General features: G+C 43.1%; 3 protein-coding genes, 2 long non-coding RNA genes, 1 other non-coding gene and 1 pseudogene across 8 annotated transcripts; 1 reads left to right on the forward strand and 6 right to left on the reverse strand.

Moving 5' to 3' along the window:
- Positions 1-12,045: 12,045 nt before the first annotated feature.
- LOC142456338 (uncharacterized) lies at positions 12,046-28,148 on the reverse strand. The gene is made up of 4 exons (XR_012786066.1): positions 28,034-28,148; positions 21,241-21,291; positions 16,521-16,749; positions 12,046-12,362 (listed from the first exon to the last, which is right to left on the reverse strand). It is a non-coding gene; the product is annotated as an uncharacterized LOC142456338 (long non-coding RNA).
- Positions 28,149-34,971: 6,823 nt separating this feature from the next.
- IQGAP1 (IQ motif containing GTPase activating protein 1) lies at positions 34,972-145,622 on the reverse strand. The gene is made up of 38 exons (XM_075558022.1): positions 145,465-145,622; positions 143,451-143,550; positions 104,306-104,462; positions 101,800-101,877; positions 97,387-97,463; positions 89,697-89,764; positions 87,182-87,295; positions 86,524-86,702; positions 84,802-84,886; positions 81,915-82,078; positions 81,113-81,197; positions 80,284-80,447; positions 79,882-80,042; positions 78,922-79,046; positions 77,713-77,876; positions 66,686-66,776; positions 66,315-66,482; positions 65,670-65,812; positions 63,613-63,783; positions 62,860-62,943; positions 62,686-62,757; positions 62,528-62,597; positions 61,931-62,139; positions 61,162-61,317; positions 60,808-60,971; positions 59,296-59,520; positions 52,841-52,981; positions 52,665-52,749; positions 51,358-51,590; positions 50,615-50,747; positions 49,464-49,566; positions 48,916-49,051; positions 48,464-48,551; positions 46,749-46,961; positions 45,846-46,012; positions 44,393-44,515; positions 39,674-39,782; positions 34,972-37,294 (listed from the first exon to the last, which is right to left on the reverse strand). The coding sequence occupies exons 1-38, from the start codon at positions 145,517-145,519 to the stop codon at positions 37,181-37,183; spliced, it is 4,974 nt and encodes a 1,657-aa protein (XP_075414137.1). The 5' UTR covers positions 145,520-145,622; the 3' UTR covers positions 34,972-37,180.
- On the reverse strand, positions 41,481-41,604 carry LOC142457635 (small nucleolar RNA SNORA54). Its single transcript, XR_012786335.1, has one exon. It is a non-coding gene; the product is annotated as a small nucleolar RNA SNORA54 (small nucleolar RNA).
- Positions 145,623-176,324: 30,702 nt separating the features above from the next.
- LOC142456775 (uncharacterized) lies at positions 176,325-188,765 on the reverse strand. Of its 2 annotated transcripts, none has more exons than XR_012786096.1 (6): positions 188,543-188,765; positions 186,412-186,528; positions 184,959-185,017; positions 183,810-183,870; positions 181,828-181,931; positions 176,325-180,418 (listed from the first exon to the last, which is right to left on the reverse strand). It is a non-coding gene; the product is annotated as an uncharacterized LOC142456775 (long non-coding RNA). The 2 variants fall into 2 exon arrangements; XR_012786095.1 differs by lacking the exon at positions 188,543-188,765 and adding an exon at positions 188,209-188,443.
- Positions 188,766-225,457: 36,692 nt separating this feature from the next.
- LOC142456774 (transcription initiation factor IIA subunit 2 pseudogene) lies at positions 225,458-225,778 on the reverse strand (annotated as a pseudogene).
- A 5,413-nt stretch (positions 225,779-231,191) lies between these two features.
- ZSCAN2 (zinc finger and SCAN domain containing 2) lies at positions 231,192-265,214 on the forward strand. Its single transcript, XM_075558023.1, has 3 exons — positions 231,192-231,323; positions 232,907-233,388; positions 254,419-265,214. The coding sequence occupies exons 2-3, from the start codon at positions 233,007-233,009 to the stop codon at positions 255,858-255,860; spliced, it is 1,824 nt and encodes a 607-aa protein (XP_075414138.1). The 5' UTR covers positions 231,192-231,323; positions 232,907-233,006; the 3' UTR covers positions 255,861-265,214.
- Positions 258,119-276,565, reverse strand: LOC142456773 (integrator complex assembly factor WDR73-like). Of its 2 annotated transcripts, XM_075558024.1 has the most exons (9): positions 276,268-276,565; positions 275,496-275,661; positions 271,810-271,877; positions 271,426-271,514; positions 268,939-269,027; positions 268,291-268,355; positions 262,111-262,275; positions 261,445-261,810; positions 258,119-258,727 (listed from the first exon to the last, which is right to left on the reverse strand). In XM_075558024.1, exons 1-9 carry the CDS (start codon positions 276,422-276,424, stop codon positions 258,492-258,494), a joined length of 1,401 nt encoding a protein of 466 aa, XP_075414139.1. In that variant the 5' UTR covers positions 276,425-276,565; the 3' UTR covers positions 258,119-258,491. The 2 variants fall into 2 exon arrangements, with proteins under 2 accessions (XP_075414139.1, XP_075414140.1); XM_075558025.1 differs by lacking the exons at positions 275,496-275,661; positions 276,268-276,565 and adding an exon at positions 272,391-272,475.
- Positions 276,566-288,358: the final 11,793 nt, after the last annotated feature.

Here is a 288,358-nt window from a genome sequence, read left to right on the forward strand (position 1 = left end):
GCCTACCCCTATTTCCCCTTTCTCCACTAGTTGGTGTATATCATTCCTATTCATAATTTGATACTTTTATTACATGTGATAGGTGTCCAGAATCTGCATAAGAATACCAAATTTTCATGTTTTAAATTTTACATGAGGGATACCATGCCAGTGAATCCTTTTCTGCAACATTTCCAATTCACTAATAGATTTTTGTTTGGAGCCTTGATGGCGATGCCAGGTAAGTGTTGCACTGTTAACCACAAGATCAGTGGTTCAAACCCACCAGCTGCTAATGTAAAGGTTTATGAGTGAGTTAACTTGATTTTATTCATTATGATGTGCAGTTTTAGAATGTTGTTTGCTTCGTTTCTATGCTTTTTCTTTACGGTTTGTTTTATTTTCCTGTTATGATTGTCCTGGTTCAATTTCGAGGAATACAGCCTATTCTAGATAGTTGAAGACAAAGGAGCTTATTACAGGATATGACATAGCTTAAAAACTTGTTTAGAAAGTCAAGAAGTAGACTCCAGGATGCATGTTGGGGAATGATTTTGAGAGCCATGCTGCAGCACTAAGCCACCAAAGGAGCCCCACCCTTTCTAAAATCAGAGAGCCACCTACTGCATTGGAAAGTTGCCACCATCCTTGCCAGCACCTGAACCACCCAGTTCTTGTTATGATAAGGAACCACAACAGAAATATCAAGACTTCAACACACCAGTACTTACTTAGAGTCTCTGTTTCATTTCCCCTTTCCAAATATAGGAGTGATAATTTGATTGGCAGAACTGAAATCTAGATCCTAGTTACAAGAAAATCTGGAAAATGTATGTAGTAGTAGCCTTCCATTTTCTGCACATTTGATGTTAGATGCTTGACTTCCATTCTGACTCATGGTCACCCCACATGGGTTGGAGTAGGCCTTTGCTCCATATGGTATTTTATTGTTTTTCTGGAAGTACATCCCCAGACATGTTTTCCAAGGGGTCTCTGAGTGGGTTTGAACTACGAACTTTTTAGCTCATAGTAGAGGGCTTACTTAATTATTTGTGCCACTCAAAGGCCCCTCTGCAGCACAGGAAGGCATCATGAAAGTACATTCTGGTGTGTACTGAGCTAAATCCACCATCCCTACCCACCAATTCGGTATTTGTCACACCTACATTTTATAGGATTGAGGGAGTTTTTAAAATTGTCTTTATTTCTCTTAACTGTTTAGAAGATGTTCGTTTTATTTCTTTTCTATTCATGGTGAATGTGATCATATAAAATTTATATTTTTGAATCTAATGTTGCATGTGAATCATTTAAAAAGTGAAACAGTTTTACAAGCCTTATCATTAAAAAATAATAATCATTCCTGATTCCCTTGTGCCATTTTTTTCCCCTCTCCTTTCTGTCACCTAAGATGTTAAGTATTGATTTCTTGTTATGGAATAGGAAGAATAAGCTATTTTCTACTTGGATTAAAACAATTTTTACTTGTCTCTATTCTTTAAGTGTAGGATCCCTGGTGACATAGTGGTTAAGCATGTAGCTACTAAACTCAGTGTTAGCAATTGAAAACCACCATTAACTCCCAGGGAGAAAGATGAGTCTTTCTACTCCACTCAAGATGTACAGCCTCATAAACCCCAGGGGCAATTCTGCCTGGTCCTATAGGGTTGCTATGTAAAGGAATCAGAATTGACTCAATGGCAGTGAGTTTGGTTTTGGATTCTTTCAATGAAGTAGTGATTTAGAGGTATGCTAAATCATACCACTATGATATACTTTCTATGGTATGCTATTTTACAATATTTTTTATTATTTCTTGGAATTAAAGTATACCTCATTTTTTCCTTCATTTGTCTGCTTAGATTTCTTTTGACAAGCCTCCCCTCCCCCTAAACTCTCTGACAGAGCCACGAGAGTTCTCTCTCTATATGTGATCAAGCACATTACAGAATCTGTTCATGCTCAGTTTGGGGGGAAACTGCTCACCTTGGAGCCTTCTGGGATCTTGTTCCAACCCACACTGCTTGCTTTCCAGACCTGTGGTGCTGTGGTCATACGGAGTCTCCCCCTCACCACCGTCCTAAGGAGACCTTTCATTCTGTAGATTCTGACCCCTGCATATCAGGTTGTGTTTTCCTTCCCGTATGCTTTATTTTGGTACAGTTTCCTCAGGAGAAGCGTACATAAAAGGTAAAAAGCTTTGAGAGGTTGTAGGTGAAAATGGTTTATTTTATCCTCAAACTTGTTGATCGTGTGGCTGAGACTAGTCAGCTTCATGGAAGTCTTTCCATTTAGAATTTTGAAGTCGTTGCTGCCTTGCTTTCTCATAGCCAGTGCTGCTCTGGGGAGACAATCTCATGTTTTCACATCGTTCCCCCTTGGCAGGTGGTCTGCTTATTGAGAGGGTTTCTTTATTTTCCTTTAAATGTCCTCTTAAATGAAGGCTTAGTGTTCTGGCGTTTTGTGATGATGTGCCTGGAGGAGGGCCTTTCTTTTCTTGGGTGTGCTGGGCAATGGATGTGTGTGTGGGAAACCAGAAAGCTGTGCTCCTTATTTCTAGGCAATTGCCTTTTGTCTGTTTAACAATTTTCTTCTCTTTGTTTTCTTTGCTCTGTTTCTGAAGCATCTGTCAGTTATGAGTCTCGTGATTGCTCTTCTGATTTCCATCTCCGCTCTCATTTTCTAATCTTTTTGTCTTTTTAAATATTGTTCTTTTTATGATTGATTATTTCCACTTTATCTTCCAACTCTTTTGTGAGCTTTTATTTCTGCTCTGATCTTTAGTTCTAAGAGTTAGTTCCTGTTCTCTGAGTGGTGCTTTTTTTCAATAGCAGCCTGTGCTCATTTCATGGATCTGACATTTTCTCTTACCTTGCTGAAGATAATTACAGGTTACTCCTGGTTTTATGTTTTCTCCTACTCTTTACATTGTCTCTGCCTTATTGAACTTAGTTTTGTTCCATTTATTTAGGCCCCCATCCACTAGAGGCTTTCAAACCTTTAATAATACTTAGTTACATTCATAATTAAGAGAAAGACAATAAATATGTATAGATTGCTTGTTTCGGGAGGATGGGGAAGGTTGATAAAAATATATCTGAATACATTTTGTAATAGAGAGTGCTGGCTGTCTTCTAATATCCATCCTCTCATTCTCCCTTTATTTAAGAAAAACACCTAGCAGTGTAGGGGGTCATGAATTAAGCTGTTACCCAAAAAGTCAGTGGTTCGCATCCACCAGCTGCTCCTCAGGAGGAAGATAAGGCATTCGGTGTCTGTAAAGATCGACAACCTCAAAAACCCACAGGGCAGTTCTACTCTGTCTTATAGGATCACTGTGAGTCAGAATTTATGTGATGCCAGTGAATGAATTTTTTTTAATTAACAGTTTTACTGACATATTAACATTTAATTCATATATCATGCAGTACTTTAAAAATTGAAAAGAGTTGTATAATCATCACTACAATTACAATTCATTTTAGTACAATTAGTACTACAGTCAGTACAAGTTTGTTCTTGTACTCATTATTAGTTCCCACAACCCTTCAATGCTAATATTAATCCCCTTTCTGTCTCCATAGATGTTTCATATCATGAAACATATAACAACCAAGAGCCAAAAAGCAAGCTAACCAACTACCCAATAACAATAGCAAAATAAAATCTAGAAACCCCACTTCTATTCAGCATCATCCTGGAGGTCCTAGCTAATAATATAAGGCAACAGAAGGATATCAAAGGTATACGTCTGGGGAAAGAAGAAGTGAAATTATTATTTGCAAATTATATGATTTTATATGTTGAGAACCCCAAAGGCTCCACAATAGGAGTATTAGAAGAGATAGAGGAATATGGTAGAGTGATAGGATACAAGATCAGCAAGCAGAAGTCAATTGGATTGTTATATACAATGGATGGGACAACAGAAAAATAGACCAAGAAGGTAGTACCCATCACAATAGCCAGCCATAAATAGAGATATCTAGGGATAAACCTAACTCCCACCCACCGCACACAGCCATCCCCCCAAAAAGATCTGTATGAGGAGAACTACAGAACATTATTGCAAGAAACTAAAAGTGACCTTTACAAATGGAAAAACATCTCATATTCGTAGATCGGAACACTCAATATTGTAAAGATGTCAATCCAACCTAACTCACTTTATAGGTTTAATGCAATCCCAATACAAAAACTGCATCATTTTTTTTAATGGAAAAACTGACTATCAGCTTCCTATGGAAAGGGAAGCAACCCAGAATTGGCAAAGAACTCACACAGATAAAGTGGGCAGGCTTGCATTACCTGACTTAAAACGTACACAGCCACAGTGGTCGGAACAGCATGCTACTAGCATATGACAGATGCGCGCACCAATGGGTAAGAGCAGAATATCCAGAAATAAAAACAGCAGCATACAGACAACTTATCTTTGAGAAGGGCTCAAAAACATCAAACGGGAAGCAGCAGCCCTTTTTAATAAATGGTACTGGAAAAACTGAAGATCAACCTGCAGAAAAATGAAGCAAGACTCTTAGCTCACTCCATACACAAGAACAAATTCAACATAAATCACAGACCTCGAGGTAAAACTCAAAATTATCAGAATCATCAATGAGAAAAGTGGGACAATGCTAAGACTCTTAGTGCGGGGAATACATGTGCTATCAGAAATAACGAAGGATACACAGCCAGACAAAGATAAAATAGATGAGTGGCACATACTAAAGATAAAATATTTGTGAAAAAATACTTGTGTACTTCAAAAGACTTCATCAAGAGACTGGGAAAAGATATTTTGTAATGACATATCAGACCAAGGACTTATTACTAAAATCTATAGAATCCTGAGCCACACCAAAGGGATGATAAATCCAGGCTGTGGTAAAGCACTGATGCAACACATGACTATCCTCTAGTTCTTTAATGTTTCCTCCTCTTAATAGTAGATTCTTACTTGTTTTACCTCATTAATCATATTAGACTTATGTATGTTCATTTGTATAATTAAGATCATTCGATACATGAAAGCCGAGAAAGATAACACTTCAGAAACAGTAACAGGAGTAATGAATCCCTGGGGGTATAGAAGATGGGTGTGTGGAAGGGGGAGCTGATTGCATCGATGATTGAATAACCCCACTCGGGAGTGAACAACAGAATTGTATGTGAATGGATATAGTGGATGCTGTAAGATATGGCAAAAGAAAAAATAAGGGTTCTTGTGGGGGAGGGAGGAGATAAAGGGGAATTGATATCAAGGCGTTCAAGAAGAATGGAAATGCTTTGAAACTGATTGTGGTAGCAATTGTACAATAGTGCTTGATGTGTTTGAACTATAGAATGTTATATCTATAAGGACTCCCAAAAATTATTTTTTAATAAAATAAAAAATAAACCGTGGAAAACTCTCATCTGAAAATTATATATCTAACTTTCTGAGGAGTTGCCAACTGTTTCCAAGAAACAGTTTTAAAAGAAAGAATTTTTTAAAAAGAAACCCTGAGCCAGGGTTAATCTCCCAACGAATGCTGACTAAAGACTGCAGGTCCTATTTTCTCTTGCGACTAAGTATGGTCATATGACTGTGCTCTTCCCAACAGCATATGAGCAGGAGTGATGGAGGCAACTTTGGGACCATGCTCTGAAATGACAAGAACGGCCTTCTCCTCCCTCTTGTCATCTCACTGGCTGGAATAAGAATGTGGCAACAGACCAGAAGCAAGCATCTTAGATCCTAGATGAAAACCATGTGGTGAGGATGGTAGGACAATAAATAACACAGGGGTCTGGGTCCCAAACTCTGTGGAACCACAAAATTAGTGCTGCACTGCCATGTGGGAGATGAATATGGATTTTGTTATTATGGCCTTTATTACACTAATGCAGTCAGGAGCTATTAACTTACCTAGCAAACATTTAAACAAATTCACTAAGTTAATTAACAATAGTTGTCTTTGGGGATATGGGAATTACTGGGAAACAGTTATCTCCTGCTTTACACAGTATATTTCCAAATTCCAACAGTTTGTTTTATTGTGTTGACTTGCCTATTACTGTGGTGCTCGAAGCTCTACCACCAGTGTTTTCAATTACAGCAGGGCCGTCCATGGTGGACGGGCTCAGCAGAGCTTCTAGACTAAGAAAGACTAAGAAGGAAGAGGCAGACCACTTCTTTTTTTTTCTTTTTGAATCGTTTTATTAGGGGCTCATACAACTCTTATCACGATCCATACATACATCAATTGTGTAAAGCACATCTTACATTCATTGCCCTCATCATTCTCAAAACATTTGCTCCCCACTTAAGCCCCTGACATCAAAAGTCCTCATTTTTTCCCTTCCCTCCCTGCTCCCCGCTCCCTCATGAACCCTTGATAATTTATGAATTATTTTTTTGTCACATCATTCCCTGTCCGACGTCTCCCTTCACCCACTTCTCTGTTGTCCATCCCCCAGGGAGGAGGTCACATGTAGATCCTAGTAATCGGCTCCCTCTTTCCAACCCACCCTCCTTCTACCCTCCCATTATCGCCACACACACCACTGGTCCTGAAGGGGTCATCCGCCCTTGGATTCCCTGTATTTCCAGTACCTATCTGTACCCGTGTACATCCTCTGGTCTAGCCAGACTTGCAAGGTAGAATTGGCATCACGATAGTGGGGAGGGGAGAAGAAAGTTGTATTTTTCATCTTTGCTACATGGCACCCTATCTGGCTCATCTCCCCTAGACCAATCTGCAAAGGGATCTCCAGTGGCAGACAAATGGGCTTTGGGTCTCCACTCTGCACTTCCCCCTTCATTCACTATGGTAAGATTTTTTTGTTCTGATGATGCCTGATCCCTGATTGCTTCAACACCTCATGATCGCACAGGCTGGTGTGCTTCTTCCATGTGGGCTTTGTTGCTTCTGAGCTAGATGGCCTCTTGTTTGCCTTCAAGCCTTTGAGACCCAGTTGTTATACCTTTTGATATCCAGGCACCATCAGCTTTCTTCACCACATTTGCTTATTCACCCATTTGTCTTCAGCGATCGTATCATGAAGGTGTGCACCCAATGATATGATTTTTTGTTCTTTGATTCCTGATAACTGATCCCTTCGGCACCTCGTGATCACACAGGCTGGTGTACTTCCTCCATGTGGACTTCGTTGCTTCTGAGCTAGATGGCCGCTTGTTTACCCTCAAGCTTTTAAGACCCGAAACGCTATATCTTTTTATAGCCAGGCACCATCAGCTTTCTTCACCCCATTTTCTTACTCACCTGCTTTGTCTTCATCGGTTGTGTTGGGAAAGTGAGCATCATAGAACGCCAATTTAATAGAAGAAAGCATTCTTGCATTGAGGGAGTACTTGAGTGGAGATCCAATGTCCTTCTGCTACCTTAATACTAAACCTATAAATATAGGCACATAGATCTATTTCCCCGTCCTCATATAGAAATATATTTGCATATGTACATGTCTTTATCTAGACCTCTATAAATGCCCTTTGCCTCCCTGCTCTTTCCTCTATTTCCCTTGACTTTCCTCCTGCCCCACTATCATGCTCAGTCCCACCAGGGTTTCAGTAATATCTCTTTGTTACATTTCCCTTGATCATGCCCTACCAGGCCTCCCACACCTTCCTCACCACCAATTTGGATCACTTGTTTCCTTGTCCCTGGGTTTGTTAACACCACTTCCTTTCCCCCTACCTTCCCCTCTCCCATGTCCCCCCGGAACTGTCAGTCCCGTTGTTTTCTCCTCCAGATTGTTCATCCAGCCTATCTTGTTTAGACAGACCTGCGGAGATAATAACATGCACACAAACAAGACAGAGGAAAACCAAGCAACAATATACAACAAAACAACAACAACAAACCACTGACAAAGAACAAAACAAAACACAACAAGAAAGAAAAGTTTGTAGTTAGTTCAAGGATTGTTTGTTGGCCTTTAGGAGTGTTTTCCAGTCCCGTCTGTTGGAGCACCACTCCCTGGCCCCAAATTCCACCTTCTGCATTCCCTGGGGACCTTGCCGCTCCATTCTCTTGCTGTTCTGCTGCACTTCCCCAGTGCTTTGCCTTGGTGTGGCGGGGTCAGATCGGATGCAATTCCCACACTGTGTCTCCTGTGCTGTCCCATGCAGGGCCATAGATCAGTGAGGGGTGTCATGTCTCATAGTGGGGCCGGCCATGTGGTTCTTCCTGTGGACTGGCTGCTCTAATTGGGGTCATCATCCTCAAGGCCTGGTGGGCCAAGATGTGCTCCACTCTCTCCTCCTCCCCCGTGTGTACTCCAATCAGATATGTCCCTTTCCCAGAGCTGCAGATTCAATGCTGTCCTTTGAAATAAATTCTTCTTGGGGGAGGGGTAGGCGTCCACTTAGTGTTTGGGACTTGGGCCATCCCCCAGACCTCTGCACTGATTCCCTACTTCATGCCCATGCCAGAATGTTGCATTCACACCTTGGGGCACTGGGTTGAAGTCTGGTCCCTCTTTCCCTATGGAGATATAAACAGTACCCTCCCCTTGGGTGGGTTAGTGCTCCATGCCCCCACTCCCCATTTCTTCCTTATTTTCATAATTTTTTTTCCTTTCCCCACCTCCTCCCCAGTTGTCTACCATATGCATCCCGGCACACCACTTCTGAATAGCCACTGAAACCCTTGGGACTAGCACTAGAGCCTTGCCTGATAGACTGTTGGAAGTTGTGCTCCTCAGGTTGGGAGGCACTCAAAATAAGACTAGGGAAGAGCTGTCTCCTCCACGTAGATTCCACCAGAATGACATAGATGGAGCTTTCAAGACGTCCACCTACGGATAGGACAGGGCTCAATGAGAAGAAACAGTGGAAACATCCACTAATAGGAATGTGGAGGGTACAGGGTATGGACCTAGGAAAATTGGAAGTTGTTAAAGTGAACTGGAATGCCTACCGATAGCTATTTTAGGCATTCATGAGCTGAAATCGAGTAGTGTTGACTATTTTGAATCAAACCATCACAGAGATTTACTATGTCAGGAATGTCAAAATGATGAGGGATGTGGCGTATCCATCACCAAAAGGACCTTTCAAGATCTATCTTGGAGACAATACTCTTAAGTAGAGGATTGTGTCTGTGTGCCTAAAAAGAAGATCAATTAATACAACTCTTATTTAAATTTACACACCAACCACGAAAGCCCATACCCATTGCCATTGAATATGTTTCCACTCGTAGCAACTCTATAGAATTTTCTAGACTGTAAATCTGTAAAAACAAAACAGTGTGGAGTAGTTGGTGAATTTAAACCTCCCATCTGTGGGTAGCAGTCCAATGCCTAACCCCCAGGACTACCATGGCTCCTTTTCACTAAAGCCAAATATGAAGACGTGGAAAGACTCTACCAACTTTTACAGCCTAAAGTTGGTCAAACATGCAATCAAGATACATTGATCATTACTGATGATTAGAATGTGAAAATTAGGAACAAAGTGGAAGAATCTGTAGTTGAAAATTTTGGTTTTGGTGATAAAGATGCTGCCAATTGCATGGTAGAATTTAGCAAGACTAATGATTTCTTCAAGGAGCCCAGGTAGCGTAGTGTACTAGACATTGGATTGCTAACCACTAGGTCAGCAGTTTGAAACCACCACTAGCTCCTCGGAATAAAGAGGAGACTTTCTCCTCCTGTAAAGATTTACAGTCTGAGAAACCCACAAGGGTAGTTGTTACTCTGCCCTACAGGGCCACTGTGAGTCAGAATCGACTTGACGGCAGTGAGAATGGGCGAAATATTGAACAACAAAGGAGGCATCAAAAGAAAATGGAAAGGTTGTGGTGATGATTGTACAACTCTTCTTGATATGATTGAGCTATTGAGTTGTATGACATGTGAATTATGTCTCAAGGAAAGTTTTTTTAAAAAGAAAATGGAAGGAATACACAGTAACAGGATTAAAAAGGATTGACATGCAACCATTTCAAGGTAGCACTTGATCAGAAATCAATAGTATTGAAAGAAAATTTAAGATACCTAGAAGTATTGGCAAAAACAAGGCTCTAGGAATTGATGGGCTACAAACAAACTGATGTGGCACTTGAGATGTTCGCTTGTCTATGCCAAGAAGCTTGGGAGATGAGTACCTGGCCAGTGGGCTGGGAGAGATTCCTATCTGTACGCATTCCAAAGAATGGGGATTCATGAGTCACCAGAATGTGGAAATTATCATTAATATCAGATGTAAGTAAAATTTTGCTGAAGATAATGCAGAAATGGTTGCAGCAGTATATCAACAGGGAAACCTCCAGAAAGTCCTAGATTCATTAGTGGACATGGCATGAGGGATGTCATGGCTGACAGAAAACACTAGAAAGATGTTTCCTTACATTTCATTGGCTATGCAAAAGCATTTGACTGTGTGAATTCTTTTTTTTTTAACGTTCTATTAGGGGTTCATACAACTCTTATCACAATCCATACATATATCAATTGTGTAAAGCACATCTGTACATTCATTGCCCTCATCATTCTCAAAACATTTGCTCTCCACTTAAGCCCTTGGCATCATGTCCTCTTTTTTTCCCTCCCTCCCCGCACCCCCCTCTCTCATGAACCCTTGATAATTTATAAATTATTATTTTGTCATATCTTGTCCTGTATGACATCTCCCTTTGCCTACTTTTCTGTTGTCTGTCCCCCAGGGATGAGGTCACATGTAGATCCTTGTAACCGGTTCCCTCTTTCCAACCCACTCTCACTCTACCCTCCTAGTATCGCCACTCGCACCACTGTTCCTGAAGGTATCATCTGCCCTGGATTCCCTGTGCCTCCAGCTCCTATCTGCACCAGTGTACATCCTCTGGTCTAGCCAGACTTGCAAAGTAGAAATCGGATCATGATAGTTGGCGGGGGGTGGGGGGTAAGCATTTAGGAACTAGAGGAAGGTTGTATTCTTCATCGATGCTACATCACACCCTGACTAACTCATCTCCTCCCCTAGACCCCTCTGCAAGGGGATCTCCAGTGGCCGACAAATGGGCTTTGGGTCTCCACTCTGCACTTCCCCCTTCATTCACTATAGTAAGATTTTTTTGTTCTGATGATGCCTTTTACCTGTTCCCTTCATGACACCTTGTGATCACACAGGCTGGTGTGCCTCTTCCATGTAGGCTTTGCTGCATCTGAGCTAGATGGCCTCTTGTTTACCTTCAAGCCTTTAAGACCCCAGACACTATACCTTTTGATATCCAGGCACTATCAGCTTCCTTCGCCACATTTGCTTATGCACCCGTTTGTCCTCAGCGATCGTATCATGGAGGTGTGCACCCAATGATATGATTTTTTTATTCTTTGATGCCTGATAACTGATTCCTTCAGAACCTCGTGATCACACAGGCTGGTGTGTTCTTCCATGTGGGCTTTGTTGCTTCTGAGCTAGATGGCCACTTGTTTACCTTCAAGCCTTTAAGACCCCAGACGCTATATCTTTTGATAGCCAGGCACCATCAGCTTTCTTCACCAAATTTGCTTATTCACCTGCTTTGTCTTCAGCGGTTGTGTTGGGAGGGTGAGCATCATAGAATGTCAATTTAATAGAAGAAAGTATTCTTCCTTGAGGGAGTACTTGAGTGGCGGTCCAACGTCCTTCCGCCACCTTAATACTAAACCTATAAATATAGGCACATAGATCTATTTCCCCATCCTCATATATATTTACATATGTACATGTCTTTGTCTAGGCCTCTATAAATGCCCTTTGCCTCCTAGCTCTTTCCTCTATTTCTCTTGACTTTCCCGCTGTCCCACTACCATGCTCCGTTCTCACCTGGGTTACAGCTATACCTCTTCTTTACGTACCCTTACCCTTAATCATTCCCTACCAGGCCTGCCACTCCCCACTCACCACCAATTTGGATCACTTGTTGTTTCCTTGTCCCTGGGTTTGTTAACACCACTTCCTTTCCCCCCAGCTTCCCCTCTCCCATGTCCCCCCGGAACTGTCAGTCCCGTTGTTTTCTCCTCCAGATTGTTCATCCAGGCTATCTTGTTTAGACAGATCTGTGGAGATAATAACATGTACACAAAATAAGACAGAGCAAAACCAAGCAACAATATACAACAAAACAAACCACTGACAGAGAACAAAACAAAACACAACAAGAAAGAAAAGTTTGTAGTTATTTCAAGGATTGTTTGTTGGTCTTTAGGGGTGTTTTCCAGTCCAGTCTGTTGGGGCGCCACTCCCTGGCCCCAAAGACCACTTTCATCATTCCCTGGGGACCTTGCCACTCCATTCCCTTGCTGTTCCGCTGCACTCCCCCAGTGCTTTGCCTCGGTGTGGAGGGATCAGGTCAGGCGCAGTTCCCACACTGTGTCTCCTTGACTGTGTGAATTCTAACATCATGAATATCCTGAAAAGAATGTAAATTCCAGAACAGTTGATTATGCTCATGTGGAACCTGCACATAGACCACGAGGCATTTGTTCGAACAGAATAAGTCATGTACTGTATGATTTAAAATCAGGACATTTTGCATTGGGTTTGTATCCTTTCATCATACTTACTCAGTCTATGAGCTGAACAAGAATCTAAGAAGCTGAACTATGTGAAGAAAAATTTGGCATCAAGATTGGGAGACGTCTCATTAGCAACCTGTAATATGCAAATACTACAACTTTGCTTACTGGAAGGAAAGAGGATTTGAAGCACTTACTGATGAAGATCATAAATTATATAGCCTTCAATATAGAAGAGACCTCAACATAAAGACCACAAAATCCTCATAAATAGACTTAATTACATAACTACATCAACCACAGCATGAGGAAATAAAGATAGAAAAATAAAGAATATCATGATAAACAGAAAAAATTGACATTGTCAACGTTGCTTGCTTTTTCTTGCAAAACCTTTGTATTGGCTGCTAATATAGATATCCAATTGTTCCATAGTTCAATCAAGTGGTTTTGTACAATTCCTACCACACTCAGTTTCAAAACTTTCTCTTCCTTCTTGAACTCCTTGACCTCTGGGCCCCACCCTCTCCGTCCCTCCCAGGAGCCCTTCCTCTACTTGCTGTCTCTATAGTTTCATTAATCCTGGGGTTCATAAAACCAGAAAAAAATATTGAAAATGTCAACAGGGTTTACCCCCAAAATTTTGTTTTACTTGAATCCACAGTCGGCACTCTTGGAGGCAGCAGTAGGGAAACCAAAGGACAAACTGTTTGGGGAGATCTCTTCAGGGCGCCAAGATGTCCCTGTGGGGACGAGAGTGAGTCTAAGCCGCGCCACGGTGTTTTCAGCAGCCTGATATGCATATGAAACCCGAACAGCTAACCAGGAAGACTGCAGGAGAGTGGATAACTCTGAGTTATGTTGGTGGAGAATGTTGAAAGCGTCATCAACTGCCAGAATAAACAAATCTTTCTTTGGAAGAAGTACAGCCAAAGTGCTCCTTTGAAGCCACGATGACAAGACTTTGTCTCCTGTCCTTGGGACATGTTGCCAAGCGGTCCAGTCCCTGGAGGGAGATAGCTTGCTGGCCAAGGAGCAGGTCAACCAAAAAAAAGGCAGCCACGCAAGGAGATGGGTTGGCACAGTGAATGCAGCAACAAGAATCAAATATAGGGAAGACTGTGGAAATGACGAAAGATCAGGCAGTATTTCAACCAGTTGAATAGGGGGACCCTATGGGGTGGAATCTCTTCGACAGCACCCAACAACAACAACATATTTCTCAACTATTTGCCTTTTTAAAGAAAAATTATGCGTCAATTATGTATGACTTAAAATTAGTATAAAATCATGTTTTTTAAAAAGAGAAGAATATAGGCTGTCACAGAGATATTGCAGGTTCTGTTCCAGACTACTGCTTAAAAGCAAGTCACACAAGTGTTTGGGTTTACCCGTGGACACAAGCATCATGTAAGAAATAAAACCCCACTGCCATCAAGTCAATTCTGACCCATAGCAAGCCCCTGTGGGGTTTCTGAGGCTTTGCCAATATTTGCAGGAGCAGCCTGTCTATTATGAAGCATTCTGGGAATTACCATAATGTGCCCCCGAGATGGAAGCAGCGCGTGCTGTTGTGGGAACGGCACTCGTCTTCTGGCTCAGTACAGGGTTGCCGTGAACCTTCACTTTGTGGAGAAAAGCACTGTTGGCCGGGCACGAAACAGAAACACAACCAACTGAGGTAGGTGCGTCCGGTTTAGTTTTAAACAGCTGACTGGAAGCTCTGTGCTCTGGACGCTTGCTGACTGGTGGGCCTCAGTGGAGGGTGAGTGAAGGGAGACGGATTCAGGGGAAGAAGATCCCGAATTCATATATAATCTACAGAGATCCATTTATCAAGTCGTAAACAGGACAAAGACAAGATTAGCTAAAAAAAATCATCATCTGAGTGGTCGGCAGGAGCACACCAGCGAGAGAGGGGCTGCAGCTGGGGTGCGTGCACGATTGCGATTAGGAACGCTTACAAGATTGGTTCGAGGCCCTCTGACCAGCCTGACTGAGGTTTGACTCCTGACCACATGCCGCCAGTACCCCACATTCATCCAGAGCACGCCCAGGGTGTGCCTTTGAGGACTGGACTGTCCCTGCGCCGCTGGGGGAGTGTTAGTAATCCACTGGTAACACACTCTGCCTGAGGCGGACGATTTTCACCGTGCCCGTCAATGGTCAGGAAGAACATGGAGGTTCAATCTGTGTGGGGACTCTGAATGGATTTAGGGCCCCCATTGGAAACAGTTGTTTTCATTGCACACGCCCCCTCTAGGGGTTTGCTCCTTGGTTTGTTTTACTGGGGCAGGTCAGACTTTCTCCCTGAAGAGTCCTCCAGTCTGTTGTCCAGGAGTACCAGGGTAAGTCAAACGGATTACTAGGAAGGGTCTAGTGTTTGCAGGCCGCGGTTATTCCACCAGCACGTGGCGAGGAATATCTTTGTGATCAGTGGAGGCTACAGGCATATCCTCGCAGCAATGCACTATCTTAGTCTCCTTAGGGTGCCTTCGAAAACTCAGGGTACTTTGGTGCCATAGGGAGAAAAAAAATGTGATTTTGAAGTATGGGCTAGTATAAAATAAAACTTTAAAAACCTCAGCGGACATCTTCCCAAGTCACTGAAACCTTGCTACATGTTTATGGTCATGCTGCCTTACTGTAGCTTTTAGACGGCCACGTGTTTTAGAGAAGTCTAGAAATCGCAAAGACGAATTCAAGGTAGAAAGGATGCCTCAGAAGGCTATAAAGAGCAAAAACAAGAAACAGCTCTCTGTCATTGAGTCAGTTCTGACTCATAGCACCCCTACCGGGCAGAGTACAACTAGCCCTGTGGGTTTCCAAAACTAGAAATCTTTACTGGGGTAGAAAGCCTCATCTTTTTCCCTTCGAGCAAATGGTGGTTTTGAACTGCTGGCCTTGAGATTAGCAGCTCAATGCATAACCACTATGTCATCAGGGTTGCTACATGGAAAGGATGGGGGCAAGTAAGGATGGTTTTGTTCCAAGTAGAAAATAGCCAATTCTTCCTCTTCCATAACATGAAATCAATACTTAATATCTTAAGTAACAGAAAGGAGAAAGGAGGGGGAAAAAGGCACAAGGAAATTGGGAATGACTTTTTTTTTTTCCTAATCATTTTTTTCTCTTTTCTTCTTTTACATTTTATTAGGGACTCCAACAGCTCTTACCACAATCCATACATATACATACATCAATTGTATAAAGCACATCCATACATTCCCTGCCCCAATCATTCTCAAGGCATTTGCTCTCCACTTAAGCCCCTTGCATCAGGTCCTCTTTTTTTCCCCCCTTCCCTCCCCATTCCCCCCTCTCTCCCCATTCCCCCCTCCCTCATATGCCCTTGGTAATTTATACATCGTTATTTTGTCATATCTTGCCCTATCCGGAGTCTCCCTTCCCCCCTTCTCTGCTGACTTTTTTTTTTTTAATGATAAGCCTTATACAACTTTCACTCTTAAAATAATCCACATGCATACATTTGATTATAAAATATAAATCAATTGGATATGATTGTTAGCCACGAAGACAAAAGGAGTAGGATGAACATCTCCTAAATCAATTAACAGAAATCAGGGATTTTTAAAAGCTCATTCATCCAATAGAAAAAGTATCAAGAATTAACCCTTTGAAGTGCTGAAAAAAAGCAATCACCATAGCATCTGCCGTTGAGCGGATCACCCTCCTAGGGGAACCTCGAGGAGCCCCAGTGGTGTCCTAGGTCTGTGAGGGTCTGGGAACCACAAGGTCAGCAATTTAAACCAACCAGCTGCTCCACCGGAGGAGATGTTGAAAAACGACAACTTCCCTTTTTCAGGTTTTTATTTTTAAAAAACATTGGCTTCTGTGATTTGGAGGAATACTTTTTGGCTTGCCCTCATATAAATCTGGCTGCTGGCATTCTGGGAGCTATGTGTAAACTTTCCCTTAATCCCCGTATTCAGATAACGCCTCACCCTAAGCCCAGAGCCTCTCTCGCTCAGTTTCCCTGGTTTCACCTGCTGTCTGTTGTCAGGAAGGAAAGGGTCGCCACCCAGCTTTACCTGTTCCTGATCCAGACTTTCGACCAATCTTCGTGTTTGCAGGCTACCCTCCTCTCTGCTGCCGCCTCTGGTCCTCCGCAGTTTGGGGGTCCAAGTCATCTTGCTTATTATGAGCGTCTTCCCTTCCCTTCCAGCTCCTCAGGCACTTGGCTATCAGCTGTCTGTTGTCCTGTGCCCATTACCATGGGTCCATGCGTACTGGGCCATGGCTAGGCCTGACACTGAAACACTTAACCATAAACATGGAACGTTAAGATGCAGGCAAAGAAAGGTTTCCTAACTTAGGCACTCAAGAATTTGGGGGCCTAAAAGCAAGACCCAGGCAAGCTGGCATGCAGTGACAAACATGATTTCTTTGGTGTTACCACAGTATTGTTGTTTTCATATGTCGATGCGACTCATCTGGCCAAGGGTGGAATAACGACCTGGGAGCACTGTTTTGAGTCTCCTCAGGTGTGTGGACTGTAATAGGCCCCAGCATCCTGGGCAGGTGAGGAATGGAAGGGGAGCACTGAGAATTAACACTCACTTAAGAGGTATCCTTTGTCAACGGGAGGGCTTGGAAAACCGTTTTTCTGGAAAAGGCTAGGCCATAGGTGTCTTAGATGCTGCAGCTCATTGGAGTTCTGCCCCTTGTATCGGGGGCTCATCTCTGCCATTGCAGAGAGAAGGCAGGCATACACCGCATGGAGCCAAATGCCTGGACTGCGCTCCAATAAGACTGAATTTACTAAATGAGACAGTAAGCCGGCTTTCAGCCATGGACGGAAGTTAGCTGACACCTGGCCTAAGTGTTTCCCGTGCCCCTGTCATGAATGATAGTGCTTGGGAGAGAGCCGCTTAGTGTCTATTATTTTCAAGTTGCACTCCTAACTGAAGACAGGTGTTTCTTCTGGCCTCTTTTGCGGCTCTTCGTTGCACTGTATCTTTGGCTTTGTGGGAGCCCTGGTGGCACAGAGGGTAAGTAAGTGCTGGGCAGCTGGAGCCCTGGTGGCACAGTGGGTGAGTGCTGGGCAGCTCGTGGTTGAAGGAGAGAAAGATGAGGCATTCGCTTCCATCTGTTTCAGCCTCAGAAACCCGACGACGGGGTTTCTCCTCTGTCCCACACAGCCACTGCAAGTCAAGTCGATGCCACAGCAGAGTGTGTGTGTGTGTGTGTGTGTGTGTGTGTGTGTGTGTGTGTTTTCAGATAATCTGCCCTTTCACTGTAGTTACATTACCTTGAAGTGTCCTTAGGATGTGTCAAGGTGTGGGTTTTGTTTTACTTGTCTAAGAGGATGAGAGGGTTTTTCAAAAACTACGTGAAAAATACCATTATCCTCTGATTCCATTTTCCCTGAACTTTTGGAAGCTTTCCTCTTATGCTAATCTGAAGAGTTGTATTGGCTAAGATTAGATTGAGCTGCAAAACACCAAGAAAGTGTGTTTCTCTCCTCTGTAAAAGTAAGATAAGATACTATCTGGTTGCTCTGCTATGCAAGACCTCAACTCTATGGAGCAAAACAATAGTGGCATCTCTGTTCCAGGCGGAGCCCTGGTGTCTGCTGTCCAGGTTGGGCTGCTTTGCCCAAAGCCAGCATTTAGAAACCACCAGTCGCTCCAGCCCCAAGAAAGTTGGGGCTTTCTACTCCCATAAGGCGTTGCAGTCTCCGAAACCCACAGGGCAGTTCTCCTGTCCTAATCAGCAGCTCAGTGGTAGTGAATGAGGCATTCCAGACAGCAGCAGAGAAGGTATGAAGAAACCGGAAAGGACGCAAATAGCCTGGCTCTTCAGGAAAGTTCCCAGACACTGTCACAACCCCACAGCCCCAGCCCAATGCCACTGAGTCAGCTCTGACTCATAGCGACCCAAATAGGGTTTGTGAGGCTGTAAATCCATGTGGAGGCAGACAGCCTCATCTTTCCCCCGAGAAGCAGCTGGTGGGTTTGACGCAACAATAGATTTCCCTTGTGTCCCAATCACTGAGCTGGTCACGTGGCTGGCTCCATCTGTGACGGAGGCCTCGCCCTCCTGGCTTCCTCAGTGGGCGGCGGGAAGAAGTGTTTGCCATACCAAAAAGTTGGTTAGTTTTGATTGGGGAACTAAAGACCATATTCCTTCCTTGTCAAGTTCGGTCATTCCATTTCCAGGGGCAGTGTTCTTAAAGAAACGTTTGGTGGGACAAGCCCCATTGCACTCGCCACTTTCTCCTGTATTCTCCCCATGCAGATGCAATGCCTGGAGCTACCCGAGCCACCTTGCAGCACGGAAAGAGAAAGCATGAAAGCCATTCAGTGTTCAGGAAGGTAGGAAGCAACGGCCCATGTGTTAGCATGACTGAGTAGTTAAACCAACACTTACAAAGGGTTTCCTCTAGGCCAGCGGTTCTCAACTGTGGGTCGTGACCCCTTTGGGTCTCGAATGACCCTTTCACAGGGGTCACCCGATTCATAACAGTAGCAAAATAACAGCTATGAAGTAGCAACAAAAATAATTTTATGGTTGGGCGGGGGGGGTCACCACAACATGAGGAACTGTATGAAAGGGTCACAGCATTGGAAGGTTGAGAACCACTGCTCTAGACTTATGTGAACTGAAGACAACCCAATTTGTTTAAACTACTAGCAGTCAGTTTCTTCTTTCTTGAAGGCAAACTCATTCCTGATCCATGTAAGCAAAGGTCCTCTTGTCTTGTTACTTTTAATTTCTGCATAATTTCAGACTTAAAGAAAAGTTGCAGTAGCACAAAGAATTTCCCAAATGCTAGCATTTTACAGCGTTCACTCTGTCACTTCTCTCCATCTCCATGTTCATGTCTTCTAAGCCATTTGAGATCAAGTTGATATGATGTCCCTTCTAATAAACTTCAGATTCATGCCAGAAAAAAAACCAAAACAAGTTTGAAAACATAGGCACAGTGTAATGATTAAATCAGAAAATTAGCCTGGCTACAATACTATGCCCCTCCTCGCTCTTGACATGGTTGGGTTCGTTATATGAAAAACTGCCATGTGCCAATATGGAGGATGGCCACATCAGGTCACAACTGTAGAGTGAGTACATCGTTGTCACCACAGAACCATGGCCCGGCCAAGTGTGTACCAGACCACAAGAGCCCGCATCGCTCTCGCTCACCCCGCAGTGCATTGTCAATGTGCAAAAGAGTCGGTGGGAGACTATTTACCGTGGTCAGAAATGTGCGCTGTTGGATAGCGAGACACCTGATAGTGAGGGATCGGTGCATGTTAACTAATCTGCTGTTGCTCATTGCCGTCAAGCTGATTCTGACTCACAGCCACCTCGTGAGTCAGCGTCGCGCAGAGCCCTAAGCCTTCTCTTCGGTGCTACTGTTGCGTTGGCTTGGACCACTGACCTTTAGGTCAGCAGGCTGGGACAAGATGTCGGTAGCACATAGGTGCCTATCTGAAGGGATTATTACAGTGCTTACCAGCTCTCTCGGCCCCTTCTGCGCAGCCAAGGAAAGCGGCAAGGCCAGTGAGTGTATGCCGTTGTCAGGGCTTTGTTGTTGCTTGTTAGTTGCCCAGAGTCTGTTGTGATCAAGGCGACCCACCCGTGCAGAGTCGAACTGGGCTCCAGAGGGGTTTCAGGCTGTGACCCCTGAGAAGCAGGGTGCCCTGTTTGTGTGAGCAGTGGCTCGGCCTCTGTCTTCTGGGACTTTGAGAATTTCGGGACTGACAGCTCAGTTACTTTGCCAATGTCTCTTATTTGGGGGTTGGTCTGCTGTTTCCCCCATGATGGATTTCAGATTATGCATTTCAGGTAGGATGGCATAGAAGTGACGTTGTGGTCTCTGTTCTTCCTATCAGGAAGCACATCGTGTCAATTTTTGCCATTATTGATGTTAAACTTGGATCATTTGGGTAAAGGGGGATGTTTTCCAAGTTTCTCCAATATTAACTTTTAAAAAATGTCCCCTTTGTAATCATTAAGGATCTCAAGGGGTGATGCTTTGAGACTGTGTGAATATGCCATTCCTCAACAAACTTGCAACCACTAGTATTAGCACCCACTGAGGATTCTTGCCTGCCACACATTCATTTATGTATTTATCTCAGACGCGTATTGTATCCAGTAAGCTATAATCTATCACGCTCATTATTTGAGTACTTAAATTATTCTACATTTGACCTTTTATTGTTATAACTGCTATTTTATTTTACTTAGTGAATACATTTTTATTTCATTTTAAGAAGAGGCTGGAGGCTAAGAATGGCTATCTCATCCTAGGTCAAAGCCAGTAGGATCTGGTTGCAGGGGCGCTGCTGCATAGCGATCCAGTGCACTCCTTTTCAAAGCTACCACTCAGGGCAGCGCTGGATTAAAAATCGCCCAGGAGCTGAGTTGTTCAGGGTAGGTAAAGCCAGAGGAGTTTTTCATTCTGGAGCCTAGCTTTGACCTTCAAGGGGCTCCTGGGCCTGTTTGACGTGTCCTGATCCTTTTATTTTTTGGTGTTTCTTCCCTTCTGCGCATGTGACATGTCAGGCCTCTCTTATACTTTAGCTGCCCGGGAGCCCTAGTCCTTTTGAGTGAAGAAAGAAAGAGAGAGACAGAGAGAGAAGGAAGGAAGGAAGGAAGGGAGGGAGGGAGGGAGGGAGGAAGGGGTGTTTGGGGCACTTGTTCTCTTTCATTCCTTATCTTGTGGTTGGCTTTTTGTGGGAGAAGTTATTCTTTCATTCTTGTCCTCTCATTCATTCTATCAGGTGCCTTCTCAACCTTTACCTCCAGGTTTTGCTTCCACCATTCAGATCACTGTGCTGCTTGCCATTATACCTATACAAACAAAAGCCAGTGATTATGAGCAAGTTCAATAAGTTTATCAAAATTCTAAAATATATATAATTACCTAGCCAAGGAGCAAGAACATTCAGACAGAACAACTATCTGAAATTTAAAACAAAAAAATTTTAACCAGTCATTTTGGGGCACATGTAAGCCACAAAAGTACTTTTTTTTTTTCACTTTTGCTTAAAGGGGGCCCAGGTGGCACTGTCATAAAATCGTTGCACTGCTAACCGTCAGGCCGGTGAGTCAGGCCCACCAGCCAGAGAGATCAATCAGGCTGTCTGCTCCCATAAAAATTTACAACCTACAAAACCCTATACAAGGTCGCTATGAGTCAGAATTGACTGGTTGGCAGTGGGTGGGAAGAAGGATCCCTGGTGGTATTAGTGGTTTCATGCTTTGATGCTAAACAAAAGGTTGGTAGTTCAAGCCCACCAGCCACTCCTTGGAAAAAGACATGGCAATCTGCTTCCATAAAGATTTGTAGCCTATACAGGGCTGGCCCCAATCGGAGTCAAACCGACCCCTCCCTAGAAGTCTGTGCTACAGAGGACAGCACTAACCTACAGGTGGGGGAGGGAGACCAGCATGCCACAACCACACAGATGTAAACCAAGAAGGAAAAAGAGAGAGTGAGAGTCTAGACCCTATATTGACACACCAGGCCTGGAGGACGCTGTCCCTGCACAGAGAGGACCGTAGGGCCAACAACAGCTCAAGACATGATGTCCCCTCACTGGGGCATACAGTGACAGAGGACGATACTGGGGACACACGGTGGGGAGTGAGTCTGATCCGAACCCTCCACATTGGCGCGAACCAAGAAAGGAACATAACAGAGCAGAAATGGATGCAAAGCCAAGCCACAAAGCCCCTGAGGAGCCCCCCAAATAGATTTCAGGTTAGGAAGGGCAGTTCCCAGAACACCTCCAGGACCAGTGGGGAGATAGTCATAAAGGTCAGCTGACAGACCTGGAATCATCTATGCTATGCTTTTTCATTTTTTTCTTTATATATATCTTTTCTATTTCTTCCCCCCTTCTTATTCAATTTTTTAATTTTCTTTTTGTATTGTCTATGTTATTGTTGATTTGCCTACCTATATAAGATATGCATGGGAAGCAAGCCTGAGGAGAAAGCAATGGGACCGACAGTTCTGAAGGGACATGGGGAGAGGATGAGGCAGGGAAAGGGAATGGTGAGCAAACAACGCCATAGATGGGGGAACAACTAGGGAATTAAAATCAATGAGGAGGAGGACGTAGAGATCCTGGAGGTATTGGAGCAACAGCAACGTAGCCGAGAGGAATTACTAAGAGGCAGAAGAAGGGCAGGCGTGATGGTGGGAAAGGAGGAAGGTAAAAAGAAACAGAGGAAAGCTCTAGGAAGTAAAATTCTGGATAAAGAGAGGTTTAAACATAGATGTGCACGTATGTAAATATATTAATTTCTAAAAATGGAGGTATTGGTATAGGTACATATATTTATATGGCAATACATTGTGGAAGTGGATGGGCTTTGGGCCTCTGCTCAAGCCCTTCTCCAACGCAAGAAGACTTTGTTCAAACAACCTGGCATTCCATGACAAACAACCTTCCTGGCACAATCACTGAAGACAAAATGGCTGCATAAGCAAATGGGGTGAAACAAGCTGATGGTGTCCGGCTATCAAAAGATACAACATCTGGGGTCTTAAAGGCTTGAAGGTAAACAGCGGCCATCTAGCTCAGAAGCAACAAAGCCTACATGGAAGAAGCACACCAGCCTGTGTGATCATGAAGTGTCGATGGGATCAGGTGATAGGCATCAGAAGACCCAAAACAAACAAACAAAAAATCATGCTGTTGAGAACGAGGGGGGGTCACAGCAGAGACCCCAAACCCATCTGTAGACAATGGGGCATCACCTTACAGAAGGGTCACAAGGAAGGGATGAGTCAACCAGGGTGTAGTAAAGCACTGATGAAACACACAGTATTCCTCTGGTTTTTTGAGGCTTCCTCACATGACCCCAGGCCTGCCTTTCACTGAGGGCTAGACCAGAGCATGTGCACAGGTACAGATAAGAGCTCAGGACACATGAAATCCTGGTTAGATAAACCCCTCAGGAACAGAGATGGGAGTAGCAATATCAGGAGGGGAAGGGGAAGGTAGGGAGGGGGGGGGGCAAGGGAAGAAATTGTGGGGGAAGGGAGACAGCAGTTAGTGTAAGATATTAAAAAAAGCAATTTATAAATGATCAAGGGTTCATGAGGGAAGTGGGGTAGGGAGAGGGAGAGAAAAAAATGAGCTGATACTAAGGGCTCAATAGAAAGAAAATGTTTTGAAAATGATGATGGGAACAAATGTACAGACATGCTTGACACAATGGATGGATGTATGGATTGTGATAAGAGCTGTATGAGCCCCCAATAAAATGATTTAAAAGAAAATAATAAATTTTTATTTATCAAGGTGTCACTAGGGTGGGAGGAAAGGTAAAAAGAGGAGCTGATACCAAGGGCTCTAAACATTTAGAATGTAAATGTTTAGAAAATAATGATGGCAACATATGTACAAATAATGCTTTATAAATTGATGTATGGATTGTTATGAGCTGTAAGAGCCCCCCATAAAATGATCTTTTTTTAATTAAAAAAATTTTGTTATTATAGTTTGCATCAGCCAGCCAGGTTCACTTCAGCTCCTTCACTGCCAGACCTGGGGCAGAGACTGCTCCAGCTTCTCGGCCTTCTCCTTGTCGGTGATGACCAGGGTGTAGAGTTACCTGCTATGCGTACCTTGCACTTCACGCTGTCCTTGCTCTTCTTGATCTTGACGGGCTCGGTGTCCCTTTTGCCACACTGTGAGCAGGAAATCCTTGCTCTCTTCAGTTTTGCGAGGCATGGCGACAAGGCGCGTACTGGCACTGGCTGGGACACTCACAGCAAGCCCATAAAATGATCTTTAGAAATTTTTTTTTAAAGATTTGTAGCCTCGGAAACCCTAGAGGAAGTTCTGCTCTAATGGCTTTGGATTTCCGTGTTTGTTTGTTTGTTTGTTTGCTTCCTTGTTTAAGAAATAAAAAGCCAAACCAAACTCACTGACTCATAGTGACTCTACAGGACAGTTTAGGACTGCTCCTGTGGGTTTCCGAGACTGTAACTCTTTCCAGGAGTCGAAAGCCTTGTCTTTCTCCCAGGAAGCAGCTGGTGGTCTCGAACTACTGACCTCCTGGTTAGCATCCAAACACATAAACAGGAAGCCACCAGGGCACCTGTTGAAGAAATAGTTACCATTTATGGAAAGCTTAAAATCAGGCTCTATTCTAGCTGCCTCCTTGTCCAACGTCTCACAGATTGTGGTGTGTCCCATGGGATAGGACCTTCCCAGATGGCTAACAGCAGCTTCCTGAGATGTGAAAGGGCTAGCGCTGCCTGGTCAAATATTTTATTTAAGAAACGTTAGGTCACATGAAAGCCCTGGGTCGGCAGTTTGAAACCACCAGGTGTTTCTCAGGAGAAAGACAAGGCTTTGTATTCCCAGAACAATCCCACAGAATCCCACAGGCGCAGTTCTACTTTGCCCTGTAGGATCGTTATGAGTAGGAATCGACTCAATGGCAGTGAGATCACAAGATGTTAAACAGGTTTCTTGACTGTGGGACTGCGAAGAGTTTGTTCGTATGTTGTTAGGTGTTGGGATGTCTACGGGATGGGGACCATAACACCTCTCAAACTTTCTTGACACGTACTTGCTGGCCCAGTGTTCCACGAGATCTGTTGTTCTCCCTGCCCTCCCCCCACAACCTCCCACCCACCCACTGCCACCAAGTTCATTCTGGCTCATGGCCACCGTATATGACAGGGTAGACCTGCCCGTTAGGGTTTTAGAGGTAGTAAATTTTAAAAATCATTTTATTGGGGGCTAATACAACTCTTATCACAATCCATTGTGTCAAGCACATTTAAACATTTGTTGCCCTTATCATTCTCAAAACATTTGCTTTCTACTTGAGCCCGTGGTATCAGCTCTTCATTTTTTCCTCTTCCTCCCTACCCCCCCATGAACCCTTGATAATTTATAAATTATTATTTTGTCATATCTTATACTGTCCGACGTCTCCCTTCACCCACTTTTCAATTTTCCATCCCCCAGGGACGAGGTTATATGTAGATCCTTGTAATCGGTTGCCCCTTTCTACCCTACCTTCCCTCCACCCTCCAGGTATCACCACTCTCACCACTGGAAACACAGGTAATCCAGGTCCCTTCAGGACCATTCATCCTGGATTCCCTGTGTTGCCAGTTCCTGTCTGCACCAGTATACATCCTCTGGTCTAGCCAGATTTGTAAGGTAGAATTGGGATCATGATAGTGGGGGTGAGGGTGAAAGCATTTAAGAATTAGAGGAAGGTTGTATGTTCCATCATTGCTACCCTGCACCCTGACTGGCTTGTCTCCTCCCCACGACCCTCCTGTAAGGGGATGTCCAGTTGTCTATAGATGGGCTTGGTCTATAGAGGGGCACTTCACACTGCCCCTCATTCTCAATGATAGGATTTTTTGTTCTTTGATGCCTGATACCTGATCCCTTCAATACCTCATGATCACAGAGGCTGGTGTGCTTCTTCCATGTGGGCTTTGTTGCTTCTGAGCTAGATGGCCGCTTGTTTACCTTCAAGCCTTTAAGACCCCAGAAGCTATATCTTTCGATAGCCGGGCACCATCAGCTTTCTTCATCACATTTGCTTATTCACCTGCTTTGTCTTCAGCAATCATGTCAGAAAGGTGAGCATCATGGAATGCCAATTTAATAGAACCAAATATTCCTGCATTGAGGGAGTACTTGAGTGGAGGCTCAAAGTCCATCTGCTACCTTAATACTAAACCTATAAATATATGCACATAAATCTATTTCATCATCCTCACATACAAATACATTTACATATGTGCATGCCTGTATTTAGACCTCTATAAATGCCCTTTGCCTCCTAGCTCTTGCCTCTATTTCCTTTGACTTTCCTCTTGTCTCACTATCATGCTCAGCCTTCATTTGAGTTTCAGTAATTCATCTTGGTTACATTAGCCTTGATCACGCCCTATCAGGCCTCTTACCCCCTCCTTGCCACTGATTTTGGATCACCTGTCCCGAGGTGGGTTAATGGTGCTTCGGAAGTGGTAAATCTGTTTGGAAGCAGTCTCATCTCTGACCTGCAGGTGAGTATGAACCACAGATCTTTCAGGTTTGTGGCCCAATGTTTAGCCCACTGTGCCACCAGGGTTCCTGATTCTTCCCCCCACATTCTGTAAATCCGTTCCACCTGAGTGCCCCTGGGGTTCATCCTCCGCTTCTCTTCCTGACAACCACAGCCTCCTCAGACCAGCAAACCTCTCACCACCAGGGACCTTAATTGGTCTACAGGGTATCACCCGGGGTCCCAGCAGAACACAGATGGCACATTCAAACCCAGTCATTTGAAGAGACGTTAATAAAGAGAGAGGACAGGGTTTAGGGATAACCCGTGGGACTAGTTACCGCTGGAATCATTTGCAGATTAGGCCGAAAGGGCTGTACAAAAGGATTACTTATCCAAACCAGGAGAGCAAGCGGGAAGGGCAGTATGGTTCTGTGGTCAGAGCTGTCTGACCGGTGCTCAGGCTTTGATAAGGAGAAGCAACCGATTCTCAGTGCCCAGGCAGCATCCACCCGACCTCACTTCCAGACCTCCAGTCTCCTGGTAGTGCTCTTTTTGGTGAAACCCAACCAGAAGCGGGAGGGAGACGGCGATACAGTCCATGTGACTGGCTTGGCAGAGCACAGCGCGAGTTGACGATGAGGAGAAACAAATGGAAGGCCTCCAGTACATGTCTTGAGTCTCGGCCGCCTCCTCATCAGTCCTCTACATTGGAGCAAGTATGCTTTCTAAAGCCCAAATCCGACCATTTCTCATGATTCTTCTCAATCCACAATTGCTCCCCCTTGTTCTTAGAACCAAATCAGTCCTTTAGTATTACTTCATGGCAACCAATTGTTATTCTCTCTTCTAAACTATACCTTCAGTCACGCATAATGTCAAGTCTGTAACTTGAAATCAGTTATGTGGGAGTGACAGACTTGCAAATGCTACCAATTAGGGTACCTTGTTTTCCCTTTCAGAGAGGCATATCGAAACATAGAAGGAAACCTGGTGGTGCAGTGGTTAAAGCACATTACGATGAACCAAAAGGCTGGTGGTTAGAGCCCCCCCCCCCCCCATGCCTGTGTAGGAGAAAGGTGTGGCGGTCTGTCTCATAAAGATTGACAGCATTGAAAACCCCACGAGGCAGTCCTGGTCTGCCAATAGGGGATGCATGAGTCAGAATCAATTCAGCAGCAATGAAAGTTTTGATATATTAAGATTAAATTAGTTTACTTTAAAAGTTTCATTGTGAGCTCAGTATTTTCTCTTAATATATCCTAGCTCTTTTCATTGGAAAATCCTGAAAACAACAATCAACCCAGACTATAATTCCTCAATCATATTTCCCACTATAATCAAACACATTACACATCTACGAGGCTCATAATGACTTAAAAACCAGCAACCAAACTCCTTTCCCATCTTTGGAAGCTGCTCAGGAGGCAGCAAGTGAAGGGAGAGAATCAGCATCCATCACCTTTTCCTGAATGTTCCTCACGATTGAAAAAAAATCTATCAAGGTACAGATTTCTTTTTAGAGTTCTACATGATAGATGGAAGAGAATATTACCATTTTGCAGCTTCTAGGAGGGCAATTTGTGCAGTCGTTTCTGAATCCATATGATCTGTGATGAGAAACGGATGGGAGTATAACCAACGGGTCAAACTGGCAACATCTGAACCCAATGACGTCTTTACGTCACAGAAAGAGAAGGCCCCAGAGTGATGCAACAGGAAGTAATCCATCAGGTCTGAAATGTTCTTGCCAAAAGACTGAAATGAATCTCATCCCCAAGGATACACGAAGAAACTTCCGAGTGTAGAAACGCTACTGGACCAACATCAAATGAAGTGTAAGGAAAACAAAACAAAACCCAGACGAAAGAGGGAGGAGGGCTGTATAGATTAAAGAAACCTATCAACTAAAATGTAACATGTGCACCGGGTTTGGCACCAAGCTCAAAACTAGTTAAAAATTTAGAAGGTGACTGGAGAAATGTTTGGTATTTTGAGATTATTTTTGAGATGTTATAATGACATAGGAATTCTTTTCCCCCAGCCTTATTGTCACGAGTCCGAGTTCCCCTTCTGGGCACTGTTTCTAGCTTTGGAGCTGGCAGTGCCGCAGTGGGCGGCCCCTTGTCAGCACTGTAAGGCAGTTAGTTAGCCGCATCCCTGGTCTCTACCCACTAGAGGCAGCGCCCCCTGTAGTGATAATTAAAAAATTTTTTTCCAGGGGCAGGGAAACAATTCCCTGCTGAGAGTCACTATGTTCAGGTTAAATACTGAAGATACTGTGGTTAAAATCTGAGCTCTGTGTCAAAAGAACCCAGGGGTGGGGGTGGGGGGAGGTAGACACAAAATGTTTTGGCTTTTAAAAAAAATCATTTTATTGGGGGCTCATACAATTCTTTTTTTTTTTTTGCTCATACAATTCTTATCACAATTCATACATCAAACCATTGTGTCAAGAACATATGTACATTTGTTGCCATCATCATTCTCAAAACATCTGCCTTCTAGTTGAGCCCTTAATATTTGCTGCTCATTTCCCCCCTCCCTCCCCACTCTCTCCACCTCGTGAACCCTTCATCATTCATATATTATTATTGTTTTGTCATATATCACACTGTCTGACGTCTCCCACTGCCCTCTTCTCTGCTGTCCCTCCCCTAAGGATGAGGCTATGTGTAGATTCCTGTAATCAATTCCCCCTTTCTACCCCACCATTCTCTCTACCCTCCAGGCATCGCCGCTCTCATCACTGGTTCTGGAGGAGTCGTCTGTCCTGGATTCCCTGTGTTTCCAGTTGCTATCTGTAGCAATGTACATCCTCTGGTCTAGCCAGATTTGCAAGGTAGTATTGGGATCATGATAGTCCGGGGGAGGAAGTATTTAAGAACTAGAGGAAAGTTAATTTGTTTCATCGTTGCTACTCTGCACCCTGCCTGATTCATCTCCTCCCCATTAGCTTTTTTTCTCAAACAGTTTTATTGGCCTTTCATCCACATGTCATACAATTCAGTGATTCAATTATATCAAGCAGAGTCGTACAATCATGACCACTGTCAATTTTAGAACATTTCTTCCTCCTGTACTCATTGTTACTCATATAGTTATTTTTTTGAACTGTGGCAAAGATACACACAAGAAAACATTCTCCAATTCAGCAACTTCTACATGTAGAACTCAGTGCCATTGATTGTACTCTTGGTGTTGTACAACCATGATTGCTATCCTTTTCCAAATTTTTCCACCACCATGAACATGAACTCAATGCCTCCTAATCAAAAACTCCTCCTCCTTCACCTATGGTAACCATAAGTCAAGTTTGGTTTCTTCTTTTTTTCTTTTTTTAGTTTTTTTAAATATAATATTCCCATATCATACACTTCCACAGTTAAATCACTTTTAATATATACAACATCACAATTGGTTCTAATGCTCCTTACCCGCTGCCGCATTGTTTGCTCCCTAATTCCCTTCACCCTCCTCACCCAATAAATCATCACCTCAATTAGCAGTGTGCATCCACTCCGTCCCTTGCCTGTGGCTAGAGGGGATCTGCCCGTCCTCCATTGCCTTCCTCAAATTGGGTGTCCACCATTTACGCCCTGATACTTTCTCCTTCACCCTATTTGGCTTTTGTCATGATCGTCTTTGAAGCATAGGCTGGTGTGCTCCCTAGATGTGGACCTAGTTGATGCCTCACTTAGATGGCTGTGTGTTTGAATACAAGCCTTTACGATCCCTGGGCACCATCTGCTTTCTTCACCACTCTTCGCTGGAGCATCCTTATCTTCCGCGGTCTCTTCATGAAGGCAAGTATAGAGCAGGGCCATGTTATAAGAACTATAACATGTTATAGAATTCCATGGGAGCCCAGAATCCATTGGCTTGTCCACAGATTATGAACTACTCTGATTTAGTTTGGTGGTCATATTATGACAAAAACAAAAACCAGCAAGAACAAAAACAAACAAACAAAAAACCACAGTATAACTTTATGGAAACATTTCGTTATGTTTTTGTTCAATTTTTTTTCATGAACTTTAACAGCCACCTTGTTTGTACCTCAACATTTTAATAGTTTTTACAGTGAATGGTTCATAATTGGGGATGTAAGCAAATCCTCCGTTCATAGCCAAGCTGTTAGATTTAAACCAAATGAAGTTCACTGCTATCCAGTCAGTTCGGACTCATGGCGATGCTGTAAGACAGGGAAAAGCCGCCACTGGATTTCTGAGACAGGAGCTCTTCATGGGAGTTGGAAGCCATGTCTTTCTCCCACAGAAAGGTTGATGGTTTTGAATTGCAGACGTGGTTAGTGGCCCACGGTGTAGCCACTATGCCACATCCAAAGGATATTAAACATTAATAGCATTTTCAAATGAGGTGTGGTGGTTGTATGTTGGGTTGCAGTTCGCATGGTTGGCAGTTCAAGGCCACCAGAAGCTCCTTGGGAGAGGGACTGGGCTTTCTACTTCCATGGATGTTTATAGTCTCTGATCCACAGTGGGGGCGCTGAGTCAGAATTGACTCAATATTAATGCGTTTGGTTAAAATTTACATAATATAAACTTTTTTTTAACTTAATGAGACTATGCTAACTATTGAACTATATTGTTTCATAAAAATCAATATATATGCCTAAAGCTATGGTGTGTTCATAATTTATATGTCATAAGTATGGCATTTTAGAATACTAAACAAATGTATTGACTCCATAATAATTAAACATTAGTGTTGAAAATATTATGGTATGAATGATATAGTGGCATGTTTTGATTTTTGTTATAAATAATATACTGTACTATTTTATTAAATTGAATGGGAAATTATTTGAGGGTTCTTCAAAAAAATGAGAAATTTCCTCTTTAAACTCTGCTTTCCCAATTTCTTTTTCATGGCCCTCTATATTCAAATTTTACTGAATATTTTTAATAGCATTTTTATATGTTACAAGCTTACCTTAGAGATATTATGGGATACCCTCTACAATACCAGAATAAAGCCACTTGCAATAAAAAAATAAACAAAGCTCAAGAAACAAAAGAAACAAAAACATCAATCACCCCACTGGGTTATAAGGCAATTGCATTGAGAACATCAGTAATTTATCCAATGGCATCTAACTTAAGGTACTTTTGATATGAGTTTATGTGCGTATGGTCCAACTGCAAGTTGCAATTCATGAGTTGTTGCTTTGTGCAGATTGACTTCCTAAGTGATTGAGCTCTGTTTACATTGAGCGTGGGGGTTGATGCTCGGGGACATTTTCCTGTATCATTTCTTACAAGGGCAGATCGTTCCCTCTCAGACTATAAAACCTGCCATATTGGTGCAGAGGGAGCATTGAGGTATTAAACATATGGCGGCTCTGGGTCCACTTTAACTGGACACCCACTAATCTAGGGCCTACCCAATGTCCAATGACCACCACTTCCACAGTCTGGGGGGCCATCCTTTGCCTCCTCTCCCATCAGAGCATTTTAGTCCTAATTCCCAGGTGCAGGAAGTTTTGAGATAGCGCCCAGTTTATTGTGAAACAAGTTTCACAAGTTTCACAATTGTTTCACAAGTTTTACATTGTGTTGATAACTGTTGAGGCTAGTAAAATAGGATTATTTTCATACTATGATTTTAAGATTATAATGCCAAAGGAATATTAAAAGTATTATTTCTATTTTTCCCAAAGTATTCTTAGAATAGTCCATGGACGAAACACGTTATCTGTACATCAAAGGGCTATGAGCACAATTACAGTCATTTGGTAAATCTTGGTAAAGTCTCATTGGGCTACTACTTAGGTCCTGGGAAAAAAGATGATTTAACAACTGGATAATAAATTGCTTGATAGATTTCCATGTTTCTGCTTTATGAAAATGGGAGGAGGCCCCATTAAGAAAGTTTTAAGGAACCCTAGGAAATGAATGACATTGCTGTAACAAACACCTTCTGTTTCATATACTTTCACTAGTTCCTAAATGCTTCCTCCCCTCCCCCCCCCCCCCACTGTCATGATCCCAATCCTACCTTGCAAGTCTGGCTAGACCAGAGGATGGACACTGGTACAGATAGGAACTGGAAACACAGGGAATCCTGGGTGGATGATCCCTTCAGGACCAGTGGTGTGAGTGGTGATACCAGGAGGGTGGGATGGAAAGGGGGAGCCAATTACAAGGATCTGCATGTGACTTCCTCCCTGGGGGACAGACAACAGAAAAGTGGGTGAAGGGGGACGTCAGACAGGGAAAGATATGACAATCATAATTTATAAATTATCAAGGGTTCATGAGGGAGGGGGGGCAGTGGGGGAAATGAGGACCTGATTCCAGGGGCTTAAGTAGAGAGCAAATGTTTTGAGAATGATGAGGGCAATGAATGTACAAATGTGCTTGACACAATTGATGTATGTATGGATTGTGATAGGAGTTGTATGAGCAAAAAAAAAGTTATGAGCCCCTAATAAAACAATTTTAAAAAGTGAAAAATATGAAGAAAATTGGTTACGAACTCTAAAATTCCATCAAAAAGTAATATTGGCCACATATTCTTTAAACTTTCATTTAAAATAATTTAAAAATTTTATCAAGAAATGCACTTTAAATTTTACTTTTAGAATTAATTTTTAATTACTTTGATATACAGTAGTTATAATGATGAAATTTACCCCTCCCCCCACCATGAACAGCCTTACCATCAAAGGAGGGAGAAAAAAAGTTTTGTTTGCTTTTAACTCATTTTATTGGGGCTCATAAAACTCTTACCACAATCCATCCATCCATTGTGTCAAGCACATGTGTACATTTGTTGCCATCATCATTCTCAAAACATTTTCTTTCTACTTGAAACCCTGATATCAGCTCATTTTCCCCTCCCTCAGGAACCCTTGATAATTTAGAAATTATTGTCATGTCTTGGAAAAAATTTAAAAGTAAAGCAAGCTGTTCTTATTTGACTAACCTCCATCTAGGTCTATAACCTTAGGGGGGTGAGTTTTCTAGCTCTCAAATTTTCTCCAAAGAATTCTGTACTTTAAAATTATACAATATCAAAATGGCAGTTTTGGCCTCCTGGATTGACTAAAATCAGGGTTGTTTTAAGTATCCTTTGAGCTTTAGGAACAAAAATTCAAGGAGGACAAGACCAGGGCTGAGGCTGGTTTCCCAGCACGTTTCTCCCAGGACAGCCGTGGTGTCGTTCAGACTGAGCAGGCGCACGGCGCCTCGAAGCTTAGGAGCGGCACTTTTCTACTCACTCTCCTGGATATGTAACGAAAATACTTTTCATTACAGATAATCAGCACACGGTGACCAAAAATATTTAGGGTAAAATTCCAGGAGGGAAATGGAAATGAGTTTAGAGAGACAAAATAAGGTAAAATTTCCAGCTGACAAACTTTTGTTCATCTATCTTTTTAATTGGATAGTAGAGGGCTTCATTTGATACTTTTCAAGGCAAGTTTTACCTTAAAGATCACAATATATTGGTAGCTGTAATTTACAATTTTAATATCAAAACCTTGGGTGTCAGATTCAAAATGTGTTGAGGCATAATTTTCCTCCAATTCCTTTTCCGAGTACATGGGTGGACATGTGTGAAGAGCCTGTGACAGAGGGCACCGCAGTAGGCCTCCTGGACTCCCAGCATTCTGTTTGTCTCCAAGTGCCGACTTGCCTGCCCGCCCGCAGCTACTTCCTACTCCCTTAGTCAATAGTCAACCGTGACTAGTATGGAACTCCTTTGGTGTCTTTGCAGGACAACGTAGAGCATAAATTAGTCAACTCTTATTTCCCATTTCAAGAACCTGTGTACCAGACAGCAATCTCTATTTCAGAATGAGACAACCGAGGCACTTCACAAGGTCCCACCTCCAAAGCCAAGTCTGACATCGCCCCTCCCCCTCCCTGCAAAGCTTGTGTCTACCACGCCACTCTTCAGAGGTCTGGGGGACATCCTCAGCCACCCAAACCATCACCTTGGATTTTTATGGTGTACATTTACAATGGCTTCATTATATCTTCCTCCTTATATTACAAACTTACATAAGCAAGCCACTTTTTCTTTTTTGCTGTTATTGACCTTTCCTCTAAATTCTCGGTTTTGTTTTGCTGGCAACACGTCTGTAAGGTAAAACAGACTCACTGAGGGGCACATTGTAATTGTATGTATACTCGGCTCTCCACCTAGTGTGCTGCTGCTCTGGATAGAACATTGTGAATTGCTGGCACACGTTTAAACCTTCAGCCATTGGCCAATCAGAATGAAGTGAAGAGGCAACCCCATGCCTCTTCATAAGTGGAGATTATTTAAAAAGACAAAGCTCATGTCTAAAAATTGCTTCGATACATGCAGCAGTTTGATGGTTGGCGTGGGTTTGCTCCATCAAAAAACTAGAGAGAAAGGGACTGTCTTCTATTGTGGTTTTTCATGATTAAGTTGCACTCCAGACAACATGGTTAGCAGGAACTGCTGACAATGGAACTGAGAAAATACACACAAACATGAACAAATGACCTTTTATTTCAGAGAGGGACAAAGGCGATTGTGAGCAGCAACAATCTGCTAGCAGTCCAGAGTCTTGACGGTCACGGTAAATGTCATGATGCCTGAAGAGAAGGTCAGAGGAGAGATGAGACAGAAGAATGCTTCAGCTAATAAATAAAAGTAATAAAAGCTACTGGTTTCAATGCCAGGATGTGAGTTTATCAAGGTATTATCTACACTCTCAGACTCTAATTCTCTGTAGTTATCATAAAACTTCTTGACTTGCATTCCATGCTGTTTGTATTAGAAGTTGTGTTAAGGAAACTTTCATTTTTACAGATAATTGACATTATTTCAGGAGTTGTAAACTTTGTTCATTATTCTGTTTTGATGTGGCCTTGAAGCTAAAAAGCATTTGGGAAGGGCATCTTCTTTAAAGAAACAGGAGCTCAACACTTTGGTTGTTTTCATTTGCAGTGATGCTAACTATAGTAATGTTTTTTTACCCCCAATCTGAAAAAAATATTTACTTACATTTCCCCACCCCACCCCCCCACACACAGCATAAAAACCAGGATGAAGAAGATAGGAGAGAATCCTGACTTGGTGCTCCACACTGACCACTGCCCCATCTTCTCGGGCTCTCCTAAGTGCCCGGTGTGGCCCTGTGGCCAGCCCCAGTGGGAAAACACCCACAAAATTCCCATCTGTACCATGGGCCTGACGGGTTAAGTTAAGCCAGGGATTTACATTTGCAATAAAAGCACACTACTCAATTTGCTAGTCATTAAAACAAGTAATCAGCTGTAATTAAACCTCAGTACATTTTTAAAAACTTTCATTTATTATGTTCAGCTTTACATTTTACTATAAAAAGAATACTGAGCCAACGTCAGAGAAGATGGTGGTTTGGTCGCATGATTGCAGTATATTTTCCTGGATAAGCACATTCTTCAAAAAGGACATGACTTCGTAAGTACAAACATTCCCTCAATTCAATGTTTAGATGTGACTTTCTTTAAAAAAGAAAGAAACCCAGACGATGGGGGTTCACAATATGTCACGGTACCAGGTGGACAGCAGGGGAGACGGGAAAGACGCGAGGGCAAAGACTTCCATCGCCAACGTCACAGGAGCTGGCTGCCGTCGTTCTAGACTGTTTAAGGTAGGATTATTTCTCTGCAATTCTGCAAACAAATCCTAGCGTTTCAGCTATAACAAAGTTTCGAGAGTTCAGATATACAAATAAGCCGATTTATATAAAATCATTTTCTTACAGCATTCTAAAGGCTTTTGAAGCATTATAAAAGTCTTTACAATTCCTATCATCCACATTTTAAGAAGTAACTCTATAACAAGGCACTCTTAAGCTATAAAGGGATTTTAAAGGCAATTACATTTGTAGCTAAATCTAATCCATTTCTGTTGTGGGAGGGATGGAATAGACTGTCTTCCTGAACCCATTCAACCTCTGGGTACCAACACAAACACACTAGTCACCTAGAGGGGAACCTCATCCAGTTCTGAATGTACCCAAACTAGCTGAGTTGGATCAATAGCCTCTCCTATTCACTGGCTGGGGATTTATGTTAGCAGAATTGCCAGAATTTGATGCTAACATTTAAAAACAACCCTCTTCCCTGCTCCAATGATCCCTGTCATCTTTTAATTATGCGGATGGGGCAGAGAATTCACAGCCTAGGAACTGTAGCCAATCTGACATTTAAATTTTATCTCAGATGAGGAGGCTTCAAAGAGTTTGTGGAAAATGGAATGAAAAGGTAATGGGTTTTCCCACAAACACTTTGAAGCTCCCTCGTATAGGATGTATGTTGCTGGTGCTAAAAGATTCCATTTCTAAATAACAAGAATTCAAATCCCACCATCCTTATTGGTAATTAAACACCAAAAGCTCACCATATAGGAATGTAACCTTTAAGGCCTGAACAATATAAAGAGAAATTTTTATGGGATTTCCCCTCTGTCCTTAAATGACTGAAGGAAACAGGAACCAGAAGGGTCAGAGGAAGCCTGAGATAAAAAGTCCACTATGAAAAACGGGCAAAAATGCATCATCAGAGGAGTTTACAATGTGGCATTGGGCACGGACTGGGCTGAGGCACGGTCCTGGGCTGGAGCTTGTTGCTTGCAGGGGGTAGAGAAGGACCCTGAAGGGCCTAGAGGAACTTCTTCCCTTCATTCTTCTGGGCTGTCAGCAAGCAATCAATTACTTCCCATAGAACTTTTTGTTGAGAAGGAAGATCAGGAGGTTGACATTTACTTTGGCTCTATCAAATAATTTCATAACTGCAACACCTTCATACTGTAGCTGTAGCAGGTCCTGTTGTTAAAAAACAAACAAAAAAAACAACCATTTTTGACAATCAAATCTGTGGACTGAGAAGAGAAATGACACAGTGTAGGGAGGGGTCCAGAGCAATAAGGTTAGCCATGTGTTAGGTACCTCCAAAAGTATGGCTACAAAGTTACAGAAACCTTTCTTAAAGAAAAATATCAAAACAGGAAACTTCTTTCTTGACACAATCTCCCCCTAGGCCTCCCTCTCTCTAGCCTTCCCTGACAAGTTCTGTGCTCTTTGATCCACCTCACACTACAATGGCAGTCTGGGCATTGTCCCACAATACAAACTGGGTTGATTTGAAGTGTTCTTTGGTTTGCGGAACTAAAGGAAACTTGAAGAGGCAAGATCCTGGCTGCAGGGTGGGTGGGGGTAGGTTTCCCAAGGAAATTCTCCTGGGACAGCCCTTGCTGCCCTTAAGAATGAGCTGGGCACATTGCAGTGATGGGGGAAAAAGGCCTTGGCCTTCTTCTCCACCAGTAGAATTTTCAATTTTCTTAAAGGTTCTTCATAATAAGCATCTGTGGTCATCATCGGTTTCTTTCAAGAAAATCTGTCAAGGTGACCCCTTGGGAATCCCAGAAGTCAAATCTATAACCTTCTGAGCTGACCTCTCTGCCTTGAATTTAACTAGCCCAGCAGATCCCCCTGAAGCCACTGTTTTGATTGGAAAGCACCATAATGCGACGACTGAGTGTATAGTGGAAAGCACTTGTCTGCAGCCTCCACTGACCCCAGAGACAGGGAGAAACAATCTGTTTAGGTCAAAGCCGTGACCCAGTAGCAATACTTTTGGACTTAACCTTGCATGCCAGAAGACCCACGGGTGGCACAAGCTGTCTACCTGCTGTGCTTGGCTATTAACCAAAAAGGCTGGTGGCTCAACCCTAACCCAACAGCATCGGGAAGGAAAGGCGGGGTGGGCTCTTTGAGGAGGTGTCAAAGACAACAAGGGGGGGGGGAGAAATAAAGATAGTTTGAGGAATAGGGTGCACTAGTCAATAAGCTTTTCTGATTCGTAGAGTTAGGAAGTCGTGGTTGAAATAAAAACGTAACAGACATGGAACAAAAGAGAATCATGTTCTTATCAGACGCATCTAAAACCTTTAATTTCAGAAATTATAACACGTTCCCATTTTACTTACATAATCGGTCTCCAATTTTAAGTAGTCTTTTGAACAGTAAAGGCCTTTCAATCTCTGATGAACTATACCAACTCAAAAGCCTGCTTTCTTCCCACCACCCTCTGAGGCCAGAGCAAGTTCATAAAATGTAAGTGGCCTCGCCTTAAATTTTGGAAGAATAGCATGACAGTAGAGAGAACAGGGATCAGAAGGCTTGTAAAGGACCCCGAAAGGCCATCTTTTGGAAGAATCAGAGCAGCTCTGTGAGGGTGGGGACGCTCGTCTTTCACCCTTGCCTAACACAATCCCTCGGTATTTCAAGGGTTAGCACATGAATGAACTACCTCAGCCAGGCTGCTTAGCTCTGTGGATCACAAAATAATTTATACTTGCTCAGCTAACACTTGCTACTGAGAGAAAATAAAGAGCTCCCTGTGCTTAAGAGGTCCGCAGTTTTGGCAGATGGGGAAGGGAGTAAGTCAGTCTATCGTTTCACTGCGATGTGACGCCTCCTGTAAGCAGGTGGCTCTACAGGTTCCAGAAGCACAGTGGAAACCACCAATTGTGGCCTGGCTGGTAGGGGCAGCTTTAGAGGCCTGGGTGGCACAAGCAGTCTGTAGTCCATCGTTAATTCTGAAGCTGGCAGTTTGAACCCACGGAAGAAAGGCCTGCCAAAATGCTTCTTTAAATAGCTGCTGCCATTGAGTTGATTCTGACCCGTAGTAACCCTACTACAGGACAGAGTAGGGCTGCCCTTTGAGTTTCCAAGATTGTAACCTTGTAGAAAGCCTCATCTTTCTTCTGAGGAGCTGCCAGTGATTTTGATGTGTTTACATGGATTCACTATGGCATCAGGGCTCCTTTAAGTCCCAGTGTAACAACTCAAAATGAGGGCTAAGTAGACTGTCAGCTCTTCTCCGTAGGCTTAGAATTACGTGCTGACAAGGCTGTACTTACGCATCTTGTTCAGCTCCAAGGTACCAGAACTCAATTTGGTGGCAGCACTAAGTGGAAGCTTCAGAAACCAGACACACCAACACGCTCAGCTTCTTCCTCCCAAGTGGGTCCTGAATGGGAACGGCTTTCCCCAGAGGCCTCCTTCAAACCTATTTCTCCCACTTAGATAATATAACTACCGTCTACACATGCACATACATGCGTGTACACACACACACGTTAGCACTAGAGCAAGCATAGGCACATGAGAGCTTTTGGGTTCCACCTGGTGCATACCTACCTGATAATGCAACATAAAAGTCTCCATTTGAACTCCCATGAATTTGGCTTTTACTTCAAAGTCTCCAACTTCTTCTGTTGGGGTGATTTCAAAGATAACATTTTTAAACCTGTTGAAACATAACACAATCTTAAGATCATAATCTTAATTTTCTGAAATAAAAATACTCTGATATCCCCACACAATGTCTTTAAGGAAGAAAAGAGATAGAAACTATACGTCCAAATTAACAGCTGCTGGTGAGACTACCTAATGGGAAAAACACAAGATTTGGGGAAACTGAGCTAAACAGAGAAGTAGGTGCAGTGGTGGGGACGCTTTGGGAGTCAGGAGAAATGAACAACTAGATACAGGCAATGCACAAAGAGCCAGAAGGGTTACTGACAAGAAGGGCAGATCTAGAGGAGGGGGATTCAAAACATTTGAAAAAATTCTATCACTTTAAAATTCCATTTTTCCAAGAACATTTTAAACACCCTGGTATATCTCGTACACACAAATAGGCACACGGGTTCACACACACACATGCACACTCACAATGGATGCTCTAAGAGACCTTGAAACTTACTCTAGAACATAGAATGCTACCGCAAAAGGAAGACACAAAGTATAAGGTGAACAAAAGATTCCAAAGGGGAGCTCGAGAAGACAAGATAGAGCATTTCGTTCAAAGACCTGGGGTTAGAAAATCATAAAGGAAGAACCTATTTGGCGTATCTCAAGATGGAAAATGTGAAGACAAAAGCAAATCCTTGCGTTGTAGCAGTAAAAGATTCCACAGGCAAACTCCAAATGGCCTGGGAAGCAGCAAAGGAAGACGGAAGAAACACGCCGTCACTGTACCCACAAGCATTCACTGACACGCAACCGTTTCAGGGCTGCCATTTGATCAAGACACGGTGGTATTAAAGGCAGCACTCCAAGCTACACTGAAGACATTGGTAAAAGCATGGCTCTAGAAGTAGGGGAAGACAGATCGAACTGTTCCAGACGCTGGGGCAGCAGTGCAACCGCTCTTACTTAGGCAAGGTGAGAAATATGGATGACAATGGTCAACCAACTGGAAGATGTCTAGATTTATGCCCATTTCAAAGGACAATGACCTGAGAGAATGAGGAAATTATTGAAAAACACTGCTAATAAGTGAAATTTTGCTGAGATAATTTAAAAATGGTGTAGCAACACATTCCGACAGAGCTGTCAGAAATCCAAGCTAGATTCAGAAGAGAACATGAAATGAGGGATACCACTGCAGTTACCAGAAATTAGATGTCTAGATACCACTGTGAAGAATGGGACTTCCAGATCATTTTATTGTACCCATCGGGCCCCTGTCCGTGGATCAAGAGGCAGTCATGCAAACAGAACTAGGGAATGCGGCAGGGTTTAAACCCAGGGAAAGGGTACACCAGGGTTGTAACCTTTAACCTGCATGCTGAACAAATAATCCAAGATGCCAGACTAGATGAAGGAGAAGGCATCAGGATTGGAGGAAGGCTTCTTGACAACCTTTGATATCCAGATGACATACCTTGCTTGTTAAAAGCAAAGAGCAAGGCTTGGAGAACTTACTAAAGAATATTCGAGAATATAACCTTCAGTATGGATTACAATTCAATGTAGAGAAAACCCAAATCCTCACAACTGGACCAACAGACAACACCGTGGTAAACAGGGAAAAGACTGGAATTGTCGAGGGTTTCATTTTACGTGGAGCCACAATCTATGCCTAATGAAGTAGCAGTGAAGAAATCAAACCACATATTGTATTGGGCAAATCTGCTGCAAAACCCTCTTTTGTTTTCCTACTTGTCTCCCAAATATAAAATCAGACAGACATGTTTTGTCCTTTTGTTATTCTGGGAATTTCTGTGGCACTGGAATGGAACCCGTCAGCAGTGGAGTCTGGTAACAGGTTACGAACAGTGCAGCAAGAGACTCCTTCAAAGTGTTAAAAAGTAAAGATGTCACTTTGAAAAGAAAGGTGAACCAAACCATGGTGTGTAAGGAAGACCAAAGAAAAAATTTCCATAACTGCTCTATGATTGATATACTGGGGCATCAATATTTATATGCATACATACACATATATATGATGAGTACCTCCAAAAAGGAATGGCTGTTATGAAAATATTTAAGATGCTATATTGCCAAGAAGCTACCTACATACCCAGAGCGTCTCTTCCATTACACGATGGGCATCCCGGGTACTCTCTAAGAACTCCAGAACTCAACTGTTGAGCAACCTTAACTATCTGGAACAAAGCTGAGAATCATAAAGAAAGCAAACTAGGGCACACGGAGAAGCTCAGAGAAGTCACAAACCCATGCATTTTATTCAACAGGAGACCCTCAACGTTATTCCTTTTATGTAATATATAGTTTTTCTTTACCAAATGTGTTGGTTACCCAGTTTTTAAGCTTAACTAGAAAAAACCCTAAACCAAACTCACGGCCATTGAGTTGATTTTGACTTAGAGTGACCCTATAGGACCGAGGACCCTAGAGGACAGAGTAGAACTGTCAGTCTTCTGGGGAGCAGACAGCTTCATCTTTTTCCTACACAGCAGCTGGTGGGTTTAAGCTACCAGCAGCACCACAAGGGCGCCTCCTTTAAGCTCTGAGTGCCCACTACAAAGAAGTAAGAGGGCTACTAGAAGCAGTCTCTGAAACAGCTGTGAAAAAGAATGGCAAAAAAGATAAGAAATGCTGTGAAAATAAATTTGAAAAATACATAAAGTACTCAACAAGTGAATGAAAGAAAAAGACAGAAACAATCAGGTCTCTAGTTAAAAAAGGAACTAAAGACAAAATGGACAAGTGAAAAGAGAGATAATAGATTGTTAAACACTCACTCACTCACTCACTCACTCACTCACTCATATTTTCAACCAGACTTCAAAGAAACACAAGTTTTGAAAGGGAGATAATATATTAACAATGAAAAATAATTTTAACAATGAAAACCCCCCCAAAACACCACAAATTAGCTTAATACTCAATGGTAGCAAGGAAGTTGTAAAGTTATAATAGTGTCACCTAAGAGCACACAATACTGGCAAATCTTAGAGTAATACAATACTCCATCCTAGGCATATCCTAAAAATTGAAAATTAATAAGTAGTGATCCAAAAGGATGCTTTTAATGGAAACATGCTTACAATATATTTTTATGAAAACCGTTGGATCCGCATCTATACCTGTATGAGCCCAGGTTATGTGTAAAAACAGTAAACAGGTAGCTGAGTGGGCAGGTGAGTAGGGAAGCAGTCTTTTTTCAAAAAATCATTTTATTGGGGGCTCTTACAGCTCTTACAACATTCCATACATCAATTGTGTCAAGCGTATGTTACAGAAGTTGCTATCATTTCCAAAATATTTTCTACTTGAGCCCTTGGTATAAGTTCCTTTTATTCCCCTCCCTGGCATATCCTTGATCAATTATTTATTGTTATTTCGTATCTTACACTGTCCATTGTCTCCCTTCACCCACATTTCTGTTATTCATCCCCTTTGGGGATGGGAGGGCTAGATATCCAGTCTTGTGATGGGTTTTCCTTTTCTCACCCTTCTCGCTTCCAGACCAACCCCCTACCCCCTCATGATCTCACTACTCCCATTACTTTTCCTGAGGGGTTTATCTGTCCTGGATTCTATGTGTGGAGAACTCTTATCTGTACCAATGTGTGTTCTCCAGTCTAGCCGGATCTGTAAGTTAGAACTGGGCCATGGTAGTGGGGGGATGGAAGCATTCAGGAACTAGAGGAATGATGTGATTCGTCAGTGCTATACTGCACCTTGGTTGAATCATCCCTTCCTAAAACAGCTTCAGTGGGGTGGATGTCCACTTATCTACAGATGGGCCTTGTGTCTCCACTCCAATCCCCCGCTTTCACATCGATATAGTTGCTTGTTTGGGATCTTTTGATACCTGATCCCATCCATACCGCATGATCACACAGGCTAGGGAAACAGACCTGAGGGAGTAGCTAGGGAGAGGAAATTTATAAAACCTAGTCCATTGCTTATCTCTGGCTTGTGAGACTTTGGGTACTTATTTTGTTTTTACTTAATGCTTACCCATAATTACACAGTTCATTCCTGAACACATTACTATTTTAGAGTCAGGAAAATGTAAGTGTTTCTTCCTACACCAAAGATTTTCTTTTAACAGCCATAAGCATAGGCGCCTGGCTGACTGAAGTCACAGGATTAACTGAGCAGGAGTCCAGGTGCTCGCCTGGTGATGGTTGGGCCCAGGATCCATGGGAGGGCAGTGGGGCCAGACCCAGGAACCATTGTGCCAAGCAAGCTGGTGCCTCCCAGAACAGAAAAATGAGGCACGGTCCCTGGTTCCCAGTCTAAGTGGAACAGAGTAAACATCCTGTTATTGTTATTCTTATTTATTCTGGGTTTACACACAGAAGAAATGGAAGGAATAGCTTCCTGCTTTAAAGAGGAAACATTTAGATGGGACCCACAGGAGCAGGTTTGGACTTATTCTGAGCCAGATGCCACACAAACAAGAAAATGCAAAAAAAATACATTCCCTTTTATGAGGCTTAATTCTGTGCGTGAAATCATACGTATATATAAAAAAAGAAATCATACGTATAAAAAGGATCTAAAAAAGATGAATATAGGCAATATGCTGAAGGTGTAACAAATGTAGACTTTTTTTAAAAATCAAATTTTATTTTAAAAAAGGTAAACACTCACTGATTCGCTTGCAGGTCTTCAATTTCCAGAAGAACGCCTTTCTCGTGTAGTCTTGCTGCTGTATATTTCAGAGAAATCTTTTTGCTTTTCTTTCCCTTCATCTCTCTCGGCTTTTTGGAGACCCTGTAAAAATCCCATCAGTTCACTTTCTATACTAAGTGCCCACTCTGAATCTGTGCTGGTTAAGGATAGGCGGTCAGAAAAGGAGCTTCGCAGACACAAGCATAGGTGATATGCCAATTCTAAAACAAATACCAGATTTTCCGAAGCAGTAGCCCGACAAACCTGAGGAAACGACCACATTGTCGTTGTCTTTAAGAGATATTTGAGAAGATGCCATGCATTTGACAGTGTCTTCTTCCTCTGTCCATCTGAGAACCCAGGCACATGGCTAGGGACTGTGGGGACTGCTAATGTCAGCCAGAGGGAACGGCCCTGAAGCCCAGGGGCACAGAGAAACTCTTAACGCCCTTCAGGTGTGAAGGGGAAAAAAACAATAAAGATTTAAAAAATAACCTAGTGTAGAAATCACAGAAGGATGGGAACAAGAAAAAAGAAACAGACATAATGGATTGAATTGTGTCTCCACCAGTTATGTGCTGTGAATCCTTACTTCTATGCCTTTGGTTGTAATCCTATTTGAGAACGGGCTAGCTGTGTTATTCTAGTAAGACAGTATTAGTATTTTAAGTCATTTTCTTATGAGATAAAAAAGTAAACAAGCCGGGAAAAGCAGCAGAGAGAATGCCAAAAGAACACGGAGCCGCTCTGGGCACAGCTTTCGGAGGAGCTGCTTCTAATATTTCCACCTTAACCTTGGCTCAGAGAGGGCAGCCTGCCAGGGAGAGGGCAAGCAGATGTGACAATGTACACACATGGAAGAAATGACATGGAGGGTAGCTGCATTGTTTATTCATCCAATCTTTCTGAGGTTTGAAAAATCCTTAAAATGAACAGTTAGGAGTAAAAAATAAGCTAACTCTATGACAAAACCCGCATTTAGCACCTCACTTCTTGTGGATTTTCCGTTTCTATCTCTGTTAAGCAGGCAAGCTGGGTGGTCTAGGGCCTGAGGGAAGGAGGCTGTATCAGGAAAAGTCCATCTAGGCTCCGCCCCAGCAGGCATAGAAAGCCGCCTGGAAATCAAAATGTGAATACTAGTATTCCTTCAGTGATTGCGAAGTCCATTCAGCATTAGGATCCCTACAAACTCTTCTTCCTAATGCTATTCGTTCCAGTGCCAAGACAGGTATTTTGGAACAGGATGCTTAGAAATCTTCCATTTACTACTTGAGCCACACATAAACAAATAGACTCAGCGATGACATAAATGATTAGGAGCAAAATAAACGGCAAATGCAATCAATAGAGCCAGCTTTTTAAAGTCCCCACTTCAGTGAACTCAAGTTCCACTCCCCACCCCATTTTATCCACTTGATACCAAGGTACTCACATGCCCTTGCTGGCTAAGTTATCCAAGCAGGTTTTGATGTAGCTTTTATAGTAATCCACCTGCTCCCCATAGAAGGTGGCCTTAGAGTTCAGGGCAGCGTACGTCTGTTGCAATTTCACCAGTTCAGCCTTTCTCCTCTGTCGGTATCGCCGCTGATTCCGAATATCCTGAGACATAATTATTAAAATTACAAAAGGATAGCTACCACACACTACTTGACATATCAGCCCTGAACTCTAAACCCAGCAATGCTTAGCTGTGCTTGAACTTAACCACTCATTCATAGTAGGCAGCATGATATGCTCAGAAATTAATAAAGCCAAATCGCAAATTTATTTATATGTATCCACTTGTATCTTCTAGAGAAGAAAATGTGTTAGACTTCCATATTCTTGGAATTTACTTGCAAGGTTTAAGCTTCCTAAGTATTTTATCACAAGAAATAGAAAGTGAATTTTCCTACACCAGCGGCCAAGCTCCTAGATGTGCAAGGCGTTATCGTAGTGCACCAGCAGACAATGCCTCACCAGCCAACCCTACCATGCCATGTCAGCGCTCCTCGCTTCAGCACAAATCAAGATGCTGAGGATCAAGTGGGGGTAGAGTGAACTTCAGAGTAATCTAAATAGCTCTGGGAAACTCTTTTAAGGCTAAAGACAAATTGAAGACAGGAAGATTCTATCAGGATATTCTTCCTACTGATCTAGGACAGAAGCAGCAGCCACTTCAGGATGGGCAAGGTGTCGATGCTAGAAGAGCCAGGAACCACAGCCCAGAGGAGAGGAGACCAATCCTCCCAGGAACTGCAGGAATGTCATTAGCTGAACAGGTCATGTCTCCTTTACAAGCCTCTAAAACCACTTTCAACCAAGTCAGGCTTGCTCTGTGCCCCATCTGCAATACCCTGGCAATGTCGTTGATCAGCTCCTGGTATCTGTTCTTTGGGTCCACAGTCCCAAGCTCTGTTAACTTCTTTAAGCCTGACTGGATCTTCTCCTTCTTCTCCTGAAGGGTGAGGTTGCTGTCCTCTTTCACAGATTTTGACTTTTTCATCTTGTCAGGAGTTTTGGCGTCACGAATAGCGCGTCTCTGCATGGCCCTCTGATGTTCTGCTTCCTGCAAGTGAGGAAACAAAGCTCCTGGTGAGTCCACCATACCAGGCCTTCCCCTACACAGCGTATCCGCACCTGGATTTACAGAGCTCTCAAACACGGAGCTTGGAGCTCAAATTTGAACTTTCTCCCTGACTAGAGCAGGCCCCGTTCTTTTCACGTCAAACCTGCCCTGCTACCATATGTGCAGAGCCTCAGGGTCAGAGTCTGAACAAACGGGGTCTGGGACTAGGTGCTGATCAGCCCAGACAAATTACCCTCTAAACAGGAAGAAAATGTTCACCCAATAAGGATGCAGCATGGATTATATGAAAGAACCTAAGTGAAAACACCAAATATAGATATAGCACCTGCTCAGCAAATCAATTCAATCAGAACATCTACAGAGCTGAGAAGTCAGATGAAAACACTGGTTTCAAGCAGTCCTCTGTGCAGCCGGAAGGGTTTTCCCACAGAATCCTAGCGGGCTGGGTCCCAAGTGCCTGGTGCTATCAAAACAGTTTTCCAATTTTATCTCCTTTCATTTGTGGGGCTTTCAACTAAGTTCCCAAGTTCAAAAATTTAAAACCAAATGATTTCATTTTCTTCATTTTACCAATGAGAAACAGGATCTTATACATCAATTGACTCCTCCCTTCCTTCCTCACTGCTTGCCACTCTACCCCCACCTAACTGGATCTGGGACCTCACCACACACCTAGATGACTCCACCATCTGCCCTGACAGCACTGCTCAGTTCATCACCAAAGGCTCTTCACTCGCCATCTCGCCAGCGTCAGATTCCTGGCTGGCTTTATTAGCTTTTAGATGTGGTATAGTTTGATTTAATCATTTACTTCCCATTAGTCATTCCCCCCCACCCCCCACACACACATTCATTCACTCTAGGCAGGCAAGCGTGTTCCAGTTGTGCTCCTCCTTTCCTTTGTTCCCAGGCACCTTCCTGGGAAGAATGCCTGCAGGGCCTTAAAGACCACCAAGTCCTGGCCATCCTTAGCTCAAGTCCCACTTCCTTGATGAAGCATTTGTAAAGACACTGTTCCGCATCGGCCTCTCTACTGAGATTTAATTATTCTTAACATCAGTGCTATCATTTTTCATGGTTTTTCTAACTGTTTTAGGCATATTTGTCTTATTTCCAAATAGATCATGAATTCGTTAACACAACATTCTGAGCTCTCTAACCACCAAGGCACGTAACAAGATTTTATATGTTAAATTTTGGATATATGTGCATGCATGCACGTGCACACACACGCAGTATGTAAGTGCCACTGAGCTCTATGCCTCTCTATAGAAAACGCCTCTTTCAATTTAGGAACCAACAGCTTGCTCAGATAAGCCCGAACCACCACCATATTCAAGTTACAGTCACGCCCGCACTTACGTGACCTCTTATTAACTGCAACACCCCCCACTCCCGCCTCTACCTTTCAAGGCTGGCACTGGCCTCTCATGGAAGTGCCTATCCACCTTACTAGATGCCTGTTAAACACCAAATCCTACCTGTTCACTGGTGGCTGGTGTTTCTAGGATTTCCGTCAAGGTCTCTCCTGGCTGGAAGCGGATGACGTCCACAATTAAACGTTTTGTGCTGAAAACAAGAGGGAGAAAGCATTTAACCAGTTCCAGGATTTCTACTTCTCAAGTTGATCTCAACAGTGGCAATGCAACTGCTAGCTCAGAGATCCCCCGGGCTGGTGTTGAGGTAGTCATGCCAAGGTCCTCAAGCCAAGGTCCTCTGTCAGCTTGGACAGAATACGTTTCCAAGGTTTCCATTTCATTTTAGCATCTTATGCCCAAAACAAGGCAGCTAAGTATATATTCGAGGGGGCCCTAATTATGACAGGCTCGGAAGGCTAAGTTGATCATTTCACTTATCAAATGGGTTTATTCGCCACAGCCAGGAAACATTTGGATTATTAGTCATGTCACCCCTTCCTACTTTGGACACTCACTTCAGCAAGATGGTACGAGCATCCATTTCTGCATTTTCATCTCCAGGCACATCAAACTTGTTGGTCAGTGTCAGAGAGACTTCTGTCTTAGCCAGTGCCTCTTTATTTGGGTCATTTACATTGCCAGAACTTTCCCCTGGAATTTGAGGAAAGCAGAAAAAGTCAGTACAACAATGAGAGGTGATACCACAGGGGGGAAAACTACAAATAAAAGATGATGCAAGTCTATATACTTGAAAAAGCCAACACACACAGGGTAGCAGGAACGGCACTTACTAAGAAATAAAATGTCACACCAAATGAAAAAGGCCAAAGATCTATAATAAGCTTCATATAGGTTTGACAAATCTTTTCAATGCTGTATTATAATAATTCTGAAAATAATTGTGATCATTATCACACCAAAATTTCACACATGACTATTTGTAAATACTCATCTAAAATGCATCTTCCACTAACTTAAGCTCCTCAGGGACAGAGGTCACATTTGTTTTGTTCCCCAGTATGTGCCCACCCTCCTTTAGGGTCCCACTGAGCGAGAACTTTACCTATCAAAGACTCGATGGTGGGCACCTCCCCAAGGTCATCCAGCAGCTCGTGGATGGGGTCGTTGTGCTCTGGAGCAATGGCATCCTGATGATCTAGCAAGAGCTGTACCAAACAGTCGATGTCAATTTCCATTACACATGTAGCCCTTTAGCCCCCGGCCTGGCCCACAGTGCCTAACAGTGATCTGCAAAAGCGAGACTATGTAACAAAGCTCCTATACTGACCAGCCAGCCCTTAGCAAACTACCCCAAGAATTACAAGTGTATAAAGCACCACAATGACCTCTGTAGGATGACAAATGTTATGAGAATCGACAGGAAATCCTGGTGCTCACCTTTAACCTCACAGTCCTCAGGAGATCCATCCATACAAATGGACGCAATTTAAGAAAGAACAATGAAGCCCACACGCTTCAATACTGAAGGTCCTTTATGGACATTACTATTAGTTCACAGAACGCACATTCATAGTTTTCAATATTTTAAAGGTCTATCTTTTAATTCACATAGTATTATTATTTTAGGGGCATCCAACTGAGCCTTCAAGGGTGATTTGTTCAGATGATGCCTACGAAAGGACATGAGTAAAGTTTCATTTACAGCTTGTTTATGTCCTCATTTCCTGGTCTTTATGCCCGCGGGGGAAGAAAGGAATCTGAAGGCAGGGGAACACCCAGGGGAACAATCACTTGCGGCTACACTGAGGAAGAAGCTGGATTACAGAACACAGTGTTACCAAAAAAAGAGAAAAAGACGTGCAGTGGGTAAAAAGGAGGAACAGTAAACAGCATTTTATCAAGCCACTAGATCAGTGCTTGCAAGGTCAATTCTAGATTTTGATTCAGCAGGCCTATGATGTTTGTATCCGGGAAACTTCATTTGAATAACCAGCGCAGATGCTTCTGATTGAGGTGGCTCAGGGATCACGTTGAAAAACTCAGCAGTAAAAAAAAAGAAAAGAAAAGAAAGAAAAACTCAGCAGTAGATAGTCTTAAAAATAATAAAGCAAAGGGAGAGCACAAACATGGCAGCGGCGGTGGAAGATCAAAGGAATGTGAGCAATCTGACTCCCAGAAATGGTGAGCAGCAGCAGCCAAACAAGGCAATTACTGCTAAGCAATGCAATCAAGTAATTAAAGAGCAATACTTACAGTGTGGGTGTTGATGATTTCGCCAATGGAAATGTAGATAACTGGTTTGGTGAGGGTCACTAAGTCAGAGTACTCGTCCACATTAAATTTATCCTGAAGCTCTGGGACATCACAAGCAGTTTGGAAAAATCGTCTGAAAATAAGCAGAGTTCTTTTCACCACCATCAATGAGACAGGAAAGGAAGCTGATGAGAAGACATGCCACCACTCTCTCCAGAAATGAGTCTGCACTTTCAGTTGGTGAATTCAAGTGCTTCCTGTTCACTGTGCTGTGGGCAGCTTTGGGAGATGGACTCGAAGAACTCCTGCTCTTACCTCCTATTTTTAGTTCTGTACACAAGAGACATTCAACCAGGGTTTAGAACAGTGCTCGGACACCTATAATGTGGGAGAGCCACCTTTTTCTAAGACACTCAACTCAAACCGAATGTTTACTTACAAACATTAGAAGCTTTCCAGTTCTGAGGACAAGGTAATAATGTGCTTAATGTATAACCATGAGCTTCATGCCCAGAACTCAGAGTTTAATATGAATACATTTTAATAGCTCAAAAATCCTCTTCAACATGAATGCATTGCCTCCTGGAGCTCTGAGTACAAAAACCTATCTTAGAACATGGAGATGGAAGGGGAGCCGGATGTGCTTTTTAACTTTTCATCTCACCAACACCATCTGTCTTTCCTCTCAGAGATAGGAACCCATCCCACAGAATCTTTGCAGAACGGTAATCCCTTCCCCATACCTGAATTTCTGGTAGGACTGGGAAAGATATTCATTAATTATGCTTAAGTGAGCATTATCGCCCAGAAACATCTTATTGGAAGCTGCGTGCTGGAGCATCTTTGCAATGGAGCCGAGATTTCGGCGCTGGTCTGTTGTGAGCTGGCCTCCAGCCGACAGGTCAATGATGTCAAAGGCATCGGGGGCAACGATGGCTGGATTCATGTACCGGTAGTAAAGCAAGTTACCAATAATCTGAGAACAGATGAAGCAGAAAAATGGTGTCAAAGCCACACCACCAATGAAGCCGAACATGACTTTGTTAGGAAAGAACCAACCCTCCCCACATCAGTCCTGCAAAGGGGGCCGAGGAGTGTACACACACACACACACACACACACACACACACACACCACAATTTCTCATAAGGACTAAAATAAAATCATCCCAAATCTTTGTTAGATGCAGAAGAAAGAAAAGAATTGCAGAAACGAAAGTCACTACCAGTAGCTTAAGGAAAAAGCTGATCCAGGAGGCATTTGAGGGCACTTCGGGCATTCCACGCAGCAAACTCGGCGAAAGGGGTTGCTGTTCACCACATGCAGTTTGCATTCCCCTGGAGGAGGGCTGTCCTTATCAGCCCATCAACCTGACCTAGTGAGCGGAGTGTCCTGTCCCACCCCCACCATCCTCGTGCTGCTGACTTCAAAGGCCAAAGTTATGCCTCTGAAGTCACTTGACATCCAGCTGTTTTACTGGAGAATTCAAAGACAGGCACAGCATTTCCCCTACATTTCCATTCAGAGAGGGAAAAAAAATTTAATTCACCTGAACAGAAAGTCTAGAATCGAGGCCTCACTGTAGGAAAGCACAGAACTAGGAGAAAGAAGAAAAAAAGCGTTCAGATTAAAAAAAAAAAAATGGAAGGAGCATAGCTGAGTAAGAAAGAGTCACCAGCAACAGCCTTAGCGGAAACCATTGTGCTTGCTGCTAGTCGCCCGGCCACCAGCAGAGGGAGCAGCTCTACAGTGAAAAGAAGACCCAAAGACATTTATTTCAAGAGGAAATAGCCATCTTCCTTTATTGTTCCATCCCTGGGTGCCATTCAAACTACCTGCTCAGACTAAGAGACAATATTTATTTACAGTTGCTTTTCAAAGTTCACAATCAATGGCCAGCTGCTGCCAGAATCTATGCTTAGGTTGAATAATGTCCTACAAACCTAGGTTGGATTCCTCACACTGCCCCTTCCCCCCAGTCCTAATTTTGGAGCGTTTTCCTCAAAGGGTTGGCTATTCAAAGCACAAGAGCTTGCTTTCAGAGTCTTACCTTCAGCAGCTCATCCTCACCAGCATCAGGGAACTTCTCATGCAAAGAGTCCTTCAGCACTTTGGCAATGAAGCGCATCCCGTAACTGTGGGATGGACAACACTTGGTGAGAAGGTGCAGGAGCTGCAGGGCACTAGTGGGCTCTACTTGGGGTCAGGACAAGTAACGGCACTCACGGGATTTTGTCCACAGAGCTGATGATGGCGGAGAGGAACTTGTCAGTCACAGCACGCATGTTCCTAATGGAGTTGTCCAGCCGTGTCCTGACCTCGTCGTGAGCCAAAGCCTGCTCAGGAGTCACATCATAGGGCAGTTTGCTAGACAGGAGAAATTATACCCGGCTGTGTTAGACCAATGGGCAGGAACGACTTGAGGCAGAGAATCTTTCTTTCAAAACCAGGAAGACCCAGAGAGACTGGTAAACTTGTAAATGGAGGGGTCGGAATCTGAATTCAGACTTGATTTTCGCTCAGCTGGGTGCTGGCTGCCTAGAACTAACTATAAGCCAGGTATTCTGACTGACACAGGGGGTGTAACACACAGCGTTTTCTCTTGAGGATCTAACAGATGAACTGTAGACATTTGGGGCTATACATATGAAGTTGAAGATTTCCAGAAAGAAGGGCTACCTGAGCTCAGGAAAAATCTTTTAGGTTGAGGACGAACAAATACAAAGATGGTCAAACGAAATAGAAGTGAGAGGAGAGGTGAGGCTGGACAGGGCCAGATCATGGAGGGCTCTGTAAACAGTGCTAAAACTGGATTTCCCTAGAAGCTAAGATAAAGAGATCTGCATTTTGAGGAGGACTGCTCTGGCCTACCATGGGGAATGAATTAAACATGGACAGACAGTCACAGATGAAAGAGGTTGGAGGTTAGTGCCACTGCCTGATCACAAAGTGACGAGACATCAGTGACGAGATGCAGCAGTGGGGACCAAGAAAGAGAGACGGATCTGATAGATACTAATGGGATACAATCAATGGGAGTTGGTGATCCTTTAGATATTGATGAGGGATTATCATTACAAATAGAAATGCAAGGTACAGGGCTGACGATCACTCATGGAAAAGGCACTGAGCTAGCCTAGTATCTAAGGCTAAAACTCTGCAGAACACGGAAAAATGTTGACATGATACGCAGAGAAGAGGTCCTAGATTCAGTGGTTCTCATCCTTCCTAATGCTGTGACCCTTTCATACAGTTCATGTTGTGGTGACGCCCCAATCATATGATTATTTTAATTGCTACTTCATAACTGTAATTTTGTTACTGGTTATGAATCGGGCGACCCCTGTGAAAGGATCGTTCGATCCCCAAAGGGGTCACAACCCACAGGCTGAGAACCGCTGTCCCAGATGAAGCCTGAAGAAGGTCCTTGGGGTGGGGGAAGTGACCAGAGTTGGGTTAGTTTAGGGGTTGTGCTTGGCGGGCAAGGGAGATGAAGAAACTAGCGGAAGAAGAGTGCGTGTGCTAGAGTTTGGGGAACGAGGGTTAATGGGGAAGGAAATCGGGGTAGATGGGAGTTGAAAGGCAAAACGAAAAGCAGAGGTCAAGGTTTTGATAGTCTCTCTGTCATGAAGTAACAGAGGGAAGCAGATGAACATGCTAAAAACAATGGCTGTAGTCAAGAACCAGAAAATGAAATTTCTAAGATTTTTTCAAGGTAAACATCCCCACGAGGCTACCAAGTCCAAGTTTGCTATGTGTTTGGTGGCTGGAGTAAAAGAAAGGAAAACTAAGGGGGAAGTGCAGAGTGGAGACCCAAGGCCCAAGTGTCGGCCAAAGGAGATCCCCTCATAGAGGGGTTTAGGAGAGGAGATGGGTTAATTAGGGTGCGAGGTAGTACCGATGAAGAACACAGCTTTCCCCCAGATCCTGGATGCTTCCTCCCCCCAACTACCATGATCCGAATTCTACCTTGCAGGCCTGGATAGGGCAGAGGCTGTACACTGGTACATATGAGGGCTGGAGGCACAGGGAATCCAGGGTGGATGATACCTTCAGGACCAAGGGTGTGAGGGGCGATGCTGGGAGAGTGGTGGGTGAGTGGGTTGGAAAGGGGGAACTGATTACAAGGATCCACATGTGACCTCTTCCCTGGGAGAGGGACAGCAGAGAAGGGGGGGAAGGGAGACTCCGGATAGGGCAAGATATGACAAAATAACGATGTATAAATTACCAAGGGCACATGAGGGAGGGGGGAAAGGGGAGGGAGGGGAAAAAAAAAAAGAGGACCTGATGCAAGGGGCTTAAGTGGAGAGCAAATGCCTTGAGAATGATTGGGGCAAGGAATGTATGGATGTGCTTTATACAACTGATGTATGTATATGTATGGATTGTGATAAGAGTTATATGAGTCCCTAATAAAATGTAAAGAAAGAGGAGAAAAAAATGATTAGGGCAAAGACTGTACAGATGTGCTTTATACAATTGATGTATGTATATGTATGAACTGTGATAAGAATTGTATGAGCCCCAATAAATTGTTTAAAAAAAAAAAAGAAAGGAAAACTAACGGGAATTCACAAGTCAAAGATGCACAAATTTTTACACATTGGATGAATTCCCACCACACCACACCATTAATGACACCTCATGGTTATCAGAAACAACAAAAAGTGTTACAATGAATTTCCATTTTATGAAAACCAAAATAAGATACCAGTTTCTTATAGATTCCCTTAAGAAAAAAAAAATCACAAATTTTCATCTAAAAATTACCAACTCATAGACCATCAAAGGAAATAACTGAGTACTGCTGAGCCCGTGTCCATGGGGCTGTCACTCTGGGGTAGGTAGCTTGGCTTGTCAGCAAAATCTAGAAAAGAGTTATAGTTGGCCAACCAACTATAAGTGTTATAGTTTGGCCTCAGGTGTATGGCCAAAAAATGGACTTATCATCCCCCCCCCCCCCCCATAATGTTCTGACTGCTGGTGAATGACAGGAGCTACAACTTCAATCAGATGCCAGATAAGTCCTGGCAGAAGGCAGTAGATGCTGTTCTCTGTCCCCTCTGCCTGGCGCCCACGACCATGGGAAGTAGAGTGATGCGGCTCTAAGAGTGGACCTGGGCCAGTTTGCCAGTCAGTCTATGATGAAATAAGAAGCTTAAGCCCAAAACATAAATTCCTCACTGGAAAAGTCTTCCCATGGTTAAAACGAAATGTGTATAACGACATGGGTGATTCTCAGGAGTCTGAGAAGCCAGGGTGTAAACAGCGACACCTCTTTAGCTCGGAGGACTGCCTTGCCAATCTACTCTGTACCCCAATAACTAGAAAGCCTCCACCATCAACTGAACTGCTCCCAACTCCATTCTTCACACCTTTCAATCCTCACTGCAGTTGGAAAACCTGCTCTCTATTTTTCCCAGAATAATTACCTATATATTACCGACACTCTTTTGCTTTAGATGTGTTAATATTTGTGATTCAATAATGCCCTAGCCTAGTCAGCTCCTGTCATTAGTGAACTTAGTCCAACTCTCAGTATTCCACAGGACAAATGACCATTCATAAAGGAAACAAGTGTTCTCATTCACATCGGGGTGAGCTGGCCCCAGCTTCTCTCCCACTGCATCTCTAGCTAGGCCGGTAGCCCTTCAGGGCTGAAACTGATCCAAGCTCCTTTCCACCTGAGAGCATTCAGACACATTGGTCCTTCTGCCCAGCATGTTCTGCTGGCCCAGTTAGCCATGTGCGGCTCTTTCGGTATGTATCTGGCTCTGAAGTAAAACTGATGATTTTAAAGGATGTTATTCAGACAATGGTGATTTCATTTGTTTGTAAAAATATATTTATGGCTTTCAAATAATTTTAAAATTGCTGTGAGGGACAGGATTGTCTCCTCTGTCTCTAAAGTCTGATACCTGCTTACGACCTCAGCTAAATGAAACTGACATTCCCCAACAGGCTCTCCCGGGAGTACCTTCCCACGCCCCCAGCTACTACTCACACATAGATAACCACCTCATGAGATTTGTTTTCTGGGTGTGCCTCAGTCTTACATTCTTAACAGTGCCCTTTGCAAACTTTGCAGCTATGAAGGGTAACAATGAGTGCTGGAAACATTCTTCCTATATTTTGTGGTTGAATTTGGGGACATTCTTAAAGAGGTATATCCATCACAAAAGAGCAAATATTTGGTGATCGCAGTTTTGTAAAAATCTAAGAATAGGTATACATGCAGAGACATTCATTGGTGGTTACCATGGAGAGGGGCTGGCGGATGGGAAGAAGGATATCACTCTCAAGATAGTAGATCTTTTAGTGATCGAAAACAGCACCCAATATGGGTGGTGTGCACAGACTGACCAAGGCAGAAGATGTTCATATCCCCAAGAAAGGACTTTTTAGTAATTGCTATGACATGTTTAGTTTTGTAACAAAAATCAATAAAATATCTGAGTGTATCATGGGAAAATCTGGTTAATTACCACAACATACTTCATAAGTTATGTTCTCCTAATCTGGTGAGTGTCAGTTACCTTAAAAGTGTCTTAAGTGGCCATGTGAGATACAACTATTGGTTCTATGCTCATCCAGAAAAAACGAAAGGAGAAACTAGTCAAAGGAGAGTCTACAAAAACCTTAACTACCCAGAGACCAGAGAACTCCGTACCACTCACTGCACGCCACTTGCCATCATTGAACAAAGGGCCACAGCAGATGGAGCCTGGAAAGTGTGATCAAGAACCCCTTCTTCCCTCCAAAGTCTGGAAGATAGAGAACCCAGCAAGGCAAGAGGAACACTGGAGACAACGCTTTCCAAGGGTCCTCAAACTGCGCCCCACGGGCCACATAAGGCCCGCTGAGGAAATTTATCCTGCCCACTGGGTGTTTTTGCCCCGTTTGTTATTTTACTTCAAAATAAGACATGTGCAGTGTGCATAGGAATCTGTTCATAGGTGTTTTTATTTAAACTATAGTTTGGCCCTCCAATGGGTCTGAGACAGTGAACCAGCGCCCTGTTTAAAAAGTTTAAGGCCCCCTGTTTAAGACCTTCAACCCACACTATCCTGAGGTTACGTTTTAGCTAGTTAACAGATTGGCTCACAAAATAGTTATCACTGGTGAGTACTGTACACCTTTTTAAAAAATCTACATTAAATAAAAATTGCTTAGGAAAAGGAAGAGTAAGAATATAAAGAAACTTAGATGACATTTATTTTCCCCTGCAAATAACTCACCCACACATATAACATTTGAAACGTTGTAAGTAAAACAGTCTGGCCTAGGATGCCTATGCAAGTATTGTACATGTCTCATGACATACCCAGAAGTAATTCCGGCCTCTTTCACCTGCCCTCCAACAACACATGTAAATCATATTTGCTCCTTTTCTTAAACCTCATGTGCTAAATGTTACTTTTGTTCATAATTGTAAAGGTGTAAGCCATCGTCAAGAAATCATAGATCAAGTTGGAAGTACCTCAGAAATTAGAAAATAAACAATTTCAAATGTGCATTTCTATTAATCTAACTTAATAATTACAGCACATTAGCTCAATAGTTAAAAATGAAAACTCTAACAGAGTGTCTTAAATGAAACCATCAGGTTATTCTGTTGTTGTTCGGTGACACCAAATTGGTCCCAACTCGTAGCGACACAATGGACAACAGAACAAAACACTGCCACCAGGTCCTGTGCCATCCTCACAATTGTTACGTTGAGCCCATCACAGCTGTCACTGTGTCAATCCATCTTGTTCAGGGTCTTCCTCTTTCACTGACTTTTGGTAAAAAAACAACAACTCACTGCCACCAAGCTGATTCCGACTCATAGCAACCTTACAGGATAGAGTAGAACTGCCCTGTTAGTTGTTGAGACTTTTGCTAGACCGACTTATTAGACAGGCAACTACGTTTTCCCAATGTCAATTGAGAGCAGCCCTGGTGGCGCACTGGGTAAGTGCTCACCTGGTAACCAAAAGCCTGGTGGTGCAAACCCATCAGCTGTTCTCTGAGAGAAAGATGTGGAATCTGATTCCAGAAAGATCGCAACCTAAGAAACCACTGGGGCAGTTCTACTCTGTCCTACAGGGTGGCTGTGACTCAAAGTCAACATAATGTCCGTGAGGCACTGGGTTAGAGTTGGCTGAGCTCAGCCACAGACAATAATGATAATGTGAGCCTGGCAAAAACCACATAAGGTGTGTGTTTCTGTAAAAATATTCAGTATGAGAAGACCAGAACAGAAATAATGAGAATATTTACCCATAGTAAAGCATATAACTGATGTCACTGAACGTGTAGAAACTGTTGAACGTGTAGAAACCTACTTGGCTGTGCAAAAATTTGCATTAAAAGCGAAACATTATCTTAAAAAAACAACAATTTTTCTCAATTTGCAATTATACTATTATTTTTATATATTAATTGTTTCTCTAAGCCAATGAATTATGAAGACAAGAAGGATAATTTTTTATTGTATTCTAATGCCTAGCACATAGCAAGTACTCAATAAATATTTGCTGGATTAAATACATTATTAAGTTAACATTTAAAGAAATGTTTTCTGAGGAAAAATTATTTGAACCATTTGTAGTTTGTAAATTAAAGAACAGCAAGAAAAAAGAGAGGAGGAGGAAGAAAAGCTAATAAAAGGAAAAAGTATTATGTTTTCATACCTTGCTTCTCCTGTCTGAGATTCCATCTGGTTAACCCAAGATTTGTAGATATCCACAGGGTCAGTTTTGATGTTGAGAGATTTGTCATCCATAATCTCTTTCACAACAGGAGCCAAGATCTGTCGCAGGGCATTTTGGCCTCGGGCACCACGGTTGAAACTTACAACCATCTTAATAACCGTTGGATTCCCAGTCACAATTTCTTGAATCTGATCAACTTTTGACCTATGAAAGATCAGATACAAATTCTATTTAAACCATTCATAGACTCGCTTAAAGATCATCGCTAGACCCTTCCTACTTAAAGGTCTTATCTCCTAAAAGCAGACAGAGCTGCAAAGAAATGGGTGCATGCTGTTTCTCTAAAAACACTCATCTGCACCCAGGACCTTCCCGCTGTTGCAAACTTAATCGCAGGATTCACCAAGTCCAAGTCCTTTATAAGATAAAAATATGGGTTTAGATCAGCTTTGTAAAACTTATCATAATAGAGTCAAGTATGTCCCTATAATTATGTAACTTAGCAAAAATAATTTAAAATAATTTTATTGGGGGCTTATAAAACTCTCATCACAATCCATATATACATCCATTGTGTCAAGCACATTTATACATTTTTTTTATAAACATTTATACATTTGTTGCCATCATCCTCAAATCATTTCTTTCTACTTGAGCTCTTTGTACCAGCTCATTTTTTCCTCTCCCTTCCCCACCCTTACTCCTTCATGAACCCTTGATAATTTATAAATTATTATTATTTTTCCATGTCTTACACTGTCAGACATCTCCCATCACCCACTTTTCTGTTGTCTGTTCCCCTGGGAGGGGGTTATATGTAGATCCTTGTGATCGGTTCCCCCTTTTTTCCCCCCTTCCCCTCCTGATAGCTCTACTTTCATTATTGGTCCTGAGGGGTTTATCTGTCCTGGATTCCCTGTTTCCAGCTCTTATTTGTACCAGTGTACATCCTCTGGTCTAGCTGGATTTGTAAGGTAGAATTGGGATCATAATAGTGGGGTAGGAAGCATTAAAGAACTAGAGACAAGTTCTATGTTCATCGTTGCTATACTGCACCCTGAATGGCTCGTCTCCTCCACGGAACCCTTCTGGAAGGGGATATCCAGTTGCCCACAGATAGGCTTTGGGTCTCCACTCTGCACTCCCCCTCATTCACAATGATATGATTTTTTGTTCTTTGATGCATGATACCTGATCCTATTGACACCTTGTGATCACACAGGCTGGTGTGATTCTTCCATTTGGGCTTTGTTGCTTCTGAGCTAGATGACTGCTTGTTTATCTTAGCGAATTTCTTATTCTACTCCCCTCCCCAAAGCAGCAACACTTTATATTAGCAAAAATTAAATGGATTTTTCTTAAAACTAAGTACTAATTGGGAGTAAGAAAATGTCTAGGGAGGCCTATGTCACAAACTATGAGTATCTATAACAGTGTTCAAGGACCAACAATAACTAAGAGGGCCCCGGTGCCCTAGAGAAATGTTCATACTTAATTTCCTCCTGAAGTGCTGTCTTAAAGAGCCGCAAGAGCAGGTACTCCTCTCGCTGGTTAGACGCGTAGTTGTACAGAGTGAAGATTACAGAGTCCATGAATTTAGTGGATTTGTTCTGGGGCATCTGAAAAATCAGCTTGGCCAGATAGGTGGGATTGGTCTGAAATAAAACCATGAGATGGAAATTCTAGTCATGCGAGTCAAACCTTTCCGGAGATGTCGGTAAGGCTTTCCTGTGAGAACGTTATTTTTAACCCCCACCCCCATTTAATCAACCAATCAATTAATTAATTTTCCTGTGAGAGCATTTGCAGTTAATCTTTACTATATTAATTCCCGGAGTCACTCACCTGCAATAAGTAAAACAGGTGCTGATAAGCTTCCAATTTCTCTCTCTTCTCCTTGCTCAAAGCCTTCAGGCCGCCCTTCTGCTTATTTATCATCATCATATCGGACAACTGTTCTTTATTTTTCTTGGTAAGTTTTTTACTGTGGGAAACCACATCCTACAAACAAATACCGATATGTAAAATTAAAAATCTCTCAAGACGAAGCTCTGAGCTTTGTGGAAATGTCCTTCAACACTTGTCAAGTCTACTGCACTCTAACAGATCCCTAATAAATCATTTCAAACCCTCCATTGTATCCTGTCTTCAGTACCCCGATCCTACCTGTTCCTACTTGCCCCTTCCTATGAAGAATCAGAGCCATATCCAGGCCCCTGACCAGAACATCAGCTTCTAGGAATCTAACTGAAGGGAAAGTCTGAAATGCGGTAAAATAAAAGCTAAGTATACATCACGACATTAACTGCAATGCTAAACTAAGAAAAACCTAACTGACAAACAGTAGGGGGATTGTAATACATTATAGCTTCTAATGGATTGTTGTGCTGTGGTTAAAACTAGTATTTATGAGTATTTGATTATATGAAGAACATCTTGTCACCTAACAGGAATGAAAACGATGGAATACAAAATGATCGTGGGATGGTCGAATTAGGGCCTATTATATATTGCTTTGTTTTTCTGTAACTCTGAAAAGAGTCAGCAAGGGTGAGGCTGACTAAGAAAGCAGGCAGGCCTAGATGCCCCAAAGTCTCACGGAACTGGCCCATACCTGCAGTGTGATCTTATTTTTCACTAGCAGCCCGATTTTGATATCCATGAGGTTGAGGTCATTCTCCAGCTGCTGGTTAGAACGAATGAGGGTGATAACCTCTTCCCGCATCTTCATAAGGTCAAGTTCCTCTTGGAAATCCTGATCGCTTTGATCCAGCAGGTGGACAAATTTTCGGACCACAATCATAGGAGGGTCCTCAGCATTTACTAGCAGGAAAAAAGTAGGCATTAGCTAATGAACCAAGTTATCAGGAGACGTTCTCTACCTCTCCGGAAATATCAGAATTATCTTGAAAATGTAGCTCTAGTCTCATAGGGGGTGTTAGCTTCTTTTTAGATGAACCAGGACAACCACCAAGTATAGTCTTGATCATGTTACTGCTATGTTACATACAACAAAGGTTAATAAGGCAAGTGACAAGACATCTAGACATCACAGTTCTAAAGGGCTTAAATCGCAAGCAGCACCCTACCCTCCTCCCAAGCCTGGCCTGCAGGACCACAGGAGAGATCTGTCGCGAGTACCCGACACCGATGGCTTTCCATCCCTGCCCTAACGCTTCCCTACGCTTCCGGCCGAGCCTTCCTTACTCACTGAGAGTCTTGTAGTCGTCACGAGCTTTGTTTGCCCGAATAAAAGCTTGGATTTTGACAATGTCATTTATCTAAGGAACAAAAAAGAAGGAATTCCTTTGTCTATCAAAAAACACAGTAATGCTTATCCCACCAGCCCCAATACCCTAAGGTGCTTACATGGTCTCGGAAATATTGTAGACGATCTCTATAGCGCTTTCTAGCTTGATGCATCCTGGCCAGTGACTGAATCTGTAGAAAGGGGATATGGAAATTTAGACAAGGCTGTCAACTCAACACATGTCACATCATACTTGGGGCCCACACTGAGAAACCCTGCTCAGGCTGCCATACCTTTACGACTTCATCTTTATGGGAGCGCAGGTAAGCTAAGCGATCTTGATAGGCCTTCTTCTGCTTGTATCCCCTCCACTGCGACTGAAATCATCAAAGATGACAGGCGACGGATTATTTCCCGAGGACCAGAGGATGTTTTTTTAAAATCTCATCTTGAAGTATTAGGCAGGTGCCCTTCATAATGAAGCTTTAAAGAGGATCCCTTGCAGCAGTGACGGGGGAAGCGTGCGTGGGCCAGGCTGCCACCAGTGCACCAGCTCACTGCTTGTCCCTGCTGCAGGCATAGCACTCTGCCTTGAAGAGGGCATCATCTACCAGATTCTCTTACTTGCTCTTGATAACCAGTCAAATGCAGAAGATGAATACATATTACTATCTTTCCAGATGAGAAACGGGTCCTAGAAATTCACCACTGTGAGGCAGTGTGGGGCTGTCATTCTGAACTCAGAACCTTGTTTAAGACATCATGTTACTCTTTCACTGAAGCTATTTTCCCTTCAGGTTCAAATAGTACAGAAGGAAACAATCATTGAGGCCAACAACTGTCACAAAGCCAGACAGTTTTCTATTAAATACCACTAAATTCATTATCCTTACAGTGCCAGGGAAGAAAAGGCATTTGCCCAAAGCAGGAGGAGACAAAGAGGTTATTAGAAGTCAAACACACTCAGACACTGATTGTAAGGGCTGACTGTTTATTACTGTGCTCTAGAAGCCTGTTTGCTGTCTCAACAACTGGTTCTGAAATACCTGAATGCAGGTGATAGCAGGGATTTGCTTCTTCAGGAAATTCATCCTGGATCGGAATTCTTGGCGAACTAAGTATCCACGGCAGCATGCCTGCAGCTTGGTGATCAAACCTTCGTTGGCCAGCCAGAGCTGTTCTCGGTTATATGCCGCAGTCACTCCAGAGATGGAGCTCTGAACAAAGCACATGTGGGCACATTAGAAGAGACACAGAGGTGAGAATGGACACACAGTTTAACCCTAGCTGCTGCTTTCTATACAAGATCCTTAGCTAAGCTGTGAGAATAAAATTTTCAGGTTTGCTTTTTTCAAGGCCAGCCTGTTCTTTTCACATCCAAATACACACACACACACACACACACACACACACACACACACACACACACACACCAAAAAACAAAACCCCCCCCAAAAAACCTTGATCTTCTTTTAATCTCATAAATTATTTCACCTACCTACCTACCAACACTGACCATGTCCTGAATGGTGGCATGTGATACATGGTTACCGTGGACAAGAAAGGAGTCCTGGTGGCATAATGGGTTGTGTACTGGGCGGCTAACCCCACAGCCAGTAGTTCAAATCCACTAGCTGCTCCAAGGAAGAGGAGGCTTTCTACTCCGAAACCCACACAAAATTCTGTCCTATAGGGTCACTATGAGTAAGAATCAACTTGATGGCAATGAGCATGGAGTGGACAAGGGGTGTGTAGCAAGTACTGGGGAGCCCTTAGAACGCAATGTAGGAAATACAGCTAGACATGTGTAGATCAGAGCTAGAAACACAGGGACTCCAGGACAGATAAACTCCTCAGGACCAGTAAGTAATGAGAGTAGCGATACCAGGAGAAGGGTAAGGTGGAGGAGAAAGGGGAAACCAATCACAAGGATCTACATATAATCCCCTCCCTAGGGGACAGACAACATAAAAGTGTAAGACATGACAAAATAATAATTTATAAATAATAATAATAATTTAGAGCATCACTTATGTTACTTTGGATCTTCTTGCCACAGCATCATGAACCAGCCCCAGATAGAGACTATTGGATACATCTCTTTACCCCTCAATGCCCAACAGTGTTCAATGAGTGTAGTTATATTTCATCACTTATGAAATCACCAGCAATGAGGACGATACACTGAAAAGGTAAGAACACTTAACGAACTCTCCCTAGAAGGTAACTTTAACCACAGTTAAGTACTCATCTCTCTGATGACTGACAGATAACAACAGAAACACAAACTCTCTGCTACTGAGTCCATTCTAACTAAAGAGCTACTTCACGTCTTATGTTTGTATCCATTCCACTTGTTCTACGACGAGATATGAGGAACTCTGCCCAATGGAAGTAGATGATCTTTTTAAAGTCCTTTATTGAGACCAGCTGTCTGGCCAGCATTTGTTAATGCCTACTATGTGCCTAATCCATAACTTGAAACAGTGTAACTTGAAACATTTTCCATTTATTTTCCTCTTCTTTAACATCCACAGGAAACTGGTGGTGTAATGGGTTATGTTTTAGGCTGTAACCCACAGTTCAAAGCCACCAGCTACTTTCCCCATGGAGAAAGTAGTGGTTTTTTGCTCCTATAAAGAGTCAGTCTCAGAAACCTACACAGCAGTTCTACCCTGTCCTATCGGGTCACTATGGGTTGGCATCAACTCAATGGCAGTGAGATGAGTGAGCTTTATCTGAAAATGCAGGTTATAATCTAAGCTAGTACACAGTTGGCTGGAATTTGTAAAACAATCATAAAAAAGGAAACCGTAAATTGGTAGGGAGAATAGCATCTCCTGGGGAGGCAGAGCCACTTCTCATTTTTTCTTTTGGATTTTCCACATTTCACATTTTCTTCAATGTACACACAACTGATCTGACTGAACGCTACCAACATTGTGTCACTCCTCCGACCCCCGCTCCTCCACCCAAATAGTCCAACATAGTTCATTTTAGCTCAGTTCATTACAGCACTTAGGATGTCTGACCACATGCCCCGTTCCCCCTAATATTAATTCTAAAGCTTTCTTCCTCTCTCATGCGAGGAAAGGTGACCTACCTGGATCTCTTCTCGAGAAAGATGTACAGAATTTTGCACAAAGTTTGGGGGTTCATCCCATCCTCCTTCCTGGGTCTCCACATTGTGGTAATAGTGATAGCCACCTTTCACCCAGTGCTTCACCCACTTGCTGTGATTGTCTCCTGGTAGAAAATACAGGAAAACTAAAAGGTAGGCAGGGGTGCAGTTCCTCTGATGTTTAGGTCAACAGGATTACACGAGCCAGGCTTAACAATGGAAGTGAAGACCTTCCAAAGGAAAGTAAAAGGCATCCTACATTATTTTAGTGATGGCTTTGTAAGGTCTAATTTGGTTCATTTACATCTAATTATAAAAACAAAATAAAATGAGAAATCTTTTAAAAATCCCCCGTCTTGTAGGTAAACTATTTTCAACTGTTTACATAGGCTTATTCAACCAGGGAGGCTCCCTTTACAGACAGCTATTTGATCCATGAACATTCTCTGGAAATCGGCCTCATTAAGCTGGCTGTTCACAACGGAGCACAGAACCTGAAACGTCTTTCAAACGTGCCTAACCACGACTTCTCTACGCTAACATGTATTCCCCTAAAGCTGGTCTTTTTCCTCTGCATCTCTCTCCTCAAGCTTTTAACTTCAGGGTATCAATTTTATTCTAACTCACCTGCTGCCAGTTTTTTCTTCCTGGCTTCAGCGAGGTCACTTTGATAAGTTTCACCACATTCAGGGATGACACCATACAATCCAACATCAGGGGAACGAAGGGCACTCAGGGTTTTGCCAACATCCCCACTGTCTACTGCCTCATTAATCGCCAAGACTCCCAAGGCAACTACCCAATCAGAAAAGAACAGTGGAGAACAGGTTAGAAAGCATCGGAATTCATACACCATTTCACCTCATTATACCTATCGGCAAGTCACCCACTGCTCCCACCCTGAATCCCGCTATCTCAGAAAGCTGAACATTGAGATCTGGAGCACCTCACCTTCCTCCCCACCCTGCTAGCATAGAAATCTAACCATTGATACGTACATTTCTGTGCTTCTTGTGTGTCTTTGTTGGACTGCCAGATTCCACCCTGAATTTCATCCAACCACAGCACAGCAGACTCATCCTGGGTTTCCTGCACAGCATAAAAAGTAGACCCAAATCAGATACATGAAATCCAGATGAATATGAGGATACAAATGGGATTTAGAGGTGTTCTGAGGCTCAATTAAATATGGAAGAAGTTTCCAATGTGTGAGACAAGAGAAAAGGCAAATGGGAGGCCCCTTGGTTAAGATATCGCAAACACCTTCGTAGACAGCATCATGCTCTTCAGATTAATATGGCAATCTTCCCCAGATAGGACAAGGTACCTCAGAGGCTTAAAAGGATGAGAGAAGTCATGTTTGAGGTATTTGGCTGATCCCGTAGCATGAATGGAGGTTTGAGCTAACAGCAATAGGCATAAACAGCAGTTTAAATATCTACTTGGACTGCTTGAGATGAAACAGCTTGACAAACCATCGATGAGGCAGAATAAAGAACTGGAGCCAGCAACCTACCTGAAGAGTCCTGGCAGCACAGTGGTTAAGAGATGGTGCTAAGAGAAAGCTTGGCTGTTTGAGTCCACCAGTCACTCTTAGGGAGAAAGATGCAGCAGCAATTTGCTGCTCTACATATTATACCTTTGTAAATCTCTGTTCGATGAAATCGACTTAATGGCCATGAGTTTTCACCCTAACTATGAGGTCCAATGAGCCCTGGTGGCATGATGGCTACGCATTGGAATGCAATCTGAAAGGTCAGCAGTTTGAAGCCAGCAGCCACTCCAAGGGAGTATGATGGGGATTTCTACTTCTGTAAACAGTTCCAGTCTCAGAAACTCACAGGGGCAGTTCCACCCTATCCTACCGGGTCCCTATGAGTTGGCATCAATGTGATGGCAGTGAGTTTGCTTTTGGTTTGGATGTGGGCTGGGCCTTTGGGACAAAGCGAAAAGTTGTAGTGCTTTCAGTAGGCCCGATGGTAGAGGGAGACACATACTTGGTGATGCCATGCAGCCCCAAATTCCCGATGACAAGAGCAAAGAAAAAATTGGAAATTGAATGCATTAATTCCTCTCATAGTTTTAGAAAGAAAGATCACTTTAACCAAATGATGCTCAGTGCTGAGTTTATGTAAGAAGTACTGTTTCTACTCTGAAACCTCACAGGCTTGAGAAAGGGAAATAATAATAAAAGTAAAATACAAATCACCTCACAGTACCTACTACCAGTCATTTCCTATTGCTGAAAATAGAAAATGGCTACACACAATTCCCTAGAGCCATAAGAATAAACACTGGAAATACTAAGCAAGGGCTTCAGTGTGAGACAATGCAGTGAGTCAGCTATACACTTGTGCCAACTTCAACCAAGCAGCCACAAGTAGGAAGCCTAAGCTCCAAGGGAGGGGCTTACATCATAAAAAGAGAAGCATTTTCCACAGATCCAGGCTATTTTTTGGTTCACTTTTAGGTCAAGCACATGTCATATACATCTGAGCAAAATCTACTGAGCAAATCTGAGATGTTTAGGACAACTTCCTGGTACTGAAAAGAAAGGCCTAGCTTAACAGTCATTCCGACTGTTCATTCAGGGCTTTGGCTTTCTTGCCCTAAAAAGAATACAACAAAAGGATTAAAGTAAAACTTTTCAGATACTTTCCTATAAAATATAAGTATTGGAACTTTCATATGAAAAGCAAGGAAAAGAGAGGGAACCAGTGTCTCAGATGTCTAGGACTGCCCTCACACCCAACTGGAGGAGGAGAGAGATGGCATACATTACCTCATGCTAAGGGAAGGAAAGAACAGGCTCTTTCTGGTCAGGAAGGTCAAGCAAGATGCCCCAAACCCAAACCATCGTATTAAAGTGTGCTCTAAAGAGATTACCTAATACTAATGTGGGAATGACTTTACCTGAGTCTTGCTGCCTACCGGTTAAAATCAGAAACTTCAGTTCTACTAAATCAGAGTTTTAAAAAAAAGTAAAATGCAAAAACAAAACTAATACAGTTATCATTGTTGCTACTTCCAAGCAAAAGCTACTACAATGGAAACCAGATTGCTACATGACAAAAAAATTGTGTAGTACCAAAAAAAAGGGTGAAACATGTACCAGCATCATTCAGCACTACAGCCTTCACCGTATCTCCTTGAACTACTCTATAACTTTCAAGAAAAGCAGTTTGTGGCTAACAGAGACCAGGGTTACTGGTTGGATAGAGACTTGCCCCAAGATACCTGTCAGGCCTGGAACTGAACTCACCCCCATGTCAGAATAATTAACCATTTAAAATCAAAAGGGCAGCATTTCCCCAAGGATAGCATTCAGAGGACTAGGAGAGGAGGAAGGTAACCATGAAACACAGGGAGAGGAAGAAAGCAAAGTGATGGTATGTTGAGGGAATTGCAGTGGATGAGATGAAACAAAATGTATTACAATTGTTTAATATAAAACTGATGATCTGCTCTGTAAACCTTTACCTAATTCACCAAAAAAAGTTTGGAAAGAAAAGCAGTTTTCAGCAAGGGCTTGTGGTATGCAGCTAATATTAAACGGCTTTTTCTTAAAATTGAGCATGAGGATACATTGTGAAGAGGACTGCTTGCGGTATCTCAGAATGAAGAGACCGTGGCTAAAAATCCCCCAGTGTGAATCTTGAATATTAAATGACCCAAACCCTCCAACTTTGAAAGTGAAGATAGTAAACCTCTCCATTACTGCACTTCAAGTTGTGGAATCTCTGGACTGTAAAGACTGTCCAGTTTATCTTTATCAGAATATGTCTACTGATGGACTGATTTAAGTAAGGGAAGAAAACGTCCTCCTTTTTAATCACCTGCTTTAAATGTCTGAGAACCAAACTTCCTTTTTTTTCCTGGGTTGCAATCAAACAATTTCTAACAGGGTTTTTGGAATTTTCTTTTCTTTATAAAACATGCTCACCAAACTGCACAACAGTTAACTCACTCAATGTCACTGAGTTGATGCTGACTCATAGCAACCCGACAGGACAGAACTGCCCCCTGTGTGTTTTCAAGACTGTAACTCTTTATGGGAGTAGCAAGCCCCTGTCTTTCGCCTGTGAAGTGGCTGATGGTTTCAAATTGCTGACCATTTGAATCACAGCCCAATGCTTAAACACTAAGCCACTAGTGCTGCTCACCAGTTCTACTAGTTTGGCAAAGTGTAATGTTAACAATATGACAGCTACAATATTTTATAAAGCAATAGACTAATAAAGTTAGTTTTATTTATAATTATTAAAAAACAAATAAATAGAGATCACTAAGATTAAACTCAAATCACTGAGCAGAGAGTTAAAAATTCTACACTAGATATTGTGGGAAATATAAAGATCAAAAAGATTTATTAACATGAAAAAGCTACAGGGAATACATTAAAGTACAATCCCCCAAAACTGACTGAGAATCATATAGACTACATTTTAGAAGAAGCAAGGAATTAGGGACCAGAAGTTACAAATTAAAAATTGGTAGCTGTAGAGATAAATCAGCCATAAAACAAAGAGGCGTGCGTCTCTGGAGGGGAAGCAGTACAGAAGGTGAAGTGACTAAACCATGAGCAACCACTCACAAGCCTTTTCTCCTCCAATCCTCCATCTATCTGTGCAGAGGAATAATTAGAGACTGGTTTCAGCACAGTGATGAGCTCATCAGTGCATCTCAGCTTTTATTGTTTCTATAATCATTTTTCTCCATTTTCATAAAACACCCATTTTAACATATTGACCTTTCATTTAAAACTTAACTAAGCCTATAAGTGAGAAATGAGTAATTACATATATATACACACATAAATATATCAATCTATTTATCTATATACATATAGGCATAAAACACATATGTATTTGTTATCTAAAGGTAATGGTCTAAGAGATACACATATGTTAACACAGGCACATGTAAACTCATACATGTACACAAATGATACAGATTCTATTTTTCAATTATATGATATGAGCACTAACAGATCAGAATGGGCCAAAGTTCTGATGACCCCACTGGCCCAAAGATGAGTCTCTTAGTAACTGGGAATTTTGGGTAAAGTCTGGATTTGAGAGGGCTGAGACGGCAGGCAGCATATACCAAACAAGAGTGTGTCACTGTTCTCTTTTTTTAAAAAAATGCTGTTACTTTTCTATGAACTTGTTCTGCTATGCTGGTGCATGCTAGTTGATTAACTACATACTTTATACATACATGCATGTATATAAACACACAAATATACATGCATTTTGCCATTCACACTTAACCATAAAACAAGTTCCTTAAAGAGTCCTGCTATTCAAGTCTTGGCATTCAGGCTCAACTATCCAAGGATTAATAAACTACTTAGAGCAAATATGCAAAAAACACTAAATTTAAACTGAGAGAAATAACATCAGTAAAATGGCAGAGTAAGATCTTCTTGAAAATGCTCTCTTCCATAAAAGCACAAAAAAGCTGTCAAAAATAGTCTCAAAAACTTTTTTTAAACTCTAGAAACTAACCAAAGACTTGTAGCAATCTGGAGAGTGTTTATTCAAGAAAGACAGAAGAATCTCAGTAAGATTACTAAGCTTGGTGACACTCTAAGTTGTCCTGTCCCAGAGGAAGTAAGAGGAAATGGAAAGCACTAGGAGGCAAAGGGCATTTATAGAGGTCTAAAAAAAGGCATGTACAAATGTAAGTATATTTATATATGGGGATGGGGAAATAGATTTATGTGCATATATTTATGTTTAGTATTAAGGTAGTCGATGAACATTGGGTGTCCATTCAAGTACTCCCTCAATACAAGAATACTTTCTATTAAATTGGCATTCCATGATGCTCCCCTTCCCGACACAATCGCTGAAGACAAAGCGGATGCATAAGCAAATGTGGTGAAGAAAGCTATAGCGTCTAGGGTCCTAAAGACTTGAAGGTAAAAACCGGCCATCTAGTTCAGAAGCAACAAAGTCCACATAGAAAAAGCACACTAGCCTGTGTGATCATGAAGTTGTTGAAGGGATGAGGTATCAGGCATGAAATAACAAAAATACCAATTTGTGAATGATGGGGAGTGCAGGGTGGGGACCCAAAGCCCATCTGTAGGCAACTGGACATCCCCTTACAGAAGGGTCACAGGGAGGAGATGAGTCAGTCAGGGTGCAGTGTAGCAACGATGAAACATACAACTTTCCTCTAGTTCCTAAATGCCACCCACTTCTCATGCCCCATCATTCCAATTCTACCTTATAAATCTGGCTAGACCAGAAGATGTACACTGGTACAGATAGGAACTGGAAACACACGGAATCCGGGGCAGATGATTCTTTCAGGACCAGTGGTGAGAGTGGCCATACTGGGAGGGTGGGGTGGAAAGGGGGAAACCAATTGCAAGGATCTACATATAACCTCCTCCATGAGGGACAGACAACAGAAAAGTGGGTGAAGGGAGACGTCAGACAGTGTAAAATATAACAAAATAATAATTTGTAAATTATCAAGGGTTCATGAGGAAGGGAGGGGGGGAAATGAGGAGCTGATGCGAGGGGCTTACGTGGAGAGCAAATGTTCTGAGAATGAGGAGGGTAACGAATATACATATGTGCTTTATACAATTGATGTATGTATGGATTGTGTTAAGAGTTGTATGAGCCCCCAATAAAATTATTTTTAAAAAAGTAAATGTCTAGAAAATGATGGCAACCTATGTACAAATATGCTTGATACAATTGATGTATAGATTGTTATAAGAGCTTTAAAAGCCCCCAATAAAATGATCTTTTAATAACAAAAAATGTGCTCCTTGAATAAAAGTATTGCTGTTATTACAAAAAAAATTTTTTTCCTGTCCCTATCCTATCCTCCCCAGCTCCTTTAAAGCCCACAAAAGCTGTCATTAGTTGACCTGGTGGGCCATTCCCTGAGAAACATTATTTACAAATCTGTTTGACTCTATGTGACCCAACTTGGAGCTTGTTAAATGCAAACAGATTTTCCCCAGGGGCATTTAGCAAAAGCAGTACAAAGCAATTATCCAACACTAGAATTGCCTAAATAATAGGTCAGTCAAGAAAAAACTGTTGATCAATAAAGCTCAAAAACAGTACTAGAACTCTAGAAGACTATGCAGCTAATGTAAACCCATGCATATACTCAGAAGAAAGGCCCTAAACTCTGTCCTGGAAGGCTTTCCACACGTGGGAAGTGAAGGTTAAGACAAAAATGTAAACCATCTTGCTGAGTGCTAAAGCCCTTTCTCAAATGCAGTCCGCTGGTAACATCTGGGAGTCTTCCGGGTTCTAGGCATTTAAGGAAATCTATGCCCAGGCAATAGCTAACTACTGACTTTACAGCAAAAATTTCAGTGGCCACACACAAGAAAAAAATTAGACTTCCCAAAATTAATTCTGAAAGATCACTAAACAGCAATAACAACAAATCTTGAGGAAGGGGGAGGGGAATCCAATGTCCAGAGTTACCGCATTAAATGATTAAAATGCAAAATTTTATCGCACATGCAAAGAGATAAGACAATATAGTTCATTCACTGGGGGAGGGAGGTTAACATGGGACATTAAGAATGTTCCTCAGATGAACCCCTAAAACAATCACCCTGAAATAATCTTTAAACCTTAAACCAAAAGTAATCCCTAAATTCTTTTTTAAATCAAACAACTACTTAACTTCATAAAGAATGTCTGCCTTAGATGAACATTGGGCCTCTACTCAAGTACTCTTACCGCAAGAACACTTTGCTTTAATAACCTGGCATTCCGTGATGTTCACCTCCCACACACGATCGCTGAAGATAAAGCAGGTGCATAAGCAAATGTGGAGAAGAAAGCTGATGGTGCCTGGCTATTAAAAGATATAACCTCTGAGGTCTTAAAGGCTTGAAGATAATAAACAAATGGCTATCTAGCTTAAGAGCAACAAAGTCGACATGGAAGAAGCACACCAGCCTGTGTGATCATGAGGTGTAGATAGGATCAGGTATCAGGCACCAAAGACCCAGAACAAAAAATCATATTGTGAATGAGGGGGAATGAGGAATGGAGACCCAAAATCCACCTGTAGACAACTGGACATCCCCTTACAGAAGGGTCGCAAGGAAGAGAGGAGCCAGTCAGGGTGCAGTATAGCACTGATGAAACATACAATTTTCCTCTAGTTCTTTAATGCTTCTTTCACCCCACTATCATGATCCCAATTCTACCTTACAAATCCGGCTAGACCAGAGCATGTACATGGATAAAGATAGAGTTCTCCGGACCAATATTGAGAGTAGCCATACCAGGAGGGTTAAGGGGAAGGTGGGGGGAGAAAGAGGGGACCTGATCACAATGATCTATATATAACCTCCAGGGGGATGGACAACAGAAAAGTGAATAAAGGGAGACATTGGTCAGTGTAAGACATGAAAAAATAATAATAATTTCTAAATTATCAAGGATTCATGAGGGAGAGGAAAGGGAAAAATGAACTGATACCAAGGGCTCAAATAGAAAAGGTTTTGAAAATGATGATGGCAACAAACGTACTGATGTGCTTGACACGATGGATGGATGTATGGGTTGTGGTAAGAGTTTTATGAGCCCCCAATAAAATGATATTTTTTAAAAAGGATGTCTGCCTTGAACTCTATGCTCTTTTGTAGAACTATGCCTACGGGATCAAGCTGACAACAGTTAACTCAAAACGTTAGACAGGACACTTCAAGGGCACTGAGTTTATTATGTTAGATGAGGAGGAACAATTTGGAAAAGAAGAGTGAGTGACTGCACATCTGGAAAAATGTTGTCAATGGCACAGAATTGTACATGTAGAAACGGCTGAATTGATGTTATATTTCTCCAGTTTACCTTAAACCAAAATATTAAAAAATTTAAATGATCTCGCAGGAAACCCAACCAATGCACTCAATAGAAGCCACATCAGAACCTAAGGGAATATATTAGAATGCTATCTCACCAAACACATGATATTAATAATAATTTTTAAAATATTATAGCCAAAGAACCAAATAAAAATTCTCAAGTTGAAAGTACACTAAAATCTAGTGAAAAAATCAGAGCAGAGAGAAGAGAGGAAAAAATCAATGAACTTGAAAAAAGGTCCAGTTAGAGGCATAGTAAGAAAAAAGAATGAAAAATTAACAAAGCCTCGGGGGCCTACAGGACACTATCATAGGTACCAGTATGGAATCAATGAAGTCCTAAAAGGCAAGGGGAGAAGACACGAAAAATATGCAGAGGAAATCCAAACTGACCTATAACAAGCATACATTGTTATTATTATTGTGTTAGTGATGTTTTACTGTATCCGGATGTGTTTAAAAACTTTTTATGCAATAAGAAGGTAGGGGTGCGTGTGAGTATATAGACATATGTGTATAGTAAGCATATATATGCATACATGTACACACATGATAGATACACATTTGACTGGCTGACATTAAATGACTACCCTGTACTCACCTTCAACTTAAAGGCAGGCTGAGGACAGTACTTGTTTACAGTAGGCTAATTTAAAACTTCCCCAAAGAGAAACTCAGGACCAGACTGCTTTATTGGCTAATTCTACCGAACATTTAGAGAAGAAGTAACATCAGTGCTTCACAAGCACTCCTCCAAAAAATTGAACATTTCCCATCTTCTTCTATAAGACCAATTTTACCCTGATACAAAAACCAGAAACAGATATCACCCAAAAAAGGTAAACTACGGGCCAAATGTAAGCTCTTTTGCCTGCTAAATTTGGTATTCACATAATTATTTTTAAAAACCATTCCCAAGACAGTTCAGAGGAACTTAAGAGCTAAGCTGGTGCCTAAAAGTACAATTCCATCCAAAGTGCAGCCCACTCAGCAAGGCCTGCCAGTGGTCAGCAAGCTTTCCTCTACTCTCCCCACCCTCTTCCTCTGTTTTGGTCAACCCTGAGAAGTTATTCCACTGCAAAGGAAATGCTTCAAACTCTAGTCACATCCTCTATACACTAACTCCCAATAGCCTTACGCTTGAGTGAATGCAGGTACAAGTTTATCCCCACGCCCCTTTGCTTTTTAAACAGACTCCAACCCTAGCTTATTCTCATAAGCCTCACTCCTCTGACAGAAAGAGACTCCTTTCGTACTTTGTCAGCAACAAAGCAAACACTTATCAGCACAGGCCCACACCCGCCACTACAGCCAGGCCGTCTCGGAGATTCTGAGCCAGCAGAACTGGAGTTGAAGCTTATGAACCTGTGTTTTTAAAATGGCTCTTTAGGTGATCTACTGATCAGACAAGTTTGGGGCTCTGAACCAATAAAATGAATCAGAGACAAAAACTCTACCTTCAGCTTCTCTGCCACCCAACTGCTTCTCACCTGTGTATGTGAAATCAGTGGATCGACTGTCTCGGTTTACTGTTGTGATTCAATCCGCTCCACAGGATCAAGTGACATTCTGCATGGTAATGTGCCTCTTAAATGAAACTTGGTGCCCCAGGCCCCCCATTAACATGATTAGGACATGGTAATGTCAACTACAAAGGAGATCTATCAACACTGTAATATGATTACCCCCAACTCCTCCACCTTTACCCAAACGTAGCGAGTCCATAGCGAGTCCAGTGCACAGAAAGGTCCAAAATACAAGGCCTTGGTTTGTTTTTCTAGCCCTCGATTCCCAGAAAGCATCTCAACTGCTGGGTTAAGAATTTATTTCTTACACCTACTACAAGAACCTTTAAATTATAGTTAGGCAACTAATATTTGGGAGCCTACTATATACATGCAACTTCTTAGTCAGCAACAAGATTCAAGTACAAATTTGGTCAATTTCCTCAACACTGTAGCTCAGGAGGCAAGGCAAATAAACTTTGGAAAGGTGTGTCACTCACTTTGGAAAACTTTATGTTCCTAGGTCCATTCCCAGTATTCCTAATAACCAAAAAATATAAGCCAACCTAAATGTCCACTAACGGATGAAAGGAAAACAAAATGTGGTATACTTATACAAAGGAATTTTATACCTTGCAGGTATTAGACCAAGTGAAAGTTGCCAATCACAAAAACAGCAGGTATCAGATGCTACATTTATGTGAAATGTCCAGAAGCCAGCCTCAGAGCAGAGGCCATCTGTGGATGCCTAGGGTTGAAGGTGGCAGGGGTAAATGAGCAACTGCTCACTTATTTGGGGGTAAGAAAAATGTTCTGAAATTGACTGTAGTTATCATTGCACAACTCTGTGAATATACTAAAAGCCATTACTTTGTATATTTTAAAATGGTGACTTACATGGTATATGAATTTTATCTTAATAAAGCTGCTATTGGGAAAAAATGGCAGTATCTACTGAAGTCAAACATCTATGAATTCCCTCTGACCCACTAATGCCACTCCTAGGTATACATCTACTAGAAATGCTGATTTCACTAAAAGGCAGACACAAGAATATTCATATACCAAAACAGCAACCACCACCACAGATGGTTCTCAGGGGTGGGAGAAGGAGGGAAGGAAGAGGAAGTAATAAGCTGAGAGTAAGGAGGTGTTAACGTGAATGAAGGAAAGACAAGGGAAAAGCAAGGGGGAGAAGGGTTAAGGATACAGGGCAAGTCATGGGGAGGTTTGATAAAGTCACTGAATGCAAAAAGGATGATCGGATATGTGAATCCCCACCTAACCCACAATTAAAAAATAAAATATTCATAAGAGCACTTCTCAAAAGTGGGAAGCACTAACTTAAACATAATTCAAAAACAGATGAACTCCCAGCTGTGATGTTGGTAATCAGGACAGTGGTGAAAGAGAGGGGCTGGACAGCTTCGGTGCTGTTGATAATGCATTTTAAAAATCGGAGTGCCAATTACAAAAGTAGGCTCATGCTTGGTAGATTAGCACAACTGTAAGCTTAACTACATCGAGAACAGTATGAGTACTTGGAAGGTGGCACCTATGCCTTTTCTCTTTGCGACACTCCAGTGCTCTGAATCTAAGGGTGTCCAGAAAATGGGCTTTGTTCTCTGAAAGCAACACTTGCGATGATGCTCACCTGGGCCTTCTCTCTCTTGGCTCTGATCAGCGTGTCTTGGTAGTGCTGGGCCACTTCTGCCTGCACTCCCTCAAGCTTGGCGGCAGGAATCTGCAAAGCTTGCAGGGTCTTTGGGGCATCCCCTTCATCCAGGGCTTCATTAATTAAACCAATGGCTAAAATCCCTAAGCAGAAAAGGAATTTTTGATCAAGAAATTGTAAACTAAACAATCTTTAAACACGCTAATCATAAATCCTCCTGAGAGGCCCATGATTCCAACTATAACTTGTCATCTGTAACATCAGGCAGCACTGAAGATTAGTTGTTTGTTTTCATTTCATGTAAAGCTAGCCTCTTGTGCACATAAAAAAAGGTTTCTATTCGAAGCTCGTGTCCTTTTGTTTGATTGCTCTTTATTACTCTGAACTGAAAGAGATGAGAATTGTGATGCTCCTCTCCTTACAGTACACATCCCAATGTGCCACCTGGGCTATTCTTGCTCACAGAAGACAAGGGCTTGGGAATCTTAAAAAGTCACCCTTTACACATTTCAAACAAAATCCAACAGTTTCATAGAAGAAACGAGTACACAGTAAACAAAAGGCAGGCCTAGAAGCGAAGCCCAGTTAAGCTCCACTCCAAACCAATGCTCTTTCTACTGAACTAGTTCAAGACTTTTCTCAGGAACTACAACTACAACTTGATGCTGTACTGCTTTAGGAAGAACTCCTGAACTTAACTGCAGGACTGCAGGAACCTGGCCTGGGACCCAAGCAGGCAGCCTCGCTTATTTTCTTAACACACACTACCAGTTTTATCCTGCCCTATAGGGTCCCTCTAAGTTAGCATGGACTTGATGGCAGTGAGTGAGGGTCGACCAGTTATAATAATAAAGGCAGTGTTTAGAAATAACAGATGATGCACCATTCACACCTCTAGAACATTTTTGTTCTTAGTGGGTACAGCATAGTAACTGGCTGGTGTTCTGAAAGCAATAATCAACTTTAGTTTTCTGAATTATTTATCAACACACACACACACACACACACTCTCTCTCTCTCTCTCTCTCTCTCTCTCTCTCTCTCTCTCCCCAAAACCTTTCCAGAACTAGTATTTAGAACCAGTTCATAGAATCACCATCTATCTTTCTTTAACTATGACCTTGAGTCGGGGGTGGGGGTGGGTGAGGGGAGAGTGGAGGGAAGGGTCACAGGAAACAAACTACTCACTCTCATGCTCTTCTTGTACCACGAGATTCACGTGGTCCACGCAAGCTTGGATGTCATTCCAGGTGACAAATTCATTATTCTCTGCACGTGCCTGAGCTTTCAGCCTCATCAAATCATCGAGATACCTGTCCCACCCCGGCAACAAAAAAAGACAATGAAGACTAAGGAGCAGAGATTATTAAGGTACATTCTGGCATCCAGCTTTGGACTGGGGAGTTACCTTAAACAATGTGTGAAAATGCCCGGGGAAAATACAGTATCAACAGCCTCATTACACATCTAAATCCCAGGCGAAATTACCTCTGCTATCAGAGATAACAGCTTAAGCAAATTCCATTAAAAACAAGAAAAGAAGGCCAGAATCCCAGCCAATGAATAGAAATAGAATAGAAGATCAACAAATTATCCCTCCACTCAGACTGAGAGTACTGGTGTATGCCTGAATTAGCAACCAGAGTTAAAACTATCAGGGGGCTGGTGAAGGGCAAACTGAACATTCTGGCAATGCAAAAAGAAACTGTTTTGGCAATAAAGGGAAAACGTGTATTGGAAGAACAGGCTCTTTCTCTAATCCAGGGATTAGTCCTGTATCTCTGATGGTGTGACAAGTAGATTCCATATGCTTCTTGAAAAAATACTGAACTGACTACTGACACCCATTTAGATCTATTTTCCAGTTAACAGGAATAAACCAAATGCAGAGAAGATGCTGGAACTATACAGAAGATGGATCTCTGGGATATCAACATCTCCAACTCCTGGGACTTGTTTGGTATGAATTCTTACAAAGGAAGAAATTAGCACTTTTTCTTTAAACGTGTCAGTATAATAAGCAAGAATGAGTCAAAGTAGGGAAAAAATTTGGAAAATCAACTAAAGTTACAATACACAAGAGTGTTGATAAATCAAAAAGGAAAGGGCTTTCGGACGGATTCCCTGCACCCGACTCTGGGCTCCCACCTCTGGCAATTTTCTTCCTCAATGTTGGTCAGGCCTGTGACAGAACTGCTCAGCTGTTTCCACACTGTATTCATGTCTCCTGATTCCAAGGCCCTGTTGATGAGGGCCACCGAGGACAACATCTCCACGGCGACAGCCAGCTCAGGATGGGTGAGGCTGTGCTGTACAGAAAGGGCAAGGGGGCAAACAGTAAGGAGAGACCACCGAAAACGCCCAGGGAGATTAGCCACTGCAGTGCACCAGATGGAGTCGAAGGTTCTGGAAAGAAAGGCCTACCTGGCCACTTTAAGAAGTGGGGATGACACCACCAAAATAAAATAAAAGTGAAGGGGAAAAAGCATCAGGTATTACATTTACGACCACCTCATATTTCTCACAAGCAGGACAGGCTCCGTCACTCACTTCAGGACTCTGTTGCTGCAGGGTAGCCAGTTCTTTCTGATACAGATCAGCAGCGAATGGATACACCTGGGGCAGCTGGGCTTCGGGATTCATTAGCTCCAACACAGTCTTCTCCGCAACACCCTTCTGGATCGCAGCGTTAATTGCAGCCACTGCAGCCAATCCTGGGTAAAAACAGGTCAGAGGGGAAGGAGAGGCCAAGTTTTGAAGAACATTATATTCTGTGGATAAACTATTAGCCATAAAGCTCGAGGAGGAGCAGCCTCCTAACCATTTTCACTCATATTTTCTGTCCACTCCAATTCACCCGTGTGCCAATACTACTCTTGAACAAAAACAACTCTCCCTCCCACCGAACCTCAGCATCCCAGGCTGCCATTCTGGGCATCACACCATGTTTCCAACCTCCGCCCAAAGCACCTGAAAATTTTTTATCCTAGCCATCGTTCCTTAAATTTATCTTTTAATTTCTGTCCTTCTTTCCTCTTTCCCTAATTGCCCCTCATTAGGCACATCCTTCTCTCCCCTGTCAAATCCCACCAGCCCCTATCTTTGCTCCTCCAGATGTGGATACCACTTCAGTTCTAGTCTGAAACCACAGGTAGTTTCAAGGACCCTGCAGCCACCCAGAACACTGGTGGTTGATTGTGGTTTGGAGAGGGGGTGAGAGGGAAAGAAGCTAGTGTCAGACCCTTTGCTGACATTTAGGTACAAGTCCCCCCCTCTTCTGAATCCACAGCGGGGCTTTAAAAATATCCATGGAAAAGTTACATTTCCTCCGGAATGCAGCCCCTCCTAGAAGTAAACACCCAGCCACCAGGCTTCTTACTTCGCTGATACTGCTGCGCAGCACTGTTGGCAGCATCCACTCCAGACTGCAGCTCCTCCTTCTGCAGGGGCCCAATCTGACCGCTCTGAGGAAAGCAGAGAACATTCCTGTCACTCGATTCCTGCTTATGCCCCTAGGCTTTTGAGGGTCCTATCACAAAGGAATATGAGCGGCCTGCCAAGTGGCAGTCTGAGCCACAGCTTGTCAAATCCCGGGCCAAATCCGGAGTAGAGTGACATTCCAGACATTGGTACTATTTCTTTACAAAGTGCCCCAATGTTCACTACAGGATGTTTAGACAACCTTTAGTGAACTAATGCTGCTTGACTCTGGCCAACATATGCCGAGAATTTATAAAACAATGTATATAGATATATACTTGTCCTTATTTAGACAAAAAATAAAAACCTTTCAAGTTTGTTCTATAAAAATCACACTACAGAATCCCACAGAGTAGTCTTACTGCACATAAAGTACTTCCCCAATGTTGGCTGGAGGAAAGTAGGGAGGTAAGGTTTTTTAATTAAAGTTTTTGCCAATGCCTTTTAGTTGCGGGCCAGGAGGTGGGTGGGTGGGTGGGTGGGGTGAAGGGATGGCTAAGCTGGGGAGTGAGATGGGAGTGTTTTCCATGATAATGCACAACTCTATAACTAAAGCAAGCTTAAGACAATGTATATGTCATCTTTACCTGACTTATATGCAAAAGAAAGGTACGCTGGGTAAGAAGGGCCCATTAATCTCTTGAAATAACAGCCCGGGTTTCAGATGGATACATACAGGTCCAACTTGAGAATATTTTTACCTGTCTCTTGTGCTGTTTATCACTCAGGAGCTGCTTTAAGTACCATTCGCTGTTCTGTTGCTGCAGTCCTCGCAGAGCCAGAGCAGGTGACTGCAGGGCCTTGAACAACGCCAGTGCAGCTTCCTGCTCTAAAGCCAGGTCGATGTTTGCTAAGGCGGAATATGCTGAGGAAAAAGGCAAGCGCTTTAAAAAAATAGAGCTATGCTAACAATGATTAAACCAGATTAAACCTGTTACAAGCTGAAAATATGAGGGGCTTCAAATATTTCATGGAAAAATTCCAATATCTTTTTAGTCCATTTTCCCAGATTTTGTGAAGCCCCTTCAAAAAGTTGGCAGGAAAAAAAGCAGATAAATAAATATAGTGCTTGTTTAGTAAGGAGGGACATAGAATAAACAAGATAGGCCAGCTAACAACCAGGCTTTCTCAAGGTATGTGCAGCAGAATCTGAGTGTCTACAAAAATGTCATTTATGTTTTTTCCAGAAGCATAAACTTACTACCTTAACCCAAACTAAAACAAAGCAAATCCCCTGTGTCAGGTTGTTTCTGACTAATTTACGGCCATAGACTCAATGCCGACTGCTGGCAACCTCACAGGACAGAATAGAACTGGTCCTGTGGGCTCCTGCGACTGTAACTCTTTACTGGAGTAGAAAGCGTCAAGTCCCCTTATCTTCCTAGTATACAACTGTAATCAGCCTCAGACTTCCTGCACAATTGGGAAAAAATTGTCCCTCGTGGGGACTTCTGCTTTATCCTTGTCCATTCAGAGAATCCCAGTGAAAGGTCATAGACCCTGAAAATCTATCTAAAACCTCTAAGAACTCACTGTCACTTCTTTTATTTCATGACTGTACCTTGTACACCTTTGATACCTTGTCCTAACTAAGGTGAAGCTAGGGTATAATGGATTTTCTTATAATTAGTAAGGTAAAGCTATACAGATTATAAAATCCTAAATAACACAGCAGGAAAAATCCCTTAGTACACAAAAGGGGTATTTTATGAACTCTGTGCAGCAGAGCATGTGCTGGGCTTTCCTCTCATGCAAAGAACTGAAGAGAGGGACACTTCAGGTTTGTATTTGCTGCCTTGTGTATTCTCCCAGACACAGCACAAGTTCTCCATATGTGAATGGAATTACTGCCATTATATGTCAAATAATAGGTAGCAAAATACAAAGGCTCCTGGTCAGGGTATAAAAACTCAGTAGCTTATTCGGTGGTAAAATCTTGTAACAGGAGTCCTAGTGATGCAAGCATTACGAATTCTGCTATTACCCTAAAGGTCAGTGGTTAAGGACCACCTGTAGCTCCACAGGTGAAAAAGCCCGGTGAGCTACTCCAATAATACCAGCCTAGAAAATGTAGCCTAGGACACCTATGGGTTCATGAAGGGTTTATACCAGTCAAAACTGATTCAAAAGCATCTACAACCATAGCAAAATCTTGTAAATTCCCCACCTATCACCACCTTTCTCTTTTACCTTTTCATTGTGAATTGAGTGGTTTATAAAACAAATCCTTTTTACATTCATTAATTCATGCCATTGAATACCTCTTATTTCTCAAAGTAAGATAAGAAATTAATATCTCTCAATGAATAACGATGATACTAATTATTATCAGTATTAATGAGCAAAACAAGGTCAAGTCTGGCCCAACTGTTTTAAATCATATAAGTTCTTTTTGGTGAGCCTGACCCTGTGCTAGGAATTATGAGAATTCCAAAAGAAGCATAATAAATGCAATCTCTACTTTAATAATCTATAAAGATATCAGAAACAAACAGTAAGCAATGCAAGATAATGTACAAATTAAGCGTAAAATGTGGTCTACCTAAAAGCGCTGAAGGAGACTTGAAAGAGAAGTATGTTGTGGGCTGGGACAAGGCAATGGGGTGAGGACTGAACTGGATCCTCAATAATAGGTATAATTTGAATTAAGAAATTAGGGTATGAGGGCATTATAAAGGGAAGATTACCTGATAACCCAGAGATAATAATACCAGTTAGTGTTTATTGAGCACTTACTAAACACTAGACAATTTGCATACACAATTTCATATTCTCCTAATTCTATAGCTGAGGTATCCAATATCACAGAGCTATGAATTGCAGAACAAGAGACCAAAACCCAGGTGTACACCAATCCACAGCTAGATTTTTATGAGCTATGAACTGAATAATACAATTAGGTTAATGAGTTTCTTATTTTTTTAGCTTCATGAGTTTCTAATGGAGGTTTGTATGCATAAAATACTGCACAAGAACTCTCCTACACTATTACTGTTGCTGCTGTGTGCCTTAAAGATGATGTGGTCTCACAGCGGCCCTATAGAACAGAGACCTGCCCTATGGGATATAAACCTTTCCAGAACATAGAGTCTCCTCTTTCTCCCATGGAGAGGCTGTTGGGTTTCAACTGCTGGCCTTTCAGTTAGCAGCAGAATGTTTAAACATTGTACCATTCAGGGTTCCTTCCCACTAGGCTAGGTATCTATCTATATTTTGTCTGCAAGTGATACAGCGTCAATGCAGGTTCTTTAGCAGAAGTCACAAAATAAAAATGATGTGTTTAAGAAATTAATTTCTCAAAAGTATGTAACACAGGGTGAAAGAGTGAATTTATAGCCAAGATGAGCAGTTTGGAATCTACTGCAAAATGCACGAGTTAAGGGTCTTCAGAGGACAAAGGAAGCTGAAATACGAGAAGGCAAACACACACAAAAAGAAGGTGAGAAGCAGTAACTCCTAAACAAATGCACTAAACAAAAGTAAAGATAAAAACTTAAACCATGCCGTAAGTCTACGACTAGATCAGCATTCACACTGTCTTGGGGTGCAATGCAATGTCTCCTGGGGTGACCAACTCAGAACACTCACCGTTGACTTTGTTTATATTGCCTTGGATTTCGGCCTGCGTGAGCAGTTCCTCATAAACATCCCTCTCTCTCTCTGAGTTCTCCGTCTGTATAGAAAGAGAAAATAAATTGGCTCAGGTGTCCAAGAAGACCAAAGACATCATGGAAGCTCATCCCTCCTCCTAACCGAACCAAGAGACTTCAAGGACTTTAGAAAGAGCACAAGGGAACCCTGTAGGACCATCACCAAACAAACCGAGCTGCAGATCCACCTGTTTAAGGACAGGCCCAGGGGCTCTCATGGAACTGGGCAGGGGAAGCAGTGCTGAAAGGGTACTGGCTGCTTACCTGTGGGGGAGCTGGGGCTAAGGTCCTGCATTTGGCCTCACAATGAGCAGGAAGAACAATCACGTCACCTCTTTCACAGCCTCTCATTGGTGCTAGCTGGCAGGGGCATGGCAGCAGCTAATTGCCGGCATGACAGTTTGGCCCCTATCTTGGGTTTGTAATTCCGACTCTACTGAGAGCTAGGAAGATGATGCTGACAGTCAGGTTGCCTTTGTTTTCTCCCTCTCTGGACACGTTTTAATCACTAATTTCAACAAAGGATGTGAATAAATAAGTTCCTGTAAAAACTTAAATGGGATTCTTAGCTCCTTATGGGTATGTGGGGGGAAAATAACCCCAAAACTGCTGTGCAGTAAATTCTGACTATAGCAGGGTAGAACTGTACCTGTGAGTTTCCGATTCTGTAACTCTTTTATGGAAGTAAAAAGCCCTATCTTTGTCCCTTGGAGAAACTTCAGATCTTTTGGATTGCGGCCCAACATGTAAACACTACACCACCAAGGGTATGTGAACGTTGGTTGAATGATTTTAATTTGAAAAATTGGAGCTAAGAATCTCACCATCTCCTTTCCTATCCAAGAATATTTCACCTCAAAGTAGATGGGAAAGCAGACAGGCTATAGTATCTTTTAAAATGGAGCTCTTAATTAAAAAAAAAAAAATTATTATTGCTGTTGAAAATTCACAAAACACTCGCAATTCAACAATTTCCACATGCACAATCCAGTGACATTGACCACAGTTTTTGGGTTATGCGACCGTTTTTCCAAACTGTCCCTCTCCTGGTGATCCACTGCTCCCTAAGCTTCCTAGCAAACTTTTCAGCATCTGTTTCCAGTTTGATTCCATACAGTCCTTTAAGAGAGCACAATGCTCAAGGTAGGCATTCCAGACTAATTAAGATAACCTAGTATGCGATTTGAGGATGATTTCAGGAGATACTTTTGGCTTAAGGTTTAAAGATAATCTTGGCAATAGTTTCAGGGGTTCCTCCAGCCTCAGCGGCTCCAGAAAGTCATTGCTCTTTTTAATGTCACACTCTAGAGCTTTATTTGTATAAAGTTCATAAAGAAAGTAAAGTCAAAATGATGCCTAATACCCAAAGACTCCATACTATGTAATTCCATTTACCATATATGAAATTCCAGGAAAAAGAAATGCTAATGAGAGCAATCAGAATGGTAGCTACTTGGGGCTGGGGCCACGGTCAGGGGATTGGAAGGAGGTAGAGATAGAATGAAAAAGGGCAACAGGGAACTTTGGGGGTGATGGGACCGATTGTGTATATTACTGTACTTAAAGTGAATTTTGTGGTATGTAGACATACCTCAATAAAGCAAGCTTTAAAAATGTAGTGATATCAAGCAATCAAAAAAACCAGACACTGAATCTTTACCCTGTTTTTAGCATTTGTCATCTTGTCCTGCTTGGCTTGGTAGAGCACATCCTGATAAGTGGAAGATAAGGCTTCTTCAAGATTTATAAGCATGGCGTTGGGGTTTTTCAGAGCTGTAAAGGTGTCGGCTGGAACTCTATGGTCAATAGCTTCATTAATAGCAATGACAGCAGCATGTACTAAAAAAAAAAAACAAAGTATATACAAATACTGGGGTTAGAGAAAGACTATACATTGTACATATAAGGCAAGACAGTAACTTTGCTACAGAGAGATATTCCTTTACATAAAGAAAGAATGTGGTTAGAGAAAAGTTTCGCTGGTTCCTACTAAAACTGGTCTATTCTTTATAATGTCTCCATCCATGTTTGGGACCGCAAATTTGGAATCTCACAGGCATTCATAAGAGACTTTGGCAAGGAATATCTGTTGTGGAAATGTCCATACTTAATTATCAGTCAACATAAAAATTAAGAGATTCAAAATGGCACTGAAATAATAGAGAATTCACTTCTTTTTTAAATGAAAATCAATTACTTCTAAATCATAATAGCATAGGTTATAGCAGCACTTAAAATCTTATCTACTGACTTAAACTTGCTGGCAAAATTCTTCATGTCCAAGATCATCACTATAATATAAATTGTCCTTTGCTTACATGCAGCTTCATCCACGGAGAGTTCATTAGCTAGGATGCCCCCGATCTTGCTGAAGGCAGGCATCTGGATCCCATACTTCTCCAGCTCAATCTTCATGTTGTTAATTTCTTCTTCTATAGGAAAGAATTACAACCCATTCAAGCAAGGGCACCAAAAGTAACCATAACAAGAGAACAGTCTCTTAGGAAACAGTTTTCCAAAATGGCTGCTTATGGCATTTCCTACAAAGAATGTCTGAATGGAGCTCAACCACAATGTATCATAGACCAGTCAGCTATTTTGGGCTTTTCAATCAAATCACTGGCTTCTGTTAAACAATTTCATTTCTAGGGCAGAAAGCCAAAAGAGAAGAGAAAATAATGTGTAATGTTTGCCCCCTGCCCTAGGTCTGATGAAGAACATCAAAAATAAAGTTCTGCATGGATGGGAAGTTTAGGGGGCAGTGAGTATTCCAAGGTGGTAAAATAATAAGGGCAGCAATGGTGGGAATTGTGACACAGAGTGAAAAATGTAACCGATTTGATTGCAATGTACCTGTATAAACTGATGAATGTGTATATGTATTGTTGTGTATATTGTCACCAATTCGAAAATTTTAAAATTAAAGTGTTATTATAAATTTTTGTTGTTTTGTTTTTTCCCATTCTTTTTTGTAATCGTTTTATTAGGGGCTCATACAACTCTTATCACAATCCATACATACATCATTTGTGTAAAATTGTGTAAAGCACATTTGTACATTCATTGCCCTCATCATTCTCAAAACATTTGCTCTCCACTTAAGCCCCTGTCATCAGGTTCTCATTTTTCCCCTCCTTCTCTGCTTCCCCCCGCCCTCATGAACCCTTGATAATTTATAAATTATCATTTTGTCATATCTTGCCCTGTCCAACGTCTCCCTTCACCCACTTTTCTTTTGTCTGTTCCCCAGGGAGGAGGTCACATATAGATCCTTGTAATTGGTTCCCTCTTTCCAACCCACCCTCGCTGTACCCTCCCAGTATCACCAATCACACCACTGATCCTGGAGGGATCATCCACCTTGGATTCCCTGTGTTCCCATTTCCTATCTGTACCAGTGTACATCCTCTGCTCTAGCCAGACTTTGAAGGTAGAATTCGGATGATAGTGGGGGGTGGGGTGGAGGAAGCATTTAGGAACTAGAGGAAAGTTGTATTTTTCATTGTTGCTACATCATACCTTGACTGGCTCGTCTCCTCCCCTAGACCCCTCTGCAAGGGGATCTCCAGTGGCAAAAAAATGGGCTTTGGGTCTCTACTCTGCACTCCCCAATTCATTCACTATGGTAAGATTTTTTTTTGTTCTGATGATGCCTTATACCTGCTCCCTTCGACACCTCGTGATCGCACAAGTTGGTGTGCTTCTTCCATGTGGACTTTGTTGCTTCTGAGCTAGATGGCCGCTTGTTTATCTTGAAGCCTTTAAGACCCCAGACACTATACATTTTGATAGCCGGGCACCATCATCTTTCTTTGCCACATTTGCTTATGCACCCAATTGTCTTCAGCAATCGTATCATGGAAGTGTGCACCCAATGATATGATTTTTTGTTCTTTGATGCCTGATAACTGATCCCTTCAGCACCTCGTGATCACACAGGCTGGTGGTGTGTTCTTCCAAGGGGGGTTTGTTGGTTCTGAGCTAGATGGCCGCTTGTTTACCTTCAAGCTTTTAAGACCACAGACGCTATATCTTTTGATAGCTGGGCACCATCAGCTTTCTTCACCACATTTGCTTATTCACCCACTTTGTCTTCAGCGGTTGTGTCAGGAGGTGAGCATCATAGAATGCCAATTTAATAGAAGAAAGCATTCTTGCATTGAGGGAGTACTTGAGTGGAGGCCCAATGTCCTTCTGCTACCTTAATACTAAACCTATACATAAGAGCTGGGAGGCAAAGGGCATCTATATAGGTCTAGATAAAGACATGTACATATGCAAATATTTATATATGAGGATGGGGAAACAGATCCATGTGCCTATATTATAAATTTCTTAAAACTCTCAAACTTACAATAATAACTAGTTCACAAGATTTGCATCTATATTTCCCCTGACCAAAAATGCCACTGTCTTTTGTCTCCCTAAGTTCCCTTCTTCCTTTACTATTATATGGTTAGAGAAACAGAAGCATCTGGTGGGAGTAATTTCTAAACTGTCATCTTGCAAGACCTCAGTCTCTCACACACAGCCCTGGCTTTGCATACCAATTGATGCTGGAAGGGGAGAAGGACTGATGCCAAAGCTTTTCATGATATATGAACATTTAATGTTGATGTTAAGATTATGTCCAATTGACATATGAGAAACAAAGCCTGAAATTCCAAGTTCAATGTTGTTTCCATTACATAGTGAGAAGCAAGTTATTTTATTCTTCTTTCATCTCTATTGCCAGTGTTTTTAAAGCCTTAGTTCTTTAAAATAAGTACTATTGCTTCTCTAGGCCTTTTCTACAGAAATCAAACATTTTCTGCCAAGTTCTTAACACCTTACCTGTGAAGTCAACCTTTCCATACAGGTCTTGAATCTGAGGAGCCAGGCCAAGTTTGAACAAGTACAAACTAGAAGACATAATATGCACATTAATTAAGCCTCCCAACTGTATCTACCTACTGCTCTTATGTTAAAAGAGGAAGTTAACAAAAATAATATAATAGAAACATTCTGAATACTGTGCTCCCAATATCCTTTAATATTCCCTTTTGCAGGTACAATACTTCGGAGCTTATTTTAGTTTTTTACACAAGAACACTGTCCTAAAAAGTTATATAATAGCTTCAAAGTTACTTAAAAAAATTTTTAAAGTTATATAATAGCATGAGAAAGCACTGGACTCAGAATAAATTGATACAAATCCATGTCCTAGACCCTCTACAATTAGATGTTAATAATTAATTTTAATATAATTAACATTGGTGAAGTGTCTTCAATTCTGTTTACCTTGCAGTAATCAGTAATTTTTAAGTAACAAGGCATTTTGGAAGTATCGCAAAAATGACTCTCAGATAGAAAATCTTATTTAAACTGAATCCTTATTCATCTGGAAAACTGAATCCAGGTAGCTAAGGAATTTTAAATAAAGCTTACATTATATATTTTTACTTTTTTGATTAAAAAGAAAACAATCTACTAGACTCTAAAGCTTCATTAAAGCAGAGGCAATATGCTCTTGTTGTCAGTGTCTACCCAGAGTCTATATTAATAAAAATTAAGCAATTATTTCAAGGAGTGTTGGTGATGCAATGGTTAAGCATTCTGCTGTTAATCAAAAGGTTGGAAGGTTGAAACCACCACACCTGGTGATCTGCCCCTACAAAGATTAAAACCAAACCAAACCCACAGCCATAGGCCAAGTCCAATTCATAGCAACATTATACGGCAGAGCGGAACTGTCTCATCGGATTTCAAAGTCTTTATAGAAGGCTGACACATTCTTTATCCATAAAGGCTGGCAGGCCCAAACTGCTGACTTTCAGGTTTGTCAAATGCTTTAGCCACTCACTGCAGTACCAGGGCCCCTCTACTACACCATCACTCCCAAAAAGGAGTCTCAAAACCTCACCACCATCACATTTATTCCTACCCGCAGGCGAACAGGCTAAAACTGCTTCTCTGTGTTTCTGAAATTATAAAATTTTACAGGAGTTACAGTCTCATCTTCCTCCCCCAGAAAGGCTGGTGGTTTTGAACTGCTGACCTGTGGTTAGCAGCCCAACATGTAACCCATACCACCAGGGTTCCAAAAAGACTAGGAAAACTGGGGCCATTTTACTCTGTCATACAAGCCCTGAGTCAGAATCAACTTAATGGCTCACACAACAACCATGGACAAGCGAACATCTGTAAATCTGAGTTAAGGTCTCTGATTTAAGGTCCTTAGCCAATCCGAATGAATCAGAAGGGATCACTTTACAGACATTAACATTAGCAAGACACTGAAAGTCTAACAAGAGAAGAAATATAAACATACATTATTAGAAAAAATACCAGAAAATCACAGTGTCTATAGTCTCTATAAATCACCTATAAATCTTGCTATCATCGAGGGAGGGGGGGGGGAAAAAGAGGACCTGATGCAAGGGGCTTAAGTGGAGAGCAAATGCCTTGAGAATGATTGGAGCAGGGAATGTATGGATGTGCTTTATACAATTGATGTATGTATATGTATGGATTGTGGTAAGAGTTGTTTGAGTCCCTAATAAAATGTAAAAGAAGAAAAAAAAATCTTGCTATCATCTAAATATATTCATAACATGTTATATTCACAGAACAAACTAATGCTTAAATTTTATTAGCAAGCTCAAAAGAATGATCTAAACAGTTGACCAAATTTAGTAGGATTTATACATCCATGAACGCTACTTGATAATTTTCCAAGAAAAAAAATCAATATGAAACTATATAAACTTCACCTCTCAGAAGGTTTTAAACCTACTCGAGAAATATTCCAAAGGAAAATAGCTACTAATCTTCTGTAAATATAATACATTCCCTTTTAATTTTTTATCATATACTTTTACTGGGGGCTCTTACATCTCTTATCATAATCCTTTTGTCCATTCATTGTGTCAAGCACATTTGTACATATGTTGCCATCATCATTTTCAAAGCATTTTCTTTCTACCTGAGCCCTTGATATCAGCTCTTCATCTTTTCTCCCTCCCTCCTCCACCCTCCCTCCCTCCTTCATGAACCCTTGATTACTTATAGATTATTATTTTCATATCTTACATTGCTCTGTCATCTTTCACTCACTTTTCTGTTGTTCAACCCCCTGGGAGAGAGTTATATGTTGATCCTTGTGATTGACTCCCCTTTTCTCCCTACACCTACCCCTTATCCTACTGGTATCTATATTCTCATTTTTGGCCCTGAGGGGTTTATCTATCCTGGATTCCCTGTGTTTCAGGCTCTTATCTGTAGCCGTGTGTTCTGACCTAATCCAATTTGTAAGGTCTAATTGAGGTCATGATAGTGGGGTGTGTGTGGGGGGTAAGCATTAAAGAACTAGAGGAAGGATGGATGTTTGTTTCATCGGTGCTATACTGCACCTGACTGGCTATCTCTTCCTTGTGACCCTTCTGTGAGGGGATGTCCAATTGTCAACAGATGGACTTTGGGTCTCCACTCCTCATCCCCCCCCCTCCCATCGCCCCATTCACATTGGTATGATTTTGTTTTGGGTTCTAGATGCCTGATAACTTATAGCACTGATACCTCCTGATCGCTACAGGCTGGTGTTTCTTCCATGTGGGCTTTGTTGCATCTCAGCTAGATGGTTGCTTGTCTATCTTCAAGCCTTTAAGACCCCAGACACTATATCTTTTGATAGCCAGGCACCATCAGCTTTCTTTACCACATTTCCTTAAACACCCATTTTGTCCTCAGGAATCATGTCAGGAAGGTGAGCATCACAGAATGCCGGATTATTAGAACAAATTGTTCTTGCGTTGAGGCCAAATGTCCATCTGCTACCTTAATTCTTAACATATAGATATAAGTTCATAGATCTATTTCCCTTTCGTTATATATATATGTACATACCTGTATTTAGACCTCAATAAATGTCCTTTTCCTCCTGGTTCTTTCCTCTTGTCCTACCATCATGTTCAACCTTCATTCAGGTTTAGTAATTCCTCACTGTTACATTACCCTCAATTAAGCCCTACTAGGTATCCTGTGCCCTTCTCTCCATTGATTTTAGTTCACTTGTAGTTTCCTTTTCCCTGAGTGGGTTGACACCCCCCTTCCTTTCTCCCACCTCCTCTTCTCCTGTATCCCCCAGAACCATCGGTGCCATTGTTTTCATCTCCGAATTGCGTATCCTGCCTATCTTATCTAGATAGACATGTAGCGACATTAATAAGTGCAAAAACCAGGCAAAACCAAACTAAACAGAGGAAGACAAAAAACCCCAAAAAACAATAACAACAAAAAGAAAGTCAATGACAAAAAAGGAAAAGCCTGTAAATAGTTCCAGGTCTGTTTGTTGACCTTTAGGAATGTTTCTAGTTGAGTCTGATGGGGTATCACACTCTCTCCAAATTCAACTTTGGTATTCCCCAGGCATTTCATCGCATTGATCCCCTTGCTGTTCTGTTGCATGCCCTTGGTGTTTGCCCCAGTGTTTTGGGGTCAGATTGGGCACAATTCCCTGCACTGTGTCTCCAGTGTTGTCCCCTGTGGCACTATGGTTCAGTGGGGCCCTATGGTCCTCTCTGTGCATTGTCCCTTTTATTTTTTGACTAATAGGCTTCACCTGCACTAAATCAGTAAAAAGAATCATAACCTCAAAACGCTATAGGGTCATTCTGAGTCAGAAAAGACTTGATGGCAGTGTTTTTTGTTTTGTTTTTCAAGGGGGTACCACCTGGCTGCTAAAACCAATAAGGGAAGGTAATATATGGGCACCTGTTTGTTTGCTCTCTTTTTTGAGAGTTATTTGGAGTATTTTAAGGAAATAATATAGCTATGTGTGGAATTATAATAGCCACTACTTAGATAAGCACTTGACCTCAAACCTGAGAAGTGAAAATCCTAAGGGTAAATAAGCATTACTTTGCAGTCTTTGTTCTTGCTCGCCCAAACCCACTTTTGCAATTAAGTTGTTATGTGCGTATAAGGGGCCAGGCCATCAATGAGATCAGACTGTATTTTCTGTGTTCCCTTTTCAGCTGTACTTTACATCTGTGCAGAGAAAGAAGCTGTGCTAGCTTATCTGGAATTCAATGACCTTTGCTGATGGCTGAGGAAGTCACTAACTAATCTCCAAGATTATTAGTAAAAGCTTACAACCAGCACTTGATTCTAACACAGGTCCACCATTCTTTAAATTCTACATGCCAGAAATGCTTATAATTAGAATTCTCAGATATTAGAAAAATTGTATAGTGTATCCAGTGTTCTAAAACATACCCAGCACCACTAATCAATTATATTACTTTTCTTCAGAGAAACAAATCATCATATAGATAAATACAGATTATAATAACCACATTAATTCAAATCAGATTTTTGCCAGCAAATGAGTTTGCACCAAACTCATTCAATTGTCAGAGCTTTGAGGCTTTCTGAATTAAGCATAGGAGATTAAGGGCATATTCAGCCCAAAATCTATTCTTAAAAAGATAAAATAGCAGGGGAAAGAAAGTATGTAAATGGACACAGAATAATCTGTGGAATGCAAATCCACAAGTATAATTTAGTATGATTGAAGTGCCTTAACAACCTCTGGAATAATGCTATTCAAGATTTTAAAATGGGGAGGTGCAAGGGGGGAGAAAATGGGGGCTACAATGCTTTTCTATCACTGCTGATCCAAAAGGGAGATGGTTCTTCATTCAATAGAAACCCTTCCTTGAATACTGTTGTTTCCGAGTAAAAGAGGCAGTTCTGAACACAGTGATCAACGCTTTTTACATCTAAGTATTATCAGGTGTTGCTAACCCACCCTTTAGGAAAGAAATACACTATAAGAGAGTAAGGAACCCCTAAATTACCTAACAAGACACGCTGTTCTTTATAATACTTTCAAGGCATAGACAGGCTACTAAAAAAAAAAAAAGGAAAATAGTAGCAGACTGACTTTCTCTCATTCTCTCCTGACTCCATTCTTGCAAAGGCACAGTTAATTCTCCATCTCTGAGCAAATTTGAGAGCCTAGGGCCCACTAGCAGAGAGAGATTCTGCCAGCTTAGTCACTGTGCCTGCCAAGTTCAGGTATCCATTGTAGGTACAGCCTCCACAAGGTTATCACCATAGAAGACCTCTTGTAACACTAAGCCAATCAAAATACTCAAGAATTCATCTGACTTTGGCTAAGGCACACTTATTTGAAATTGCTACATTCTAACACCGTATATACTCGCGTATAAGCCGAGCTTTTCAGCACAAGAAATGTGCTGAAAAACTGGGGTTTGGCTTATACACGGGTCAGTGGTACCCCAGGGAGGTGTAACATCTCGCGGGTGACTGCCGTTCCTCTGCTGTTCATTCAAAGTCGAGCTGACACTGCAGGGCTTTGAGTGTTTGTTTACTCACATCTAACCAATCAGAGCCAGCCTATGACGTGGAGGGCTCCAATTCACTGAAGCAGCTGTGGTGTTTCACTTATGCCGGCAGCTGAACTGGTAAGGATGTGTCTGTGGCTGCGCTCCTTCTCTCCCCTCTGGTCTCTGTGTTAATTCACATCCTGCATTTCCCACCCTAGGCTTAAACTCGAGTCAATCAGTTTTTCTGGTTTCCCAGCTAATAATTAGGTACCTCGGCTTATACTCGGGTCGGCTTATATTCGAGTATATACAGCATTTCCATAAATATCAGCCATTCTCAATACTTCAAAAAAATTTTCCCCTGAGGTTATCACTATGGTTGGTCCAACATCATGCTATATGCCTGAAGAAAGGCATGAGTTAAACGAGTTAAAAAGGGCATTTCAGTTAAAGGTAACAACACAACTGAAGGTCAATAGTACAAGACTATTGGGCATGTTTGGTGAAAACAGCAGAGCTCAAGTACTTGGGGGGCTGAATGGCTGGAGATGACACAGGGAAGGAAACGGTAAGAAGCTGGAAAGGAGCCATCAGAATATTGTATGGAGGGCCTGATACAATCAGAGCTGCTTGGGAGAGCTGCTCTGGCAGCAGCACAGCAGGAAACTTCTTAGAGGTTAACACAATAGTCCGGGCAAGGAGCCCACTGGTCCTCATTCTTCTGTGTGTTTCATGCTGATTCCAGTTTTGCCAAGGATCTGGCACATTTGACAAAGAAACCAGACACCGCAGAATGTCTTATGGCGTGATGTATATAATGGCATGGTTAATATACACACATATAGGATTTACGTAAAAATGGAGCCCAAGGAAAGAAATCTCATTTTCGCGTTCCCATCTTCTATCATTACTACTCACTTTTAACATCTCCTTTAGTCTTATAGCCATCAATTAAATGTGTACCACTCATTATACTATTAATACTATTCTACAAGCTTCCCAGCTTCCTTCTAGCTTCCCTCCAACATCACTTCGTCCTTCTAATTTACTACCTTGTTTCTAAAAGCAAAAGATCTGGAGCTGGGTCAGCTTTCAAATTGACTATGTTGTGCCTATTTATCATATTTGTGTTAGTATAATGAATAAATGACTTAATAACAGGAAGTACCACGATGATTTAAAAAACAGTAACTCAGTCTACTGGTATTTGCTGGCATTATTTGAAGATAGTGACAAAATATAATCATACTTTTAAAGAATATCAATAAATGATTAAAGTTCATTTTATAAGTCAGCTTCTAAGTTTGAAACAAAATGGTAAAGGTTTTCAAATACATATATAGTTATCATTCTTTTTTTAATAAATCATTTTACTGGGGTTCATACAACTCTTATCGCAATCCATACATACATCAATTGAGTAAAGCACCCTTGTACATTTGTTGCCCTCATCATTCTCAAAATTCGCCTTCCACTTGGGTTCCTGGAATCAGCTCATTTTCCTTTTATCTCTCCCCTTCCCTCCCTGCTCCCCTCCCACAAACCCTTAATAACTTATAAATTAAACAGATTTCAATAATATTTTTAATCATTTGATTGGGGACTCATACAACTCTTATCACAATCCATACATACATTAATTGTGTCAAGCACATTTGTACATTTGTTACCCTCATCATTCTCAAAACATGCTCTACACATAAGCCCCAGGCATCAGCATCTCATTTGTCCCCTGCCTCGATGTCAATAATTTTTAAGGCACTTCTCTTTCACTTACAATTCTCAGCAAAATGGATAGCTCCAAGAAACATTAGCTCACTAAGGGTTATAGAATTCTTACATAAACAGATACTATCTATTATAAACCAAAAAACCAAACTCACTGCCATGTAGTCAATGCTGTTAATATCGGAGAGTGTAGCTGGTTACAGGAGTAGAAAGCACAGTGTTTCTCCTGAGGAGGTGGTTTTGAACTACCAACCATGCAGATCACAGCCCAATATGTAACCACTCTACCATCAGAGCTCAATAACTTCTCCACAAACTCCCGAGAAAAACAGCGATTGCTCACCATTTTACTACAGTAATGGGATCCTACCCTATTTGAAAATCCTTCTACTCATAAGTAAAAAGTTCCACACTTAATTTAAATGCTATTTCCAAGCCGTAGTTCACTAAGAAAATCTGATTACCTGAGTGCATGGATACAGTAGATACATCTTGGCATATTCTTTCGATCATAAATATCTGTAGTTTCTGGATAAAAAATCTAGAGAGAGAAATAAAAAAAAAGTTCAGTAAGTTGTCTACCTACTGGAGTTCATTTTGATCATTCACCAATCATCAGTATACAAATACAGCTGTGGATAATTAGAAAAATTACTGGCATTCATTCATTAAATAACTTCATCAGTCGAAAAGACATTTTGTGGTTAATAGTACAAGAACACAATGCTACAATATAAACTGAAAAACACTATTTGGTTAACCCACAGGCTTTCACTAATTATAGTCTGATTTAAACTGCTAGCAAGTATACAAGACCTCAAAGAACTACAAATTTTCTAGCTGCTATTTACCATACAAGAACCTGGCTGGGTAGTTGGTTATGTGTTGAGCTATAACTGCAAGGTCAGCAGTTTAAACCCATCAGTCGCACTTCAGAAAAAAGATGAGGTTGTCTGCTTATATAAAGATTTACAGCTTTGGAAATCCACAGTGGTGTTTATAAGGTCACTATGAATCAGATACAGCTTGGTTTGGGGTCTACCATGCCTAGTATGGAAATCACTTTATTTATATAGTTAAAAAAAGTATTGGAATGTGTTCTAATACTTAGGGAAGTAGGAGAATACACAGATGAAATTGCTTAACAGAGGGTGTGTAAGTAAAATTGGGTTAGGTACTTTTTCTTAATTGCACTTACCATAACCAGTTACGTGCATGATGACGTTTAACTACTCCATTAGCCTATAAGCCACACTAAGGCAGGGACCATCCCTAGCTAATGTACTGCCGTTCCCTCAATGCCAGGACCAGAACAGAGAAGGAGCTCTATTTTGATGAAGAAGAATGTGGTGGTGTAAGAACAGAGCAGATTTTGATTGTGAATAGTCTTGAATTTCAAAGTCTCGCCTCACAGCAACATGGTATCCTACAACTTAATCTGTAATTTAGGGAATACGGGCTTAGGGGCAGCAGCGTACTGGTAATAGGAAAACTGAATTGTGAGATGACAAGAAGAATTTGAATAAGCAATAAAGGCTGTAGGAAGAGTCTGGAGCCCTTTCTAATTCTACATTACATTGAGTTTAGTTAATTGTTTATATAATTGTTTTTCCCACATTACCGATGGCTATTAAAAAGAATTGCTCCCTCCCCACCCTCACCCCAGAGGAATGTAAGGTATCAGAATCATCTTTCTCTGATAATTTTTCAGACTCTACATGTTTATCACCTGAGTTGAAAGGATACAAATGTGACAGTGGGAAGACCAGTATTACAAAGGTATTGAATGTTTTAGGAAGCAATAGAAAAATGAGCTAAGAAAAGGAGAATCTGATGATGGAAATCTGGAGAGTCAAGAGAGTTTGAATTTTATATGCAGGCCATAGAGAAGGGTACTAGATCTAGAACCTAAGATAAAAATAGCATTAGGAAAATCTTATGGAACCAGGACACTGAAACTAGACATGAGGCAGTAGGTACACTGGAAGGCTGTTTCTACAATGGAGGGATCAAAGGGACATTTCAGACAAATGTAGAAGGCTTAGACAATACTGGATTTAGGAGTCCAGAGAATCTCTAAGTTTTTAAAGCAAAGGACCAGGAAAACAACAACATTCTTTTTTAAGAAGCTACCATTTATTATAAAGAAGGGACATTCATTTGGGTGGAAGGGTAGGGTTAGTTTTATACATGTAAAATTCTAGATGATAACAAGTTAACCAAGAAGAAATGTCTAGCAGCCAACTGATGGTACTGTGCTTATCCTACAGAAGAATGTCCTAGGAATAACTGAATGAAGCTGGGGGGAAGTAGTTACAAGGATTATACTTTAGGAAATATCTACCATTAGGGTATGAAAGACAAGGCTTTCTAGTGTCGTAAAGAGTTACAGTCTCAGAAGCCCACAGGGGCAGTTCTACACTGTCCTGTAGGGTCAATATGAGTCAGAATTGACTCAAAAGGTAGAACAGTTGAAAAGCAAAAACAAAGAACTAGTTAGATAGATTAAAATCAATTAAATAAATGAAAATTAAAAGTAGCAAAAAAAGTCAAACCAATTAAGTTTTTAAAATATCAAAATACATCCCCCCAAAATTACAAGCACTAAAATAATTACTGTATAATGTTTCTACAATTAGCCCAATAATAGACTAAATAAAGTGATCAAAGAAACATCCCAATAAATGGTATACAAATCCTATCAATTATATTATGGGATAATAATTTCTTACTACATTACCATTAGTTTTCTAAACCTGCATCATGTAGGGTAAATATTTCAAAGCTGATATTCACAATGGTTCTGAAAGCCTTTGGCGGAATATTGTATTTGCTGCGACTGTAGTTCAGGTCAATGAATGACTGATAAGTCAACTTTTAAAGGGTAAAAAAATTATTTTTAAAATCATTTGGAGTAACAACATTATCAGCAATAGCCAATATTAGCAAAGCTTTTAGTATCAATCAGAGTTAAATTATCACTGCCTATTGGACATGATATGTAAAAACAGATACAGGAAACCATACAGGTGTACTGAAATGCCAAGGAGCTATAAGAAGTTGATGTATTTTATCTCTTGACATTTGTGGGCCCTAATTCTCAAACATACCAAGACAAAGAAGAAACCTTCAGCACATTACTCTGAAAGAAAAAGAGGACATGAGCTATTTAAGTTCAACATACACAAGTATGCAACAGCACTAAGCTGAACACCAAATAAATTCATTTCCAAGTAATTTTAGTCAATTTCTAATATTCCTCAACCTTTTCTTTTTTTCCTTTGGTTACCAAAAATATTTACTATAAAATATACAAGAAAGTATAAAGAAACTAAAAACCATCCTTCAATCCCCTCACATAGAAATAAAAACTGTATTTCTTATAGATTTCCCCACAACACACTTACTGTATTTTAGTGATCTTATCTTAGCCAGATCACAAACTTTCATAACCTTACTCTGCTTTTTTCACAACTTCCTTTAACAATAACAATTATCATCAACCTTCTCAATGGAGGTTCAGTGTTTATAACACAGTTAATAACCCTACTGAAGGACACAGACACCCTGGTGGCAGAGTACTTGTATGTTGAGGTGCTAACCACAAGGCCAGAAGTTCAAAACCACCAGCTAGCACTGTGGGAGAAAGAAGAGCTTTCTACTCCCATAATGGATGATAGTTTCAGATAGTCGAAGAAAAAAAAAAGTTATAGTTTCAGAAACTGGTTCTAAAGGGTCACTATGAGTCAGAAGCAACTTGATGGCAATGAGTTTGTGGGGCTTTTTTTGGCAATGAGTTTTGAAGTGAAGGATGTATACTTGGCTATCAATGTTTTTTCAATCATAGGCAATATGCTGAAGAAATCTTACTTATATATCTTTGCACATTTACTTGATTATTGCTTTGGGAGAAATTCTTAAAAATAGAATTCCTAGGTCAAAGAATATGTCTTAATTTTTAAAGAAAGGATGCCCATGGCTCTAAGAGTGACAGAACAGCCTGGTTGTTAGAGAATCCAGGTTGAGATGGCAATTTCACTAAAAGCAGCTACATTCCTAAGCAAAATCTCAAGAGTTGCACTATCCAATACCAGAATTACAGGAAGTATCACATTGCCCTTACAATTTGAAATCTGAAATGAATAATCCTTTGTACTATGCCTTACAGCAGCGGTTCTCAACCTGTGGGTTGCAACCTCTTTTGGGGGTCAAATGACCCTTTAACAGGGGTCACTCAATTCATAACAATAGCAGAATTATAGTTATGAAGTAGCAACGACAATGATTTTATGCCTGGGGGCCACCACAACCTTAGGAACTGTGTTAAAGGGTCGTGGCATTAGGAAAGTTGAGAACCACCACCCTACAGGTTTAATATTCTGAAACTGGAAGATGATATTTTAAAAATATTTCCTAATGCAAAACTTTGTTTAACTTTGAGGGTGCGTAAAAAGCAAATTATATACATTTAAAGAGTAGGTTTTATGGCATGTGAATTATGAAGGGAAAAATCATACTATCTTTTCATTCAAATTGTTCAAACTTTTTGATAAATGCTGTAATTCACATGGCATAAAATGTATTCTTATCTTTGAAAACAAAACACTGGTTTAATGTAGTAAATTATATCATAGGGAAATTATCTAGGGGGAAGTGAAGCAGAGATAAGGAGTAGAACAAAAATAGGGGATAAAAATAGAGCACAAAAAAGGGAACAAAATGATTTCTTAAGCAGAAGAGATCATAATGTGTACTTTTTTAATGTATACTTTTTAATGACTTATGATTCCAATAGAAAATAATTTTACAGGTAGAAAGAGATTGTTTTACTAAAACAGCAAGAAGTAAGCCAGAACTATGAATATCATATAAATTACCTTAGGCAATCCAATCTCGCCCATGGCATTCAGCCACTGAATCACATTATCAGTGTGTCTAAAATGGAGGCCAGTTGCCTAGAACAAATAAAGGGGCATTAGGCATTGTTGGTTACATTGCAGCAAATAGGAAATAAAAACTAATTCCCAAAGTTCCCTTGACCTTACATTTAACATCTATAGCATTATGTTTACATTCCAATCCCAAGAATTCAAACCCTCATCTCAGCTCCGTAGAGAATTTTCCTGTGTGTATGTATACTCAAGGGAATGTGGTGTGGTTTTTAGACTTAAATGGACTTGGACTCAATTCTGGGAAAGTCTCTTCACTCTTCTGAGCTTCTTCAGTTGAAAACATGTTCTGTTGCTGTTAGGTACTGTCAAACAAGTTCCAACTAATAGAAACCCCAGGTACAAAAAAAGCCAAGTGATGCCTGGTCCTACACCATCCTCACAATCACTGCTATGTGTGAGCCCATTATTTCAGCCACTATGTCTGTCCATTTAATTGAAGAACTTTCTTTTTCACTGACCCTCTACTTTTCCAAGCATGAAGTTCTTCTCCAGGGGCTGGTCCTTCCTGATGACACGTCCAAAGTAAATGAGAAGAATTCCCATCTTCGATTCTAAAGAACATTCTTAAGAAAGGTTGTACTTCTTCAAATGCAGATTCTTGCATTCTTCTGGAGTCAATATCAGTAAATATTCTTCACTAAAACCATAATTTTAATGCAACATTCCCCTTCAATTTTCCTTATATATTTCCTTTTATATGCATATGAGGCAACTGAAAACACCATACTGTAATCAGGCACAATGTAGTTTCAAAGTGATATCTTTGCTTTCTTAACACTTTAGAACAGTCTTTTGCAGCCGATTTGCCCAAAGCAACATGTTTGCATTGTTGACTGCTACCTTCATTGGCATTGATTGTTGATCCAAGTACAATGAAACTCTTGGCAACTTTTATCATTTCTTCGTTTATCATGATGTTGTCTAATGGTACAGATGTGAGGATTTTTGTTTTCTTTCTGTTGAGGTGTAATCTATACGGAATTTTGTCGTCTTTGATCTTCAACAGTAAGTACTCCCTCCAAGTCTTCCTAACTTTCAGCAAACAAGTTGTGTCATCTGCATATCACGGGCTGTTAATAAGTCTTCCTCCAAGCCTGATGCTGTATTCTTTTTCATATAGTCTAGCTTCTCAGGTTACTTGCCCAGCATACAGATTGGATGAGTATAGTAAAAGAAATAGAACCCTGACACACACCTTTCCTAATTTTAAACCACATACTACCCCCTTGTTCTGTTTCAATGGCTGTCTCTTGGGTTCTGTACAGGTTCTTTATGACCACAATTAAGTGAACTGTAACATCTAGTTCACACGTTTGCTGTGTGGATTTAATGAGATAATGTACATAAAGTACTAAGTGTGGTACCTGCAGGCAGAAGATGCTCACAAATAGTATTACCAAAATACACCACCCAGACCTCTCATACTTCACATACATTCCCTTCTAAAGTTTTGTCTACTTTTTTTTTTTTTTTACAAAATTCACTTTCAGTTTTAAAGGATTTCTTTTTCCCTCTATCCTTTGGTCACTGTGAAGTCTCTATTTTAACTTTAACATCATGCTATTTTGTCACACATCCTGTAAACTTTCAGCAAAACAACATCAAAGTTGTCTTCAGAATAACCTCTCTATTTAAAATGTAACATATAAGTACTTATTTCTTGGTTAAAATTTTTTTCTATTTAGAATGTTAACTTTGGCTTAGGACTACAGTTTCCAAGTTTTCCTCCGAATTTAAACAGAATGCCTAAAATTTTCTTTTGACTCTATCTTCATGTCTAACTCCTTCTAAATTTTGACCCAGTTTTTACATTTGCTCTTGGTGAGTCTTCTACCATCTTTTATACTCATCTTTTCTCAAATCAGAGCACACTGGTAAGCCTTCCTAGGGTGCTCTATAGACAATAGGATTAGTCATTGTCAACATCCCAATTTAGTTAAGTGGTCTTCTTTTCCTGGACCTTGGATCATAAGACTCAAACTCAATCTAACACTAATCTCAATTTTCTAAAACTGAAGAGCTTTTCCCATTCTACCTGACCTCAAATCTCACAGGGTGCTCTTTACTCCAAAAGTTGCCACTGCTTCCAACTTGGTCAACAAATCTCAATTCTTAGTGAAAACTATATTTATAGTAGTAATTTCTTTGATTAGTTCCTCTGACATTTAAAAAATAAATGCATCAAGGTCTATGAAAATGTTTAGACATGCTGCCATAATTCAACCAGAAATATAAACAGCTAAAATTATTTCACTGTTACATCTAGATTTTACACTATTCTCTCCACTCAGGTAGAAGTTTATATTATTATCATTTTTATTTTTGTTAAACTCTACACACCTTACATGCATTTCTCAATAGCTGCCACTCTTGAAGCATGTCACTCTCTCAAGTTTACTGACATTATAACATTTAGAAAGAAAAGACTCACCTTGTATCTGGTCTGCTCTCGATCGTAGATTTTTTTCAGAGAAACCACTTTGGGAGAGAAGAAGTTTCCTAGTTTGGCAAGGTAAACCCCATTCCTAAGTCCCTCTTCCAGTTCAGTTGTGGGCGGCAGGTCTTCCCCTAGGCATGCTTCCATCCACCTGCACATAAGAAGAGTGGGTATGAGAAAAGACAAAGCCTAAACTCTTCCTTAGAGAGGTTAAACTTCACTGTCAAACCCCTCCTGGAACCTTCATCTGAACATAAGTGACCCTCTTCTAAGAGCCAATTCTATACATGTGTCCTTGTCCTGGTCCAGACAGATCAGAGAGAGGGATGATTACATTCTCCACTACTCGGCTGGCTCCTCAAATCCTGGCTGCTCCCGGAATCTCAGACTCCTCCTCTTAAGCCCTCCAAGAGTTCAGTTGCTCAAAAGTATCAATCTATTGCTGTCATTCTCTTTCAGTTTCAGAAGAACACAGAAGATCTACTTTCAGGTTTTCAGACTGGCGGAAAAGAAGTTGTTTTAAGTTAACAAAACAGTCAATTATCTCGGGTAAAATAGTGAAGGAAATGCTTTGAAAGCAGTAAACAATGAATTTATAAGTGTTTTAGGAGGCGGGGCAGGTGTGCATGCACGAGTTTGGAGGGAGAAAGAGGTTGTGAAGGGATATGGGGGGAAATGTCATGTTCTTTTCCCTCCTGAAGTACTGCTCCCGAGATTTCAGGCATGTCCAAGATTAAGCAAAGAAATGTTTAGTTGTGTGTATTTTCCACCAACAGAAATGTACATAAAAAGACAACTAATCATATAAGTTCATGGTTTTGTACCATTTTTTGAGTCATAAAACCCTTTGAAAATCTGAGGAACGCATTAAGTCCTTCCTTAGAAAACTGTACAGATATTTAAATTTTACATAATTCTAAATATTTCATTAGCTTCCTGATTTAAACTCAGACTATGAGTCCCTGGAATAAAATTATCTTTCAAATTTTACAAGGATGACATTATTCCTACTCGTACACCTTTCTTTCTATTTTCACGGTCATAGAGTCAATGCTGAACTCACAGTGATTGTATAGGACAGGGTAGAACTGCCCCCTGTGAATTTCCAAGAATGTAACTGTTTATGGGGATAGAATGCCCCGTCTTTCTCTCTTGGAGCAGGGCTAGTGGTTTCAAACGGTTGACCCTATAGCAGCCCAATGTGTAACCAGTACCAGGGTATTTACCTAAGTGGGCTAAGAAATGTCCCAAATACTATTATTTGCATAAGCACTACAGCAGCCAAGCACTTAACCACAGGACTATAAAGATTCCATTGAGGGGGAGGGGGAAGGAAAGAAATGCTAAAATCCTTAAGAAAACAGCAATAAAAAAACAGGCCAAATATTATGCAAACATATTTACAATCCCATTTATGTATATTTTATATAACACAATTGATAGGAACAGAAAATTTGGTTTGAATTTACCATGCACATTACTTTTATAAATCAGAATAAAATCTGTTTAATTCTTTTTTCAAACTTGAGATTGTTGCTCAGAAACATAAAAAAAAGTAAATGCAACAATCTCCCTTTTTTTCCCTCCAAGTTATATAGTCGCTCAGTCTCATTTTCAAACATATTTTACATTTAAAGCAGTTAGCACATTCTTTGACACATACTTATTAGGCATTTAAACAAAAGCTGGATAAATATATGGATGGACCAGGTAACTTTCTAGTTGATTCCTATACCCAATGATAATAAACTTTTCCTGTGTTTTTTTATTTTCTATTTACCCCAAGGGCAGTCGAGCTGATATGTCAGATGGGGAAAAGTGAGAGAAAGAGAAAACAAATAGTTTTTCCTGAAGAGTTGCTATAGTAACTAAATTAGATACCAATTTGTAACAAACACAAAATCCAAACAATCATCTCTGCAAGATGAGAAGGGCATCAGGGAAAAGAAAGCCAAGTGGCTCTTATGGAATATAAAGCTGTAGTGCAAGGGCTCAACTCATATGATCAGCCCTCCGTCGTTTCACTGTTTGAAAGGGATATGGATAAAATCGTTCAGGCAAACGTCTCCTGGCAACCCCAGCTCTCAGGAGACAGTCTGAACTGGGTTCACATCAACAGAGACAAACTCAAGGAAACAAAAACCAAATGAAAAAAAAAAACAACAAAGCCTTATAGCAAGTATTAGGCTCAAACCCAAACTTATGCCTGAGTCTGTGCTGACTCACAGCAACCTAACAGGACAAGAGAGAACTGCCCTTGTGAGTTTCCATGACTTTAACTCTTTATGGAAGTAGAAAGCCTAGACGCTCTCCACTAGAGCAATTTGGTAGTTTCAAATTGCTGATCTTGGGATAAGCAGCAAATCATGCTTAAGGAAGGACCACATAGATAAAGAGCAGTGTGGATGTTTTTGCCTTGAATCAGAAGCCAGCAACGTCAGGTCCTCTAGTCTGAGATTGCTATATCAAAATCAAATGAGAGACCAGAGTGGTACTTCCCACAATCCCTTATCTTTGCCTTTCCTTGTTCAATTATTAGAAAACATTCTTGAGTAATGATTAGACTTATGAGTTTCTATACACACTGCTGTTGAGGCAATTCGAACTCATAGCAATCCTATAGCACAGGGTCGAACTGTCCCTTTGGGTTTCCGAGACTACCTCTTTATGGAAGAGAAAGCCTCATCTTTCTCTCCTGGAGCAGCTGTTGATTTAGAACTGCTGATCTTGTAGTTAGTAGCTCAATGAGTAAACACTACCACCAGGGCACAAGTTTCAGCCCCGATGAAGATATGCCAACTGTGAAATGGTGAAGAAGCAGAACTCAGAACCATGCTGAAGAAGCAGAACTCAGAACCATGCTGTTAAACAACTGCTCCAAACCCAAAGCTGCCTTCCCTTGAATCACATCACCTGGTTTGTTAAGAATAAAATAAATAAGGGAAATACAGCTGAAATATTAGAAGAACTGAGTAGGGAGTTGTTTCTATAATTTTTAATGTTAGGAGTTTAGAGTCTATTCTAATTCCAAGAAGACATAACAAAGCCCTTTTGTCCCAAATCACAGAATCACTAATATAAGAGCCAGGAACCCAATGACCTAGGCAGGGGGAAATCCCTTTGTGTTTTTATTATTTAATATAACATACATACACGTTAAAAATGTTTTAAAGATAAAGCAAAATTCTTTACTACCTCACCAACAATTATCACTGGACAGAGAAGGACAGCCCCATGGGGTTTCTAAGGCTGTAATCGTAACGGAAGCAGACTGCCACATCTTCCTCCATGCATGGCTGGCTCCTATGAAAGAACTAGACTCCTGGTAGCAAAATATTTTGACATACCCTTGTGCGTGTGCACATTCATACTTGGGTATACACAAACAATTAGGAATCAAGCTTAAAAGGTGAGGTGACCCATTTCATTTTAGATTCTACTGGTCAGAAAGTTTTTATTGGAGCAGCATCAGTTCTCCATTAACAGATAGTATCATTTGAGATCCTGTTGTTACCTAAAAAAGATATTAATATTTCTTCCAGCTTTACATCATCCACAAATATTAATGAGTTTTAAATAATGAAAACACTAAATGGCTATGGCAGAGATCTACAAGAAGAAATATCATGTAAAAATTCAGTGAGGTCTGAGAAAACAGGTATGTTAAGAAGTAGCTCAGGGGAGCCATTACTGGAGGGTAAAGACAAGGGGAGTTACGGGGGATTGGGTGTGTGTGTGTGGGGGGTGCTTAAACATGGAAAAGCCAGCAGGCAGGATCAAACAAGGCTAAGCAGCTTTGAGTAATATTAAGAAGTTGGTGAAATCCGGAAACCCATTAACCCAGCTTAATTCAATGTCCTCAAGCCTCTTACTAATGTTAAAGGACAGAGCAGAACTGTTCCAAACCCTATTCTATTCTATTCTATTCTATTCTATAGGGTCACAATGAGTTGGAATCAACTCCAGAACAATAGGCAATCTTTACAAAATCTCTCACAGAACTGCTGATGGGTTCAAATCATAACCCTTTCAATTCACGCCTAAGAGTTTAACCTCTACACCACATGGGCTCCTTGGTTGTCGTCTATCCAGCAATATGTAGCAGCTCGCTATCGAAAGGTTGGCAATTCAAGCCCATCCAGCTGTTCTGTGAGAGGAGGACATGGGAATTTGTTCCTGCAAAGATTATAGGCTGGGAGACCCTACTGGACAGTCCTAGTCTATCATCCAGGGTAACTACAAGTTGAAAATCAACTAGAAGACACTAACCTTGGGAACCCTGACAGATCTTAAGAAGGGATGACCTCATCAGGCCTGTGTTTAGAACCACTTTGGCAACAATTAAGTGTTTTCTGGTTTTTTTTTTATTTTTCCTTCATTAGCAAACAAGTAGCAATGTGTTAAGTTGGGAGTTTTTTCTCCCTCAAGTTCTGAGAATATCATATCAAGCGATGACATCAGCACACCTTACTCATCATCAGGGCTCTCGCCACAGCCACAACCGCAGAGCAGCAAAGCTGTCTTATACTTCTCACAGAAGTTAAAGAAAGTAGAGTAGACTTCTCAGTCCTCTCACCAAAAGGAATGTAAACTTTCAAGTTTCTCCTATCCAAATGTAACCCCAGAACTGTTCAAGCAGACCTAACTCAAATAACAATTTTTAAAATAACAATTATTAAAGAGTAATATCATATGAAATTTACTACTCAACAGGAAAATAATAACATTTGAGTGGTTCATTCTTAATATAAATATCATAACTCTGTGCATGTGTGTGTGTGTGTGTGTGTGTGTGTGTGTGTTCGGGTAGGAAATGTCATAGGCTCTACAAAGCAAAGGGGCCTACTAAGGATTATACAGCTAATAAGTGGATGAGCTAATTAAGCCTTCAATCCAAGTTGGTATGATTTTTCTTAATCACTTTTATGAAAAAAGGTAGGAAAGTATAACAAAATTTCAACATTTATTTTGTGGCAAACCATTACAGATGCAATTCGTACCCCGAGCTCCTTCCCTGGGAACTACACTGAACATCAATCTATTATAGCTTTTAACTCTGTCCATGAAAGCTAAACCCTTACTCCTCACTTATTAATTATCTGGTTAGCTGTCATTTCATACTTATAAAAATAATAATAAGTCTACTAATTTGTTTATTAAAGATGTACATCTGGCAGTAAGGGACCAAGATGCAATTTAAGAGTAATGTTTCTTGTGATGGGTTAGACTTATGTTAATTTGGCTGCACCATGATTCTCAATGACAATATATGTAAATTTGATAGCATAGAAATAAAATGAAAATATATAATGATTTTATTGACATATATTTTATTTATAGATATTATTAATAGATTTATTTATAAGGGGACTTTAAAAACCTGGAATTTTTTCCCCAAAAGTTATATATTTAAATTTGTTTTACAAAACAATCTTATCACCTTCAATGTACTCTCCATACTTTTTTTTTCTCCATTACACTTAATACAGTTGTCAAATCTACGATTCCATTATTGGAAACATTTTTCAAACTCATCTGTTTGGATAGCTGACAGCACCTCCCTTATTTTTTTCTGCACCTCTTTTATATCATCAAATTTCTGTTTTTACATGTTTCTCTTCATTCTCGGAAACAAAAAGAAGTCACACAGAGTGAGCTCGGGAAAGGTGTGTGGGGCAGGAGAGGCACACTATTTTTACCAAAAGCTGGTGCACTGAAATGGCTGCATGAGCAAGTGTATTGTCATGGTGGCAAAGTCAGTCCCCCAGCTGCCATAATTCAGGTCTTTTTTATTGCATACCATTGCACTATGTTTTCATAGTGTAACAGAAACAGAAAACTTGATTAACATCTTGACCTGGTGAAACAAACTCCAAATGCACTATGAGTAATGCACTACTGGTCGACATTTTGGTGCATTTGAAAAGTTGACAAATTTCCTGAACGAGGTTTTGTCATCAATCAATATTTTACCTTTTTTGAAATGAGAAAACTGCTTGCACACTTGAGTTTTTCCCATAGTGCTATACTTGTAAGCTGTATTCAACATCACAACAGTTTCTGTGGCATTTTCCGAAACAGGGAACAAAATTCCACATCAACACACTGTTCTCTTAAATCAGCCATCACAAAATACAAGGTTTGAGTGAAACTGCTTTTATGAAAAAATTCACTGTAGCCAGAGAGAACCTTACCAGGCAACATCACTGGATGCACTAACTCAGAGCAAGTTGTTTGATGCTTGCCTAGTGGGAAAAATATATACTACGAAAATTCCACCCAGTAGAACTTTTTTCCATTTGGGGGCTGGGGGATATACCCTCGTATGTTATGTTACATAAAACATAATATTTTATTTATACGTCTTTTAATATATTTGTTTTTGTTTTGTATATTTTATTCACATATTATTATATTGTACAATATAAAATACTTATACAATTTTATTATACAATCATACTTTATAATGATTTTATTTATATAATATGCAATGACAAATTGGCAGTTATGCAATGATGTAGTCACTGTCCATTGTTGCATAATGCTGATTTTCACAGAACAACTTAATCTTTGAACCCCACAATGTTGATAATGAAGAGTGATTGTATGTTAGTGCTATTTTAGATTTTGTCTTTTATGACAATGGTAGGTTATTATTATTATTATTTGCATGTATTGAACAAGTTTATATTTAGCATTAACCAGCTGGGTTCAGTTTAGATGATTCTGATTTTTTGGCAATATCTAAAGTGTCATAGTCAGGAGTCAGTTAAACACATGCCTTCTCAGCATCAGGCCTGATCAAGGTGTTGACCTTGGTTATGTCACTGTCATAGAGCTTCTTCACAGCCTGTCTGATCTGGTGCTCGTTGGCTCTGACATCCACAATGAACACAAGTGTGCTGTTATCTTCCATCTTCTTCATGGCAGACTGTGGTCAAGGAGAACTTGTGGATGGCACAGTGGTCCAGCTTATTTCTCTTGGGGGTGGCTCTTCTGAAGGTATTTGGACTGCCTTCTTAGTCTAAGGGTCTTGGGCCGCTGGAAGGTAGGTGATGTGTGGATCTTCTTTTTTGTGTGGCTGTGGACAGCTTTCAGCATGGCCTTCTTGACTTTTAAAGCCTTTGCTTTGACTTCCGTTTTGGGAAGGGCAGGAGATTCCTTCTTTGCACCATCTTCATAAAAAGGTGGTGGGTTATTTTTTAAGTCTGCAAATGCTCAAAGAGTTTTCCCATATAAGCAAATGAAAATTGCTTCTTCCCTTTATGCCATTTCAGCTCGTGAAACGTTCCATAGGAATGCATTAGCACAACTGGGGATACCAGATATAGAAGCAGGTGTAAGGATGATAAATACATCTTTGAACCATGTTCAGTTTGAAGTGTCAGTCACTGAAATCCTGCAGGCAGTTGGAAATATAAGTTTCGTGTGAAAGATTCAGGGAGGTATCAAAGGAAAAATCACACTCGTTGCCATTAAGTTGGTACTGACTCATTGCAACCCTATGTAGATTCAGAGATGCAGAATTTAAAAATGGCACCTTAGAAGTAAATAAACTCACCAGAGAAGTAGGGTATTGAGAAAAGATTAAAAGAAATCAAGGATTGGTCTCAGAGGAGACCAGTATTTAAGAGATGATTAATGCAAAAGAAGAGAACCAAGAGAGAATCATATGCTAGACAATCAAGGAGAAAAGCAATTATAGGAAACTGGTCACCAACTTTAATGCTTCAAAAGATGGATAGAAACAGAAAATAATGTAGCAGGTATGGATGGTGGTTTCAGTGGAGTGGTGAGGCTGAAGTCAGGCTACAATAACCTAAAAAAAATAACTGCTATTGCTGCTATTATTGTTAGGTGTCATCAAGTCTGTTCCAGCGCGTAGAGGCCCCATGTACAACAGAAAGAGACAATACCAAGTCCTGTTTCATCCTGTCAGCCCATCTCATTGAATGTTTTCTTATTCACTGATGTTCTTTTTTACCAAGGAGGATGTCCTTCTCCAGGGGCAGGTCCTTCCTGATAACACATTCAAAGCACATATGGCAAAGTCTTACCATTCTCTATCTTCTAAGACGTATTCTGGCTAGATTTCTTCTGAGACAGATTTGCTTATTTTTCTGGCAGTCCATGGCATGTACTTTTAATATTCTTAGTCAACCATAATTCAAAGGCATCAATTCCTTGGTCACTCTTTCATATTCAATGCATAGCTTTTGCAGATATATGCAGAATGAAAATACTGTCTTGAGTCAAGAGTACCTTACTCTTCAAGGTAATTTTTATTTTCTCATCACTTTAAAGAGGTCCTTGGCAGCAGGTTTGACCAATGCCCATGTGGTGTTTTATTTCTTGCCTGATATTTCCATGGGCATTTGGTTGAGGATCCAAGTAAAATGAAATCCTTGACAACTTTAGTCTTGTCTCCATTTATCATAATGTTGCTAACTGACCCAGTTGTGAGGGTTTGTGTTCTCATGTTGAGATGTAAACCATACTCACTGAAGGTGGTAGTCCTTTATCTTCATCAGTAAGTGCTTTTAAAAAATAACTAGATGTGAGGAAGCAGAGATGGGAAATGGGGGTTTCTTTTTTTTAACAAGTTTAAGAAGGGAAGAGGAGAAACAGATAGTCAGTCAGAGGATGAGTTAGTCTGAGATGGTACCAAAGACGGTACTCCCCCCCCTCCCCACAAAGATTGAAGAAGCATGTTTGTAGCCTGCAAGAAAAAAATAAAGGTAGAAACTACAGATGAAAGAAAGAACAACCAAAAAAAGCAAGGCTCTGAAAAGTACAAGTGCCAGTGAGCCATAGAAAAGAATATGCTTCTTCCCTGAGAAAAGAATATGCTTCTTCCCTAAGAAAGGAGAAGGAAGTAAGAATGAGCAATAAGGGCATGTTATCTAACTTCTATAAACTTCCGTTTGTGAAGCTAAGAACAGTATCTATACTCATAGGCTTGTTATAAAAATTAATGAGATCGTGTATATCACACACTAACCAGTAACCAGTTGCCATGTAGTCAATTTCAACTCATGGTGACCCCCACTGTATGTCAGAGACCTGTGCTTCTTAGGTTTTCATTGGTGTGTTTCTCAGAAATAGACCTCCACACCTTTCTTCCAAGGACTACCCCAAACCCACTGCGGTCAAATCTATTTTGATTTAGTCACCCTAAATAGAGTTACTGAGGCTGTAAAATTGTATGGAAACAGACAACCTCACTTTTCTCCTGCAGGGCAGTTGGTAAGTTTTCTTTCTCTTTCTTTTTTAAATTTAAGTTGGTAAATTTTAAACTACAATCTTTCAATTAACAGCCCATTGCTAACCCAACTGAGGACTCTCAGGAAACCAAACTCACTGCCATCAAGTCAATGATGACTCATAACAACTCTGTAGGGCAGAGTAGTTTTCTGAAACTAAGCCCAGAGTTTCTCCCAAGGAACAGTTGTTAGTTTTGAACTACTGACCTTGTGGTTAGCAGCGCAAGTATGCCAATGACTAGGAGATTCTAAATATGGCAGTGATCTAGATATCACTCTATGTATGTACAAGAGAGCTTCTAAAAGTCTGTGGGAAAATTCTATTATCTTTTCATTCCATGTTTCCACAAAAAGTTTGAGCCTGCAGCTCAGTACTAACTCAGTAACTTACATAATACCTGTCTACTCGGTCCTATTGATAACATTTTCCAAAGAGAATAAACACTTGATCCTACCCACTTCACCACTCAGCAAGACAAAGAAATGACTATACTAGAACTCTACTGTGGTAAGCCTTAAAACAAGCCCAGACCAAGAGCATATGTTGAAAAAAGCAGGGTGGGGATTTGAATGAGGGTCTGTGAGGAGGAAACCTGCTGAACAAGTTCTGCAGAGCACATGACTTCAGTGGTTTCCCAGCTCAGTGCAATACTGAAGAGGAACATAACAATGCCGGAACTGACTACTCCAGAACACTGAGATTCGGTTCCTCCAGGAAGACTCTGGTACCACACCCTTGCACAGCAAAGGCCTCCAAAGACCAGGGTCAATCTCTGCTAAAAACCTCCCAGGTTTGGTGGTCCTTCCCCATTAGGAGTCTACTAAACCACTGAGCACCTTCTGTTGTTGTTGTTGTTGGATGCCCTCCAGTCAGTTTTCAATGAATTCACAGTGACCCCATGTGACAGACTAGAACTAACCCAGAAGGTTTTCTTCCTTCCAGAATCAGATTGTCAGCTCTTTCTCCAATTGGACCTACTTAGTGTACTTGAACAACAAACCTTTTGGTTACCAGCAGGCAAGAGCTTAACTCCTTGGTAAGCTTACTACCAGATTGCGTCTTCAGATTCAGAGCTAAGTGAAATATTACCATGTTCTAGCCCATCTATGTAACCCTCGAGCTTTAGTTTGACATATATCATGAAGTACAATAAATCTTTTAGCCCTAAATGAAAAAACTCCTGAAACGGATTTAAACCTAGATGACTGGTAAGTTTCAACAGCTACAGCTTAATCAAGAGCTCTTAAGGTGAAAAACTGGTCCGAGCACTCTCCAGATGAAAGATAGGTATGTCTTTGCACAGGGAGTTACTTGGGTCCCTGAGGCCAGCTGCTGGCTAGATCCCTGGAGAACTAAGTGCTTATATAGCAGGTATACACCAAAATTTTAATTTTCAAATCTAATACTTAGTACATAGGAGAAAGATGAAGCTGGCTGTTCCTATAAAAGATTTACAATCGCCAAAACCCTAAGAAATTATTCTACTCCATCCAATAGTTACTGTAATTGGAGTTGATGCCATGATAGTAAGTTTGTATTTTTTGTTCCTAATACGTGTTGTTAGGTGCCATCAAGTCAGTTCCAACTCATAGCAACCCAATGTACTGAAGAACACACTGCCCAGTGATATGCCACCCTTACAATTGTTATGTTTGAGCCCACTGTTGGCAACCACCATGCCAATCCATCCTGAGCCACTGTTGGCAACCACTGTCAGTCCATCTTGTCAAGGGTCTTCTTTCTCACTGCCCCTTTACTTTACCAAGCACAGTGTGCCTTTCTAGGGACTGGTCTCTCCTGGTAACATGTCTAAAGTACAGAAGAGGAAATCTCGCCATCCTTGCTTCTAAGGAACGTTCTAAGGAACGTTCTAGGAGGAGGGACTACCTGATATTCATCACAGAGTATCCTCACAGTCGAGCAGGAAAGAGGAAAATATAAGATAATTTACATGCATTGAGAAAAGCTATACTAAAGATACATAGAAAGAACAAGAGGAACCTCTAACACAAATCTAAATAAGGGTTGGTATCTACGGGAGGTGCAAACTGAATTTATTACCCCCACCCCCACCCTCACCCCATCTCACCTCTTGTATAAACAATATATTTATACAGGTCAAAAAGTAAAAGAAAATAGTTATAATTTAAAAAGATACTAACAAGATACAGAGTTAAGAGGGGAAAAAACCTCACAAAGTAAAAAGACTAAACAGTCATGTTGCCAAGCTTAAGAAAGTACTGAAAATTCTCCACAGGACATAGCGATTATGACAGTAGTGATCTGAGTGAGAAACTTCAATGGGAAGGAGAAAACAAAGTTGCAAGCACATGAGTTAAGATAAACAAGTGACTACAGGGAGTGGAGACAAGTTTTCCTTGAAGGAATAAGAGAGACAATAATCAGGGCAGGGTGTGTTAGTCTGGGTACTTTAGAGAAACAAATCCACAGAAACTCATGTATAAGAGAGAGTTTTATATAAAGGGTAAGTGCACATCAAGAAAACATCCCAACCCAGTGCTGCCCAAGCCCACTAGTCCAACATTAACCCATTTGTCTACCACCAATCCACAAAGTCTGCCTCCATCTCACAAAACAGACACTATCATGCCGACTGCAAGAGGAAAGCCAAATCAGTGAATGTGTAAGCATCTCAGCACTGGAAGGGGTCCCCATATGGCTGCACCAGCACGCAGAGCTGCATCGGGGTAGGTCCATGCAGCTTCTCCTCAGGGATGTCTTGCAAGAAGTGAGTCTTGCTAGCTGAAGCAGGGCACTGGCTAAGGCAGCCGCACCCTGGCCCGACCATCAGAAAGCAAGAGACCCGAAAACTAGAAAGGCAAGGCTCATGGAGCTATGTATCTCTCCGCCCTTCAATTAACCCGACATGTGTTTATCGGCCAGGTTGGCACAATAAATTTCATATCACAGGGAAAGGACAGACTGTTGAAGAGGTTTAGATGCAAATGAGGGGGGAAAGCTCATAGAAAAAGTACAAGTTGAAGAACATTTGAATAAGGACCCTAGACAATAAGAAAAGATAGTAGCTAGACGAAGACAGGTACAGTGGGTACAGGTGATCTTTGAGAGAAAAATGTCCCTTGCATTGTTACATTCAAGATGGGCTGAATTTGCTAGAGCTCAAAACTTAAGAATTGTAAAGAAAACAGAGATCATCAAGCTGTTAGTAGGAAGGTAGAGAGGCAAATGCCTAATAAGGCAAAAAGACGTTGGCCAGAAACTTTTAATCAGCTTCATCCATTTCTGCCAATTCAATATTATTTTCCAAAGTCACCTCCTCCATGAACTCTTTCATAACTTACCATGGGGAATAATCTCTTCTCTTCTTTGTTCAAACTTTCCTGATACTTCTCTGTGGCATTCTTCATTTTCTCTTTACCTCAGAATAGCTAGCTATGTACCTGAGGGAGGGATCTTTCTGATTCATCTTTATATCCCTATAGCACAATAGTACTAAAAAAATAACTGACACAAATAGTGCTGAATTACACAAATTATTCTGTCTTATTTAAGGTCCACAGTCCAGGTCAAAACCAAATTGAATTGGGGGGTCGGGGGAAAGAGAGAGAAAGAAAGATGTTTGTATCACTCCCAGTTTTCATTTCCACAATACTGGAATTCTCTGAACTAAAAGTTGTATAACTTTACATAAATTCAGAACCAATATTGAAATCTACTACATGAAAGGCACTGTGGCCACAGATGCTGCTGTGGGTACCAACAGTAAAAAAAAAAAAGGTCCAACTCTAAAGAAGCACAAAGAACTGCTGTCGTTGGGTGCCATCACGTCGTTTGACTAAAGGAATGAAATGAAACACTGCCCAGTCCAGTGCCATCCTCGCTACTCATTCTGCTTGCGCTCATGATCAAAATCACTATGCCGGTCCACCTCACTGAGGGTCTTCCTCTTTTTCACTGAACTCGTACTATACCAAGCCTGATGTCCTTTTCCAGGGACTTGTCCCTCCTCATAACATGTAATGTGCATGAATTACGTAATATGGCCCTTCTAGCCATCGTCCTCAATTTTGTGATGAGTTTACAGATCCAACCCTAAGCCTACAGTCCCAATCTCCTTTTCAAGCCCGTTGTCCAGAAGGTGCGGCTCACGTCACTAGTCTTCCTTGGAGGTGTGGGCTGCTTCTGATTATATAAAACCATCCTGACCATGTGAAACCGTAGACAAAAATAGGTCGCTTTCACAAAACCAGCGGGTGCCAAGTGAAAGTGGAACTGTGGCCCTAGAAACTGATTGATTCTTTATCCACCTGCTTTGGGTACTGATTGGTATAGGAAGTCCCTTAAGAATGAAAATCTTGGGAGGGAATAAAAGAGAACTGATATCAAAGAGTTCAAGAAAGAAAGAAAATGTTTTGAAACTGATTGTGGTAGCAATTGTACAATTAAGCTTGATCTAATTGAATTATGGAATGTTAAGGCATCTGTAAGAGTTCACAATAAAATGACTAATTTTTTTTTAAAAGAATGAAAACCCTCATGTAGCAAACAAGTCTCCCTGAGACCTGTCCTCCACAACTTAATAAATAAATAAATCACTTCTGGAATACTAAAAACCAAAACAACACCCTGGAAAAATTCATTCTCTTTTCCTGAATTCTGTATCTTCCTTGGGATTTGAGCCAGTAGCCTAATGTCTGACTTTATTCACTGGCTCTTATAGCCTTGTGAGCTAGTGGCCTATCACCTGACCTGCCAGTTTGGGTTTGACAGTACCTGTAATCTCATGGGTCAGTCTCCACACTGATGTTTGAATCATGGATTTGGGACCTGCCAGTCTCCCAAGAGCCATTTTACTGGTACTCCTGAAATCAGTAACCTATCATCTGACCTGAATGCCAGTTTCTGCTGCCCATAAGCCATCAGCCTGATCTCTAACCTGCTGATTTTGAGTTCCACAGTTTGTAAAACAGTTCCCAGACCAATTCGCCAGCTTCCCCAGCCCCATGAGCCAATAGCCTGTCATCTGACCTGCTGACTTGGGTTCTTTATCTCTTTCCAACCATGTGAGTGAAGAGAATGCTCCAAATTGATCCAGTCCACATATTTAGGACTTGTCTCCAAAACCACAGGAGCCATTTCCTTGATGGTTAGTGAGTTCTCTAAGATGTTGCAGTGAGCTGTGGCACCCTAAGATGGGAAGGGAGCCCTGGTGGCCTAGTGGGTTACATGCTGGGCTGCTAACCTCAAAATCACCAGCCACTTCATGGGAGAAATACTGAGCTTTCTACTCCCACAAAGACTTACAGTCGCAGAAACCCATGGGGACTGTTCTCTGTTCTATAGGGCCGCTCACTATGAGCTGGAAACAACTCAGTCACGCTTTGGTTTGGAGTTTTGGTAGAAGGAGGCAGGGATAAGACTGAGGTGAGGAGGAGGAGTTGATGTCACAAATGATGAAGTGGCACAGCAGTTTGGGAAAGTTAACTATTTGGGTTTAACCTCTCCCTCAAAAGAAATTATTTATGCCCGTGTCTAAATACCACCCTTACTACTAAGGAGAATTCTAGTTGTACTGCTTCCAAGTAGATCTGTTCATTCTCCTCATTATGATCCGGCCATCAATACTTTGCACCAACACCGTAATTCAAAGACATGAATTCTGTCTTTCTTATTCAGTGTCCAGCTTTCACGTGCATATGAGGCAATTGAAAATACCAATATCAACAAAATAAAAAAGAAAGTACCTTGGGGCAAGTGCAACTCAGTCTTTAGAGTGGCATCTTTTAAAAAAACCCAAAACTTTATAAAGGTCTTTTACAGCAGAGCTGCCCAAATGCCATTTTATTTTTAGACTACTGCTTCCATGGACATTGACTGTGGATCCAAGTAAAATGAAATCTTTGAAAACTTCAATATTTCCTCCATTTACCATGATGTTGCTCATTGGTCCACTTGTAAGGATTTTTGTTTTATACTGAGGTACAAACCATATTGAAGGCTACAGTGTCTGATCTTCATCAGCAAATACTTCAGAGCCTCATCATTTTCAATAAACAAGCCTGTCATCTGCATCTCGCGGGCAGAGGTGGGGGTGGGGGTGGTTGTGTATAATTAGATTTTTCTTTTTATTTTTAACTTTATGCGTGAATTATGTAAAGTTTTACAGAGTAGTTTCCCATTCAAAAAATCATTCTTTGTTTAGCCTCATTGATTACATTCCTGACATCATTTATCCTCACTTTCTCCCTGTCTGTCCTGTTTTCATCCTTTCTTCTTACCTAGCCCTTCTGAAGTTTGTTCTGAGGTATTGCCCTTTTGATCACAAATGGTTGATTATTCTAAAATGTGTGCTCCGTACCAGTGCTGCCGTTCCCCTTCTAGGCTTATCGTGTGGCTGAAAATTGAACCAGAGAGGTGAGTTCTTTTTCAGACCTACAGGGTGACTAAGGGCCATGGTCTCAGGGCATCCCAACAGTCTCTAACAGACCTAGCCCTTTAAAAAAAATGTTTTTTTTATGATTTTGAATTTTGTTTCACATTTTTCTCTGACTCTATTCAGGACCTTCTAATGTGATCGTTCAGAGCAGTTGGTATTGGCAGTCAGGTAACACCTGGTTCTGGTTCGGGGTCATGGAGACTGATGTTGGAGTAGCCCATTCTCCAGTGAACTAATTATTAGCATGCACCTTCAATTATCTTCACTCGTCTTCTCACAAACAAGGAGAGACCAATAGCTGTATCTTAAAAGGCACTCTTGGGTTAAGACCCCTGACACTATTCACCAAAGTAGGATGTACAACACCGTCTTCATAGGCTGTGTTATGCTAATTGACCTAGGTGTTCTTCCCGTGATCATAGTCCTGACCCTCAGGCCCAAGAACTCATTTGCTAAAAAAGTTTGGTTATATATGAGAACTCTTCATAATTTTTCCATGTGACATTAGGTCTGATATTCTCTAAAGGCACATAACACTTCATGTTTATGGTCTTTCTGTCCAATCAACCTGTAAGTCCCTTGATTGTGTTACAGTTTCATATATTTTCCAGTTCAGGCCTAGTGTCCTGAACAATGGAGAAACTCAAGTATCATTTTTATTTGCTTTCAAATAATGATTTTACTGAAGTTTCATATTCCCACCCCACCCCCTAACTTCTTTACACATGCCAGCAAATAATGAACAATGGAACATAATCAAGTCATTCAAAACAAAGATAATATTTAATAGCGTAAGAAATGAAAATGGTTTTTAAATGATACTTAAGCTAGACCAAAATCTTCTACTAAAGCTTGCATATCTTTTGCAACATGGTGTTGCCTAAGGAGGGGCATATTTTTAGAAATTTCTTACTGTTATAAAATTATTACTTATATTGAACAGATAACCACTGCCTCATTCTGCTCTTGTTATGACATAGGACAAAATGAACCCTTCTTCCATTTTCCAGGAATCTTTTAATAATATACACAAAATGTTAATAGGACAGCTGAATGAAATTATATACTGGATGAGAGGTTGAGCCTCTGAGAGCCCACATCTTTCTAAATCTTGTTTCCTCATTAAATAATATGAGTCCTTTCAATTACTCCTCCCATTGTCATTTATACATTCTTTATCCTCCTGCTTATGCTCATTCAATATTCTCTAGTCCTGGAGCAATAACCAATCTCAACTAACAAGCCAACACCCAATGACCAGGACTGTTTCCGAGTCCTGTGTTAAGAAAGATTCTGAGGCTGGCAGGAAAGAGCGCACTTGATCTATCAGCAGTGCCTCGTAAGGGTGTGAAAGATCCCACTACATATGTATCATCCCCGTCCAAGATGATCAAACCAAAAAACCTCACTGCCATTAGGTCGATGCTGGCTCATAGCAACTCTTATCAGGGTTTCTCTGAAAGCACTGCATCCGGAACTGAACATCAGCTGCAGCTCAGTTCTGATCAGCACAGAGGGTGGTGGAACCACGTCTTCCTTTGTACCACATTTTCTTACAGAGAATAAAAGGCTTGGTTCTGGTCAGCAGAGGATAGTGGAACCACCTCTTTCTTTGTACTACATTTCTTTAATGAAAGAATAAAAATCCTAGGTTTGTTTCCCCCATAATGTTATTATTTAATTATTATTCTCCCTGTTCTATATGTGGGCACTCCATTTCTTGAACCCCAATGCAGGTCACCACATTTATGACTATTAAATTTCATCACTAGACAAGGGGCCTTTTGAAAGTAGAATTTGCTCGATAGTGTACTAACTGTCCCTGTATGGCCACAACTCAAACTCACATTTGATCAGCATATCATTGATACCTTCGTAAGTCCCAATAAAAATGATGTACATATAATGTTTTGAGTTAAAAATCTAGATTTGTTTGTGTGTGCGTCTAAGATAATTCATGCCACATAAAATTCACCACTTTAAAGTGTGGACTTTAGCATATTCACTTTAAAGTCAATGGACTTTAGCATATTCAAAATATGGTACAAACATTACCACTAACCTAAGTTCTAGAACATTTTCATCACTTCATGAAAACCCTGCTCCCATTCAACAGCCACTCCTATCTAGCAGCTACTTTTTGTGCATGCTTTATTCAACCAGGTACAAATCTTCTACATTACACTATCACCTAGACCACATCTATGCAGCCTGCCTGCAAAAGTCTCAGAGGCACATTTTCTAGTGTTTAGTGAACATTGAGCCATACTGTGTTTTTCTCTGCCTACCAATCTGGTGACCCTGTGCAAAAGGAAATGATGTTAATGTGACAGGGTTTCTCTCAGGGAGGTATGTTGCCTCCCAAGTCTCACTTTTTACCTTTGTAAATGTTGAATGCTATCAGTCCTTTCCATGTAGCGTCCCCTGTGACAAAGCGGAACTGCCTCCCGCCCCAAGTTTTCTGACTGTAATCTTTAAAGAAGTAGATTGTCGGGCCTTTCTCCCTCAGAACAGCAAGATGGGTTTGACCACCAACCTTCTAGTTAACAGCTGAGCGCTTAACTATTTGCACCACTCTGGCTCCTTTCTTTTCTTCTTCTCCAAAAAACTAACTCACTTCCTGGAGTTAATTCTGACCCGGACACCCCTGTGTGGGTTTCCAAGACGAAAGCTTAGAATTTAGAAAGCCTAATCTTTCTCCCAATAAACAGCTGGTGGTTTCAAACTGCTAACTTTGTGGTTAGCAGTTTACCTCTATTTGAGAATCAGCTGTGGAATTTTTCCAGTCTCATGTTTTGCCAGGGAGTCATTCACTAAACCAGAATCTGTGCTATCTACCTTCTATTTCTTTTTAATAATTGCCACATTTACACTTTTTCCATTTTAAAAGCTAGTCTTTGTTTCCAAAATACCCTAATGATTACTAAAGTTCAATATTAGAACAATTATGGCTTTACTTTTAGTTCTATAAGCCAAGAGCATAAGAATTCAACAGATAAGTCATAAAATCATTGAGAACTGACCATAAGCACATCCCAAATTCTTATGTGAAATAGTCCCCCAAAGCCATTACTCTGATAAACAAACAAAGCAAAACCTGCCATCCAGATGATTCTGACTCATAGTTACCCTACAGGACAGAGTAGAACTGCTTCTTTGGATTTCTCGAGCTATGTATCGTTTCAAAACCAGAATGCCTCATTTCTCTCCCTCTGTGTGGCTGATGGGTTCAAACTGCTCAGCTTGTGATCAGCATAACTCACTGCACCACCAGCTCTCCACTATTACTCTGACAGAAAATAGCACTTCCCAAACTAGTAGACCCTACACCAGTGCTTCCCAAAGTGGGCAATATGGCTTGGGGGGTAGAGGCTGTGGTGTGGACAGGTAAATATTTTTTTTCCTGAAAAGAGGACAGTAGTCCAAATAAGTTGGAAAAGCTATGCCCTGCCTAGACCATTAGTCCTAAGAAAGATGATCTGTGAGAAGAGTCTAATAGGAAGCCAGGCTTAAGAATATTGGATATGCCATCTCTCCCATTTGGGAGACTCAATTTAAAAGCCCATGAGAACAAATTCTAAGTAATTCTCCAGTTAAATCTATTTATCTTAGTTGACCCAGTATTTCTGAAACTACTTGACAATTAAACCCTATTTTCCTTATGTCCCAACTCCAAACCCACTGTCAGAGTTGATTCTGACTCATATCGACTCTACAGTTTCCTACATCTTTACAGGTACACACTGTCTAATTTTTCTCCCAAGGAGTGACTGACAGGTTTGACCCATTAACCTTGCTGTTGGCAGTCTTAACACCTAACCTACACTATCACCTCAAAACTATATTGATACACAAGTTTTCACATTCCAAATTTGTATTCACCTTCAACACAATTTATGTTCATTTGGCAAGTGTCTTCATCTTCACAATATGCATGTGAAAAGCTGTTAATCCAAAACCCATTTTCTTAATGCCAACTCCATTACACACCACTCATCTGTTGAATATCACAATGTAACTTGCTTTAAAGCACTCTGGAAAGACTAGCCAATTTCCCTAAAAGGACACTTACCGTATATACTCCAGCATAAGGAGTATCAACCGAGGCACCTAATACACAGAGAGGACTATATGGCCAGCCCCACTCCACACTGACCCAAAGCCCTACATGGGACAACACTGGTGACATAATGTGGGATGTGTGACCAAGTTGACCCCACCACACCGAGGCAAAACACTGAGGGTGTGCAATAGAACAGCAAGGGGAGCAGAACAAGGAAGACCGGTGGGAGTATCAAAAATAGACTTTGGGGCAAGGGCATGGCACCCCATCAGACCTGACCGGAAAACACTCCTGAAGTTCAACTAACAGACCTTGAACTATTTACAGGGTTTTCCTTTTTTCAAATTTTTATTTTGTATATCATTGGCTTTTTTTTTTGGGGGGGGGGGGCTTTTTTGTTGTTATTGCTCTCATCTTTTGGTTTTGTTTTGTTTTTTTGTCTCACTTTGTTTGGCGCTGTCTTGTTTTTATGTGCATATTATTATCTCTGCAGGTCTATCTAGATAAGATAGGCTAGATAAACAATCTGGAGGAGAAAACAAGGGGACAGATGGTTCCAGGAGGACATGAGAAAGTGGGAGGGGGGAAAGGAAATGGTGTTAACCAACCCAGGGACAAGGAAACAACAAGTGATTCAAAATCAGTGGCAAGGAGGGGGTGGGAGGCCTGGCAGGGAGTGATCAAGGGTAATGTAATCGAGGGGAATTACTGAAACTCAAATGAAGGCTGAGCATGATAGTGGGACAAAAGGAAAGTAAAAGGAAATAGAGGAAAGAACTAGGAGGCAAAGGGTATATATGGAGGCCTAAATATAGGCATGTACATATGTAAATATATTTATATATGAGGCTGGGGAAATATATATATGTGCATATATTTATAGGTTTAGTATTAAGGTAGCAGATGGACATTGGGCCTCTACTCAAGTACAACCTCAATGCAAGAACACTTTGTTCTATTAAACGGACATTCCACGATACTCACCTTCCCGATATGATCACTGAAGACAAAGCCGGTACATAAGCAAATGTGATGAAGAAAGCTGATAGTGCCTGGCTATCAACAGATATAGCATTTGGGGTCTTAAAGGCTTGAAGATAAACAAGCGGCCATCTAGCTCAGAAGCAACAAAGCCCACATGGAAGAAGCACACCAACCTGTGTGATCACAGGTGTTGAAGGGATCAGTTATCAGGCATCAAAGAACAAAAAATCCTCATGTGTGCTCACCTTCTCCCATATGAACGCTGAGGACAAATGTGTGCATAAGCCAAGTGTGGTGAAGAAGGCTGATGGTGCCCAGCTATTGAGAGATATAGCCTCTGGGATTGCCTCTTAAAGGTAAACAAGCGGCCATCTAGCCCAGAAGCAACAAAACCCATATGGAAGAAGTACACCTGCCTGTGTGATCACGAGGTATTGAAGGGACCAGGTATCAAGCACCAAAGAACAAAAAAATCACATCATTGTGAATGAGGGGCAGTGTGGGGTAGGGACCCAAGGCCCATCTGTAGGCTCCTGGACAACCCTCTGTAGAGGGATCATGGAGAGGAGAGGAGTTACTCGGTGCAGTGTAGCATCGATGAAACACACAACTTTCCTCTAGTTCTTAAATGCTTCCTTCGCATGACTATCATGATACCAATTCTACCTTATAAACCTGGCTAGACCAGAGGATGTACACTGGTACAGATAGGAACTGGAAACACAGGGAATCCAGGACAGATGAACCCCTCAGGTCCAGTGATGAGAGTGGTGATACCGGGAGGGTGGAAGGAAGGTGGGGTAGAAAGGGGGAACAGATTACAAGGATCTATATATAACCTCCTCCCTAGGGGATGGACAATTATTAAGTGGGTGGAGGGAGATGGCTGGCAATATACGATATGATAACATAATAATTTATAAATTATCAAGGGTTCATGAGGGAGGGGAGAGTGGGGAGGTGGGGGAATGAGGACCTGATGCCAAGGGCTCAAGTAGAAAGCAAATGTTTTGAGAACATTGAGTGCAACAAATGTACAAATATGCTTGACACAATGGATGTTTGTATGGATTGCGATGAGTTGTACAAACATCCAATAAAATTATTTAAATTTTTAAAATGTGCTGAAAAACTCAGCTTATATATGAGTATATAGAGTAAGTCTTAAGTTTCAAAAATCTCACCATCTGGAAGCTGCCTTGTGATGAAGAAAATGAAGATCTGAATTCATAGACTACATTGTATGGCAAACTCCAGAGAAATTTCCAATGAGAGCCACTGCCAATCTTCAAAACTTATGATATTACTCAACTCTCATCTGGAAAAACTCAAATAAAGTAGAATTTCTACCTCACCCGTCACATCAAATATGTTCAAATTATTTTTTTTATAATCTCAGTATAGAGACTCCAAAACTGAAATCCACCAAGTAGATTCTGGGAAGGATTATCTAAAGATGACACACATAAAGAAAAAATTAATAAAATGGATTATGTTTTCAAATTCTAAAGTACATTAGTCAAAGTTAAAAGATTAACTGGAAAATATATATCTTTATCACACATATGGTAAACAAAGAGGAACCCTGGTGGCACAATAGCTATCCATTGGGCTGCTAACTTAAAGGTCAGCAGTTCAAAACCACCAGCCATTCATTGGGACAAAGAAAGGAGGCTTTCTACTCTGGTAGAGAGTAACAGTCTTGGAAAATTGCTGGGAACGTTCTACCCTGTTTCGCAGGGTAGGGTCGTTAAGAGCATCAATTCAATGGTAGTGAAATTTTGGTTTCTTAATGGCAAACAAAGGGCTTCATTTCTGCAATCTATAAAGTCTGCCTCACTGTCATCAAGTAGACTTCAAATAAATTCAAAGGCACAGACCAACCATAATCACTTAGTATGTCTCTTTAATGATTTTAACACAAAATCTACCTAAAAAATATGTCTATGGGGTTCTCAGCTTTTATAAAGAAACCCTCCAATGTCAAGTCCTTATCAAATACTACCTTTTCTAACTATCATGACCAATAAGTAATATCAAAATTTAATGATACAATAATATAACCTCAGGCCAGAAAAAAAATTTTATTATCTAATAGTCATGTAAGTCAAACCAGACCCACTGCCAATTCTGACTCACAGTAACCCTACAAAGGGTCTACAAGCCTGTAAATCTCTAAGAAAGCAGACATCCCCATCTTTCTTCCAAGTAGATGCTTAATGGCTTGGACCACTGGCTTTGCGGCAGCAGCCCAAAGCCTAACCCACAGTGCCACAGGTAATGCTTGTTTTCTATTAGCTCTTTGAAAGGTCACCTGAAATGCATTAATCTTTGTAATAAAATGCCTTGTTAATAATCACAACTGCATATCTGTGAACTTTTTCTATTTAAGTTTTATTTTTCACTATTTTTTCATCTTTAATGATCACAGGGCTGTTGTTTCTTCTTTTCAATATTTCCTTTTCAAATTGTGTCCCATTCTCTCTTAATCCCTTAGTTTCTTCTGCCTTTTAATTTAGGAACAACAATTACTTCTATTCAATAAATTTATTTTTAGTTTCCCATGTTGCTGATTGAAAAGCAACATGGTAATACTTTTCACCTTATGGATAAATACATACTGCTCACAATAATATCTCCTACTAAAAAAGCCTCACAACTCTGGGGAGCCAGCATTCTCTCAGTCCCCAAACATCTGCCCAACAGAAGCCAAGCCCTAGGCTGGCAGCTGCCTCTCCACTGCTCCTTCTGCTTTTCGTTATGATTTCCAATGAGTCAACAGGAAGGTATTCTGAGAAAAGAAGAAATAGAGGCCTTTACACAGGCCTTTCCTCCGCCCACAGGCCCTCAAAAATATAGTTCTTGCCAAACCATCCACGGCAATTTCCAATCCAATTTGCCACTCCTGTCTGCATGAGGTCACTATTTAACCAACTACAAAGTGGGAGGAAGGAACGCCTTTCTCAGCTGAACCCACAGCAGACACCGGGGTTTGAAGGAGGAAAGCAACAGGGGACTCTCTTAACTTCCTCTACTGTATCACGGCCAAGGAAATTATCTTTGTGAGCAGGGGATAGGGCAGAAAAAAAGTTACATCTACATGGTTATTTCTATGCTTCTAAACACCTAGGCAATCACTTAATGTAGATTTTATAGTTACTGTAGTTCCTCTTACCATGTTTGAACAAGTCTTTCACCAATCAACATTTAATACCTGCCTACCTACCTACCCACAAGGAAGAAAAATGGAGCTGTCTACTTTGTTAAGATTTATAGTCTCTGAAACCCATATAGCATCACTGTGAATCAGAATGGACTCCAGGGCAGTGGCTTGGGTTTGGTTTTTTGTTTTGTTTTGGCAGCAACAGGTTTTGTGGTTTTTAGCTTTTGTTTTTAATCTTTAGTTCTACCAGGAATAAAAAAAGAATAAGAAGTTTAGACAAGTTAGTTTAAAAATTTGTCTCAAGTATAGCACTGTTATAAAGAATTATCCACAGATGAGAACTTTAAGGAGCAGAGAGCTTAAATCCACTGGGATGAAACACAAGGATATAGATAGTGAGAATAGTTAACAATGCTACTGAGCTGTTCTCTGTAGAAATTGTGAATGGATGTATGTATTTCCCTCCTGTCAATGGAGTGGTTGTAAAAGAGGCTGAGAAGAGGTGGGGCAAGGCTCTCAACACTCTGCCATTTAACAGCTGGGCAAATCATTCCGTGTCTCTGGGCAGCTATTGACTTAGTGGTGGATGTCAAGTGCCACTCCTTCAGTGGTTGCAGCAGTTCAGAGCACTAGTGATCCTGGGCAAGTGATATTGACTCATTTTTTCTTCTTCAAAATAAATAATGCTTCCTTCAAAGTAATTCTGCATGCAAAGTATGTCATCATTATGCTCAATTAAAGTCAGTTATTACTTCTGCCATTACCATTAAAAGTAATCACAGATGTAGCGGCATACTCTGGCATAGTGGTTAACAGCAGGGGTTTTGGTGTCTGTGACAGACCTAAAATCTGGATCTACCACCTACTAGATGGGCAAGTTTAAGCTCTGTTCAACATAGATAATAAGCACCTCCTGGGACTTGGAAAATAGCTCATAAGATAATGCCGATATAGTGCCTAGCATAGTGCTCAGCCCCAAACCAAAACAGCCCACGGCCATCACTGATTCTAACTCCGAGACCCTGTAAATCTCTACATAGACAGCCTCATCTTTCTCCTGCTCATGCATAGGATTTGAAGATGACAATGGAAAGAGAAGCAATACAAGGATCTTCAGTCAAACAGGAAACATTTTAGATCATAATGGCTTTGTAAGGGGTGGGTTTGCTTGTTGTTTTTCCTTCTGGCTGACTTAATGGCATCTTAGAAAGTATTAATGCTGTTAAAAGAAATACTTACTTGAAAAAAGAAACAATCTTTCTAATGAACAATTAAAAGGAAAAAAGTCTAAAACATGCAAACTTAAACAAGTAAATGTTCTCTTCAAAATAAACTTTTGGCCACTTTTATTCCTGTCAAACTAATTGGGATCAATGAGATTACTAAAAGCCCTTCTAGAAGAAAAGGCAACAGGAGAATCCTGATTTGATCAGGTACGCCATGGGTCCTCTCCATTCAACCGGAACTTCACAAGGCTTGCTCAAAGATATGGTCTCTAGGCAACCAAGTCCTAACTTAAACAAACAGCCCTAGTCATATGAATCACTTCCGGAGAATCTCATTTTGCCTAAAAGGACTTTCTTATACCAGTGCTTTCTGTCTGAGGGCTTACTTAATAGCCTCAAGTGGAAACAACCAGGAGGCCACAGAGTTTTAGAATGTTGAACTGAGGGATTGCTACCAATAGGTGAGAAAGATGAAGTTTTCTATGCCTGTAAAGAGTTACAGTCTCAAAAACCCACAAGGCTGTTCTATCCACTCCTGTTAGGTTCCTGCGAGTTGGAATTGCCTCAAAGAGAGTGAGAAAGAAAAATCAGGAGGTGGAACTAAAGGAATTATATGAAGACAAGCCACCAGACAAACCCAGAAAATATGTCGTTGGGCCCTCAAATTTATTATTGTAGCGGAGAATTATATAAACACAATTTTTGTGCTAAAATGGTGTGTGTGTGTCCAAATTGGTTCAAATTAATGTTCCGCTTAGATATCCACAGACTCAGTTTACTAGTTCATACTGGTTTCCATGATCACATTCACTCCAAGACCTACTGATTACAAGAGAATGACTATTCTGGTAACATATTGTGTTAGTCTGGGTAGACTAGAGAAACAAATCCATGGACACACAGATGTGTATAAGAGATTTATATACAAGAGCAACTGAACATTGAGAAAATATCCTAACCCAGTCCATATCAAGTCCATAAGTCCGATATTAGCCCATATTTCCAATATCCATCTATAAAGTCCTCTTCAGACTCACAAAACACATGCCATGACACCAAATGCAGAAGATCACCGGCCAGTGGGTAGAAGGATTCAGAGTCATTGGAAACATCTCAGCACTGGCAGGGGTCTCTCTGTGGCTTCTCTGGTTTCCGAGGTCTGGTTGTGTCCATGGGGCTTATCTTCTGCAATGTCTTCCAGGGAGTAGCAGAGAGAGGGAGAGGTGTCTTCAGCCTCCAAGGAGGCAGTACCAGATTTCCCAGAATTCTCAGAAGACCATGCCCACACAGAAGTCTCATTGGCTACCTCCAGACTGAAAGCCTAGACTCCACCCCTATACTCTTAATCCTTAAATTGACACCAGATTAGGTGACTACCCTAGGTATTTAACTCAACTAATTTGGCTACCAAGCTCGTTTTCTCCAGCTCAAAAGCTCCTCTATGTGCCATACTATTCTTTAGAAATAAAACAGAGACTCTGTAGCAGTTACAAAATTTCCTGTCAACTTGAGCAAAGGGGTGGAGTCTAGCCTGTCAATCAGGTTGCAGCTGGATGACCTCATTTGGAGGCTAGACAGGGATAAATAGCTCACTGGAGGCCAGACTCACTCTCTCTGCCTTCACTTTCCTGCAGCTGCGATGGTCAAAGAGCTGGAGGAGACACGTGAGGACCCATGCCAGCATTGAGATGCTTCCACTGCCACTGGATCCACAAGACCAATTGTATATTGAGGAAAACATCCCAGTCCAGTCCAGATCAAGTCCAATATTAGTCCATATGTCTAATACTAGTCCATAAATTTCTCTTTAAACTCATGCAGCATAGGCAATGATGCTGAATGCAGGAAGATCATAGGCAAGTGGACTTGATCTGGACTGAGCTGGGATGTTTTCTCTCAATATACAATTGCTCTTTTATATGAAGCTCTTTCTTATACACATGAGTATATATGAATTTGTTTCTCTGGTCAACCCGGACTAACACACTCTCTAATAGCAAGAGTAGAGAAGGAAGATGGGTGCCGTCATCCAAATAAAAATTGCTACATAACAAGGTAACTGTCATTAATAGAACCACGGTTTAAAAAAAATAGGACTATAGAAAAGTCAGTGAAATGGAAGACATGTGAGATATGTTTCTAAACTGCAAATTTCATATATGGAGGCTTTCAAAAAGTTGGTGGGAAAATTCATTTTTCCCATGAACTTTTTTTAATTTATTAGGAGCGCATACAACTCTTATCACAATCCATACATACATCAATTGTGTAAAGCACATTTGTACATTCATTGCCTCATCATTCTCAAAACATTTGCTCTCCATTTAAGGCCCTGGCATCAGCTCCTCATTTTCCCCCTCCCTCCTCACTCCTTCTCTCTCATGAACCCTGGATAATTTATAATTATTTTGTCATATTTTACACTGTCCAATGTCTCCCTTCACCCACTTTACTGTTGTCATCTCCCAGGGAGAGGTTATATGTAGATTCTTGTAATTGGTGCCCCCTTTCCAACCCACCCTCCCTGTATCGCGGCTGTTACCACTGGTCCTGAAGGGATCATCTGTTCCAGGATTCCCTGTGTTTCCAGTTCCTATCTGTACTAGTATACATCCTCTGGTCTAGCCAGATTTGTAGGATTGAATTGGGATCATGATAGTGAGGAGGGCAAGGGGGAGCAGTTAGGAACTAGAGGAAAACTGTATGCTTCATTGTTGCTACACTGCACCCTGACTGGCTCGTCTCCTCCTGGCCACCCTTCAGTAAGGGGATGTCCAATTGCTTATAGATGGGCTTTGGGTCTCCACTCTGCACTCCCCCTCATTCATAATGATACGATTTTTTTTGTTCTGATGATGCCTGGTTCCTGATCCCTTCAATACCTCATGATAACACAGGCTGGTGTGCTTCTTCCATGTGGACTTTGTTGGGAGGAGTTTTTTGGTTTTTTTTGTTTTTGTTTTTAGGAGTCCTGGTGGTATAGTGGCTACACATTAGGTTGCTTATCATGAGGTTAGTGGTTTGAAATCACCAACTGCTCAATGGGAGGAAAATGAGGCTTTTTACTCCCATGAAGAATTACAGTCTTGGAAACCCACATGGGAAGTTCTGCCCAGTCCTGTAGGGTCACAATCAATCCACATAGACTGCATAGCAGTGAGTTATTTTATCATTATGTTGTCATTGTTGAAACATTTTAAATGGTATTATATCAATCCTTGGAGTCTTATTTTTTAGCTGATGATTTCTATGCAGCTTGACTGTCTTCCTTCAGTACCACTGATCCTTGCTCATATGCTACCTCCTGAAATGATTGAATGTCAACTTGATTAGTTCATTTGGGTACAATGACGGTTGATTCTTTCCATCTCCTTTTGATATTTCTTGTATCATTCAATATTTTGCCCATAGAATCTCTCAATATTTCAACCTAAAGACTGATGCTTTTTAAATTGTTCTTTTAGTTGAAAATATGCTGACCATGTTTTTCCTTGAGGGAGTTTATTTTTTTTAAGTCTTAATTTCATGGTGTTTCTAAGTTATTTTGAATTATTTTAAAACAATCACTTTTTCAATTGCAAGAAATTGATGTCTACTCTCAAATATGAAGGGAATTCAGAAAGTTCATGGAAAAATTCTATTATTTTTAAATTCCACATTTCCATAAATTTTTAAAGCCAATTACAATTTTATTTCTGGGCTTAGTATGCTGGTGTGAACAAAACAAAATGTATTAGCATCAAGGTAATGTCAACTCACTATGACCCAGTAAGACAAGGAAATATATGTATATGGTCTGCTTTTATGACTGTTCTTCATTTTTATGTGTACAAGGAGATTTTTGAAAGTTCGTGGGACTCCCGACACAATCACTGAAGACAAAGTGAGTGCATAAGCAAATATGGTGAAGAAAGCTCATGGTGTCCGGCTATCAAAAGATATAGCGTCCGGAGTCTTAAAGGATTGAAGGTAAACAAGTGGCTATCCAGTTCAGAAGCAACAAAGCCCACATGGAAGAAGCATACCACCCTGTGTGATCACAAGGTGCCGAAGGGATCATTCATAGGCATCAAAGAACAAAAAGTCCTATCATTGTGTGCTCACCTCCCCGATAAGATCGCTGAAGACAAATGGGTACATAAGCAAATGTGGTGAAGAAAGCTGATGGTGCACAGCTATCACAAGATATAGCATCTGGGGTCTTAAAGGCTTGAAGTTAAACAAGCAGCCATCAAGCTCAGAAGCAACAAAGCCCACATGGAAGAAGCACACCAGCCTGTGTGATCACGAGGTGCTGAAGGGATCAGGCATCATCAGAACAAAAATATCATATCACTGTGAATGAGGGGGAGTGCGGAGTGGGGGCCCAAAGCCCATCTGTACGCAACTGGACATCCCCTTACGGAAGGCTCATGGGCAGGGAGGAGCTAGTCAGGGTGCAATGTAGCAACAATGAAACATACAGCTTTCCTCTAGTTCCTAAACACTTCCTCTCTCCCACCCCACTATCATGATCCCAATTCTACCTTATAAATCTGGCTAGACCAGAGATATATACTGGTACAGAAAGGAACTGGAAACACAGAGAATCCAGGGTGGATGATCCCTTCAGGACCAGTAGTGAGAGCGGTGGTATCGGGAGGGTGGGTTGGAAAGGGGGAATCAATTACAAGGATCTACATATAACCTCTCCCTGGGGGACAGACAACAGAAAAGTGGGTGAAGGGAGATATCGGACACTAAGATATGACAAAATAATAATTTATAAATTATCAAGGGTTCATGAAGGAGGGGGAGCCGGGAAGGAGGGGGAAAAAATGAGCTAATGCCAAGGGCTTAAGTGGAGAGCAAATGTTTTTAGAATGATGAGGGCAATGAATGTACAAATGTGCTTTACACAATTGATGTGTTTATAAGATGTATATAAGATGTATATAAGAGTGTAAGAGTCCCTAATAAAATTATTTAAAATAATAATAAATAAATAAAAGTGTTTGGGTCCCAGGTCCAGGATATAAAATTACAATTTAGTGCTTATTGTATTTCAGACACTGTGCTCAGGGATGCATCACTGTAGGCAACTTAGTAAAATACATGGTATCCTCGTTCTGCAATGTGCAAATTTAGGTTCACTCCCTGAGGTTAGACAACTGGCTAAACCAGAATCAGAACTCACACCTGCCAAAACCGAAAGTCCTCACTCTTTTTACTTCACCAAGACAGCTCAGTAATCAAGCTCTTCCAAAGTATATCATTTAGAATTATTAAATTTGTCTCACTAATTATAAGTATTATTAAAGCATAGTCATAGGATTTTTCTTAGGACCCTAATAACAATAGCTACAAACTAGTTACAGATGACCTAACATGTTTGCCATAAGCTTTACTCTCCAGAGTTCTTAGTCATAAAGTTTGCTTTATGTGTACTGCAGGGTGAAAGGTTTTGGCAAAGAACAGGAACCTAATCTTCCCACTTGTAACATTGTTGCTATGCAAAAGAGCACTCAGTCTCTTTTTAAACAATTTAAACAGTACTTTCAAATGTAACCTACTGCTTAAAGTGGAGTCTCTGAACTGACAACTGCAGGTTTCAAGAAGTTTCAGGAAAGGGAATGGATATTTCCCTCCCTGTCACCATTATACAAGAGGTTAAGGATGAATCCCATGCCATACTTCCATTTGATAGTCATCGGTATACAAATCTATCTGGTTTCTAAGTAGCTCCGTGCTGTGAGTCCCTAACTTCACACATTGAGGGCATCACAGAGTTAGTTAAACTCATTTTCTCATCTCTAATAGGAGACTTAGGGCAACCTTCTAAAAATGACACCACTGCCCCTCCCCCCAATGTGGGCTTTTCTCCCTAGTCATCTATAGACGAGTACAGTTAACTTACTAAGTCAACCGATTTATGTATCCATTTTATTTTCTTACATCTCAAATGTTTTAAGTTCTGTTTATATGTTCATCACAGTATGCCAAACGGGATAAATCAAGATGTTACTGAACTTAATCCCCTTTAGGGGACAGGAGATATTGAGTGTCCACAGTATATTCAATGCTACCAATAAAAATGTATGCACAAAAGATTTGGTTTCAAGAACTGATTTCTTTCCCAGAAAATATCCAGTCTCCTAAATTATAGAAGGCAAAGTGCCTCCATGCAAGTAATAAGCTCCTGTTAACACCATAGAGTTCCTCTCTCCAACCAGCCACAGCCTTCACCCTTCAGCAAGGGCTCTGTGGTGCCTGGCCCGTGAGCTGGAGTATAGGTCCTAAATAGGCAAAAGGTAACCCAAAAGTGCAGCTCTTTAACCTAAGTTTTCATCCATTCAACTAAAACAACATAAAACCCACTGCCATCAAGTCTATCCCAATTCATAACAAGCTGATGTATGATTTTTTAGCCTGTAAATATTTACGGGAGCACACAGCATCTCTCTTCCTCAGAGCAGCTGGTGGATTTGAACCATTGATCTTGTAGTTAACAGGCCAATGTCTAATCCATACGCCACCATTTCCACTACTACTCATAGATTCTCGGACCGGGGTCCGGTGCGGAGTGCCCCTCGTCCCGGGAAATGGGGCGCGGCCGGAAAGGCGGCCGCCCCCTCGCCCGTCACGCACCGCACGTTCGTGGGGAGCCTGGTGCTAAACCATTCGTAGACGACCTGCTTCTGGGTCGGGGTTTCGTACGTAGCAGAGCAGCTCCCTCGCTGCGATCTATTGAAAGTCAGCCCTCGACACAAGGGTTTGTATTTTTTTTTTAAAAGGAAAAATAAAAAAGAATGAAAAAATAGATTCTCACTTGAAGGCAGGCTGCCTTGTTGCTGATTCCCTGACCAGGGTTTCTGTCTTGCCTGACAAATCCCATTCTTGGTACTATGCACTTGAACCAACTTCTGATCTGTATTCCTACTTCCTTCTGTCCAAGACCTGAGCACTTACCACATTGAATATACTTAAATCTCATCATCCCTTTCAATTGAGTAAAGATGGCATTCATTTTTACTATCCAATTACTGTTTCTATTAAGCTCAAGCAAAACAGATAAATATAAATACACCCTGAGTGTAACAATGTTCATTTAAAAGGTCTCTCTGTTTCCAAGGTCTTTGATCTATCATGTAATCTTTAGCAAAAAGTTTAGAATCCTCAATTAACATTTCATATGAACATTTACTAAATTTCCATACTGAAGTGGTACATCACGCAATAAAGAAAAGCAGACTCTATATGTGCTTATTGTCCAGTGATGCTCCATGTACTCTTTTATGCAATCACCTTGGATTTTCCCACTTAACCTTTTGGAAGAAACACTAACGCACAACTCACTCAAAACACATTCTTGTCTCTCTCTACACACTGAGACACACTCTACTACTTCCACTCAGGGTTTCCACCCTTTCAGACTTAACTCTCCTCACTCCCAAGCTTCTCCCTTCCTCTTGCCACACACGCACCTACCTTTTCCCCAGAAAGAGCTCTATTTACAGGTACGGGAGAAAGTAGAGTGCCCCAGGATACAATGGGGCCACTGTACTGCAAGGTGGAGCTATTTGTGGGAGGAGGAGAAGGTATTATAAATAGAACTGGAGAGGGAACCTTGTCTCCCTTGGATCTCTCTGATCTCTCCTCCCGGTCTTGCAACTGGGGTAAATCTCAGACCTTGGGGCTCCTCCAAGGTGGGAGGGGCAGGGTTATGAAGGAAACAGCACTGGGCCAACTCATCAAGGCAAGCTGAGTCTGGTGCTACAGGGGAAAAAGAAGCCCTGCGAGTACCCATGAAGCCCAGGAGGTATAGCAGGTTGGGCTGTTAACCAAAAAAAAGGTCAGCAATTCTAAGTTACTAGCAGTTCCACAGAATGAGGCTTTCTAATCCTATAAAGATTTACAATCTTAGAAATACAAAATGACAGGGATGGTTCTACCCTGTCCTGTAGGGTCACCATGAGCCAGAATCAACTCGACGTTGGTCAGGTGAGGTGAGGCAAGATGAGGCGCAGGCAAGACAAAGCTCAACTCTCCAGGGCAGGAGACAAGCAGGGAACGGAACCCTAGCAGGCGATGGGAGCCATGCAGGTGTCTGCAGTGCAGCTTCAACATTATTGAAAGGTGGCCACGGCCATATTCAGCAGCTGGCAGGAATCCCAGCCCTCTTTCCTGGCATGCCATTTCCTAGGCTTCATTTCCTAGACTTCACTTCTTAATCAAATCTTTAAATGAGCAAGCAAGCAAACAAACAAACAAAACCCCCACTGCATCCATGTTTTAAATTACTTCCTTCATAAAAGCAACCAGGCACATTTTCCCGATGGCTGGTAGGGCGCCATGGCAATATGCCACGATTATGCTCTCGCCAAAGCAGAAAAACTAAGGGCTAATCACAACTGCAATCGTCATTTCCAAGGTATAAAAAAGCACTCAATTTAAAAACAACCCAAGGGCATCATGGTCCCCCAACTAGTTTTTAAAGGGGATGGGCTATTTTTCCATACTGGGCAAAGTAGAACATACTCTAGAGGAGACATGAAGGAAATGCCCCCCAGTGGAGCACTTTTGAAAGAAATGTGATGAAAAGCACCCTTCTATTTGGACTATTAGATCCCAGCTTAAGGCAGAGTTCTCAGAGGAAACCAAGAAAGTGAATGTTTTAAGTGCTGTTTGTCAAAGAAGGGGAGCCATCAGAACTGATAACCAAAACAAAACCAAAAAGTTGAGTCAATTACAACTCAAAATGATGCGGTAGGGCAGAGTAGAACTATTCCATAGGATTCTGAGACAGTTAATCTTCATGGAAGCAGACAGCCTCATCTTGTTCCTACAGAGTGACAAGTGGGTTTGAACCATGAACCTTGTAGTTCGGACACTGAAACACCAGGGAATTGTTTAAGAAAATAGATGTCTACACCATCCAGCATGGCCCTACTGAATCAGAACCTGTGTGGTAAGGCTGTTAGCCATTTTCTCACCTTTTCCAAGTTCCCAAGGTCATTCTGATCACGCCTGGTTAAGAACCACAGTATAAAACAATGGCAACTACTCCTACTCTTCAGCTGCCCTAGTAGTATAGTGGGTTTGATTTTTTGTTTATTCTTCAATAAGAAGGAGCCCTGGTGGCTCAGTGGTTAAAGTGCTTGGCTATTAACTGAAAGGTTGATGGTTCGAACCAGCCAGCTATTCCATGGAAGAAAGATGTGGCAGTTGGCTTCTATAAAGCTTTATAGTTCTTGGAAACCCTATGAGACACTTCTGTCTTACCAGGTCACTCTGGGTGGTGATTGATTCAATAGCATAGGGTGTCATTTTATTTTGGCTAGTCAATGAAGAAAATCACAAAATAGAACTAAATAAGCAAATAAATAAATATGGCAGATCTCAGTGTCCTCATTAAAATGAGGCATTTGAATTTGATTAGTGATGGCACTGGCAGGGAGGAGGGGTTAGCCAAGACACTCTAAAAATGGAATGTGACTGTGGAAACTTGATATTCAAACCAAAGCAGAACTACTTTGGATAGGAGGAAGGAAGGTGCTGGGGCTCTTTCCTCACTCAGGCTCCTCCTCAGCACTGCCATCAAGGCTCCACAGTGTGTTCACACGAAGCTCTCAGAGCCAACTACAGTTTTAAAATTCTTGGACCTTTTCGAGGATCAGGAATTCAACCTTGAACCAGATGTTCAACATTCAAGAGACACAGGGTTTGGGATTTTTGTTTGTGAGGCCCTTACAAATTTTGTATAAGAACGTCCCTATTTTAACAATGTACTTACCTCTCAATAATGCCTAACATTCATTTAGGACAACAATCATTCTCCCCACCTAAGTCATCATTCATTTGTCCCCCAACTTGAGCCTCCAGAAAGGACCTTAATCTCAAAAAAGCCTGGTTTCAAGAAAACACACAAAAAAAGTAGTAGTAGTAAGAGAAGAATAGGACCAGGAAGGGGGGTAAAGGGACTCCAACTGTGTTGTTAAACTGATTTCTTTCTCAAAGAAAGGGAAAACATTCATGGCCAAGCAAGTTTCAACAAGGGTGCTAAATCTGTTCAATGGAAAAAGTCTAGTCTCTTTTATAAATGGTGCTGGGATGGATGCATTTCCCCCAGTAAAAGAATGAAGCTGGACTCACAGAGACTGCCCTGTGTGAAAGTTAACAAACTGGATCAACAAGCTAAATGCAAAACTAAAACCATAAAAGGCTCACAGGGGTAATGCTTCAGGGTCAGAATTTGGATTCTTAGATATGACACCAAAAGCATGACTACATCAATATTTAAAACATCTCTTTCCTCCCACTTGCGACCAGAAATGCATATTCTACGTGCAGGACTGAATGTTCTAATCAGGAACACAACAGAGGAATCCTGAAAAGGAGAAAAAACAAGGAACAACAACAAAAATATTCCTGACTTAAAAGAATTCAATTACCTGAGCAGCTAAGATGCAGCCTCAAGGCCTGAGGCTGCCGCCTTGAGTTGCCATTCAAACTATGAATTGAAACTACCCCCTGACAACACCTTTAAATTAATTAAACAGGTTAGCCCAAAGAATAAAGATGGTCACTTGGAATCTTGAGGGTTTTTCACTGTTGCTTTTAAATTATCTATATAAGACAAAAGTGTCAACAGCTATTTTAAAGCATAAATGGGGGAGGGGGGACAGAGTTTAAGCAATGGAAGAAAAGCAAGAATGTTGATACCCTGTGAAGAATGCAACCAAGGTCACTAATGTCTGGAAACTGCAATGGGAGCCAGTCTTGCTGCGCAGTTTCTTTCTTTTTTTTTTCCAAAGCAACAGACAGAACAGATTTTATTGTTTACTTAACTAGTAGGTTTACACAAAGTGAGGACAATGGTGACAAGGACAACCAGTCTTAACTGCTATCACCGATTAACTGAATTGGTTACAACAGAAGTTCCAGTTGCTCAACATCTTAAATGTGAAACAGAAGGAAAGAAACCAAGACATAGGAACATTCAGATTTCTGAAGCCCAATGCATGTCTTTAAAAGAGGGGGAGGGGGGGTGTTTCATTGTATACTTAATTCTGACAGCCACTCAAAGCACAGAATGCTACTTTTCCTAACCAATCCCACAGTCTAGGTCTGGGAATTGACACTACAGAAGTGCTGTGCATATTTTCATAAAAATTAAAATAAAGTGCTTGCTTCAGCAGCACATAAACTAAAATTAAACTAAAAAAATTAATGTCTGTGCACCAAAGCACTTTATTAATAGAGATAACATACAGACCAGAAGAAAACTTTCAGGAACCATATATTAATAAACCTATCCAGAATGTGACATTTTTGAAATTAGCAGCCTAACGCATAACCACTATGCCACCAGGGGTCCACGAACATACATACATTTTTTCAAGAACAAATTTTTTAAACTACAATTTAGCAGCAAAATTACAAGGATGTAATTAAAAATAATAAAAGGGCAAAGTTCCCAAGTAGACATTTCACCAATGTCACTCAAAAAAAAACCAACAACCTCATCGAGTCAATGCTGACTCATAGCGACCCCTGTGGGCTTCCAAGACTAACTGTTTATGGAGCAGCAAGCCCAGTCTTTCTCCTCAGGAGCTGCTGGTGGTTTCCAACTGTTGGCCATGCAGCTCACAGCCCAAATCATAATCCAAAGTACATCACAAGGGCTCCTATGTCACCAATGTCTACATGTACAAATGTCTACAAATACATGAAAAGATGCTCAATGGCATTAGTCATTCAGGAAGTACAAATCAAAGCTATAGTGATACTATTTCATTCCCATTAGGATGGCTATAAAGGAGTCCTGGTGGCACTGTGGGTTAGACATTGGGCTGCTAATCCCAAAGTCAGCAGATCAAACCCGCCAGCAGGTGTGTGGGAGAAGGCTGAAGCTATAGGCTCCAGTGAAGATTTACAGTCTCAGTTACCCTAGGTAGGGTCGCGATGAGTCAGAATTGACTCAATGGCAGTGGGCTTCTTTTTAGATGGCTATGATCAAACCAACCAACAAATAAATTAACAAATCCATTGCTAGCAGAATGCAAAATAGTTCGGTCACAAAATAAGCAGTTCAGTTCCTCACAAAGATGAAATTACATTATGACCCAGCAATTCTACTCTGATAATACAAACTGGCTTAAAGGGTTTCACAGAACATTGGACATCAAAGTTCACTGCAACACTATTCAAATAGGCAAAAAGGTAAAGACCACCTAAAAGTCTTAAGACTATATGAGACGATAAATAAATGTGGTCCATACACACGGCCTCAGCCACAGAGAAAAATGAAGTCCTGCTACATGCAATAACATGGAAGAACCAGAAAACATTACCTACGTCAAATAAGTCAGCAAGAAAAGGACAAACACTGTACAGCTCCACTCAGAGGAACTATCTAGAATTTAGTAAAAGTATGGAGATCAAAATGTATTAGTTACCAGAGATGAGGAGCAGGGGAAGAAGGGAAGTCATTGCCCAGGGGCTACCGAGTTTCTGCTAGAGGTGACTAGACAACTAGAAACAGATAGGAGTGAAATTGTACAACATGATGATGTAATGTCACAGAACCTTATGGCAAGCTTTTATTATGTATATATTTACCACATTTTTTTTTCAAAAATAACAATGAAACACCATTTCCCCAGAAAAAGTGGGAAAGACCTGGAGGGTTAACATTTGTTAGATCTGGGCAGTAGGGAGACAGGTACATCTGTTGTATTCTTCTCTGGACTTCTATAGCATCTTAAAGTCTTCACAATTAAAAGAAAGAAACTTGTTCACTAATTTCATTTGAATTATACTTGATTTTTCAATAAATGTTGATTGTTAACACTCTTCTTTATCCCTTTCTAGCCCTTTCTAACTAACCTGTGACTGACAGGCTATATGATCTGTAATTACATGTCTCTGGATTACGTCGTGAGTTGCTAGGTCAGCAATTTGAAAATGCTTACCACTTCACGTGATAAAGATAAGACTTTCTTCTCTTGTAAAGATTTAGTCTCGAAAACCCGCAGATTCACTGTGAGGAGGAATCTATTCATGGCAGTGAGCTTTGTTTTAAATTATATTTCTCTACCCAGGAGCACTTTGCAAAGAACACAAACACAAGAAAAATGAAATGGGCCACTGACTATGAGGCAAATCAACACTCTAAAAAATAAGATCATGAGATCCGGAAGCATCTGAAAATGCCAGCTATAAAGTCATTTAATAAAGAAAGCAGAGGGGAAAAAAAGAAAGCAGAGGATACTGCCTTTGGTTTAATTGTTTTTATGTTTTTCATGTTGGCAAATGAACCTATATCCACAACATTCATCCTTCTGTGTTTCCAAAACACATACTCAATCCTCAAGCCATAGGGAGAGGGGAGCCCATTCATATGCAAGGGGGCTTCAAAAATTCATGGGTAAACAGAACAAAAATATATATCAAAACCACTAAACAATTAACGATATATTAAAGCCAAAGACTTCAAACTCTAAAAATGCTATTTGTACCTCAGAGCGGCTAAGTGTCCAAAGCATGTACCATTATGAAAATAATAATTTATCATTTCTCAAGGGGTCATGAGGCAGTGGAGAGACGGGGAAAAAAGAGGAGCTGATACTGAGGGCTCAATAGAAAGTAAATGTTTAGAAAATGATGGCAACATATGCACAAATATGCTTGATAAAACTGATGTGTGTATTGTTATAAGAGCTGTAAGAGCTCCCAATAAAATATTTTAATAAAATAAAATAAACAAAAAAACATGTGCCACAATCATAAAACAATAGCATAAATCAGGAAATTTTTCAGTAGAGATAAATGTCCATCAAAGGTTTCATGATAAACTACCATCAAAACTACTTGTTCCTATTAATAAACTCTACCCATACTTATTTCAACTATCAGTCTCTCACTGCCACACCTACAACACAGAGCCTCCCACAGCTCTTGAAGAGATCACTATCTGTATGTGTAGTCACACCAGATCAGCTCCCTTCTCCCAATCATCTCTCCAGCTAGTCAATCCTTACCTCTTTGCTTCTTCCAAATGACAAAGGTACTCATAAGCCACATTTTGCCGTCTCCGTTCATCCATCTCCTCGGCAGTAAGCCTCTCATTATCCAGGACAGCTAAAACATGAAAGAAAGAATGTGAATCCAGGGATCCGTGGCTTTCCGGAGCGAGATAAGAATGCCACCACATAAAATTCCTGCTAGTTACCTGGAGGATCAGAGGAACCTGTGCATATGTGGCTTTCCTCAAAATTCCTTATACAGTATAATAGGGACATGAACTAAATGCTAGTGTGACGTTGGAAAACAATGGTACTTGAGAGTTGGGCCCAAATTTTTCATCTGTCTAGCCTTCTAAATATGGATGTGTTCATGTTCTCTGTTTCATTAATAACCAAAGCCAGTAGTTATGGAACACTTTAAATTTTCATACCTACTTCATGGATAAGGAAAGAGCTCAGCTCATGGCTAGTAAGTGGTTGGGACCTGAATTCACACCCAGACTTTCTGCCCTTCAAAGCCAGTCCTTGAGCTTAACCTTGAAGCACTCTACCTCCTGAATGAGCACCCCCAAGGTGCAGAATATATTCCTAACTCCTTGGCATGACATTCAAGGAAGCTGAGTGGTATAATGGGTTAAGCACTGAGCTGCAATATGAGCTGTTCAAACACCCCAGCCACTGAGGGAGAAGAATGGGGCGGATTGCACTCATAAAGATTTACAGTCTAAGAAACCTGAAGGGGCAGTTCTACTCGGTCCCAAAGGGTCTCTATGAGTCATCATTGATCTCATGGCAGTGGATTTGGCTCTTTTGGGTTTGGCTTGGTATTCAAGGCCTTTCCCAGTCTGGCCCCAACTAATTTTGGAAAGTGATCTCTTCCCTCCCCCTGCCTGCACTTCCTCCCATTCCATCCTCAACCAATCAATCCACACAGTACCCTCCTACCTTCAATGCCATCTCTCATGTGCTGTCTCTTGCCCCACCCTACCTGGTCATGCTATACCGTTTCTCAAGAGGCTTTAGAAAGTTCATGGATAAAAATTAAAAGATAATGGAATTATTCCGTGAACTTTCTGAAGCCCCCACATATGTCAAGGTTCTATTCAAATGCCACCATCTGTGTTACACCACATCCCCCTACCAAGTCCCTTTTCTCACGCAGGTCCGTTGATGCCCGGGTTAGTTCACGCAGCTCTTATCTTTATTACACGTATTATTATGAGGTTGTACACCTGTCTCTGACTGAAAGCTCTTGAAGGCAGGGCCGGGTTTTAACATAGCACCATTCCGCACACATAACTGAGTGAGACGACCCTTAAAGCAGAACAGCACCCCCAGATATACAATTAAAATGAGCAGCTCAAGGAAGCCAAAAGGCCCCTCTCCTTTGGCCAGGGTTAACTAACCACCCCGGCTCCAGTTCGGTGCTGAATCAGGGGCAAACACACAAAAAAGGGTGGTTCCGAAAATAAGGAAGTCGGAGAGCTATTTCGTGTTTCTTTTACATTTTACTTTTGAAATCCTGACGAGGGAACTAACCCCGAAAAAAACTGAAGTGACTTGTCCAAGGCCGCTGCTTGCAGCTGGCCTGGGGCTGGCAGATCGGTCCCCCGGGGCCACCTCGCCGCTCTCGGTTAACGCGTCCAGTGGGAAGCGCCTTCCCACGAGGCCCGCGCAGAGCCCCCGTGTCCCGGGCCCGGGACACGCCCTGCCCGTTCTCCTGCCACCTCACCCGAGGCCGGCTCCCCCAATCTCGGCCGCGCTGGGACGCTGCGGGATGGGTGGGGTCCCTCGGGCCAAAGAGCCGGGGGACGAGGGGGGGCCCCGGGGACCGTCCCGCCACCGCCGCGCCCCAGAGCCCGCTCCCGCCTTCGCTTCACCCCGCAGCCCCGCCGGGTCGGCTCTTCCGGGTCCGCGCGGCCCTCAGCCGCCGGCCCCACCCTCCCGACCGAGCCCCCGAGCAAACGGCGCCTCCGAGACTCGGGGCTCGGTCTGAGTGCCCCGGTGCCGCGCGGAGCCCCACACTCACAGCCATAGTGCGGCCGGGCCACGCCCAGCCCGTCAACTTCGTCCGCGGCGGACATGGCGGCCGAGCCCGGGTCCCTGCTGACCGAGCGGTGAGATTTGGAGGTGCGGGCGGCGGCGGCTGAGGAGTCTGCAGAGTGCGCGGGCGGCGAGCGCTCCAAAGACACCGCCCCGAGCCGCCGGCCCCGCCCTGCCGGCCCCGCCCTGCGGCAACGGGAGGAGGCGTGGTCAGAGCCGCCCGTCCCGCCCCGCGCCCCGCCCCGCGTCCCGCCCAGCCCTGCCCTTCCGGCCCTGCCCGGTGCCCCGCGCCGCGCGAAGCGGCGGAAGGAAGGGGGCGGAGCCTGCCTGCCCGACGCGCGCTCCTTTCGGCAATGCGGTGGGAGGCTGGAGCCCAGTCTGTCCAACGCGCCGCCACATCCGTACCTCTGACAGAAAAGCTGTTTTTGTCAGCAGCTTGTAATCAAACCTGCGGGCCACTTCGCTTCCCCTCCCGGGAGAGCCACGCTCCTCCGTTCCAAGGGCTCAATGAAGGCATCCTCTGCGGGGCCTCAAAGTGTTCTCGGCGAGTACGCTGCACACTCTGGCAATCTAGCCTCAATCCTCGTCCAGATTCACCGATTATTAAAAACTGCCCCAACTCGCTGCCATCAGTCAATGCCGACTCACAGCGACCCCTGTGGGTTCCCGGAACGGTAACTGTTACGGGAGTAGAAAGCCCAGACTTTCTTCTGAGGATCTGCTGCCAGTTTCAAATGGCCGGTCTTGCGGCTTACAGCTCAACACGCCACTGCGCCCACCCAGCAAGGCTCCTGAGTATTTAAAAGGTAGCTAGTAAACAAACGGAAGGCACTGCCCACACTTCTTCCCGTGTAGTCTCTGACACTATTCTTCGCGTGGTCTCCTTATGTGAGGCGGGTGGGCAGTAGGGGCTCTTTGCTCCTCTGTGGGGCAAATCATTTTTTCAAGTTTTCTTGGCACTTAATCCACATATCATACAATTCAATAGTCCAATCATATCAAGAAGAATTCTAAAATCATTACCACAATCAATTTCAGAACATTTTCGCCCATGATTAAATCGCCTTTAAAAAAATCAGTTGTGTAATCACCTGCCGTTTTGGTGAGCCAGGGAATCACCCTTCCCACCTTCACTATTTACTCCTGAAATCCCTGCTCTTCTTCTCGGGGCCCTTCCGTTCCCTACATACCCTTGTCTGATGCATCCACTCCTCCTGTGCTTAACAAAAGGGTAAACCCAACAGAAACAAACAAGAACCAAAAAACGAAGTGATAAGGATAAAATAATAGTAATATAAAAATAAAAATACAGACAGTGAGTAAGAAAAAGGACCACCAGCAATATTTTAAAAGCTGAGGGAGAATTTTTGTCTTGGAACAAGCCGAAGATCTTGCACCTAGAACAAAGTCAGGTTGGGGCTAGAGCAGCGGTTCTGAACCTGTGGGTCGCAATTCTTTTGGGGGTTTCACAGCGTTTTCCTGACTCATAACAGTAGCAAAATTACAGTTATGAAGTAGTAATGAATATAATTTGTGGTTGGAGGGGGGAGTCCACCACCACATGAGGAACTGTATTAAAGGGTCACATCAGTAGGAAGGTTGAGAATCACTGGTCTAGAGGGAGGTCCACTGACTGACTATCAAGTTTGATCCAGCATTTTCAGGATTACAATAATCTATGTCTGAAAGTAAGACTGTTCCAGACCGTTGCCTGTGGCTAGAGTGGATCTGCCAGTGGTTTAATCTGACTCGATACTCTGCAGCTGGGTTTTGGGCTCCCACTGTCCTCCTGGCCTTCCACAAATTGGGTGTTCCTCTGACACTTTTCCCTTCATCATATTTGAATTTTATTATTGTCATCTTCGGGTGTGCTGGTGTGCTTCTCCATGTGGACTTAGTTGACTCAGCGCTTAAGTAGCTGCTTGTTAGCATACAAGCCTTTAAGATTCCAGGCACTATTCTGATTGATAGCTGGGCACCCTCTGCTCTCTTCACCACACCTTGTCTTCGGTGATCGATCACTTCATGTGGGTGAGGATCGAGCAGAGCCATGTGATAAGAATTAACTGTTCTTGGATTGGGGCTAGAGTTCAGTGGGGGCCCAGAATCCATCTGCTTTTCCCTGGGATATGCATGGCTCAGGTTTACTGTGGCCTTCATATTATGATAAAGCCAAAATCCCCATAAGACCAGCTACACCAACAACAGCAACAAACCCACTAGCAGACAACAAAAGACAAACAAACAAAAGCAACCAGACTGAAGACAGGAAAATAAAAACTCCTAAGACAGTAATGTAAAACCTTGTCAATCATCCCCCTGGAGAATAAGATAATTGCACTTATAATATCAATTTTTCCCATGACGCATCACTCTGGACACTGTGGAGTTTTCACTGGCTCTCATCTCACCAAAGTGGATCACCAGAATTCTTTGACAGCACCACTGGGTGGATTCAGACTGCCCACCTTTTGCACCTCCCACAGTCCTTGTGAGTCTTGCAGACACAAATTCACCTTATCTAACTTTGTCCCAGCTCCTGCTTTAATAACCTGTGGAGTAGATTCTAAATCACAGAGACCCCATAGGACACAGTAGAACGGCTGTCATCTTTCTCAACGCAGACTGCCACACCTTTCTTCCGGCAACAGCAGGTAGCTTCAAGCTACCACCCTTTGGGTTGCAGGTTCTCAACCTGTGGGTCCGCAACCCCTTTCACAGGGCCACCCGATTCATAACAGTGGCAAAACGACAGTGATGAAGTAGCAACGAAAATAACTTAATGGTTGGGGGGTCCCCACCACAAGAGGAACTGTATGAAAGGGTCACGGCACTAGGAAGGTGGAGAACTGCTGGGTTAACCACTCCTCTAATACAATCCCTCAGTTCCCAGCTGGGGCCCCGCAGGCTCCTTGTCTCACAAGGAGTTAATTCCCAAAAAAATCATTTGTCCCCAATCCCCACTGCAATTTCATTGCTAAATTGCCATCTTCTCTGTTTTTCCCTTCTGCACACTAGTTCTGCAGTCTCCAGGGTGGTCTTTGTAAAAGTACTCATGCAGTCGTGGTCCTCTTGTTTTGTTCTGTTTCCTTTCCCTACTACTCCCTTTGGGCTGCAGCATGCCAGCTAAGCCTCTTCCAACCTGAAAACCCTCCCTGCTCCTGAGCTGTACAGACTTTCTGAGCTGTCCTTCTTACTGCGCTGTCGTTTTGAGCACTTTTTTTATTTGATATTTTATTTTTTATTATATTTTTATTAAAGGATCATTTTTGAGGGCCCTTACAGCTCTTATAACAACCCATACATCAATTGTATCAAGCATATATGTACATATGTTGCCATCATTATTTTCTAAACTATTTTTATCATTTTATTAGGGACTCATACAACTCATCACAATCCATACATACATCAATTGTGGAAAGCACATGTGTATATTCACTGCCTTGAGCCACTTTTTAAAGCAAGTCATGGACTTCAAAATCCATTACCTCATTCTGTCATACTCTAGAAATCTGTAAGATCTACCTAGGTTAACTTTTGATTTGATTTCATATTCTTTTATATATATATATATATATATATATATATATATATATATATATATATATATACCTTTGTAATAGATAGGATCACAATATGTAAACATAGTATGCTGTTTTCTTAAAATGCTAGAAATAGAATTATCATATGATCTAGCAATCCCACTATTAGCTAGATGCTTTAAAGAAATAAGAGCCATGCATGAATAAGCATATGCATTCTCTGATAGTTTAAGTTCTGTATTGACTTGCCTGGGCCAGAGTTGTCAGTAGTCTGGCAGTAACTACCCATGATGTGATTTAACACAACTCCGTGATAGGACCTAACATAATGTGATCAAATCTGTGAGGAGCAGCCTTTGGTGTTTGGTTTGGTTTGGTGTTGGGGTCTCTTTTATTATTAATATTATTTAATATATATCATATCATTCCATAGTTCAGTCACGTCAAGGTGAATTGTACAATTGCTACCACAGTTTCCAAACATTCTTTTTCTACATGGGCTCTTTAACATTATCTCCCCTTCACCCTCAATCCACCACTATAACCACCACCCCCCCACACACCCTTATTCTACTTGCTGTCTCCATAGGTTCATCAATGCTGGGTTTCGTTGTTTTTTTTAAATCATACAACTCTTATCACAACCCATACATCCATCCATTGTGTCAAGCACATTTGTACATTTGTTGCCATCATCATTCTCAAAACATGCTCTTTCTACTTGAGCCCTTGTTATCAGCTCCTCATTTTCCCCTCCCTCCCTCATGAACCCTCAATAATTTATAAATTATTATTATTTTTTCATGTCTTACACGGTCTGATGTCTCCCTTCACCCACTTTTCTGTTGTCTGTCCCCCAGGGAGGGGGTTATGTGAAGATCACTGTGATTGGTTCCCCCTTTCCATCCCACCTTTCCCTTACCCTCCTGGTATCACTACTCGCATTATTGGCCCTGAGGGGTTTATTAGTCCTGGATTCCCAGTGTTTCCAGCTCTTATCCATACCAGTGTACATGCTCTAGTCTAGCTGGATTTTCAAGGTAGAATTGGGATCAGGATAGTGGTCGGGGGGGAGAAGCTTTAAAGAACTAGAGGAAAGTTGTATGTTTCATCGTTGCTATACTGCACCATGACTGGCTCGTCTCCTCCCCGTGACCCTACTATAAGGGGATGTTCCAATTGTCTGCAGATGGGCCTTGGGTCTCCACTCTGCATTCCCCCCTCATTCACAATCATAAGATTTTTTTTTGCTCTGATGATGCCTAATACCTGATCCCTTTGACACCTTGTGATCACACAAACTGGTGTGCTTCTTCCATGTGGACTCTGTTTCTTCTCAGCTAGATGGCCACTTGTTTATCTTCAAGTGTTTAAGACTCCAGACACTATATCTTTTGATAGCTGGGCACCATCAGCTTTCTTCACAACATTTGCTTATGCACTTGCTTTGTCTTCAGCGCTTATGTTGGGAAGGTGAGCATCATGGAATGTCTGTTTAATAGAACAAAGTATTCTTGCATTGAGGGAGTACTTGAGTAGAGGCCCTATGTTCATCTGTTACCTTAATACTAAACCTATAAATATATGCACATAGATTTATTTCCCCATTGTCATATATAAACATATTTACATATGTACACGCCTGTATTTAGACCTCTATATATGCCCTTTGCCTCCAAGTTCTTTCCTTTGTCTCCATTTACTTTCCTCTTCTGGCCATTGATTTTGGATCACTTGTTCCCTTGTCCCTGGGTTTGTTAATATTCACTTCCTTGCCCTGGGCCTCCCCCTCTCCCATGTCTACCCACCTACCCAAACTGTCAGTCCCAATGTTTTCTCTTCCAGGTAGTTTATCCCACCTATCTTATCTAAATAGACCTGCAGAGATAATAATATGCATAAAAAACAAGACAGAGCAAAACAAAGCAACAAAACCAATGAGAGAGAAAGAAAAGCATGTAAATAGTTCAAGATCTGTTTGTTGACCTTTAGGAGTGTTTTCTGGTTGAGTCTGATGGGGTGCCGCACCCTGGTCCCACAGTCTATTTTTGGTATTCCCTGGGGACTTCATTGCTCTGTTCCCCTTGCTGTTCTGTTGCACACTCTTAGTGTTTCATCTCAGTGTGGTGGGGTCAGATCAGGTGCAATTCCTGCTCTGTGTCTCCAGTGTTGTCCCCATAGAGCTATGGGTCAGTGAGGGATGTCCTGTCTCCTCGTGGGGCTGGCCCTATGGTCTTCTCTGTACTTTGCTCTAAGCAGGAATATCATCCTCAGAAGCAGCCAGCCTTTGTAATGGAGTAGCCTTGAAGCGATTGGAAGAAAGACTCCTTAGGGGTATGGCCTACCTCTTTTTAAGCAGATTCGGTGGGAAAGTACACTTCTACTGGATCTGCATCCTGCATCTGTTTTGTTGATCTGCCATATTGTCTGCCACTCCCAGGAGCCATAGTGGACTACTGACCTAAAATTCATTGGACTTTGCATCCGCCAGCCTGTGCTCTTCCTGCTTCCTAGTTTATCAGCACCTTCCACCTCTTAGGTACAAGAGTCAGGAGAAGCCTCCAGCTAAACATCTGACCCACAGATTTGAACTGAATTGAACTTACCTGCTTTTACAACTGTGTGAGTAATTTCTTTATATTAAATATCACTGATTTTTCCTCTCTAGAGAACCTAACCTAGCACAGACAGCCACACTCATTGCACCTTTATTCACAATAGCAAAAAAAATGGAAAGGACTTCAGTGATCATCAGTGGATGTATGGATAGGCGGGGGATAAATAAACTGGTACTGACACAAAATGAAATACTACCCAACGATAAAGAATGACCAAGAATCTCTGAAATACTTCACAACCTGGATGAATTTGGAGGACATTATACTAAATAAAATAAGTCAATCACAAAAGGACAAATATTCTGTGAGATTGTTATCATATAAAGCAAGAATGAAAAGGTTTACACATAGATTTTTTTAATTGATGGTTACTAAAGACAGAAAGGGTAAAGAGGGAAGATGACTAATTGGATGGAAGCCATGTTATTAATGGTGAAAAGAAAGGCAACACACAATATGGGGAAAGTCAGCAGAGAATAAGGCAAATGAGCAAGATGAAGGAAGATCCTGAGAGAACACAAGAATAAAGGGCAATTATGAGTCCGAATTGACTCAGTAACAGTGAGTTTGATTTTATGTTAATTATTAGGAACCCTAGCAGAGCTGGAGGGTAAGTGTTAAACTGCTACCACAAGGTCAGTCTTTCAAATCCACTACATACTCTGAGAAAGAAAGATGAGACTGTCTGCTCCTATGAAACCATGCAGTCTCTGGGAATAGTGATACCAAAAGGGTAGGGGGGGGGCGGGAAGGAGGGGAAAAAAGAGGAGCTGATCCCAAGGGCTCAATAGAAAGTAAATGTCTAGAAAAGAATGATGTCAATATATGTACAAATACGTCTGGTACAAGTGATGTATGGATTGTAACAAGAGTTATAAGACCCCTGAATAAAATGATTATATATATATATATATATATATATATATATATATATATACACACATATATACATATAAACAGTCTCAGAAATGCTATATAGGGTCAGCATGAGTCAGAATCTACTCAATCTGAGTGGATTGGGGGGGTATGGTCATTATTATAGCACAGACAACCCTATAACAATCATATTAACAAACATTAATCTGTTAATGGATGCATAGGTACATTTTGTTAGGTGTCATTGAGTCAGTTCAGACCCATAGTGACCCTACGCACAACAGAACAAAACACTGCCTGGCCCTGTGCCATCCTCACAATTGTTCCTATGCCTGAGCCCATTGATGCTGTCACTGTGTCAGTCCATCTCGTTGGGGGCCTTCCTCTTTTTCACTGCCCTTCCACTTTGCCAAACGTGATGTCCTTCCCCAGGGATTGGTCTCTCCTGACAGTATGTCCAAAGTATGTAAGATAAAGTCTTGCCATTCTTGCTTCTGAGGATCACTCTGGCCTTACTTCTCCCAAAACAGAACTGTTTGTCCTGTTAGCAGTCCATGGTACTTTCAATATTCTTCTCCAGCGCCATAATTCAGATGCATCTATTCTTCTATGGTTTTCCTCATTAAATCGGCTGCACAAGACCTCTATAGAGTATTGCAAAGCTAGGGTGTTCTTTTGAGGACTAAGGTACTTGACCTAAGCCATGGTATTTCCCATTGCATCATATGTGTGTGAAAGTTCGACATAGAATAAGGAAGACACAGTAGCATGGAGTATGATATGTGGATTAGGTGTCAATAAAAATTTGAGAAAAAAGAGAGAAAGTTGGAAGGGAGCATGCCACCTACAGATCTAGTTTGGTTGTGGATCTGTCTACATACATAATTGTAGATGCTGCATGTATATTAATGTATACAATAGAACATGCAAGAAGCACAGCCACAGAAACTTCCTAGATATAACCAAACACCCACCAGAATGAAATTCCTGGGCTTGAAGTGAAGGATCATAGCCCTGAGGGTCATCTACATCAATTGGCAAACAGAGTTCCTAAAGACAATATTTTGCATCCTACTTCTGAGGTTTTAAAAGCCTGGAAGTGGCCACCAAAGCTACAACTTGGAATAAAGGGAAGTGAAGAAAATTAAAGTTTCAAGGGAGCTATTAGTCCACAGGCCACATGAACCACAGTCTCCTCTAGCCTGAAACCGAAACCAGATGGTGTTCAGCTACCGCTACAAACCATTCTAATGAGATAAACAAATAACAAATAAATGAAATGACAAGACAGACCAGACCTTCTGGTCTGACATAGAACCCTCAAGAACATGGCCCTAAGACATCCTTCTCAGCTGGAAATGACATCCTCCCTGGAGACAGCCTTTTTGCCATATAAAAGACCAAACATAAAGCAAACCCACTGCTATCAAGTCGATTCCAATTATAGGGTTTCCAAGATTGTTAGGCCCAACACCTAATCCAAGCACAACCAAAAAAAAAAAAAACAAAACAGAAAAACCTTTGCTATAAGTCCATTCTTATTCATAACGACTCTATAAGGCAGAGGAGAATTGCCTTTGTGGGTTTCCAAGGCTGTAAAGTCTTATGTGACCAGAAAGCCTCATCTTTCTCCCATAGAGTGGCATGTGGTTTCAAACTGCTGAGCTTGCAGTTCGTGGCAGAGCACACAACTCTCTATGCCACCAGGGCTCCTTACAACACAGCCAATGCTCCTTAAATAATCGGCCCCAAAAGTACCTAACAATCCCCAGAGGAATGTGGTCCATAAAATGAGTTCAACGTAAAGAAAACAAAAGTCCTCACAAATGAGTCAAGTAAACAACATCACTATAAGCGGAGAAAAGATTGAAGTTGTCCAGGATTTCACTTTACTTGGATCCATTGTTAACACCCATTGGAACAGCAGTCAAGAAATCAAATGGCCACATGGAAGAAGCACACTGGCCAGTGCGATCACGAGGTGCCAAGGGACCAGGTATAAGGCATCATGCAAAAAAAAAAAAAAAGATATATGTGTGTGTATGTATATATATGTGTGTGTGTATGTATTTGTATATGTGTGTGTATATATATATACCATATTAAATGAAGGGGGAAGTGCAGAGTGGAGACCCAAGGCCCAAGTGTCAGCCAATGGAGATCCCCTCATAGAGGGGTTTAGGAGAGGAGATGGGTTAATTAGGGTGCAAGGTAGTACCGATGAAGGACACAGCTTTCCCCCAGATCCTGGATGCTTCCTCCCCCCAACTACCATGATCCGAATTCTACCTTGCAGGGCTGGATAGGGCAGAGGCTGTACACTGGTACATATGAGGGCTGGAGGTACAGGGAATCCAGGGTGGATGATACCTTCAGGACCAAGGGTGTAAGGGGCGATGCTGGGAGAGTGGAGGGTGAGTGGGTTGGAAAGGGGGAACTGATTACAAGGATCCACATGTGACCTCTTCCCTGGGAGAGGGACAGCAGAGAAGGGGGAGAAGGGAGACTCCGGATAGGGCAAGATATGACAAAATAACGATGTATAAATTACCAAGGGCACATGAGGGAGGGGGGAGAGGGGAGGGAGGGGGGAGAGGGGAGGGAGGGAGAAAAAAAAGAGGACCTGATGCAAAGGGCTTAAGTGGAGAGCAAATGCTTTGAGAATGATTGGGGCAGGGAATGTATGGATGTGCTTTATACAATTGATGTGTGTATATGTATGGACTGTGATAAGAGTTGTATGAGCCCCTAATAAATTTTAAAAAAAAAAGAAATCAAATGGCATGTTGCAGTGGGGAAACGTGCTGCAAAAGACCTCCTTCAGGAGTTAAAGAACAACACCACCACTGACAAAAGAATTCAAGAACAAAAAGGTCATGTTGAGGACTAAGGTGTGCCTTGGCCAAGCCAGGGTGTTTTGCATCGCCTCCTATAGATATGAAAGCTGGGCAATGGATAAGGAAGAATGCAGAAGACGTGATGCCCGTGAGTTAAGGTGCTGGCGAAGACAGCTGAACGACTGACAGGAGAACAAACAAATCTGTTTTGGAAGAAGTATTACAGAACGTTCCTTAGACTATAGATGCTCAAACTTTGTCTCAACTTCAGACCTATTAGCAGGAGGGACAGTGCCTGGAGAAGGACATCAGGTTTGGAAAAGCAGAGGGTCAATGAAAAACGGGAAGACCCTGTTGGAGAAGGATTGACACAGTGCGTGCAACAATGGCTCAAAGTGAAGAATAATTGTGCGCAGTTTGTGTGATCGGCGCACAGTCATGGAATGATTTCATGGGTCCCAATAGTGTCCGATTTTCACAAAAAGCTCGATTCCAATTTTGATTTAGGCAAGAGGCTGGTAAGAAATTCCAGGGACAAACGTATGCTGTCGTTGTCAATCAGTTTCAAACAAGTGCATATTATCATATCATGGGAGATCCATATCCATAGAAAGACTGGGCTCTCTAGTCCCCTCAGCAGTTACAGTCTCGGAACCCGCAGCTGTCGCTGTGAGACGGCATGGAGCCCATGGCACGAGTGTGGTTTGGGGTTTTCGGAGACATCTGTTCACAAGGCCCATTGACTCTGTTATCACTGACTCCTGTCATCAAAGAACAAGGTCCCTGGCTCGCTCATAGCCTTTTTGGGTATTTCTTTGGTTTCTTATAAACAGAACATCTGTTAGGCAGCTTAGCCTGGGAATTGGGAAGTCCATTACGCATGCCCGGAGAGCCAGCAAAGGACAAAGCTGGATTTTCCCGCCAGTGGGCCCGGATGGGCGTTACACCTGGAGCAGCCCACCTGGGCCAGGTGACTGCAATTCAGCCAATGGGATCAACCTGGGGTCGTTCACCACGCCTCCCCCGGGAACCCTTGAAAAGGCAGGGACGGGAAGGGAGAGGTCCTTGCGGGACCCTGAGCAGTCTTCTGCCAGGCCGCATGGTCAAAGGAATCCTATGGGTGCCGCGTAAAACCTGAAGCTTCTTTTAACTCTCATTAAATTCACTTGGATCATGAGCCAGGCTCCGGCGTGAAATCTTTCTCGTGTGGAGCCAAGGACCGAGGTTGGAATTTTGCCCAGAGAGAGAGGCCTTACACATCTTAAGGTGATTTATAACTAGAGATAGAACACAGGGTACAACCTATGGCAAATTAATGATTACCACCAAGTGCATTTCTGTTCTACATTAGTTTGATCTTCATTGAACTTTCTTCTCCATCGTGACAATGGCTCCAGCGGAAGAAGTCACGAGGATGGTACAGGAGCGATCCGTGTCTCCTTCTATGGTGCATCGGGATGCTATGGGTCAGAACCAGCTGGATGGCACCGAAATCGCTGTTTACTTCTCATTTTCCTCTTTATCTGAAGAAAACTGATTCTGTTTCATATTTCAGGTACAAAGATATTCTGATTCTGTGCCTGAGTACAGCTCCTGACAGATACTCCTACTTCAGACACTTCTCCAACTTCATGGCTATTCAGGAAAGAGCGAAGGTCTTACGACCTGTGTATAATTACAGTCATTTACTGCCCACTCACCATATTCTACACTGTGCTATGTGTTTTATTTGCATTGTCTTATTTAATCTTCACAATAACTCTATGAGGAAGAGGTAATTATCTCCATTTTACAAATGAGGAAATGCGTACAGAGAGGTTAGGTGTTTTATTTAAGTTCATAGGATTCAAAGGTAAGAATGAAGCCTGGGCTTGAAGATAAACAAGCGGCCATCTAGTTCAGAAGCAACAAAGCCCACATGGAAGAACCCACCAGCCTGTGTGATTACGTGGTCCTGAAGGGATCAGTTATCAGGCATCAAAGAACAAAAAATCATATCATTGGCTGCACACCTCCATGATACGATCGCCGAAGACAAACGGGTGCATAAGCAAATGTGGCGAAGAAAGCTGATGGTGCCCGGCTACCGAAAGAGATAGTGTTTGGGGTCTTAAAGGCTTGAGGTGAACAAGTGGCCATCTAGCTCAGAAGCAATAAAGCCTACATGGAAGAAGCACACCAGTCAGTGCGATCACAAGGTGCCAAAGGGACTAGGTATAAGGCATCATGCAAAAAAAGAAAAAAGAATATATATATACCATAGTGAATGAAGGGGGAAGTGCAGAGTGGAGACTCAAGGCCCATTTGTCGGCCACTGGAGATCCCCTCATAGAGGGGTTTAGGAGAGGAGATGGGTCAGTCAGGGTGCGATGTAGTACCGATGAAGAATACAGCTTTCCCCCAGATCCTGGATTCTTCCTCCCGCCAACTACCATGATCCGAATTCTACCTTGCAGGACTGGATAGGGCAGAGGTTGTACACTGGTGCATATGGGTGCCGGAGGCACAGGGAATCCAGGGTGGATGATACCTTCAGGACCAAGGGTGTGAGGGGCGATGCTGGGAGAGTGGAGGGTGAGTGGGTTAGAAAGGGGGAACTGATTACAAGGATCCACATGTGACCTCCTCCCTGGGAGATGGACGGCAGAGAAGGGGGGGGAAGGGAGACTCCGGATAGGGCAAGATATGACAAAATAACAATCTATAAATTATCAAGGGCTCATGAGGGAGTAGGGAGCGGGGAGGGAGGGGGAAAAAAAAGAGAACCTGATGCAAAGGGCTTAAGTGGAGAGCAAATGCTTTGAAAATTATTAGGGCAAAGAATGTATGGATATGCTTTATACAATTGATGTATGTATATGCATGAATTGTGATAAGAGTTGTATGAGCCCCTAATAAAATGTTTTAAAAAATAATAAAATAAAAAACGGGAAAAAAGAATGTACGGATGTGCTTTATACAATTGATGTATGTATATGTATGGATTGTGATAAGAGTTGTATGAGCCCCTAATAAAATGTAAAAAAAAAAAAAAAAAGAATGAAGCCTGGGTATTTCGCATTCTAAATCTCTGATAGATCATTCAACATTGCCTCCCAGTTTATAGACAGCATGCCAATGAGAAGTTGTTCATTCACTTCCTGTATATGCCTTATTGCCTCTGTAAACCTTTCAACACACCTTTATAAACACTCATGTCCTGGTCTGAGGACAACTTATAACACATAACATAGGCCCGGAAGTTGTGGGAGGAAGTCAGGAAGTCAGCTCTGAATGGAGTTGGGGCATTGTTTCTGGGCCGAGGGTAGAACAGACCACAAGGCTTTACTGACAGTCTTAAGCCTAAAGACAACAAATCCAAGTATCCATCAAAAATCACGCGGGTATAGCAACACCAAAATACAGGGGAAAATAAAAGAGAATGAGGAAGAAATACCAGACTCCTTTACAAGACTAGATCATTGAAACCAAGCTTTCATGGGCAGGGTTCCCCCACACTTTGTCTCTTACACATCTACTCCGAAAGACAGTAAGTTAATAGTAACAGTAGCTAATTTGTAGTGTAGATTGAGGCCCCTTTTAAATGTGTCATATCCATCATCTCCTTTGGCTCTCACAAGAACCCTATAAGATAGGAACTACTAGAAGTCTCTGATTTAACCCTTTCCAGAATGATGCATTTGAAATAAGGCATTGGTAAAAATGTTAAATATATCCAGAAGTGACAGAAGAAAGAACAGATCTGTCTCGGAGAAAGTATAGCTAGAATGCTCTGGAGAGTGAAGACGGCAAGACTTCCTGGCGCATCCCTTGGACATGTTATCAGGAGGAAGAAAGACCTCATGCTTGGTCAAGTAGCGGGCTGGTGAAAAAGCCAGCACTCCACCAGCGGGACTGAGACCGGAGGGCAATAGTGGACTCAGCCATTGGGAGGATGGCGTAGGCCTGGGCAGCGTTCCGGCTGTCCTACAGCCCCAACAGCATCATAGGGTTGCGATGAGTATTTTTTTGTTGAAACCATATGTTTTCACCAATGGAAGGCATTTTAAATGAATTGGGGGGGGAGTATTTATTTATTTTTATTCATTCATTCATTCATTCATTCATTCATTCATTTTGGTGAGTGAGTTAGTGAGTGAGAGTGAGAGAGTGAGTGAGACAGTGAGTGAGTGAGAGAGAGTGAGTGTGAGTGAGAGAGTGAGTGTGAGTGAGTGAGTGAGTTAGTGAGTGAGAGTGAGTTAGTGAGTGAGTGAGTGAGTTAGAGAGTGAGTGAGTGTGAGTGAGAGAGTTAGTGAGTGAGAGAGTGAGTGTTAGTGAGTGAGTGAGTTAGTGAGTGAGTGAGTGAGTGAGTTAGAGAGTGAGTGAGAGTGAGTGTGAGTGAGAGAAAGTGAGTGTGAGTGATAAAGTTAGTGAATGTGAGTGAGTGAGTGAGTGAGTGAGTGAGTGAGTGAGAGAGTGAGTGTGAGTGAGAGAGTGAGGTAGTGAGTGAGAGAAAGTGAGTGTGAGTGAGTGAGAGAGTGAGTGAGTTAGTGAGTGAGAGTGAGAGAATGAATGAGAGAGTGAGTTAGTGAGTGAGAGTGAGACAGTGAGTGAGACAGTGAGTGAGACAGTGAGTTGACTGAGTGAGTGAGAGAGTGAGTGTGAGTGAGTGAGAGAGTGAGTTAGTGAGTGAGAGAGAGTGAATGAGAGTGAGTGAGTGAGTGAGAGAGTGAGTGAGTGAGAGAGTTAGTGAGTGAGAGTGAGAGAGTGAGTGTGAGTGAGAGAGTGAGTGAGTGAGAGTGAGATAAAAATTTTTAAGATATGGATCTGACTCAGTTGTTGTTTGTTGTTGTTAGGTGCTGTCGAGTCAGTTCTAACTTAGAGCTAACTTAGATACCACAGGATGGAACACTGCCCAGGCCTACGCCATCCTCACAATTGTTGTTATGTGTGCGCCTATTGTTGCAGTCACTGAGTTAATCCCTCTCATTGAGAGTCTTCCGCTTTTTTTTTTTTTTCTGTTTTATTAAGCATGGTGTCCTTTTTCAGGACCTGGTCTCTCTTGACAAGATTTCCAAAGTCCATGTGACAAAGTCTCACTGTCCTTGCATCTAAGGAGCTTCCTGGCTGTACTCTAGATTTTCTTGTTGCTCTGGCAGTCTGCAGTACTTTCGATGTTCTGTACCAACACTATCATTCAAATATATCAATTCTTTTCTGGTCTTCCTTATTCATTGTCCAGTTTTCACATGCATATGAGGTGACTGAAAATACCATGATTTGGATCGGGGCGCACCTTAGTCCTCAAAGTAACATTCTAGCTCTTTCACACTTTAAGGAGATCTAGTGCAGCAGATTTACCCAAGGCAATGTGTCATTTGATTTCTTTTGTGTGTGTGTGTGATTTATCACTATGCTTTAATTGTGTTCAATTTGTAACAAAGAAAATACACCTTTCAGATCAGATATTTACATGATGATTCATAACAGTAGCAAAATCACAGTTATGAAGTAACAACAAAAATAAATGATTTCTTGACTGCTACTTCCATGAGCATTACTTGTCGATTCAAGCAAGATGAAATCCTTGACAATTTCAACATTGTATTCTTTTATCATGATATTGTCTATGGGTCCTTTGGTCGTTTTTTTTACTTTCTTTACATTGAGTTGCAATCCATATTGATGACTGCAGTCTTTGATTTTCGTCAAGTGATACAATTACTGGGGCACTATTCCTGAGGGGTCTCTGATGTTGTTCGGTGAGATGAGACCTTGTCTTCAGATTCATGCACTTGTACAGCCCCTATCAGATAGCAACATGCATGAAGAGTGTGCTAACGTCTTCCCGTTAAATCCCCGAGGTGGAAGCTGTAGTAGGTCCTCTATGTCACAAGGATCCTAAAAGGTCCTAAAAAGTTTCCTCATCCTGACTCAAAGAGGGTAGCTAACTTTCCACAACTTACACAGCTAGTTAGTGACAACCAGGATTCACTTGACTCAAAGTTTATGTGTGTGAACACTATTCTCCACTGACATGCAAATTCTTCGTCTGTGACGGTGACTGAGCAAAGATTTAAGTTGAAAAATCCCTGAGGCCACATGCACCAAAGGATATGATGGATGCAGACCTGACAAAGCATTCTCAAAGAGCTTTCAGACACGAAGACAAAGATCCCAGGAGCACAAATAAGGGACGTATGCTACATGCTATCCCCATCCCAACCCCAAACCCACTGCCACCCAGTCGTTGTTGACAACAGCAGCTCTCTGGGCCAGAGTAGAACTGCCCCTGTGACTCCATTCTGTAACTGCCCAATGGACTGATGGTCAGACTCAATTCCATGCCCTTTTGTTACAAATCTTCTTGGGGGGGGGGGGTGCAAAACAATGTCAAACATTTAAAGGTATTACTATTTTTTTTAAATCACGACTTGCATTCATTCATTCATCCATACACCAACTGTCCTATGGTACTTCCTCCAGGGAGTCTTCCTTGACTTTTAAGTTAGCCCTTCTCTGCCTCCCACATATTATTTTGTACTGAAGCTCTGTGTCCATGGGCCTGTCTCCTTAACTACTTACTCTGTGTGCTCCTTGAAAGGACGATCACCTTTGTATCTGTATCCCCAAGACCTTGGAGTGGACCTGGGGCTATAAGTCGGTGAAGGGTGCTTCTCCCTGTGGTGCTGGCAAAGAGCGTTGAACAGTACCGTGGACTGCCGAAGAACAAACAACTGTGTCATGGGAGCGGTACAGCCAGAAGCACCTTAAAAGGAAGGATGGCAAGATTTCATTTCCGTACTTTGGACATGTTGTCAGGAGATACGAATCCCTGGAAAAAGACGTCATACTTCATACATTAGAAGGGCAGGGAAAGAGGAAGGCCCTCAATAGACTGACACAGTGGCCACGCCAATGGGCTCAAACACAAGGAAAGTTGTGAGGAAGGCACAGGACAGGGTGTGGTTGGGGCTGCTGTACATAGTATCACTATGAGTTGGCACTGACTAGACAGCACCTTACAGCAACTATCGATGTTTGTTGTCTATAGACGGCACCTAACATCAGCAACAATCGGTGTTTGTTGACTTCATTGAACGTATTAGAGAGCTACAACGTGGGATTGGCCGTGTACTCAAAGACTCGGTCTTTGGTGTGTGGTAGACTCTGAAGTGGTGCTAGAGCCTAAACCCAAGGGCTAGGCTTTCGGTGCTTTAGGTTTCTTTCAGTTGGGCCCAAGTCACTGAAATAAAGAAATGTATGTTCACTAATACAAAAAATGGGAGTTCCTGGGTGGTACAAATGGTTTGTTAATACACTTGGCTGCTAAGTGAAAAGTTGGGAATTCTCGTCCACCCAGGGATATCTTGGAAGAAAGGACTGGGGATATACTGCTGAAAAATCATCAGCTGAAAGCCCTCTGGGGCCCAGTTCTACTCTGATACATAGGGTCACCATGAATAATAGTCAACTTTATGATGAATGTTTTGTTTTTTAATATACAAATGAGATTTAGCGGAAAGGCTCTGCTGAGTAATAAAGAACAAGCCTCTGGCTTTAGATACCTCACTTAGCATTTAAAGAATCTGATAGGCAAGGAAACTGGGGAGATTGGCCTACCATCCTGGGCCCAGAGAAAGGAGCCCACCTTAGAGGACAGGCACCTCCTTGTGGGTGAAGGATCCCGTCCCCGGGGCAGACAGCAGGGTCAGACCAAGAGAAGGCCCGAAAAGAAAGGCTAATGCCAGACCCCATAAAAGGGCCTCCGATTCTATAGCGAAGGAGCTTCAGCTCTCTTCTAAGGACAACTGGAAATGATTTAAGATTTTATAAGCAGGGGAAGAGTATGATTTGATTCAACAAAGATTTATGAAATGTTTACTTTTTCTAGGTAATAAAAAGGACATAGAAGTATTATTAAACATAATCTCTGCCTTTGGGTCAAGTGCACAAGCGGCCACAATGATGAAATACTATGAAATAAAATAAAAACAAGATGAAATAAGGAATAAGAAAGAAAGGACCCTCATCAACATTCCAAAAGCCAGGGAGGTCAGCTGGCCAAGTATCGAGTTGGAGTCAGCATATTCAAGATTACAACAGTCTCTGCCTGACAGCAAAGCTGTCTGTTTGAGACAGCGGCTCAGTCTGACCAGATACTATGCACATGGGTTTTAGACTCCCACTGTCCTCCATAGTCTTCTATAAATTGGGTATTCACAATTTTATCTCTTATACTTACACTTTTCTCTTCACCATATTCAAATGTTGCCATCGTCAGCTTTGGAGCACACAAACTGGTGTGCTTCGTCCATGTGGACTTAGTCGACACCTTGCTTACATGGCTGCTTGTTTGAGTACAAGCCTTTAAGATCCCAGACACTTTTCTTATTGATAGCCAGGCACCATCGACTTTCTTCCCCACACTTTGCTGTATCACCCTTATCTTCAGTAGAGACTGTAACTCCATGGGATTAAAAAACCTCTTCTTTCTTCTGTGGAGCAGCTGGTGGTTTCAAACTGCTCACCTTGTGGTTAGTAACCTAAAGTGTAACCACTCCCCCATCAGGGCTCCTTAAGTACATCAGTAACATTTTAGTTCTTAAAATGAGTAGTAGGTGTATTCTTAGCATCATTCTTGATCCCTTTTCTACACGTTATATATTGAAGTAAGAACGAAAAAAAAGTGATTATTAGTAAAGAGGAGTTGAACAAAAAGATATTCTAGAGAAAAAGAGAAGAAACTGAACTGAGAAGAGAGGGTGGGCTATCTTCAAAAAACAAATTGTCATCATACTTTATGGAAGAATAAAGTGCTTTTTTGTCTTTGTCTAATGGTCAGAACAATAGTAACTTAGTATTTGTACACCCTCCTGCACGTTTAGTACAAATAGTAGCATTTGTGTACAAATTTGTACACTATTTCTATACAAATAGTAGCATTTGTATACCCTTCTGCACATTTAAAAAGAACTTTCACGCGCACACACACACACACACACACTCATTTCACTATCAGCTTGACAGCTATTTTATAAATGAGGAAGCAGGCTGAGAAAAGTTGCAGGATATAGTTGTGAATATTTTTGGCAGGGGAAAAGCAGAAAAGACTGCACCACAGCTAGTAGTTGTTGTCTCTGGAAGATGTGGTAGCAGGTGTGTTTACCTTTTCTGTGGTTGTTTATTGGCCTGATCATGCTTTCTGCTATTTCTACAAATGACTGCATAAGGCTTGTGGAGTGAAAATAAAATAACAGCAATAAAGTAGGGAGGGGAGGAAAGAAAAGAAACGCCCCTTCCTCAAAATCAAGTGGTTACACATTAGACTCTCAAGCTCATACTCTCCCTGGGAGAAAGAGGAGGCCGTCTGCTGCCACATAAAGCTATAGTCTTGGAAACCTGTGGGACGGCTCCGCTCGGTACTTAGACGGTCCCTGCCAATCTGAATGGACTCCACCACGGTGAGCTTGTTTTGGTTAGTATTCTCAACATTCAAATACCTAACAGTAGAAGAAATAAATAAATAACCAGAAGGACAGTAACATCAAAACACTCAAGCTCATTGGTCAGCTAAGAAATTAAAATGGGAACCACATGTAAGACTAGCGTCTATTAAATCAGCAAAGCTAACCTTTAAAGATGAGGAAGCGTGTAGTGAAACTTGCAGTCATTTATTGCCGGTAGCATTGTAAACTGGTACAGTTCACCTGGAAAATGATTTGAGAGCAAATACCAAGAGCTATAAAAAATGTTCACACCCTGTGGAAATAATCTAAAATGTGGAAACATTCTTTTCTGGGTTAGGAGGTGGGGGTGTTCCTGAGATCATGAGATCATTAAAAAGGGAAATTCAAGTGTGGCTGTTACAGAAGGATGGGCCTCTAAGCTTCTGAGCATTTATTTGCATTAATTAATAGACATTTTTTAAAACTCACTGCCATTGAGTCAATTCTAACACACAGTGACTTTTTAAAAAAATAAATCAATTTATTGGAGGTTCTTACAGCTTTTATAACAATCCATACATCAATTGTGTCAAGCACATTTGAACATTTGTTGCCCTCATCATTTTCAAAACATTTTCTTTCTACTTGAGATTTTGCTATCAGCTTCTCCTTTTTTGTTCCTTTCTTTGTAAAAATCATTTTATTGGGGACTCATACAACTCTTGTCACATTCCATCCATCCATTGTGTCAAGCACATTTGTATATTTGTTGCCATCATCATTCTCAAAAGATGTGCTTTCTACTTGAGCCCTGGTATCAGCTTCTCATTTTTCCCCTCACTCCCCTTCCCTCCCTCCCTCATGAACCCTTGATAATTTATAAGTTATTATTTTGTCATGTCTTACACTGTCTGACATCTCCCTTCACCCACTTTTCCATTGTCAGTCCCCCAGGGAAGGGTTTATGTAGATCCTTGTGATCAGTTTCCCCTTTGTACACCACCTTACTCTTACCCTTTTGGTATCGCTACTGTCATTATTGGTCCTGAGGGGTTCATCTGTCCTGCATTTCCTGTGTTTCCAGCTCTTATCTGTACCCATGTACATCCTCTGGTCTAGCCAGATTTGTAAGGTAGAATTGGTATCATGATAGTGGTGGGGAGGAAGTATTTAAGAACTAGAGAAAAGTTGTATGTTTTATCGTTGCTACACTGCACCCTGACTGGCTCATCTCCTCTTCGTGACCCTTCTGTAAGGGGATGTCCAGTTGTCTACAAATGGGTGGGCTTTGGGTCTCCACTCCGCACTTGCCCTCATTCACAATGATATGATTTTTTGTTCTTTGATGCCTGATACCTGCGACACCTCATGATCACACAGGCTGGTGTGTTTATTCCATGTGGGCTTTGTTGCTTCTCAGCTTGATGGCTGCTTGTCTATCTTCAAGCCTTTAAGACCCCAGATACTATATCTTTTGATAGCTGGGCACCATCAGCTTTCTTCACCACATTTCCTTATGTACCCACCTTGTCTTCAACAATTGTGTCAGGAAGGTGAGCATCACGGAATGGCAGGTTAATAGGACTAAGTGTTCTTGCATTGAGGGAGTACTTGCAGCTCCTTTTTTTCCCTCCCCCCCCACCTTCTAACCCTCATGACCCCTTGATAAATTATTATTATTTCATATCTTACACAGAGTAACCCTTTTTGACTCCCCCAACAGTTTTATTAGCATATCATTCACATACCAGCCAATTCCATCATTCAATCACATCCAGAAGGGTTGTGCAATCATCACTGCAGTTAGTTTTAGAATGTTCTTCTTCCTTCTTCTTCTCTCCATTCTTGTGCTCCTCCGACTTTCTCTGCCACACCCCCAAGGAACCATTCATTCAGTTACTGTCTCTATAAATTTATCTGTCCTGGATTTCATATTCAGAAAAACATTTAAAAAACTAACTACCAAGAATAACAAGATAAAATAGATTAAACAAACCTCAACTGAAAAAAGTAGAAAATATTAAAAACTAGAGCAAATTTAAATGGATTATAAGGGAGATCAAATAATAGGATGCTAAATTGTAACCTGATTGCATCTGCAACAAACCACTCTCCAATGCTTTCTGCATGTTAGCAAGGCTGTTCACATCCCTGCTTCATGATCAGAGGGGATTCACAAAGGGCTTCATCCTTTTACTTTTTAATTGTAATTGAAACAGCAAATGATACTACATCTTGACCTAGCTGTGTCTGCCATAATAGACTTTACACTGCTCTCTGCCTGATAACAGAGCTATTTGTGTCCCTCAGTTATGACTGCAGCGACTTAAGCCATGTGGGGACCCAATAAATGGATTTTGGCCTTCCACTCTCATCCATAGCCTTCTGCAAACCAGGTTTCACAATTGAAGCTCTGGTGCCATTCCTTCCTTTAGATTTGCATTTTATTATTTATCATCCTTGGATCACAGAGGCTGGTGTGCTTCTTCCATGTGAACTTAGTTGACACCTCACCCATTCATGCATAAATGGCTTATCTACGTCTCTGGTTCATTTTAGAGACATCATTGTCATTTTAAGTTAGAGAACATCATCTGCCTGGGGAATCATTTCCACTGTCATCAAGTCAATGCTGAGTCATAGCAAGGCTATTGGGCAGGGCAGAACTGCCTCTGTGAGTCTTTGAGACTGCACGTCTTCACAAGAGTAGAAAGCTTCATTCTTCCCCTGAAGAGCTGGCTGATGGTTTCAACCTGCTGACCTTGTGGCTAGCGGTCCAATGTGTAGCTACTGTGCAGTGATAGTGTCATTAGTATAGCCAATGGTATAGAATTTAAAACACTGTTAAGAAAAGGAAAAAAATATGAATGTAGGCCAGCTATGCACTGAACACGACTGTAAATCTCTATGGGAGTAGATAGCCTTGTCGTTCTCCTATGGAGGGCTGGTGGTTTCAAGCTGATCCTGAGGATAGCACCTCATGGATCCTCCAATGTGGCATAAGGGGGTTGTTATTTGACCTTCATGCATTTGATCAAGTGAAAGAGAATGGAGGGGATTGATCTGGTATTTATTTCCAGCCCAGGTACTTGGACTGTTTGGGGGGATTTTTCTTCTTTCAGTATAATTCAAATTTATGAAACTTAAATGGAAAGGAACAATCTCTGGAAGAGTACTTTGCTTTCCTTTTGTTGATATTATTCTAACTTATGAAATACATTGTAAATAAAAGTGTCTAAGTCAGATGCTTAAATAAGGTAAAGAATTTTGATTTTTTAAAAGAAAAACAACAAAACCACCACTTATGTACAGAGCAACAAAGCTCATTGCTATTGAGTCCATTCTGACCCACTGCCACGCTATGAAGCAGACTGCCGCTGTGGAGTTCCGAGACCGTCCATTGTCCTGAGTACTGAAATCGTTACGGAGCAGAAAGCCTCATCCTTCTTTCCCTGACTGACTGGTAGGTTCAAATTTTTACCTTGGGGCTAGCAGCCCTCCACCTCACTGCCCCCAATATAAGGGCTCCCAGCATCCAGCTTAAGAAATAGACCCTTACCACTCTTTTCCCTCTCGGTAAACTCTATCTTGAATTTTGTAGGCAAAATCATTTGCTTTCCATTACAGGGTGTATTAGAGAAGACCAACAAATTCATAGAAAAGTTCCATTATCTTTCTTGATTTTTAGTTATTATTATTCGTTAGGAGTTCATTATCTTTTACTTCTATTTTCTACAAACCTTTAGAAGACCCTTAATACATGTGTGTGCCTTTATTCCTTAGACAGTATATTGTCTATGTTCTACCTTTTATTATATTTTTATACCTATTATCCATATTTTAAAGGAGCTCTGGGGACATTGTTGGGCTGTTTCTCTCAAGGTCAGTGGTTCAAACCCACCAGGCACTCCACAGGAGGAAGATCAAGCTATCTACTCCCCTAAAAATGTACAGCCCCAGAAACCTTCTATGGGGTCACTGAGTCTGAATAGACTTTGGTTGTTTAGGTCTATTTTAAGGAGCAGCAGTGGTGCTATAGGTGAGGTCTTGGGCTGTTAATCATAAGGTCAATACTTCAAAGTCCCCTCAGAGAAAGTTGAGGTCCCCTGTTCATGTGAACCCTGTACATAGGACACTGAGTAAGAGTCAACTCGATGGTGATGGGTTTGGGTTTTGGTATAAGTGTTTTTTGTGTCTTGCTTTTTGTACTTAATTTTGAGTTTCTGAGGCTTACACGTGTTGATTTATAAAATTATAGTTATTTCATTTTCCCTGACAATATTTCACTGTGTGAAGTGACCTGTTTGCTGAGAGATGGAGCCACTCGATCTACATTTTAAACAAACACCTAGGTAAGACTGGCACAGACGAGTTGTGGCTCCCATTGTTTCAGAGAACAGAACCCAAGCACATACCTCTTCAGTCTCAATTCTTAGTTTTCTCAATTGTAAATCTCAATTCTTAGTTTTAGTCAAACACTTTGTATCCCATTTTCCAAAAATATCTTCTCAACTTTCTTCCCCTAGATAATTCTTCTGACAATTAAATGATAAACTCCCCTAAGATAAAGATTATCATCATTATTATTTTTATAGGCAGTTGCAATGTACTAAGAAACCTTGGTACCACTGTGGGTTAGGCATTGGGCTGCTAACTGCAAGGTTGTTTGTTCAAACCCACTAGCCTCTCCATGGAATAAGGATGAGGCTGTCTTCTCCCATAAAATTTTGCAGTCTTGGAAATCTTATATAGGCTCGCTATGAGTCAGACTCGATTCAACGGCAGTGGGTCTACAATGTACTAGGTGCTATAGAAGGAGTTATGTGTGTATGAGCTCACTGAATGCTCAGCCAACCCCATGTAGATGAAGAAGATTGAAAATATTGTGGACTTCCAGAATAACACACAAATTTGTCTTGGAAGAAGTACAACCAGCTTCCCTCTTAGAAGTGAGGAGAATGAGACTGTCGCACAACATTTGGCCATGCCATCAGGAAAGACCAGTCTCTGGAAAAGGACATCTTGCTCAGGGAAGGTCAGCAGAGGAGAGGAAGATCTTCAAGGAGATGGACTGAGCCGGTGGTTGCAATTGTGAGCTCAGAGGCAACAAAGATGTCGAGGATGGTGCAGGACCGAGCGGTGTTGATGCTGTTGGACACGGATTTGCTATGAGTTAGAACGGACTTCAAGGCACCTAACCACAACCAGCACATCCTCCAGGAAGAAGATAGTGGAATGATCTTCATTTTAGGGAGCGCGTTAGTGGAGTAGTGGTTACACAGTGGGCTGCGATCTGCAGTGGTCAGCAGTTCGAAACCCACCAGCAGCTCTGAGGGAGAAAGATTAGGCTTTCTACTCCCATCAGTAAACAATGACAGGCTCAGAAACCCACAGGGGGGTCACTACAAGCCAGTAATGACTTGATGGCAGGGAGTTTGATTGGGCGTGGCTTCATTTGATAGCTAAGGAAATGACTTGTCTAAGGTCACATAGCTCGTAAATGCAGATCTCTCTAATCTACTATCTTGGATCTTTGTAACTCCAGGGTCTAGCATAGGACTTGGTGCATAGTGATGGCCGTCAGGCTGTTTTCTCAGTGATTCCATGAGTTTTGGTTAGCTGAAGGAAGAGTCAAGGAGAGCAAACAGACACTCGCCTCTCCTTCGGACAGGGGTGGGAGCGCAGAAGAGGAGCTGGGAACAGAGTGGGCACGCGGGCTATTCCAGTGCTGGCCTCTGGGGAGGGAGGCTGGGGGAGCATGAGGCAGGGGAAAGGAATGTCTGTTTCATTGCTTTGGTCACTTCTCTGTTTTTGGAAAGTTTTATAACAAGCACGTGGTGCTTTTGTAATAAAAAGAGAGAGACAGTGCAGAGGCAGCCACTGTATGATGTCACCCGCAGAATTCAGGAAATAAGGGAGAAAGTAAAATCCAAGCTGACCAAAGGTTTCCAGAGAATGCAGGAGTCATTGCAGAAGGAGGAAGCTCAAGCGGGACTGTTGGGTGCCGTTTGGGAATGGCGTGGTACGGAAGCACTAAGTCATCCTTAGGAAATAGCCACTGCCTTCCAGCTTCAATTCTGAGGACTAGGTTTGGCGAAGACTTTGGCTGACAGTGGGAACCCTAAATCTATTTTTGAGTCTCCACACAGATTCAGCCTCCGCTGAGTTCTTTCTGGCCAGTGGCCAGCACGGGCCACAGCTTTGATCTCAAGCCCAGTGGGTTTCAGAGGGGATTACTACCCCACCCCCACCCCAGCCCAGGGAGGGGCAGCCTCACCTCCCTGCCCCCAGGGACTTGGCTGGGTGTGCCCTTGACGAAAAATGGGGGTCTAGGGTCACATCCTCACATCTTGAACAGAAGATCCCGAACAAATATTATAAGCTTTTTGAATCTGCAATATTACACTTATCCCAACCAAGGCCCCTTTCCCCAATCCGTTGTCCGCCTGCCACTGTGATGAATTGATCTGCTACCGACCATGATTTGGGGACCGCTTCCTTGGTTCTCCGCATCCTATTTTCTGGACTGCGTTGCTGCTTTGCTGCACACCCTTGGATACCAGTGTGGCCTTGTGCTGATATCAGGTCTCCCTCATCTGGACGATTCATCTTTGTCCTGGTTAAGAACTCATTCGTTTGTATCCCCCTAAATTATATTTGAATTTGGGGGAGGGTCTCTTTTTCTGCTAGAACACCAACAGCTGACACACAAAAGTCAGAATGACCAGTCTGTGGGAAATGACCGTTGAAAGTCACAAGATGAGCATGTGGCTCAGGAAAGAATGAAGACAGGAAGAAGTGAGCAGGTGAGGCTTAAAGGACCAGAGGAAGGTCACCGCCAAGGAGGAGCCAGGAAGGCGGGACAGAACCAACTCACCACCACCCAGGGGAGAGAGCTGAAGACAGCAAGGCGGGGGTGATGCTCTCAGGTGTGAGGAAGGAATGTCAAATAGGAGAAAGGGTTATCTCCTCTCAGGGAGCTTACCCCAAACAAACAGGGGATTATCGGGCAGGTGGAAGGCCTCTGACGAAAATCAAAAAGAACGATGTGCTAGGAGATGGGGCAATTCAGCAGGGGTCGTGGGGAGGTAAAGAAGGAGGTGGGCTTCAGGCTGATCAAACCAAACCAAACTGCTTGCCATCAAGTAGATTCTGACTCCTGGCCACCCTAGAGATGACTGAGCTGCCCCTGTGAGTTTCTGAGACGATCTTACTGGACTAGAAAGCCTCCTCTTTCTCCCACAGAGTGGCTGGGGGTTTTGAACTGCTGACTTTGCTATTAGAAGCTCAACGTGTACCATAACGACTACACCACCAGGGCTCCCTTTCAGGCTGATGACTGAGTGACAAATACGAGTTTAAACCGGGTTGGGAGAGGAACTAGTCAGTCCAAAGGCCTGGAGGTGCCTGCAGCTTTGCTGTGATCAAACAGAGAGAGCAAGTAGTCCGAAGTGAGAAGGTCACTTTAGAAGAGGTTGGAAGCGGGGAGAGAGTCAAACCACAAAGGTTTTGTAGGACAGCTTAAGGAGTTGAGTCTCTGTCCTAAAAGCAATGGGAAGCTGCTGCCTTTCAGTAGGAGGGTGGTGTGAGACTATTTGGGAATTGACAAGACCGCTTTGGCGTCACTGGAAAGATTAGAGAAGGGCAGGAAGGATATATGGGAGAGTGTTGGACAAACGCTGCAGGAGTTTAAGTGTCGATGTTCGGGTTGGAGGGGGGCAGTGGAGATGGAGAAACAGAGAGGGTGGGAAGGAATCTGCGAGGTGAACTGCTAGTCAGTGAGGGAGAGAGGAAATGTAGAAGCCAATGGTCTAGTCATAGGATAGAACCAGAGAGAGAGAGAAAAAAAATAGGGAGAGCCAGTATTTCACTGTCACTCCTCCTGACTCAGGGATTTACAGGAGGCAGGGCACACAAAGCAAGTCCACATTGACCTGCAGGAGCTCACATCTTTCAGGACAGACATACCATGTGCAACATGTGAAACAAGCCTCTACGAAAACACTCAAGTCATAGTGAAACCTCTGCGAGCCAGAACTTGATGGAACTGCCTGGTTTTTCCAGGTCTCACGAGTTTTCCACCATTGACAGGGTGCAGCCTCCCCACTTTTATTTATTTTTTAAAATCATTTTACTGGGGGCTCATACAATTATTACCAAAATCCATACATCCATCGTGTCAAGCACATTTGTACATTTGTTGCCATCATCATTCTCAAAACATTTGCTTTCTACTTGAGCCCTTGATAGCAGCTTCTCATTTTTCCCCTCCCTCCCCACTCTGCCCTCCCTCATGAACCCTTGATAATTTATAAATGATTATTATTTGGTCATGTCTTACACTGTCCAACATCTCCCTTCATCCACTTTTCTGTTGTCTGTCTCCCAGGGAGGGGGTTACATGTAGATCCTGTAACCGGTTCCCTCTTTCTACCCCACCTTCCCTCCACCCTCTGGGTATCGCCACTCTCACCACTGGTCCTGAAGGGTTCGTCTTTGTTCTTTGGTTTGGGGAAATATTTGAGTTTCCCTTTTCTGACAGGTGTCTACTGCACACAGATTGTAGCCTCTTCAGGCTTTTACTATAGAAGACAGTGACCATGTGAGGTAGTTAGTTTATTGTGCCAACCTGGCCAATAAATACATGTGGAGTTAATTGAAGGGCTGAGGGATAAATGGCTCAGTGAGCCTCGCCTTTCGAGTTCTCAGGTCTCTTCCTTTCTGATGGTCGGACCAGGGTGCAGCTGCCTTACCCAGTTCCCTGCTTCAGCTGGCAAGGCTCACTTCCTGCAAGACATCTCCAAGGAGAAGCCGCATGGACCTACCCTGATGCAGGCCTGGGTGCTGGAGCAGCCATGTGGAGACCCCTGCTAGCGTTGAGATGCTTACACACTCACTGACTCGGCTTTCCTCCTGCAGTCAGCATCATTGCATCTGTTTTGTGAGATGGAGGAGGACTTTGTGGATTGGTGTTGGCCATATGGGCTAATGGGTTAATGTTGGACTTGTGGACTTGGGCAGCACTGGGTTGGGATGTTTTCTTGATGTGCACTTACCCTTTATATAAAAGTCTCTCTTATACACGAGTTTCTGTGGATTTGTTTCTCTAAAGTACCCAGACTAATACACCATGTCTTTAAAATACTGTTAATCCAACTCACTGCCATCAAATTGATTCCGAATTAGAGGGACCCTAAGGGACAGATCCGAGCTGCCACTGTGGATTCCTGACATTGTAACTCTTCACAGGAGTAGAAAGCTCAGTCTTTCTCCAGCAGAGTTGCTGGTGGTTTTGAACTGCTGACCTTGTGGTTAGCAGTCTAACACATAACCCACTATGCTACAGGGCTCCTGTAAAACACGTTAAGAGGTAGGAATGGAAAAAAAATAAAAATAAAAAAGGGGTAGGAATGGGAGAGGCTGGAGTCCAGGGAGCCTTTAGTTTGGGAGTCTACTGTTAGTGGCTATGAGATTTTACCCCAGCTCCAAGCACCTAGGAAGGAAGGGCCAAGGAGTAGGAGCTGGAGCTGGACTATAGATTATGTGCTTTCATTCTCTTGGAGCTTAAATGTGCGTCTATGGAAGCACCTACTCACATCTGACAGTCCTGGGTCTATGAGAATCCCCCCTTTGTCCGATGTTAGAGCCAGAAAGGGATCTTTATCTGGTTTAACAGGCTGCAACCTAGCTTCATAGATGAGCTCAAGGACAGCTGGTTAGTAAATCACTGCACGCAGACCAGAAACTGGGCCATCTGACCCTTCGCTGTGTGCCCGCCCCTTCCACATCCTGCCTCTTAAATCTTGGTTCCCTCAGTCAGTGAGCACAGATCACATGAGGTCTGGCACTTAATTGTGTGTCCCTCTTAGCTGGGTTTGGGGTTATGCCTGCTTGGGCTCATAATGTGGCTTTTGTTTTCCACCGTGCCCTCTAACTGGCTCCCTCTTGTGGGACACCCTTACAGGCGTCTTAAATTCACTGGGAAAGTCTCAGCACATCACTGCTGAGGGCTCCGCTCTGTATTTTCTCATGCCTGATCTCACTCGTAGCCCAAAGCCTTTCCACCCGCAGCGCCTGAAGCCTGGGTGTCACAGGAATGATCCTTGACTCTTCCCCTTCCTTCTCCACTGATGTTCACATCCTTGTGTCTGCGTGCACACACATACTCTAGAGCAATGCTTGGGTAGATTGAAACAATTTTAAAAGGAGCTTGCATATTAAGAACTCAAACCAAACCAAACCCACAGTCACTGAGCTGCTTCTGACTTAATATGACTCCATAGAGCAGGGGGGAGCTGTGGCACAAAGTTTCCCAAACTGTGAATGTTCACGGAACCAGACAACCTCCTCCTCCTCCTTGGATCAGGGGGTTTAAGCTGGCCCACTGCAGGTGGGACGTCTGAGCCTTCCCAGCTCACAGGGAGTTTGTTTTCTTTCCTGTCTCAGGCCAGGATCATCTTGGAAAGCATTCATTGGCGAGACAGAGATCCCACCCCTGACTAAGGCATCGTTCAAGTATGAGTCTTTATTAAGCTCTTTGCTTTATGGGGAGCCCAGAAAACCAGAGGGTGGTCGGGTCAAAGCAACACAAGATGGTTATTTGAAAAGTTACTATGAAAAGAAATTATGATGAAATTTGTCCATTCAGAAAGTTCCTGTAAGTAAAGAATCTCTTATTGGAAGGGCTTCGAGATTCATCTAAGTCATGAGGCCACGATTAGCTAAATTAAAAAAAAATTCTAATCAAGCATTTGTTGAGCTGTTCCTACACAAAGTGTACCTCAGGAAAACCAAATCATGACTGAAGAGTTCTAATTACAACAGTATTTCAGCTAGTAATTGAGGAAGAACTAATAGCAATAAAATGTCCCCATTTGGGAACCTCCAAGTCATGGATTATTAATAGCTGCTGACCTCAAGAGGCGGCGTCCCGGTGGTGCAGTGGGCTCAGGGTTGGGCAGCTGCCTGTGAGAGCAGCTGTTGGCACCACCAGCCCCTCTGCAGAAGACGAGGCTGTCTGCTCCCATACAACTCTGCATTCTCAGAAACCCACAGGGCCGTTCTGCTCAGTCCTACGGTGCCATGAGTCTACATCGGCTCAATGGCAGTAGAGGAAGCGGAAGCTCCTCAACAAGACAGATCGACACAGGGGCAACTCTGAGCTGGTCGCCTGTGGGAAACTGAGGACCGGGTAGAGAGTGCATGTGGACAAATTCTTTATTCTCATAATGAAGAAGCCGGGGAGGCCAGGTTCCTGGGTGGAGGGAGGCTTTCACATTTGAGAGCTGTAGATGAGCCGTCAGTCTCCTAACTAAAAATAATCCCCACAATATCCTCCCCTAATAGTGTTAACCTTAATGTTACTTCTTACAAGCACATGACTGACTGCTAACTGGCTTGCAGCTGTATCTATAGAAACAGGCGTGTTGCTATTATTCTCACCACTTCCCTCTACCTGCCCGCAGCACTGGTGTTAGGTTAATCGTCCCGTCCCCCACCCCACCCCACCCACCCAATTTCTAGGGTTAAGACACTGCCCACCTTGTTATATAGGTAGGTGTGTCGGGGGGATGGTAGTGGCTTGTAAAAGTTGGTGAAAAAATACATTCTCTCCCAGACTTGGCTCCTGATGCCATGGAGGAGGCGAGTACCCCTCAAACTCTGTCTGCCTCTTAATTTCTTCCCTTCAATTACACAACTGTCCAGCTCTTGGGACCCACCCAGATGTGGGCTGGCTCCCATAGTCACCGCAAGGTCAGCAGTTCAAACCTACCAGTCACTGAGGGTGAAAGACGAAACTATCTGCTCCCTTGAAAATGTGAGTCTCCAAAAGCCCAAAGTGCCAGTTCTAGTCTGTCCCAGAGATAGGGTCGCTATATATCAGAATGGACTTGAATGGCCACGGCAAAAGGCTTAGTTTTATTAACATTGAGAGACAAGATAGCAGTATATATTTTCTGATAGAAGTGTGTATGCTCACGATGGAATATTATTGCAAAAAAAAAATCTTAGTCAAATATCCTTCTAGATCTCACTAGCACTCTGAGGAAAGCAAGGGCCAGGAGAGACTGGTAAAGGAAACCATTGGAAGTAACTAACAAGTAATAAGCCTGTGGGAGAATTGACCAGTTTTCTTAAAAAAAAAAATAAAAAAAAACACCTTACAAGAAAAGACAAACTGTGGAAGACTTAAGATTTGTAATGACTATATTAACCATTTGCCAAGTAAAAGGGTTGTCGTGAAACAGAATCAACTCCATGGTAACAGGGGAGGGGGGGGCAGATGGAATGCCCAGAATACCCCAATAAACAAACGCCCAGCAAGTTGATTCATTTTCCTCCTGAAGAACAGCTCGTGGTTTTGTTTCATTTTCCTCCCGAAGAACAGCTGGTGGTTTTGAACTGCTGGCCTTGTGGTTAGTAGCCCAACCTGTAACCCACTAGGCCCTGTTTGAAGAACATGTTGTTCGGTGCCCAGCAACACCTGAGCTCCCTCTTTAACCTGCAGGAGCTCCATGAGGATTCCAACCAAGCTCCCTGTGGTTGGTTAGGTGCCATCAAGTTGAATCCACCTTGTGTGCGGCAGAAACACTGTCCGGTCGTGCGCCGTCCCCTCAATTGTTCTTATGTTATGTGTCAATCCCTCGGGCCAAGGATCTTCCTTTCACTGGCCCTCTACTTGTCTAAGGCCTGGTCTCAGGTGGGTCAGAGATGCACTGCGGCCCCCTCAACCCTCAGAGGCACTTTAGTCGGTCTGGTCTGTATTGTTGAGGACAAGGACTGCAGACTGGGAACCTAGAGACCTGCAGCCAGATTCCGGCTCATTCGTTAACTGTGCGGTCCATGAGTCACTTACCATTACCAGGCCTTACCTTCTCAACTTGTAAGAAAAAGAAATTCCTTCGCTGTGAGTGAAAGGAGGTGCCAGCAAAAATAGCCAGTATTTCTTGGGTAAAACACACTAGCAATAGTATTATAAAGTAACCTAACAATATCATACATTATAGTTTAATAACAAAGTGTGTGAATGAGTATGTACATATATATGCAAAAGTATAGAGTTAAATGCCAAGAATTCTGGTAATCTCATTTAACATCCTCACCAATCTCATTTCCTTAGTGCTAGCAACTCTTCCAGGTCCCTCCAACTCACGCACCCCCAGGATATTTCCATAATCAATGGTCCGGGAGGGGGAGGGGTGGGGTGGAGGTGGGGGCAATGCTTGACTCAGACGACAGTAAAACCTCTGTTTTGTACACACATGGGTGCACAAAGAGCTTTTGCAATCCCGTTTCAAGGCCACAAATAACCTGTGTAGTAATTCTGCCTTGTCATGGCAATGACACACACGGTGACTAATGCCCAGCTAGCACTAGCTTGGAAGAGGATTTCCTGTTTTATTGAATCCCTGTACTAATATCCCCAACTTTCTAGCTCGTCTAACTTCTCGCAACTTTGAGGTTTGGAAGCCTGCAGTAGTTCCTTATTCAGTAACAAAGCTGCTAAAAGCAACCAAGCAAGCACCGTGTGCCTTTTAAGGTACAGGTACTGTATTAGGGCTTGATGAAAGATCTCAAGTACTAATCAGTTAAAAGTAATAGCATGTATTAGTCCCTTCCCATTTATAGCAAAGAATGAAGAAAATCAATAACTCACAGAAACAATTAGTTCCAAGGGCTAACAGACCACTCTCCAAGAGCCTGAGACCAGAAGAATAGATGGTGTCCAGCTACCACTATCGACTGCTCTGGTCTGGATCACAATAGAGTAAGAGGAAATCTAGAACAAATTCAAAATAATTTTTAAAAAAACTGACCGGATTTACTGCTCTGATAGAGACTGGTGGAATCCCCGGTAATTTAGCTCTTACACACCCTTCAAACCCTACCCCAGGGGATTCCCTTTCAGTCAAACATCAGAGAGGCTTAAACAGTGAACAGTAACACCCGTAAGGAACATACTCCTCAGAACAATCGGCCATACAAGACCCAACAGGTAGCTTTTGCCCCAAAGATAATGTTCAGAAGGCAGGAAAGGGCAGGGTGATGGGCGAGTGCAAAAGGGGAACCAACTGAGGCAAGATGGGAGAAGAATGCGGTTACGTTGAGAGGATTACAACTAAAGTCATCAAACACAATGTGTATAAGCTGTCGAATGGGAAACCAGTTGTCTGTAAGTTTTCCCCCAAACCACAATAAACATTCAAGAATATCCCGTATTAAACACCTGCTTTGTGCCTGACACTCGCTGTGGTCTCCATGGGACCGTTAGGCCACATTGATCACGTCTGCTCATACCCAGGCACTGACAGCTGCACTCCCATTTCCTAAAGCCCCTCAAACACACTGGGGGCAATCCTATTATCCTCAGCACGCGACATGGAGCCACCGACGCCCTGGCTCACGCGGTTTCGACTTGAGGTACTTGAAAGCAGCAGCAATGGAAATTCAGAAGGGCACAGGCACACACTAGTCTGTTTCCTAAATTAAATGGGTGCTTTGATGGCACAGAAGATGCGCTTTCTGACGGAAGCTCTTGTCACACTGGCCGCAGTGTGTTCTCTGGTGTGTGAGAAAAGGGGAACGCTGGTTAAAGGCTTTGCCGCACTCCGGACATTGATAGGGTCTGTCTCCTAAGTGGATTCGCTGATGAGTCATCAAGTGGGAGCTCTGACTGAAGCTCTTCCCGCACCTGCCACATTTACAGGGTCTCTCCCCTGTGTGGATTCGTTGGTGCTTGATGAGGCCCGAGCTGTCGGTGAATCCTTTCCCACAGTCGTCGCCTTTAAAAGGTCGCTCACCTGTGTGTGTTCTCTGGACTGAAACTTCTGTGGCAACCGAAAGGCCTTTCTCCTGAGTGAGTGCTCATATGGGGCCACAGAGTGAGAGCTGTCTCGAAAGCCCCTCCCTCTCGTGCTCTGGGCACTGAAAGGGCCGTTCTCCCGTGTGAGTCCGCTTGTGTTTAATCAGATCTGAGCTCTGGCTAAAACTCTCCCCACAGTCAGCACACCTGTACGGCTTGGCTCCCGTGTGGGTCCTCTGGTGGCTGAGGAAATCTGAGCTCCGACTAAAGCTTTTGTGACAGGAGGCAGGTGTAGGGCTTCCCTCCGCTGTGGGTTCTTTGGTGCATGAGGAGGTGTGACGTCCGTCCAAACGTCTTTCCACATTCTGGCACCTGTGTGGGTTCTCCGGTGGTTGATGAGTGTCGGGCTGTCACTGAAGTTTTTCTCACCCCGCTGCATTTGTAGGGTTTCTGCATTGTGTGTGTTCGGTGTGAGTGACAAGGTCTGAACTCTGTTTGAAACCTTTCCCACATTCAGTGCACTTATATGGCCTCTCACCAGTATGGGTGCTTAGGAGCTCTGATGAAAGCTTTTCCCACATTCTGTACACACAGGCATCTTGCCTACATATCCATCCAAGATCTTGTTTAAATCCCTCTCCTGGGAAAAAGGCTGTGTTGACCCTCTTCTGGAAGGGTTCCATGTTGCCCTTCCAATTCAAGATTCCTGTCCCAGTTTCTGCCCCAACTAGGAATATGAGAAATATTTGGGAGGGCCCTTTCTGAAGATGTTCCACATTGTTCTGCTTTATCAGAAATGTCCCGAGTGAGTTTTGCCACCTGATTCTCAAAATCTAAAAAAAAAAAGAACAGATAGTAATTTGTCACTTGGAAAGAACATCAGAAAGCAGTAAGAAAGAGTAAAATTAGGGAGGGGGAAGCGGGGAGGGAGGGGAAAAAAAAGAGGACCTGATGCAAAGGGCTTACGTGGAAAGCAAATGCTTTGAAATTGATGAGGACAAAGAATGTACAGATATGCTTGACACAATTGATATATGTATGGATTGTGATAAGAGTTGTATGAGTCCCTAATAAAGTGGTTTTTTTTTAAAGAAACAATTATGAGGATGGTGCAGAAGAGGGGGGTGTTTTGTTCTACTGCATATAGGGTCCCTATGCCATTCTGGAAGAAGCCAAACTACGGAAGTAATTAAAAAGATCTTAGGTTACCAGGGGTTCCGTGTAAAGGGGAAAATGGGCAAAGCCCAGGGCATTTATAGGGCAGGAAAACTGTCTGAAGGTTAGTAATGATGACATTAAGCATTTATCAAAAACCTATCAAGTTGTATAGTACCAGGAATAAAACTTTAATATAAAGCAAAAAAAAGAAAAAAAAGAGTAACATGATCATTTTAGCGTTAGACTGTTAGGTCTCTCTCTCCGGGACTAGATTTCAGCCTCGGTCCTTGGCTCAGTGCGAGAAAGATTTCACGCCGAAGCCAGGCTCGTGATCCAAGTGAATTTAATGAGAGTTAAAAGAATCTTCAGGTTTACGCGGCACCCATAGGATTCCTTTGACCATGCGGCCTGGCAGAGACTGCCCCAGGTCACGCAAGGATCTCTCTCCTCCCAAGAAGACGACCAGACCACCCAAGCAAGCCCCTCTCCCTTCCGGTCCCTGCCTTTTCAAGGGTTCCGGGTGGGAGTGGGGGTGAGGCCCGGTGAACGACCCCAGGTTGATCCCATTGGCTGAATTGCAATCACCTGGCCCAGGTGGGCTGCTCCAGGTGTAACGCCCATCGGAGCCTGAGCCCATGGGCGGGGAAAATACAGCTTTGTCCTTTGCTGGCTCTCCTAGGCATGCGTAAATGGACTTCCCAATTCCCTAGGCTAAGCTGCCTAACAAGACTGCATTTAATTTGACCATATACCTTTTGTGAAAAGTTCGTTAAGCTTACAGAAAACATGAATTCGTAAACCTTTTTTTATAATCTTAAGATCTTGAAGTACACCCTGATATCCTTCAGGAGTACACTATCTATTGTCAAAACTGGGCAACTCCTTTCAAACATGTTGCACTCTAGAGAAAAGTGAAATGTTTATTCAAATGGAGGTCTCACTCAGTCGATTACTGCCGATCAGAGAAATAAACTGTAAGCGTAGAGTAGTAAGAACACACATCTGGGGCAGCTTTCCAGCTCCGTCGTCTCACCGAGGGCTACAGGACTACATTTCTTCCCCTCGGGGAGCATCTACAACTCACCTGTGTGACTTTCCCTTAGGATCTCCTCCTCCAAAGGTGGGAGTGGTAGGACCCAGGACTCTTCTTCTTGCTCTAGCTGAGAGATTATACTTGGTCTAGAAATCCTACAGAGAAGATTGACACAGGGTGTTACATTAGGCCATTTACATAAGGTCAGACCAAAATTCAGCCCCTTCTTCCTGCCTAGGTAGAGGGCGAAACCCAGGGAAAATCTAATGGAATTTTAAGCTCATCAAAAGGACAACCTGTAGATAAAAACAGGGGATCTTCCCAAAAGGCTGTGGGGTGGGGGTGGGGTGGGGAAAGCCCCTTTCCTCCTACTTAAAAAAATCTAGAATGATGAGGGCAATGAATGTACAAGTGTGCTTTACACAATTGATGTCTGTATGGATTGTGATAAGAGTTGTATGAGCCCCTAATAAAATGATTTTAAAAATCTAATTAGACTTGGGTGATAAGAAACCCTACAGCAGTACAGTTAACCAGTCTCTGAAGAACCAAGGGCAAAGTCATTTGCAGAAAGAATTTTATCAGGAGCAAAGCAGCCTTGGCCTCACCCTTTGAAAGAATCTAGAAGTTAAGTATACTATTGGGCTTTAAAAGTTTCTCAGAAAGACAACCATTGATATAGCTGTGAAAGAAAACAAAACAAAAACTTATAAGGAAAAAAATGGGTAAAGGCAATGAATAGGTGGAAAAAGAAGCAAAGTAAAAGAAAAATAGGAAAATTCAAACACCCTATAAATACGAGGGGCTTCAGAAAGTTTGTGGGAAAATTCCACGATCTTTTCATCCCATTTGTCTATGAACATTCTGAAGTACTGTGTACATAAAAAAAATCTTTTAACCTCACCAGTAACCAAAGAAATTAAAATAAAAGCCCGGGTTGTTGTTGTGTACCAGCAAGTCTGTAACAACCCTACAGGATAGAGTAGAACTCTAGGATTTCCTGATTGTGATCTCCCCGCCTCCTCTTCCGCAAACATGCAGGTTTATATTGAACATAGCACTTCTCAAGGGGGTGTTAATCAGTTAATATAAAGGCTTGGTTTTTTTTAAAAACAATATATCTCTTCTCCACTTCAATGTTCAATATAAAGTTTTTTAAAACATTAAATCATTTCTACTTTTTAATATTAGATACATTGAATAGATTTTTCTAAAAATTTTCCCCCACAGAAATAAAACTTTCAAAAAGAGAAATAAAACTTTCAACTCATACTACATTTGATATGTAAGTGTGACATTAACTTTGGATATAACAAAATACAAACCCAGTGGAACAAGAGGCGGTAATTAGGACCAAACACTGCTGTATCCCCAGGATTCTGGACAGGGGCTTCCTTCTTATTTCACGGGCCTGAGACGTCTCAAGCCAGGTGCAGTCATGTCACTTCTCTCACCTCCTTCCCAGTCAGCAAACACCAACCATAGCCTGCACTGCCCAGTACAGCTTGATGTGACAACACCTTCCCCCATTTAATAGACCTCAATGTGTTCCCATTTAGAGAAAACATCTAAAACGCAAAACTTCCCTACTAACTATCTGCTTCTTTGGGAACATTCAAGCATCAAAGGTCAGTTTTAATGAACTTCAATAGCACAAAGGTTTGTCGGGGTCAAGTTTAACTCAGGAGGCCCTTCAGCATCACATCTGCCCATTTATCTTCCGAGCATCCTCCCAAGACATGCTGAGAACCATTCCTAACAAGAGAGCAGTCGTATCTCCTGCTTCCACTGCTTCCCCCACGGCAGCACCCAAAGCAGTGAACTCAGGACCAATACCACCTTTGTGGCAGATGACTCCAAAGGTGAATATATATGTGCACATATGTAATTCTCTCTGATTTTAAACACGCCGTTCTTGGAACTCGGATGCAGAAGCTAAGAGGCGCCACACGACACCGCCACCCTGGAAGCAGCGGTTACGGGGATCTAGGCTGTGATGTTTTTGGGAACAGACGGAGGTTTGAACTGCTTACCTTTCAGTTAGCAGCTGAGTTAGCCGTTGCACACCAGGGCTCTTTTAAAACAATGATATACCTAGCAACACAAAGTGCAAATTTAAGAGTCACGCTGCCTGTTAAATATGAATCCTAGCCCCACCTTACTAGCTGTGTGACCTTAAGCAAGTTGTTTAGACTCTGTCTTTTTTCTGCCCCCTCAATGTCTTTATAAAATAGGGATACTAATCCTCACTTGTGAGAATTATGTAAACAGTATGCTCTCAATAAATACATACGTCCATTCAATGCCTATGGGACGAAACAAATGGATTTACTCTTTTTAGAAGGCATTTAGCCAAAGTATCAAATATCTTGGAAATATATGTATTCTTTGACCCAAAACCCTACTTCAGAAAATCCTAAGGAAATGATAAAAGTTGTACAAAAGACTAAAGTGAGATTTTATAAAAACAATTAACTAAGGGATGTTCATCACAAAACATCAGTGACTATTTGGAAATTGCCTAAATGTCTCACCACAAAGGAACCATTAACAACTGACTCGACATTTTTAAAGGTCAAAATGTTCCCAAAACTGGGTAAACAATCTAATACAAATTATTACAACAACATAGTGAGCACAAAATCCGTGGCTCAACCCTATCCATTTGACCTGCAGGAGAAAGCTGAGGTTATTTATCCCATAAAGATTTTATGTCTCAGAAACCCAAAGGTGCAGTTCTGTTCTGTCCTGTAGGCTCTCTCTGATGGGAATCAGCTTGCTGGCAGTGAGTGAGGATACAACAAAACAGTGTGTGGGTCTTTTAAACAGTGCACAGATAGATCTCTAGTTGTATTACATTCACAGGACAATGAGTAAAAAAATGAGGTGAACATTATGATCAGTTTTGTGTTTTCTCTTGTTTTTGTTTTATCTTTCATTATATATCTAGGAAAAAAGATTAGAAGAATATTAGCTCTTCAATGGTTGGTGTCAGGTATAACTGTTGTTTTATTTCTCCTTATCTTTTTCTTCAATGAGCGTTTATCTGTATAGCTGATATGAAGTAACGCAGGGGCGTGGATAGCCACAGTACTGGAGAAAGAGTTTATGCTTTTATGTGGCAGTAGAAAACACCACCACCAGATCTCCCTTCTTCCAAAGACCTGGGATTGCCCTCTTACCTCTGCCGCTTGATTTCTCTGAGTCCCAATGTCCGGGATGATAATGTAGATATGAAGGGCTTGGGGTGAAGCATTAACAAGATAAAGATGAAAACGCATCAGTAAATGCTAAAGTGCCATAAAAATGGATGTTTCCCTTTGTTCTGATAGGGAGGCAACAAATAATCTCACAGAGATTTTGTCCTCTAAGAGACCAGCATCCCCAAAGACCACCCAGACCTGCGCTCTTTCAAAATACCTAAGGTTTTCATTTAACAGTGGTTCTCAACCTTCCTAATGCCACGAGCCTTAATACAGTTCCTAATGTTGTGGTGACCCCAACCATAAAATTATTTACATTGCTACTTCATAACTGTAATGAATCGGGAGACCCCTGTGAAAGGGTCCTTAAGCCCCCAAGGGGGTCGCAACCCACAGGTTGAGAACCACTGATTAAAGGATAGTAGCCACATTTAATTATAGCCCCAATATAAGAACAACTAATTCTATGACATGGCCCTGCTCCATACGTGCTCTCATGAAGGTGCTATAGCAAACTGTGGTGAAGAAATCAGATGGTTCTCTGCTATCAGTAAGAATAGTGTCTGGGGTCTTAAAGGCTGATCTTTAACAAGCAGCCATCTAAGTGAGGCATCAACTACATCCGATGTGGCAGTAGCTTACCAGCCAATGGGACCCAAGGGGTATAAATAATAAAACCCAAATCTGGCGGAGGCCATGGTAGCAGAGCTTAAATTGTGAACACCTGGTTTGCAGAAGGTTATGTATGGATGGCAGTGGAAGCCCAAAATCTATGTGCAGGGTCCCCACATGGACTAAGCCTCCAGTGAATTCCCTCTGACCATAGTTGAGGACTGTGAATAGTTTTGTTATCAGATAAAGAACACTGTAAACTGAAACAACTTTAAAATGGGTCAAAAGGGGGATCAAGTGACAAGATATTACATTTTAACCTAACTACATCTGCCATAATCAACTTTCCAATGCTCTGATAACAAGGTTATTCAGAGAACACTGTAAAGTCAACGATGGCAGGTGTAGTTGAGTTAAAATGTAATGCCTTATCATTTGATCTCCCTTTTGACTCATTTTAAAGTTGTTTCAGTTTTTAATATTTTCTGCTTTCTCTCTGATTGTGGTTTTAATGTTTTGTCCCAGTCATTGTTGGTGGGGTTTTGTTTTTTAAATGTGTGTTTGTTTGTTGGCTTCCTGATTGCATTTTGTATGATTTTCTGTGTATGAAATTCAGAATAGTCGATCTATAGAGACAATAAACTGGACAGGGGCATGACAGGGGAGGAAGGGGTAAATGGGGAGCTAACAAGGAATACGAGAGGAAAATGTTCTAAAATGGATTGTGATGATGATCGCACAAATCTTCTAATATGAATTAAATTATATGAGATGTTAAGTATATGCTAATAAATGATTTTCTTCTTTTTAGCAACCTTACCTTTTGAAGCCCAGTCTTCTGTGTTGGGAGGCATCCCGGCAGAGCATTCCCTACGCGGCATCTCGATAAGCCATTCTTTCCTGAAGTCCCCACCACATCATCTGGAGACAGCAGGTCCTAAAGTAAGAGACCTCAATACATGTCAACGACTCACATGAAATTCTCACGCGGCCCAAGATGGCTACCCTATCCCCAAGCAGAAATCCTCCTGATTAAAATGGCTCTGAGGTAAACTGCATCAATCACAAGAAGGTCGCTTTTCTTATTCTTTTTACGTGATTTTTCCATTGGCCAACTTTCACATCACTGAGAGGCGTGGGCCTCCCACACACATCTTCAGAAACCTTAGTGCTTTGAATCGATTCCCTTTTTGAGAAAAAAGCCCACAATGGACAAGAAAAGCAAAGGGTTGTACATAGGTATAAACTTAATTTCTAGAACATCGTGGATTTTCTGCAGCCAAATTTTCCTCAGCAAGTTAAGAAACTGTGGTCCTAATAGCCTTCCTATTAGTTATAAAAACAGCTGACCATTCCTGGCATGTGGCCCAGTGATTTGGTATCTGTCTCACAGGACAGACTATGCAGAGCCAGACAGGACACTACCCCAAGTATCAGTTCATGACTTTAAAAGCCAAGAGGGTGTTTTTTTCTCCCTGTAGTTTGTTTTTAAAGAGAAATTATGAAAGAATAGAAAAAGGCATTGGCAAGCTAAAAACTAGGTGATATGCAATGGGGTAAGCACAAAACAGAACATTTATGGGCACAAAGTAGTCATAGTACTAATATATGAACCTAACAGACGGCAATGTTATGGGTGGAAACTTGTTTTTGAAGGGATGGTCCAGAGTTTATTACAAGATGAATTGATAATTTGAGCCATAATTAATATGCTGCAAGGCATTAGGTGTTCCAAAAGAAACACAAGCTAAAGTTGTTTCCCTGAAAGAATGGCCTCTTGGAACAGAAATAAACCCAAGTCAGCTGGCAGGGGGACCACCTGCTCCAAAGACATCTACACTTTCAATGGAGGATGGGTCAGGCTGGCCCAAATTCCGTCGCTAATTACAGCGCCTGCCCATAACTAGAATGCACACAACACACAATCACGTTTTGTGAAAATGACACCTTTACTGATACAGCTATTGCTGTAAATGACCTCGCCATTTGCAAAGTGACCAACTTTTTAAGGACCCTAAAGCCCGCAGCTTTAAAAAACAATTTTTTGTTTTAAAAATCAAAAATACAAAAAAAAAAACCATGTCAATTAAACTGTCAAAACAAAAATGTCCTTGGGAACCGAACGGTGACCGTCATAGGAAGCGCTGCGTATGAACCTGAGGTCTGCACCGTTGCCACGACAGCAGACCACAGCCGAGCCCCGGCCCGAGGCGGCGGGGGCAGAGGAGCGGGTGCGGGCTCAGGCGCCCAGAGCCCGCCCGTTGGTCCCTCGCGCCCGCGACTCCACGGGCCCTAGGGCGCCGAGGTTCTGGGACCAAGTGCCGGGGCGAAGGCACCCCTGTGCGGGCTGCGTTTATTAATAGAAGCATGACGGCGTGGGTGAGGCCGGCACCCGTCCTCCAGCCCCGCCGAGGGGCGGCCCCTGCGGGGGGCAGCGGTCGGAGCTGAAACCCGACGACCAGCGCGGAGGGAGACCGCGAGTCATCCCGACGGTGGTCTGGAAAAAAGCGGCGACCTCTGGTCACCTCGCCCCAGCCCAGCGAGGTCCCGGCTGGGAGCCTCCTCCACGCCCCTCAGCTGCGCGGGGCCGCCGCCGGCTCCCTCCCTCGGCACTCACCGCCCCAGGGCCCAGGCAGGGGTGGAGCTGGGAGGGAGTCCTCCAGCTGCGAACCTGCACCCCGCCAGCGACTCCGGAGCGGGAGGAGAGCGGGAGAGCGGGATCCGGGACCCGGCTGTGGGACTCCGCGTTCGTTAGCCTGCAGCCGGAAGACACCGCCTCCGTGGTCTTCCCATTGGCTTCTGAGTTTCCACGCGGAGAAGCCTTCCTTGTCTATAGGCTGATTCAGCTTTCAATTACCGCAGAGCATTCTGGGAAATGTAGTCATTGCCAAGAGCTCCTCCAAGGACTCGGGCTACACAATTCGGCCGCGGCGATCAGTGCTAAAGCTAACCTCTGAGCCACGGCGCGCGTCGGAGTGCCGAGGACAGAAGAGCAGGATCTGCGGAGAGTGACATCTCGAGCCCTTTCCCTGACTACTTTGCACCGACCGCGGTAGCTCCCGCGCTGCGGTACCCCGCCCCCTCTGGAGCCTGGAGGAGTCCTGCAGGAGTCCACGACCTCCAGACACACTCCTGACCGCGAGACGCTGGATCTTCTCTCTCTCCAGATAAACTGGGCATAAGAAACTCCAACCGGAAGCCATCAATTAAAAAAAAAAAAAAAAAGACATCTCGCTCGCTCTCGCCCCGTCTCTCCTCCCCGAATTCCCTTCCTTCAACTTTTTATTGTGAATGGGGTGGAGGTTTACAGAGCAGATCACCGGTTTGACATTCAACAAGCCATACACATTTTGTTTCATCTCATTGATTTCAGTTCCTACAATGTAACATCATTCATCCCAATTCTTTTTTATAATGTTTCCAATAACTTTTATTTTAAAATATGTTGAACACATATAGAGAAATTCATATTAAAAATAACTATGAGGGCTATTATACTGCCCCTTCCTGTGACGTGTGGTTACCTGTAATGATGCACCCCTAATGAGATATAACCCTTGGTTAGCAATAAAGTTGGGCTCTCTCCTGCTCTCGCATCCAGGCTCCCCCCACGAGGACCACCAAGTGGGGCTGAGGTGAGCATGCTACCATGAAAAGAAAAAAAAAGAAGGAAAAACTAACTATGAGGTATTTAATTGTTTAACTGCTTATGTGAATTTATTGTGCTCTATGTTGACATTCTAGGGTCAGTGGACAAAGGAACAATCTAGATGTTCATCCAACTTATCAGCCAGGGAGTAAACTCATCCCAGTTCTACACTGTATCCCGTATTTCCCATTCCTCCTCCTTTCCTAACCCTTCTGAACTTTGTCCTTGGGTAAATACTGCTCTTTTGATCTCAGTTAGTTAAGGTGAGATGTGTGTACTCACTACTGTTCTTGTTTTCCTCAAACACCTGTTTATTGTTTGACTAAAAACTGAGCCACAGGAATGAGTTTATTGCCAGTCCTGAAGGGGAATATGGTCATGGTGACTATGTTTTGTGACCTTACTAGTTCATGAGTCTCTGTTTGACCAGTAAGTCTGGTCCTTCTATGATTTTCAGCTTTGGTCCACAGTCCTCTCCCATTCTATCCATGGCCTTCTAATGTGATCTCTTGCCGAAGAGTTGTTAGTGGTGGGCTGGGAACCACCTAGATCAAGCCTCAGTGTAATGTTCACTTGATCTTTTGGACTGTTTCCATGGGTCAATGATTTTCTTCTCTCTTCTTTCCTCCGGACAGAGTGGCCAATAGAAGCACTGTAGACTGCCACTCATGAGCTTTTAAGGACCCCATTTACTACTTACCAAAGTAGAATGTAGAACTTTGTTTTTGTGAACTCTGCTATGCCAACTGACATTGGTGTTACCACCTCCACCCTACCCTCACTCCCGCCCTTCCAACCCAACACCCATTTGACCTCAGGTGGAGCAGGTGCTGTAGGGTGCAGGGTGTCATTGACCATTGGGTGGGTGAAGGTAGGGGCTGCCCACACTTCTGGTCACCAAGAAAGTGTGGGGAACAATAAGTTGATCTCACCTGCTGTTGCTTTCCTGGGGAAGCAGAGCTGCTTTATTTAGCAGGACCCTGTCCTGAGTGAATGCTGTTTGCAGAAATTCAAGATGGCTGTTCTGTGTCAGGCCAGTTGACAGTTTACCTGTTGCATCGCTCTCTCTTCTCACCACTTTTGTTCAGCTTCCTCTTCTAGTTGGTTTTCAGTCAACTTCTCTATCCTTTCCTCTGAAGCTCAGGCTATCGTTATTTTTGTTTGGTCCACCACTTGTCTATTAGTTTGTCATACTGTGGTGGCTTCTGTGTTGCTGTACGCTATGTCACTGGTGTTTTCAAACACCAGCAGGGTCACCCTAAGTAAAGAGGTTCCACAGGGCTCCCAGACTGAAAACAAACTACACAGAAGGAATAGGCTGTCCACTTCAGAGGAACTGGCTACGGAAAAATGTATGTGTAGCATTGCAACACTATCAGATACTGAAAACCTCATGCCTGAAAGAAAAATATTGTCAGATATAGTACGAGAAGATGAGCCTCTGAGATCAAAAGGCACTCAAAATGTGACTGAGGAAGATCTGCCTTCTCAAACAGAGTCAACCGTAAGGACATGGATGGAGTAAAGCCTGCTGGAGTTATTGGGACTTTTAGTTGCTAATGGAGAATGACTTAAAATGAGAATAAACAGCTATAAATATCTATGAATACTTGAAACTTAGAATGTACAAAGTATGAATCCAGGGAAATTGAAAATGGTCAAAAGTGAAGTGGAATGCATAAAGATTAGTATCCTAGGCATTAGTGAGATAAAATGGACTGGTATTGACTACTTTGAATCAGAAAATCATTTAGTTTACTATGCTAGAATGAAAGATTCGAGAGAAAGAGTGTTACATTCATTATCAAAAAGAACATTTCAAGATCTGTCTTAGAATACAATGCTATCTGTGATAAGATAATATGCACTAACCACTAAAGATAGTGATGCAGAAATTAAATGATTTTTTAAAATCTTTTTATTGGGGCTCATAAGGCTCTTATCACAATCTGTACATACATCAATTGAGCAAAGCACCCTTATACATTCGTTGCACTCGTCATTCTCATAATTCACCTTCCACTTGGGTTCCTGGAATCAGCTCGGTTTCCCTTTTTTCCCCCCCACCCCTCTCCCTCCCCGATCCCACCCCTGGTCCCTTGATAGTTTATAAATAATTATTATATCTTATCTTACACTCCCCGGCATCTCCCCTCACCCACCTCCCCCTTGCCCATCTCCCAGAGAGGAGGTTACACATAGATCTCTGAGATCGGTTCTCCCTTTCTACATGCCCTTCCCTCCTGGTGTCGCCACTCCCACCGCTGGTGTTGAGGGGTTCGTCTGTCCTAGATTCCCTGTGCCTCCAGATCCCCACTGCACCGCTGTACATTCTCTGGTATAACCAGGTCCGCAAGGCAAGGTAGAATTGGGGTCATGATGATTGGGAGAGGAGGAAGCGTTCAGGACCTAGAGGAAGGTTTTGAGTTTCATTGTTGCTACACTGAACCCTGAGTGGCCCATCACCTCCCCACTACCCCTCTGGAAGGGGTGTCCAGCTGTCTACAGGTGGGCATTGGGTCCCCATCATGCACTCCCCCTCTTTCACGGTGATGTGATTCTCACCACCACCCCACCTTTGTTGTTGGAAACCTGGTCTCCTCTGTCCTTCATGGTCACCTATGTTGGTGTGCTGCTTCCGTGTGGGCTTGGTTGCTTCTGGGCTAGATGGCCGCTTGTTTGCTTTCAAGCCTTTAAGTCCCCAGACGCTATATCTCTCAAATTAAATGATTTTATCAACATCTTCAGTCTGAAATTGACCAAATACACAATTAATATGTATTGATAATTATTGGTGAATGACATGCAAAAGATGGAAACAAAGAGGAAAGACTAGCAGTTGGAAAATATAATCTTGGTAATAGAAATGAAGCTAGAGCTAGCATGATAGAAGCCCAATGACGACTTCATCATAAATACCCCTTCCAATAACACAAAAGGACTTCTTCAGATGGAATAAACAGAAATCAAATCAACTACATCTGTGGGAAAGGACAATGGAGAAGCTCAATATCATCAGTCAAAAAGAGGGCAGGGGCTGACAGACTATCAGTTGTCCAATTTCAAGTTGAAGCTGAAGAAAAGGAAAACAAGTTGACAAGAGTCAAAACAGGACCATGAATCCTTCTCACACGAATTTTGAGATCATCTCCAAAACAGACATGAGACATTCAACACTAATGACAGAAGACCTGATGATTTGTGGAATGACATCAGGAACATCATACATAAAGAAAGCAAAAGGTCATTAATAAGACAGGGAAAAAAAGACAAAATCAAAGTGGATGCCAGAAGAGAACCTGAAACGTGCTCTTTATCATAGCGTAGTGTGTTAGTCCAGGTAGACTATAGAGAAATAAATCCAGAGAGACATATATATATATATGAATATATATATGAAAGAGCTTTATATACAAGAACAACTGTACATTAAGAAAACATCCCAGCCCAGTCCAGATCAAGTCCATAAGTCCGATATTAGCCCATATGTCCAATACAAATCTATAAAGTCCTCTTCAGACTCACAAAACATAATCAAGATGCCAAATGCAGGAAGATCACAGGCCAGTAGGTGGGAAGTCATGTGGATCCAGTGGCGTTGTAAGCATCTCAGCCCTGGCAGGGATCTCTATATGGCTCCTCCAGCACAGTGCACTAGTATAGTTCCATGAGTCAGCCTTGTCAGTAGAGTCTCCAAGGGAGTGAGGGGAGAGAGTGTGTGTTTCCCACCTCCAAGGAGAAACGACAGGAGTTCCCAGAATCCTTAGAAGGCCATCCCCACACAGAGGCCTCATTGGCTATATTCTGATTGACAGGCTAGACTCCTCCCCTACACTCTTAATTCTCAAATGGACAACAGATTATGTAACTACCACAAGTAGCTAAGGCAAATGGAAGAAATGACAAAGTCAACGAGTTGAACAGAAAACTTTAAAGGGCAGCTTGACAAAACAATGAAGTGTACAAAAACCTACAGTTAGAAAACCAAAAAGGAAGAGCAGGTTCAACATATATTAAACTGAAAGACCTGAAGAAAAAACTCAAGCCTCAAGTTACAATGTTGAAAGATTCTATGAATAAAACATTGAGTGTGTTAGGGTTCTCTTGAGAGACAAAACCAGATTGCTAGTAATTATATATATATATATTTATATTTATAAAGATAGATATATAACACAAGAAATGAACCGTTAAATTATATACAGATAGATAATATAAGAAATTAACAGTTAAATTATAAAGCAGTGAGACACTAGCAGTCCTTTAAGTCTTGAGAGCCACCAGTTCCTTTTCTGTAGAGAGAGCTGGGCTATATATACCCAGGCAGCAAAGGTCACCAACTGTCGGTCCCCAGCTCCTGAGATGAACATTCCAATCATGTGGGCTTAAAGGCACCTTAACTTACAGCGACACAGTCCACAGACTAGACGTCCCACAGGTAGTATACCCTTTAAATTGAGGCACAGAACAAGCAAAGTGAGGCTCACCAAGCCATTTATCTCTCCACCCTTCAATTAATCCTATTTATGTTTTTCAGCCAGGCTGGCACAATAAACTACCGCAATCAACCCCTTGCCAACCTGGCACCTGTACACAATTCTTTACACATATATAATTTTCAGACATTAACGAAATCACACTTATACTTATCATCAATCATCTATCATACATATAAATGAAAACACACTGAGTCAGAATGTATCTGATATATCATACCTGAACAAAGGAAATATATGCAATAATCACATACAAAGAAAATATATGGACAATTACAAACCTCGCTTTTGCAATTGATCACGTGGTCATAACTGATAGGTACTGTTACCCATTCTGTATTACCTTTGCCCTCAGCAAGCACCTCAGATGGCTATGGTTTTTGGCCTGGCGGGGTGACCCAGACCTTCATTCCTGAGGGGTCTGGGTCATTATAAGTCCTGTCAGGATTGGGTTGCTGTAACTTACCATTTACTTTAATAACAGGGCATGGTAACACTAAGAGTCGGCCTATGGGATCTCCTGGATTCCAGACATATTCTTCTTTACCTCCTTTATGTAGCACCAGTCCAATTTCTCCTTGGTAGTCAGGATCAATCACACCACTTAGTATGGTGACACTCTTCCTGACCTGTTGATCCAAAGGCATGAGAAGTCCAAAGTGACCAGGGGGCATTCTCAGCTGCCAGTTCAGTGGAATCTGTGCTGTGTTTCCAGGTGGGAGAGTTCCTTTCTTCGGGACCAGGACCTCCAGGCCTGAGGAACACAGGGTTGCTGGGACAGGAAGCAAAAATGCTGCAAGGGGATCACCAGGAGTAATAGTGAGTGGTGCCACTCCAGTTTCCACCCCTTGGTTCCTGGACCCATGAATCCTGGCTATTGGAGACACAGCACCATATATTGGCCACTGGTTTAGAGCGTATACAGCTTCCTGGAGAACATTGCCCCAGCCCCGCAAGTTGTTGCCACCTAGTTGGCGCCGTAATTGTGTCTTTAGGAACCCATTCCACCGTTCTATCAAGCCGGCAGCTTCAGGATGATGAGGAACATGATACAACCAGTGGATTCCATGGGAATGGGCCCATTGCCGCACTGTATTTGCTGTGAAGTGAGTTCCTTGATCTGAAGCAATGCTATGTGGGATGCCATGCCGGTGGATGCGGCATTCTGTAAGTCCACGAATAGTAGTTTTGGCAGAAGCATCGCGTGCAGGGAAAGCAAATCCATATCCAGAGTAGGTGTCTATTCCAGTAAAAACAAAACGCTGTTCCCTCCATGATGGAAGTGGTCCTATGTAATCAACCTGCCACCCACCAAGTTGCTGGTTGATCTCCCCGAGGAATGGTCCCATATCTTGGACTTAATGTTGGTTTCTGCTGCTGGCAAATGGGGCACTCAGCAGTGGCCAAGTCAGCCTTGGTGAGTGGAAGTCCGTGTTGCTGTGCCCATGCATAACCTCCATCCCTGCCGCCATGTCCACTTTGTTCATGTGCCCATTGGGCGATAACAGGGGTGGCAGAGGAAAGAGGAGGACCAGTCTCCACAGCGCGTGTCATCTTATCCACTTGATTATTAAAGTCCTCCTCTTCAGAGGTAATCCTTTGGTGAGCGTTCACGTGAGATACAATTAACTTTACTTTCTTGGCCCATTCAGAGAGGTCTATCCACATACCTCTTCCCCACACCTCCTTGTCACCAATTTTCCAATCATGGTCCTTCCAATTCCCTGACCATTTTATTGGGGGCTCATACAATTCTTATCACAATCCATACATCCATACATTGATTGAATCAGACATGTTTGTACATATGTTGTCATCATTCTTTTCTAGACATTTACTTCCTATTGAGCCCTTGGTATCAGCTCCTCTTTTTTGTCCCCCTCCCTCCATCCCTCCCACCCTCATGACCCCCTGGTAGATTGTACATTGTTATTATCTTCATCTCTCACACTGACCGCTGTCTCCCCCTATGTTTTCTTTGTTTTTCCCCCTGTACAGGGGTGTATGGTTATGTGTCGATCATTGCAATCAGCTCCCCCTTTCTCCCTTCCTCTCCCCTTCTTCCCCCTACCTTTCTGGTATCACTATTCCCACTCCTGGTCCTGGATTCTGTGTGTCGTGAGCTCCCATCTCTTATCTATACCTGTGCACATGTTCCGGTCTAGTCTGAATTGAGAAGCAGCACTGGGGTCATGGTAATGGGGTGGGGTGGCGGGGGGAGGAAGCCTCAAGGAACCAGGGGAGTATAGTGTGTAAAACTATAAAATTCTTAAAAGAGCAACCAAGAGCAATGGTGTGAGGCTGCGTTTTTTGATTGTTTAAAAGCAGAAACATCAAAAGGCAAAATAAATGATTGAGACCACATAAAAAGTAAAAACTTTTGTTTGTCAAAAGACAACCAAAAAAAGTGAAAAGACAAGCTAACAATTGGAATCATATCTTCAAAAACTAAAATACATAGAAAACTTCAATAACTTAGCAACAAAATGACAAATAGCCCAATAACTAAGTAGGTAAAGGACTTGAATAGACATTTCACCAGGGAGGACATCCCGATGTCCATCAAACACAAAGAGATGCTCAGTATCATTACCCATCACAGACTTGCAAATAGAAATCACAATGAGAGACAGATCGCTTGCCCTAGGATTGCTAAAATAAAACAGAAGAAAGCAAAAACACCTCTGAAAATAACAAGTGCTGGTGGAGCTGTGGGGAAATTGGAACCCTTACTCACTGCTGATGGGAAGGCAAATGGTACCACTGTTGCGGGAAAGTGGGTGCCAGTTCCTCAAAAGCTAGTAATGGAGTTAGTTTATGATCTGTCAATTTCCTCCCCGAGTGCAAAACTCAAAAGACAGGAAAGAAGAAATTCAAACAGATGTGTACACCAATGCTCATTGCAGCAATGCTCACAGTAAACAACAAGTGGAAACAAACTAAATATCCACCAACAAATGAATGGATAAACAAACTGAAGCACACACATAGAGTGGAATAGTACTCAGCCAGTAGGAGAAATTAAGTCTTGATACAGCTACAGAATGGATGGAACTTGAAGCAATACATTGAGTGAAATATGTCAATAAAAAGATAAATGTTGTGTGATCTCACTACTATAAAGACCAAAGTTTACTATTAGTGGTTACCAGGGAAGGGAAGGAGGAGGAAAAGGGAGAGCTAATGGTAACAGGAAAGCCACATTGATTAAAGGTTGGGCAGTTTATTATTATAAATGCTGCCAATAAGTTATATACACTTGTAAAAGTCGAAGTGGTAAGAGTTATGTGTTTACAATAGACAATATCAACAACAGAAAGTTGGTGAGTCATGGTTTCATGGGGCATCCCAATTAATCAGACTACTAATATGTTTGGTGCTTCGGTTCTACTGCCTAGTTCATGGCACAATGCCTAGAGTCTTAAAAGCTTGCAAGTGGCCACCCAGGCACAACGGGTCTCTATTTACTTTGAACAGCAGAAGGAGAGTCAAGAGTAGGAGGCGAATATGGAAAGTGTGGCTTGATCCTTCTGTGAATATCTGCCTCTGGAAAGACGTCCAAGATTCTGTACTGAACATTTTGATCAAAGAATTCTGATCAAGGGGAGGGGTCGTGAAATGCAGGGTAGAATTTTAAATTATCATGGATTCCAGACTTTTCAGATTTTGCATGAAGATTGGATGACCCCTTGAGACTACTGCCCTGAGATCATCTTTAAATATTAAACAAATAAACAAAATCTCTGGAAGTCCTCTTAAAACCAAACAACAGTTTAGCTTAACTCGTCAAAAAGATCTGCCTTGAGCTCTATGCTTTTAGACCTACAGTTAGGACGTCCAAGTGACAGCAGCAACTTGAAAGATTAGACAAGATACCTTAGGGAACAGTGGCTCTAGGTTACTGGGGAAAGGAAAGGAGGGAGCTAAGTGGTTGCACAGCTCCAAACCTGTCACCCAGGGCACTACAGGCCAAAGCAAAAGCCCCACACAACCACCAGCCAATGGACTAATGTAGAAGAGCCCCCTCTGGTGTTATTTCAAATCATTTCTTCAAAACCACGTGTGGTGCGTTCCACAAATACTTGTTACCCACAGGACTCACTGGCTTGCTTAAACTCATAGTCCCACATGGCAGGAAAAAAATTAAAATTGCTAAAACACCAGTAATGTTTTGTCCTTCCTTTTTCAGAGAGCCTGTAGCATCTCAGTTATTTTGCTTCATAATTAGGGTCACCTGCAAGATATGATTTGGGAGAATTCTGTCAATTATCAACAGATATCTGATTTTGGTCAGCCGGAGATATTTTAGTTAAGTGGAAATGAGAAAAAATAGAAAGTTCATGGAAACCCAAAGGACATCCAAAAAACCCCCAAAATTATCAGTTCTTAGGTGAGGGAACCGTAGCTCTAGACATGGAGCTCCAAGACATCCTCGGACCCTTCAGGGGCCTTCATCTTTCTCAGCACCTCCTATATTCCCTTTGCCTCACAGCCTCTGCCTCTTTTTGCTCATTTTTCTTAGTTTCTGATCTCTTGCCTGAGGAGGACTGTGACTGCATTCTCTCTCTCTCTTTCTCTTTCTCTCTCTCTCTCTCTCTCTCTCTCTCTCTCTCTCTCTCTCTCTCTCTCTCTCTCTCTCTCTCTCTCCAGTTCCTTCTTCCTGGCCTTGGTCTCTCAGTGCTTATTCACTGCGATCAGGTGAGCGGAAGTTTGATCTCCTGATAGGAACAGTCATTGGATGAGTAGCCACTTGGAGACTGGAGCCTGATGAGTTGGCTGAGAGAGGGTAGGAAACTGAGAGGACTTCATTCCAGAATGAAAAGCAAGTTTGTTTTATTTTTTGCAGGTGTTCTAACAGAAATGTTTGTCAATGGGGATATATTTTTTTCTATTGCTGTATAATCAATTACTTCAAAGCAGTGATCTAAGAGACAAAGACACAGAAACACCAATGTCTCCTTAATCTAATCTTTAACATATGCCCTCACTTCTGCCATATGCTATTGGCCACACAGGACAACCTTGGCAGGTGTTGGAGGGAATGCACAAAGGTATGAATAGCAGGAACTGGGGGTCATTGCAGGACCCATCCCCCTGTGGAAGAGTTCTCTAAAGAGCATTTTAGAACATTTTCCTTTTTCTATACTGTCTGATTCCAATGATACCTCTCTAAAGACTCTTATAGTCAAAACCTATATGTATGGGACGTCATGGGGACAGTAGAATGTCCATATTATAACTCAGGTGTACATTTAAAAAAAAAGTTTCTCTACAATTGAATTAAGATGTCTCAGGAAATTCTCATTGCTAGGCAATTCTTCAACTTGCCGATGAAAGGAACTGCCTCATCTGAGTTTAAAACAGTCTGATTTGGGTTAAATCAAACTCATTGCCATCGAGTCAATGCTGACGCACAGTGACTCCCTGTGGGTTTCTGAGACTGTATCTTTCCCCCATGGAGCTGCTGGTGGTGTTGAACTGCTGACCATGTGGGTCAAAGGCTAATGTATAACCACTATGTCACCAGGACTCCTGATTTGGGGTAAACATTAGTCAAGTGAAGTTCAAACTCCCTAGGAGAGCTGTCTCTTCCACTTCCTCCTTCCCAAGATACTATCTAGGTACTAGGGGAAGTACTCAGGGAAGGGACTCTGGTTTGCCAGCTGACCTACACTAGCTTCCGCTCACTCCACTAGAGGTACAGATTGCTTCTCAAAGTCTCTGCATTGACCTGAACTTGCACCATTTGTAGCTGATCCATTCAAGCCTGGGTTTTCTCTTGTGCTTGCTTACACTATCTACCCTGCCGCCTCAGCCACGCGGCTCTTGGGAAGCTGTTGGTCATCCTCTGTGATGGCCCTTTGCCAAGCTTACTGGCTCTTTGCCCTTGCTCCCCTTGCCCTCGCTCAGAGCACACTTAAGGACCTTCAGATTCCTTTCGGCCAGCTGGGGCCAAAGATTTCTTCAGTACCGCCTCTGCTCCTCTTCCTGCTCAGACCAGCTAGGACTGCCATTTCACTCTGTTGACCAACTCAACTTGACCTAGGGACAATCTATGGGTCAATTTTTCTTCATTAGCTTAAAGAAGTAAAGTGCATACTTCTTAGTGTTTAGCTCCTCCGGTGTAGTGGATTACAAGCTTGGCTGCTAACCATAAAGTCAGCAGTTCAAACCCACCAGCTGCTCCAAGAGATAAAGGTGAGGCTTTCTACCCCTATAAAGATTTATAGCCTTGGAAACCCGCAGGGGCAGTTCTTCTCTGCCATCTAGGGCTGGTAGGAGTTAGAATGGTCGGTGGCAGTGAGCGAGTCCGAGTGTCAGCTTCATTAGCAGCTCTGGTGGTACAGTGGTAAATGCTGTCATATTAACTAGCATTCTTTCTACATGAGAAAGATGTGGCTGTTTCGGGAAAGATTTTCAGCCTTGGAAACCCTGTGGGGACAATTCCACCTTGTTCTACAGGGTCGCTGTGAGTCAGAATTGACTGGGCTCCTTTATCACCCCTACCTCATCTGGATGATGTGCTGAAGAATGCGGCATTGGGGTTGGGGGAAGGCGATATGCAGATGACACAACCTCGCTTGCTGAAAGACCCAAATCCTTACCACTGGACCAATCAGTAACATCATGATAAATGAAGAAAAAGTTGATGTCGAGAATTTTGTCTTGCTTGGCTCTACAATCAATGCTCATGGAAGCAGCAGTCAAGAGATCAAAAGATGTGTTGCATTAGGTAAATCTGCTGTACAAGATCTCTTTAGAGTATTGAAAAGTAAGGATGTGAGTGGAGATCCAAAGCCCATCTATAGACAATTTGACATCCCCTCACAGTAGGGTCACAAAGAAGGGACGAGCCAGCCAGAGTACAGTAAAGCACTGATGAAACACATAATATTCCTCTAGTTCTTTAATGCTTCCTCCCTACCCCACTACCATGACCCTAGTTCTACCTTATGAATCCAGCTAGACCAGAGCATGTACACTGGTACAGATAAGAACTCTTAACACATGGAATTCAGGACAGATAACTCCCCCAGGTACAGCAATGGGAGTATCAATACCATGAGGGTAGGGGCAAGGTAGAGAGAGAAAGGGGAAACCGATTGCAAGGATCAACATATAATGACCTCCCACCTCAGAGAGGGATTAACAACAGAAATGTGGGTAAATGGAGACAGTGGATGGTGTAAGATATGAAAGTAATAATTTAGAATTTATCAAGAGTTCACGAGGGTGGGACAGTGGGGGAGGGGGGAAGAGGTGCTTGTACCAAGGGCTCAAATAGAAAGAAAATACTTTGAAGATGATTATGGCAACATATGTACAAATGTGCTTGATACAATTGATGTGTAAATCATGATAAGAGCTGTAAGAGCCCCCAATAAAACATATATACAAAAGAAAAATAAGGAATTTACTTTGAGGACTAAAGTGTGCCTGACCCAAGCATTGTCTCTTCAATTGCCTCAAATGCACATGAAAGTTGGGCATTGAATAAGGAAGACCACACAAGCATCCATGTGTTTGAATCGTGGTGCTAGAGAAGAAAATTAAAAGTACCGTGGTCCACTAAAAGGAAACACAGATCTGTCTTGGAAGAAGTATGGTCAAAATGCTTCTCCCAGGCCAGGATAGCCAGACTTCACCTTACCTACTCTGGACATGTTGTAAGGAGAGACCAGTCCCTGGTAAGTAGAAGGGCAGCCGAAACAGGAAGGCCCTCATGGAGATGGATTGATACTGTGGCTGCAACAATGGGCTCAGACCTAGAAACAATTGTGAGATGGTATGGGACTGGGCAGGAGGTTATTCTGTTGTGCAGAAGGTCACTATGGGTCAGAACCGACTTGATGGCACCAAACAACAATCCCAAGCTCTTGCTATGGAATGTAACTCTCCCGGCCTACCTCGATATCAGAGCAATCTGATGACATTCTGTGGGTTAACCAAGTCCGCTGTTGTTTCTCTCACAAATTAAGACCTGTGTAGATAGGCACTACAGGGCTCTTGCAGCGGCCCCAGGGTGCCATCGAGAACCTGGACAGTTCATCAACATTGGTGTGCGGTTCTTGTCCTCCTGTTCACGTCCAGGCATTCTGTTTACACTCCAGAATAGAATACAGGATTATGTTTCCAGTAGATGTTATCATTGAACTTATGTTTGTAGAACATGGAAAAGGGAAAGATGTAAACAAACACTTTTTATAGAATGTGATTCCGTTCGTGTGTAGTAGATATTGGTCCTTTGTGCAACAGTAAGCTACACAAAGAACAGTAAGCATCCATCTATGGGAAATAGCACGTGGCCTTCCTTTCTTTATAAACCAGAAACAAGGATCCAGATGGGAGCGGCGATCTTCTTGCATGAACCTCCCTCTCTGGCACAGGGTTTGGTTAAGAAGCAAGCACTTGACCCAAACTGAGCCAATCATAGAACCTTGCTACCTTGTCCCTGACGGTATGTCAGGAAGTGAGCATGTGATCTAACTGAGCCTATCAAGGACCTTTCCTGGAAATGTTCAAGCTAGGACCAGAGGAAAAAGACCTTTCCTTTGAGATGAAGCTGGGAAGAAGTGAGCGCATGGGCTATTGGTGACTGTGTTCCCTATTAGCTGAACAGTCTCCAGAATGAGTGGGAGGGAAACAGAGAGGCGGCGAGAGAGTGCAGAGAACAGCAGTTCTTTTTCTGTTGTTATAATGGTTTGCATTTCATTTTTATTTATTCCTAAAATTGCCCATACTGCAGGTTTTCCATAGATGGGACTGGGTAAGAATAAGAGTTCCTGGTACTAGATATGCCTGAGGCCAGGAAGAACCTTGGCCATTCCTTAGGTTTGCTTTGTACGTCAATAAAAACTTCTTTATTGCCTAAGCTAGTGTGTGTGGTAAAGTTCAGGAACTTACAATGTGAATGGTCCCCACCAATGTATCATTTATGTTTTAAATATATACACGCATACACACACACACACACACACACACACATGAAGGCTTCAAAAATCATTGAAAATTTGGTCTGAAAGATAATGGATCCCCCCCAATAAAATGATTTACTAAAATTTTTTTAAGATAATGGATTTTTTCCCCATGAACTTGTTAAAGCCCCCTCATACACATAAAGATGAGAATACTTTTTTGCTTAATCCTGTTTAAATTTTTTTCAATGAACCCATTGATTTTCTAGTGTCACTTTTCAAATTGTACATTTAAATTTTTTAATTATTCATTGCCAAGGATTCTGAGAAGTCAGATAAATGGGAATAAAACTAGAAGAGAAAACAAGGATTTTCACACTTACTAAAAATCAAAGACAGTTGTTCCTTGCTGTCAAATTGATCCCAACTTCCGGCGGCAGAGAACTGCCCACTAGGGTTTCCAAAGCAGTGACCTTTTGGATGCAGGTCACCAAGCTTATTTTCTGAGGTGCCTGTGGGTGGATCCCTAACCTTTCAGGGCGTAGTTGAATGCTTAACTGTGTATGTCACCCGCAGATTCCAATAATCAGAGTTAGTAAAACTATTTTAAATGCTTCCACGGTGAATTGCTTCCAAGATGATTAACCAAGTCAACTCCTTCTTGGTAGAAATTTAAAACAAAGAATCTAACAAAACATCTAAAAGTCTAAGTGATAGAAAGGATGAGGCCAGATTATCAGCCACTACTGGTTGTTTTCTTAAGAAGATTCCTCTTTTTAGAAAACTGGGCTCAGCAAGTCCTCAGTAAAGAGGGCTGAACAGACTCTCGGGAGACTGCCACCACCTCCTACCAAGATCTGAGAACCAGCTTTGCTTCCTGTTTGAAACTCGCCTTCTCTTATAAAAGTCTTTGGGCTTTTGTGACCATCAAACATTAATTTTGTATTTGAGAATTCAGTCACAATCACATGTTTTATTTCAATGGCGAGTTTCTCATTTCCTCTAACAAAGCATTTCATTTCTTTTTATGACTACACCAACATTCATTTTCAAAAAGTTCGAAACTATAGATAAATAAAACCCCCGAACACCCAAACTCACTGCTCCCAATGAGCCAAAGGCCAACTCGGTGGCAGCTAAAAGCACGTGTGTCAACATCTCGTGTTTCTCTCTTTCTCTTATTTATTTATTTATTTTTTTCTCTCCAAGATTTTGGGTGCACGGTTTCCTGGAGAGAAGGACGTAAGAAGAGGGCAACTGTGAAATCGTGTGGCACCTGGCTTATTTCTTCAACAGCCCTTGACAGCCAAGTAAGAAAAGGGGAGAGATGTGTTGCACAGACCTTGGCTGAGAACCTGAGACACCAGCAGTGCCCGTCAGAGTCCAAGCAACACCATGCAACCCAGACTGGTGCCAAGGCTAACCTCTCCTAGCCACAGCGAGCTGTCCGCAGAAGGTGGTGCTCCGTGGTAGAGGAGCGTTCTCCTGGAGAGCATCATCAGGGAGTGCTGGTGAGGAGAGGAGGCAGCAGCTAGAAACAGAGTTCTGATCTGTTTAACATGTGAAACACTGCACAGCTGCTAATTCCAAGAAAAAGCAGGAAGAATTTCCTAGGTGAGGGTGGCAGGAAACAAGTACATGGGCACTGGGGCTCTACTTAAATCTTACCTCAATACAAGGATGGTTTGTTCTAATAATGTGGCATTGTGTGATACATTCCTGATATGATCACTGAAGACAAAATGGGTGCATAAGTAAATGTGGTAAAGAAAGCTGATGGTGCCTGGATATTAAAAGCTATAGCATCTGGGGTCTTAAAGGCTTGTAGTTAAACAAGCGATCATCTAGCAAGGAAGCAACAATGTCCACATGGAAGAAGCACACCAGCCTGTGTGATCATGAGGGGAAGGGAAGCAGTATCAGTTCACAAACAAGCAACCAAATCGATGTGAAGGCACGTGGCTGTATTGGTAATCCTGAACCCACCTGTAAGATAATTGGACAGTCCCTTTCGGAAAGGATGACAAATCCAGGGTGTGGTATAGCACTGATGAAACACACAACTATCCTCTAGTTCTTAAATATTTCTTCCCCTTACTATTATGTTTTTATCTATTTTACCTCATTAATCATATTAGATGTGCATATGTTCATTTGTATATTTAAGATCGTTCAGTACATGAAAATCAAGATAGATAACCCTTCAGAATCAGTAAAAGGAGCACTGGTTCACTGAGGGAAGGGGAAAGGGGGAGCGGGAGCTGATAGCATTGACGGCTGTATAACCCCACTCGAGGGGAGTGAACAATAATTGGATGTGAGTGGCTATATTTGATTGTGTAAGATATGGCACACACAAAAACAACAAAAAAAAAACTATTATAGGGGGAAAAAGAACAAGGGTTCCTGGGGAGTAGAGTGGTGAAGTTGTTAGTTTATTGTGTCAACCTGGCCAATAAACACAGGTGGGGTTAATTGAAGGGCAGATGGATTCATGGCTCGGTGAGCCTCACCTTTCAAGTTCTCCGGTCTCTTGCTTTGTGATGGTTGGACCAGGGTGCAGCTGCCTTAGCCAGTTCCTGCTTCATTTGGCCAGGCTCATTTCCTGCAAGACATCCCCAAGGAGAAGCTGTATGGACCTACCCTAATGCAGCCCTGGGTGCTGGAGCAGCCGTGTGGAGACCCTGCCAGCACTGAGATGCTTACATATTCACTGACTTGGCTTTCCTTCTGCAGTCGGCATCATTGTGTCTGTTTTGTGAGATGGAGGAGGACTTGGTAGATTGGTGTTGGACATATGGGTTAATGGGTTAATGTTGGACTGTGGGCTTGGGCAGCACTGGGTTGGGATATTTTCTTGATGTGCACTTACCCTTTATATAAAACTCTGTCTTATTCATGCATTTCTGTGGATTTGTTTCTCTAAAGGACCCAGACTAACACAGGTGGAGAGGGAGAGGTTAAAGGGGAGTTGGAATCAAGGAGTTCAAGAAGAAGAAAAAATGTTTGAAACTGACTGTGTTAGCAATTGTACAATACTGCTTGATGTGATTGAACTACGGAATGTTATGATATTTGTAAGAGCTCCCAATAAAATAATCTTTTAAAAAATACTTTAAATATCAGGGCTTATCATTATAATACAATTATAACATAATTAGAATATAGCATTTTCTTTTAAAAGCTAAGAAAGAAAATTATTTTTCAAACTTTAATATGAATAGGTGGGTTAGTCTGGGTGCTTTAAAGAAACAAATCCACAGAAATTCATGTAGAAGAGAGAGTTTTATATAAAGGTTAAGTGCACATCAAGAAAACATCCCAACCCAGAGCTGCCCAAGCCCACAAGTCCAACAATAACCAAATATCCAACACCAATCCACAAAGTCCTCCTCCATCTCACAAAAGAGATGCCATGATGCTGACTGCAGGGGGAATGCCGAGTCAGTGAAAGGATCATCATCTCAGCCCTGGCAGGGGTCTCCACACGGCTGCTCCAGCACCCAGGGCTGCATCAGGGTAGGTCCATGTGGCTTCTGCTAAGGGATGTTGTGCGGGAAGTGAGCCATGAAAGCAAAAGCAGTTAACTGGCTAAGGCGGCTGCACCCTGGTCTAACCATCACAAAGCAAGAGACCCGAGAACTCAAAAGTCAAGGCTCACGGAGCCATGTATCCCTCCGCCCTTCAATTAGTCCCACTTGTGTTTATCGGCCAGGTTGGCACAATAAACTACCTCAATAGGAATCACCTAGGATGGCATATGTGTATGTGTGTGTGTGTGTGTGGGGGGTTGCTTTTATTTTACTTTAATAATTTTGAACACCTTTGATTATTTTAATAACCTTTTCAGTGAGATAACAGGAACAATACATTACACAGAATCTTTTACATAAGAGTTAGATAATCCAAAAGAGACCCACAGAGGTTTTAGGTTATATTACTTGGAGAACAATAAATATCAGATTGCATTTCTTTCTCATCTAATGATTCATCAGCATTTTATTTGCCCACTCTGTGGGAACATCAGGAACCAATATATTAATATTGAAAGTTGCAGGCAATGTAATATTTTTCTTTTTAGTTTTAAAAATTCAGAAAAATTCACTTAACAGAAAATTCATAATATTTTGAAATGTACATTTCAGTGGCTTTTAGTGTAGTCACAATGTTGTGCAACCTTTGGAAATATCTAATTTTAGAACATTTCCCTTTCTTTCCCTCCTTTTTAGTTGGCTACCATATGGGTACAGGTAAGAGTTAGAAACACAGGGAATGCAGGACAGATAAACCTCTCAGGACCAATATTTAGAGTAGCCATACCAGGAGGGTAAGGGGAAGGTGGGGGGAGAGAAGGGGGACCAATCACAATGATCTACATATAAGTCCCTCAGAAAAGTGGGTGAAGGGAAGACATTGGTCAGTGTAAGACATGAGAAAACTAATAATAATCTATAAATTATCAAAGTTTCGGGAGAGAGGGAGGGGCAAAAGGGAGGGGGTAGAATGAGGAGCTGATACCAAGGGCTCAAGTAGAAAGAAAATGGTTTGAAAATGATGGCAACATATGTACAGATGTGCTCGACACAATGGATGGATGGATTGTGATAAGCGTTGTATGAGCGCCCAATAAAATGATTAAAATATAAATAATAAAAATTTTAAAAAGAACATTTCTATCGCACAATGATTAAAATATAAATAACAAAAATTTTAAAAAGAACATTTCTATCGCACAATGATTAAAATATAAATAACAAAAATTTTAAAAAGAACATTTCTATCACTCTGAAAAGGAACCCTGTACTTACTAGTGTCACTCTTAATCAACCCCTCACCTCGATTCCTGACAACCACTAATCTGTCATCATCGAGTCACCTATTCTGACACCAGGAACCCTGGTGGTGTAGTGATTACCCATTGGGATGCAATCCTCAAGGTCAACAGTTTGAAACCATCAGCCCCATATGTGGGAGAAAGATGAGGGGCTTTCTACGCCCATAAGCAGGTGGAGTCTTGGAAACTCACAGGGGCAGTTGGACGCTGTCTTGTAAGGTCGCTGAGTCAGTATCAAGTCAATGGCAGAGAGCTGGCGTTTGGATGCTGGGTATCATATTCATGGAACCATACAACGTATGGTCCTTTGTGTCTTTCACTCACTAGAATCCTACTAAAGTCTATCGATGCAGCATTTATCAATACTTCATTCCTTTTTCTGGCTAACTAATACTCCATTGTGTGAATCTACCACACAATGACCAGCCTCACCATTTTTACTTGTTCACAAATAATTCCAGCTAAAGGAGGATATTATGGATTGTGTATCCACAAACTATGTCTGTGAGTCAATAAAAAGTATTGTTATTCGGACTCCAGTTCATACAAGGCACGGGTTTATCCCAAACAGAATGTGCCGAAGCATGTCTCTGTGAGCACTGGATGGCCGAAGACAAGTTCTTCCCGTGAAGGGACTCATGAGGGTGCTATCAAAGTGGGTCCAATCAAACGGGCTTCCACGAAGACCCACTGGACCAGTCCAATGTGAGGCAGAGAGGTCAGTTCAGAGGGTGACGATGGCTGTTTTCTGAGATGACAACAGAGTAATCGTGACAGATGTTCTTGTAGGACACAGGGTCATCATGGAGGCTGATGGTGAAGGAGTTTGAAGGAAATTGAAAATGTTCCTGGGGAGAAAAAAGCCAGGAGAGTTGTACTGAGAAAGTGCTGTCCATCGTGATGCACCTACTCATTCTTCAGTGATAGCAGGGCTGTCCTATGAGGATTTCATTGGGAAATCTTACCCTATCTACCCTATAAACCTGATCTTGCCCCTCAGACTTCTTTCTTCGTTTTCCAATCTCAAAGAACATTTAAAACGACTATGATTTGAGTCCCTTGAGGATGCTAATAGTACCATTTTGATGTGTCTTCAGTCGTCCATTGCTCACAGAGACCTGGAGTCCGAGTACCACAGAATCTTTCCAGAAGGGTAGAGATGGAAACAGACCGAGGAACGACCTGCTGAGGAACTGTACAGTCACATTTTGATACTTTTGTTGGATTTTTTTGTGATTTTGTAGCAATTCCTTCTTACCTACTCTCACTTTATAAATAATAACCTCTGCACCTGTGGTTGTAACCCCATTTGGGGATGGGTTTTGGTGTCAATATGGAAGTATTTACAGAAGGGTCGTGGGGAGGAGACAAGCCAGTCAGGGTGCAGTGCAGCAACGATGAAACATACAACTTTCCTCTAGTTCTTTAATGCTTCCTCCCCTCCTACAATCATAATCCCAGTTCTACCTTACAAATCTGGCTAGATCAGAGGATGTACACTGGTACAGATAGGAACTGGAAACACAGGGAATCCAGGACAGATGATCCCTTCAGGACCAGTGGTGAGAGTAGTAATACTAGGAAGGTGGGGGATAAAGGGGGAACTGATCACAAGGATCTACATATAACCCCCCCCTCCCTGGGCGACGGACAACAGAAAAGTGGATGAAGGGAGATGTCAGACAGTGTAAGACATGATGAAATAATTTATAAATTATCAAGGTTCATGGGGGGGTGGGGAGGGAGGGGGGAAATGAGGAGCTGATACCAAGAGCTCAAGTAGAAAGCAAATGTTTTGAAAATGATGATGGCAACATGTGTAAAAATGTGCTTGACACAGTGAATGTATGTATGGATTGTGATAAGAGTTGTACAAGCCCCCAATAAAATACTTTTTTAAAAAAAGAGCTTACAACCAATACAGAAGTATTAGCATAGGGTGTGTCTTGGATCAATATCACTTGAGATATAAAAAGAGCAACTAACCTGGAGCAGAGCTGAGGGAGGATAGAGGCCACACCACATGAGGGTTCTACGCTACCGAGGGACAAGCAAAGAAGAATCAAAAGAGCCTTGGAACTAGAACCATGAATTCAGACTTCTAGCCTCCTAAACTATGAGAAAATCAATTTCTGTTTGTTAAATCCATCCACTTGTAATAGTTCTGTTATAGCAGCACTCAATAGCTAAGATAGGGAAGATGCTTTTTAATGAAGATTCTGATTCACAAAAGACCCAAAACAAACATCATATTGACACGAACCAGGTGGGTCAGAGTGGAGACCCAAAGCCTATCTGTAGACAATTGGACATCCTCACAGAAGGAACACAGGACGGGATGAGCAAGCCAGGTGTAGTATAGCACCAACAAGAAACATTCTCTTGTCTTTTAATGCTTCCTCCCCGGCACTACCATGACCCCAGTTCTACCTTATGAACCCTGCTAGACCGGAGCGTGTACACTGGTAAAGATAAGAGCTGGAAACACACGGAATCCAGGACAGATAAACCCCTCAGGAACAGTAATGGGAGTAGCAATACCATGAGGGTTGAAGGGAGATGTGCGGAGAAGGGGGGAAAATGAGAAGCCGATTGCAAGGATTGACATATAACTACCACTACCACCACCCCAGGGAGATAAACAACAGAAATGTGGATGAAGGGAGACAGTGGATAGTGTAAGATAGGAAAACAATTATAATTTATCAAGGGTTCATGAGGGTGGGAGGGTGGGGAAGGGAGGGAAAAATGAAGAGCTGATACCAAGGGTTTAAATAGAAAGAAAATATTTGGAAAAGGATGATGGTAACGTCTACAAATGTGCTTGATACAATTGATGTAAGGATTGTTATAAGAGCTGTAAGACCCCAATAAAATGATTTATAAAATAAAAATAAAAGTAGCCAACAACAGCAACAAAATATTGTGACTCAGCAAGTTTAGGCTGAAGCCTGCGAGTCTGTATTTCCAGCAAGCACCCGGACGGTGCCAGATACCGTCGATCCAGACACCGCCCTTTGAGCAGTGAGAATTTAGACTCCACAAAGCCTAAATTAAAAGCAAGAAAATTGAGGATATTAATGTAGACACAAACCTGCAACGTATTGGTTAAACACACTCATATATGTATGTAAAACACATTTTTTCTGCAAAAGTGAAATCATACTGTTCTTATGAACTTGCTTTTTTACATGAACCCTACTAATGCAAATGTTAGTTCATGCAAACAATTGCTCCAAAGGGTCATGACAAATAAGCTCTGCATCTCAGCCTGAATCTACTGAGACATGCATGCCATTACACTTCTTTCGTCAGGTCTGATGAGGTAGTAATTTTTAGCAAGGAGTTCTGTCTGAATTAAAGCCATTACCATCCACACAGGAAAGAAGTTTTGTTCCAGCACCTGGATCTGACTTCGGCAAGCATTTTCAGACACTGGTGTCTATAAGCGCCAAAGGCCCTATTTATTGTAATGAATGTTTACTGTTGATGATGGAAATCCATCGTGCTCTTCCTTGCTGTCAGTCTTTCACAGAGGAAATGGGAAGATGAAGGGAGTGCCTCTTTCTTGGGAGCATTTCTGGGTCCAGGGCACCAACCATTTTTATCGAGAGACATGTTGCCCCAATGGAGCGTAATAAATGACCACATCGCATCTAAAACCCCATTGTCTGCCACCAAGAAAGGCAATTATATTGTCAAACTCTGACAGTTGTCCATTTCAAGATGCATCCTGTCTTCAACAAATCTAAGAGGTAACTAAAGGTGCATATAATCAATGGAAGCTGGCAATGCTCCCATCTTTAAAGGCTTATATGGCATGCACTTTCTTTACTCTCTGGTCACAACCCTACCAATGTTCCTGGTTCCTTATGCTACGTGAGGGTGTGGACCAACAGTGCCTGGCCTCAGCATCCTTTGTGTCTCTTCTCCTGACACAGGGTCTCCTATTGCTGTTGGGGTAAGATACCTGTATTCTATGCAAGAATCAAAGATTGATAGTGTCACCTTGTTGGGAACCTTCAGGATTGTCAGAGAGTGACACCCTGTGGTGGCAATGAGCAATAGCAGAGACGCCCAGAGTCCAGGCTGGGCTTTCCTCCATTGGTGTGAAAGTCCAGAGCATGCCTTTGTGTATTACAGAAAACCCAATTTCCTGGGCAGTCCCGGAGAGGGAGGTCTCCAAGACAGTGACTTAAGGGGTCTGGCTAATTCTGTAGTCAAAATTTTAGGTCTTTATCTTGGAAAAATTAGAAACTGTGTCTGGATTGTTGTGGTACTGTTCTAGTGTCACGTTAAAAGACATAGGACCCAGACTGAAAGGAAACCGCCCCATAATGGAAGCAGAGGTTCTATTTGGGTATTGAGGTTATACACGACTTTTATATTCTCTTTAAAATGTTTATATACTTCCCAAGATTGTGAAGATAAGCATAGGTCATTTTGCTGCTTTTAATACAAAAAGTTTTAGGAAGAAATGGCCCACAATGGCTCAACTTCATTATTATTTAAAAAAATAAATAATTGCATACATGTGATAAAAATGTTCAACATTTGAGAACACTATACAGTGAAAAGTAAAACAGGTTATCCTGTTCTTCGACCTCTCTTGCTAATCACCATTCATACCTCCTTGCATATGTGACAAGAAAAAAAAGTTAGGTAGCTTAAACATGAATTTTGTTTCCCATGAAATGCATAATACGAAATCTCTGCCTTGTTTGGGCACTTTTTTTATTGTCATAAATTAGTACCTTGTTGTAGATCTTGCTGTTTTTCTTTTTTTGATCTTGCTGTTTTTCACTGATATGAAGATGTTTCTGTTACCATACAGAGATCAGCATCACTTTGTCTAAATGGTCGAATAAAATTCCAAGATGTAGCTATCCAAACATTATTTATCTATGTTTATGATTATATCTGTATCACATATTTCTGCTTGTTTTGTTAGGTGCTATAAATTGGTTCTGACTCATAGCAACCTTATCGTGTTAGACAGCGTTCTCTAGAGAAACAAAACCAGGACACTTACGATGATATATGGCTAGGTTTATACAGCATGAAGGAATATAACAGCTAATTAGCCCACACAGCTGTACAGTGGGCTCAGTTCAATTCACTTCCATGGAACAGTTAAGATACTGGAAGTCCTTCAACTCCTGAGAGCTGCCAGGTCCAAGGTCAAGGAAGTAAGACAGCTGAGTCTTCCATTAGGTAATGCAGGCTATCTGCCCACAAGCAGCGAACAGTCAGCAGTCACCAACAGTCAGCAAACAGGAAGGTCACAACAGCAGCTCAGGAGCTTAGAAAAGCAGGCCCAGATGGATATCAAACTCAAGCAATGAAAGACAGCAGTATCCACCAGCCTCAAGCTCAAGCGATGTATGCACCAGCAGTGTGGCGAAGCAGACCTTGAAGGACCTCAAGCTCTAATGACAGGATCCACAGGTTGGCTGTCCCACAGATGGTGTAGCTCACAAGTTGAGGCAGAGAACTAGCTAAAGTAGCTGTACGCTGGTCCACTCACCAGAGAGCAGGAGAGAGAGGGTTGGGTCTTGCCGAGCCATCTATCTCTTTGCCCTCCAATCAAATTGTGACCTTATTAATCCCACATGTTCCTATTGGCCAGGTTGGCACAATAAGCCTACCTATCACGCATATGTTGAACAGAACAAAACACTGCCTAGTTCTATACCATCCTCACATCCATTGCTATTTTTGAGCTCATTGTTCAACTACTGTGTCGATTTATCTTATTGACGTCTGCTGCTTCTTCCTTGACCCTCTACTTTACTAAGCATGACGTTCTACTTCAGAAACCAGTGCATCCTCATAACATGTCCAAAATATGTAAGACCAAGTTGCTCTTTATGAAGTTTTCTGGCTGTGCTTGCTCTTCTGTCAGTACATGGTACTTTCATTGTTCTTTTCCAACACCATAATCAAATGCATCAATTCTTCTCCAATCTTCCTTATTGATTTCCAGCATTCGCATGCAAATTGAAAACATCAGGTGTACTTTAGTGCTAACGGTGACATCTTTGCTCTTCAACACTCTAAGGAGATCTTATGCAGCAGATTTACTAAATGAAATACATCCTTTGATTTCTTGAGTGCTGTTTCCATAGACAGGACCCATGGTGGTTTAGTGGGTTATGTGTTGGGCTATTAACAGTAGGGTTAAGAGTTCAAAGCCATTAGTGACTCTGAGGAAGAAAGATTAGGCTTTCTACTCTCATAGTTTCAGAAATCCAAGGGCAGTTCAACCCTGTGCTATAAGTTGGTGTGAGCCGGAATCAAAATAATGACAGCGAGTTTCTTAAAGCGTCCATGGGTGTTGGTTATGGACCCAAGTAAAATGAATTCCTTGACAACTTAAATCTTTGTTTGGGCTATCACAATGTGTCTCTTGGTCCAGTTGTAGGAAATAATTTTTTTCTTTATGTTGAGGTGTAATCCCTACTGAAGGCTGTAGTCTGTGATCATCTGTCAGTGTGTCAAGTCCTCTTGGAAAGCTGATTTATCCTATGAAATGATGGCACCAATTTACACTCCCAACACAAGCATGAGAACAAATTGTTTTCCTTACAGTCAGCAATATTGTGTATTATCAGACTTTAAAATTTTTGTGAATACTTAATGCTTTGGGGGAAAGACAATTTATAAATTTATTTTGATTTGAATTTTTAAAATTATGAGTGAAGTTGAGCTCCAATAATAAAATATATTCGATAAAGTCTATTAAAGCTTACATTCTAAAGCACTTGGTTTGTGGAAGGCTGCAGTCTATAATGGAAACTCTAACTCCATTTTGGGTCCCGACATAAGCTCAGACTCCATTTGAGGTTCTCTGACAATTAAACCGCAATGGGCCCGTTGTGCCCTCAGGCAGGGTGTTTGATGCCTCCTTTCTGACTGCTGTTAGCCTAGGGACTGCAGTGTTGTTCTCAGACGTGCACGAAGTATGGGGGACTTGCTTAAGCCTATCCTTAATGATTTACTCAAAATAGCTAAATGTTATCTAAAAGTTAGTGTCGGGGGCTCGACTCAGGGCCACATTGTCACGAGTCATATACCTGGACCACCATCCCAGAACCAATCCTAGAAACTTTTAAAATCTACAGTGATGGATGTATTCCAATCATGGTTCATCTCCCTGCTTCCTTGGTGTTGCTTTGGTCTGCTACCATCATAATTTTGTGATAATGTCCTTTATTCTTTTTCCTCTGTAATGAGCTCCATGACCAAGAATTCATGATACCCCATCTTGGCACCAAACTGATGGAGTACTTCTTCTGGATGACTTACTTTCCTTGTCTTGTCTTTGTCCTGTTTAGGGATTGATAAAAGAGTCTCTATGCAGCTCTCAGGAGAAAATACTGGGCTTTCTACGCCCATAAGCAGTTACAGTTTATGGCTCAGAAACCCACAGGGGGTTGCTATGAGTCAGCATTGGCTCAATGGCTGTGAGAGTTGAATATGTATTACATTAGGAGCCCTGCTGGTGCTGTTGGCAGGTGTTGGGCTGCTAATCACAAGGTTGGTAGTTCAGACTCACCAGCCACTCTCTGGGAGAAAGTTGAGGCTATCTGCTCCCGTAAAGATCTATAGCCTTGGAAACCTTAATATGATTTAGTCTGGTACAGACTATATTTTAACATGCGTCTTTTTCCCCCAGAACACTCCCCACATGCTCATTTGTGTCCTTGGCTCATTCTAATTATGCCAATTTGTATCAACTCTTTTTAAAATCCGCCACCATCAGATCTATGCCAACTCATAGCAATCCTACCACCTCCTTTTCAGAAGGAAGAGGCGGGGCCAAGGCTGTGGAGTGAATGGGGATTTGGTCTCCTAATGGAGTTCTCCTAGGCCAGCCTGTGTCCTCCAAGAAAATCTGTTAAAACCATCCTGTTGGGAGACAACCCCCCCCCCCAAACAGTTGCCATAACCTGAGCTGATCTCTGTGCCTCAATTTCGCTGTCCTAGTAGATCCCCTTCGAGACCACTGTTTTGGTTGGATCTATTTTTGAAAGCATCCTAATGAGACTAAGACAAGTGTATTACTGAGAGAATTTGCTTTCAGCCATCTACTAATTGCTGACACATGTTTTAACGTGTTTTGTTTGGAAAAAACCTATGCATGTTTGAACCGGAACCTTAGGAGCAATGTTATGTTTTGCTTTTCTCACTTAATTCGCTGCACTCACGTTGACTCTGGTTCATGTCAGCCCCAGTGTGCAGAGTAGAACTGCCTCACAGTGTTGCCAAGCTGCCACTGTTTGGAAGCACCTATGAGTAGCCTTGAATGGACAAACTTCCACCTAGCAGTTGAGGGCTTAACCAGATGCTCCTAATTCTCCCTCGTTCTCCTTCCCCTTTCCTTTCTTAGGAGCTCTGGTGGTGTGGTGGGTTACATATACATAGAGCTGCCAAGCACAAGGTCAGCGGTTTGAATCCACCAGCCTTTCCTTGGGAGAAAGATGAGGCTGTCTGTTCCCATAAAGATTTAAAGTCTTGGAAAACACAGGAGCAGTTATACTCTGTTCTGTAGGGTCACTCTGAGTCAGAATTGACTTGATGGTAGTGAGTTTGGTGTTTGGGGTTTGTTTGTTTCTCCTTCCTATCTTTATAACTCTACCTCTCGTCTGTCAGTTCGTCATGCTGTCATGGGCTGCATATTGTATGATGCTAGAAGGAGCCCTGGTGGTGCTGTCAGGTAAGCTTTGGGCTGCTAACCACAGGGCCCCTAATTCAAGCCTACCAGATACTCCATGGAAGAACAATCGGGCTGATTGTGCCCGTAAAGATTTATAGCTTTGGGAAACCCTGTATAGAGTCTCTATGAGTAGTAATCAGTGAGTTGGAGTATTTTTGTGATGCTAAACGTTATGCCACTGGTATTTCGACCATCAGGGTCACCCATGGTGGACAGGTTTCTGCCTGGTCTTGGCAAAAGGGACTCCATTTTGAATCCGGTGCCTTCAGCTTGGCTCTCAGAATTCACCTCTCATAGACCTCCCTTTCACTAACCTCTCTCTCTCACTGATCTCCCCCTCCCCTGCTAAACCTTCAAATTCCTGGAGCCGGCTCCTCCTGAGCCAGAATGTTTTCTGAAGATATGCACACTCCACTCTAGCCGTCCTTGGCATATAGATAAGGTCAAAGACCTTCTCCCTTCTGAAGCACCTGTGTGCACAGATCCTCCCCAGCTTGGACCCTTCCCAGCTGTGTCTGCCAGCAGGGGTATAAAAACCGCAGCCTAAATTTCCCAAAGTGCGGTTTCAAAGCTCAATTCCCTGAGTTGCTGAATCCACCCGCAAGCCTCCCAATAAAGCCTGCTTCTAAATTTTGCCGATTGGATCTTTGGTTCTGTTTCGCACCCCAAAATTCCTTACAGTTTCAGAGGAGCGTCAACAGACTAAACGAGACAGAGAAGCAAGGAGCAGCCACTGGAGACGTTACGAACAGCAGTGGACCATTGTCTGGTATAGTGCTGGAAGGTGAGCCCCTCAGCGGGGAACACACTCGAAATCTGAGTGGAGAAGGGCCACCTCCTCATGGTCAAGTCACCTGTGACGACAGGGATGGAGCAAAGCTCTGGGGACCTTAATTTGCTGATAGGGCACAACTCAAAATGAGAAGACACAACTGAACATATCCATTACTAACTAGGACATGGAATATACAAAGTATAACCCCAGGAAAACTGGACACTGTCCAAAATGGAATGGAATACATACAGCTTGATATCCTGGGCCTTCGTGAGCAGAAACAGACTGGCACTGGCCATTTTGAATCAAACATGCCAGGAACGAGAAATTCAAGCTAAATGGCCTTGTATTTGTCATCAAAAATAGCATTTCAAGCTCTAGCTTGAAATACAACCATGCCTCAGATAGGGTAACATAAAATACACCTACAAGGAGACAAGTTACTACAACTGTTAGTCAAATTTGTGCACCAACCACTAAAGCAAATTATGAAATTGAAGGATGCTGCCAACTTCTTTAGTCTGAAATTGGCAAATGTAATCAAGATGCACTGATAATCACTAGTTATTGAAATGTTAGGAACAAAAACAGAAGGATCAGTAGTTGGAAACACGGTCTTGGTGGCAGAAACAAAGCTGAAAACTACGTGACAGGATTTCGCACGACCACTGACTTTGTACAACAGTTTTTCCCAGCAATGTAAATGATAACTATTCTCCCTTACCAGATAGAATATCTAGGAATTAACTTGACTACATTTGTGGGAAGAGATGGTAAAGAAGCTCAGTATTATCAGCCAAAACAAGGCCAGGGAGTGAGTATGGAAAAGACCATGAATTACTCATTGCTCACATTCACGCTCAAGAAAATTAAAACAAACCCATGAGAGTCAAAATATAACCTTGAGAATATTCCACCTGAATTAGAGACCATCTCAAGAATAGCCCTGACACAGTGAACACTAATGACCAAGAATAGATGAGGTGTGGGGTGACAGCAAGAATAATCTACATGAAGAAAGTAAATGGCCGTTTTAAAAACAAGAAAGAAATAAGGGACCAAAATAGATGCCAGCACAGACTCCTAGATCATGGAGCGTCTAAGGCAAGTAGAAGAAATGATGTAGTAAAAGAGCTGATCAGAAATTTTGAAAGGGCAGTTTAAAAGACAAAATAAAGTATTACAACGAAACGTGCAAATATCTGGAGCTAGAAAACCAAAAAGGAAGAACATATTCAGCATTTCTGAGGTTAAAATAACTGAAGAAAAAGCTCTGCAATGTTCAAAGATCCCAAAGTCAAAATACTGAGTGATGAAAAAAAAAAATTGAATGATGCAGGAAGCATCAAAAGAAATTCAGAAGAGGGTATAGATATGAGAGATATTATTGCTGACATTAGATGGGTCTTGACTGAAAGCAGAGCATACCAGAAAGATATTTACTTGTGTCTTATTGACTATGCAAAGGCATTTGACTGTATAAATTATAACGAACTATGGATAACAAGAATACTTAATTGTGCTCACAAAGAACCCGTATATAGACCAAGAGGCACTTGTTGGAATAAAACAAGGTGATACTGTGTCATTTAAAATCAGGAAAGGTATAAGTTAGAGTTGTATCCTTTCACCATATTTATTCAATCTGAATGCTAAACAAATAATCAAAGAAGCTGGCCTGTATGAAGAAAAATGTGGCAACAGGATTGTAGGAAGACTTTATTAGCAACCTGAAAAATATAGATGTCAGAACTCTGATTGCCCAAAATTAAGAAAACCTGAAGCACTTTATGATGAACATCAAAAGTCTTCAGGATGGATTACAGTTCAATGTAAAGAAAACAAAAATTCTGACAAATGGGCCGATAACATAATAATAAGCAGAGAAAAGATTAAGATTGTCAAGGATTTTATTTTACTTGGATCCGCAATCAACATCCATGGAAGTCAAGAGACCAAACCAAAGGATATATTGCATTGGGCAAATCTGTTGCACAGATCTATTTAAAGTGTTAAAGAGCCAAGAGGCCACTTTCAGGACTAGGGTGGTGAGATGAAGTGAAAGTACTCACCACAGCTCTTCTCTCGGTAACTGAGTGTGAGCATGCAAATAAAAGGTAGAACATATGTTCCCAAATTTATTTGGTCTAGCACTCCCTTTTCCGGGAGGGAGGTGGGGACAAAACAAACAAACAAACAAACAAACAAACAAACTCAGCACCTACCCAGCTACTAAAAACGGTGGTACTAAGGCCCATAATGTAGGATACAGTGCAGTTCGCTACTTTTGCAGCCCCTCTGAATAGCTGCAGCGTCCCCAGGAGGCGGTACCACCCACTTGGGGAAATGCTGAGGAATCTAATTTGGGGATGGGTTAGTTTTGCCATTTTGATGGATATAAAAGCAAGCTATCTCAGAAGCAGGAAGATGAGGATCCTGAGACCATTAAGAAAGAAGGCCCACTATTGAAGAACACACGACATGCCTGCCTGAACTGGCAGAGGCACCATAAGCTATAGTACTGAAGTCTTAAGACAGAGCAGAGGAGCAGCATGGAGACCATGAGGAAGAGCCTGGAATAGTCTTTGGGCTATAAGTGCTAACCCTCAAGCAGGGCAGAGGTCAAGTGACCTCGTAGCTGAAAGGCCAATGACCAGAGACCGAGATACTCACCTGTATGGCTGAGAAGGGGCACAATGGACAAAAGAACTTTGTTCTTAATATTTTGTAACCTGTTAGCTTTGTTAATAAATCCCGTAATCCTAAGTGTCATCTGTGAGTTCCGTGTGACCTTGGCAGCAAATTATTGTTGGTGTCAGAACAGAATAAAGAAGAAGGGGTGTGGAATCATGTCTGACCTCCGCCTCAGAAGAATCATCCTTGGGCAGAGGTAGAGTTGGATTCTCGTCCCCCCTCATGTAGCCAGGGGAGGTCAGACAACGTGGCCCCCATGTCATTTCCTCGGGTGGCCTGGGCCAAGCTAAATTACCTCCTAAGCTTGTGAACAGTGAATCAGGGAGACCGGCAAAGATCCATTTGAATTATGGTGTTGGTGGAGAACATCGAGAGTACTAAGGACTACCGGAAGAGCAAACAAATCTGTGTTGGGAGAAGTCCAACCAGAACGCTCCTTAGAAGAGAAGATGGAAAGACTACATCTAAGTCACTTCGGACATGGTATCAGGAGAGATCAGTCCCTGGAGAAGTGAAACAGGGTAAGACCCATAGAGATGGATTGACACAGTGACTGCAACAATGGACTTAAACATGGCACCGGTTTTGAGAATGGTGTCGGACCAGGGTTGCTGTGAGTGGAAATCCACTTGATGGCACTTGACAACATCATTGTGTTGCAGAAACCCACAGGAGCAGGTCTAGTGTGTTGTATAGGGTTGCTATATGTCAAATTGACTCAAGGGCATAAGTTACAAAGCAGATCATCATTTTTTTTCATTCAACAACTTAATAACTTGTCCAATTTCCCAATGGCTTGCCCTGTTCCCCCAACTTCCCTTTATGTAACCCCCACTCTTCCTCTTGTAGGATATGACCTTCTCTTCACCCATTAAATGGTCATTTCCTGTCTACCCTCTAAACTTTACTTCCTCTTCCCTCCCTTCCCTCCACTCCTATAACCATCAGGGTCTGTTTCTTTTAGAACCTTCGTCCTGATTTTTTTTTAATAACCGTGGTCCAATACAATATTTTCCCTTTCTGATTTCGTAACTTCACTCAGCAAAATGTCCTTCAAATTACGACAGCAGCTTTATAATTAGTGTTTACTTGGAGTATTTTGAAAGGAATTGAAGATGATAGCAATAAATCTGCAAAACACACTGTCACAAGCAACCTCTGGTGCCCCTTGTGCCCTGTGTCTTGGCAAGTGCCAGACTGGGGCTGCCTCCCAAGTCATTCTGTCCAGCTCAAAGCGCCCTGGAGTCTACCAAGAAATATCTTTAAATAGAGCAGTTCAGAACAGGGCATGGGAACTGGCTAGAGATTGTAAGTCCATCCTCCACCTCCTTGGCATGGAAGAGTTAGGATAGGCCCTGGGGTGTCCAGTCCTGTAGATGCCCGAGCCAGCACAAGACAAGGAAGAAGAAAAGTCAGCATCCCCTGAAGAGAAACACAAGGGCCAAAGGGCCCAAGTCCCAAAGAGCTCCCGCTGTCACACTAAATATAAGCCATCAATTTAGAAAGCAGGAAAAGATACTGTCCCACTCTAAAAAAAAAGAAACCTTCTTTAGCTCTTTATTTTTATGTGAGCAGCATGTGTAATCTGATATTCAACCTCACAACAGTTCAGTGATATTTCCTTGGACTGAACTTCATTGTTCCACCTTTAAAAAAAATTTTGTGATCTCATTCCCCAACTTTCCTGGACATTTGAATAATGAGACCCCTTTGCTCTTTCTTGGACTAATCTTACAGCATCCTCATGGCTGGGTTATGCCTGGGTCCATGGCATAACTAGCAAAAGTGAGACAAATGCTGTGTGTACGAGAAATCATCTTCTTATGTTTGACATCAAGACATCGGTTGGATGAAGCAAGCGTGAGGTTCTTGGTAAGGAGAGTTACCTCCAGCACTGAGGTCTCCTCCTTCCACCCTTTGGTGAGCTCCTCCTCTTACCCAGGCAGCCCCCTCAGGTCCCTTTGCCCCCAAACTTGGGCCTCACAGGGTCAGACCCTGATCAAGACCAGGTGTGGTGGGAAGCAAGGTGTAGCCACTCCAATTCATCATCTTCACCAAGAGCTGGCGTTTCTGAAAGCTAAGCATTCTCTAGCGTGAGGTCTTCTCTCATCCAGTCTCTAAAGACAGAACACGTCGTCTCTGTACCAGCAGGTTTCATCGTGGGGAGAAGACCGGGCGGCGGCATAGTTTGCAGGCTCTTTCCCTCTGTGGGCTTCCAGCCTTTCTCAAGTCCGAGTTTCTAGTTCCATGTAATCTATGAGTCTCCTGATATTCTTTCAAGGAACTTTTATTTAAATTAGCAAGAGTAGTTGGTCTTACTACTATGGGTTGTTACGCTGCTGAGAGCTATGCCCCTGATATTTCAAATACCAGCAGAGTCTCCAGCAGGTGCACAGGTGTCAGTGGAACAAGCTATTTCAAGATATTGGTCAATGAAAACCCTATGGGTCAAACAGAATATTGTTTGACTGGAAGATATACCTGATGTTGGAAGGCATTCAAAATATACACAGTAGCCCCAATAATGAGCACTGTGTCATAATGGTGTAGGGGTGACATCTGACCCCCTCTGGCTTCACAAGGGGAGAGGAACAGAATCAGCATCAGCCCAAGGCCAATTCCTAAAGAACCTGAGGTCAAACATACTCCAAACCTCCTTAGCATTCTGTCACCAATTGTACCTTCCACAGCACTCTCTACTTCTCAGTTGGATTGGCTAACTCATTGCAATGACCATCCAGAAGTTACAAGCCATAGTCAAAATTATGGGGCTTATTAGAGAAGTCAACAGGTTACAATTTATGATCAGAAATACTTAAGACACAATTCTTCAGCCCAAACAACCTCCTTCTGGCTATGCCTGCAGACAGGCCTCTCTTTAGTCCTCTTCTCAGCCACACAGCCCTTTAACCTCTGTCCTGGTTGGGCAGAGTCAGAGAGCTCTTTCAGCATTTCTGATAAATGCCCAAAGGGCATGCTACTACGCTGTAAGCGTCAGCCCAAAGGTATTCAGCACCCAGCTTCATGGGTCAGCAAGTCTTGCTCCCCATTCCACAAGCAAGCCCGTGCAAAGGCGCTCAGCTTTGCTTGTCCGGTGGGCCAGGAAGCTCAACCCTCTGTCTCCTACAGCTCTTGGTCTTGTTGCTGCCATTCCAGGCCACTTCTCTGGTGTCACAACTTTCTGTTCCTGGATTAAGGAGGTTCAGTGCACAAGGATCTCAGAGTGGAAAGGGTGCACACCACTTCAGGCTTTCCTTTTTTAATGCTAGGAGAGTCGCCCTCTCCTGCTTCTGACATGGCTTGTTTTATACTCGATAAGATGGAAAAACTGACTAATCTCCATGTCAGCGTTCCAAGTTTAAAGCAACCACAATTAACCCTGTTAAGAATCACTCACAACTGAGTAATATCATTCTCTCAGCCTCTTTCTCTACCTTCTTTTATTCACACGCATCAAGAAAAGAGGAAGTACACCTAATCTGCATGGTGACAATCAGTTGTTTGGTGGGAGGTTCAAAGACTCTGACTCTTGTTGTTAATAGGTGCCATTGAGTCAGTTCCAACTCACTGGCACGCTGTGTACAACAGAATTCAGCACTGCCTGGTCCTGCGCCATCCTCACAATTGTTACACTTGAGCTCATGATTCCAGGCACTGTGTCACAGTCCATCTTGTCGAAGTTCTCCCTCTTTTTCACTGCTGCTCCAATTTACAAAAAAATCATGTCCTTTTCCAGGGACTGGTCTATCCTGACAGCATGTCCAAAGGACCTGAAACAAAGTCTCACTGTCTTTGCTTCTAAGGAGAATTGTGGCTGGACTTCATCCGAGACAGATTGGTTTATTCTCTTGGCAGTCTGTGGTCCTTTGAATATTCTTCACCAGGATCACTTCTTTTGTGGTCTTCCTTAATTAATGTCCAACTTTCATATGTATATGAGGCAACTGAAAATACCATGGCGTGATCAGGCATATCATAGTCCTTGAAGTAATATCCTTGCTTTTCCACACAAGAGGTGTTGTGCAGCAGATTTACCTAATGCAATGTCTTTTGATCTCTTGATGGCTGCTTCCATGAGCATTGATTGTGGACCCAAGGAAAACAAAATCCTTGACAACTTTGACCTTTTCTGCATTGATCATGATGCTGATCCAGTTGTGAGGATTGTGGTCTTCTCTACACTGAGCTGTCATCCATACAGAAGGCTGCAGTCCTTGATCTTCACCAGCAAGTGCTTCAGGTGCTCCTCGCTTTCAGCAACGTTCTGGCACCTGCCGTTTGCAGGTATACTTCATAGAAGCCAGTTTCTCTGATTATTTCATCAACATACAGGTAGAATAAGCATAGTAATAGTATACAACTGTATTGCACACCTTTTCTGATTTTAAACCATGCAGTATGCCCTTGTTCTATTCACACAACTGCCTCTTGATCCATGTACAAGTTCTACACAAGCACAATGAATTGTTCTGGAATTCCCATTCATCTCAAGGCAATCCATAGTTTGTTATGATCCACATAGTCAAATGCCTTGGCACAGTCAATAAAACACAAGTAAACATCTTTCTGGTATTCTCTGCTTTGAGCCAAGATCATTTGACATCAGCAATCATATCCCTTGTTCCATGTCCTGTTCTGAATCCAGCCTGAACCTCTGGGGGGTCCCTTCAATGTACTACTGTAACTGTTGTTGGATGATCTTCAGCAGTACTTTACTTGCATGTATTATCAGTGATATTGTTCAAGAATTTGAGTATTTTGTTAGGGTACCTTTCTTTGGAATTGGTACAAATGTGGATCTCTGCCAGTCAGTTGGGCAACGAGCTGTCTTCCAAATTTCCTGGCATAGATGAGTCAGTGCTTCCAGTGCTTTATCAGCTTGTTGAAACATTTCAGTTGATATTCCAACAATTCTTAGAGCCTTGTTATTCCTAGAGCCTTGTTTTTGGCTAATGCATTCAGTGTGGCTTGAACGTCTTTCTTTAGCATCATTGGTTCTTGCTCATATGCTACCTCTATAGGTATAAAAAATTAGAACTATGCTTGTAATATTTAATTCATTTCATAAAACTTGTTATTCTTTTGATGAAATCCATTTTTATATTCCTGTTTGTTACGTCAGTAAACAAATATATAATATAAAAGTGCCAAACAACCAGAGGGTGACATGCTGTCATTCGTTTCAGCTTTGTGTTATGCCCCAAATTCCCATGAAATTATTATGAGTGAATCATGCTATTTCTGAGGGTTCAAGGAACTAAAAACATTGCCAGAATAGTTTCTGAGAGTCAGCTGAAGTGGAAAGGGGCTTTTCAAAGATAAACAAAATATGTTCAGAGAGGAGAAGTTGCCTGTTTTGAATATATCACCCAATGCCTTGTCTAATTGGCCTGCCTCTAACGGAGAGGGATCCTACTCCTCGAGTGAAAAGATGGTTAAGGAGAAGTCACACAGCTGATGATGCTCAGATAAGAGCAAAGAATATTACAAGTGAGGACACCAATCAAGAAGCAACATGGAAATACCGCTTTTTATGTTGGAAAATGAGTTTATTGCAGAATGCCTGTAGTTCGGCAACAACTTCTGATTTGTCATTTAAAAAAGTTCAGTGTTTCCAAGCTGTAGAGGAAAGGTAAGAGGTTGCAGTTATAAGCTGCTTTCTAGAGGAGTACTGTGCTAGCGCAGTCATCCTGCACTGCTGGAATAGGCGCAGTCTCTTCTGTGCTTCTCCTCAAAAAGCGATAAACAACAGAAGACGGCAAGACCAAGCCTTTTTTTCTTCATTCACTCGGTAGTGTTGGAGCCGGTACGATTACCAGCACAGGCTACAACTTTCACTTTATCCACTTTAATAAGCTCTGTCACCTCTCTGGATTCAACATCATTCAAAACAGAAGTCCACACATTATTGCAGAATCTGTACATATGTAGAGAGCCCCGGAGATGGACTCTGTGCCTGACCCTCTGCGCCAAGGCTGGCTGTATAGCCTTATCAAACTGAAGAAGAACTTGAAGGGCAAGTTGAGGGGTGATCTGTATGAGCTCATCTAGGCTCTCCTGGAGATTGCTTCTCAGAGCGGCATTTCTGTATAACTGATATGCCATGGCTTAAGTGGAAGTGTTGTTTTTCGTACTCAGGCTTGCATTGATGTCCTGTAGGGAAGGCGCTTCCTCAGAGCAGGCAGAAGCCCAACAAAGGAGCCACCCTTTCCTACCCCCCCTCCCCGCCCCCATGGAGCACCTCTTCATCAGCCGCAGAAACTGCAGAGCTGCGCAGTCCTGGGAATATCTTAAATAACTGTTTCATTGTTTGTTTGTTTTTAGGTATTGATTGATATTTTTAAATTAACATTTTAAAACTCTTTCTTGTAACAATCCAGTTTGTGTACCTCTTTTGTTGTTGTTATTTAAGTATTAACTATCTGAAAATAATAAGCTACCTTTTGGCAAATCTTTTTATATATATACTTAAAACAGTCCTTAGGGCAGCAAACCAGCTGTCAAATATTTGAATCTTACCACAGGATACAACCCTAATGATGCACATTTTTTCGGATTTTGAACCCTGTGGCAATTTTTTGTTAAACCACATGGCATTCCCTTGTTTTGTTTGCCACAACTGCCTCTTGATCGGAGTACAGGTTCTGCAGGAGCACAATGAAGTGTCCTGAATCCCCATTCTTCTCGAGGCTAGCCTTAGTTTGTGATGATCCACAGGGTGGAACGTCTTTGCACAGCCAGTAACACACAAAGATGCTTCAGGTACTCTCTGCTTTCAGCCGAGAGCCATCGGACATTCGCAATAGTGATATCCCGGCCTGAATCTCTGGCAGCTCCGTCAGTATACTGTGGGAACGGATGCTGAATGATCTTCAGCAATATTCTACTTGCGTGTGATAACAATGATATTGTTCTTTAATCTGTGCATTCTGTTGGGTCAACTTTCTCTGGGATGGGTGTAAATATGGATCTTTTCCAGTCAGTTGGCCAAGTAGCTGTTATCCAGATTTCCTGATCTAGACCCGCGAGTGCTTCATCAGCTGATTGAAGCATTTCAGTAGGTATTCCATCAATTCCTGGGCCCTGGTTTTTGGATGATGCCTTCAGAGTGGCTTGGACTAGTTCTAGATCATATGCTACCCCTTGAAAGGGCTGGCGATCAGCTAGTTCTTCTTGGTACAGTGACTTCGTATGTTCTTTTCATCGTCTTTTAATGCTTCTTGCATCATTCAAAATTTCGCCTATGATATCTGAATATCACAAGCCAAAGTTTGAATTTTCTCTTCAGTTTATTCTGCTTGAAATGTGTTGACCATGTTCTTCCTTTTTGGATTTCTAACTGTAGGTCTTTGCGTATTTCATTATAATACTTTGTCTTCTCGAGCTGCCCTTTGAAGTGTTCTAATCAACTCTTTGACTTCATCACATTTGTCTAAGCTGCTCTATGATTAAGAGCAAGTTGAGTCAGACATCCACTTGGATAATTTCTTTCCTGTTTTAATGACCTTTTGCTTTCTTCACGTCTGATGTTCCTGATGCCATCCCACAGCACATCAGCTCTTCTGTCATCAGTGTTCTGTTCCTGAGAGGCTATTGACATTCACGTGGGATACACTCAAGCTCCTGTTTTGCCTCTTGGGGATTTATTTTCATTTTCTTTAGCTTCAACCTCCTGAGCAATTGATGGTCTGTTTCACAGTCAGCCCCTGGCCTCGTTTTAGTTGCTGATATTGAGCTTCTCCATCTTCCCTTGGATGTAGTCACTTTTATTTCTGTGTATAGACACCCTCTGTGTTGTTGAAAAAACGTATGTTAACAAAAAAAGGTATCTGTGATGAAAAAGTCATTAGTCTTGTACAATTCTGTAATGCAATCTCCAGCTTCATTATGGCCACCAAGGTCATCTTTTCCAATTACTGGTCCTTCTTTGTTTCCAACTTTTGCGTTTCATTGACAATAAGTACCCATGCATCTTGATTTGCATGTTGGATCAATTTCTGACTGAAGGCTTGGGTAAAAATTCTTCAATTTCTTCATCACTAGATTTCATGGTTGGTGCATAAATGTGAGTAATAATTTCCTTGTCGGTGTATATATATTATCCTATCACATATGGCACTTCAAGATAGATCTTTAAATGCCCTGTTTGACAATCAATGTGAATTTGACCTTCCTGGCATAAACTAGATGATTGTCTGATTCAAAGTGGCCAATACCAGTCCATTTCTCCTTACTAACGTCTAGGGTAGCGATGCTTATACATTCCATTTCTTGTTTGAAGACTTTCAATTTTCCTAGAGTCATACTTTGTACATTCGAATTTCTAATTGTTAATCAATGTTTGCAGCTCCTCTCATTTGAGGTGTGCCTTATCAGCGAATGAAGGTCCTAGAGACTTTACTACACCCACATCATTACGGCCAACTCCACTTTGCAAAGGTAGATCTGCCTCAGTCATAATTTCTGTATCCTCTGGCCTGAGGGTCTCATCGTCTTGCACTCCATCTGTAATGTTCTGTTGCGATTCATGAGGTTTTCAATATCTGATACTATCTCACTGCTATTCATAATGTTTTCAGTGGTTCCTCCCTCACAAGTGGACAGCCTATTCCTTCTTCGTAGTCTGCTTCTAGTCTGGAAGCTCTGCTGAAAGCGGTTCACTTTGGGTGATCTTGCTAATATTTGAAGTACCAGTGACATCGATTCTGGCATCATAGCAACAGGCAAGCAACCACTGTATGACAAACTGACAGACAAATGATGGACGTCTATGAGTAAAAGAGCCATATCAAATAAATCATGACACTGCACATACCAATGATTGTGAATATGCTGCAGGAGGGAGCAACTTTTGGTTCTGTTATACACGGGCTTGCCTTGTGCTGGAACCATCTCCACGACCAACTAAGAACAAGAGTTCTCTGAATCTTTTAACCAAGAATGCTCACTGGCAGCACAGAGTCCCTGTCAGACCTAGGTTTGGTTGCTGGAGAAGAGAACCACTTGAAAGAGCAACTCTCTGGATTGGACGGATTGTCTTACTGCCCTAGTCTTAGAGAACTGGATTGGGCACCAAGCTTTCCCAGGAGGATCATAACGCCATGACTTGGACTTGTTTTCTAATTCATCTGAGAGAATTGCCATCGTCCAGCATGAGCTTCTTGGTAATTCAAGGACAGAGTAGCTCTGGTGTTGGGACTCTCCTGGGATCCCTGTAGTAGAGTTGACTTGGAACAGGAAGGGAGGTAAACAGATTGCTAGAAAGTTTTAGTAGTGGTTCCCAGGTAACCAGCACATCTCTTCCCTTTTATGCAAATTGCCATTCTTGATGAAGGTGGATAAATGGAGAAACAAATATTTTGTGAATGAAAGATCATATGGAAGAATCATTATTCGCAATCATTTTTCAGAACTCCTTCTTTAAGAATGATCAATGGATGTGATATGGTCCAGAACTTTGCACCTCGCCATTGCATACAGATGTCTCAGGCTGGCCTGGAGGTGGTGCTATTTGCATGTGGTCAGTTGGGCTAATAATTTAAGATGCAAACAAGGGTGTAAGGAACCCTGGTGGTGCAGTGGTTAAATGCTCAGCTGCTGAACACAATGGTAACTGTCCAGCTGCTCCAAAGGAGAAAGATGTGGCAGTCAGCCTCCAAAGATTTACAGCCAGGGAGACACCAAGGGGCAGTTGTACTCTGTCCTAGAGAGTTCTTATGAGTTAGAACGGACTGGACAGAACACGCTACTTAGCTCCCAAGAATGGAGCTTGTGGATAACAGGATTAAAATCCTGAACATCTATCTTTGCACCCGGAGTAATTTAAAGGGCTCATTAGTGAAAAAAAATGGGTGAATTTTAAATAACTTTTGAGAGTAAAGAGGCCTTGGTAAGAATGACACAAAGCTCTGAAGTTCTAACAGAACAAGATGGACACATTAGTGGAGAGCAAATGCTTTGAAAATGATGAGGGTAAAGAATGTACAGATGGAAAAAAAAAGAATGTACAGATGTGCTTGACACAATTGATGTATGTATGGCTTGTGATAAGAGTTGTATGAGGCCCTAATAAAATGTTTTTTTAAATGAGTGTAATCATCATCAGTTTTAGTGCACCTTCCCCCTCCTGCATATTTTTTTGCTCTCCCAACCCCCTACTCTGTCTCCCACCCCTCACCCAGACCTCCCTATAAACCCTTGCATCAGCTATTATCTCTCTGCATCTACTTCTTCTGTGCTTCACAAACTGACAAACCCAACAGAAACAATAAGAAACAGAAATAAAATAGTGTTCAGGATAAATAATAATAATAAAAAGAAAAAAAGATGGGCACATTTACCTGCATAAATATGTACAATGCTTATTTGGGGGCAAACAAAACCCCACCACCATAAACTATAGCAAAAAGCAAACAAAAAATTGAGGGAAATAATCGCAACTCACGTGACAAAGGGATGATTTTTTCCCTCTGTAAGACACAGGAAACATATTAAAATGAATCCAAGAAGAAATTGGGAAACGGATATAAGCAGTTCATAGAAAATGAGACTGAGAGAGATGTGCTTTACACAATTGATATATGCATGGATTGTGATAAGAGTTGTATGAGTCCCTAATAAAATGTTTTAAAAAAAAGAAAATGAGACTGAAGTCACCGATAATATATAAACACTTTAAACCCAAAAGTAGCCTAATGAGAGAATATGGTTCCAGCAAGTTATGGTTCCATAAACATGCGCATCAGTCGGCTCACAGACCTTTGGTGTCTTTTTCTTCCTTCCTAGATTTCCGCGTGGGCTTCTAGGCAGTTTCTCGCCTGTTTGCATCGGCGTAGACGCAGCTGTTTCTCCAGCACAGCCAACCGTGGGACGGAGGAGATAGAATCTCCACTCCTCCCACATTGCTGAGCAATCCTTGATAAGAACTGAAATGAAGACATGGAGCCGCGTCGGGAGGCGGCGTGGGAGCGGGAGGGATACAAGAGTGAGAATTCCCGGCAGAAGAGGCGGGACAGGGCAAACACTACCTTCAAAACCCATGGCTGCGGCAAGGGCGCATGCAAATGTTTATTTACAAATTGGAAGGGGACACGCCTGACTAGGGCGAGGAGGAATTTCCCTTGCGGAGATTCCCCTCCTGCCCAGGGACTACTTTCAGCCATGAGGAGCCCCAAAACATTACTTATCCCAACAGGCAAGTTAACAGCTGAGAAAACTCTTTGACCCTTGCTGTCAACTTAATTTTTACTTTTTATAGAAAAATAGCCAGGCCTCAGAGAAGTGAAACGAAGTGTCTCCAGTCACATCCAGAGCCACGACTGAGGCCCTGACAGCCACCGGACGTCCACTCAAGCGTCCAGCTCCCTGGGCTGCGGACCGGTTCGCCCTCGCGGGGACTACATTTCCCACAATGCCGCCGGCACCGCCCGCCCCCGCCGCCGGCCGAGCACGCTGTCCGCCAGTAGAAAAGCAGGAGCTCCAGGGCCCGAGCTGGGCGACCAATGAGCGCGGCGGTGGGCGGGTCCTGCTCGTCCATTGTTCTGGGCGCCCCACGGGCTGGAGCCAGGGTGAATCCCGAGGGGCCGGGTCGTGCCCGCGGGCGCTTTGGGTCGCGGAGCAGCCGCCGGGACGGGATCTATCCCTTGGAGAGGTGAGCCCTGAGGAACAGGCCGGGAGCCGCGCGGGCCCACTGCAGGAGCCCGAGGCCAGGGAATAACGGGCCTGAAGCCAGCTGCTGGGGGAGGGGCGTCGGGGGCGCTGTCCGCGGACGGTGACCGCCCCGCTGTGAGCGACCGCCGGCTCCGCGCAGCCTCGGGACGCGGCTCCTCCCGGGAGTGAGCTCCACGCAGAGCCAACCCGGAGGTTCGGAAGGGACTTCTGACGACGCTCGGCACACAGGGAAACTGAGGTTCAGAAGGGGCGTGAGAAGCCCCAGGTCTGACAGAATTGCTTGCGGAATAGGAACAGTTTTCCCGGGATCCCGAATATGAGTTCTGTTATCCCCGAGCTTCTAAAATTACACGTCAGAGAGCTTCGGTTTTCCAAGCTTCGGTTTTTCCCTCGAATTCTTCCCACCCACCACCCCTTTGATTTTTGGATGCTGCCTCTAGGTGGTTTTGATGTAATGATGGATATTAAAATCATCTTCCATTGCCTTTATCATGTTTATTTTCAACCATCTGTAATTTCTTCACTTTTAACATTTTATAGAGCCCAGCTTTCTTTCTCCTCTTGGTATGTATGTTCATTTTTAAAAGGAATTGGAGTCCAACCTTGTCTGTTTTTTTCTGTTATGTGCTGATTTTGTTTTTATCTGTTTACATTATTTTTCAGTACAATTTTAAGAGGTCTTCTTAAATACCCACAGTAGAGTGCACACAGATCTTAGATGCCATGTGTATGTCTTGTGTAACCAGTGCCAAATCAGGACACAGAAACTGCCCAGCCCCTCAGAAGACTTGTTAGATTCCCTTCTGAATCAACATTCCACAAAGATAGCCATGATTATTCCAGCATAGCTTGAAAATGCATTTTACATTTAAAATACATTTCTAGTATGGCTGTGCTATAATTTCTTAATCACTCTCCTGCTGCTGAATTTCTCTGCTGTTTTTTAGCAATAGAAAACCTTGCTAATAATATACTTGCAAATAAATTTTGGTTTGCAGAGATGGTTATTTTTAAAGACAACTTTCCAAGGGGTCAAGTCAGGATCGAAAGGGTAAATAGTTTTGAAACTTCATGACTTAACATATGATAATAGTGTGATTGAGACATAGCCTTTCTTTCAACGAGGCTCAAAGTGCCTGGCCATCTGATCTATTGCTAATCTGCAGGATGTCCCTGTTAGATAGCAAGGAGGGGTGTTATTATCTGGACTTAGGTGGCCACTGGGGTTGAGTGGAAGTCGTATGTCAGGTCAAGGACGCTCACTCTGCGGCAAATCTGAGCTGACTAGGGACAGGGTAACTCAGCCCTCATTCCTGTGAGGGCTTTGCATCTCTGATACTTTTCTTTGAGCTTTTGAAAAGAAAAATTCCTGTGCTTTTGTGTTCTTTCTTCTTTTGCTCCAGAGAGATGTTTTCAGCTATAGTTGTTCTTCTTTTAAGAGGGACAGGACACTTGTGATGGTTTGCCCATGTGAGAACCACTTGGTGGTCTGCAAGTAGGCTGCTGTGTTGGGAGTTAGATCGGTTTAAGGTAGTCGGCTCACTGCTCACATTCTCTTTCTAGGTTTTCAGCAGGACTGCTTGTTGAAACTTGAGGAGGGAAGCAGTTGCAGAAGACTGAGATTCAAGGTTTGGAAGCCCAAGTGATTGCCCCAAGAGCTTCGATGATGGCTGCAGAGATTCCCAGAGTAACCATCCCCCGGAGCCCCTTGGTGGAGGTACCTCAAGGAGAAGAGGAACAGGAGGAGGAGGTCACCACCATGATCCTAGAAGATGACTCCTGGGTGCAGGAAGCTGTGCTGCAGGAGGATGGCCCTGAGTCTGACAAGGGCAGCCCCCAGGAGGCTTCTGGGGGCTCCCAGGGTGCACTCAGCCGCCTTCGAGAGCTCTGTCGACGCTGGCTGAGGTCAGAGGTGCACAGCAAGGAGCAGATGCTGACAGTGCTGCCCAGGGAAATTCAGGCTTGGCTGCAAGAACATCGGCCAGAAAGCAGTGAGGAGGCAGTGGCGCTGATGGAAGACTTGACCCAGACTCTTCAAGACAGTGGTGAGATGCACAACCTCATCAGGAGAGGGTGGGAGCAGAATTCTGAAATGGAGGCATATGGTGTTTTTAGCTGGGCTCCAGGACAGTGGTGGCAGGTTCAGCCCTGTCTCCCAGTTGTCATCCTGGTGGCAGCTCAACTCTGAGACAAGTCTGCAGGCAGTAAGCATGTGTCATCCTTTTAGTACACGCAGAGACAGCTCTACATTTTCCATACAGGAGGGACTTCAAGGACTAGCCTTCAAGCTGCATTTGCATAGCAAGTACAAACCAAACTGACTGCCATCAAGTTGATGCCGACTCATAGCAACCCTATAGGACAGGGTAGAACTGCCTCCTGTGAGTTTCCGAGACTGTAACTCTGTATGGGAGTAGAAAGCCCATCCATTCTCCCTCGGAACTGCTGGTGGTTTTGAACTGCTGACCTTTTGGTTAGTAGTCCAGTGCACAACCACTATGCTGCTAGGGCTCCCTAAAGTGAGCACACTTTTGCTTATTTTGTATATTTATTTGGGAAGATTGGGAAACTGATGGAGCTTATGGGGAGAGATGCTTCACACATCTTCACTCAGTTGTGTGAGAAACATCCAAATATTACAAGTTCCAGCAATTAGGAAGCCCAAATCATTGGAAGCCAAATCATTTTTAAATAAGGTGATTTAAAAAAAATTTTAGTGAAACTTTTATAAATGGTAGTATAAACCTGGTAGTAGAAATAACTGGGTCAATGGTAGTACAAGTAACCGAGTCCTTTCTGTGGTATAAAGTTATGCTGGGCTCTTAAAAGAATGATTTAAACTTGAGCTCTTTGCAACAGGTGATAAATGTGTCTCTTGTATCACGCGGTTCTGGGATCCAAGCCTACCATGTAACCACTCCTTATCTCCCTCTGGTCTTCAGTTGTAAACACTTGGTTCCTGAATATTGATTTCAGATCTGCTTGACATGGGCAATGGCCGCCTCTGTGCTGAGGAGGAGTGCAGGGAAAGGAGCACTGTGGAGGGGAGAGGGCTGTTAGAGGACGCTTCATAAGGAATAGAGGTTGAGGTTGCAGGATGGAGTAGAATTCAGAAAGGTGCAGGGCAAGGAAGAGGACATAGTAAGCCGAGAGTAGCTGGGCTCAGCAAAGGCTCAGAAAGGGGAACTGGTGCCGCTTTTTATTTCTTCAGGTGACAGGGAGGAGGCTGTCTGACTGGAAAGTGGCAGGAAGTGGAGTTTGGAGGAAGGGTGGAGGGAGCCTTGGACAGAATGTCATTGGCCTCAGGAGGTTCTTGACTAGGGCTCAAGGGGCACAGGAGGAAACTGAGTATACTAACAGGATGTAGGTTTGATTAGGGAGGGGCTAAAGGCAGGAGAGTAGCCAGGAAGCCGCCCAGTTATCTGGGTGTGCATTGATGAAGTTGGGCCAAGATGAGGGATAGGGGAAGAGGAGGAGATTGGTTGTGTCCGAGGAAGAATTAATGGTAATGAAACTTAGCAAGCTCTCTGTGGGCCAGACTGCGTGCTTAGCATCAAATACATACAACTCCGTCAGCTTCACCAACGGGGGAGTTAGCAGGATTATTATCACCAGAGAAATGAAGCAACTCCCTTAAAATTGTGCAACCTGCATGAGGCAGAACAGTTCCAGATTGGAACGTGTAGCTGAAGACATGGCTCATGTTCTTAAGCATGTCATCACATGTTTGATGGAGGGGACGAGGAAGAAAACAGGCGACTGAGAGGCATCTAACCCATCGCCACAAAGCCAATTTTGACTCAAAATGACCTTTTATAGGGTTTCTGAGGCTAATAACCTTTACGGGAGCAGGTAGCTTTATTTATCTCTCTCCTCCAGAGTGGGTGATGGGTTTGAAACACTGACCTTGTGGTTAGCAGTCTAACACTACTTAACAGCAAGAGGCAGCTATCTGGGCTGGAAGAGTTGCAAGACTGGGGATGGAAGGGAAGGGAACAGAAGAGAAGGGAAGGTGGCTTGAGGGTAGAGATTCTAACAACCTCGAGGACCAGAAAAGATGAGTAAAGCTCTGGAAAAGTAAAGATCTCTGTGAGCCAGGCCTGGGCCTGGCTCCTTCCACTCCCGTCTCACTCACGATCCTGGGAGACAGGGGGGTTGTCATGTTACAGCTGAGGAAATGGAAGTTCCGCAGAGTTGAGCCCTTACTCAAGGTCTCACAGCTGGTAAGCAGTGCAGTTACGATGACTGTTGGGAGACCCTAGGGTTTATTTGAAGCAAAGTACCTGATTAACAACAGTAAGGAGCTGTGGTGGCACTGCCCGGTGAACATTGGACTGCTGGCCACAGCGTCGGCAGTCGGAACCCACTTGCTACTCCACGGGAGAAAGATGAAGCTGTCTGTCCTGTAACCCCTACATAGTGTTGTGTGTCTTCAAAGCAACTCAATGGCAGTGGGTTTGGATTTGGTATTAACAAAAATAGCAAACGCTCTCATTCTATTTTAAAATGTTGGTGGTGGTGGGTTTTTGTTTTGTTTTGGCCTCTGGATGGGTAAGACAAACGTCTAATGGATTCCCTGGAGCTGTAATCAGGTTCTACATAGCAAGGTGGAGGGCTGAGAAGAAACCCATGGTTGCTATTCAGTTGGAGAGATCATCACGGCGGAGAGTCAGGTCTTAACTGAGTAACGGCAGACACCCACTGCAACTGCCCTTCCCGCCTGGCTTGCTGCAGGGGCTTTGTGCCGTCACCGATTTTTTTCTAAATTTTTTTTTGTTATTGAAAATGTCCACAGCAAAACATATACCAATTCTAATTTCTACATATACAATTTAATGAGGACTTCTTCAAGTGGTGCAACCATTCACCCCCACTCTTACTGAATTATTCTCCCACCATGAACATGAGCTCACTGCCCCCTAAGCCCCCTTTAACCTTTTGAGTTGCTGTTGTCAGTTTGATCCCATCTAGATAGTTCTTTAAAAATACAATGCTCAGGGCAGACTTTCTTAATAAATAAGCCAAACTTGTTTGGCTTCAGGATATAGTTTTGGTTTCAGGGGTTTTGTTGTTGTTGTTTGGGCATTTTAATTGTGATTTAGGTGATGCTTAATGTTAAGGACTGTCTCGGGACAATAGGTTCAGGGGTTATTTATCCTCAGTGGGCTGCATAAGTCTGGATTCCATGAGAATTTGAAATTTGGTTTTGTATTCTTTTTGACCAGGATTCTCCTGTGGATCTTTGATCAAAATATTCAGTAATGATGGTTACCGGAGATGGGGATGTCCCAGATAAGTGGGTTTGTCAGTCCTTTGACTTCTGCCTTTTGAATTATCTTTGTTAGTCTTTATGGTTGTTTAACGAATGCCCCTCAGGGCTTTAATTGCCTTGTAATAGTTCAGTCTTGGCCTACAGAAACAAGGTCAATGTACAAGTTGCATAGCAACTGAATCTCTCATGTGTGTCAGATTTTAACCAGTGTAGGACACAGACAGAGTTGCCCAGCTCAAAGCTGACAGCTGACTGTGCTGTGACACAGATTCAGCATTCAAAATAACACGATTGGCCACCACCTTTGAGCAGGGCACCACGGCCTCTTTCCTCCCAAACACCCAAACTCGCTGCCATCGACTTAATTCTGACATTGCGACTTAATGGGTCAGGATAGAACTGTTCCTGTTGCTTTTTTTTTTTTTAATTCATCTTTTTGGGGGCTCTTCCAACTCTCATCACAATCCATCCATTGTGTCAAGCACATTTGTACATTTGTTGTCGTCATCATTCTCAAATCATTTGCTTTCTGCTTGGGCCCTTGCTATCAGCTCATTTTCTCCCTCCTTCCCTGTGGGCCCCTCCCTCATGAACCCTTGATAATTTATAAATTACTATTATTTTGTCATGTCTTACACTGTCCGACATCTCCCTTTACCCACTTTTCTGTTGTCCATCCCTTAGGAGGTTTTCATATAGATCCTTGTAATCGGTTCCACCTTTCTACCCCACCTTCCCTCCACCCTCCGGTATCGTCACTCTCACCACTGGTCCTGAAGGGAGCATCTGTCTTGGGTTCCCTGTGTTTCCAGTTCCTATCTGTACCAGTGTATATCCTCTGATCTAGCCTGACTTGTAAAGTAGAATTGGGATCATGATAGTGGGTGGGGAAGAAGCATTAAAGAACTAGAGGAAAGTTGTATGTTTCATTGTTGCTACACTGCACTCTGACTGGCTCGTCTCCTCCCCGCGACCCTTCTGTAAGGGGATGTCCAATGCCTACAGGTGGGCTTTGGGTCCCCACTCTGGACTCCCCCTCATTCACAATGATATAATTTTTTGGTTCCTTGATGTCTGATACCTGATCCCTTCAGCAAACAAGTGGCCATCTAGCTCAGAAGCAACAAAGCCCACATGGAAGAAGCACTGTGTGATCCTGTTGCTTTTTTGAGACTATAACTATTGGCAGAAGTAGAACGATTATCTCTCTCTAGTGGCTGATCGTTTTGAACTGCATACCTTGTGGTTAACAGGCTAACACATAATCACTATGCCACCAGGACTCCCCAAACTGTTTCTACTCGTGTCAAAATCTAGCAAGAGGTTTGATTGCTGTGCAGTGTGTACGCCACCCGTGTTTCTGTCTGCCATGACTGAACTGTTTTGAACCAATCTAAAGCCCTAAGGACTTCCTCCTATGCACATGGGTTCCTCTTAGTTATTTGTGTCCCCTCTCAGACATTTCCCAATAAAAGTCCCCTTGATGACCTCTATTCTGTTTGTTCAGCTTGGGAGTTTTTTGACACATTTATCATCATGGGACTTTTCAAGGCCTGCTTGTTTAATGTTTGACTAGCAGGCACCCCTAGTTGCTCATATTTAAAGAATTATTCCTTTTAATGAACTGTGTACAAACTTGAGATATTTCCAAAGATTCCACAAGAAAACTACTAGAGCTAATAGAAGAATTTAGCAAAGTTTTAACAAGGTACAAGTTCAACAAACAATCAGATGGGTTTCTATACACCAACACTGAGAAATCTGAACAGGAAATTGGAGGAAACATTTCTATTTAGAAAAGCATCTATATCACTTGATTTGGGGTGCATATTATTATCTCTACAGATCTATCTAGATAAGATAGACTGGATGAATAGTCTGGAGGAGAAAACAATGGGACCAGTGGTTCCGGGGGAACACGGGAGAGGAGGAGGAGGGAGCAAGGAGGTGGTGCTGACCAACCCAGGGACAGGGGAGCAATAAGTGATCTAAAATCAGTAGCAAGGAGGATGTGAGAGGCCTGGCAGGGATTCATCAATGGCAAGGTAACTGAGAGAAATTACTGAAACCCAAATGAAGGCTGAGCATGATAGTGGGACAAGAGGAAAGTAAAAGGAAATAGAGGAAAGAACTAGGCTACAAAGGGTATTTATAAAGGTCCAAGGACTGGAATGTACATATGTAAAAGTATTTATATGAATGTAGGGAAACAGATCTATGTGCATATGTTTATAGGTTAAGTACTAAGGCAGCAGATGGACATTGGGTCTCCACTCAAGCACTTACTCAATGCAAGAACACTTTGTTCTATTAAATTGGCATTCCAGGATGCACATCTTCCCAACATGATTGCTACAGACAAAGCGGGTGCATAAGCAAATGTGGTGAAAAAAGCTAATGGTGCCCGGCTATTGAAAGATAAAACGTCTGGGGGTCTTAAAGGCTTGAAGATAAGCAAGCGGCCATCTAGCTGAGAGGCATCAAAGCCCACATGGAAGAAGCACACCAGCATGTCTGACCACAAGGTGCAGAAGGGACCAGTTATCAAACATCAAAGAACTAAAAATCATATCAATGGGTGCCCACCTCCCTGATACAATCAATGAAGACAAACATGTGCATAAGCAAATGTGGTGAAGAAAGCTGATGGTGCCCGGCTATCAAAGTATATAGCATATAGGGTCTTAAAGGTTTGAAGATAAACAAGTGGTCATTTAGCTTAGAAGCAACAAAGCCCACATGGAAGAAACACACCAGCTATGACCACGAGCTGTCGAAGGGATCAGGTATCAAGCATCAAGGAACAAAAAATCATATCATTGAAAATGTGGGTGAGTGCAGAGTAGAGACTCAAAGCCCAATGGCAGCCAACTGGACACCCCTTACTGAAGGGTTGTGGGGAGGAGATGAACCAGTCAGGGTGCAGGGTAGCAACGATGAAACATATAACTTTCCTCTAGTTCTAAAATGCTTCCTCCCCCCACTCTCATGATCCCAATTCTACCTTACAAATCTGGCTAGACCAGAGGATGTACATACTTACAGATAGCAAGTGGAAACACAGGGAATCCAGGACAGATGACTTCTTCAGGACCAGTGGTGAGAGTGGCAATGCCTGGAGGGGGAGAGAATGTGGGGTAGAAAGGGGGAACTGATTACAAGAATCTACATATAGTCTCCTCCCTGGGGGAGGGACAGCAAAGAAGAAGGTGGGGGGAGACGTCGGACAGTATTATATATGACAAAATAATAATAATTTATGAATGATGAAGGGTTCATGAGGGAGGGGGCAGTGGGGAGGGAGGGAGAAAATGAGCAGCTGATATTAAGGGCTCAAGTAGAAGGTAAATGTTTTGAGAATGATGATGGCAACAAATGTACATATGTTCTTGACACAATGGGTGGATGTATGCATTGTGATAAGAATTGCATAAGGCCCCAATAAAATGATAAAAAAAGAAAGAAGAGAGGATAAATCATAAGATTGAAAAAAAGAAGAAGAAAAACATTTCAGCATATACCACACCTACGAGTAAATCGAACCACGGACAGGAAAACCATAAAACACAGCTGAGAGAGATTAAAGAATTAAATAAGTGGAAAGATGTTCCCTGTTCCTGAATTGGAAGACTTAATATTCTTAAGATGTCAGTGCTACCAAAGGTGATCTACAGTTTCAACACAACCCTGATAAAAATTTCAACAGCCTTCTTTGTAGAAATAAATTCTTAACTTTACATGGCAAGGCAAGAGACCCCAAATAGCTAAAATAATACTGAAAGAGAAGAACAGAGTAGGAGGACTCACAGTTCCTGATTTTCAAACATACCACTTAACTACAGCAACCGAACCAGCCCAGTATTGGTTTTGATATAACAAAAGGCACACAGACCAATGGAATAGAACTGAGAATCTAGAAATAAATCTACACATCTAAGGTTAGTTGATTTTTTATAAGTATGATAAGTCTATTTGATAGGGAAAGAAGAATCTCTTTAATAAATCATGCTGGAAAAATTGAATTTCCACATACCAAAAAAAGAAAGAAAGAAACATACATCCATCATCTCTAACAGCATTCAACAAAACACGCGAGTTCCCAATGGATGGATGATCGAAATGTGCAAACTGCAGCCGTAAAATTTTTCGAGGAACAAGCAGGGTCAGTGCTGTCAGGCCTAGCTTTCCACAGTGGATTATGCAATATAATAGCACACACAGCGAAAGATAAAATGAATAGATGAGTCCTCATGAGAATTAAAAACTTTTGTTCATAAAAAGACTTTAGTTAAAAAAATGAAAAGATAAGCTACCAACTGGGAAGATATCTTTGGAAGTCATCTATTTGACAGGAATCATATATATATACACACACACACACACACACACACACACAACAGCAACTTAACAAATTGGCAAATAACCCAACCACTAAATGGACAAAAGATTCGAATAGACATTTCACCAAAGAGGATATTCAAATGACCACTGCACACATGAAAAAATTCTGTGTCAACGAGCCCTCAGACTCCAAACCACAATGGATTTTACTCCCACTAGGATGACCAAGATAAAGCAAAACACTGAAAATCACAAGTGTGGATGAGAATGTGGGGTCTTAGAACCCTATCTATTGCTGGTAGGAACCAAAACGGCACCTCTGTTTTGGAAAAGAGTGTGGTGCTTTAGAAAAACCCTAAAAACAGGGCCCGTCTATCATCCAGCACTTCCATTCCTAGGTATGCATCCCCAAAGACTTGAAAGCAGACTTGGATACCAGTGTTCATTATGGTCCTGTTCACAGTAGCCAGAAGGTACAAATAACCTACAAGTCTTTAACAGATAAATGGATAAACAACATGTGGTTTATACATCTGTGTTAGACGGGATTGACTAGAGAAAGAAACCCAGAGACACTCGTGTGTATAAGAAAGAGCTTTATATTAAAGAGCAATGGTAAATTGTGAAAACATCCCAACCCAGTCCAGATCAAGTCTCTGTGTCCGATTTTAGCCCACATTCTTTCCAAAAAACAACCGAGTAAACAGCGTGGCCATATCTGACCTCTGGCTAGCCAAAGAAAAAACTACCCCAAGGCAGAGGTCAAACAAGCATCCACTCTCCACCTGTATGATTTGTTTCTCTAGTGCCCCACTCCCAAGGCACCATAATGTGTTAGGCTGAGTTGACCAGAGAAACAAATCCAGATACACTCGTGTGTAAGAGAGAGCCTTATATCAGAGAGCAATTGTATATCATTGAGAAAACATCCCAGCCCAGTCCAGATCAAGTCCATAAGTCCAATATTAGCCCACATGTCTGATTCTAGTCCATAAATTCCTCTTCAGACTCACGCAGCATATGCATGATGCTGAATACAGGAAGATCACAGGCTGGTGGGAGCAAAGTCATGTGGATCCAATGACAGTGAAGCATCTCAGTGCTGCTGCACGTCTCCACGTGGCTTCTCCAAATCTCGGAGTGTGGCTCCTCAACAGGAAGGTGAACCAAAGAGAGAGAGAGAGGCCCACCTTCAGGGAGAAAAAGAGGAAGTTCCCAGAATCCTCATGAGAAGGCCATTCCCACAGGGAGGCATCATCAGTCTGTGACCTGATTGACAGGCTAGACACCAGCCCTAGACCTATTTATCAAGTTGATTATGTAACTACCACAATGGCAAATGGACTACTACTAATCCAGTAGGAGAAATGAAGTCTTGATACATGCTGCAGTTTGGATGGAGCTTGAAGACATTTATGTTGAGTAAACCAAGTCACGAAAGGATAAATATTATACGACCTCACTTATATAAAGAAAAGCAAATATGGAGACCGAGGTGGTTCCTACCAGAGAGGTAGAAGGAGAGGGGAAAGAACACTAGTGGTGATGGAAAAGTCATATTTATTTACTTATTTTAAAATTTTTATTGGGGGCTTGTACAACTCTTATCACAATCCATCCATCCATTGTGTCAACCACTTTTGTACATTTGTTTCTCTCATTCTCAAAACATTTGCTTTCTATGTGGGCCCTTGGTATCAGCTCCTCATTTTTCCCTTCCTCCCTACTCCTCCCTCCCCCATGAGCCTTTGATAATGTATAAATTAGTATTATTTTGTCATATTTTACACCATCTGACATCTACTTTTACCTACTTCTCCACTGTCCCCCAGGGAGGAGGTTATATATAGATCCTTGTAATCTGTTCCCCCTTTCTCCCTCACTTTCCCTCCACCCTCCGGCATCACCATTCTCACCACTGGTCCTGAGGAGTTTATCTGTCCTGGATTCCCTGTGTTTCCAGTTCCTATCTGTACCAGTGTACATCCTCTGGTCCAGCCAGATTTGTAAGGTAGAATTGGGATCATGATAGTAGAGGAGAAGGAAGCATTCAAGAACTAGAGGAAAATTGTGTTTCATGGTTGCTACCCTGCACCCTGACTGGCTCATCTCCTTTCTGTGGCCCTTCTACAAGGGGATGTCAAAATTCCCACAGATGGGCTCTGGATCCCGACTCTGCACTCCCCCTCTTTAACAATGCTATGATTTTTTTTGTTGTTGTTGTTTTTGATGCCTGATACTTGATCCCTTTGACACCTTGTGATCTCACAGGCTGGTGTTCTTCTTCCATGTGGATTTTGTTGCTTTTCAGTTAGATGGCCCCTTGTTCATCTTACAGCCTATAGGACCCCAGATTCTATATCTTTTGGTAGTCAAGCACCATCAGCTTTCTTCACACATGTGCTTATGCACCCACTTTGTCTTCAGCGATTGAGTCAGGACAGGCTGGTGTGCTTCTTCCATGTGGGTTTTGTTGTTTCTCAGCTAGAGGGCCACTTGTTTATCTTTCGGCCTTTAAGACCTCAGACGCTATATCTTTTGATAGCCGGGCACCATCAGCTTTCTTCACCACATTTGCTTGTGCTCCTGTTGTCTTCAGTTATCGTGCAGGAAGGTGAGCATCTCAGACTGCCAAATTGTTAGAACAAAGTGTTCTTGTGTTGAGGGAGTACCTTAGTAGGAGCCATCTGTTTCCTTATTACTAAATCTATAAATATATGTACATAGATCCATTTCTCCCTCATTGTATGTAAATATATTTACATCTGTAATGCCTGTTTTTAGATCTCTATAATTGCCCATTGCCTCCTAGTTCTTTCCTCTATTTCTTTTTATTTTCCTTTGTCCCGCTGTCATGTTCAGCCTTCATTTGGGTTTCAGGAATTCCTCTTGGTTACATTGTCCTTGATCCAGTCCTGCCAGGCCTCCTGCACCCTCCTTGCCACTGAATTTGGATCACGTGGTGTTCCCTTGTCCCTGGATTTGTTAACACCCACTTCCTTCCCCCCCACCTCCCCATCTCCCATGGGCCCCCAGCACTGTCATCCCATTGTTCTCTCTTCAGGCTTGTTTATCTCACCTATTCCTTCCAGGCAGACATGCAGGACAACAATATGCATCATTATAAGACTGAGTACAACGAAGCAACAATAGAAAATAAAACAATAGCAACAACAACAGTAAAACCCTGTAAACAGTTCAGGGTCTATTTGTTGTCCTTCCCAAGTGCTTTCCAGTCAAGTCTGATGGGGTGCCATGCCCTGGCCCCACATCTATCCCTGGGGACTTCGTTGCTCTGCTCCCCCCGCCGCTCTGCTGCATGCCCCCAGAAGCTGGCTTCGGTGTAGTGAGCTCAGGGTGAGCACAAACTTGCCGTGTGTCTCTAGTGTTGTCCCCCGTGGTGCTATGGGTCAGTGAGAAACGCTGTGTCCCGTGGTGGGGCCGGCCCTGTGGTCGTCTCTGAGCAGAAACATTGTCCTCGGGGCTTGGTGAGCCAGGTTGTTTCACTCTTTTTTTTCCCCTTTCCCCCTCGTTGGCTCCTGTGTGCTGCTCTGATCAGACAAGTCCCTCTTTTTGAGCTGTAGCTTCAGTGCTGTCCTTGAAAGTGAATTTTTTTGGGGGGGTTGTATTTATTAACAGTAGGGCTGCTATCAATAAATTGTACACTGAGAAAAAAGGTGAACTGACAAAAGATGTGTCAGAAATAGATTTACAGCCAGCACCAAAAAGCAAGTAGCTGCTGAGGCTGCTGATGTGCAACCAAACCCATCATGGTTTGAGAGCAGTGATTCTCAACCTTCCTAAGGCCGCGACCCTTTCATACAGTTCCTCAGGTTGTGGTGACCCCCACAACCATAACATTTTTTGTTGCTACTTGATAGCTGTAATTTTACTGCTGTTATGAATCAGGCAACCTATGTGAAAGGGTCGTTCAAGCCGCAGGTTTGGAGATTTCAGGTCCTGGTTTCATGGGACATCCCAGTTAATTGGACTAACAGCAGTTTTAGTGCTGCTGTTCTCCCTCCTGGTTCATTGAGTAGTGCCTGGCGTCCCAAGCGGCCACCCAAAGCACACTGGTCTCTTGCTCACCTTGAACAACAGGAAGAAGGAGAGTCAAGAGGAAGAGGAGGAAGGTTTGGAGTGTGTGGTTAATTGCTTCCATGAACAACTGCCATCTTTGCCTGAGACCAGAAGAACTGGATGGTAACCAGCTAGCATCACTACACATTTTGATGACACTTTGTATAGAAAATAGATTGATCAAAAGGGGGAAAATGCAGAACAGAACTCCAAATTTTCCTGGACTTTAGACTTTCTGGATCTCTAGAGGATGGGTGAACCACTGACTATTGCCCCGAGATAGAATCTTCAAGCCAGAAATATCCCCCAAAGTCTTATTAATACCAAATAATAGTATAGCTTAACTTGTAAAAGAAAAAATGTCTGCCTTGAGCATTATGCTCTTTAAGGACTATATTCGATCAAAACAACAGCAACTCAGAAGATGAGCTGTGAACCTTTGGGGGCAGTGAATGTATGTGAGTGCGAATGGTTACACGACTCAAGGGATGTCCGCCATGCTATTAAATGTACATGTAGAAACCGCCTAGTTGCTGTAGGTTTTGCTTTGTATAGTCTCAACAAAATAAATAAAATTAAAAAAATATTTTCTAGCTGTTTCTCACTCCCCATAACTCAGCCCTGTGACTTCCTGACTGGACCTTGAAACTTATTAGCTGCTTAATGTTTGATGAGCTAAATTTTTGTCTGTAGAATTCTCTAAACAACTTCTGTTTTGTTTTTACCAAAAGAAAATTCATGATTATTCCTATTAAAATCAGGCCTATATTAATAGTTCAAATGGTAAAGCGCGTTTCTATTTGTAAATGTTTTCCAAAGACATTTTAATCCCTGTACTCAACCATAAGCCAGGCTTTCATAGCAGACTCCAATTAAACCTGCTGGCAGCCATTAACTTCTCCATTGCATTTCCTCCAGTTCCACCAATGATCAGGCACTTTCCTGCTTCAAAGCTTCACAAGTTGCCAGGTGTCTCCCAACTCAAGCATGACTTTCTTGCTCTGCTGGAGCCCCTGGTCCGATGTCTTCTGTCTCATATCTGCCCTGCAGCCTGGCCCTTGCTTTGGTGCCTACTGCCACCCTGCTCCAGTCAGACCAGCCCATGCTGTTCTTAAACAAAGGCTGTGCTTTCCAGCATTCATTTCTACTTCTGATTTTTTTTCCTGTCTTGAAAGTCCATTGTCTGATAAAGCCTCCGTGGTCCTTTGTTGATACACACCCTTGGAGGTCTCTCATGAAGGTGTCTTTAATTCCTCAGCGCCCCTCTTTCGGGGAGCATCTCCTCATGTCTGTTACACGTTTCATCAAACGTGCACTCTCCTCATTTGGATTTTTACCATATTCTGTCTTGTTATCTAATTCTTTGGGTACTTCTCTTATTTTTTTATAGGAAACGGTTAAAATCCCAGAAGGCTAGAAACTTTTTCAACTCATTTTTCTTTCTTAACTCTCCTAGTAGCCAGGACAATGCCCCCCACAGAAAATGAATAAATCACTCAGTCAGCCACAAACCAAGTGTAGAGGGGCTTGTCTGCTCAATCCTTGGAGGAACAGACAATCTGTGGCCGGCTTCAGGCTAGCTGGCAGAAATGACTGACATCTGGCTTTCTTGGAGAAGGCCAGGTCAAGATTGGCTTTTGAACACAAATGTGGTCACGCCAGGGTACGAATGCATTTGGGCAAGGAGTGAGTGTAAGACTGTAGCCAACAGTCAGGAACATTCTCTGGCCAGTAAGCAAGTCCGACAGCTTCATCCAGCAAGAGGGCATTAAGGAGGAGCCCGGGGGGGGCGTGTAGGGGTTAGTGTTGGGCTGCCATCTGTCCTTGTTCGGTTGAAGCCACTCAGTCACTCCTCAGGAGAAAGGCGGGGCTTTCCACTCCTGTAGAGTTACCGTCTGTTCTGGCTGCCCTGTCCGATAGGGATGCTATGACTCGATGGCAGTGAGTCTGCTGCTTGTTGGTTTTAGCATTTGGTTTAGTCTTTGTCCTTCGAAGACTATACTCCAACAAGCCTGACAGTGTGTGTGGCTGTTGGTTGACATTGATGGTGGCCCCAGTGTGTGCAGAGTGAAACGACCCCGTAAGGTTTTCAGGGTTGTGGTCTTTTGGGATTATTGTCAGGCCTCTCTTCTGAGGTGCCTCTGGGTGGATTTGAACCACCAACCTCTCAGTCCCATAAACCCAGCAAACACTATCATAGTTATGCAGTTGATAAAGAGTTTTACAGAGAACAAAGCCAGAATACTTTTAAAAGAAACTTTCGAGTTTGGGAAGGACAGCCCAGATTTTCCAGGGTATGAGAGGTACATGTTAATCCCATTTCTGAGAGTTTATAAAAGCTCAAGATCGTACCCAGCCCGAGTGTCAACTAGATACTCTCCACCCGAGTCTACGAAACCACCCACTCGCTGCTCGGCTGGAGAGAGGTGAGGCGTTCCAATGGCACAGAGCAGCCGTCTCAGAACCCACAGGAGAGTTCCCACTGCCCTATAGGGCCGCTGGCTCAGAATGGACTCAGTGGCAGTGAGTGGTGGTTTTGGAAACGATTTTTAGAATTATTTATTTTTAGGGAAACATTATTTGTATATTATGCTTCATTGAGCATCGAGAACTGTTTTCAGTTCTGGCAGGAACTTTTAATGTGCACCCAAACTGCAGGTGTAATGCATGGGGCAGTAAGCATGTTTAGAAAGTTTCCTGTTAGCTTCCTGTTACGGATGATGACTGACCGACCGATCTGTGAGCTGGGCATCTTTATGTCCTGACAGAAAATGGCCTTTTTTTTAAAATGACCATTTCAAATGCTGCACTTGGCAAGCCTCAGGAGGCTGTTACTGTTCCTCTAGAGACCATTTATTTCACAACACGGCCTTTCTGTTTCAACAGGATTAAAAAAGATCTATTATGTTGTTGTGTGTGTGGTTAGGTTCCCATTTAGCAATTTTAACAATTGCTACACAATCGTAAGGCACCCTAGTGACACAGTGGCTAAGCAGCTGTGCCGCTAACCCAGCAGCAGCTCCGCAGGGGAAAGACGGGGCGGGCAGGGTGCTCCCACCAAGATGACACCTTCAGAAACCCTTGCCAGGCAGTTCTGTGTCCCAGAGGGTAGCTGCGACAGAACCCACTCAAAGGCAACAAGCTTGGTTTTCTTGTTCACAGAACTGTGCTTTCACGGTGGTGCAACACCAATGTGCTCTGCAAGTTGCACTTCCCCCATCAGGTTCCCGCTCCTTTGCCCTTTCTTCTCTGCTTGAGGGTTTTTGTTGACCATTGGAGCGCAAGGTTTAAAGGTAGGCAGTATTCGCTGGCTATAGTGCGTGTGTTATGAGGCATCCTGTTATTTGGGTAAAAGGGCAGTGTCGGCTCACAGGCCCTGGTCTCCAGGAGTTCGCTAGCCTCAGCTGGCCCGGTGAGGCTGGACTTTCAGAGCGTCTGTTCCACAGTTTTCTTCTAGAGGAACTACCCACCGTGGTCCTGTGAGGCCATGGTTTGTGTAGACCGTCAGTCCTGCGTGCTAGTTTCTTCTCTGAGTCTTTAGTTTTCTTCTTTTGCTTCTGCCCTGGATGATGAGGTGACACCAATGGATGCATCTTAGATGACTGCTGGCCAGCTTTTAGCCCTCAGTCGAACTTCAGCAGACTGGGATGTAGAACGTGAACTGTGCCAATTGAATTATGCCAAGTTGTCCCACGAGACCGTGGCCTACAGCTTCAAACCCAGAAAACCAGTCGTTCAAGGTCTTTGGTTAAGTCTAAGAAGTGTCAGTAACTGTGCACCATGTGTGCTTTATCAGCTAAGGAATCTTCAGAAGTTCATGGGAAATGAAATGAAGAGATAATTGAATTTCCCCATGAACTTGAAGCCCCCGTCATGGACATATATATGTGTGTGCATACATGCATGTAGCTATGTGTTGCTGTTAGGTGCCGTGAGTTCTGATGCATAATGACCTAAGTACACAGACCAAAACCCTGCCTGGCCACGCACCACCCTCACAATTCTTATGGTTGAGCCCCTTGTTGCAGCCACTGTGTCCGACTGTCTTGTCGAGGGCCTTCTCACTGTGTCCGTCCATCTTGTCGAGGGCCTTTCTCACTGTGTCCGTCCGTCTTGTCGAGGGCCTTTCTCACTGTGTCCGTCCGTCTTGTTGAGGGCCCTTCTGCTGTCCGTTGCCCCTCTACAAAGTATGATGTCCTGCTCCAGCGACTGGTTTCTCCTGACGACATGCCCGAAGTCCCTGAGACAAAGTCTTGACATCCTTGCCTCTAAGAAACATTCTGCCTATACCTCTCCCAGACAAATGTGTTTGTTCTTTTTAGCCCGGGGTCCTTTCAGTATTCCTTGCTAGCACCATTATCCACATGCATCGATTCTTCTTCAGTCCTCCTTATCAAGTGTCCTCATCTTTTTCCCATGGAAGAGTTGGTGGGTTTGTTTTTATTGGTGTTTTTCAACAGTTGACTTTGCAAGTCACAGCCCAACATGTAACCAACATGCCACCAGACCTCCTCTTTTTACAGTGAAGGAAGCCAGAGCTACCGGCTCTATTTGGGAAGGTTTTCTTTCTCTGTCACCTCTGGGTCCTTGTCACCATTCAGCATCTGTCAGCCCAGGGTTCCATGGAGATCTCCCTATGTCTTGGCCTCAGTGTTTCCTTGCGTCAAGGAAGTTGCCTACTCGGGACCTTGGATCCAAAAGACAAGCTGGACTCCTGCTCATGTTTCTTGGTGGTAGTACCGTCCCTCCTCCTCTGCTGGCTTTGCTCACCTTCTTTCTTTTTTTAAATCATTTTATTGGGAGCTCATACAACTCTTATCACAATCCATACATACATCAATTGGATAAAGCACATTTGTACATTTGTTACCCTCGTCATTCTCAAAACATTTGCTCTGCACGTAAGCCCCTGGCATCAGCTCCTCATTTTCTCACTCCCCCCTTCCCTCATGAACCCTTGATAATTTATAAATTATTATTTTGTCATGTCTTACACTGTCCAACATCTCTGTCACCTACTTTTCTGTTGTCCTGCCCCACAGGGAGGAAGTTATATGTAGATCGTTATAATTGCTTCCCCCTCTTTACCCCACTCTCCCTCTACCCTCCCAGTATTGTCACTCGCACCACTGGTCCTGAAGGGATCATCTGTCCTGGATCCCCTGTGTTTCCAGTTTCTATCTGTACCAGTGTACATCCTCTTGTCTAGCCAGAGGATGTAAGATAGAATTGGGATCATGATAGTGGGTGGAGGAAGCATTTAGGAACTAGAGTAAAGTTGTATGTTTCATCATTGCTACACTGCACCCTGACTGGCTCGTCTCCTCCCAGCAACCCTTCCATAAGGGGATGTCCAGTTGCCTACAGATGGGTGTTGGGTCTCCACTCCGTACTCCCCCTTATTCACAATGATATGATTTTTTTGTTCTGATGATGCCTGATAATCTGATCCCTTCGACACCTGGTGATCACACAGGCGGATGTGCTTCTTCCATGTGGGCTCTGTTGCTTCTCAGCTAGATGGCCACTTGTTTACCTTCAAGCCTTTAAGACCCCAGATGCTATATCTTTTGATAGCCAGGCACCATCTGCTTTCTTCACCACATTTGCTTATGCACTTGCTTTGTTTTTAGCGATCATGATGGGAAGGTGAGTGCTATAGTTTATTGTGCCAGCCTGGCCGATAAACACAAGTAGGATTAACTGAAGGGCAGAGGGATTAAATGGCTCGGTGAGTCTCACTTTGGTTGTTCTGTGCCTCCGTTTAAAGGGGTACACTACCTGTGGGACACCTAGCCTGTGGACTGTGTTGCTGTAAGTTGAGGTCCCTTTAAGCCCACACGATTGGAATGTTCATCTCTGGAGCTGGGGACTGGCAGTTGATGACAGTTGGGGACCTGCCTTGCTGTTTGCTGCCTGGGTATATATAGCCCAGCTCTCTCTACAGAAGGGGACTGGCAACTGGCAGCTCTCAAAAACTTGAAGGACTGCTAGTGTCTCACTGCTTTATAATTTAACTGTTAATTTCTTGTATTATCTATCTGTATATTATTTAATGGTTTATTTCTTGAATTATATATCTATCTTTGTAAATACATTTATATGTAATTACTAGCAATCTGGTTTGTCTCTCTAGAGAACCCTGTCCAATACATTGAGCATCATGGAATGCCAGTTTAATAGAACCAAGTATTCTTGCATTGAGGGCGTACTTGAGTGGAGGCCCAATGTCTATCTGCTACCTTAATACTAAATCTATAAATATATGCACATAAATCTATTTCCTCATCCTCATATATACTTACAAATGTACATACCTTAATTAGACCTCTATAAATGCCCTTTGCCTCCTAGCTCTTTCCTCTATTTCCTTTGACTTTCCTCCTCTCCCACTGTCATGCTCAGCCTTCATTCGGGTTACAGTAATTCCTCTTGGTTACATTACCCTTGATCACGCCCTACCAGGCCTCCTACACCCTCCTCAACACCAATTTGGATCACTTGTTGTTCCCTTCCTTTTACCTTTTATAGAGATAAAAGATATGCTAGGGAAAAGCTGCTTAGATCAGGGCTGTCACCTGAGTAAGAGTGTTGTATCCCACCTTAATCCCTTATAACTGATTGGCAGATCTCATGGTGGACGGGACAGGGGCGGTGATGATCATGCCATTACATAACTGCCAAACCACTGAGAATCACAACCCAACCAAGTGGACACCTATTCTCGATGGGTACAACTTAATCACGACAAGGGCACCGGCCAGGAGGTCTTTGTAAGAGTTACAGTAGTAGAGTTCTGTGCTAGAAACTTGAAGAAAACTGCCTTGCAGGAAGCCGATGCAGATTTTCTGGCCCTGGCCAAGTGGAGGCATGCATTGGTCCCCTTATATATCTGCATCCATCTCCTGGCGATCTGGGGAGTGGGACTAGAGGACAGTTATCTGAGCCCAAAGGTTACCAGCAGCAATATATTTTAACGTGAGTACTCAGTATATCTCTATTTGCATGCTCACTTAAGATCTTCTCAGGAGTAAGTGGAAGCTGGACCTTGCCTGACAGGCGTGTGATGTTTTATCATGCCCTTACCTTGAAATTGACATTAACTTACAGAAACTAATTAACACCAGATCAAGTATGTAACCTTAATAGTGTATTTCCTTTAATAACAAATGCCATGAAGATGTTATAGCATTGTTTCACTAAGAAATTATAGATTATAATAATATTCATCAACAAAAGAAACTATTTTTGTACACTATGGTATTCAAATTACAAAGGATTTGAGGCACTTTATGAAAAAGCATAAAGAAATATTGAAAAAATTAAATGAGGGGAAGAGAAATGAAGTGAAAGGACATAAAATGCATGTTGTAAAAACCACGCAGTGTTCCTGCTCTGAGCTTTCAGCTCTGAGCTTCTGAACAGGGGAGACAGTCAGTCACGAAACACAAATCGGTTGCTCCGAAAAGCAGGGGAGTTTATTTGTTCTGTTTGGGGTATTGCAGTCAGAGAGAAATTTCCATTTTGGGCTTTTAAAGAGGAAGTTGTGCGGTGAGAACAATGTTGTCAACAACTTCCTGGCAGCATTCATATTCCCGACGGCCATTGATTTCTAAGGACACTTATTTCTTACCTCACTGTCATCCAGGGCCATTAAACCCACACACAGTCCAGTAAGCAAAGCTCTGCCAAGAGTTAGACTAGTGTGAACCAGAGGCACGGCTCTCTGCTGCTCGGGCTGAATCCTGGAACAGGTTTTGCAGTCATTTATCTAAGGAGCCCAGGGTTCTTAGCATACTGGGTAGGTGGTTGCTTGCTAACCAGAAGGTCAGTGGTTCAAATCCATCAGTGGCTCCACAGGAGAAAGATGTGTTGATCTGCCTCTGTGGTGATTACAGCCTTGGAAACCCGATGGGGCAGTTTTCACTGTGTCCTATCACTATGTGTCAAAATCGACTTATTGGCACTGGGTTTGGGGTTTTTGGTTTTTGTTTAAAGTAGCAGCCTTGGCTGGGCAATGGCTCAGCACCAAGCTGGTAATCAAAAGGCCAGCCATTTGAGGCCAGCAGTTTTGAGAAGGAAAGATCTGGCAATTTGCTCCTTAGAGCGTACAGCCTAGGAAACCCTGTGGGCAGTTCTACTCTGTCATACGGGGTCACCATAAGTCAAAACCAACTTGGCAGCACCCAACAGTAATCTAAGGGAAGGGCTGCCCATCCCTCCAGCAATCCTCTCTAATGATGTCTTTCACCCAAGGGTTTGATAGGTATTGCGGGCCAGAGAATTTGATGAGGTCCTGACAGGTCGATATTTTGCATTACTAATTCAGTCTCTTTAAGCTCTCACTACTGACAAAGGGAGGGCTCTCTTAACTGCCGACCTAACTGTTTCCTCTTTATAGACACCTACAGCCTTTATTACAGGTGCCCTGTCACCTTGTCTGTCTCACTTAAAAGCCAAATAATAAAGACTAGGCAGATTTTAATGCAAGAGTGTTGCTCTTTTTGTAAGGAGGTTGAGCTTGAGGGAGATTTCTGTGGTACCAATAAAAATCCTTTCATCCATCCAATTTAATCAAGCACCTACTGTGCACCAGGCAGAGGTCATCGGAGAGTGCAAGTAGTTAACACACTTGGCTGCTACAGCACAGTTGGACGTTTAAGTGCCCCTAGAGGCACTTCGGAAGAAACACCTGGCCTTGACTTCTGAAAAACCAGTCACTGAAAACCCTGTGGAGTACAGTGACACTCGGACACTCCGGGGGTGCTGAGTCAGGATCCACGTGACACCACTGGCTTCAGTGGGTTATGCACCAGGAGCCATGCTGAGGATTGGGGTCATTGTGTGCCCTGCTGCTTTCCTTTCTGCTAATAGCAGCTGCAACGTCTCCTCTGACCTCATTGTCCAGGGTAGACACAGGTAGAGGAGTAAACAAATATTCTAACACTTGGAGATTCTGGGGCATTCTACAAAGGTATGGGGTCTGGAAACTAGATACCCAAGCAGAAGGAAATACATCTGCTTCTAAAAACCTTCGAGGATAACCTCCGCTCTTTCATTTCATTTTGAGCCCGACAGGCACAGTGGTTACAGCACCCAGCTTCTACCCAAAGATCGACAGTTCGGATCGACCAGCCACTCCATGGGAGACAGATGTTGCAGTCGGCTTCCTGACAGATTTACAGCCTTGGAAAGCCGTCGGGGCAGTACTGCCCCAAACTACTTACATGGAGGATAGGTGTCAGGATCGACTCAACAGCAATGGGTTTAAGTTTGGTTATTTCCACTAGCAGTTTAACTAAAAGCTTGCTTTTATGCTTTTCTTTTCTCATCCTGTATAGGAAATTGAGTGTAAAAGGTATGTTTTGCTTCATCGTTTCAGATTTCGAGATCCAGAGTGAAAACGGGGAGAGCTCTCATCAAGACCTGTTCGAGGAAGTTGAGTCACATGAGATCTTCTCAGAAATGCCTGAAGAGGATGATGGTCCGCAGTGTGCGTGGGGTGGGGACTTCGAGAGAGCCTATGGCTCTAGGAGGCCCCAGGGCAATGCCCGAGGGGAGGACCACGTGGACATGGCATCCCAGGGCAGAGAAGCTGGACAGCTTATAGGCCTTCAGGGCACTTACCTGGGTGAGAAGCCCTATGAATGTCCCCAGTGTGGGAAAACCTTCAGCCGGAAATCCCATCTCATCACGCACGAGCGGACCCACACAGGAGAGAAATACTACAAATGTGATGAGTGCGGAAAGAGCTTTAGTGACGGCTCCAACTTCAGCAGGCACCAAACGACTCACACCGGGGAGAAGCCGTATAAATGCAGGGATTGCGGGAAAAGCTTTAGCAGGAGCGCCAACCTTATAACCCACCAGAGGATCCACACCGGAGAGAAACCCTTCCAGTGCGCCGAGTGCGGCAAGAGTTTCAGCAGGAGCCCCAACCTCATTGCTCATCAGCGAACCCACACCGGGGAGAAGCCGTACGCATGCCCTGAGTGTGGAAAGAGCTTTGGCAACCGGTCCAGCCTCAATACACATCAGGGAATCCACACTGGCGAAAAGCCCTACGAATGTAAAGAATGTGGCGAAAGCTTTAGTTACAACTCCAACCTGATTAGACACCAGCGAATCCACACGGGAGAGAAGCCGTACAAGTGCCCCGACTGTGGGCAGAGGTTCAGTCAGAGCTCCGCGCTTACCACTCACCGGAGAACCCACACGGGAGAGAAGCCCTATGAGTGCAGCGAGTGTGGGAAAAGCTTCAGCCGCAGCTCCAACCTGGCCACCCACCGCAGAACCCATATGGTGGAGAAGCCCTACAAGTGTGGGGAGTGTGGCAAGAGCTTCAGCCAGAGCTCTAGTCTGATCGCACACCAGGGCACGCACACCGGCGAGAAGCCCTACGAGTGCCTGACGTGTGGGGAGAGCTTCAGCTGGAGCTCCAACCTGATTAAGCACCAGCGGGTCCACACGGGCGAGAAGCCCTACAAGTGCCCCGAGTGTGGCAAGTGCTTCAGCCAGCGCTCCCAGCTAGTGGTGCACCGGCGGACCCACACTGGCGAGAAGCCCTACAGATGCCTCCTGTGCGGAAAAAGCTTCAGCCGGGGCTCCATTCTGGTTATGCACCAGCGAGCCCACCTGGGAGACAAGCCCTACCGGTGTCCTGAGTGTGGGAAAGGCTTTAGCTGGAACTCCGTTCTCATTATACACCAGCGAATCCACACGGGGGAGAAGCCTTACAAGTGCCCCGAGTGTGGCAAAGGCTTCAGCAATAGCTCCAATTTTATTACGCATCAGAGGACTCACTTGAAAGAGAAACTTTGCTGAAATCGTCAAAAGAAACACTGGAGCAGTGGGAGGTGGCTGGGGGTGGAGGGTGATGATGAGAAGGAATTGACACAACTCCCCAAATGGGCCCTGAACACAAGGGTATCTGGTGTCTTGTTAAATAGAGCCCTTCTTCCACAGCGCTCTTTGGGAATTACCAGAAATGACACCCCTGCACACCCTTGTCCCTAAGATCCCGTCCTCTTTCGTGGTCAGAGGTAAACCCCCACGGAGGTGAAAGAGCAAAGCACAGGGATGGCGGGCTGGAAGAGCTGGGCCTTGTCTGTTAAACCGCATTACCTGATTGGCTCGCGCGGTCCTGATAGCCTGTTTCCCCTTTGGTAAAATGTGGAGTGGATTCTCTATGCAGAGTAGAAGATACCCTGGCTCCCATCGTGGGCTGAGACTTCAGAGACAGTAGAAAGATCTCCCGGTAGTTCTATCACTACTCTGCTGGGCAAAGAGGTACCTTCACCACAGCCGCTTAACCTTCCAGGGACCCCTTCAGAGTCAGAACCAGCCTTCCTGGGTTTGATGTCCTGGGCTTGAATGGTAAGTCTGTGCCGTCCACAAGAAGGTGAAGCCCCAAGGTGTCAGGAGCACAGCAACATAAAGGAGTACAGCCCAGAACCAATGTTTCCTTTGATGGGTCGGACAGGGTGTGCTAAGACAGGTCTAAACTCAGAAGATGTAGGTATCTGCTTTTACTTCGGCTTGCCATCCTGTGGGAAGTCCTGCACTCGGCAGGGTGGGCTTGTGTCTCTGCCCCCACAGAAATGTAACCCCACCGTCATTTTTACAGTACTCTATGCACTTATTTCCCTCTTCTTTTATATATTTTTATATATGCAGATCTAGAATTCTGTCTGTCTATGAAAAACATTATTTTAAAGGAAGTGCTGCTTATTGAGGCTACATCTTCTATCCCCTGGAGAGCACTGGGCTTGAGTCAGGAGTTGGTCCTAAAACTTCACCCTTGTTTTTCTGGGAATGCCACCATGCCTTTGTCATGGGGGTCCTTGAGCATCCAGACATTGAGGCTCGGGGTATGATAGCAGGTGAAGGGGCTTACTGTGAGGGAAGGAGAGTAGTTAGGTTACTGGGAAAGAAACCACCTTCTGCACGTGGGGCTGTTGCTCAGAAAGGGTCCTCGTTCGTAAGGGAAGGATGCTCAACCTTGCTTAATGAAATGGAGTCCCATTCTTGTGAATTTGGCATTTAACATGTGTTAAAACATCTTGAACTTGACTGTTAGCAGACTTAACACCTCACTTCCCCATCCCACCCCACCTGCCTCCTGTCCCTGGCTGAAAGTGGCCCAGTCAGGCTCCACCTCAGCTGAACGACTTGACCTTGTGACTTCCTTTACTGCCCTCTCCAAATCTACCCAATGGCCTGCTAGCCTTAGGCCATTCTCAGACTCAGGCTCACCTTGCCTCCTCACAGCCCCTTGAGTCCTTCAGGCGTGGCTCCTGCTTAGCTTCCTGCTCCCCAGCCAACAAATGTGTCTATAACGCCCTCACTGCCTCCTCCAGGCTCAGCCTAGAGTGCTGTGCTTTCAGTTCACTCGTCATCTCTGTACAGCTTAACCTCCACTTCTCCAGGATCAGGGCCTTCTCCATCAACCTTTTGACCCCCTTGCTTTCCAGCCTTTTTATCTCCTAGCTGTCCCTGCAATCCAAACACCTGCTTAAGTGATCCTCAAACTGGGTATGTTCCAAGCTCAGCCCCACCTGCCACCCGTTGTATTTATTGTCTTTGTGAGCTGCAGCACCCATTTCCGCCCAACCCCCAAACTCAAGAGTCCTTCAAATTCCTTCCTCTCTCACACCTTAGGCTACTACTAACTGCAAGGCCAGTGGTTTGAAAGCACCAAACCACACCCTGTGGCGGCCCTTCTCACATTTCAAACTTTTCTATAATGTGAAGGAAAACGTAACAGGTTGCAGGTTAGTGTCACATAATGTCTATATGCACTGGCTTTGGTGGACTCACTCCATTGTATTGGTCAATTTCTTATGGAGGTCTTGCCCTATCAAGCAAGGTACTTGTACCCCAGTATTCCCAAGAGCCCAAAGGTGGAAATTGTCCATCAGCAGACGAGTGGGTGAGCACAACGCAGAGCAAGGAGTGCCTCTGCTTATCTATGCTCAAGGTGAGCTACTGTGGAGAATCTAACACACGGTGTTTAAAAAAACTACTTTTGCAAATTTCACAGCCTGATTTACAGATACTTTTAAAAGCTATATATACAACATACTTTTAATATGTACATGTCTCTACTCATAACACACAAAAAATGAAATCATGTCAAGAGTAAAACCAGGCAGTATTTCAGCATATTGACACATCAAGATATTCCCCTGAAGACACGCTGCTAAGTTAGTCACAAGCTGAACAGGCAAGGCTATGGTTTCTGTAACCTGTAACTGAACATGTAACTTTCCGTCTTAAGTAGTTTTGAGTTCATTATTTCCAACCTTCCCAACACCACGCAAGGTGGTTATTCCAATCCTCATGTTACAGGGTAGGCAACGGGTCCAAACAGCTAGTAACAGGAACGTCTGGTCACAGTCCTGAATTCGTACCCTTGCTAACATTACAGCAGCTGCTCCTCGTCGCCGGGCTGTGTTAGCAGGAGGCTTGGAGGTCCACCCAGTCCCACACATGCAAGGAGGCATCACTTGCGGCTGACAGCAGAGTCCTCGGTTTGCAGGGGTGCCAGAGGTGGTTGGTGACCAGTGGAGTGGTGTTCCGCTCATTTGCATCTAGGAAGATGTGACCTCTGTGTGTGAAGAGAGGTTCGACTTGGCTCTCCACTTCACCCCAAGACGTGACATCATAGACCTGGATTGTTCCATCAAAACCTGAGAACACGGGAAAGAGAGGACTGAGATGGAATCCCTCACATTTTAGTTTTCTCTACAATTGAAAACACCAGCTTGAGCCCTCACTTCTTATACAACAAAGAAAAGGAGTAACAACGGTCGTGCCAAAAAAAAAAAAAAATCGCCGCCTACAGACAAGTTAGTAATTCGAAACATAGTGGAGGTCGAAGCCGTCAGAAACATTTCCAAAGCAAGTGTCTCTGCCCCATATGTGCTTCCCAAGCTGTAGGTGAAGCTACATTATTGCGTGTGGTGACCTTCACAGCAAGATGGTCAGGAACTAGTTGTGTGATGCCCAGAAGGACCAAACACCCAATCCTGATTTAGACTGGTGTTACCCCCATGACCACCTCCAAAGCCTATGTCAAGATTAGAAGCTGAAGAAAAACAAACATGCAAAAAAATAAAATGGAAATTACTCTTTAAGGAACCAACCAACCTGGTACAGATAAGAGCTGGAAATACAGGGAATCCAGGACAGATAAACCCCTCAGGACCAATAATGAGAGTAGCCATACCAGGAGGGGAAGTGGAAGGGGAAGGTGGAGGCAGAAAGAGGGAACCAATCACAATGACCTATCTATAAACCCTCCCAGGGAATGGAAAACAGGAAAGTGGATGAAGGGAGACAGGACAGTATAAAATATGACAAAATAATTTATAAACGATCGTGGGAGGGAAGGGGGAAAAATGAGCTGATACCAAGGGCTCAAGTAGAAAGAATGTTTTGAGAATGAGAATGGCAGCAAGTGTACAAATGTGCTTGACACAATGGACGGATGTATGGATTGTGATAGTTGTATGAGCCCCCAATAAAATGATTTAAAAAAACAACCAACCAGACAAACCACCATAGGGTATGGGATGAAGAATCACATCCAAAGATGCCTGCCTCAAAGGCCAAGTGAAGGCCATGGAGCACTGGCCCCAGAAGTTGAACTATGAGTCTACTGGGTGTGTGACTATGACATTGCAGGTTAACAGGCGCACCTGCTATGCAGCTACGGTCTGCCAGACCCGAGACGAATCCCAAACACACGAGAGCTTTCCATCCTCACAGTTGTATGAAATGGAAAAAACCATGTTGTTGCCAAGTGCAACTCCAATTCCGAGCAATCTTCTGACAGTAGAACTGCCCCATCAGGATTTCTAAGGCTGCCGATCTTTAAGGAAGCAGACTGCTGCATCTTTGTCTTGCAGACTGGCTGGTGGGTCTAAACCAGGGGTCCTCAAACTACGGCCCATGGGCCACATGCAGCCCGCCGAAGACATTTATCCAGCCCACCTGGTGTTTTTGCCACCCGCTGCCTGTCCTGCTTAGCAGCGACTTGTCCAGTGTGCATAGGAATTTGCTCATTGTTTATTTTTAAGCCATAGTCCGGCCCTCCAATGGTCTGAGGGTCAGTGAACTGGCCCTTTGTTTAAAAAGTTTGAGGACCCCTGGTCTAAACCATCGACTTTTCTGTTAGCAGCTAAGTGCTTAATCACAGCACTGTCTACCCTGAGTTCCATCAGTTGAAAGCTCTCGTCCACACCAGTGTATGTATACCAGACTAGCTGGATTTGCGAGCTATGACTGGGATCATAATAGTGGGAGGAAGGATTAAGGACCGAGAGAAGCTGTGTGTTTAATTGGTCTATACTGCCCCCTGGGCGTATCTTCTCCTCCTGGGGCCCCTCTGGGCTGGGCCCAGTGGATTTCTAAAGCTGTCAGTCTGTTTACTTTTTAAATAACCCTTCACTGGAGCAGAAGGCTCTACCTTTCTCCTTTGGAGCAGCTGGTGGTTTCAAACCGCTGACCTTGCGGTTAGCGGCCCAACAAGTAATCCACTGTGCCACCACGTGGAGGCATCAAAAAGTTCATAGAAAAATTCCATTTGTCCACACACTTTGGGGAGCCCCCTTGTATCTCCTGTTAGGGGAAACAGACACCTGTAGGGAGTTTCCCCTCCACTCTCCGCACTGCTCTCTTCCTGTGACAAAGCGGCAACACCTCACCTGAGCTTTGTTCTCTGCCTTTCTGGATTCCTCAACAACCATCAGTTAATTCACGCTCTTTCAAGTACTCTTTCAACGCCTGCCTCTCAGCAGAATCTTCCCACTGACTTTTAGATGCCCTCCTTGAACTACCAACTCAGTACCACTGGGGCAATTCCAATTCACCGCAATCCTCCAGGACAAGAGTAGAGCTGCCCCTAAGGGTTCCCGAGAGGATAACTCTTTAGGGGAGCAGAAAATCTAACCTTATCCCTCACAGTGGCTGATGGTTTCAAACTATTGACCAACTAGCAGCCCAACTCAGAACCCACTATGCCACCAGGGCTCCTCACTGAACTAGATGCCACCAGACCAACTCAGGAACTAGCTTAATGCAATCTAAAAAGGAAGTCGAGCGAGAAGCACCCCCCTCAGACCAGCCTCTGGAGTGGGAAGGGCTTGCTGCACATGTGTACTGGTGGTGGTCCAGCTGGGAAGGATGCCAGAAGCTAAGGAGCCACCATGTAGAAACCTTCACATCTGGGGCCAGACTGGCTCCTATGAAGATGTAACCTCTGTGAGTAAAGACAGGCTCTAAAGGGTACCCCACTTCAGAGATCTGCAGTAGTCCATCCCAACCTGGAGACTCCTTCCTGAACCCCTTCCGGTCCTAAAAGAAAGAAAACACACAACAAGCAGAACGCTCCGCTCAGCTGTACCTGAAATGGCGAAGCAGTTGTCCAGGACTGGAGCCCACGTCACTCGCAGCAGCTCTGGGTCAGGGCTGGCCGTGGACACCGGGCACTGCACTGAGCTCACAGGGTTGCAGAGGCGCCGGGAGTCGAGGAGACAGAGCTGACCACTTGAGCAAAGGCTGGCAATGCTAGACCCAGAGCCCTGGCGTCTGGCCCTGACCGCTGCACACCACCTTCCAACACCAGCCCCTGGGCCGGGGCCAAGGTTCTCAGATGGTGCCCACTTCTGGCGAATGTCAACCAGTCCCAGCCTGCCGGAGGTGCAGCAGAAGGCAAAGGTGTCTGCATCCAGGACCTGCAGGCTACTCAGCACCTCACTGTCACCAACACCTGGGAGAGGGAAAGAGACAGGTCTGGAAATCTGGCAGGGCTGACTAGTTGCCAGTCTTTCTCTCTGTGGAGCCTTCCACAAAGTTTCAGGCCAAATGAATACTTCTCCCCAATTAACAGTGTCTACTTAGCTGGCTGGGTGTCAGTCCCTGGCAGGTCCTCCCTCCAGCCTTGGGTGGGAGCCCTTGAGGCCAGGGTGTGCCTCTCCGTCATGCTCTTCTCCGGTATCTGGCCCAGAGGCCTGAGCAAGGTGTCCGAGGGGGCTCCGCTAGGCGAGACAGCAGATGCTGGCTGCAGTACCTGAGGTGTATGTGGTCTTCTGGGATTCCAGGTCTGTAATCCTCAGGCTTCGGAGCCTCTCCCCATGGAGGACTCCAGGGGCGCCCGAGGAAAAGACGGCCATCCTCGGCCAGAGACTGCCCTCCTCCTCATGCACAGCAACGGTGCTGACGGCCTTAATGACATCTGCAGGGGACAGGAAAGCAGCTCAGATCCAGAATTCGAACAAAGGTTGAGAATGTGACATGGTGAAGGCCAACCGGCGGGCCATCTCCAGCCTTACATTGAGAAGGTTGAGGAAAAAAGGGGGCAGACAGGCAGCAAGAGAGGATGTTGAGGTGTAATTACCCTGACTTATAGATATACATTTCTGAAACGGTCAGAAGCACTTCAATTTCCTTCTAATTTGTCTTCTTAATCCTCGTGACAACGGGCAATAACGAATCACAGCAGTCATCTCTCAGCCCCTCCCCCCACCCACACACACATTTCCAGTCTGTAGTTTATGGAGGACAAATAAAGGAGAACAGAACACCCTGGTGATGTCACTCTCACCTTGAGTGAAGCATAGCAGGCAGAAAGCTGATGACGGGGCTTGGCCCTGCGGTTAAGCACTCCGTTGCTAAAGTAAAGGATGGTGATTCAAAGCCACGTAGGAAAAGGAGAGCAGTTTGCGCCCTCTAAAGATTTACAGCCTTGGAAGCCCAGGGGCAGCATTGCTTCCTTGTGACATTTGCCGAAGCCATCTGTCTCGGGAAGCCTAGCTGGTATAGGCTAGAATGCACACGTCATTGTCTTAAAATGTAGACCAGACAAGAAAACCCATGCCTTTCTTCACACTGAATGGAAGCAAACATACTGGGACTCGAGTGGAACCCAATCTGGGTTTGGCTCTGCCTGCTTAGTTAGCAGGCAGGTTTTGTCTCTGTTCTAGAGGCTTCTCATTTATCTGTGTAGAACAAGCCACCTGTTAGTACAAGTTCCTTTCAGGGAGACTTGTGTTTCCAGGTCAATCCATACATGCACATATATATTTTGCTCCAGGAGGTTGCATGTTATCTGGTGGAAGATGCATATTTTAAGAATTCATAGTACCCCCTCCCCCAGAATAAGTACTGATGTGGCATCCAAAGGGGACTTCACAGAAGAGTCTTCCCTGCACCTACCCGTCGTCCTAAGACCTCCAGACATTTCAGTTGAATAAGTCAATTATTTTTTAATCACTTATTGATGGTTTTGTTATGGATCTGTGTTTTGAACAGCTGTTTTGGGTGAGATAGAAAAAAAAAAAACCAAAACGAAAAACCACTACCACCAACAAAATACTGGTAGATTTTGACATATGTGGAAAAGAGAAACTCTCTTGAAAGCAAATTAAAATAGGTTTAATATTTTTTAAAAAAAAGAATTCAAAGTGCTAGAAACCTGTCAGAATTCAAAAGGTGGTGGCCAGGACGAGGAACAGTCACTGGCACTGTCCAGCTGGTACACATTGTGCCCTCCAGGTACTTCACATGCAGGAGGGCACGAAGGGGCCTGTCTAGGGCAGGCCGGAATGCAGGAGTCTGCAGGCTAAGCCACCAGACGTGCTGCCTCCTGCCTTGCTGAATGAACTCGGTGCCTTCACTGCAAGGAGCTGCAGAGGTTCCGGCAGAGAGGACTGCAGTCCTTCAGCCCCAGAGGGTGTCTTAGTGGAGCCAATGCGGCTGTGACTGACACCAGCCTGCTGGCACTGGCCTGATTCTCTTAGGCCACACTTAAGTAGCTCCCTCTTTCCTTCCCAGACTCTGAGGAGCCTGGGGCAGATCCCCTAAGGTCCTGGTGCTCTGAGCCAAAGGATGGTTCTCGGTCTATTTGTCCCTAGTGGTGACAGGGGTGCCGTCAGGGGCAATCAAGCACACACAATCCTTAAAGATTCAGTGGAAAGCAAACACTTTATAAAGCCCTTTTGACTACAGAGTTACTTTCCAATCAAAGTTAAGAGGGAAAAAAATCCAGGTTTCTTCTGCTCTCTAAACTCAGTGGCAACTGCATTTCCTAGGAAATCCACATTAGATTTAAGCGTCACTACTATAAAATCAAAGCAAAAGACATGGTGAGGCACCCCCAGGACGTAGAAACAGGTAAGCATGCTGCCTCTCAGTTAAGCCTGCATCGTCTGGCTCACAGCAGAAGCAAGCAAAGGCACTTGAGGGGACCAGACGTTTCTCCCAGACCTGCAAGTCTGAGCAGACACGCGAATAAGCCGAGAGAGGTGGTGCCTGCTGGGGCTGCTCCTCAGCCAAGGAATCAAAGAAAACCCTGGCCTCTCCAGTCAAGAGGAAGCAACACCAACCAACTGAAGCTGGAAGCTAAAAGGCAGCATTCAGCTGCGACCTTCAGGCTATATTCATTTAACCTGGTGGCTTCCAGAGCCAAGGAAAGAGGTCTGGGGCAACACCAACCTCAGGACAGCCAGCACCTGGGCAGCACAAGTTTTATACTTCCTGTATAAGACGTGTTATAAAAACACAATGTCAGTGGTCTTGGTGGCACTGTGGGTTGGGTGCTGGACTGCTAACCACAAGGCCCACTAGTTCAAACCCACTAATTGTTCCCAGGAGAAAGGTCAGGTGGTTTGCTCCCATAAAACGTTCTGTGGTACCCTCTAAGCTGATTCGTCTAGTTCTGGTGATGGTGCCCATGCACGTGTTGATTAGACCATGTCTTCTGTAAGCAAAGAAGAAGCTGGTCGTCAGGGCCTGCAGCCTTTCATTTTTAGTGACACTGCTTGTTTTTTTTATACTTATACAATTGTGTTCCACTTTACACAAGGGTTTTGTGAGTCTAAGGAGAGTGTTTGCCCCTATAAACAGACTAGATTTGTTCTAGAGATGCTAATAAAAAATCAGGTTTCTGAAAGACCAAACTCAGGGCCTTGAGAAATTCAAAAAGGTAATTGTGTTATGCTTATAGCTTGCTATGCTAACAGCTGGCCAGCCTGCCTCAGGCTCGAATTATTCTGCACTAATGCTCACAGGCAGGTGGCTCTTTAACTCCCTTGGGCCACTCATTGCTACAGGCTGGACTAAGGGTTCTGTCTGGCACCTGGTACCTGTCTCACTTAGGACCAAAAGTATCTGCAAGCAGTGTTTGAGTGATTAATAAGATTTTTCGTCATTCATCATTAAACTACTGCTACCCTACCTAGACCATTTTTATGTGAATACAAACAAATAACTGCGTTTTACTGACTTACAGGTAGACCGGGGGGCAGGGGCGGGCATGATGGTCTTTTCAATAAATAATTTGTGGGGGTGGGGGCCACAATGGGATATCCACATCCAAAAAATATCAACTCAGCTCCTTACCACACACCATCACAATGAACTCAATACGGATCATAGGCTTAAAACAAAAGCCTGACCTCATCAAAACGCTGTAAGGGCACCAGGAAGCACATGAAACGGCAAGCAAAAGAATGGGAAACAAGACTGGCCACAAATCTGGTACACTGTAACTAGCACATACAAAGGACTCTCAACTCAGGACAAGAGAAACTACCCCTGAACAAGTGAGCAAGTGAACTGAATGGACATCAAGACTAGGAAGCTTGTGAAAAGATACACATCATTAGTTGTGTCGTTGTTACGTGCCCTGAAGTCCAGCTCTGACCTGTGGACACAACAGAAACATTGCCAGGCCCTGTGTCCGCCTCACAATTGTTCCCATGCTGGAGCTCATTGCTGCAGCCCCCCTGTCCATCTGTCACCTTGAGGGCCTTCCATTAGGCAGTAGGGAAATGCAGACCGAGGTACTCACTGCTGTGAGGCGCCCTGGAGCAGTTTCTGACTCACACCTACCCAAGGTACAAGAGAACAAAGCACTGCTAGTCCGTGCAGTCTCACAACAGTAGTTAATGCCCGAGTTCATCTCTGCAGTCACCGTGGCAATGCAGCTCACTGAGGCTCTTCCTCTTTTTCGCTGACTCTCTGTCTTACCAAGCATGATTTCCTTCTCCAAGGATTGGTCTGGAGAACATGTCCGAAGTATGAGCGGCCTTAACAACAGTTGTTATAATCGGCAAGCAGGAGGAAGGGGACCCTCATACGCTGCTGCTCGGAAAGGAAAAGGGGGCAGCTACTTTAGAAGGCAGTTGGGCAGTTTCTTTTAAAAGAGTAAAGAAATTTACCATGACTCAGAAATTCCACTCGTAGGCTCTAGCTAAGAGAAATGAAAGCAAATGTCCACATTAATGTACTTTGCAGCATTTCTGACAGTGGCTCTCTCAGGGGAGTAGGGAAGTGGATAGACAAAATCTATATACAATGGAAACAAAAGTAACAAACCACTGACACAGGCTCTCAAGTGTGGACCTCAGAAATATTATGCTAAGCCACAGAAGCCAGGCACCAGTGATTCTATTAGTTCATTCATATAAAATGGCCAGAAAAGGTGACTCTGCAGAGACTAATAGAGTAAAGGCTGCTGGGGGCAAGAGGTGGGAATGAGTAGGGGCTAGCAGAAAATGGGCACGATGGACCTGAAAGGGCTTTGAAAATGTTCTAAAGCTTGCATGGCTGCACAAATTGTAAAAAATATTTTTTAATCACTGGCTTGATAAAACACTTGAAATAGGTGGCATGTGACATACACAAAGCAGAACAAAAACCACAACTACAATTAAGTGAAACCAACAACCAACCGACCAGATCTACAGCCTAAGTGACAAGTCAGAAAAAAGAGGCAAGGTCACAGGGCCAGTGACCTGAAAAAGCAAACTGAGCACACGCCCTGCCTTTCTGTAGCCCTGTAGGTTCAGAGATGCCAATGGCTGCCGGCCAATCTGTGGGAAGCTTCCCAGTAAGGTGGCACAGGGACTGAGGCAAGGGTCACACAAGCAAAGAAGCAGACCAAGAGCCACGGCCTGTGCCTCAGAGGCCCACTTGCACGCTTGCCAACAAGCTCTACCAGAGGAGGAAGGGGAGAGGACTAAGACAAGCCAGGGGCTGGGTGACAAAGGCCATGCCATTTGTGTTAGTCTGGGTGGACTAGAGAAACAAATCCATGAAGACACATATGTGTATAAGAAAGAGATTTATATACAAGAGCAACTGAACATTGAGGAACATCCCAGCCCAGTCCAGATCAAGTCCTTAAGTCCGACATTAGCTCATCTGTCTGATACCAATCTATAAAGTCCTCTTCAGACTCACAAAACACATGCAATAATGCCGAATGTAGAAGATCACAGGCCAGTGGGTGGAAAGTCTTTGGATCCAGTGGCATTGGAAATATCTCAGTGCTGGCTGGTCTCTGCATGGCTTCTCCAACACCCAGGGCTGCAACAGGGTGGGTCCATGTGTCTTGTCAGCTGCTATGTCTCCCAGGGTGTGAGCAGAGTCTCGCACCTCCAAGGAGGAAATTACCAGACTTCCCAGAAGGCCATGCCCACACAGAAGTCTCACTGGCTATCTCCGGATTGAGAGACTAGACTCAACCCTTATACTCTTAATCCTCAAATTGACACCAGATTAGGTGACTACTACACCATTGTTTAAGGGAATGCCATTTTTCTTCCCTTCAACTCCTAGGCGGAACACAAAACTCAATGCCATCAAGTTGATGCCAACTTACAGTGCCCTATAGGGCAGGATAGAACTGTCCTTGTGTGTTTCTGAGACTGTAACTTATGGAAGTAGAAAGCCCTGCCTTTCTCTCATGGACAGGATGGTGGTTTTGAACTGATGACATTGTGGTTAGAAGTCATAACCACTACAGCACCAGGGCCCCTCCCAGATCAGGGCCCCTCCCAGAACAGGCTTGGCATTGTTCTGCTCCTCTCTCCATAAGCTGGTTGGGGAGGAGAGTGACTTTTCTGCAAGGGACACTGTCAGTCCTGCCTCTTGCTCATGTACTTCCCTTTCCTGGGACTAAGATGCAGGCAGAGAGGTGACTTCCTCTTCCATGAGGTGAGCCCCACTCAGCCCTTATCTGGAGACGAGGCAGAGAACTGCAGTTCTCCATGTGTTCCAACTTTGACAGGGCTGATGGGTTCAATTCCTAGAGTATGTTAGGAAGCTCCATTTTAGTCTTGGATGCCATGCTAGGATTGCTAATTAGATACTGCATTTTAATACCCCCCCCCCAGCTTGAGTGTACCTCTTAATTGGCTCAAATGAGTCCTAGAACCCCAGCACTGACCAATTCAAATTCACTCACCACTGTCCTCTGCCATCTGCCACACCTGCAAGGAAGCACCAGGGATGCTGCTGGTCACCAGCAACCTGTTCAGGATGGATAAAGGCTCTGAGTCTACATGGTGGAGACCGCACCAACCCACCCCCACCCTCGCCCCCCAAGTCTTCCCCACTCAGCTTGAGACGCCCACAGTTTTCAACATGAGGCAAGCGTACTGCCAGACGGGATTATCACCCTCACTGAACAGATGGGGAGGTGAGGGCTGGTCACTCTGCTTCAGGGACAGAGCCACAGCTCAGAGTCCAGAGTAGAGCTGGGACTGAGCCCAGGCCGCCATGTGTCACAATGCTCATCTAGAGAGGGCACTCAGAAGTCACAACCCTGACCCAGAGACTCTCAGTTGCTCCCAACTAAGCTGTTGCCAATTCCTTAACAACAGCTTGGTGAGAAATTAGGTACTTCCTTTTAGCTTTATCTATTCCCTGCAGTTAACTCCAGTCAAAAGGGCTTTGATAGCAATTTTTTATCCCCAAAATATGTGTGTGTGTGTGTGTGTGCGCGCTTGTGTCTGCTCACATGTGCTCTGATGATAAACAGGCAGGAGAGCCCTGAACCTTTCCAGCCACCCTTTCTTGAATGGAAGGTCTGAGATTCAGAGCTGGATCATACCTGGTCTCTGGCACGTGCTTGAGATCGAAGATTGGTTTGTCTGAAAATCCTCCATGGCGCACCGTGAAATCTCTTTCTGGAAACAAGCCCTAAAAGACAAAGGTTTGATCCATCAGAGCAGGGGTGTCAAACTGGCAGCACGTGGGCCGCATGCAGCCCTGAGGTAAATGTTTGTGGCCCGTGATGCTCTGAAATAAAATGAAAATAGAAAAATTATTATGAAAGAAATAGCACTTAGGGGAGATAAAGGCAATACCATACACACAATTCCTGCATTAACCCTTTAACTACTGAAGACGAGTATACACGTGGTCCAGTGACTTTCCATTTGGAAGCGATGTGTCTGCCACTCTCGGTGTCACGTAATGTAAACAGATCCCAATAGCGAAAAGGCTAAAAAGAGCACTCTGGGTTGTGCTGTTATGAATCATACCCAGCGGCAGCACTAGTCAACATGTTTAGAGGGAAGCCATTAGGATTGTGCATCACGTTGGTCAGCTGTCCAACATTTTGTGTTTTTTAATAGTTACTTTGTTATATTTCCCGATCACAACATAACAGGTAAGTGAAAACTAGTAGGAGGAAAGCGCTGGCAAGTTTCGGGTGAAAAAGAATAATTTTAGTTTTATAAATACATTAAAATAAATGTTTAAATAAAGCAATTATATAGTGTTTTAATTATCCTATCCATATTCCTGAATCCTCTCTTGAAAATATAAATTTAACAAAATTTGTAAATGTGACGTGGCCCATGTGAATCTTGCCTGTTGCACCAATGGCCGGCATTTTTTTTTTTAACAATTTATTAGGGGCTCATACAACTCTTATCACAGTTCATACATATACATACATCAATTGTATAAAGCACATCTGTACATTCTTTGCCCTAATCATTTTTTTCTCCTCTTTTCTTTTTTTACATTTTATTAGGGACTCATATAACTCTTATCACAATCCATACATATACATACATCAATTGTATAAAGCACGTCCGCACATTCCCTGCCCCAATCATTCTCAAAGCATTTGCTCTCCACTTAAGCCCTTTGCATCAGGTCCTCTTTTTTTTTCCCCCTCCCTCCCCTCTCCCTCATGTGCCCTTGGTAATTTATACATCGTTATTTTGTCATATCTTGCCCTATCCAGAGTCTCCCTTTCCCCCCCTTCTCTGCTGTCCCTCTCCCAGGGAAGAAGTCACATGCGGATCCTTGTAATCAGTTCCCCCTTTCCAACCCACTCTCCCAGCATCGCCCCTCACACCCTTGGTCCTGAAGGTATCATCCACCCTGGATTCCCTGTGGCTCCAGCCCTCATATGTACCAGTGTACAGCCTCTGAATGGCCGGCATTTTAAGTGAGTTGGACTCCCCTGCATTGGACAGAGCCTTCTCTTGAAAGGACCCTTTCAGACAAGCTAAGGAGCCAAACCTTGGCAGGAGGCCAAAGAAACTGCTCAGCTGGTAATAGATGCTTCTCCCTGCAGAGCACGGGGTTCGGTTCTCTGTAAACGATGGTCTCCTTGGAGCCTACATATCCCAAACCCTTCTAACATTTCACTCACCCCTTTCACTACAGCATTCAAGAACCAAAGGGGCTTCCAAGAGGTTGAATGCAAGAAAACCCTGGTATCTGTTCAGAGAACCTCATTATACTCCATGCCTTCCTAAAGGAGTCTCAGAAGCTTAACAGTTTCATCAAAGAGAGCTGGGGTGGATTAGCCAACAAATATACTCTGGGGACAGGATCAGGTTCCCGTTATCACTCTCTGCAACTTCACCCAAATCCCTGTCAGGAACTACTATGTCCTCACAGCTCATAACCCTCCTCAAGCCTCTCTAGCTTTAGGACACCTTCCTTCCAACTGGTGTTTCCTAGTTACTCTTCTACTTCCTCCTCTCTTCGGGCCTTTGCACTGACCACATAGCCAAAATGCATGTGCAAAGGTGAACAGGGGCTTCCAAGGCTAACGACCGAACTGCTCAACCCTCCTCTGATCCTACAGCAACACTAGCGAGCTCCTTCTTTCCTGATACGCTCTCTCCTCTCAGCGTCTGAAACCCTAACCCGAGACTCTTCCTACTTCAAAGATTGGTCCTTTTCAGTATCCCTCATGGATTCATCTTCCTCTGCCTAGCTTTTAAACGCAGTCCCTGAGGGTCTCCCTTTGGCCTTCTTTTCTTTATACGCTACCATTCACCATCACCATTCTAAGGGCGTCACCACCCTCTATATACGAATGGCTCCCTAAATCAATGGTTAAAAAGTAAAATTAACCTCGACCTCCAGTAACCCTCTGGAAACCATGGCACATTCTATAGCAATTAATTTTGTGTATAACTGCCACCGTCAGACGTTAAAGGTAGGCCCTGTATTTGGCCCTCTCTTTTTAGCATCCAGGGCAATGCCTGGTAGTTAACAAGAGCACCATAACATTTAATAAATGAGTAAAAATTAACACAGGTATGCTTATCACTGATGTTCAACTTGCCTGGTTCTCCTTTACAGAAAGTCTGAGAGGTAGTAACAAATGAAGAATCTCATTTTTTGGCAGGCTTTCGTAGCCAGCAACAAAGATTCCTGGAGATTAAAAACAAAAGCAGTGGTGACAAATTACTTAACAGATTCTGGACCATGTTTGGTTGTAGAAACTTCCACCAAATCACCTAAAGCAAGGATAAATTCTTCCCGATCCGAATGCAACCTTGGATTAGGGAATGGAAGGGATTCTCACAAGGGGAACCTACAGGCTGATGGGGCACTAAATTGCTCCAAGTGACCAAGAGGCCCTCAGGGTCCCAGAAGAGTGGGTTAAGCCCTCAACTCCCACCCGGAAAAGTGAGATTCTCTTTCAGAACCTGCAAGGGTACATCACCTTTGTTACCAATCCATTCAAGAACTCTGGTGGCTCCTGAGAGATCGAATGCATGGAAATCCTGGTACCTGCACGAGAAGGACAGAGTCACGTGGCCCATCCTTGCCGGTCAGAGCACTGCGATGGCAGCATGGTGCAGTGGTTAGGGACAAAAACGCTGGAATCAGGCCAACCTGAAACCTCTGAATGTGGTTTTGCTTTATGTCCTGTGTGACCAACACCAGGCCGGTCGCTCAAGCTCTTTAAGATTCGGTCCTCATCGGTAAATGGCATTCTTTTAAAGTGGGACCCTGACTTCGCAAGGCTGAAGTGAAAAATCAATGAAATCATCGGTGTTCGGGGCTCAGAGCCGGCGCGAAGTAACTGGCCTCGTACGTTATCTTTGTCACTCACGCCCACTGCTCTAACTTGTTCGCACACCTCAGTGGCAAGCGAAGGTGCCATTTTCCAGGAGGTAAGGCCCGGGCGGAATTTAGGGCTTAGACGCGCCATTCACGCCGGGTGTCCCGACGCGCCGCGGCCCGGCACCCACCCGCCGCGACAACCCGGAGCCCGGCCGCCTCCCGCCCCACTGGATTTACAAGCGCAAGGACTCCACGAGCCAGTCTTCGTTGGCCTCCATAGCAACGGTCGCTTCCGGCGCCTCACTTCCGCTTCGGAGCCTTCCTGAGGCCCGGAGCTCTCGCGAGGGCTGGGCGGGGCCTTCGTTAAGGGGGCGGGGCGTTGAGGGCCTTAAAGGGCCGACGCGGAGGCTACGCCGGTAAAAAACCCGGGAAAAGTGACTTGGGGCCGGGGATTCCCAGGTTGTCACTAGGAATCTTCAGTCCCCCGAGAGGGAGTCCTTGTTGCCAGATAAAACAGTTAAATCCTGACTTCAATTAACGAATACTTTTTTAAATTAGTTAATCATTTTATTGGGGGCTCTTACAGCTCTTATAACAACTCATACATCACTTGTCTCACACATTTGTACATGTTGCCATCATCATTTTCAAAACATTTTTTCTGCTTGATTCATTTTTTTCCCGCCCTCCCACCCTCATGGACCCCTCGTAAATGATAAGATATTATTATTTTCATATCTTCTACGGTCCACTGTCTTCTGTTCGTCCCGGGGTGGGGTGCGTCAATCATTAAAGTCGGTTCCCCGTTTAACGAATAAGTTTTTGGTATGCCATTCAGTTAAAAACAAACAGAAAAGCCATCCAGGTTACGCGTTGAGGGCTAACGGCAAAGTCCGCAGGTCACACCCCGCCAGCTGCTGAGCGGGACGGACGCGGGGGGAGCCCGCAAAGACGAGGTCTCAGGAATGGGGAGGAGCAGTTCAGTCCTACACGGGCCCCGAGAGGCAGAGCCAACTCCTGCCACCAGGTGCGCGCAGTATGAACGGAAGTTCCAGGAAGCTGCTGGGGGTGCCCAGTGGGTTCCCTCCCCGCAGTGCGCCGAGAGCCCCGCAGCTGGCGTGAAGCAGGTGCGGGCACGCGGCGGGCACGTGACTGCAGGGCGGCCGCCGGCGGGGCAGGCGGAGGGACGGGTGCTGGGCCAGCAGGTGGCGCAGCCTGCAGCGAGCCCGGCTCGCGGCGCAGGGGCGCGGCCCGCCACAGACGGGGCCCCCCGGAGCCCGGGAGTCCGGGCTAGCCTGCTGCCTGCCCAAGAGTTGTTTGGGGCTTTCCGGAGGCGAACACGCGGTTCTCGCGCTCCTTTCCCTCCCATTCCCCCAAAGTTGGCTGGAAAGAGAGGCCCAGACAGTCTACATAAAGAGCAGGGTTTTATTCACAACTTTATCGGGGAAGCCAGAAATACAGCAGGAACATCATGTGTGTCTGGGCGGGTGACTCCAACCAGAAATCACAGTAGTGGAGTTATAGAGATCTGATCCCACGATCTACATCCAGGTGGGGCCAAGACCAGGTGCCATTAAGCACCTTCCCTGGGTGAGCACAGTCTAAGCGGCGGTGGCGCGTCTGCCCCATTATTTGCATCACTTCTGCCATATGTGCACCAGCAGCCTCCTGTACTGAAGGGGAACACACAGAGGGATTAACCTGGGGAGGGGGGCAGATGATAGGGGCAGCCTGTCCTTCCTAAGTGCTAGGCATCTGCAGAGGTGGGCAGGGGAGGGGCTGACCCTCAGCTGAAGCAAGTCCCCTACCACTTCTCTCCCCCACAAGTCCTGGGAGGATGTCAGGGGCCATGGACTTCTCCGAACGGCCCCAACTTCACAAGATGGTCCTAGCTATTCAAGGAGACAATAGAAATTCAGTAGTGCCTGGCACTCCCCACCCTAACTCTGCTCCTGAAGCCTCACACCCCAGGCTTAGGTCTGGCTTTCTTCCAGAATCTCTGCTTCAGATCTTCAAGACCAAAGCCCCTTGAGGTGTCATCATCTCCCTTTGGGCTCATCCAACCCACGCTCCTAATCCTTACATCTATAAGTCAGGAGGGTCACGGATGGTGGATGGCATTGAAGTTGGTCTTCTTTAGGGCACCCTCGCCCCCATTCTTCCAAAATAGATGCTAGGTATAGTGAGGCAGACAAAGGTGAGCCGGCAACAGGTGTTGTCAGGGAACACACAGACTGGTAGAAGTAAATTTACACCACCTTCCCTTTTACTGATGATTTAGATATACCATGCACCGTGCTGGGCAAGTGCTATAAACACTCTCATCTAAGGGGCACTGAGCACTACTCTGGGAAACACAGGGGCAGTTCTACTCTGTCCTATTGGGTTACTATGAGTTGGCATTGACTTGATGAGGCTATATGGTATTTTCAAGGTCACACAACTAGTCATTTACAACTACTAAGTGGCAGAAATAACCAATGAGCCAAAGCCCACCTTCATTATCACTGTCTTCCACACACAGCAAGTACCGGGAAGGAAGGTGGCTGATGAAGATAACACCGGGAACAGGGCAGAGAGGGGCTGCTATTCTGCCAGGCTAAAGACTAAGGCTGGGTTGATGCCAGCCTGGGGAACCTCATACACGAAGGTGAATTTACCCCTCCACCCTGATGGGGATATTTGGTGATGTCTGAAGACATTTCTGATGGTCTCAAATGAGGGGATGCTATTGCATTTAATGGACAGAGACTAGAAGTGCCACTAAAAGTTGTATCATGCACAGGCTAGCTGTCCACAACAAAGAATTACCCAGCCCAGAATGTTAGGAGTGCCATCATACGCTGAAGGGGTAGAACAAGGCTGAAGGGAGCAGTCTGGGCTCTGTCCTGGTCACCAACGACTAACTGGATTTTCTTTTCCCCCTAAGAGTCCCAACTCTGACCACAAGCACAAAAAAGGCAGAGCAATGGGGACTTGGTTAATGTAGGAGGAGAGTGGGGAGCTAGACAGGCAGAGGGCTAGATTTCGTGGGCTCGGGGGAAGAAAGTTCCGCTGCTAGAGGCTGGATAATCTGAGGCCTTGGCTTCAGACTGAGGACTGGGGTGGAGTTGCTCCATGGGGTTTGGTGGGAAAGTCAGCTTCCTTTGGAATCATCCCCCTTTCAGCCCTGGGTCACTGGGAGAGTCTATGGCCCTGGCTTTCTTGGGTTCATGCCCATCATACCCAGGAGAATCCCCCTTAACTCAGAGCCTGTGATGACTCACCCTATGCTTGGATCTAAGGGGGCCCTGGCTGAGGCTCCTGGCCCTGGGGTTAGCATGTGGTGGGAGCTGGGCTCACCTGGGTACTGGGCTGTCAAGGCTCAAGCCCAGGGCTTTCTTTAACTGGAGGATTCTAAGCAGATCATGACTCAGCTGCAGCCGCTGATTCCTCAGGGAGTCGTGGAGAGTGGCCCCCAATGGGGTTGGGCTGGGGGAATCCAGGCTCTTTTTGCCCATGAAGTGACCTGGAAAGGAGGTGCCGAGGCAAAAGGAAGTCGGGGAGCAGGACCTCACCCCATTGAGAAAGTTCCCCATCTCCTTCATGTTTCATTTCTCACGGTAGGAAGATGCTCAGGCATCCCCTTCTTCCGCCCCAAGGAGCCGTAAATACCTCTCAGAGGTGGAGAGCCAGCACACCCGAGCTTTTCCTGCAAAGGCAGAGACGTGGCGGGGATGGCACAACTGGAGAGAGGGTGGCGTGGCCCAGGCCTGGGAGAAACCCTGCCTGCTTGGAAGAATGTGACAGGCACGGAAGGTAACGGAGAATGAAGAAGGGCTTGGAAGGTGGAGGTGCCGGGAGAAGACACAGCAGAGGTTTGAAGCCTAAGGAAAGGGACACCCAGCTGGCGGTCAGATCCAAGATCTACAGCTAGCTCTGCCTTGAACTGAGTCAACAGCGCTGACCAGGCTGGCTCTCACTTGTCCAACTTTTGAATTAGACAAGCCCCACAGACCCCCACCTGCCTGGAAGTCTATGATGTCTATGGTCCAAGGGTGACTAGAGAAATGGTAAGGAAATGGGGTCGGAGCAGGATGATGCTGCACCCTTGCCCAGGTCCCCAAGGACTTACCAGTGGCCCAGAGATTGCCCCGCGGGTGCACTCGGATCTTGCTCGCTTGGCCGCGGGCCTCCGGGAGGTCCCAGCTGAGCGGGGCGGCGCCGGCGGCTAGCACGGCAAAGAGCAGGAGGCCACCGAGCAGCCGAGCGACCCCCGCCCGCCGGGTCATAGCTGTCCCCTGGCCGCTCCGGCGTGTCACCCAGCAGCTCGAGTGGTCCAGCCGCTCCCGAGTGGCTCAGCTCCCGCCTTCGTTCCTTTTAAACCCGCGCTCTGGGGGCGGAGCCTGACCACGTGGGGGCGGAGCCTAGTCCACCCGGAGCACCGCCCCACGCCCGCCTCCCCCGCCTGGGCCCGGACCTCCACAGCCCTGTCCCCCCAGCCACGTTTTCTTTCAGGGGTCGCCATCCTGGAGGGTCATTAGCAAAGGCTACGGCCTCTCCAGAGATAGCGCGTCCGCACGCCTGTCCCACTGGAGGCCTGGCCGGAGCCCATCAACTTGAAGGTAAGAACTTGGCCCCGGGACAGAACGGTCCTGACCTTCCCGCGTCACTCCCACCAAGCTTCAGCCAAGTGCCAGGCATCAGGGGTTCCAAGAAAGTGCCCTCAACAATCAGGGGATCTGGCCCGGGCGCACTCCCCAGGTAATCTGGAAAAGGCCCGGAGGGGCTCCTGGGCAAGTCCGTGCCCCAGGCGGGGCTATGGAATGTTGGTGCACGGCCTACCTAAGGAGCTGCTTCCAGGAGTGGGGCATAGCAGGCTCCTGGTAGGGGAAGCCTTCCCCCGCAAATTGGGCAGGAGGCAAGATCTCTTCTGGGTCAGGAGAGTGGATGGAACCTTTATACAAACTGTGGCCTTGTTAAATTTCAGTTGTAAAATGGAATAACCACATTGTTCTATTTTAAGTTATACATTTTTAGGCACCATTATTTTTGTGTCAGGAAGCAGCAGTCCCATAGGACCCTCTCTCACATTCAACAATGTGCCCTCCCCAGAAGCTATTCAAACTGGTCTTGGAAAACCAAAGATGTCACTTAAGGTGCAGAGGAAGATGCTGTGCTCCGGAATAGCCCATCTCCCCCACCCTTAAATGTTAACTGGGACCTGAGAATCAGTCTATTCTGAAAAAATTTGGCTAGTGAAAACCTTCCGGATAGCAGAACAGGCTCTGATATAAGTAGTATTGAAGAATGAGGCCCTCAGGTTAGAAGGCGCCCACAACCTGACTGAAGAAGATCCGTCTTCTCACAGGAGAGTCAAACTTAACAACTTAAGTGGAATCAGGCTTTGGGGATTGTCATTTGCTGATGTGGCATGCCTCAAAATGAAAAGAAAGAGCTACAAACATCCACTAACCAGAACCTGAAAGAAAGGCAAATTGAAAGTTGTCAAAAGGAAAATACTTGAAGACCAGTATCCTAAGCATTAATGAGCTAAAATGGACTGGTATTGGTTATTTATGGTCTACGATACTGGAAATTAAAAACTGAAGAGGAACATCATTGCATTCAATGTCAAAAAGAACACTGCCAACACACAACACTGTCAGTGATGGAGTAGATACATATGCCTAACAGGAAGGCTAGCTATCACAACTAATATTCAAATTTACACACCAACCACTAATGCCTAAGAGAAAGAAATTACAAAGATTTTTACAACTTATGCAGTATGAAATTGTTCAAGCTTGCAACCCAGGTGCATTGATTATTGGTGATTGGGATGTGAACGTGAGAAACAAAGGAGGAGGACCTGTAGTGGAAAATACGGCCTTGGTGTGAGAGATGTGTAGATGATGTGACAGAATTCTGTAAGCCCAACCACGTACTCCATGGAAACACCTTTTGAAACAACAGAAACAACTGTACATGTGGACCTCACAGGACGGAATACACAGGAACTAGATCAACTACGTCTGTGGAAAGAGATGATGGAGAAACTCAGTATCACACCCAACTCATTCTACAAGTGATTTAACCAAGGAGGGAGGGAGAAAATGTTCTCAAATTAATTGTGGTAATGATTGTATAACTCTTCTCGATGTGACTGAACTATTGAATTGTGTGATATGTGGATTAAGTGCCAATAAAACTTTTTTTAAAAAACCCTCAGTATCATCAGTCAGACACAGACCAGGGCCAACTGTGTGGTACAGACCACCAATTGGTCATATGCCAAGTTCAAGTTGAAGCAGAAGAACATGAAAACAAGTCCAGGAGAGGCAAATTATGACTTTGAGTTTAGAGACCATCTCAATAATAGAGTTGCTTCATTAAAACAACAACTTTTTAATGTGAGTTGGGTGAAGGCTTACAGAGCAGATCATCAATTTTACATTCAACAACTCATATGCATGGTTTCATTCATTGCAGTCCCTTCTAAGTACAATCACATCCCAATTCCTATTTCCATTCCTCCGTCCCTAATCCTTCTGAACTGTGTCGTTGGTTAAATGCTCACTTTTTATATTTTTAATCTCAGATGGTTGACTACTCTAAGGTGTGTGTGTTCTTCTACTTCCAGGACTGTCTGTGGTTTGGCTGAAAAGTGAACCATGGGGATAAACTCTATTCTAGACCTGAAGGCTGACGAAGGCCATAGTCTTAAGGGTCCCTCCCATCAGTCTCCAGCCAACCAGTAAACCAGGCTCTTTCATGATTTGAGGTTTGGGGCCGTAGTTTTCGCTCACGCTATCTGGGACCTTCTAATGTGAACCCTTTCAGAGCAGTTGGTAAGCTGCCACCATCTGGTTCTTCTGGTCTCAGCGTGATGGAGACTGATGTTTGCATGGTCCATTAATCCACTAGATTGTTTCCGTGTGTCTTTCAGTTTTCATCACCCTCCTTTCCTCCGGATGGGGAGGCCAATAGTTGCGCTTTAGATGGCCTGGCTAAGCTTTTAAGACTACAGTTGTTATTTATCAGAGTAGGATGTAGGACATTGTCCTAGTGGACTATGTTATGCCATTGACTTTGCTGTCCCCCAAGACTATGGTCCTGAGTCCCCGGGCTCACAGACTCCCTCCCTCAAGGTTTTGGGTTATATCTAAGAAGTTTCCTAACTTTCCTCCTTGCATGCTCCACACCAATCACGTATAGATTTGCAACGGTAAATACACATATGCAGATATCCTCTGTGAAACCTGTACCTATTCATGAGTATACTCCCACTCACCCACACCTGTTCAGCCTGCATGTCTAGGCAAGCATTTACTCATAGATCACAACAAGTGCTGGGTTGCACAAATAATGGTATTTACTTCTGTTGTCTCTAACTCTTGCAAACTTCCCATGTCTTTCCCTGCCTCCATTTTTATCTGCCTGCCAACCTTTCTTTTACTACATATTGCCTTTGCTCAAGTTAACTCTGGTCTACGCTCCAACCAGTGATTTCCCCTCCCTTCCCTTTCTGTCCCTGGTAACTGTGAATGAGTGATTCTTTTAGCATGAGAACCCTTTCTTAACTTTTAAGTGGTTTCATACATTATTTGTCCTTTTGGAATTGACTGATTTTACTCAGAATAATGCCCTCCAGGTTCATCCACGTTATATGGTGTTCCAGAGATTCATCATTATTCGTTAATGTTGAATACCATTCCATTGTGTGAATGCACTGGTTAGCTTATCCATTCTTTTAATGATACACGTTTCCATCTGTACACTGTTATGACTGGTGCTGCAATGTGCATATCTGTTCCTGCCATGGCTCATATTTCTCTAGAATTGGGATCTATGCCATGTCGAGGGATTGCTGGACACATGGTATTCCCAAGTGTTTGAGGAAGTGCCATACTGCTTTCCACTCCAGTGGCATGCCCCCAAATGCCACTTAGCAGTGTGTGTGGGCCCCAGCTTTTGCATACTAGCCAGCCTTTGTTTTCTGGTGTTTAAAACTTTATTAATTCTGGGGCTAGGTGATATCTCATTGTTGTTTTGGTTTGCATCTCTCTAGTGAGCATTTTTATTAGCCACTTGAATGACTTCTTTAGTGTCTGTTAGTGTGTCTACCCATTTGTAAACTGAATTGTTTGTTACTTTGTGGTTGAGGTGTTGAAGCGGTCTACAAATAGATTTGATACATTCAACATGAATGAATGAATGAAGTAGATAAGTTGAGAAATGTCATCAAGGACATCGTATATGAAGAACCAAAAAAGGCATTGAAAAGCAGGCGTGAAACAAATGACCAAAATGGGTATCAGAAGAGACTCTGAAACTTACTCCTGAATGTAGAGAAACTGAGACAACTAAATCGATATTCCTGAAGAGGTAGAAATGTTAAAACACATTAGAACATTATCAGGCACCAAGCTCGTCTTTGGTCTCCTTGAACAGGGCCAGGTAGATTAGGGGGTAATGAGGGAGACTCAGTGAAAGCATTGAGGGGGAGGCGCAGTGGACTTAGAGGTCTTCTGGGGACCCTGGATTGAGATAGCATACTCAACAGTTAGCAACGCTTCCTTCCCTCGTAACAGACTGGACTAATTGGTTGGTGGCGCAGCTTGTAGGTGCTGGGGCCATCGAAGTTAATATTGGGATAACAAGTAACAGCCTCGTTGTCAGTCTTGAGTACAAAGGAAATAATTAAAACTTCCAGGAAAACACAAAGTTCACATTTGATAACTAAACTAAAAAGCATCATTTATATTAGCCCTAAAAATTTCCATTTTCCCATGACCTTTTTAAAGCCCTCTTGTACTGTGCTGGGCAAGTCGGCTGCAGAAGTCCTCCATTAAGCATTAAAAAACAAAATGTTACCTTAAGAATTAAGGTCTACTTGACCTGTGCCATGGTATTCTCTGTCCCCTCATGCACGTGAAAACCGAAGAATTGATGTCTCTGAAATCTGGTGTTAGGGATGAACTGAACATACTGTGGACACCAGAAAAATGAAGAAAAATTAAAAATCTGGCTTCCATCAGAGGGAGGGCGGCGAGACTTCCTTTCTGTTCCCTGGAGAAGGGCATCATGCTTGGTCAAGTTGGAGGGGCAGCAACAGAGGACGACAGAAGACTCCACCAGATGGGCGGGCACAGCAGCTGCGACAAGAGCCACCGAGGATCGTGAGGACACAGATCTTTGTCACTCATCGGGTCTGAGTCCATACCGATTCACTGGCACCCAACGGTGGTCAGAAGACCAGCTCAGGCACAGGAAAGGGAGAGACAGGTGACTCATGTCGTCGTCACAGGGTTCGTGCCATCCATTGGGTAAGTGTGAATCCCTCTCTAGGTGAGGCTGGCTGGTGAACCTCTCCTCTTGGGCAGAGCAACCAGTGGAGAGCAGGACCAAGGGTGGCTGTACAGCCCCAGCCCGTACCCTTTGCCACCTCTCCCAGGGTCTGTTCTCTCCTTCTGGTCAGCGCCCCAGCCCAGTGGAGTGGGGGTAGAATGTTAAGGCTTTCCTGTACCCTGTGGATGGCAGGGAAATTTGGTGAGAGCCCACACCGGGTGATGGGCCACACAACCCCGAGTGGCAGCTTCTCACCCTGCCCCTGCATGAGGACCCTGGGGTTATTTTTATGTCAACTCTTCTGATAGTGTCAGGGGGTATCGGCCATACCCCGCTAGAGATGCCATGGTGATGCCCTTCTCTTCCAGGGCAGCATCCTAACTCATTGAAGACAGAGCAAGCGCACAAAGCAGCAAAGGACAAGGGGAGCCAGCAACATGCCCTCCTGGGTTCTGACTTCCAGCCTGGCCGGGCACTAGACACTGGTTGTGGTGGCACCTTCTGACAAGTTTGGCTCAACAGTGGCACTTGTATTCTTCTTCTTCCCCATATCTAGCCCAGCAAGGCCTACGAACTATATGGATCAGCATGTTGGGAGGGAAAACTTACATGGGAAGCTGGATGTCAAGCTGAGCTTCCAGGCTCATGACACGTAAGGCAGAGACAGATACTTCATCTCTGGCTCTGACTTTTTGTCCAAATCTCCTTGCTTCTCCTCCTCCACCCTGGCATTTACACCTCTGCTTTTTTGTCACTGTTTAGCCTCAGTGTTCAGATATAGCTCTTATCACCTTCCCATAATAACCAGTCCCTTTGCACCCCCCACCCATCTCTCAGCATCCATTTCCTCTGCACCAGGAATGCAGAAACTGGTGGAAACCCGTAGGAGCTCTTGCATATTGGGTGCTGCCTCATCTGATGCTTGAAGGGATCTGCTGAGGTGGCTCAAGCCCTCCTCATCTTACAGGCAAGGAAAGAACTCCTGACAGGTGATGTCCACTGTCCTGGACATCTTCCATGTCTTTCTGGACCATCACGCCCAGAAGTCCCCAAGGTCAAGCACTGCAGACACAGCTCTCGCTCAGCCACACTCATTCTCCTTTTACCATCTCAAGTCAACATCAAGCCGGTTCAGATTTCCCAGGAGCAGAAGGTAAGCACTGATTTTGGAGCCCCCCTCTCTCCTAGCAGTGAACCTGGACCTTTCATGACTGCTGTGCAAGAGTTATTTATACTTAAGCCAGACTGCTCCAACACAGCCTGGGGTTCACGGCCCTGAGACAACCAGGGGTCCTTGGGATTGTATGTCAGCCTAGCACAGGGAAAAGGGTGCTCCAAGGAGTCTGGACAAGGCGGCTGCTGTGAAACCTGTCCACACAGGGCGAGCACCACATATGCCTCAGAGGGAAGAGGAGGCACGGTAGAGAGGGGGGCTTGTCCAAGTCTGTACTTCCCAAGTCTCCTAGGTTGACGAGAGGCCCTCAACTGCCTCCTGCCTGTTCCCCTAGCCCAATCGGATGGCAAGGGATGTCCAAAGGGTTCCACCCACTGGGGAAGGCTGACGGCGAATTTCGGGCAGCATCCAAGGTCAGCCACGGAGAAGGTGGAGCACCGTCAGAGGACAATCCAAAGAGTGACTGAAGTGGCTGGTCAAAGATCCATGGTGACTCTAGCTAGGACTAGCACCAAAAGAACATTTAAACTTTAAAAAAAAATGACAGGAAATACAAGACCGCACTCTGGGCTGTATTTTCAGGCGATTGGAATTAGAGTAGCGCCTCCCCATGATGGAATCTTTCATTGTTGTTGCTTATTTTCCCAAAGCACATGCAAGCACGTGCTTCTTTGCTCTGATGTCAAACCTGGTCAATGGCCATGTACAGAGGCGCAATCTCAAGTACAGAGGGAGCAAGTTGCAGGGAAGTTTGACCAATGGAGAAAACCAGACTGGGTACTTGACATGCATTAAGTGTATTGAGGATTAATCTTTTCAGCATAAATGTACGAGACACAGCGGAGCCTGGTGAAAACAGCAGAAATAAAGGAGAACTGTCCCCAAGGATGGTGCGAACGTGTGTCCTGGCAAACTTTTGAACACTGGCCAGAGGTCTTCAGCCTTCGGAGGCGAGGAGGTCGGGTAGGTGCTGGTGGTAGAGAAATAGGAGCCACCCTAGGATGGCTTAGGTGCTGCCCTTCGGTCCCAGACATGGGGAAGGAGCTGTAGCATCGGGAAAACAGAAGGATCTTTGAGGAAAAAGGAGAATTGGGGATATTTGATACAATTTCCCAAAATCTGATAGAATATACCAGAGGACTTTACAAAGATCATGAAAAATCGAATCGAAAGAGAATGGAATTGTTGCAGGAATGTTCTGAAGCCTCCTCTTAGAGGTTATAAAATCAGCACAAACCATTCGAAGGAAATCCTTCAGAAATTGTCGAATCGCAAGATGTCTCTTAAAAACGGTGAAAACAAGGAAGCACCTCGCTGGGTCTCATAATTGGCTTGTTCTCTGCTATTAATTGAAAGGTTGGGGGTTCAAATCCAGCTACAGGCACCATGGATGCAAGCCTGCAAACTACGTCCCTATGACAAGAGGGAGTGAAAACCTTGTGGGATGCAGTGCTAATGAAACACCTGGGGTTGGCATGCGTCAGAATCAACTCAATGAGGATGTGAGCCCCATCCTCAAAGAGGCTAAATCAGCCAACGACTACTACTAAGCAACTAGGTGAAGCCGATGCTCAGGGAAGCGATGAAAACCTAAAGAAGTGGGAAAGAAGCTCCAGGTCCAGTGGCCCTAATGACTGGAGTGTAACATTCACATACCTCAGAGGCTGCTTCAGCAGCTGAGAGCAGTGCTCCACCAACTTCAAACAAGTTTCAATAATTCCAAAACTGGGAATCTCGCCATTCCTGAGGGATTAGCAAATCCGAGGTATAAAAACCTAGAGCCTCTACAGGAGCATTCCCACAGCAGAAAGAGGGCCAGGACACCACACGCTGTGACACGGTAAAAGCAACAGAGATGAGGAGTGCTGGCTCTGTCATATGTGGACTACGAGACCCTGGCCAATTCCTGTAACATCTCCCGGGTGTTCTGTTGTAAAACGTTATTTTACGGACTGCAGACGAGAAAGTAAGTGTGCTGCGTACTGGGAAGCACTGAGCCTAACAACTGGCACATTTTAAGTATTATCAGCCCGGGGTCCGACGAGAAAGGCTGTCCTGCTCGAACTCTGAAGACCATGGCAGAGAAGTATTCCTTGGGTAATAGGTTAGGGCCATCGTATTGACACAACAGTGCTGAGCCCTGGCACTCAAGAGTAACTAGAGGAACTAAAATGCCATTGGTTCCAAGACAGAGTTCACTGCCTTAACTAAGTTGTCTCAATGCCAGTGTTGGTCAGAGCTTAATGCTAGCAGATTTACTCCTCTGAGAAGACTTGAGGGTGGACTCTTCCAGCTACACTCCTTGAATTAAGAAGGGAATGAAGCTCCCAGTCCATTGAAAGGGCTCTAGATGAATGATTCTTAATCAAATAGATGGTTTCCCAGGGTCTCCTAACATGGCAGGACAGGATTATGACATTTAAAAGTCATACCCAGTATGACAGCAATACCTTTATGTTGGACAGGATTAACTATAATAACGTAAGAAAAAGCAAGATGAAATTTTACTGGCTGGTGAGACTGAGAGGGTATTGTTACCCTCCAGGAGTGGGGGAGAGTGTTAGAATGGGGAGACGTGTGAGATTTTTCCTTCTTAAGAGTGTCCAAGAGTAAGGTACACTATTCTGGAGGAAACTGAGCTGACGATCCCTGGCTGATCATATGGCAGCTAGTCTTTTTGTGAAGTGAACTACATCTGCTAACTACCAAAACTCTTCGCTTTAATAAGGTATCTGGCTTTAAGCACACACTTCAATTGGCCGTTCTCTTGCAAGAGCGTTCTCTGAAGAACACTCAACCCAACTCCTTTGGAATAGTGCTCATTAAAAGTAGAATTTGGTTAAGCACTCAAAAGCCAATAAAAGTGCCTCACTGTCAGAAATCCCACGGGCAGGTTCCCATGGTCTGTCAGCACTGCACTTCAGGGGCTTTGATAGAGTATGAAAGCACGTCCCAAAGTGCTACCATTTCATACATGCACAGGTTCATTCCAAAATTGTGTGGAAACACATCTCTGTGATCAGTGGACGGCTACAGATGCCTCAGTAATGCACTGTTAGTTCTCTCAGAATAGCTTTAAAAAAAGTCTAGTTGACCCAGTGGCTGTAAGGGAATTTGTCGGGCCTGTTAAACACAAGGCACACATGTCAGCCCAAAGGTTATGGCTACTATTTGAGGGCATCTTGATAGATTTTCTCAGAGGATACAGAGTGATCATGGCAGCGTATGAGAAAGTTTTAAGAAGATTGAAAATTGTAACGGTGAGGCGGCCAACATGTTGTACTGCGGGCTTTTTCTCCATCACAAGTCAGCCGCTTATTCTTCTGGGGCAGCAAAGGCTGCCGCATGAGAATTTTGTTGGGAAACCTTACCCTCTCCACCCCCCACAGCCCTGGTCTTGCCCCTTCATGCTTTTTTCACCAGGAGCCTCACTGCATAGGGATCTCGGGTCCAGGGGATGCACTCTACTCCTGGCTCTTGGTAATGAGATCCCTCCACACTTCTTTGTGATCCCAAACTCAAAGACTAGACAAAAGAAGCATGGTTTTTGAGAATGATGAGGGCAAAGAATGTACAGATGTGCTTGACACAATTGATGTCTGTATGGATTGGGATAAGAGTTGTATGAGCTCCTAATAAAATGTTTTTTAAAAAAAAAGAAAAGCAGCATGGTTTCCATCCCCCGAGGGTGACAACATTGCCGCTGTGACATGGGGTAGAGTGAAGAGAGCTGAGTTCTTCGGGAAGGGCTAGAGATGGAAACACTGCATAGACCTAGATGGAAGGTATGTCGAGAAACAGCCTCATGTCTTGTTATTTGTTGCTTAATAAAGGTTTCTGTTATTACAGCTGTTTCCCACGAGGGCTCTAGTCTTCAGGCTCTTACACTCTTTCATGTTAGAAGTTCAGTTGATGTTTTTCAAAAGGATTTTGTTTGTTTTTTAATCATAAAAGGGCCTGAGAGATAGGTAGAGCCCCAAGGCTAAGGTCCTTGGCGTGATCCTTCAGGCTGGGAACTGCAGCCACCCCTGTGACAGACTAATCACCCATGGCAGACCAGAGCGGCAGCATCTGCTCAAGGGCAGTGACCAGAGTGAAGAAAGCAGGAGGCACGGAAATAGGAAACAGGCGAAGCTGAATCCAGGAGGGTACGTTGAGGGGATTACAATGGATGAGTTGTAACAAAGTGTGCATGAACTGTCAGATGGAAAACTGATGACTTGTTCTGTAAACCTTTACTGAATTCACACAAAAAAGTGTAAAATGAAAAGAAAAAAATTTTTTTGGTGTTAAAGAGATCATGGTATTGTAACATCTGGTTTAAAGAGCAATCCAGCTCTTAGGTTGGACCGTTCTTTAAACCAGAGGTTACTCTACCATGAAGGTGAACAAGCAGCCATCTAGCTCATAAGCAACAAAGCCCACATGGAAGAAGCACACCAGCCTGTACGATCACGAGGTACCAAAGGGATCAGGTATAAGGCATCATCAAAAAAAAAATGTTACCATAGTGAGTGAAGGGGGAAGTGCAGAGTGGAGACCCAAAGCCCATTTGTCGGCCACTGGAGATCCCCTCACAGAGGGGTCTAGAGGAGGAGATGAGTCAGTCAGGGTACAAGGTAGCACCGATGAAGAAGACAGCTTTCTTCCAGTTCCTAAATGCTTCCTCCCCCCAACTACCATGATCCGAATTCTACCTTGCAAGTCTGGATAGAGCAGAGGTTGTACACTGGTGCAGATAGGAGCTGGAGGCACAGGGAATCCAGGGTGGATGATACCTTCAGGACCAGGGGTGTGAAGGGCGATACTGGGAGGGTAGAGGGTAGGTAAGTGGGTTGGAAAGAGGGAACCGATTATAAGGATCCACATGTGACCTCCTCCCTGGGGGACGGACAACAGAAAAGAGGGTGAAGGGAGACACCGGATAGGGCAAGATATGACAAAAGAATAATTTTTAAATTATCAAGGGCTCATGAGGGAGGGAGCGGGGAGGGAAGGGAAAAAAGAGGACTTGATGCAAAGGGCTTAAGTGGAGAGCAAATGCTTTGAAAATGATTAGGGCAAAGAATGTACAGATGTGCTTTATATAACTGATGTATATATGGATTGGATTAGGAGTTGTATGAGTCCCTAATAAAATGTTAAAATAAATAAAGTTCCATCAGAAATCCTGAAGAACTGCCCCATCTATACTTGTGTTGCAATACACTTAAAAAATTTTTTTATGGAAAATCAGTGCTCAGCTCTCAAGCCCTTATGTATCAAGAGTATAAACTCATTCCCGAGCTTGTTAAAGATGTCCACTCTGCCTCTAGTGCTGAGTAAAGCACGTGACCGAGAGATGACCCACAGCAGGTCTGAAGGTCTGTAGAGCTCTGTCTGGCTGGTGGCCGAAATGTTTCCACCCAAAGAAGGCTCCCTGAGGAACGGCCTCTGAAATAGGAACGTTGCACAATGTCACACATGCTGGGCACCATGACGAGGTTGGGGCTTTTGTCCCTCTTTAGGCCCATTCCATGAAGCATAGAAATGAATACTTCCTTCCCTGCAGTCGCTGCTAAGGAACTGAGAGCCAAAGGTGGGGGCCTCCTCCCATAAACTCCAGAATGGTCCATTGTGCCCTGGGGACTAACCTTACTTCTAGTTGCATTCTTTTCTCCTCCAGCCTCATCTTACTTCCCAGACCGGATTCTTCAACTAC

The sequence above is a fragment of the Tenrec ecaudatus genome, chromosome 9 (genome assembly GCF_050624435.1).
Source record: "Tenrec ecaudatus isolate mTenEca1 chromosome 9, mTenEca1.hap1, whole genome shotgun sequence".
Lineage (NCBI taxonomy): Eukaryota > Metazoa > Chordata > Mammalia > Afrosoricida > Tenrecidae > Tenrec > Tenrec ecaudatus.

Bases quoted from the DNA above. Each gene is read 5' to 3' on its own strand.
- IQGAP1 (XM_075558022.1), bottom strand. From the start codon at position 145,519: ATGTCCGCCGCGGACGAAGTTGACGGGCTGGGCGTGGCCCGGCCGCAC. The intron at 104,463-143,450 runs GTAAGGATTGAC...TCTTATGTGCAG, and splicing joins CATTTGGAAGAAGCAAAGAG to GTGGATGGAAGCATGCCTAG. The intron at 77,877-78,921 runs GTGAGTAGTTTG...TTTTCTGCTTAG, and splicing joins GGTACAAGAAGAGCATGAGA to GGATTTTAGCCATTGGTTTA.
- ZSCAN2 (XM_075558023.1), top strand. From the start codon at position 233,007: ATGATGGCTGCAGAGATTCCCAGAGTAACCATCCCCCGGAGCCCCTTG. The intron at 233,389-254,418 runs GTGAGATGCACA...TCATCGTTTCAG, and splicing joins CCAGACTCTTCAAGACAGTG to ATTTCGAGATCCAGAGTGAA.
- LOC142456773 (XM_075558024.1), bottom strand. From the start codon at position 276,424: ATGACCCGGCGGGCGGGGGTCGCTCGGCTGCTCGGTGGCCTCCTGCTC. The intron at 269,028-271,425 runs GCAAGTTGAACA...TTTGTCTTTTAG, and splicing joins TTTCTGTAAAGGAGAACCAG to GGCTTGTTTCCAGAAAGAGA. The intron at 261,811-262,110 runs GTACTGCAGCCA...TCCCTCTCCCAG, and splicing joins GAAGACCACATACACCTCAG to GTGTTGGTGACAGTGAGGTG.